Genomic DNA, 213,832 nt, shown 5'->3' on the forward strand with positions numbered 1-213,832 from the left:
CATTGAATCGTAATTTTCATGAACAATACTTTTTCTTTTATATAGGCATCATCACTTATCAAGGCCAAGAGGCCACTCAAGGATAAGGGTTAAAGAGTAGACAATATAGTACTCGTTAGTAATGGAAATTTGGTAAATTTGTTAGCTTATATGGAACGGCTCATCAAAAACTTGTTTACGTTAGACTTGAAGACAACCATATTGTAATCAGCTGGAAAGCAGGAGAACGGAAGACAATTCCACAGGTGTGCAGTTCTAAGAAATAAGCTTTGTTCATGGAATCTACGTTTAGGTTTAGTCACAGATAACGAGTGGGGGAAATTATTGAGAATGTTTTCTGTCAGACGGTTGTTCCTTGTGTAAGTTTGGCGAGGGAGGGGGACCATAGATTGGAGCTCAGTCGAGCACTTGCCATGAAAATAACGATAAAGCAAAGACAAACTCGCAACATCTCTTCTGTGAGAAAGAGGTTGCAGGGAAGAGAAAAGGATTCCTCCAAAGAGGCTATGAAGTCTATTTTGAACTCTGTCATAGCAGGATAAAAACATGAGGCCTCCCCAAGACGAGAGCCATTCATTTCAATTGATGCTAGATAGGGATCAAAGCGTGATGATGTAAAGATAAAAGCTTGGTTTTAGATGCATTAAAAGTAACAAGCCACCTCTTTCCCCATTGTACCACTTGCTCAAGATCAAAGGAGAGAGAATCGGAGAGAACTTGGTCATTTATACTCTTAGATGTGCTACCATAGATAGTAGTGTCATCAGCATAAATGTCTACGAATGATGTAAGGATGTGATTTGGAATATCATTAATGCAGATCAGGAAGAGAGGTGGGCCCAGGATAGACCCCTGAGGGACTCCAGCATTAATACTGTGAGCTTCTGATCTCTGTCGATCAACCACTAGTCTTATGAGCCTATCAGAAAGAAATGATTTAATAATTGAGAAGACATTTCCAGCTATACGATAGCTGGAAATCTTGTGAAGTAAACCTTTATGCCATACTCTATCAAAGGCCTTTGATATGTCAAGAGCAATTGCCCTAGAAAGGTAGCCTCCATCGAGAGATTTGCTAATCCTATGAGATATAACTGTAAGCACATCTGTTGTAGATCTAGCAGAATGGAAACCATATTGCGTGTCACTAAGAAGGTTATTTTTGCTGAGATGGTTGATTACTTCTCTATTTAACACAGATTCCAGCAACTTACTCATGACGTACAGGAGACTTATTGGTCTGTACTGAGAGGGGGATGAACGATCACCTGAATTCTTAAATATAGGGGATACTGATGAGATTTTCCAGGGTGATGGGAAGCAATTCTCCTTAAGACAAAGTTTAAACAGTTTTGTAAGTATGGGCGCTAGTTCAGGTTGAAGTTTTTTTGAGTACTATAATTGAAATACCGTCAGGGCCGGTTGCTTTACTGGAATCAAGGTTTTTGATTAGCTTGGCAACATCACGTACAGATATTTGTATATCACACAGTGTGTTTCCTGATACAGGAGAAAATATTAGGGGTTGGCGGCCTTGGTCGCAAAGGATAGAATTAGCTGCAAAGTTCTTGGCAAAGAGTTTGGCTTTGTCTGATGCTGATGAGATTATCTCAGGTCCAGTGATGATAGTTGGGATAGAGCACACGCTTCTGTTAAGGAATCTGTTTGCTATTTGCCAAAACTGGTAGGAACCAAGCCGTTGCTCAGCTACTTTAGACTTAACGGACTCAGCATACAGCTCTCTTGCATTCTTTATTACTTTTTTACAGTAGTTGCTGTGTATATACAGTGTAAATATTTCACTTTAATAGGAGTTGTTTTGTTTTACAGCATATCAACCCTTTTCGAGTTATTTAATGCTGAATTCGGTAATTTTGGCAAAAGTTTTTATGCTTCAAATTCTATATATCTTCAAAAATTTATTTCTCATGTTTTATTTAGCTGATTTGTCAAGAAAAAATTGCTGTTTTTGTTTTTTGCGGAATACAATTGAGTTTTGCAAATTGAAAGCAAAAAATATTTGATGCATTAAAGTCAGGAAGCCTATGTCTTCAGATAGCACCAGACCCTAATACAGAACAGCAATATAAAAGTCTCTTTTTTAAGATCTTGTTTGTTAGATTGGAAAGGAGTCGGAGACAAAATGTAAAACAAATGATTCAAACAAGTATAAGGGCAACCATTGATAACATGTTAAAATTTATTCAAGATAAAAATATGTTGAAAAAGATTTTTAAAAAAATAAAATAAAATGTACCTACGATGACCCATTCAGAAACTGGGGGAAAAGGAAACAGCTATTGAGTGAAAAGGAGGAAGTGTGATGCATTGTGGGAAGTAGTTGTGGATATAAAAGTAAAGATGACAATCTTCTTTCACTAAGTTTGCGACATTGTAGTAAGAAAGAAAGAAAGTAGTTGAATGAAAAAGGATAGAGGGAAAAAGAGACAAAAAAGATGAGGAGAAAAGAAGCTGGCATTGAGTAAAGATAAAAAGGAAACTCCACATTAAAAAAATGTTATAAAAGAAATAAAACATGAAACAAGGCTAAAATCACAGTGTAGTATCTGTTCTTCAGATGCTGCACTTCAATTTCTTGTTCTCTACCAGTGGAGGAGAAGTCCTTCACGACTGAGACAATTTTTATTTTTGTTCCTTTTCTCCACGTTAAAAAACGATCCTGGTGTCTAACTCTGTCCCGTGGGGAGGCATTGTAAATAGGAACAAGGCTAAAACAAAAAAATGTTGAAACTGTTAATTTTATGTCAGTCATGTTTACTTAATAAAATGATCTACTTTGTATGACACTAGCATGGCTACTCTACATCGCCAGGAAGCATAGACAATAAAAGAAGAAGAAGAAGAAGAAGAAGAAGAAGAAGAGTTTAAAAAAGTGTTACGTCTTTCTTTTACTACTTTTCTCTCCCTACACATCCAACTCCACATCTCTACTTTTGCCCCCCGACTACCCTCTTCCCCCTCTTCGCCGATCTTTCTCTCTCTCTCTCTGTCTCTCTGTCTCTGTCTCTCTCTCTCTCTCTCTCTCTCTCTCTCTCTCTCTCTCTCTCTCTCTCTCTCTGGCAAAGTATTTTAGTGTAATTCAACTGGTTAGAGATAATAGAAAAAAAAGGTAAGAATTAGAAAGTTGACTGTTTTACTTAATTTAGTGTTTATTTTAAAATAACTACCAATAAGAATAAAAAAGGGAGAGGTAGTTTGCTTGAAGCATTGCTGATAAACAGCTATGTGAGTGTTTTAAAAGACTGAGAACAATGTAGGATACGGAAATGATGAAGTCACGTGACGTATGAATAAAAACAGACAACCAAAAGCAGCATTTAAATTATAAATCTTTGAATATCTATTTATTTTTTTCAAAATATCTTTCACGTATAAATAAATAAATTAACTGTAAAATATAACCAGCATGATATAATGCTGTTGATAATTTCGAGGCTACACCTCTCTTTTTTTTTTTTTTTAATAAAACAAACCAAATGTATGCCGTAAAAATGGAACAATGCATTCATCTGCTCCACAGTGATAAAAAGAGAATGAATATTGCAGCATTTTGGCTTTACCATAGCTACATCAGGGTCACACTAAATACGACCATGTAAGGTTTCTATATGTATCTTGTGCCATTTCTGACTTTTAGTCGAACACTTACACACAGAGATTTATTCATACAATAGATGATTCCTATCTTTCACTTCCCTTCTACAAAGATTACAGTTTCTATTATGTGGCATCCGTTTGTCTGTTTTCCAACTGACTACAATATGGTTGCCTTCAAGTCCAACGTGAACAAATTCTTGATGAGCCACCCCCTTAAGTAATCCAATTTACCAAATTTCCACTACTAACGATGACTGACATGTTCCCCTTCACCACTGTACACTCATTAACTCTTATCCTCGAGTGAACTCCGGGCCTTGATAAATGGTGACTCCTTTGTAAAAAAAAAAAAAAAAAAAAAGAAAAAGTGAAATGGTTAGGGAAACGAACATTAAAAGTGGGCCGTTTGGTTGACATACCGAAACTGAAGAACTGTCGAAATGACAGAAACTCCGGGACTGAAATTAAAACAAATAATTAACAACTGAAATTGTCTGATGGTGTTAGAAACCAATTCTTGTAGTCTACTAGTTTTGGGCATCACTGAGTTGTTCCCCTTTGATGGTATCCCCCCCCCCAAAAAAAAAAAAACAGGCTTAGAGAGTATTGAGAATTCATCAATGTTGGACATCTCCAACAAGGAGTTCGCAGAATGAAAAATATCTGTGTTCTTCAGATACCTATATTTCTATCTTAAAGGTAACGTTTTTTTTTTATTGTTTTGTATTATATTATGTTGCTGTGCTTCATAAACATCAACTGCAAACAAATGTAAATAGCTTTGTCCATTATCCGTTCTACAGGGTGGAACGATAAAATTGTCAACCTAGAAAAGACGACATCATTCCATTTCCGTTCGATAAAAACCAGTTTTCTTTTTTTTTGTTGCAGACCATCAACTAGTTATCCAGTCACATACAAATCCCAAGAGCAATAGGAACCTTCTATCATGTTTGAAAGTGACACTATGTTCAAAGAGCAAGATCAGAGATGCACCACTGTGCAACTCATGCTCTCTACGGATCTAAGTTATGAAAATAAGACCATAGCCAGCATTCTCAAAATGCATCGCTGGATTGCCTTAATTACCACCTGACGAAGGCCAGAGGAATTAGTTGGCCGAAACGTTGTGAATAAACAATCCAATAAAAGATGAAAAAAACAACAACTAATAATAAAGATGAGATTAGTAGTCCGAAATAAAAATAAATTGATATATCTAATGCTCATCTCCAAAAAAAAAAAAAAAAAAAAGGAATTCCAATTAAGGAATAATAAATATATACCAATCGGTACAAATCCGACTATGGAAGATCAGATAATAAATAAACGTGGATTTATAAGATCAAAGAATCCAACCTTGATCGCCCTTCGGGGCCCGTGGCGCAGTTGATAGAAACGTTGAATCTCTACAATTCCGGATGAACATTGTCTGAAGATAGCGGTTTCAATCCCACCCAAAGCGTGCCAGAGGTTAATTGGCCAAAAATGTTGTGAGACGACAACAACTATGGATGGCAGTGATGGCTGAGAATGCAGTTACTCGAAGTTCCTATCCGTCGCGGTTACCACCTGACGAAGGCCAGAGGAATTAGTTGGCCGAAACGTTGTGAATAAACAATCCAATAAAAGATGAAAAAACAACAACTAATAATAAAGATGAGACTAGTAGTCCGAAATAAAAATAAATTAATATTATCGTCATTGTTTGTTTTTTCTCCTTTGCAAAACCCAATCATGTTTTGCAAAGTCAAAAAATACAAACCATAATTTTCTGCTCCAAAAAAAAACAAACCAACACCATAAACAAATATTTGAAAATATTAAAAACTTTAGGTATAAAAACTTTTTTTTCCAAAATTACTGGATTCGGTGTTAAATAACCTGAAATAGCTTGGTAACCTGTAAAATAAAACCCGTATTGAAGTGAAATATTTACACAGTATTGTTTTTAGACGAAAATTATCTATGGTTCAATAGATTTATTTGTTATATATATATATATATATATATATATATATATATATATATATATATATATATATATATATATATATATATATATATATTACTCATATTTTTTATTTCGCCCGAATAGTTCAGAGGGGATTTCAAATTGCATTGTTATGATGAGTAAATATGCATTCATGTCCTGGAATTTTCATCTCTCTGTTGCAGATATTGATGGTGTGAGACTAAAAACAAATCAACCCTTGTCATTGACGTGCATCAGAAGCCGAGATACGTCATTGAACTCTTAGCAAAAGGGTATTTGAGAATGGAGGAACCTATTTAGAAAAAATAAATTCTGAAAGACAAAAGATCGCTCATTTAAACGATACCCCTCCCGTCTTCATAATTCTTCAACAGTTTTAATTAAAAAAAAATAGAAAGCTTTACTTTTGGAACGACCCTCGTACTTTAATAGCATATAAGACATGCAAAAATATTCCTCAATTTTGGGATTGAGTTATGTTGTAAAGTAAAACAACCAAATCAAAACTATGTTTTTCTTTTAATCAGTTGAACTAGATATAGAATTGTAAACATTTTTTTTTTCTGGTAATTTATGTAGAAATAACCAAGTTTCATTTATTGTTTCAAAGTGAAAAGTTGACTGATATTTATTTTTAAATAATGAACACGTGAAATCTGAATGAATATCAATTTATCTTCGAGTGTTTGAAAATAAACGATCGAATTTATTATAGAAATTGTTATGTGGAGATAGGTAACCAATCCGGAACATTCTACATAAGGAACCGAGTCACCGGATTTCACCGGACCCTTTCTTTAAAAAACAGAAACTCCTTCCTGAACGTTAACATGCTGCATTTGTAACTACGTAAATAAACTTCTCCCTCAGTATTCAAACCACAGTGTATATTTATTTATTCCTTTCACGGAATACTTTATCTTTGATATGTCCGAATAATAGGCCACCTTAGGATATATCAAATTGGCGACGAGGATGAGATGCGAACTCAGTAAAAAAAAAAAAAAAAAGAATTGTGAGCACGTGGTGAGCGCGAAAGAAACCTTTTTCTTCCTCGACAATAAAAGCAAAGCAACTTCAAAATAAGAAATAAATTGAGCGATTTTATTTTTTAATAAGGTATTGGCAGATACAATGATGCCGAACTAAAAGTTTACCACTCCAAGATCACAGTCAGTCTCGTGATAAGTATGACAAAGGGCTGCGTCGTAAAGCTGTCGCCCTCCTGGTAATTCAACACCTTCTTGGTCGCTTTGATTTGAAACTAGAAAGAGAAAAATAAAATAGAAATACCGAATTAAAATCAGACTTTGAAAATCTTTTCTTTTTTACGTTGATTTTCTTCTTTCAGATATTTTAGTATATTTAATAAACTAAGATGAAACTATAAAGTCAATGGAAAAGCTTTGGCAGGTTTCTAGAAGGGGCATTTTAAATCATTCTAATCTATTTTGTGCATACGGTTATCACTTAAGCATATCACCATGACGAATTTATAACGTTTTCGTTCATATTATGACAGCATAATTAATATTTTCGTCAATATTCTCATACATGTTTACTTAAAACTGACCTTCTTTAGACAAAAGAAAGAGAGTCATTTTCCATCATGATAATGCTTTGTCTTTACACATCATTACTGACCAAAGATCTACGAGAAATTTGGTTGGAAAATCTTGCCTCGTCCTGTATATTCCCCCGACCACACTCCACCCAATTATCATTTATTTTGAGAATTACAAAACAATTTAGATGACCTTAAATTAACAAGGGGAAATTGAACAAGAGTTAGATTCATATTTCGCATCAAACCTAAATAATTTTACAAACGAGGGCATTTACAAGCTCGATAAATGGAGTCTAGTTATAAAGAACAAAGGTCGTTATTGTTTCGAATAAAGATTTTCAAAAATACAGTTTTCATTTTCAAGATAGAATTTTTAAATTGGCAAAACACTTTGCACTGACTTGATAAATTAAAATATCATTTACATTCATATTGCTTTAGTTAGACCTTATATTAAGCTAGCTCAACCATCGGAAATATCGAAAGAACCTTTGTACTTACTTTTTTCATTAAGATGAGCCATGAAAGCCGAAAGTGGGTAGAAGGAATGTTTTTTGGTTTGATTACTTCTTTCTGAATTTTGTTTATCAGAAAAATCTGGATGATCTTCAGTTGGAAGCCCTGAAAATGCAACATGATTTGACTGCATCATTTTTATTGTTTTGATTTCAAAAATGGTTCGTACACAGCCTGGCATTGTCACAGAGTCAATTCCTATGCCGTTATTTATTTCCAAATAAATCATTTAATCATCAAAAATTCAATCAACTCAAAATCATACCTTGTCTTTTTTTTTTAATTAAAAATTTTTTTTAATTTAATTTTTTTTTTTAAATTTAAAAAAAACAAAAAATTTCTTTTTAAATTTAAAAACAATTTTTTAAATAAATTTGAAAAAAAAAATTTTTTAATTAAATTTTTTTTTTGATTTAAAAAATTAAAAAATTTTTTTTAAATAAATGTGAAAACTTTTTTAAATTTAAAATTTTTTTTTTAATTTTTAAAAAATTTTTAAAAAAATGTTTTTTTAAATAAATTAAAAAAAAATTTTTTTAATTTTTTTTAAATCAAAAACAAAAATTTCCCCAAAAAAAAGAAATTTAAAAAAGAACTGGTTACTTATTCAAATACTCAAAAAGTTTTACAATTTTTTAAATTTTTTTTTTCATTTTCCTTCTTCTTGTAGTGGAACGAGATGAGAGGATAAATGAGATTTAGAAGTAACGATCACTAAATTTTGATTAGAATTATTATTTTTCTATTTTGTAGATGGAAACGGCACCAACCCTATGCAGGTTTAACCGGCTTCCTCCAAAGGAGGAAGTGGTCCCCAGTTGTATGTATATCCCCGTTAGGGAAGGTGATGACGTTACGTTTTCGCTACTCTTGCAAGGCGGTGTCAACATCTTCCTACATGCAGCGCCTAGAATTTCCAAATTGGTCACCCATTAGGTACTAACCAGGCTCAGCGTTGCTGATGAATCAAACTTTTTTCTGACTAGTCAATTTTCATTTGTTCTCGTTGTACAATGTTATTGCAAGTACTTTGCTACAATGTATTTTTAAAAATTACCTCGTCTGATCCAGACAACTGCTAATATGAAACATATTAAAATAATCACCTAAAAATAAAAATCTTCAAGAGACTAAATTCGTTTTAAATTGAAGAATATAATAGGAGTCGTCTACCTTAAGTTTAAAAATGTGCAAATAAAATAAGAATTAAAAACTAAAATGACTTCCCTGCATCCTGAACAATGTTGGGTAGGTACAGCTAGCTTTTCTACATCAAGTTAACATGTAATTCACTCCTAAACTAATTAACAGATCATTATAACTTTTGAATCACAGCTTCTAACTATGAAATTTCGTAATGTGGGCTATATTTAGTTTGATTTAGTTTCAAGAAAAATTGATTAAAAAAAAAGGGAGTGGGAACTCTTTGTGAAAATTCACATATCTCCAAGTTTTATGAAATTTTAGCAATCGATATTGGACATTAATTAATATTACCCAAATTTTAGTTTCTTTAGAGTATTTTTAAAGGACGTTTAAAGGAGGAACGTAATATGAGTACAATCTCCTAGGTTATAATGCAAATACATCAGATTTGCATTGAATTTTGTTATTAGATAATTAATAAGCAGGATTCCCTAAATTTTCATTTCCTAATTTTTTTTTTAAAACCTTACATTTTAGACATTTTCAGGATCAAAATTAGGAAATGGGTTCTATTTAATATCATCACATTTTGGTTTTAATCTTCATAGACATAAAAGTAATGCAAAACGATTCTGCTCAGAGAATTAATTTTACCTGTCCTGGAACGGGTATTCTTCTAAACTCTACTATCATATGAAAGGAACTTTGTCTGTGTGTCTGTAAGTTCGTTCCCTATGGACTCCAAAACAGCTGGGCCGATTTTTATGAAATTTCACATGAAGATACATTATGTGCCTAGCAGCGTTTTTAGATAGGTTTTGTCTCGGAATGCATTCGATAAGTATCGATAATCAAAATAATCCAATGAAAAAAAAAAAAAAGAACAGGCGAATTTGACTAAGGTTAACAACTTACACAGCCTAACATCACAAGTGTATTTGAGAAGTTTTATTACCACATAAGCTGAAAGGTTCAACATATAAAATCAACAGTAGGTTGTTTGATATGACAGGGGTGCATTCGAAATGAATGTTTTTGTTTAGAGCACAGTTGCATCTTGATACTTGACTTAGGTTCTCTATAGTACAATGTAGACGACAATGTATTGAGGTCTGAGGAACTGCATGGAGGCATGTGAAGCTTCCTCTCGGTGCATCGCGATGGACCCCCAACTAGAGCAGTCAATCAATCGATTTGATAAAAAAATAGGTGATTTCACCGATTTCGATGACAATAAAATACAGGAGTGTGAAACATTCGTTGATCACCATTAAATCCCGGGCAACGTCGGGTCTCCCTGTTAGTTTATTATAAAAGAAAAATGCTAATATCTATCTGCCACTTAATATTTCGTCTTATCGAAACCCAAGAAGCTTGAGCTGCACACATAAGGCAGCACTTGTACGAGTAATGGTCACGCATTGCGTGCAAGCGTCCAACCGATTGTGAAACGTTTTCAGATAATTGCACAACTTACGAATGATTCAAAGCTAACGTAAACATTAAATGCAAAAATAGTAGAAGCAATAACGATGATGTTTTTAATCATTTGCATTTTCGTACAAGTGAAAGTTTGACTATTAATTAACTTACCCCATTCCATTGGCTGAGCGATCAACATCTCTTGAACATTGTGCATTGTGAAAAAAGTAGTGGCAAACGGATGGTTCCATTTTTGGCAACAAGAGAGGACGGATTTCTACAAACAAACGAAAACTGTATGATTTATACGAGGTTTGATTACAGAAACGAAAACATTAACATTAAAAAAAGGCTTATCGTAAAAACACACACACATTATATATATATATATATATATATATATATATATATATATATATATATATATATATATAGTAGAGGACGACAGCGAGAATGATGAGCAACAATGAATTCATGAATGCAGAGAGAGAGAGAGAGAGAGAGAGAGAGAGAGAGAGATGGAGAACCATAGCCGCCAATGCCTATAGCAGGCAGGACACTATTTGATAATGATGATGATGATATATATATATATATATATATATATATATATATATATATATATATATATATATATATATAATTATTTAAAAACCTACGGATACTAGCTTTTCATCCTTCCTGAATCATCAGTGCAGGAAGTTATGAGTGCCACTGGTTGAGAAATTCGAACCCCACAACTAAGCTATTAGCAAGGAAAAAAACCAACAAGTTCACCGTCAACCACAATGATATTCAAGTGAAATTAAACATTTATAAAGGCATAAACGTTATACAATACCGATCTACAGTGACTAAGTGACTAAATGTGGCGATCGACGTTTACATTTCAGCAGACAGTGCTCAACTGTTAAGAAACTTACTAATTAAAGGGATAGAAATAATTATAAATAATTATTTTAATACCTACAGACACTAGCGTTTCATTAAATATATATGATGAAAATGATGGAAAAACTATTCCAATGTGATCGAGAGATAAAAAAGGAACATACTAAATGATGTGTCCATCAACGTTTCGTCTTTATTTCAAGACATCCTCGGGATGATTCATTTGAAGAAAATAAAATACTGTGAACTGCAACGTTGCTTAATTGTGGAAATAACACACACACACACACACACACACACACACACACACACACACACACACACACACACACACGCACACACGCGCGCGCGCTTAAACACACAAACGGTCTTTTTTCTCAATATAAACAACTAAAGGAAAGACTAACTTTTTTTGCCTAAGGATATCGTAGTTTTAATGCCTACTGATCGAACATCATCATGGCTGTCATTTTTGTTACATGTTTGTATAAATAATATAATACTAGCGGGACCTGTGGAAATTCCACAAAAGACTCATGCATATGTAATATATTGATGTTGGCATTCTGTAGATGTTCAGTGTAAATGGAGACACTCTAATATTATTGTAGCTTTTTTGTTAAAACTGCAAAGGTATTTATCTAAGCTAGCACGAACGCCCGGCAATGCCCGGTTGTAAAGTATGCTTAAATATGATATTTTAATTCTTGCAGATTTTGTATATATTATTATAGAGTTAATGTTCTATCGATGTTTATATATTATAAAGTTGCGATTTCAAAACTAAAAAATATACATCCATATGACTTGGATGCATTAGTTGGAATCGGAATTGAATTTTTTTTTTTTTTTTTTTTTTTGCTATCTGGAATATACTTTTGCTTTCTTTTTGAAAAGGGGAGGTTCTCTCCCGAAATTAATCAAAGTTCCATACCACCAACGGACTTTATATACACCGGACATACTAATAACTTGGTTGGAAATTAATGATATAATGATGATTTACTATAATCGAAACCGAAACCAAAACTTATGAAGAATTCTTGATAAAATTATTTATGACAAGAAATGGGAAATACATAACAATTAAACGACTCGGGTGTAAGCATGACAAAGAAACTATACACACGCTATCGTATTAATATATACATTCTTGATAAAATTTATTAAAAATATAGATGACTTAAAATGCTATCAGCTATAATCGAAAGCGAAACCAAAACTTATGAAGAATTCTTGGTAAAATTATTTATGACAAGAAATGGAAGTACATAACGATTAAACGACTCAAATGTAAGCATGACACAGAAACTAACACACACGCTTCCGTACATCTATCAAAGAGAAAGGATTTGATGATTTAGAAGAGAGCAAGTTTGTGAAGAAAAACCTTTGTTCCAGACCCTTAAAATGTCTTTGATATGTTAAAAGCTAGAAACAAAGCACCGTCAAGAGATTAACCGATCAAAAGAAATAAAACCATGACCACAATTCCTATTATTCCACATATAATAGTAGTTCTGATCCTATGATGTGTACAACATTTCACTGTTGAACCAAACACAAAAAATATTTTTGAGGCACTAATAATTAATTGACTTCATTGGAATGATCTGTCATTTAAACATTTGACTGGAATCATCCATCAATTGATGGCAAAACATTTTTTACCTGATGACTAATTGCATATGCAGCACACTAAACCTGCATGTAGTCAGTTATACTCTACTAACTGGGTTAGTTATGTACTCTACTAACTGGGACAGTTATTCATTCCTATTGTCAAATATATATGATCATTTGAGAAAAATAGAAAAACCGAATGAAATTATTAAAATAATCAACGTTTCGTCCTTATTTCAGAGGACATCTTCAGGATAATTGAAGTAAAAATGCAAGAAAAGAAAAAGTCATTGATCGTACGAAAAAGAGGACAGTTTTTGAATCCTACCCATGTCGGGAAGGACAAACATATGTGTGCGATAGATGTAGATACGCACACATATGTTTGTCCTTCCCGACATGGGTAGGATTCAAAAACTGTCCTCTTTTTCGTACGATCTATGACTTTTTCTTTTCTTGCATTTTTACTTCAATTATCCTGAAGATGTCCTCTGAAATAAGGACGAAACGTTGATTATTTTAATAATTTCATTCGGTTTTTCTATTTTTCTCAAAACATAACGTCATCCACCGCTGGTATTTTTACATTCCTTATATATATATATGATCATCTATGAAGTCGTGCTGTTCTCAAAACCAAATCATCAGTTTGTCCATTACTGTAACTGGAACACACTGCTATCTATGAAACAATAGGAATTGTGGTCATGGTTTACTCCTCTAGATCAGACGTGTTATGCGTATGCCGATGCAGATCAATATGGTAACCATTAGAAAGATATGGCTCCTCATCATGTACAGACGGCTCTTTGCTATGGATAGGTTATATTATGCATATAACCTCTTGATGAAATGCATTACGACCAGTTGGAGACACACCGAGAGGTAAACTGGGAAAGATACCACCTTTCTAAAAACCTCTTTAGAAAGATACTGCCTTTCTAAAAAGCACTTTAGAACACTTATAGTTTCATTTTAGATCATTCTATCAATCCAGGAGGTATGTCACTCCTGACCCTCTACCTGTATAAGAACCAAATACATCCTAACATTGAGTATTGTTGACACATTCGGAGAAAAGCTGTTCAGAGCACCCTTTCCCATTTTGACAAAGTACAAAACCGACTTCACAATCTAGTGGGCGATGTCCTTTTATCTTACATATTACCTTTTTCTCACAGAAGAGACGTTACAAGTTTACCTATACTCTATCGTTATTTTCATGGCAGGTACTCCACTGAGCTTTAATCCCCACTTCTGTAAAACATTCACAACAAACACTCGTCTAACTACAACCAATGTGAACAATTTCCCTTTCTCTGTATCTGTTACTAAAACTAAACGAAAATTTCATACACAAAGTTTCTTTCACAAAACTGCCTGCATGTGGAACACAATAGTGCAGGGTTGCTTTTCATCTACCTGAGTATAACATGTTCATTTTCAAGTCCAACGTAAACAAGCTCTTGTCGAGCCGTCCTCTTAAATAATCAGTATCTGCTCAATTTCCACTATTACTGACTCTATAATCTTTGTCCTCGAGGGGCCTTTGGGCCTTGCTAAGTGGCGACTTCCTAGTAAATAAAAAAAAAGATTAAAAACGACGGAAAAAATAGGTTTCTTTTTCCAATTCAAAATGAAGAGTGTAAAAATGTCTTCTCAATGGATAGACTCTTTCATATTATGTCCGATTGATAAATTAATATCAACAACTGATGCAACTTTGACCTGTGTACTTTGTCCTAAAGATCCAGTTCATCCCAGAAGTTTTGAAAATTTACCCATAATATTCCAAGTTAGAGAACAAGAAAAGATTGAATAATAGTAAAAGGCGTGTGAAAAGAGAAAGAGAAAAGGAACATAAGATAGTAAAGACACGGAGAAGGGGAGGGGGTAAAAGTAAAAAAGATTAAAATGGAAAAAAGAGAAAAAAAAATGAAAAGATGAAATAAAAGAAAGAAAACACACACACTCTCTCTCTCTCTCTCTCTCTCTCTCTCTTTTTCTTTCTTTCTTTCTTTCTCTCTCTTTCTCTCTCCCTCATCTTGAACTAACAAGGGAAATTATATTTTCAAGACTGGATCAAGGGCTTTTAGAAAATTTAAATTGTGTTGAAAGATCCTCAAGGCTAAACTGAATGTCTTGCTCCCCAGAGAATGCAAACGTGTGTGGCATCTTTTGCTTTTATTTAAAATTGTTTAATTACAAGTTTGTTTTCGTTTGATTTTTGCGTGTTTGTTTGGTTGTTTTTTTTGTTTGTTTGTTTGTTTGTTTTTGTTTTTTGTTTTTTGAAGATAAAGTTAACTTGTGAAGAAACATCCCCCCCCCCAAAAAAAATCACTCATAAACAAATGTCTGATTAGGAGAAGTGAGCAAATGCTTCATCAGCATTTGAAGAAAGGAAATGTGAAATTAAAATTTGAGTTAGAACAAACGAGTGAATAGCACAATAAAAAAAACAAAAAAACTAATCTATCTTTCTTTTTCTCTTATATATAACCTTCAGAATGTGAGAGAATATATAATTATTTCCACAGCCAGACAACATCGCAGCTCACAGAAGCCATGGCAGCCAACAAAGCAGAAGTTTAAGACTCGAGTTTCGCCCTCATTTGGCCTGATTAGTTAGACACATCCAAACTCTGGATTCGAAACCCGAGCCTCTAGCATGCCAAGGCGAGCACTCTGCCAACTGAGCAAATGCAAGACAGTCTATTAACTAACATAGATCAAGCAAAACCGAGGTGAAAACCGACAGTGGAATGAACCTATATATATATATAAAACAAAACAAAAAACATCTAGTCAGTAAGTCATTTAATCACCTGCAATCACTGCATCAACTCTCTCGAATTTACTATAATACCAATTTTATTTTTTTTATTTTTCAAGGGATCATCAGTTGTTTACCATGAGACACTGTTTCGGGGATTTAATATATATATATATATATATATTATTATAGTAAATTCGAGAGAGTTGATGCAGTGATTGCAGGTGATTAAATGACTTACTGACTAGATGTTTTTTTTGTTTGTTTTTTTTAACGAATGATAAAAAGTAATTTTTTGTATGGTTTCAAATGTTAAAAACTTCAAAGACTATATATATATATATATATATATAATCGGTTTTATTTATACAAATATTATTGGCTACATATGCGCATTCATGTTTCATCTGTAATTTCTTTGGAAATCCAACACCATTTGCCAATTAAAACAATGCAAAATACATTAATCGTAGTTACTTACTTTTTTATGCGCGTACTAAATAGCATCTTTTTCCACAAAATTTTGCAAATATTTTTCTTCGTACTAGCTATACAATGACAGAAGCTAGGTAAAGGTGGAAATTTATATAACGAGGTACTGTCCCAACAGCGGGTATGAACTAGTTTATTTTAATAATACAACATGAGCACACGAAATTTACCTCGGGGAGTCTGGTGATTATCTGGTATTTCAAGCTGAGGTATTCGTCTCCATCAAAAGCTGAAGAAAAAAACAAACAAAATACACTTTAACATTAAAAGTTAGAAATCAACTGCTATGATATTTATACTAAATAGATGTAAGTATAAAGAAGTTTATTTTTATTACGATACAAAAAAAAAGGCCCTGTTGGTGGGGCATTAGAATACGCCGACTGCCCCCCTGCAGAAGGTAAAAGTCCCTCAATGGGGATCTTGGATATGACCTTAAACTATATCCAGTGGTGAGGCCCCAGCTTGTGGGATTTGGGGAGTGTGGAGCCACCCTTTAATTACCATTGCTCCCAGGTCCACTCTGACCCGGAGTGGTAGTACCTGTTAGGGTCCCAACTATGGGTTAAATAGAAACTGACGTGAAAACAACAAATATATTCTATTAAAAAAAAATTTCTTCAAAATCTTTGGATTTGGCATTAAATAACCCGAAAAGGGTTGATATGCCGTAAAACGAAAACAACCAACCAACCAACAAAAAAAAAAAAATATCGTGAGGGTTAAACGTGAGTACAACAATACCAAATCACATCTGGAAATGTGTACTAAAAATCATAGTGAATTAAAATGGAAGCTGCTTTGTTCCTTGAATTAATGAGAAGAGAATTTCTGGAAAGTTATTTAGGAAAAAATGCGAATTTGTTCTACTAGAGAAAATATGATAACTGTATGCTTTGCCTCATGGACATATATATCTATAATGTAAAGCTGAACGTACGTGTGTGTGTGTGTGTGTGTGTGTGTGTGTGTGTGTGTGTGTGTGTGTGTGTGTGTGTGTGTGTGTGTGTGTGTGTGTGTGTGTGTGTGTGTGTGTGTGTGTGTGTGTGTGTGTGTGTGTGTGTGTGTGTGTGTGTGTGTGTGTGTGTGTGTGTGTGTGTGTGTGTGTGTGTGTGTGTGTGTGTGTGTGTGTGTGTGTGTGTGTGTGTGTGTGTGTGTGTGTGTGTGTGTGTGTGTGTGTGTGTGTGTGTGTGTGTGTGTGTGTGTGTGTGTGTGTGTGTGTGTGTGTGTGTGTGTGTGTGTGTGTGTGTGTGTGTGTGTGTGTGTGTGTGTGTGTGTGTGTGTGTGTGTGTGTGGTCACGAATAGGCTCCTATATGGTTGACTATTATAGAAAACTGATCACATATAATGATAGAAGATGTATCGAGACACAGGAATGGGTATGTTTGATCTGGCATAATGATGATTCATTAAAATTGTAGGGTCTGCATACGCGCCTGGTCCACAAAGTATGGAAATAAAAAAATTTAAAAATTAAAAAAAAAACGTTTACAAGTGTTTTTGATATAGATGTACATAATAATACTTTGATAAGTATGTTTTAACTTAAATAGGGATGGTATAATAAAATTGTGGGGTCTGCGTTCGCGTCTGGCCTCCATAGAATGGAAATAGGCACAAACTTTAATAAAGACTTTTCATATTTATCTGCGTAAGTATACTTTGATAATTATGTTTCAGTTTGAAGAAATATGGTATAATAAAATTATGGGGTGTTCGTTCGCACCTGGCCTCCATAGAATGGAAATATGTCACAAAGTTTAACAAGGTTTTTTAATATAGATCCACAGAATATTGTGATAAGTGTTTCAGTGTGAACAGGTATGGTATAATAAATTATGGGGTTTATCTATTTTATTTTTACTTTCATCATATTTTGCTTTGGTTTTGATAGCCCCAAATTCGAAGCTATCTCTTTACAAACCTTCCTTTTCATAACCTATCATACTTTCATAAATCAGAGTCCATTTTCCGTAGGCTGTTTTTGAACCCAGTCAACGACGGGTACTTTTGCTAGTACATATATATATATATATATATATATATATATATATATATATATATATATATATATATATATTGTTGTCCTAAAGAAAACACTACAGCTTTATTTTAAAAGTTTTATTGAAAAAATCATTCTCATGTAACTTGATTATGTAGTAGAACTGACATCTATTCAATGTAGCCGCCTTCAGCCTCAATCACCGCTTCGATACTGGTCTGGAACTGGGAGCATGCCTTTTCCACAAGCGCCGACAGGAGCTCAGCAAATACTCAGCAGATTGTGGGTTGGTTTTAGTCTTGCAGGAGGTCATGTTGGTGAGATTCTCGACGTATGCCCAAACGAAGTAGTCCAGCGCAGGGGGGGGGGGGCAGTGAGAGATTGGTATAAAGTTGTAGCACTCTTTCTGAAGCCAAACCTGGGTCTCTTTGGACTTGTGGGCAGGTGCCGAGTCCTTCTGCCACATCCAGGGTTTGCCAGCAGCCACCTAATTGCACCAGGGGAATCACCACACTCTTCAGCATATCCAGGTACACTTTGGTGTTGACTTTCAAGCCGACTTTGAAGATTTGAGGTGGCATGATGTGACCCTCACTTGAAACCACACCAAAGACCATAAGCATGGCTGGAAACTTACTTTGTTTTCCTCACTCTGCGCATGTCCCTGTTGTTTGTGGCAATCCAGCGATACATTTTGAGGGTGCTGGCCATGGTCCTGTTGTCATAACTTGGTTCGGCAGAGAGCATGAATTGTACAGTGGCGCATCTCTGATCTTGCTCGTTGAACAATGTGTCACTTTCACACATGATAGAAGACTCCTATCGCTCTTGGGATTTGTACACAACTGGGAAACTAGTAGATAGTTTGCAACAAAATAAGAAAACCGGTTTTTATCAAACGGAAATTGAATCATGTCGTCTTTTCTAGGGCAACAATTTTATCGTTTCACCACATAGACTCCCTTTGATATTCTGGAGGGTTACCATATAGGGGATAGATGGAATTCCTTAGCCGTGAGAAAAGCAATACATCTAGGAAATGGAGACTCTGTTGCAAAACCAAACCGGATAGAAAGAGTCCATTTACCTTATAGGGCAATCTTCTAACAATGGTGCTACAAACAGAAACACATGCTTCCAATTTATCATGAGCCAGCATGGAAGTAGTAAGCCACAGAAAACTCGTGAGGATGGTCATAGATATTGACAGCCAGTCTCTGATATCCACGAACCAGACTGTCAACCATTTTTTGATGCATTTAAAATTCATATGCCTGTCCAGAAAAACAAGAAATATTTATCTCGAATTACAGAGTAATCCTTTTTTTTTTTTTTTTTGCGATTTTCTTATCAGTTTGTTTAAGCTGGGGAGGGGGCATCCTACTGGATGCCAGACATTCATCCACTATCTCATATATTCCAACTGAGAGATCTTTTTTTAAGAATTCTATGTTTCACTATTTCCAATTAGACCACATCGCCCACTGACGCAAGCATTCTCATGACAGTTTTATGAGCTTTACTACTTCCGTGCTTGCTCATGACAGATTGAAAGTGTGCTTTGTTTTTTTTAATTTATTTATTGCGAACAATTATCCTCATCTTTCTTAGCAGTGGATGAAGACTTTGAATCTCTACAGTTCCAGGTGAGAATTGTCTGAAGATAGCCGTTTCAATCCTACCCAAAGCCGGCCAGAGGCTTACTTGGCCAAAAACGTGGTGAGACAACAACAACTATGGATGGCAGTAATTGCTGAGAATGCAGTTAGGAGATTCGGAGTTCCTATCCCGTCGCGGTTACCACCTAACGAAGACCAGAGAAATAGTTGGTCGAAACGTCATGAAACAACAACTAAGAAAGATGCGGATAATAGTCCACAATAAATAAATTAATAAATAATACTCATCTCGATAATGAACTCCAATTAAATAATATATATGCATTGTTTTTGTTTGTGACACTATCACTTTCAGGGCAAACAGGCTGCCTCTATCCAATTTGGTTTTCCAACTGAGCCTCTCTTTCCAAGGTATATTGTCTTCACCACAGCTGTAGAACTCCATCTAGCCCCTGTATATGGCTTAATCACATTAACACACCGATTCTTATTAGATCGCCAAAGTTAAGCGATCCTGAGCCTGACCAATACCAGATGAGTGACCGCCTGTCAATACTAGGTGCTGTAAACGAGTATGTGTGAGATGAAGACCCTTGCCGTGCATTTTCTATTGGTCTCCCTCTGATATACAGGTGGGTAGATGGCAAATAAGTGTTGTTATAAATCTGCTTCTGTATGAAATGACCTTTCATTTTCTAGTTGATTATACACTCTGCTGACTAAACATCGGATCAAGGCTTCTGATCAAAACTTCATAATGTGTGAAAGAAGTGAACTGATTGATGAAGACACGACAAGTCATCATCAATGGAGGGAAGTTTCACAACAACTTTATATGACATTTCTTAAAACAATTCTCTTATTAATTTCCATTAAAAATTTAGAGCTAATTATTAAAACAGATTTTCTTTAATGTAATATGCAAATGAGATAACCTCTTGAATGTCAATTCTTTTTGAATAAATAGTATATATAGAAACCATGCAGGAATAAAAGTATATAAGAGTCCGATTGTAGTGTTAAAATCTATTTGTGTACCGTCTGTATATATTAACTAAATATATATACAAATATATATTCAAGAGGCTATCTCATTTGCATATTACATTCAAGAAAATCTGTTTGAACAATTAGCTCTAAATTTTTAATGGAAATTAATAATGGAATTGTTTTAAGTATTCTATTTAGAAATATTATTTAAAGTTGAGTTATTTAATTTATTTTTAATTCTTATATTAACCAACAGTATTATAACCAAGATCAGCTGTGTTTATGAATGGTAGCAAGTTTTCATTTAACCTATGAGTTATTTCCCTTTATGCAATGATATTTTATTTCCCTGTTTGAATTTCATAGATGAAGATGACCGTTTTATGCTACCAAAATTCCAAAATATGGTCAACTTTCATGAAAATCGTAACAACTTAGGATATCTGGTGTATCTTAAATAGTATCTGACTAAACCCTCTACCCGGCAATATGTTTTTTAACCTGGCAACACCGGGTATGTACAGCTAGTCATATATAAAATAGAGGAAGTTTTGTGATAAATATGTTTTTTTCTTCAAGCTACATACAAAAATCAGTTTCATCCATCATATAAGGTTAATATTGGTCTGTGTATTTAAAAAAAGAAAAGAAAGACAGACTCAGATCAAACTCAGATCTACTTAATTTAATAAGACACATTTTTCCAGATCCACAGATTTTGTATTTTATCAACAGTAAAAATATATACACGGCTTTACCTACTCCATTATTTTGAGAGTGGCTCCTGCTCTCACTCCTAAAAAGAAAGAGAAAGTCACTTCTTTTCCCTGCCCCCTCTGCACCCTAAAAATTGTTATTAAAAACTCAACACATTTCCAACATTATTTTCAAACAAGTCTGTGTTTACTTGCTGGATAAAAATAAGCTCTTTACTCCTTGGGGTTCTGTAAAACTCTGATTATATACTCACTTTACGTCTTAACCTGTTAAAAACGGGCAAAGGTTATTCTGACTTAGAATAAGTGCTTTATACAAAATTTCTCAAGTAAATGTGGTATTGTAATCACTATAATTCCATTGTTGCGCATCAAGAGGAATACCATAATACTTAGTTTGCTGCACCTTATCAGAAAAAATATCCATACAAAATTTCAGCTAGATCGGTCCAGCAGTTTCCGAGAAAAAGTGGAACGGACAGACAGAGAAATATAATATAGATATACTGATTTCTAATTTTTTTATTTAATTATTTGGGCTATTATCCTCATCTAGTTGTTGTTTTTTCTCAAAAAAAAATATTAAAAATAAAAAATTATACAATTTACTCATTTCCAAAATAATTTCAATCTATTTCAATAATATAACAATCGGAAGAACAATCGGATTTATAAGACCAAAAAATCTAATCTTGATTGCCCTCGGGGCCTGTGGTGCAGTAGATAGAGATGCAGAATATCTATGATTCCAGGTGAGCATAGTCTAGAGGTAGCGGTTTCAATCCCACCCAAAGCCGGTCAGAGGATTAGTTGACCAAACCGTGGTGAGATGACAACAGCTATTGAAGGTAGCAATTGCTGTGGATGTAGTTGGAGGATTCGGCATTCCTATCTCGAAAACAAATAACTTTTTTGTGGCATTTCAAAGGCGTTCGACAGAGAGTGGCATTCTGGTCTTCTAAACAAACTTCAGGGTTATGATATTGATCATAAGGTTCTAGACATTATCAGGTTTTTTTCTTTCTGAAGTTTACATGTATCTCTGGATAGTGTCTCTTTATTTTTATTTCCTATCAATGCTCCTGTTCCTCAGAGCTCTATTCTAGGCCCAACATTGTTACTTCTCTATATAAACGATCTTTCAAAGAATACTATCTGGAAAAATAGCATTTATGCTGATAATACCACTCTCTATTCTGGTGTTGCTTCTCGCTCATCTCCCTCAGATCAGTTGAAATATGCAGCTAATCTACAAGTTGTGGATTGGGGTACGCTTCGTTTAATCCTTGTCTTTCGATCACAAACGTGTTCATTTTCTTCCTTTCGGGGAACTCATTTGAATGTCTCTTAATTTCACCATTTTCATCCTTCAAACCAACGTTGTTGTAGGAATTCCACATGCTTCAGCAGTACGTTTCAAATTGCTTCTTCTTCTCAAAGGAATTGTGCTTATTCTTCCAAGCTGTTGACTGGACTTTCTTCTTTTGGTCACAGGGGAATTTATGGCTAGAAACATCTATTGAAACCGAAATATCGGATAAAATTTTTAATGTTCGTGATCAAATTCTCCCTACAATATTTCTTCCAATTCTAAATGTTGTTGCAACGTCTTTGATTGCACCTTGTTTTAGGATACGCTCTTTGGATCATTCTAGCAATGCTTGTAGGACTGCTCTTCGTTTAGAATTTGTTAACTTTTTCTTATCACAATTATTTTTACATTCCATATTAGCATCATCTATATTTTCCATATTCATTTAGTCACTGCAGGTAGTTTAAAGAATCGTTAAATTATACCTGCAAAAGAAACGTGCATAGATTATATTCATCAAAGACTTCTTGATTGAAAACGATTCATTTTTAGTCCAGCACACTTTAAACTATGGTTTGATATCCATTCATTCACATGGTGTCTTGCCTTGTACAGGCATTAACAACTATGGCTCTCCATCCATCTCTCTCGAGGTATTCATGAATTCATTGTTGTTCATCATTTTTAATGTTGCCCAGGTGCTCAAACTGTCACCGTATGTTTCTCACTGTCGTCCTCTGCTTCTTCTACCCACAATCTTTCCCGTCATTCTTTGCTGGTTGTTGGAGATTAATTTGATGACGATCAGGTGCCATCTGTCTAACGTGGTAATCCTTACGGAGCAAGATTTTCTGATTCAGAATCCTATTCACGCTGTTTCTCAAATAAAGAGTTTGATGTATTGCCATGACTTTCTTTGCAGTTGTACAGGCAGTAAGTTGCAGTTTCTTCCTGTCTGAGCAGTGCTCATACTGGGAAATTTGTTATGCAGAATACAAAATGGTGCATATGACAAAACACTAAAACGTGGACATTTTCTGACTGTGCACTAAGAAATAACGAACGGGTGGAGTAATGCTTTTATAGGACAGTGACTTTGTCCGCACAAGTTCAAATCTTCCCAGAAGCTTAATTTATTTTATATCTGCGACAAAGAACATTGTTTTTAATCTCTAATTATGAACGGCATAGAATCTACAAACCTTGCAAAAGTTGATTTACAAAATTGTCTGTCAAAACCAACACACCGCTGTCGACATAGTGAAGAAATTGGCTGTAGGAAAAGAAAAAGAAAAAAGAAAACTTCAGAAACAATCTTATACAAATTACAAAATTATTCACAATTACTTAATTACTTTATATGCTACTAGTAGATCTATATGGTATTCCCTGGGGCAAAAGTGTAATATAGCTTCTATCCATCTCTCTTTTCCCTGTCACCATTTCTCTCCTCCCACTTTCTTCTTTGCCCAGCCCATTCTTCTTTCTGGACATATACACACACAACTTGAGTCAGTATAAGGCAAATAACTCTGAAAAAGTTACTTTCTCTTAGTTAGTTGTTGGAAAACAAACAGCATGATAACATTAAAAGATGTCTGTAAGTCTTGATAACATTAAATGATATAAATGACCGTCTGATCCCCAAATAATGAATTTTTTTTAGTTTAGGTATTATAACTGAGGTTACACTGATTAAAAAAAAACAGCGCTTTGCGGATGTTTGTTGTGTATTTCTCAAGTTTTAGCTGGGCGTACAAACGGATCTAAAGCTTAGATTAGCTGTACCAACACAGCATGGCTCATGATTCATTATGTTCAAATTTCTTTTGAAGATATTTCTAACCACGCCTTTTTTATGATCAATATCTAAGTTAAAAGTAAATCTAGTTTTGATTTCGTAAGAAGAAAGACCTAAGATAAAAAGAATGACTAGATAAATCATCAGTATCAATGTGCAAATTAAAAATAAACTTTTGCTTTTGTTTATCAAGAAAAGAATGAAAAACTGTAACAGTAAAAAATCCGATACATTGAGAGCATTGCCAAGGCTGCTGCTAAGAAGGCGGGCTCTCTCTACCATACTAGAAAGCTACTTACGCCTGAAAGTATTCTGTATCTCTATAAGGCTACCATTCGCCCATGCATGCAGTACTGTTGTCACATTTGGGCTGGTGCATCTGCTACTAGTCTCTTGCTCCTGGACAGGGTTCAGAAGATAGTTGCCAACCTGATAGGTCCTAAACTATCATCTAAGCTTCAACCTCTGTCCCATCGACATAATGTTGCATCCCTCTGTCTGTTCTACAAGTATTTTAATGGTAAATGTTCCGACGAACTACAAGCACTTGTAACCCCTCGACGTAAATACCCCCAACAAACCCGAAAAGCAGCAACATCCTATCCCTACACAGTAGAGATCCCTAGATGTAAGAAAGCCTTCTACTCTAATAGTTTCTTCGCCAGAACTGCTAGACTTTAGAACTCCCTTCCGAGTTCCTGCTTTCCCAACTGTACTGACATGCAGAAGTTCAAGTGTAATGTGAATGGACATCTCGCTGCTCAACTCCCTACATAGTATCCCTGCAACTTATGTCCCTGATAGCAGCCCCCTACATCAAAGTGGTACTGTGCCTCGTTTTGGGCGAAAATGGAATAAAAAAAATTTTTAAATCTTAAATGAAGACAAAAAGCAAGTCAGGAACGAAACCTGTTACTATTAATAATAGAGTTATTCGATTTAACTGATTTTTTTTAAGATGATTGTTTAAGAATTTCTACATATTAGAAAACTATCGGATCAGATTTAGCATTTTTTTAATAAATTGTAGCAAAAAACGTTATTATATAATAGCTTTGTACAACAATAATAAATAAAAATTGACTAGTCAGAATCAAACATTTTTTTCCAGCTTATTTAGGAATGTTTCCATCCCCCAAAAAATGAGTGAGACCGAATAGCCAAGTAGTCAAGAAGGAAGGAAAGACCGAGGAGTGAGCACTGACCAGACCTCCATTGTATAAGTGCAAAAAGAACTGGGACCTTGGCGAGGCTTATTGCCACTCAAATTCCAGTAAAGACCAATGGCCACTGCCAACGAGAAATCAATGGCAAGCAGCTGCTGCGATAATGCAAATTTATCTGCAAATGTTATCGAAAGAGGTGGGGAGTACTGGAAAATCTGGGGAGACTTGCTGTTACTCAATTTTCAGGAACACCACAGTGTATTCAATGAGATCTTTGATGACCTGTGTGAAAGCTCCTTGTGAGCCAATAATAATAATAATAATGATAATAATAATAATGAAAGAAATCAAAAAGATGGACAGACCGAGAAGAGAAAACACTAGCCAGACCTCTGCTGGATGAGTTGCGAAGAGGACTGGGACCATGAGGAGGCTTATTGCCACCCAAATTCCAGTGAAGACCAATGGTCACTGCCAATGAGAAATCAAAAGTAAACGGCTGTTGCGATAACACAAATTCATCTACAAAGGTTATCAAAAGACTTGGAAAGTACTGGAAATACGGGGAGACTTGTTGAACAGAGAACATCACAGATTGTTCTTAAAAAGAAATCTTTAATGATTTCTCATGAGAAAAAAATAATAAAAATATATAAAATTAAATCGGATTTTCAAAGTTAACCCTAAATAGCTATGCATCTGACAAATTGATGTTTGATTCCAACTAAAATTTATAATTTGCTTCAATTTCTTTTTGATAATACTTATTTTAGCAAGGAAGATCATTACAATAGAGACAGTTTTATTGTAAAGATCAGAACATTTTTTTAAATTCCTATTTAATGTTTAGATGTAGAGATCCATTTGCAATGTCAATTTAATGTAACTATCTATATTCATTTACACTTCGTGGTTTGGTGTCACATTTAAAAAAATAACTTTGTGGTAAGACAAAGTTTTAAACTAATCCTCTTCCTATAATTTAAAAATCAATTCCTACATTTACAAATAAAAAAATAAAAAATGGCTAAAGGAGGTTCCTGTTTACTCTAATTTGTTTCAGAATTTTTAGATCAGAATTGATATTCTCCATTATTTGGATTCTTCAGACTATTATTCTCATTTTGAGTGTTATTTTCACAACGTTTCAGCCGATGTAATTTCCAACCTTCTTCAGGTGTACCGTTTTAGGACTTAGAAAACTTTGTTAAACTTGAGAACCCAAACGGAATTTCAAACACTAAAGATGAGAATAATAGTTCGAATAATCTGAAGTGTAGAAACGTTTTCGTTTTTTTTTTTTCCTCGTTTTTCATTTAAGTAAAGTTTTTTTTTTCAAGCTCATTTATTCAAATGCATATTCAAAGCAAACAAATCTTTTAAAAAATTATACCCCCCCCCCTCCAAAAAAAAAAATCGTCTTCACAATGTGACATTTTTTGATCATTCCTTTTAATTACGTTTTTAACATAACTTTATTCAAGGTTTTCAAATACATTTTTAACATTGTATTGTCTAAAATGTACACAACTTTAGCCATTTTCATTTTGTAGTTGCAAATGAAAGGAACTGGAGGGGGGGGGGAGAAAAAGATTTGATGGAGGGGGAAGAAAAAGATTTGATGGAGGGGGGATGGAGAAGGAGGAGGAGGAGGAAGAAGAGGCGGCGGAGAAGAATTATATTTGTTAGGTAAAAAAAGTAAGTATTAAACCATGATCTTCTACCCTTTCTTCTTCCTATTTATAAACCAAGAATAGAAAATGGCTAAAGACTTGAAGAAGAGGTGGATGGGGGTTCTCCTCTTTAAAGTAACACTGAAAAGAAATATTTCTAAAATCTTACAAAACTTAGCAGCCGGGATAGCAGGTATATATATATATATATATATATATATATATATATATATATATATATATATGGTTAGTAGAACAAAACACTAAAAATTACCTGTGTTGAAGGCAACGAAAAGCAAGCGTTGTAAAATACGTGCAAAATCCTGTAAAACAAAAGAAACATGAAAGATAATTGAAACCTTTGAAGTTGTCCTCCGTTTTGTTAAAGCAAGAGTCGCAGCATTTCTGACTTCCGTACTTCACTATACATCATAACCCCCTCCCCACCTCTACCTCAGTGGTTCCAAAAGAAGTCAACAAATATATTTCGATACAGCTATAATAAAGTTTTCGTACACATACTGATGAAAGTTGTTTTTAATGGTGATTCGTTTTAAATTGTTGTAATATTCAGATGTATTATAACTATGGCTATGACAACAGCATATTCTTTTCATTGTTTTGACTCTCGAGTATATATCCATTAATATGTGGTTCTCGGTTGATTGACTGTGTCTTACCGTGTCGGATATATACCTGAGAGTCAAAAGAATGAAAAGAATATTCTGTTGTCACAGCCCTAATCATAACCATGAGAATGGGATGTATGCCTATCGAACGTTACGTAACGGGCGATATATGTGATGTAACAGGTGAGAAATGTGATGGCTACCAACATAATGTAACTGGCATCGGTTCACGTTAGATCAATGAGGTTAAGCGACGTTGAGCCTGGTCAGTATTAAAATGGGAATACCAGGTGCTCTATGTGCTCTTTTCTGAGTAATTGAGGAGTGAATGTCTTGTCTGCCATTTTGAAAACAATCTTAAGAAACAAATGGAGATAATTTAACAAAAATTCAAGCTTGCCAAATTTATGTTGTAATGCCTACGAATTCCCATCAAGCGCTCCAAAATGATTTTCTTTATAAAAATAAAACTATTTGATCAATTTACGTGATTTTTGGAATAGAATATCTTTTTCCATCACAAGTATGTACATCATTAGGATTTTTTTTTTTTTAATTTTTGTTTTTTAATATAGAAGGAATTCTGGACAATAACCAAACACTTTTGCCCCAGTTATTGGCCAAAACAAATATCAGTAAGATAGCTATAAAAAAGTGTTTTTATCATTTAATTAAATATGATAACTTATGAAAACAACATTATAGCTTTATTTTAAAACTTTTGTTGAAAAAATAAATTCAGGTAACTTAATTATTTAATAGAGCTGGCATCTATTCAATGTAGAAGCCTTCAGCCTTAATCACTGTCTTGATACAGGTCCGGAACTGGGAGCATGTCTTTTCCACAAGCAGCAGATGGTGGCAATCATGCTGGCTTTGATGTTGTGGGAGGTAATGTTGATGATGTTTTTGACATATGACAAAACGAAAGAGTCCAGAGGGTTCAGGTTGAAAGGGATGGCATTGAAAGACGCATACAAAGACATAGCACTCCTTCTGAAGCCAAACTTATGTCTCTTTGGACTTGTGGGCCGGGGCCATACTGGCATACCGAGGTCTGCCAGTGGCCACCTGATGTCACTAGGGGATCACCACACTCTTCACACATCCAGGTACACTTTGGTGTTGACTTTTAAGCTGACTTTGGAGATGTGAGGTGGCATGATGTGGTCCTCTCTTGAAATGACACCAAAGACCATAAGCATGGCTGGAAACTTTGTTTTCATCATCCTGGGCATGTCCCTGTTATTTGTGGCAATCATTCGATGCATTTTCATGAAAATATTCATTTTCTTCCAATAAGTAGAAGTAGAAGTCATGGAAAGAATTAAAGGAGAGGGGAGCTTCATTCTCTGAACACCAAAATTAGTATCATTGCTAGCAGGGAGACTCGATATTGCCCAGAATTGAATGAGGATCAACAACTGTTTCACACTCATATATGTTTTTATTGTCATCGAAATCGATGAAATCACCCATTTTTCAATCAAATCGATTGTCTGCTCTAGTTGAGAACCCAACACAGTGCACGGGGAGGAAGCTTCACATGCCTCCCCAAAATGACTTAGTTCACAATACCTAGCACTTTACATTGCACTGTAGAGAACCTACTGTTGATTTTATAAAATTATTTTTATATATAATGGCTTGAATTAAAGTTTCAAATGCAAAAGTCAAGTATTATGCATCAATTGTGCTCTAAATAGAAACATTCATTTCGAACGCGCCCCTGTCATATCAAAGAACCTACTGTTGATTTTATATGTTGGGTCTTTTTGCTTGTGCTGTAATAAAACTTATCAAATGCACTTGTGATGTTAGGCTGTATAAGGTGTTAATTTTGGTCAAAATCGACTGTTACTTCTTTCATCAGATTTTTTTCAATTATTGTCAGACATTCTGATACGAAACCTATCAAAGAACACTTCCGATACAAAACCTAGCTAAAGATATTCTGATATAAAACCTATATAAGAACACTGCCAGGCACATAAAGTACATTTGTGTCAAATTTTAAAAAAATAGGCCAATCTGTTTAGGAGTCCATAAGGAACGAATTCACACACGCACAAAAGTTCCTTTTATATAAAAGTTTATATAAAAGTTTATATAAAAGTTTATATAAAAGTTCATATTAAAGTTCATATAAAAGTTCATATAAAATTTTATATAAAGTTTATATAAAATTTTATATAAAGTTTATATAAAAGTTTATATAAAAGTTTATATAAAAGTTCATATTAAAGTTTATATAAAGTTTATATAAAATTTTATATAAAGTTTATATAAAAGTTTATATAAAAGTTTATATAAAAGTTTATATAAAAGTTTATATAAAAGTTTATATAAAGTTTATATAAAATTTTATATAAAGTTTATATAAAATTTTATATAAAGTTTATATAAAATTTTATATAAAGTTTATATAAAAGTTTATATAAAAGTTTATATAAAAGTTTATATAAAAGTTTATATAAAAGTTTATATAAAGTTTATATAAAATTTTATATAAAGTTTATATAAAATTTTATATAAAGTTTATATAAAATTTTATATAAAGTTTATATAAAAGTTTATATAAAAGTTCATATTAAAGTTTATATAAAGTTTATATAAAATTTTATATAAAGTTTATATAAAATTTTATATAAACTTTATATAAAATTTTATATAAAGTTTATATAAAAGTTTATATAAAAGTTTATATAAAAGTTTATATAAAAGTTCATATTAAAGTTTATATAAAGTTTATATAAAATTTTATATAAAGTTTATATAAAATTTTATATAAAGTTTATATAAAATTTTATATAAAGTTTATATAAAAGTTTATATAAAAGTTTATATAAAAGTTTATATAAAAGTTCATATTAAAGTTTATATAAAGTTTATATAAAATTTTATATAAAGTTTATATAAAAGTTTATATAAAAGTTTATATAAAAGTTCATATAAAAGTTCATATAAAATTTTATATAAAGTTTATATAAAAGTTTATTAAAAGTTTATATAAAAGTTCATATAAAAGTTCATATAAAATTTTATATAAAGTTTATATAAAATTTTATATAAAGTTTATATAAACGTTTATATAAAAGTTTATATAAAAGTTTATATAAAAGTTCATATAAAAGTTTATATAAAAGTTCATATAAAAGTTTATATAAAATTTTATATAAAGTTTATATAAAAGTTCATATTAAAGTTTATATAAAAGTTTATATAAAGTTTATATAAAAGTTCATATTAAAGTTTATATAAAAGTTCATATAAAAGTTTATATAAAATTTTATATAAAGTTTATATAAAAGTTCATATTAAAGTTTATATAAAGTTTATATAAAGTTTATATAAAAGTTCATATTAAAGTTTATATAAAAGTTCATATAAAAGTTTATATAAAATTTTATATAAAGTTTATATAAAAGTTCATATTAAAGTTTATATAAAAGTTTATATAAAAGTTTATATAAAAGTTCATATTAAAGTTCATATTAAAGTTCATATAAAATTTTATATAAAGTTTATATAAAAGTTTATATAAAGTTTATATAAAATCTTATATAAAGTTCCTTTTAGATAAAGATAAGTGAAATCAAACTTATTGAAATAAAAAGGAAAATATAAAAATCAACAGAAGTTTGTTTTGTTTTGTTTTTGTTTTGTTTTTTTCTGAAAATATTAAAATAAATAATTTTTTCAATGGGGAAAAAAGAAAAAAATTACCTTCAGTTATTGGGAATGTTTGTTCTTTCAAAGCCATTGATATGCGTTCAAAAAGTTGAAACAATTCATACTCATCTTGACTGGCCAGCGTGGTCCTGCCAACATTGCAATAAGAAAATTAAGTAGATTGTAAGTAGGTTTTACATTGGTTTATAAACTTGAACACAGCTAAAAAGATAGAATATAAGTTTGTTTGTTTTTGTTTTTTTTGTTTTTTGTTTTTTCAATAAAATAATGTTGGCAGTTTTGAGATATTAGAAATTTAAGAAAGCATAAAACGATATTTTTTTACTTCAAAACAAATTATTCATTTGCCTTAAAGAAATGAATGAGCAAGATTTCAACTAGTGTTAGGATGATTAATCGGAATTGGGAACTGGAAAAATCAGTACCTTTTGTGGGTATCAGAATTAGTATCGGAAGCGGAAAAATGATTTCTTTTGTCTTTTTTATTTGATTTTACTTAAAACAAAATCTTTAATTGCTAGTAGTAGTTATAAATTAATAAATATTTAATGGTTTTAAATTAATACTAAAACTAAAATCCATAGAGTCTATTTTTAAGTTTGAGAAAATATCTGCACATTTAACATGTGTTTTTTATGGTAATTGTGAAAAATTAGCAACTTTATAGTTAAATGTTAAGAGATTTATAAAGAATCGAAATCGGTAAGTGTATCGGAATCAGGAAAAATACTCGGCCTATCAGTACATTCGACTATATAAAGTTCTTATCGAGCGTTTTTTTTTTTTTTTTTCATTAATAATTTTCAATTGGATATATAAAAAGTTGAGATATTCATCGTGGGTGGTTTGATGACTTGATTGTTTTGTATTGTGCTACACGTGGCTTTTATTTATTTATTTTAACTTTAATTTATAATCTAGGAGGGCTGTTCCAAAAGTAAAGCCTCCTATGTTTTTTTGCAACTCAAAAAGTTGAAGTACTACAAAGACACGAGTGGTACCATTAAAACGAACGACCTTTTGTGCTTCAGAATTTATTTTTCTACATAGCCATCACCATTCTCAATGCACTTTTGCAATGAATTTACTGACACATCTCTACTTCTGACGCATATCGATGACAGGAGTTGCTCACACCGTCAATATCTACAGCAGAGAGATGAAACTTTCAGGTCATGAATGCATAAGTTCAGTCATCATAGCAATACAATCCCCTTTGATCCATTCGGATGGAATATAAAAATAGCAAAATCAAATCCTGAAAACTTAATCCCAGTACATCAGTTTAAATATATATATATATATATATATATATATATATATATATATATATATATATATATATATATATATATATATATTAGACTTTTTAATTTGTTAAAAACAGGCCAAAGTTACAGCTGTTGACTTAGAATGAGTCCTTTATTTCAAATTGATGGTTGAATATAATTGAATTTGTGCTAACTAAATACTAATACCTATCAATTTATCGTAATCCCTAAATGTGCATTGAACAGATACCTTAATAGTTAGTTCACTGCACCTTATCATAACAAGGGTTCATACAAAATTTCAGCCAGATTGACCTAGTAGTTTCAAAGAAAACTTCTAAATTAAATGTGGGTACCATCGTGACTAATACCTATTAATCCCTATCGTCCCCTATACCATGATATTTAATTCGCTGCACCTCATTATTACAAAAGTCCATGCAAAATTTCAGTCAGATCGATCCAGTAAAAAATTGAAACATAAAAACAGACAGACAGGTAGACAGTCTAAGAGAAATATAATATAGATATTAGTATTTAGATATTTTATATTTATAAAAACATAAAATAGTATGTAACTAATAGGGCTAGGACAACAGAATATTCTTTTCATTATTTTTACTCTCGAGTATATATCAGTTAATATATTATATGTTTTTAGACAGACTGATGCGGTTCTCGATTGATTAACTGTCTCTAACTGTGTCGGATATATACTCGTGAGTCAAAACAATGATATGAATATTCTCTTGTCACAGCACTAGTGATTAATAAATTAAATTTTAGAAATTTCTCGTGAGATAAACTGGTTTAATAAAACGGATATAAAAAAAAAGCAAAAAAAAGCAACAAAACAAAAAAAAAACATGTCAATCATTTCTGAAACTTACAATGATTTATTTTCCTCTGGCGTTTTTATACTCCAAACCATGTGACACAACTGACGAGCTTGGTGCAGCTGTAAAGACATGGATTACAATATTAAATTGAATAAGCGACAAATATAAAATCAATATATGCATTAATCAAGAAAAGTTTTCTCTATTTTACTTACGTTTTATTATCAAAAGAAAGTAGGTATCCCGTATATTGTAAATATACAGTGTGGAACAATAAAAGGGTCGCTCTAAAGAAAACAACGCAAGGGCTTTATTTTAAAACTTTTGTTGAAAAAAAGTTAATTCAGGTAACTTGATTATCTAGTAGAGCCGACATGTATTCAATGCAGCTACCTTCAGCCTCAATCACCACCTCGATACAGGTCCGGAACTGGGAGCATGTCTTTTCCACAAGCAGCAGATGGTGGCAATCATGCTGGCTTTGGTGTTGTTGGAGGTCATGTTGATGATGTTCTTGACATATGACCAACCGAAAGAGTCCAGAGGGTTCAGGTTGAGGGAGGAGGGGGGGTCATTGAAAGACGGATACAAAGCCATAGCAACTCCTTCTGAAGCTAAACCTGTGTCTCTTTGAACTTGTGGGCCGGGGCTAAGTCCTACTGCCACACCCAGGTCTGCCAGCGACCACCTGATTGCATCAGGGGATCACCACACTCTTCAGCACATCTAGGTACACTTTGGTGTTGATTTTTAAGCCGACTTTGGAGATGTGAGGTGGCATGATGTGGTCCTCTCTTGAAATGACTCCAAAGACCATAAGCATGGCTGGAAACTTTGTTTTCATCATCCTGGGCATGTCCCTGTTATTTGTGGCAATCCATCGATGCATTTTGAGGATGTTGACAATAGTCCTGTTGTCATAACTGGGATCGGTAGAGAGTATGAGTTGTACAACAGCGTATCTTCGATCTTGCTTGTTGAGAGCATTGTGTCACTTTCAGACATAATAGAAGGCTCCTATCGTTCCTGAGATTTGTACACAACTGGGCAACTAGTAGATGGTCTGCAAAAAAAAAAAAAAGAAAACCCGTTTTCATCATTGAGGAAAAAGTATGCTCCCAATTCCGGACCCATATCGAGGTAGTGATTGAGGCTGAAGGCGGCTACATTGAATAGATGCTAGCTCTACTACATAATCAAGTTACCTGAATTGATTATTTTTTTCAATAAAAGTGAATTAAAATAATGCTGTAGTGTTGTTTTCTTTAGGGCGACACTTTTATTGATCCACCCTGTATTTATAGAAAAGATGAAGAATGAAATTTGACCAGTTCAACCAATTTTTTTTTTCTTTTACAATTATTTATTCAAAAATGAACTGCAAAATTCGTAAAATCAAAAAACTTTTTACTAATTTTGTAGTTCATTTTAAATAAAGTGAACAGCATCTGAAGAAACTCATTCAAGTAAGTGAATACCATTTAAATCAAGGTAAATACATTTGTTGTTTTGGTTTGCTAACAAAGTTCAAAAGATTATCATGTAGTTGTTTCATTGTTCTGTTGGGAAAAGATGTTATTTACCTCCGAGTTCTGTACTCTCTTGAGATCGCAAACATAAATATTGCATTAGAATTAATAATATAAGCAAATGCCAAGTGCAGGTTTATTTACAGTTGACAAAATGTAAACCTAAACCATAAATATACCATTATACGTGTTGTATAGAGCACTCTGAGCTCTATACATCGATTGTCAGGATTTCATCAAAAATATAATTTATTATGTTAAACAGTATTAAATATATCTTGGCAAAATCATCCCACGAAGCAGCAACTTTATGCCAACCTATCTGCCATATCTAATAGCATCAGAGAAAGACGCCTACGATTTGCTGGTCATTGTCTGAGGAGCAAGCATGAATTGGTGAGTGATGTATTGCTATGGACTCCACGACACGGACGCACAAGCAAAGGACGACCTAGATCCATGTACATCCAGCAAAAGCACATGACGCCAACTGTGAACCTGAAGATCTGAGGCAGCTGATGGAAGACAGGAAACTCTGGAGAGGAAGAGTCACATTGATCTGGGCAAGGAGCCAGTCATGATGATGATGATGTTAAGAATAATGTTTTGATAATTTAGATAGATAGGAATTTTAACAAGAAATGACGTTTCTGATTTTTTTAGATGAGGATTAGTTATTTGTATTATTATTATTCATCGGACTACTGTTCTCATCTTGAGTGTGATGTAACCTCCGACCTTCTTCAGATGTATCTTGTTGAACTCTGAAATGTTTCTGTCAAACTCGGGAATTTGGACAGAATTTCAAGCGGAACCTGAAAGGACCTGTGGCGCAGTGGTTAGAGTACTGGGAAAACTCAATTGTAAAAAGTGATTTTCTCCTGAAGGTTGAAGGTTCAATTCTCAGTGTGGGCGACCGAAAAAAAAATACATTTGCGAATTACTTAGGACCTCTATCCAGTAATGGCTGACGGAACAAGAGCACGTTACCCCCGTGAAGTAAATAAAGGGTTCCACTCAAAATTCCGTCCAAATTCTTTCAGAAACTATTAAAAATAGAATTATGTTTATAGTTGTGAATCTTTAGCTGAAAGAAATCGAATAAACATTAGGTTAGAAATGACAGTTGATGATTTAGCGTCTGACGTAACAGTCATCTGATCGGGGTTATTTTTGGTGTTAGTTAGATCCGAGATTCGAGAGAGTTAGCATCCGAGATTGGAGATGGATGGACGTGCAGGAAGCACGCACAACCAAAGCGATGGAGTAGGAAGAAAGCGTTTGCAAGCCTTCGAGGATTTGGGACTGGAACAAAAAAATAAATGTATATATTTTGTAACCGGTGAGTTGGGTTATCTGTTCTGAGGGAATGCTTCTTTGTTGCAGCCGTCTGAAGGATTCGACAAATGAACCATCCGACAGAAAAAGGTTAGTCCCAAATTAAGGTACTGTGAATTGTCTTTGTATTACAACCTGTCCACTCAACAACATAACATAGATTCAGCTAGGCCATGTATATATGATCCAAACGAGTATATATATATATATATATATATATATATATATATATATATATACATATCACAAACAACACAATAAATATGGGTTCAAATAGTGAAGAACCACTATAGAGATTTAGTGGCACGGACACACATTCAGATGAACTCTCCGTCACAAGTACATATCTCTGTATGCATGTTGGTACCCTTATTACACAACATACGTAAAATTGATAAACAGTTCTTACTCATGCATAGTGGCAGTTCTCTACCTCTTATGTAAAATATATATATCTGTAGATATCTGATTAATATAGATATATTTCATTCTGCTGGACATTATTGAATATAGCTTATTCTCCATCCCTTTTAGAGTAGACAAAAGAGAAATAACTCGCCGGTGTTATAATACAATGAGGCTGTTTTCCCACCAACTAGAACATAGTCATCTTCAAGTCTAATTTAAACAAATTTTTGTTGAGCTGTCTTCTTGGATCATTAATCTTCTTAAGTAATCTTCTGTCGATCCCACCCATTTGACGTCAATCCTCTCATGGTGATGTTCATCATCCAACTGAAAATCTCTTTGACCCTTATCCTCGAGTGGCACCCAGACCTCGATAAGTGGTGACCCACTAGATAAAAATGTCACTGGGGTATTTGGGGATTAAAAATAAAAACAAATTCTTACTCGGTATTTAACAATGTCGACTCAGGAGAGGTGTGGTTGGAGATTGTGCACCTCCTGCCGCAAAAAATTGAGGCGTAGCCACCCCTATGGTGGGTATCCATTGTCTGTCAATGACTGAAGGAAGCCTTAGATATTTGAATAATACAAATATTTGTCATTCCGCTGGTTCCCGATTACTCTGGAAGCAAATTTTTTTATCAATAAAGGAACATAACTGGCCAATATCATGTCACCAGGCGCTGTATGTAGGAGGACCTCGACACCTGCATGCAAGAACTGCAAAATTCTAACGCTGTCACATACCATTATATGTGTTGCATAGATTCACAGGCAATCTCTAGTCGCCTGTATATCCCCTGATGAGGATATACAGGCGACTAGAGATCGCCTGTGAATTTAATATGCCCCTGACACTTCCTCCTCTTTGAAGGAAGCCGGTTCAACCCGTCTAGGATTAATGGCGTACAACAACAACACCAACAACACCAATGTAGTTGTGTTCCCGTCATCCCTATAGATCCAATAGACTATGTGTAAACGAGGAAATAGCAACTTACCTGACTAGCCACATATTCTTTGGCTATATTTTCTAACTTCACTTGCGGTTCGCATTTTAAAAATTTAATCAGAAACTCTGCAAAGGTGTCTTTCACCTGAAAATAAAATTATAAACACATCTTATTTTTTTCTGAATTTTTGAGATGAGGATTGGTTATTCGTATTATATGGATTCATCAGACTACTGTTCTTACCTTGAGTGTCATTTTTACAACGTTTCAGTCGATGTGACCTCCGACCTTCTTCAGGTGTATCTTGTAGCATGGTAGGAGAAAAGTGATATTCTCCTGAAGGTTCAGTTCTCACTTTGGGTGACCGAAAAATACAATTGCAAATTAGTTAGGACCTCTATCCAGTCATGGCTGATGGAACAAGAGCATGCTACCCCCATGAAGTAAATAAAGGATTCTGTTCGAAATCCTGTCCAAATTCCCGAGTTCAACAGAAACATTCCAGAGTTTGACAAGATACACCTGAAGAAGGTCGAAGGTTACATTGACTGAAACGTTGTGAAAATGACACTCACGATGAGAACAGTTGTCCGATGAATCCAAATAAGAATATCTTATTCTACATTAAAAGATCGTAAAGAGAAAATCTTCTTAATGTGTTCAATTATTCATAAAAGTTTCACATTGATGTTTTATTAAAATAAATAAATTTTATGAAAAAGGACAGAGGGTTGTCCAAAATATTAAAAATTACATTAATACCTATAATTTACATGCTTTTATGGGACGCATTAGGTTTCAAGAACCTTAGAAATAAACAAAAACGAAATGAATGAATTCAAGTCTACACCAATTTCTTTCGGTTGACCCTGTGCACACTGTAAAAAAAACTAATGCTAAACCTGAATTGCTTTTCATCACAATATCGATTTTTATGTCAGGAAAGATTTATTTTAAGTTAAAAAAAAGGAGGAGGATATTATATATTTACTTTTTTATGCCTTACTTATTATATCCTCTCCAAAACGACTGCAGAAATTCTCCTCTGGACCAAAATATCGTAGGTTTGCAACAGCAGATGCTACATACAAATTCAATACATCTAGGCTAATAGCCACTATCTTATGTAGCTTTTGAACACCATTTTAGACACATTCAGTCGTAATAATAAAATGCTACATTGCATCCTACGAGCAACACCATCACAATCGCAACATCTTTAGAGGAAGGAGTCCCTATTTTTCTCTCTAAATATTTAGTCTTACTACCGCTACCAGTTGTCACTGGGATGAATTCTACACATTCCACAGATTTTGTGATTGCATCGACCCTAACTAGCTCATAGACATAGACCTAACATAATCTTCGCAATTTCCGATTCATAAATAATAAAGGCTCCCTCGCCAAAGTGCATCCATTCTGATTAGCTGAGCTCTGAACATTCTCATATTCCAGAATCCAGTTCTTCGCTTTATAAATGAATGCTTACTAACATTAAAATATAGCGTATCTAAAAGACATATTATTTCGCCCAGTGTCAATAAAAACAATTTTTTAAAAAATACGGAAGTTTATTTCTTAACTATTTTATTTTTTCGATGTGATTTGACGACATTTCTTGGTTTTCGCATATTATGAATATCGCATGTAAAAGTGTCGCCAAGAAATAGTTTTTATGTAATAACATTATGCTTTCTGACGGCCAGCCAAACAATGCACATGCGTGTGTTATTTGGCTTATGGGAAGACTATCTGTCAGCGACAATTTTGCATGTGTTATTCGTTTACAGATTACCCAAAAACCTATAAATGTCGTCAAATTAGGGTGAATGTAAACAGCAGTTAGAAACAACTAATTTAACTTTTTTTAAATCCTTGAACATTAATTACCTTTGTTAATGCTATATAGAGAATATGGCTATATTGAAGATGTTAACTCTGGATTAAATTGAAGAGGTTAGCTCCCAAATATTTGCGTTTTTCTTTATTATTATTATGCTGAAAAAAAATAAGGAAGTTTATTGAACGAAATAAAACGAACTTATTTTTTGACAATAATTTTATTTCCACAACATATTTCTTTTAATAAAATTATGCAATTTTTTTTCGGAACAAGTCGTAATAAAAAAGACGTGATTATTTGGAAGTTAAACTCTTCAATATATAAATATATATATGAAATGCATCGGTTTAAAACATCACCAATCTACACAAAACATAACAAATAATGACGTATAAAATGCATAAATGTTTATATATTTACGCACACATTCTTTGTTTTTTTCAGTTTAACTCTTTTGTTTGTGAAAATCTGGCTATCAATTTGGTCTTTTTTGGCCTTTTTTCTGAAAGATTTGGCTTCAAATATTTAGTAGAGCCTGACAACCGAATTAGGGTCAGCTACTGGATACATTTCCCCTTTTAGAACCGTTAAAACACACATAACTTCCAGATTGCAAAATAATTTTTAAAAAAAACAAAAGAATTATTGAACCTGAACAATGCTGTCTCTACTATTTACTTTTTTTATTTTTCACTTATTCGTAAATTTTTCATGCGATTATCAGCACTTACAGGCTTATATTTGGAATTATAATGTTCTATTACAGTGAAACATCCACTTTTGGGCCATTCTCATTGTTAATGCTGCCACTAGCATTTAGATTTTTCCTTTTCAATTTTTCGCAAACTTCTACGGCACTTATCATAGATTACACACTTAGCTTTCACATTACCAAAATACCTTGGAAAAATTGTATACACCTTATCAACAGAAAAGAGAAACATTTAACTGCTAGGGGCAGCATTAACAACTGAGGTGAAGCGTGCTCCATTTATTAGAACGCTATCATTACAAATTGATCCTCGACTATTACAGTCATTAAAAAATACCTTAAATTTCTTTTTTAATCTGAAAATTAAGCCTGTACTCGATGATAATTGCTGGAAAAAATTACGACAAAATTAAAAGGAAAAATTTAAAGGCTACGGGAATCATTGTTCAGGTCTGCTGCTGTGTTTTTTTGGTTGGTTCTTTTCTTTGTGACACAATGTTCCCTCCAGAATAAATGCACTGGATTATGATTAATTTTTAGTTCATTCTTTTATTTTCATTATACATTACAGGTGGACAGTAACTATCTATTAGGCCACATTACCCTATTTTTATTTGGCGTTAGGTGAAAGCACAATAATCACAGCACATAATCAAATCCCCATATTAAGAATCGGTTGATAGATACTAATGTTGTTACTTAGGCACAGTACATACATTTTGGCCACGGGCGCCAGTGCCCACTATTTTACTGCGTTGGCATTAGTTCCCACTAATAACAGTAGTTTAATCGTGTTTTTTTACATGTAGGATGGGGGTGGGGGCATACTTCCACCGAGCAACGCTGGTACATGGGTCTTGCTAGTATTAAATATTTGTCCAATAATACTGTACGGATTAAATTTTACTGAGAAAACCTTTATACCAGACCTTGTCAAAGATCTTGGAGATATTTAGGATCACTTCCCTAACTTTCCCTAACGTATTCAGTGTGCGTGATATACTTTCCAGAGATGATTGTTAGGATATCTGCAGTGGAACAAGATTATCTAAACCCATACTGTTAGCCAGAGGTTTAGCTTTCTCGAAATGTGAACTCTCACTAGATTGATTTAATGATTTAAAGAATTAAGTAAAGAGAAGGAGGAGACTTATGGGATGATGATTTTATAGGTCAGTTCTTTCACCAATGTTCTTAAATACTTGTACTGCATTTCTTCATTTCTTTATTACGGTCGCAGGGATAATAGCTGATCCCCATGCTTTAGCGGTATTAAGTTTTTTTATGATAGCCTGGATATAGGATCAGCTGATGATCAGTTCATTTAGTGCAGTTTCCGTTAGTAGTGAAAAATTAGGGAGGGAATCGTTTGCAGAATCCATGGTGGAGTTTAGTGCAAACCACAGGACAAGCAACTCAGTCCTGTCCATTGTCGTGGAAGCAACTTTTCATGATGGTTGAATAATTATTCATTGCCTATTGCTCACCACTCTATTATAGATTTTCCAGAAATCGCAAGTTTCTCATTTCTGTGACACAATGCAATTTCACTGCGACTACACTATAATAGCGAAATTCGGAAAACGGAAAAAATCAGTTTAAAAAAATAATTGTATCTACTGACTTTTTCAACTAAAAGCAGTGATATTTACTTAACTAAAAGCTTATTTACTTAACTAAAAGCTTATTTACTTAACTAAAAGCTTATTTACTTAACTAAAAGCAGTGATATTTACTTAATTGGCATGCCATAAGTACTTACATATTACCGCATTATTTTAAAAAAAAAATGAGTTTTCAGTCTTCATAAAAAAATCCTTCGCCTTATTTCTTTGAAGACATGTGACATAATGACAAGGGAAGTAACTCAATTATGTTAAAAACCAGGCAAGTAGCTCATATTTGTGATTGTTAACGTACAATTTATTTGTAAAAATTCTCCGGAATTGGCAATAGTTACACACTATTTACCTCCTTTTGGAACTCTCCAGCGTTTTTTTTTTGTTTGTTTGTTTAGCCAAACATTTTATTTTTGCTAATTTTCGTCAAAAAATGTCTTCTTTAATAATTTTTTTCTATGTTATCGTTTTTTTTCATAATTTTTTTAATTATTCATAACTGTAACATGACAATTAAGTAGAGACCATTGGTTTGCCTTGAAATTCAATATTAGAAATTTCGAATTCCGCTATGGTAGTGAAGTTGCACTGCAATTTCTAGTCATCCAAAGAAGCCTACTCCTAGTTGCAGTTATTATAGGCAAATTTTTGCATATTGTCAGCTGACTTAGGGCGGTTTTTCATATGATGTCATATGAATGTAATTGGATAAACACAAAAGATGAAATTACCAATTGCATAAGCATCCCAAACTCTCTGGTCAGTTTCATACTCCTTAGAAATAAAGGCAGAGAGCCAAGAACTGGTTCGGGTGTGTTCGTTTTATCCAAGTCGGCATCCGATTCTGACGAGCTGGCCTTTTGACTGAAATGAAAGTGCACATGCACACGCAAGAACATTATTATTAACGTGCAAACTTTATTAAAAGAATACTGTTGTTACTAGTTAGTCAGAGAATCTGTTACTTTTAAAAATTGCTGCAGTTTTTTTTTATTTGTTTTTTATTTGTATTTATTTTTACTTTTGTTCATCTCAAAACAAGACATTTTGTTGGCATTGAAGTGTAATGGGCTACCGTGATAAAGGTCGGCAAAGATTAGGAGGTGGGTTCGCTTGGGATGGAGAGTTAAGTAGATATTTCTTCACATTATATTTAAATTTACTCCTGATCTGAAATGGAACATGTACATCAAATCTGTTGCCAGGGACGCTGGGAAAATGGTGGGATCCTTCTACCGCTCCAGAAGATATCTCACTACTGATGCAATTCTCTATATGTATAAAAGCCAAGTACGTCCAAGGATGGAGTACTGCTGCCACATCTGGGCAGGAGCTGCTAAAAACAGCCTATCCTGCCTTGACAAAGTACAAAATAGACTTCGTGGTTTAGTGGGGGATGCCCTTTTCTTTTCCCTGCAACCTCTCTCTTTCCGTTGCAAGCCTGTCTTTGTTTTATCATTATTTCCATGGCAGGTGCTCGTCTGAGCTCCAATCCCTCATCCCCCCCTCGCCAATCTTTCACGAGAAACATCCGTCTGGCTGAAACTACTATCAATAATTTTCCCCACTTTATCTGTGCCTAAATCCAAACGTAGATTCCATGAGCAAAGCTTTTTTCTTAGAACTGCATGCCAGTGGAACTCTCTGCCGCTTGCCTGTTTCTCACCTGACTACGACTTGGACATCTTCAAGTCCAACATAAACAAACTCCTGACAAAGTGCCCCTTTAAGTAAAACACTCTATCAAAACCCCTAATACTAATGATTACTACAATACTATCTCATTGATTACTGTACATGCAATAACCCTTATCCCTGAGTGGCCTTCAGGCCTTGATAAGTGGTGACCCCATGTAAAAAAAAAAAAAAAAAATTCCTATATATTTGTATCGTTGAGGAAACAGAGACCAGAGAGGGAATTCCAAAGGTCCAAGGAAAGAAGTTACAGTGAAAGAGTGGGATTTTGCTACTTGGGTCGAAAATATTTACATTGGCGCGGGGGTACAAGTATACAAAGTTCATCAGAGAACATTCTGTAAATGTACTTGTAAAACAAGCACAGAAATGCAGCACTGTAGCGATGCAACAGGGCTAGAGCTTGGGAGACAGTGTGAAACCTATTAGATAAGAATTTTTTTTTTTTTTTGCACTTTGTGCAAGATGGAAAGTTGGTACACCAATGCAGATGTGGCAACAGTATTCCATTTATGGGTAAATGGTGATTCTATAGAGGTATAGAATACTAGCGGGTGTAAAATGTTTTCTAGTCTAGTAGAAGGAGACTACCTTATTTGTGGCAAATTTAGCAGCATCTTCTATGTACTTATTCCACTTCATCTTGCTTAAGAATGTTAAACCTGGGGTTTAAATGTTAGACTCAAAGAGTGTTATCAGCCATAACAATCGGTGGTTAGACAGGTTTCTTATAGTTGCTAAAGAAAAAAAAAACTTGTCTCGGTAGCATTAAATATGATGATTCAATTTTGACCCCATTCTATTACAGACTGTTGTAAAAACCATTATCATCTTTTCTTAAATGAACAGTTTATTTCAATGCATAAAATAATTTTCTAAATATATATATAAAACAAAAAAAACAAATCATAGTATAAAAAGAGCGTAACTTGTATTCTTACCTGTAATTTTGGCTGCGATCAAGTTTGTTTAAAAATGGCTCTCCATCAACAAAGAGAAATTTAGAGTTGCTCATAGTCTGGCAAAAAAAACAAAAAAAAAAACAAGAAATATAATATTCTCTATCTATATAAGAGCCAAGTACGTCCAAAGATGGAGTACTGCTGCCACATCTGGGCGGGAGCTGCTAAAAACAGCCTATCCTGCCTTGACAGAGTACAAAATAGACTTGGTGGGGGATGGCCTTTTCTCTACCCTGCAACCTCTTTCCCACAGAAGAGACGTAGTGAGCCTGTCGTTGTTCTATCGTTATTTCCATGGCAAGTCCTCGTCTGAGCTCCATTCTCTGGTCCCCCCTTACCAATCTTTTTAAAAAAACACCAGACTAGCTGAAACCACCGTCAATAATTTTCCCCACTCCCTATCTGTGCCTAAATCAAAACGTAGATTCCATGAACAAAGCTTCTTTCTTAGAACTGCACGCCTGTGGAACTCTGTTCCGCTTGCCTGTTTCCCTCCCGACTTCAACCTGGATGTCTTCAAGTCCAACACAAACAAATTCCTGATGAACCGCCCCCCCTAAGTAATGACACCTTATCAATTCTCCAATACAATTGCTACACTATCCCTTTGATTACTGTACACACAATAACCCTTATCCCCGAGTGGCCATTGGGACTTGATAAGTGGTGAACTCCATGTAAAAAAAAAAAAAAATATTCGATTGTCTTTAGAATTTTGTGTGAAAGTGCACTGGGGGACCACCCTAAGACTTACCTTTAAGAAGTTGATTACGAGGAGGTTGAAAATAAGAAAATGCCTTTTGGAATAAACACCCCCAACCTCTACATGTTAAGAAAAGCTTTCGGAATAGACACCCTTTACAGGTTGGACAACCCAGTGCACATTCACCACCTTCGCACTTTCACCGAATTTTGTTTCTTTTCTCTTGATTTGTGAAAGCTGATATTTGTTATCCTCTGTAAAGTATAGGAGACATTGTCCTGCAGTTTATTGCTGAGTGCCAGGAGCAGATAACTTCAGGGTACTATGTTTTTTTTTGTTTTTGTAGATAGGAATCACCACTTATCAAGACCCGGTGGCCATTCGAGGATAAGGGTTAATGGGTATACATTAGTCAATGTGATTATAGCGTAGTAAACATAACTAGCGGAAATTTTGTAAATTGGATTACTTAGGGGCACGGTTCATCAAGAACTTGTTTACATTGGACTTGAAGACAATCAAATTGTAGTCAGCTTGTTCTTAGAATCTACGTTTAGGTTTAGGCACATATAAAGAGTGTGGGAAATTATTGATAGTGGTTTTGGCTAGACGAGTGTTTTTCGTGAAAGTTTGGCGAGGGGGGGAGGCTATAGATTGAAGATCAGACGAGCACTTCCCATGAAAATAACGATAGCGCAGAGACAGACTCGCAACGTCTCTTCTGTGGGGAAGAGATTGCAGGGAAGAGAAAAGGGCATCCCCCACTAAGCTACAAAGAACTATTTCAACACAAGAGTAGATAACTCTTTTACTTATACAATTCCAAATGAAACGATGGTAGCATTTTTTCTTGATCAGGATTTCTGGATTTGAAATAGACTTCAAGAGATGTAGCAAATGCATCAATGATGCAGCAATTCAAGGTAAAATTAAACAGATGATCGGTTACTGCATCATTTTTTATGTAAATTTCTGCTTCCCTTTCCTTACATGGCAACTGAAATATACTTGTTTTAGTTTTTATTAAATTTTATGGTGTTTGTCGTCATTAAAATTGTGTTAAAATCATAACAAAAAAAAAACCAGACTAAACGTGACAATTTATGTTGTGCATAAAACCTGCATACTTATAATATACAAACGAGTACCGTTATTATTTTTTTAGATCAGTCATGTTAAACCAAACTGATATAGTGATCCATCTAGTTTGACAACTTCTCGATTTATCACACAGATTCAAACATGATGCACAGGAGATTGATCAGTCTGTACTAAGATGCAGAAGACTTATCACCAATATTTTTGAATAGTAGGCAACAAAGGAGATAAAAAATATTTATTTTTTAACAAATTAGTCATACCTGGTGTGGTATTTAGCTCTGTTCAAAAAAAAAAAAAAGAAAAAAAAAAGACGAAAATAAAGAATTGCTATTTGCTGAGTAGGAATCTATCCATTTAACTTATATAAGTTATCGCAGGCTAGTTTTTAACCTTGAAGTGATATTTTTAGCTCCTTTATAAAGTAGCTTCATGCTTTGTCTGGAGCGATTTCCATTAAGAAAATAAATAAATAATTTTTTCAAAATTAGCATTGTAACAATTTCCACAAAGAAAAAATCAGCAAAATAATCTCTATTGTTATATAAAAGGAACTGTGTGTGTGTGTGTGTGTGTGTGTGTGTGTGTGTGTGTGTGTGTGTGTGTGTGTGTGTGTGTGTGTGTGTGTGTGTGTGTGAGAGTTCGTTCCCTATGGACTCGAAAACGACTGGACCGATTTTTATGAAATTTCACACAAAGGTACTTTATGTAACTGGCAGTGTTCTTAGATAGGTTTTGTATCGGAATGTCTTTCATGATAATCAATAATCGAAATAATTGAATGAAAGAAGGAGCAAATGATTTGGGCCAAAGTTAACATCTTACATAGCCTAACATCACAAGTGAATTTATCACAAGTTTTATTACCACACAAGCTGAAAGGCCTGACATATAATATCAACAGTAGGTTCTTTGATCAAAATGAATGCTTCTGTTTAAAGCATAATTGTATTATAATACTTGACATTTTCATTTTAAACTTGAATTCAAGCCATTATCACTGCACAAGCAGTAAGGTCAGGCATATGAAATCAACAGTAGGTTCTTTGATATAACAGAGTTTTATCGAAAGTGTTCCGAATAAATGTTTCTGTTTAGAACACAATTGAAGCCTGATACTTGACTTTTTTTTTAAAACTTTTTATAAAGAAAAAATAATTTTATAAAATCTACAGTAGGTTCTCAACAGTATAATGTGGACTAAGTTACTGCAGAGAGGCATGTGAAGCTTCCTCCCAGTGCACTGCGATGGGTCCTCAACTTGAACAGGCAATCAAATGATTTGATCGAAAAATGGGCGATTTCACCGGCATGCCAATATAAATATGGGATTGAATGATGATCAACGCTAAGATAAATATATATATATATATATATATATATATATATATATATATATATATATATATATATATATAAATATATATATATATATATATATATATATATATATATATATATATATATATATGTGTGTGTTTTATTTTTTATTACCGTATTTTTCTGTTAAGTTACATTTTTGTTTCGGCTACACAACCGTATTTTTGGCCGTTATGTAGCTTCCTCAGACTTTTACAGAAATGTTCGTTTATGGTGGAATGAAAGGTTGAATGGTGTCAGGGGAGGGGTGCGAGAGAAAAGCGGAAAAATAGGAAGGGAACAAGGGGGAGAGGTGGGAGGGGGGTGCTTGGTATGTCGGTAATGTTTTAGTTTTGGAGTTTAAGAACATTAGGTGGTTGTGGGGGGTCTGGGAAGTTCATCTCTGGTGTGGCTGAGGGCATAGGTGTACATCGAGAGGGGAGGGAGATATGTGGAGGTAGGAGGAGGGGGTTACTTTAAATTTCGAGTCCTCAGGTTTAGGTTGTTGGCGTCTCGTTGGTGAGATGATTTCTTGATAAGTATGTCTTGACCTTTTGGGTGGTCACTTAGGTTGGGAGGCGAGGGGGGCTATGATTTGGTTTATCTATTTGATTTTTATTTGTTGTTAAGTGCTTGGAGAGGGTTAGCTTGCAGCCGTACGCACGAGCACATACATGCGTACACACATATATACTTAAAGAAACGCTCATCTGTACACATACATCTTCGCCTAGGCATGTAAACACATGCACGTGTGCGTACATGCATGCATATACACCCGCGCCACTCCCGCTGACCCCAAATTTTCCTTAGGGTGTTAAATTGAGTATGTGCGCGTAAGCATGGATGCACACATATACAAACACCCGCACATCAACACCCATATACCCATGCAGGCATATACATGGACCTACATGCATATATTGATTCAGACATACTTGCATCCCTACGCATATATGCAAGCACACGCACACATGCAGATACTTATATTCGTGAACACATACATCAACATATACACAGCTGCACGCTCCTACATATGTATGTGGACAGCAAGTAGCGGGCACATATACTCTCATATATACACACATATACATAGGTACGTACACATATACATCGTTACCCCCACGTACACACGGACACACACATGGATGCACACATGCATATATACACATACACGCATACCCAGATATATAGACAGTTATTGGTATAGACATATTCGTCTACATAGATGTAAATCTAAGTTAATTCGTGGGTATATAGACGTAATACTTTCGTTAAATGTAGACATGATTATACATAGATATGAGCATAAACTCATTCCCAGGCTCGTATGCGTAATATTTTCATTAGTGGAGGTTTTTAATGGTTTGATGTAGGTGCATACGGGCATCGGGCATGAAACTCGAAAGATTCTGTGTAGTTTAATTGCCATAATTTTCATGAATGTGTGTGTGTGTGTGTGTGTGTGTGTGTGTGTGTGTGTGTGTGTGTGCGCACGCGCGATATTGGAAGAGTTATATACGTGCTTGCTGTTCATAAGTATGATGTAAATATTTAAATAAGTATGTAAATGTAATTTTCATAAACAATTTTTAATATTGCTGATTTAATTAAAAAAGAAAACTGGAATATAAAAATTTGGCATAAAAACGGAATCTAACAAACGAAATGGTTCACACGACGAATAAATGATAAATATTTTAAAAAGAAACAAAATGAATAGAATGAGGAAAATGTGCCTCGTTTTGGGAGCAGCCAACGGCGCCATTGCTCTGATGAGGCAAAATACGAGTGTGAAACATTCGTTGATCATCATTCAATCCCAGGTAACGTCGAGTCTTCCTGCTAGTATTCGTTGAATTCAAAACAGATTTTAACGTCTGCTCACCTCAGTCGTAAGAAGAGAGACTTTTTGTTGAATTATATCGCCAGCAGAAAATCTGGGAAACTGAAGCTGCATCAGTTGATTCTGTCGTAGATGTTGTCGCAGGGTATCCCACAAGTCCTCAAGATGCAGACGACCAAGACGTTCCTTTGATGTTTTCTTCCCAATTTTGATACTCTGCAGAACGATGTACTGGATTTTGGCTAGAATTTCTTTCGTTTGATTCTGCAATTAGAACACATAACACACAAAAAAGATGTTTTTTGTTTTTTTTTAATATGCTTTCTTGTTGCTATGTAGCATCAAGGATGTTTAATCTACATAAATAAAACAGTAGATGTATATATGTACGTCTGTCTGTGTGTAAATATTTAATCAATAAACTCTTAAACTACTGGTAATATAACACTGTTAACAATTAACAGGAAATAGTAACATGCAACAAGGATGGTTTATAACGAGTAAAATATTTATTTGGATGAATAACGCATACAGAAGTCGGCAAGTTGAAATGCAAAATGTTCATTTCAACTTGCCGACATTTCTATTAGTTTGCAAAAGCGTCAACTATTCATAGCTAAAAGTGGTTTAATTTTATAACTTTTTGTCGAGTTAGCTCAAACAGTAGCGAACGCAGCTGGAGTGATAAATGAGGGAATGCTGCTAGTGATAAATGTTTTGGTTTCGATTCTAGCTGGTGGCGCGCAAGTCATTTTTGTTAACTTTTGAAATCCGTACTATATATACCATACTTTGGAGTAATTGCGCCAAATCCGGGGGTAATTGCGCCAACAAAAAAAAAAGTGCTCTTTATATGCGCGGTTGCGAAAAGAGCACTTTTAGCTAGTTGGCACCATTACCTCGGACTTTTATATATTAGATAGAAGATAATGCAGAATAATTATACTTGTACATAATAACAAGAATAATATTTCTTTATTATTATCATAATAATAATAATAATAATAATAATAATAATAATAATAATAATAATAATTGTCGTCACTCAGATTCCAATCGGACACAACTTGCTATTAACAGTGACCAATTACTGATGTGATAATGAATATAGAAGCAGAGAGGCTTATTAATTTTAGATATGCAAGAAGAATGTTTTCAAAGATATTACGGTTTATGAATTTTCAAATTAAATCAAAGTAGAATGAATAGTGGTAGTGGTTGTGACCTAACAGGTCAAGGGTATGTGTTGTATCTGTATGAATGTTGTCTTAAAAAAAAAAAAAAAAAGAAAACTGACTTTTTCGTATTGCCCTCTGAATGTCTCCGATGTTGTAAAAGGTACCAACAACAGAATTTTCTTGGAAACTCTTCTACGCATATTCAAATAAGTGGTACCTAAAACACAGAAGAACAAAAACAAAAAACAAACAAAACAAAAAAAGAAAAAACAATGAAAAACAAAGGCCATAACACTAATAAAGATACAACTAATTAGAAAATTGATTTGTAAAATAATGCAATTACGTTTCAGGGTTGATAATTTCTACATTCTTTGAATTATTCATATTATTGTTCCAATCTTGAATGATCTTCTCACAACATTTCGCACGATAAAAATTCTGACTTTCTTTATCTTTTCGTACTTTGGAACATTCTAAGCAAACTTGGGGAATGTTGATGCCAAATCAAGGAACCTGAATCCATGGAATAACGGTTAATAGCGTTGGTTAACAATCAGCTCAGAGTGAGTTTTCCTGAAGGTTAAGTCAACAATCTTTACTACAGGAGACAAATGACTAAGAATAGTATAAAATGAACATCTTCTAATCGGTCGTAGCAAACAGAACGAGAACAATCAATCTCCATGAATGAAATAAAAGGTTCAGTTTGAAATTCCGTATGGGATCCTAAGTTCAACTAGAAGGTTTCAAAGTTCAAAAAAACTCATTTTAAGAAAGTCAAATTGGCTGTAAAGGCCCGATTTCCACACACACACACACACACACACACACACACACACACACACACACATTAATAACAGTTTTCATTTGACCCCAGAAGAGATCGACTATCACCGGTATTCGTCGTTATAGCTGGACAAGGAAAAAAGACATTTTTATAACTCACCAAAGAAGGTAGCCGATCAAAATATTTAATTTATATTGTTTACATTTATATAAATAAATAAATCTCTTAGCATCGAATTTGGTTTTAAAAATGATTTGTTTATATTAAAAAAAAAATTAAATATGCATATAACAAAACGTGCTTTAAATAAAACTATTTTTTTTTTGTTTTACATTATATGCAAAAACTGCTATAATATAAATCTCACCTGTCTGTTTAAATGTATGTATGTATGTATGTATGTATGCCTAAAACTTTCGACAGGGGCGACGGTATTTTCACGAGATTGGTAGCTCAACCCTTCGGATGACAAATATCGAAAAATTGGTTAAAAACATTAATTCTTTCACCCTCAGCTGGGCACTTTTCTACAAGGAGGGGTCGCTTTTTTGCCGATATTTTCGAAAGTCATCTCCTCTTTTCGGTTGACTAGCCTTAATTTAAACCTTCGCCACTTCTAGTTTGGCGATGGATGCAACAGCAAAGACGTCACTTTTTTCCACATTCTTTTCTTCCTTTGTGGTACGGGTTCGAGCCTGCCTGCCTACTGCCACTTTTTTGTTTTTCTCAACATACACTCCAAACACCTGGGCAACGCCGGGCATCCACAGTAATTTGTAAATAAAATTTGCTTTTTGTTTGTGTGTTTTAATACTGTTTCGATTATAATGCAAGTAGATTTTTTCAAAATAAACGGTGTTATGGGAAATTGTGTCATTTTGATCGTTACCCATTTTAAGCAGCCTCAAATCCATATCAACTGCATGCATCAAAGGTTACGAGGGTCGTGCAATGTAATACCCCTGACCCACTTCCCATAGCAGTAGAGCAACGAAACTTGGCACAGTGATTAGTCTTTCTCTACATAGGAACCACCCAGAGTTATGCATTTCTCCCATCGTTTGATGCAGCTCTGGAGACCGTTTTTTGTAGAACACCCCAAGTTGGTCCTCCAACCATGACGTGACTTCAGAAATCAAGGCTGCATCATCTGGGAAACGCTTTCCTTTCAAAAACAACTTCATGGTTGGGAAGAGGTGAAAGTCAGAGGGTGCAAGGTCAGGAGAGTAGGGAGGATGGGCGAGGATTTCCACAGACTTCTGGCCATGTTTGAATTCACGATGCCAGCGTTTTACAAAGTCATATGATGGGGCATTATCACCATAAGTTTCTTTCATTTCATCAAAAGTCTCCTGTGGTGTGCGTCCTTTCAAATACAAAAACCGGATCACTGTTCGACATTCAACAGGCTCCATTTCACACCTGACTTAGTTCAAACACCTGTAAAACAGAAACCACAATTAGTTCAGAGCTGCAATTTGCCACATCACCCATAGAGATATAAATCATTGCACATGCCAAATTTCAGCTAGATCAGACAACTGGAAGTAGGTCAGGGGCATTACTTATTGTATGCCGCTCGTAACATAGTGACACATACACATGATCAAATTGTTTGTTTTTACTTACTGACGAGAAATTCTGCTAAAATCTCTTGTACTTCTGGACTAGCACAGTCGTTGCTGAGAGATTCGAATATCTACAATCAGAAATTCAAACAGAAAATTATTATAAACTATTTAAGTTTACTTACATCAACCAAAACTTTTAATATTGTTTTGAATTCAAGCATTTCTGTAAAGGATGCACATTATTAAATTCAGATTTGTTTTTGAAGTAATTGGAAATAATCCCAAGCAATTTTTAAAGCTTGAAATTTTTCAAAACTGTGTTTTTTACACATTAGTAATACCGATCGAAAACTGATGGATCAATACAGGTAACAAAAAATGAATAATATGGAGATTTTTATCCATGAAGACAGTTCGATTTTTACATATAACAAGGTAAGAATTATACTCCAGGATAAACGCTGAAAGTTGAATTGGGAGCGACAGATTTTAGAGAGAAGGAAAAATAATCGTGTACAAGCACACACAACCTCCATACTTACCTCATGTACATGCACGTAGACACACACGGTTCCTGCTGAAATGAGCATTCTCATTCAATTTCTTTTTAATACTCAAAGCGGCAGCCGAAACAAACAGATATACATAATTCCTAGGACGTTTTTCATGCCTCCCACAGTAGTAAGGTTAGACACAAGGTCAGTTTATAATAGAAATCCCGCCTCCCCCCTACAGTGAGCACTAGTCTTCCTGCAAAAGTAGTTTGTTGCTGCCAACGAAAGGACATGGAGGATAGTATCCTTAAACACAACAGATACTACACACTGATCTTAGCCCGAAGATTGGATCTGAAATTTTAATTAATGTCTATTCAACTGTGTTGTATAATTGTTCCTCAGTTCGTTTTTAAGGAGCGGGTGTATCGCCCTAGAGAAAAATAAACATTAAAAGTTGAATTGGGAGCGACAGCTTTTGATGTAAATGAATGACAATAGTGTATATTAATTATAAAGTTTTACTACAAGTAATAAAGGATGGACAGCATAAAATGATAACTAGGGTAAATCAAGGCATTTGCAAATACATGTACTTGCGATAACTTATCTTAAATGAACCGTGTTCAGATTACAGCTTGCTTGACTCAGACGATTCTGGCTTTTCCTGTTATGCAAAGAATGGCTTTTGCCTGTGACCGCCTTCTAAGAGCTTTTGTCACAAAGCAGTCATGTTGCGTTATTGAATGATAATTTTCTAGCTTGCACTTTTCAAGTGCTAGCTAAAACTATATATACACCTGACAATTCTTTCTCAAAATCAACAAAAATGATTTTATCAATATAGAAGTTTGTTCATCAACAAAGAGAAAGAGAGAGACTTCAGTTGTGTGGGGTTAGTTATTGTGTGGCTCGGTGATGGAGAGATGTCAAAATGTCAGTCACGTTCGCCGTTGTGCCCGCTCTCTTCGGTTTTCTGTTGTTTATTTTTCTGTTATGTAGACATCAATCGACATTCCTAGAAAATGTAAATATTAAGATATTGCATTCTTCGTTTCTGTTTTGCATTGCACTATTCATAGCATCTGACCTTGGAATGTAAGCAGTTCTTTTTTTTGTGATAATTACAATTCCAGTCATGTTTAAGGAACACAAGAATGTAGACCAAAATCCATCTTGAATAATTCTTCTGTCGTTATTCTCAAAATCCACACAGAGACGAATTTATCAACATATAAGTTTTATTTACAATCAAGCTTTTTCCCATCGACAAAGAGAGAGGTGTTTAGTTGAAGGGGTTGGTTTGTGTGTGTGGTGGCGACGGTTGAGAAATAGAAATCACGTTGAAAGACTGTCAGTCTGTTCTCTTCTCTCTCTTTCTCTCTGTTGTTTATATCAACTGTCTTATATAGACATCAACTCATATTCCTGAAATGTAAATATTAAAAATATTACATTGTTCTTTTTTTCTATTTTGCTTTGCACAATTCTAATTTCCTGACTTTTATTTATTTTCGGTGATTATTACAATTCCGGTCATTTTTATAGGACACAAGAATGTAGATCAAAAATCCATGTTCGCTTTTATCGGCGTCGCCTCAGCTCCATATCCAACAATTAGGCAAATATCAACCGTAGTAAAGAAACTGGATAAAGAGAAATGGGCAAACATCTGTGGACTTTTGTCACAATACAGTCAACATCATCTTACAGGGATAGAGTAATTAGGAAAACAATCTGAAGACCAAAGAATTTGAAGTTATAAAGGTTGGGTCACATGATCTCTAAGGAAGCAGTGATTTGATTTTCTTTTGACTATTCCATGCAAGAGTTAAAGCTAAAGAAGGCAATCACTTATGGATCTTTGAGCGTCTTATAAATTACAATAATAGAAATAAAAACAAATATGATTAAAAAAAAAAAAGATTACGTTTCTGAATTTTTAAATGAGGATTGGTTATTCGTATTATTTGGATTCTTTGAACCACTGTTCTAATCAAAAGTGTCATTATCACAACATTTTGATCGATGTAACCTTCGACCTTCTTTAGATGTATCTTGTCGAACTTGGGAATCTTTCTGTCAAACAGTAATCTGCAAGGAATTTCAAACGGAACTCTTTATTTAATTAACAGGACAGCATACTCTCGTTCGTCAGCCATAAAAATTCATACTAGAATTGTCCACAAGGACCTGTAGCGCAGTGGTTAGAGTACTTGGAAAAATTCAGTTGTAAAAATGACATTTTTCTAAAGGTTGAAGGTTAAATCTTCTGAAAATACAATTGCGAATTACTGTTATGAAAAGTGACAGACTCCAGTAAGAAAGCAAAACTAGATAAGTTTGAAAATGATATTAGGAAAAGGCCAGAATCGAACCCAGTAGGCAAGTGTTAAAAGACAAGGAATGCAGAACGATTGGCATTGTTCTCGCAAATAGCTAAATATTATTTATGTTAGAGATAGATAATTAATTTAGGAATTCAGTCAATTGTTCATTCTTTTAGAAATAACTGAAAAATATATCAGTTAAAAGAATGGACAATGCGAATTTATAAATAATGATTAACAAATAGGTTAGATATTGAACAATTAAAATTAGGAATCCTTTGTTTGCTAAAAGTGTATTTGGACAGACATAGGTAAAATCCATGTGAAATTTCTTCATGTGGAATAGCACACCTCTGACGTCATAAAGAAAGGAGATTCTCAATATATTGAGCCAGGGTTCGAAGTTAATCAGACAATCACATTGACAGTAATAGAGTCAGTTAGAAACGAAAGTCGGACAGTGACTTAGTGGAGTTGATGCCCTTAGAGGTGAAGGGGAGGAGAGGAGACCATGTAGTCATACAAGCTTGAATTCCTGAGTCATCAATCAGCCGGCTGATGAATAAAGAAATCACCATCTATATTTTGTAACAACAACTGAAAGGTAAATGTGTTTTGTCAATCATCATCTTGTAAACGAACTTTGTATAACCCCTTTCCAAGTAATGTGCCTTCCCCATTATCAATAATGTATCTCCCCGCTCTCAGTGTTAACAAGAACTGTTGCATCATATCTCCCAGCATCCGTATTAATAATAAGTCCCCAAGAATCATCATAGTCATTGTCGTCGTGATGTAAACAGATATATAAATGTCATTATTATCCATTCTGTTCTGAGTCCCCCGTTATATGTGTTTCCAATATGACCCCAACTACACAACATTACTTAGAACCTCTATCCAGAACGAGAGCATACTATCTCCGTGAATTACATAAAGGGTTCTGTTTGAAATTCGAATTCGGCAAGATACACCTGAAGGAGGATTGGAGGTTACACCAACTGAAACATTGTGAAAATGGCACACAAAATGAGAACAGTAGTTTCGATGAATCCAAATAATACAACAAAAAAAACATGTCTAACAAATTATATTTAAGTTGGTTTTTATTTTTGTTTAAATGATTTTCCAAAGTCATATTAAAAGACCAAAAATATTTGAAGAATGCTGCAATTCTTAGGGATTTAATTAGTTTTAGAAGTTCAGAGATTTGGGAAATCAATCAATTTTCAAAGAGTCTTGTTTGTGTAGAGTTACTCAATTAAGCTTAATAATGTTAATCAGCTTGAAAAAAATTTATTTCCAAGAACTTCCCATTTTTGGAACATATTACCACATGACTGCTTCCTTGCAGACTACAACATGGTCGGTTTCAAATCAAATGTCAACAAATACTTATCATAAATAATCCTCATAATTAATCAATTTTTGTTCATTCGATTCATCATTTGCAATCCTCTCATAATATTCGTTATTATTTCAACTATCAGTTCATCCCTGTCATTAACCCTTAGCCTTGAGTGGCTTTTTGCCATTATTAAAAAATAGAAAAGAAGTTCAATTCAAATCATGTACATTTCAATTCTGGCATAAAATAACACCATGAAATATAACCTTTTCACCCCAGCACCAGCCAAATCGTGGTCCCCACATGCATTTTCATCTCATTAGCAGCATTCTCTGTCTGTGTTTCTGATCTGTGGAACAACCTCCAAAATGAGGTGGTGATTATGCCTACCATATCCAAATTTAAAGTCACCTTCAACAGACATGCCTGTTTCTCCTCTTTTACAACTTCTTTCTCACAGGAGAGATGTTGCGAGTCTATCTCAGTTGTTTCGTTCGACTGAGCTTCTATCTATGGCTCCCCCCCCTCTGTAAAGCATTCACAACAAACACTTGTCTAGCTACAACAACTGTCAACAATTTCCCCTACTCGCTATCTGTGCCAAATATGAAAAGCAAATTTCATGAACATAGTTTCTTTCCTTGAACTGCCCGCCTGAGGAACTCTATATCATGGACTGCTTTCCAGCTGACTACAACATGATCATTTTCAAGTCAAATGTAAACAAGTTCCTGTTGAGCTGTCTTCTTAAATAACCAAATTCTATCCAATTTCCACTCACTATGGTGTCATCTAGAGTTAAGTGCAGATATGATTTGCTAAATACATAAGATCTCTATGTCTACTACTCAACAAAAGGCACTTTGTGTGTGTGTGTGTGTGTGTGTGTGTGTGTGTGTGTGTGTGTGTGTGTGTGTGTGAATTCGTTCCCTATCTACTTCGAAACGCCTGGGCTGATATTTTGAAATTTCACACAAATTTACTTTGTGTCTGGGAATGTTCTTAGATAGGTTTTGTATCGGAATGCTTCCAATAAGTATTGATAATACTGGTCAACAACAACTTACCACTCACCAATCTTCTGACACTCATTAACCCTTATCCTCAAATGGTCTTAGGGCTTTGATAAGAGGTAACTCCCTTGTAAAAAAGAACATTCATGTGATATATAGATACACACATTTTCTAAGTGTCCTTTTGCATGGCTTGTTGCACTTTGCTATTTATTGACAATTTGATTGATTTAATTTTTCATAAACCCTTTTTAGAGAAAAAAAAAACCGAGTGAGAACAGAATTGTTTACCTTCTTTGTGACAGTGTAATCTCTTTCATGCAAGAGTGCGTAATGAAAAATGGCCATTCTTGTGGTGGACAAGTAGCAAGTGCTGAAGAGGTCGACAAGTTTTTCTTTGTTCACTTTCAGTTTGTACAGTATTTGCTTCTTTCGGTCGTAAACAGTCCAGCCTAACAAAAAAAAACAAAAAAAACACAGAAATTCAAAGACATCAAAAATAATTTTCAAATATACTAGAATGATATTTGCTACCGGAACAGTAGCAAAAACTTGCAAAGAAGCAAGCGAAGATATTGTTTGGAAGAAACAGCTTACCTTGCAGACTTGTATATAATCAAGTTTATTAGCTGTTTTAACTTGAAGGGTATTTCATTTCGGTCTCCGGATAATGCCAGGTAAACAAGAGAGAATATGCACCGTTTGGGGACTTATCTCCCCCTGTAGACATGCATATAATAAAGTTTATTGGCTGTTTTTCTCTTGTGGGATAATCCATTCAAGTCTTCAGATAATGTTGGGTCATCGGAAGAAAATACACACCATTTCAGTACCTACTTCTCAGAATTTCAAAAACATCAAAAGTAAATTTAAAGTATACTACCTTATACATGCTTCTTGAGGTAAATGTTGCTGTAAAAACCAAAATAATTAATCAAGGTAAAACTTACCAAAAGAAAGCAACAAATAGACGGTGTAAATCTTATTTAAAGAACAAATAGTCGACTTATGTCTTACCCACCGCCCCTTCCCTCAAAGCACTTCTCCAGAATTCCCTCTATATTAAAAATGATATGCTCTACGAAAGGGATATATTCGTTTGAAGTAGCTGAGTGGTCTTGGCTACTATATTCGAGTAATACTCTAGTAAGTCGCCTTACTGAATGAGTGTTTATAGTCGGAGTTGGTAATATGCTTAAGCTTAAGCGCCAGGCTTCAGTGTACCTTTCAACGTCTCTTCCATGTAACTCTACCAGTCGGTATTTATGGCTTAATCAGCCAATCACATTCTTGTAAGGAGGAACCTGGATGTACTCACATTCATTACAACCAAAAAATCAAAAATGAAGAAAAATCTGTATGATGCACATGCCCGTGATGGAAAAAATATTTTATTTCAAACATCACATAAATTGATCAAGTACTTTTATTTTTATAAAGAACACCATTTTTACGCAAATTTGAGTTTTCACAATTTCCTCCTATTAAAAATGCCTTTTTAAAATCTCACAAGTCTGAATTATTTGGAGTTCTCTCCCTTGTTTTTAGTCTTTTTTCAAGATGGCGTCACAATGTTGTTGCTGTCTGCTTAGCAACAAAATTTGATTTTCTTATTTAAAAATAAAACTCTTTGATAGATTTGCATGATTATTAGTGTACATTATTTTCTTCCCATCACGAGAATTACATAATATAGATTTTTCTTTAGTTTTGTTTTGTTTTGTTTTTTTTTTTTAATATAGAGGAGAATTCTGGACGAGCACCAAAATAAAATAAGCAAAATAAGTTTTACTTAAAAATAAAAAATAAACTAATCCACTCTGTCGCTCTCTCTCCTGGATCTATAAATAAAGTATCTGCGTGCCCATATATTAATTCTTGTTTTAATAACAAAAATATTAAGAACAAGGAAATATTTTTTTGTGTTGATTAAAAGTAAAAGAAATTCATTCCTTTATTTTTTACTAGCAGGGACACTCGGCTTTGCTTGGGGCCACAAGAACCAAATAAAAGAAATGAAGTTGAGTTTAGACACATCTGCTATACTTAGGATATTGAGCACTTTTTGATTACTATATGTCACTTCCATCCCAGGATGTGCTGAGTAAATTCTTTTGCTTAAAATAGTATAAAAAAAAACATATTGATATTGGTTTTTTCGACCTGTCAGTTAAGATTAAGCCTCCTCTACTTGCTTATTAAAAATCTAATTTGCACGTATGATATTTTCTATCCATTCTTTATTATTACCAGTTATTATTAAGATAAAGCATCTCCTACTTTGTTCATAAAAATTAAATCTGAATATGTGATTCCTGAAGTGAGACAAACACACATACGTTCACTTTTTATTATAATGATTGATTTTTCTTAAATGAAATTGCAATCAATCTTAGAAGTAGAAAGTGGGTTTATTTTCAGCAACCTTGTAACTTTTATTTCCCTTATTTTCTTCTTTACACCTCACATTCTATGAGCAATGTTTCTGACAGAGAGAGGAGAATTGCTGCTTTCTGAGTAAGAATCTACCCATCTAACACATATCGCTGGCTGATTTTGTTTTACCTTGAAGTAGCATTCTTATTTTTACCTTGAAGTAGCATTTTTTTTTTTAACTTGAAGTAGCATTCTTATTTTTTTTTACCTTGAAGTAGCATTCTTATTTTTACCTTGAAGTAGCATTCTTATTTTGTTTTTACCTTGAAATAGCATTCTTATTTTTTTTTTACCTTAAAGTAGCATTCTTATTTTTTTACCTTGAAATAGCATTCTTATTTTTTTACCTTGAAGTAGCATTCTCATTTTTTTACCTTGAAGTAGCATTCTTATTTTTTTTTCACCTTGAAGTAGCATTCTTATTTTTTTACCTTGAAGTAGCATTCTTATTTTTTACCTTGAAGTAGCATTCTTATTTTTTACCTTGAAGAAGCATTTTTATTTTTTTTTTACCTTGAAGTAGCATTCTTATTTTTTTTTACCTTGAAGTAGTATTCTTTTTTTTTTTTTACCTTGAAGTAGCATTCTTATTTTTTTACCTTGAAGTAGCATTCTTATTTTTTTTTACCTTGAAGTAGCATTCTTATTTTTTTTACCTTGAAGTAGCATTCTTATTTTTTTTTTACCTTGAAGTAGCATTCTTATTTTTTTTTACCTTGAAGTAGCATTCTTATTTTTTTTACCTTGAAGTACCATTCTTATTTTTTTTACCTTGAAGTAGCATTCTTATTTTTTTTACCTTGAAGTATCATTCTTATTTTTTCCTTGAAGAAGCATTTTGTTTTAGTTTCTTACATGAAGTGACTTCAGCAACTTCCATAATTTTTTCATCCCAATAAACTAATCGGAATGTGCATATTTGGAATATTTATGTAGGTTCTGTTATGCAGATATGTTGGTTTACCATATTGTTTAAAACAAAAATGAGTGAAACTTTCCAGATGAACTGAAACCCTGTCATTTCTTATTTCGAATTAAAGATGAGATTGTTTTACTTACCTGATATGCACATTCCTTTGCAATAATGGTTCATCAGTTGGAGTTTTTTATTATTTGGATGTAAAACGGAGAATTCATCTTCTTTCAGAAGAGGAACTGATTGAGGTTCGTAAACTTTACTCTCTGATATCACGTGTGGACTTTTGTAGGAAACAACCGGAGAAATTTCACCAACCAAGGATCCTTCTAGAAAAAAAAAAAAAAAAAAAAAAAAACGAAACAATTTAACAGCTTAAATTGGATATTCTTTCAAGGCAAATTGACTGTTATTATACATTTTATTTTAAAAACAGTTTTTAAAAAATTGTAATAATTTTCATCTTTATTTATTTATTTTGGGATCACATAATAACCTCCACCAAGACAGAGATTATGTTTTTGGTTGAGTTTGTTTCTCATTATGTTTTTTTTTATTTGTTTTATGTACAGCCTAGTGTTCACATCACTTGACTAATTGTCGTCAAATCTGGTCGAAATAGCGGTCATGGTCCAACTTAAAATTAATTTAATTTTGAAATTTTGATATTCATCTGTTGGTGGCTCAGATGGTAACTAATAAGGCTGAGGAGCTACATGCTTTGGTTTCGATTCTAGCTGATGGCACCCAGGTCAAGATCATAGAAAAGATCAAAATCATACTTTCTGTGATAACTTCAATTCTCTTCATTATAAAGATTCGCTACTTGATCCATATTATAGCCAATGAAGTCTGGTATCTCATATGGTCTTGATCTTTGAAAAGTTCGACCATGGTCGAAATTTTAAAGGAATTTCAACTTTTAAGATTTCCAAATATGATGTATGGATCCGACTCTCTTTAATAACAGTAACCAATATGCAAAATTTTAGCACCATCAGATGAATAGTCTTTGAGTTATCAACGTTTACATAACTTCAGGAATACTTCATACTATATGGAGAAGTAAAGCATAGATATTTTGGTCCATCCTTACATTGTCAGGTATGCAGTCTCATGACTTGCTTATGTTCTGGTTTATTTTATACTAGCAGGTGCCCGGCCTTGTCCAGCCATAAAATATGCTTAAATATATTTTAATTCATGCAGATTTGTAATTATTATTACAGAGCCAATTCTCTATTGAATATTATATTGTACCTAATATATAGTACTGATTTCAAAAGATTAAAAAAACAAATGACTCATGTGCCATCAGCTAGAATTGAAACCAAAACATTTAACGCCCCAGCCCTGTTCCCAACCGACAGATAAAAAGAAGATTTAAAATTAAACCATTTCAAGCTATGAATGAATTTGTGCATGCGCAAAAGTAATAGAAATATGTTGGCAAATTGAAATGAACATTTTACATTTCAACTTGCTGACATATTTCTGTAGACGCTATTCATCCATCCAAACAAAGATTTTACTCATTATAAACCATCCTTGGTACATGATTACTATTTCCTATTAATTTCAGTGTTATGTGACCAGTAGTTTAAGAGTTTATCAGTTAAATATTTTCAAACAGACTCATACACATACATACATACATACATACATACATGATAATGATTGCTGCATCTTTCCAGATGATCGCCGTCACATTGAGTTCTCCCAATCTTGTCGTCCATGCCATCTCAGATGATTCTGCACTCCCATCGCAGATTTGCACATCTTGAAGCAGATGTGACATACAAATTGAACAATTTCCATTGAGCTGACTTCCTCTGGAGGTTGAAGGGTATTCCTATGAACAATCACATGTCTTCTTAGACCAGCAGTAGACTTGCAAACTTTGCTGCATGCTAAGCAGATCGTTTGGTTCGGACTAACAGGTGCAAAGTTGACCTGAACAGGAGTTTTGTGCGACTTAAGGTGGTTGACGTAGCCAGCTTTTGACAAAAGCACTCGTTCACAAGTGTGGCATTTCCAGATCGGTGTGTCATAGTTAAGACCGTCAATTAAACATTTGTGAAGCTCTCGCTTCAGATTGCTGTGGGCCTGCTTTCTTTTCTCTAGAGCATCACAACTTTCACATACAACCTTTCGCTACTTCAGCCTTTGCAGAGTAAGTTCTTCCCATGTGTCGATGTTGATTTGTAAGATCTTCAAATTATTCTTTGTAGAGTCCCTGAACCTCTTCCTAGGCTTGTGTTGAGGGCGCTTGCCATTTTCCAACTCCCCGTAAAAAATTTGTTTTGGCAGCCTATAATCTTTCATTTGAACCATGTGGCCCACCCAACGCATGTGAGATCTGATTACAAGAGTGTCAACACTAGAGCAACATGCTTTCACAAGGACTTCAGTATCGGGTACTTGTGCTTGCCACTTGATGTTTAAGATACGTCTCAAGAATTTTTGGTGAAATCATTCAAGCCATTTAATGTGCCTTTGACTAGTAGTTTAAGAGTTTACAAATACAATATAGAAAATTTAAATGTATTATAAGATAATATTTATTTCAAACTAATTTTAACATGAAAACATAGATAGTTTTAAAACTTTGTATATAAATTTTTTTTATATATATCTTTTAATAGACTTATTTTCCATGACTCAATTAACTCTATGACGCGCGTATAATCTTCATTTTCTTTCCCTTCTCTTCCTCAGAGATTCTAGACTAATTAAACCATATGACAGGCAGCGGATGGTCACTCTCTTCCTTCTTTTTTCTTTCTTCTTCTCTTTCCCTTACGCGCAGTTTATTTCCTTCTCTCTATATCCGTATATTTCTCCCTCTTCTTCCTAGGTTAGTAAACGCGTGTCAAGTCATTTACGTGTAAGAACGTGCATATTTAGGGGCGTGTGTGTGTGTGTGTGTGTGTGTGTGTGTGTGTGTGTGTGTGTGTGTGTGTGTGTGTGTGTGTGTGTGTGTTGTTACGTCGGGCTACTGGACAGCCGTTTAAGTGTCATAATGTTCTTGTTGTTTTTTTTTTTTTTAAATCCCTCCCATACTAACTTAATTCTCACCCTCTCTATAAAATGTATTAAGTGGATTGCTACTACCACCCCCTCTGGTTTTTGACGGTCGGGGCCCGATTCTTTTTTCTTTATTTATTTCAGTATCAAAAATGTAATTGTCTAGTTTAGATGCTTGAAAATACCATAAGGTTGAAATAAATTATTGCATCGACAATTATGTAATTTCCGTGTTATATTTTTATGTTATTGCTCTGTTTACCACATTGAGCTCTCATACCCGGATTTCCTCCTGGAATTATTCCATAATAACACTATGTATATATATATATATATATATACTTTAGAATAAAGTAATGCAATAGATCTACTAGTATGGAAATCCAGTGATTATTGGTCTTACAAAATACTGTTGGCTGTAATGTTTTATAAAGACAATCCCAGCTAAATAAAAATTGCTCAATATACCAGATAGAGCAAATGAATCAAAATTTAGCAATTTAAATTTTATGACATGAAATGGTTGAATTTCAAATCTAGAATTTTTATAATATGCAAGACAAAGAATACATTTCAATAAGTATATTATTACTTATGTCATAAAATGTAAATTACTAAATTTTGATTGGGATATATATGTGTGTGTGTGTGTGTGTGTGTGTGTGTGTGTGTGTGTGTGTGTGTGTGTGTGTGTGTGTGTGTGTGTGTGTGTGTGTGTGAGTATCAGGTTAAAGGTATTCAAGAGTGATAAATAATGAATTTAACGAAGTTATTAAGAGTGCTCAATGAAAGAAGAGTAAGATATATTTTTATTAGTATAAACAAGTTTACATGGTCGTGACACTGGACATGCTAATGTTTTGGGGATACACACACACACACACACACACACACACACACACACACACACACACACACATATATATATAAATATATATATATATATATAGAGAGAGAGAGAGAGAGACAGACAGACAGACAGACAGACAGAATTACATGTGGTTGAATATAAAGAAATATATAGATTCTGATACGTCCCGCGAAAGGAAGATATTTGTTTGAAGTAGTTGTGTGGTCTTATCTACTGCAATCAAGTAAGTCGTCTTAACAAGATTTCAAACCTGTTGTATGTTCTTTTGTGCTGTGTTCAATTTTATGTGTTTCAACATGTAAATAAAAGGTATATTGTATTTGAGCGTATGTTTCTCTTATTCTGTATGTCCCATAGCATTGAGTTTAGTATCTGTATTTCCCCGTAGAGAATGGGGAAGGTAAGGGAAATAAATACTAACAAATTTAAACACATTACTTTTTTGAATTTCATCTTGGGCGACCGCATCTTTTAAAAAGTTGGGTTGGTAATAATTTACGTACAGACACTAAAAGCCTAAGCATTATATAGATAAAAAAAAAACACTAATTGAAAATGTGTCGACTCTTAGAAGCATCTTGAATATAGTGAAAAATATAGAACAAACAGACAAACTGTTTTTAAAAAAAAAACACGCTCTTACATGCAAATAAAAAGAATTTTCTTTTCTTTTTTTCTAATAATCTTTTTTTTTTAATTAATTTCGGATTTTAAATCCAAACTTAATTAAAAAGAAAAAAATTCCCTTTATTTGCATCTAAAAGCGTGTTTTTTTTTTTGTTTTTTTTAACAATTTGTCTGTTTGTTCTATAAAAAAACTAATTTATTCCTTAAAGAAGTAAGTATTTTCTGAATAAATACTTAAATTTGAAAGATTAACAGCTGATGTGCTGACTGTAATGTCGCAATGGCTCAATGAACCTCTTTGAGGGGGCTTTATTTCTAGGATAAGAGTTTTTAATATATTAAATGCCTTTTGTCAAGTCTGGCCCAAAAGGTTATTTTACAAACTTTCTATGGAATATCTTATAGACTTGTGAACATATGCCAAACTGCATTGTGGGATTAATCTCTGCTATGAAAAAAAAAGTTATATTTTACTTCTTTTTGTCTGAATTATTTTCATAAATATTTTTTTGTTTATTATCTATTTTTTACTTGTTCTTTCTTTCTTTCTTTCTTCTCCTTCTTTCACAAGATTCTCTTTCTCACAGCAATGCAACGAACTGACCTCTTTTTGAGATTGCCATCTTCGCTTTCAAACTTTTTTCTCCCACAATGCATTTCCTCCGCCCCTCTCCTTTTACCCAATAAATGCTTCCTACGCTTTTGCTTCTCCCATTACAGCATGAGGCCAAAGTAAGTTCAGTTTCCGTTTTCATAATTTCTGTAACTTTTTGTGAAATTTGTAAATAGATTTATCACCATTTGTTACAACTTGATTTAGTTATCGTTGCTGGAAATTCAAAAAAGATCCAGTCTTTTTAATTTTTTTTTTTTATTATAATTAATCATAACACTGTATTTGATTTTATATTGATATTGATATTTTTTTTTTTTTTTTGGTTTGTATGATTATAATTATATTGAACTAAATTATATTGCACTATTATATTGAGAGCCTGGTGCTACCAGATCAGGCTGTCTGAAGATATTGGCTTCCTGAACTGAAATGCACCTAACATGGACGCATTTTGTTTTCCTACTTCCTTTTGCAAAACCTAATTATGTTCTGCAAAACCAAAAACAAAAACAATAACCCATCTTTTCCTCCTTTTCCTCATTTGCTGTTTCTCTTTCTATCTCCCTCATTTCCTGACTGGTTTCCTATGTTAAAATGTACCAAGCATTGATACTGTAACACTTTTCCCTCTCCCACTGCAAAACTCATTCATGTTCTGCAGGGAACAAAAACGATAAAATCCACTACAAAACAACCAAACCAAACCAAACACTACAAACTAGCGATTGAAGATGCAAAGAGGTTAAAGAATAAAAACCTTCTACAAAATAACTGGATGCAACATGAATACTATTTCCAAAATAACTAGATTCGGCATTAAATAACTCGAAAAGGGTTGATATGCCGTAAAACAAAACAACCAAACCAAACTATATTGAGAGTAAGAACAGTTCAGGTAAAGAACTAAGGTCAGTTGGCAGGAGGAGGCAAATAAAGGGGGAAGTAATCAGAATGGACTTGAGAGAAAATAGAGTAGATAAAAACCTGGCCAGATAGTTGAGTTTAGAAGTGCTAGCTTGTGAACAGAACATTAAACTGATGATGATGATGATGTGTTTTTGTTGTTGTTGAGCATTATTCTTTCATTCATTTCGAATGAATCAGATAATTGCTGTTGACATTTATTTCCCCGGTATCTTTCCAGTTAGAATTCTTTCTAGAAAGACATTTGCAACAGAGCACAAATGCGCGTATGGTAGCAGCTGCATGCAAATGACCCAGCCATGTGAGAAGTGACGTCACAGCAAGGAAAAAGGAAAGAAAAAAGATTATAAACGTGTGTGCAGGCCAATGATCGCGTTAGAGAGGACAGAAATAGATGCCTTACACACGTGGGATGAAAACGACAAGAAAAGATGTGTCCTAAACATGAACGAGCAAAGGCACGTGTTCAACACAGCAAAGTTTTGTTAATCACATTGGAGTACGAGAAGACTTTTGAACAAGAAGACAAGGCGTTATTCTTGAAAGTACCTGTAAATAAATTTCTGTTGTTTCACTGAAAAAAAAGAGTGAGTTGAATTCTTTCCTTGTCTTTGTTTTCTTGCGATGGTGTTTACATGTTTGCATGTATGTAAACGGACACTGCGTTACACACTGGATACTTACATGAAGGGTCATGTGAAGGTTGCCAACATCCCAAAGTGAAAGTGTTTCTGTGGAATAAACTGGATTCGAACTTTGCACACCTAGTTTGTCAATCCACATCGTTAATCACCGTCAGCTCCCTGATTATGATTATGATGATGGTGATGGTGATTCAACTCTGAGAGTCCAAATAAAAAATTTCCTAAGAAAAACGATAGCAATGCTTACCATGTAATAAAATGTGATTGCATGGTTCATACTCAATACTGACATTCAGCATGTGGATGAAAAAACCTGGAAGGCAGACGACAAGGTAACCATCTGTAAAAAAAAATGGATTATTTTGTTTTTAAATTGATCAGTTCTTTTCAAAATAATACAAGTAAGAAACGTGTGCTACATTAAAGTTCCAAAATATATTTTTCACTTTATAATTATACAAATTTTTCTTTTATATCTATATTTTATATCTATATTTAATGAATTCTTTAACGCTAACATGCGCAAATTAAGTGATGATGTAAGTCTTAATAAAAATAAAAAATGAAACAGAAAAATTAAATATTTTTATCGATACTATCATCTCTGTTATGATGGTTTATAGAATAAAAACAAAGAAGTACTGAAACTGAGTTTTTGTTGGCATCGGTTTATGTCAATAGCTGGAAGATGCCGATGCACTTAGCTAATCAGATTGCAGCAAATGACAATTTGTAATTGCGAATTGAATAAATCCTAAAATTCAATAAGTTATGACAATTGATTAAAGCAATGATGAATTTCAGCATTTTAGGTCAAACAATTTAGTCTCCCAAAGGATTAAAAATAAAAAAAATAAATATTTTTTTATCGAATCTCTAATCCTAAAAACAATATCAAAAAACTTTTTTCTTTTTTTACATTACCCCATCCCAGCAAAAAAAAAAAAAAATGTAAAAATTTTATTTTTATTCATCCTAACCCTAAACTAACCCAACCCCAGCTTAGTAGATCTGATTTAAAAGCTGTTCCAGAGTAAAAAAAAAAAAAAAAAAAAAATATATATATATATATATATATATATATAGATAAAAAAAAATAATAGTAATAATTAAATAAATTTTATTTTTTGTGTAAAAAAACAAAAAACACAAATTCTATAACAATCGTTTTATTATATTTTCTTTGTTAAAAAATTATTTTTTTAATAAAATTTTATATACAATGTTTTTTTGGGTTTTTTTTTTCTTGCTTTAAATGTTTCATTATTTTTTCCTGTTTGATAGCATTGGCTCGTTTTGATTTTGATGCCGGTCGTTTTTAGCATCTTCCGTTTGTTTATGTACAAACAACTAAAAGCTGCCGATGAAAAGTCAGTTTCAGCATTGGTCACAAACTGTACCAGTACCAATAAACTATGTTAGCATACGTTCTCTATGTTATGATGATTTCAAAAATACTCACTGTACCACGTGAAAATGAGTCTACGATATGTGGCTTCATAAGGAACTTTAGAGACTGACCCTTGGAGAGTATGGACTGAAATAAAATTAAAAAATAGGAGTAAAAATGGAAATAAAAGTTATAGAAATGTCTGTTTTAGAAGCGTGGAAATTGATGGAATTTATAGTACGCTTGAGACAAATTTGATACTGTTGGGAAAGGGAAGATAAAAGATCAATAATTAATGTATTTTCAAAATTCAACGTGCATCTCTCAGAGGATTTTTTTTCTGAATACAGCACATCCAAAGAAGCTAACCTAAACCTCTAATACAGCCTCCAGGAAGAACTTTGATCTGGAGTGCACAGCTTTAATGGTATGATTCAAGAAACATCTGAATACCAACTGGATCCTGGCACTCAGCTGGTCTTTAGTGTTGCAGCGCAAGGGGGTGACACTGGGATTTTTATTGGTGAGAATTCACTGTGAACAAAGTGTGTGTGTGTGTGTGTGTATGTGTGTGTGTTTTAATTATTTTCCTTCCGCAGAAATTATTCAATAATCTCTGCAATTTAAGTCTAATTTTCTTTTTTTCAATTTATTTTATCAGTCTTGGAAGGACTACCGGCCATCGTTCAAAGATTACATAGAAATAAAAGTAAAACAATCTGCTTCATATTGTGATTTGAAATGTCTAATTCCATTGGGTACAAGATCAAAGTGGGAATAATTATACTCTGGGTGAGGCTCGAACTCACAATCTCTAAGCTCGGTATACTAACTGATTACCCCATGATGACAAGTACAAATTCTTGACGCTGTTAAATAGATAAACTACACCTGTTTTTTTTTCTTTCTTTCTTCCCCTATCTACCCTCTTCCTTTCTCTCTCTAGTTGAATGTAGGTTAAAGACAAGGAAAAAATAGCCAACGAAACAATGTATATAGAAAAGCACTTTCTTGTTAAATTTATTCCTACTATTATTAACTGTGATTATGAAAGTAAGTACTATTCTACTTTCCTCTATTCATGACTAATAAAAATCAATATTATGACAGATTGGGGCCCTACGGTAACGAGCAAGTAGGGTTAACTAAATAAAAATGCAATTTACACAGCTAACTAGGGGGAATTTATAATATAAAGATTTAAAACAATTAAAAGGCAACGGGAATGTACAAACAATAACAAAAATGGCTTGATCTTGGATGTCAAAGAATCATGTAATTGTCTAATGTCAAAAGAAGTCAATTTTAGAGAACAAAGGAACAGCTGATTATTTAGGTAACGGCCGAATAGAGAGAGAGAGAGAGAGAGAGAGAGAGAGAGAGAGAGAGAGAGAGAGAGTCAGGGAAGTGGAAACGATGGACGTTCCAATCATGTAATCAATAAACATCTGAGAATTACATGGTGACTTGCGGCTCAGCCCGACATACATCCGAAAATAAAGCTACATTTAAAACTGGAATAAAGAAATTGCTTTTGCGCTGTTTGTATGCAATCTGATATTAGGAAGATATCTATTACAGCATCTCCAAGTCAAGTGCTGACATAAAGAAAGCAGGATAAAGAAAAAAAAAGGGTGCCTGTTTATATCTCTTTGTCGGCAAGGGAAGTTTTGTGGATTGGAGTAGCATCCTGTTTAAAGAACTGTCCCGTATAATGTTTATTCTATGTGTTAAAAGAACTCTTTATTGGATGTGTTGTATTGTTACACTTTCACACGCATTGATTATTGTAGAGTTGAATGTAATAATCAAAGAAGAAAGCGCCCGCGTGTGTGTGCATTGTGTGGTTATACAACTTACCTTTGGATGGAATCTGAGAGATAGAGAGATTAAAGATGGCAGCCACGAATTTATAAAGTGCAGTGTCATGGAATCTCACGAAATCTCCTCTTCCACTGCACACGTATGCAAATGGAATGGAGTCAGTTTTCTAATAAAATGCCTGTTGGCAGAGGCAGGGGGGAGAACACGTGCTGGAAGTTGAGAGAGAAAGTTGACAGTGGCGAATTCTAGCTGAACTTTTGCTTATTGTATTTATTTTATTTTGTTTTGCTGTTTACCAGCCCATTTAACTGCAATTATGAATATGCAACGTTGCACTATTTTTGGTATAATAAAGAGGGTATTGTTACTAAGAATTGGAAGGTTCTATTTATTGACAGAGGTGATAAGAACTGATCAATAAGATGGGACCGCGCTCTACTATCAACCATTTAGAAACTGAAACACTCCATGAATATACTAAATATCTTAAGAATTCCTGCACCAAACCTTTCGTCTCCACACCGGAAGGAACTGTGTCCTTTGTCTCAGAACTTCTTCAGATCAGCTGCCTACAGGGGACTCTATTCTTCATCATCTGCAAGCTTTTACAATTCAAAGCGTTTCTGGATTTATGTGGCCATTTTGTTTGGAACAACATTTCTCTTCTTTTCTGAAACTAAAATGACTTACAACTCAAAATACGATGTCATTATTTAATCATTGCATTGATACTATATATACACGCTATGACAACAATATATCTGTTAGAATTAAATAGCAGAACTGATAAAAGAACATAGGCCAATACTGAGTTATAGAACAATACCAAGTCTAACGAAATATATTATTTAATCTACTTTTTTCTTAAGAAAACTATTTTGGTTAATAAAAAAAGGAGAAAAGAATCTGAGTACTTTATGCATAAGATGTTGATAATTTTCAATTTCATATTAATATTGTTTTTTATTACTATCTAATTTTTACTTTTTTTTTTTTTATAATGTGTGATCCAAATGGGTGACTTGATATTATTCTTATTATTAATGACAAATGAAAAGATACATAAATGAAAAGATGAAGAAAAATATTTTTACCGTGATGAACCATACAAATGAAATACACAACATCAAATGTTTCATCTTTTTTGTCAGCATCCTGAAAAATAAGAAAAACAAAGACAGAATTGAAATATTAACATTGAGAATCTCAACAGTTTTTTTTTTTTGTTTGCTTTTTTTTGTGTTAAAAAATGAAATATTCAGCCAAATGCTGTAAGGCATACACTCCACCGCCTGGGGAGGGTAATTCAGAGTACATAATAACAGCGATTTGATGCCATGGCTAGGTTTCAATGAAAAGCTATATATATATATATATATATATATATATATATATATATATATATATATATATATATATATATATACACAGATCATGATTTTATAATCATTAGATCACTCTAAACGGATGTAACGACGTTTAAAAATAAATGTTTAAATTTCAACGATATTTCATGCAGTTGAGGTTGGCCGTGAGGTTTGTTCCTCCCTAATGGAGTCAGAGATAACTTCATGATGGGGTTCGAATCTCCCAACTGGTAGTAATTATGTCACCCCTACACTGATGATTTCTGAAAGAATGAAACACTAGTGTCTGTAGGTATTAAGAAAATTAAAATAATAATAATAATAATATATATTTCTGTAAAAATATATTTTCTTATAATATATACCAATCCTTATTTAAGAAGCTCAATGTAATTACAGAGCAATAAAGTGAATAAATGACAAAAAACTATATCCAAAACTCATTACTTATTATTTATTTCTTTAATTCAGTTGACATTTACAATTCTTGACAGTATCTGTTTCGTAGCGCAAAATCAATTACTTAATTATTATATCAATCATGATGATGATGAGTTCAGGGCATGATAGATTCACTGATTGATATAATAATTAAGTGATTGATTTTGCACTACGAAACAGGTACTATATATATATATATATATATATATATATATATATATATATATATATATATATATATAAATCGGTATATATCGGAAACTATAGGTTCTATCTGATCAGGTGGCTGAAATTTTGTATGGACCTTTATTATGATAGGGTGCAGTGAACTAAGTATTATGGCATCCAGTTATTGCACAGTTAGAAATTAATAGGAATTAGTATTTAAGTTCCACTTTTTGTTGGAAACTACTGAGCCGATCTGGCTGAAATTTTGTATGGACCTATGTTATAATAAGACACAGCAAGTTAAGTATTATGGCATCCACTCAATGTACAGTTATGGATTGACGGAGATTAGTATTTAATGCAAAAATGAGCATAAATTTAATTATTAATTTGGCATAAAGCACTCATTCTAAGTAAATGGGCTATAACTTTTGCCGGATTTTAACGGACTAAAACGTCTAGTATTTTTGGTCCCCCCGATTTATTGGAAAGAGACCTATGTTTACAGTGGCGTCCGGACGATTGCCAGATAACCGTCCATTATTTTTTTCTGAAATTTTTGCCACAAATTGTATTTCATTAAATAGATGTGTACAGTAAAAAATTTTTTTGCAATAATTCCTATTGCTCCCCCAAAATGTCCAAAAATGACACATTTTGCCCCATAACTTTTGATCCATCAATTAGATTTTTCTGAAACTTGGCTCAAATGTAGAGCCCATTGTTCATATAAATCCAGTATGGGTGACCCTGGCAAAATTCTGGTTCGTGTCCCCGGGGACTTTTAGTGCTAAAAACGCTCCTTTTTGCGGCTCTTTTTTCATATTTTTCTACAAAAACTTCATATGTCTGACTATATAGTGGTTTTTCACGGTGTTCAACTCCAATATACAGATGTTAAGGCCTGAAACTGCACTGTTATCCATTTACACTAGGATTCGGCGTCCCCAGGGTCTCAAAAGAGGTAAAAAATACCCCAAAATGGCCCAAAATGACACTTTTTGCTCCATAGTGTTTGATCCATCCATTAGATTTTCCTAAAACTTGGCCAAAATGTAGAGACCATTATTTTGAATATAAATTCAGTATGGGTGACTCTGGCAAAATTCTGGTTCGCATCCCTCTGGGCTAAAAGAACATGCCTTTTTGGAGCTCTTTTTTCATATTACTCAAAAACTTGATATGTATGTCTATATAGTGGTTTTCCATGGTACTGAATTCAAATATACATGTCTTAAGGCATGAAACTGCACTGTTTGTCCATTTTCATTGGGATTCAGCATTCCAAGGAGCTCAAAAACTGACACTTTTTACCCCATAACTTTTGCCCCATTCATTAGATTTTTCTAAAACTTGTCGAAAATGTGAATGCAATGTTGGCCGTTCACACTTCTCACATTCATGATTTCTTCACTATTTTTTGTGGCGTCATCTCACATGCACGCATAAGAGGGGGGGGCATGCACGCGAGGCTTGTTTCTTTTAGTTTGTTTGCCCATTTCACTTTTTTCGGAAACTACAAGTTCGATTTCGCTGAAATTTTATATGGACCTTTATTATGATAAGGTGCAGTGGACTAAATATTATGACATCCGTTCATTGCACAATTAGGGATTAATAGGAATTAGTATTTAAGTTTCACTTTTTGTTGGAAACTACTGAGCCGATCTGGCTGAAATTTTGTATGGACCTATGTTATAATAAGGCCCAGTAAGGTAAGCATTATGGCATCCATTCCATATACAGTTATGAATTAACAGAGATTAGTATTTAATGTAAAAATGAGTATAAATTCAACCATATGATTAAAAAAAAAAAATGAGCATAAATTCAACCAATGATTTGGCATAAAGCACTAATTCTAAGTAAATGGGCTATAACTTTTGCCCGATTTTAATAGACTAAAACGTCTAGTATTTTTAATGTCCGTGTCACACTGTCAATAAAAAATGGTAAGCACACAAGTGCAACACAGTTGCAGATAACAACAATCTTGAGATTTTTGTTTCATAATTTCCAATTATGTTTCTCCTATATTTAAATATGATTTCCTGTTGATTATGAATATTAATTAAATAAAATAAATATCAAAATCCTGAATTCATCAGATCGAAGTAAGAAACTAAATACACAGAAATAATCAGCATAAAAATCATATTTAACTCATGAAGGGCAGAGAACACATTGTCTGAAACATACTACAGGTTGTTTGGAAAGTTGATGGCACAACCTCGGGATTATGTTCTATATCTGTATACGGATCTAGAAAACTTGATTTTCAGATCATAAGTTATTGAAACAAATTTTTCTGAACATTCTTTATTGTAAACTTTTAATACATACAGTTTGTGTGATGGCGCAATGTCATTTCTACATATGGGATAGATGAACACTATTCCTTTGGTAGGATCACAAATAAAATAACTTGGGTCTGGTGTTACCACCTACACAAAAAAATAAAAATACATGAAAAAATGAAACCAAATATTAAAGTTGAAAAGAAAGATCGTGGTATCATGATCGGTATGAGGATTCTTTGATAGCCAACCTGGGAGATCCAGTCGACATCTTACAAATGCTGGCCCTTCTTATTTCAGGCAACAATCCTTCTTATATGCAGTTAAATAGTAAAAACTGTTGAAAGTTCGATAACTTGTTTTTTTTTTTTTATTATCTCCCTTTCTTTGCAATTATCCCATAATCCTTTGAGGATTTCATCAGCAATGAGATACCTACTGGAGCGGTAGAATTATCCAAGTATTTTTCCAGCGATCTATTATTGTTATGAGATGAGCTGAATTATCCATTTTAGGAATTACGGACTTATACAAATCCTATAAATATAGTTACATCTAAACATTGGGATTGGTGGTTATGGTCGCAAGAATCATAACATGTATTTCTATTCCGTATGTTTGTTAATATACATTTCTTAATTATACCATTGTGTTTGTTTTGATTTTACCGGCCTGCAAGGTTACAGCAGTTATCAAAGAGCATACATCAAATTTGGAGAAAAAAAAAAAAAAAACCGGAAATTTCAACCTTAAATTTTAGGTCAAGATTATATAAGGCTCAGCACTTCATTGGCTACAATATGGGTCAAGTAGTATGTCTTTATGATGAACTGGATCGAAATTATTGCCAAATGTGCATCTTTTTCCATGACCGTTGATCTAGATATCCCAGTTCGTAGTTAGAACATGGCCGATATTTTGATAAAGTTTAGCGACCAGTGCTCAAGCAATAGAGACGCTAGGCTGTACACAAGCAAACCAACAAATATAATGACAAACCAACAAGATTGACTGAAAGCAGAACCTACTTGGTAAAAGCATAGATAAATGTTATTTTTATTTAAAAACAAATGAAATCGCTCAATAATACAAAACATTTTGTTTTGAAACTTTTATTTTTTCTTCCATTTTTGCTTGGTGTCAGTTGAAATGGTGTCAAACATCATCAAAATCTGATGAATTGCGATGATGATTTAATAATTATATCATATTTTTGGTAGACATTTGATTTTTAAATAAGAAAAAACTCCAAGTTGTTTAGTTTTTTGTCACAAGACCGATTGTTTATATACGGAAAGTTTTATTTAAAAAAAAAACAAAAGATGAAGGGAATATTAATTTTTTTTTTTTTATGTAGGTGCAAAACTTTTTAATAAACAAAGGCAGAGATTATATTGTTCAAATCCGGAGTATCCCATTTTTGGGGAAAGAGGATTTTCTCTACATTAAAAACCGACGTTAGAATTGAGAACTTAGGACATTGATTTTTACTGTCCTTTGTCAGTGAAGGAGACATCCTTCTAGACTGAGGTCATTTCTATGCATAATAAAATCACATCTTAAATACATAGTTTTACTTGAAAAAAAAAAAAAAAATTCTTGCGTTACCATAATATTTCTAATTAGTTTTAGCAGGGTTTGAGATGAACATGTTAATCTGGGTAAAGTAGCTTGGAGTGATCACATGTTGCAGACAAATATTTGTCTCAAAGAAACGAAATCCCTCATCAGGTGTCAGTAAGATTCCTACATTATTAAAAATAGAATCTCCCTAGAACTTGCTGGAAAGGTATCAGAGATTCACCTAGTACTCACTGTGCGTGATCGATGCTAAGACCAACAAGCATACCCACAGCACAATCAACTTTCTAAATGCTCTCGCCATGGAAGCGTTTGCCATCATAGACGAGGACATTGTCACCAAAGCATGTGCCTCATTTTGCGACTACCTAAAAATGGTCAGCTCCCCCAGCAACGGTGTTACATTGAAAAATAATGCATTAACAACTATTGTTAAATAAATCGTCGAGCCTCTATCAAGTTATGATTTTGCTGCAAAACCTTATATATAATTTTGATAATGCTATAACTCTGTGGACCGTCCAGGCATACCTTGCTTGCTTGAATCTTGTATTATATTAAAAATTTGTCACCCTCTCAAATTTTAACGTTATGACGTCATTTCTAGCAAACTTTTCAAGCTTAAAGACCATCATTACCAACCATCACAGTGTTATTTCATTTAGCTTTTATGCTCGAGTGGCCTTTGGTGATACACTAGTAAAAAGAAAGAAAAAGATAGGATAGATAGATAGATAGGTAGATAGCCAAATCATGCACACTGATCCCCCCCCCCATTCTCATTGGAGAAAGTGGGCGGATGCATGCGTCCTCCCTTTTTCAAATCTTGCCATCTAAGAGAGAGAAAAGCTTTGCCCAGAAATCACATGGTTTTGTGACTTCCGCTCTGAGAATCATCGACCTTTGAACTTTTTCTCGTTATGTAACATTTAAGTTCTCACTTTTCTTATCTTCAATCAATTTGTGTTGTGTATTGTCGCATTTTTGTTGTAATAGAAAACAATGAGAAAAAAAAAAAATAAATAAAAGAAATATACCTTGTTTGATCTTTCTTCTTGTGGAGAAAATTTTTCTTTGGATAATGTTGGCTGATAACACACGCAGAATGTACCATTAGAAAGTGTAACCACTTCAATGTTCAATGACCGATCTAAAAAAATAAATAAATAAATAATAAAAAAAAAATGTATCATATAGATAATGCGACATTAAAGTAAATAATTAGTTTATAAAATTGATTTATTTAACCAAGTTCAAAGTGATGAGTATTATTCTAATCTCAACCCAATGTCAGTACAGAAGGATCTGTGGTGCAACGGATAAAAGTGCTAAATGATAATCAATTCTAAATGACATTCTTCTGGAGGTTGAAGGTTCAAGCCTCAGTACGGGCGATACTAAGACTACAATTACAAATTACTTGAAAACTTCTACCCGATTAGTCATGAACGGGTAGAAGTCTTAATTCATTCCTATTCATTCCTCTCCTCCGACTTCCTTTTCTTCATATTGCAAATCGAGTGAAACACGTATACGTTCATTTTTATTATATCGACAAATGTTGGCGCAACCAAAATTGCAATCAATCTTAATATAAAGGAATGTTGACTTCAAATTCCAACAAACTAATCAAAATTTGTTTTCTTTGGATTATTTAAACTACTATTTTCATTTAGGATGTTAATTGTTAGAAATAAATCTATTCCTTCAATATAATTTGTAAGGTAAAATAAAATTATAAAATATAAATAAATAAAATAACATAACAGTTTGTCGCTGATGTTAAATTTTTATAATTAATTAAAAGGACGTTTTTTATTGGTTAAAATTCTGTCTTCTCTAATTTATAATATTATTCTTAGCATCGCCTGTACTGAAGATTGAACCTTCAACCTTCAGAAGACTATTACCTATGAATTAGTATTTGTATGTGTTGTGCTACAAAGTTACCTTGGCTGAACCAGTCCGAGAATGCCATCCAAGATAAGAACAGTAGTCCGAATAATCCAACTAATACAAATGTGATTAAAGTATCTAACAAACAAAAAAAGTGTATAAATATAGATATAAGTCTCACCCGGAATAAAAGTACAGAGTGGAATATCAATATAGCTAGGTCTGAAAAGAAAACAAAAAAATTATTAGCGTTAGATATTGGTGTGCTGGCTGAATATTATTATGACCATTATTAATATTTATAAAAATAGAATGTCAGAAAGAATGCTATCATAGCAAAATAAATATTTATAGATAAAAGTATTTGTGTTAAAATATTTTAATAGAAAAGAATGTTAGTTTTCATATCTAGCACAAAATAAAATGTTAGCTTGATGAAAAATGATGTTAGAACATAAACAAAATGATGTAATAAAATAGCCTTAAAATACTGTTAGTCAAGAGTTGGGAGTCAATGTTAACAAACCCAATTGGTAGTCAAAGGAAGAAAAGATGGTCGTGGACTATAATGGCTCCGAGTAGGGGAAAATGTTGATAGTAAGAACCTAGAACCAGTATTGCAGTTTTCTAAAGGGGGGAAACATTGGTAAATAAAGCTGCTGTAAATATCACTAAGGGTTCGGGTCTTATGAATCTTCATTTGCAGTTACTTCGAGGATCTGTCAAATCGAGATAAACCCAGATGGATAAGGTATGTTTTCCGTTAATGTTATTATTGTTATGTCATGTTTAAACAATCATTAGATGATTAATAGGCACAAATATATATCTATATGTCAATTTTTACACATCATATATACACTTCTCCATGTCATATAGAACCCAATATATGACATTAATATGAATAAAATATTTTTCACCCTAAAGAATAATCAAAATTATAAAAATTAAAATTATCAAAAATATTCTTCTTGAACCTAATGAATGCCTTCTCTAGCATATTAAGCACTTTAGGGACTTCCCAACTTATCTCCCTTTGAGAGAATCTATTATCGGCGAGAGTTATTTAATTTACCTCCTTTCCAGCAGGCTAGACACAAGGTCAAGTGTGGATCTGATGGAAGTATTTCTGTGGAACAAACAGGATTTGAACCTAGCACATCCAGGTTTTCAGTCCGTGTCGTTAACTACTTAATCACAGTCACCTTCCTGCTGCTGTTGGTGTTGAGCATTATTCATGATAATTTTTGTTGGCATTCGTTTCTCTGATATCTTTCTATTAAGAATTCTTTCTTAAAGGATATTGGGTACTTATGGGAGGGACACATTAAGGTTGTCAACATCCCTAAGTGAAAGTGTTTCTGTGGAATGACCTAGGTTTAAACCGTGGCACACCCAGATTATCAGTTCGTGTCATTAACCACTTAGCCACTGTCATCTCCAGCTAGAATTATGCCCTTTGTAAAAGGATTTAAAGCCCCTTTAATAATAAAGGGAATCCCCAAATTTTGTTGACAACATAAGATCTGGCACAATTCTCATATTAACATGTGTTCGAGGATTAAGAAAATCTGAATGAACAAGTGCAAAAGTTGGAGTCATTTCTTGCACAAACGGTAAAATCAAAATGCTTTCACATTAATTCAATTTTACACAATAGACACATCATCATTTTATTATATATTGTTCATGTTTAAGGTGATAAAAAAAGGCCACCACTTAAACTTGAATAAATTTTGAAATAATTAATTTTTTTTCTTTTTCATATTTATCAAGAAGAACTAATGTTCCAAGAGTTCACCAAATTTGACCTTCAAGATGTCATGGGCTGCTGAGAAAATGACATTTATATTTGAGGCATATTTTCCTTGAAGTCTATCCGTGCAGCTCAATTGCAATTCAAATGTTCGAATGTTGTGAATTTCCTGTCCACTCAATGATCTACAGATGGGTCAACACGTTCAGAACTCATGGGACTGTGTATAAACTCAATGGTAAAGATACTAACCGACAATCACACTGTGAACGACCGAAATCAGCAAGGATACCATACAACGTTGCTGCAGTCAGAAACTCTGATCTTATTTGAAGCACATTTTTAAGCGCCAGTGAAACAAAGAGTTTTTGCAGTACAGACTTGAAACTTTGCTACATACTTTTTTGCTACATAAGCTTGACCTACTGTAGCTGAAGTTTTGTGTTGATCTAATGAAAATTTTGGAAGTTATTCGATTTTTGGTGATGACCGTTTTTGAGTTTTTTTTGTGTCACCCTGTATATGCGATACCAGATCCAAGGCAAACTAATTTGCATATTGATTTTGAAAAAGGATATTTTATTAATTAATTATTAATGAACTGTTATTGTTTTAAAATTCAATGACTGCTTCGATTTTAATATAACCAATAGTTCTGTTTTGCAACATTGTTTTATTTCCTGGACTAACAACAAATATTTAGCATTTAGGTTCAAACGTTCCCTTTTTGAGGGCGACTGGCTTGATTTTCAACAAGTGAATCTGTTGCTAAGATCACTGGAAAAATGATTGGATCCTTCTACTGCACCAGGAAGTATTTCACTCTTGATAGGATCCTCTACCTGCATAAAAGTGAAATACATATTATGGAGTACTGCTGCCACATCTTGAGAGATGACTCTCAGAGCATCCTTTCCTGTCTTGACAAAGTGCAAAAACAATTTCGAGGTCTAGTGGGAGATGTCATTTTTCTCTTTCCTACAGACGCTTTCTCACAGAAGAGATGTTTCTAGTCTTTTTCTACTCTGTCATTATTTTTATGGTAGGTACTCGACTGAGTTCCAATCTATAGTTTCCTCCTGTAAAACATTTATAAAAACAAACTCGTCTACCTACAACTACTATAAATAATTTCTCTCTCTCTTTCTCTCTCTCTCTCTGTACCCCAAAATAAATAGAACTTCCATAAGCAAAGTTTCTTTTCAAAAACTGTCCATCTGTGAAACAATATCGCAGGGCTGTTTCCCAGCTGACTATAGCATAGTTGTTTTCAAGTCTAATGTTAGCAAATTCTTGTCGAGTTGCTTCCTATCTGATCTAATTTTGACCAGACTCACCTATTATTATTTCACTGTCCTTCCAACAAACACATTAACCCTTATCCTTGAGTTGCCTATGGGTCTTGATAAGTATTGACTCGTTAGGAAATTAAATAAAAAGGTCTGCTTTATTTCTAATTTGCAAATGTAAAAGCAAATTGATTTCTACTTTATTTTCCTTTCTTTACGGTCACATTTAAAAAATAAATAGATTTGTATGAAAATTGCCAAAATGTTAATATTTATCTCTTTGAATAAATTAGAAAGATTTTGTTTTGTGTTTACAAAAAAAGTTATGAATGAAATGTCTATCGTTTTAAATTAATACTTCAAAATGCTTCAAGTAATGGTCGTTGCAAAATGATAGTGAGCCGACAAAGCCAATTAGTAATAATATAAAATTTGGTTGTTAATGAGTGCCAGTTGGAGGATTTTTGACTGTAAAAGAACAGTTCCAGCTACCGCTTCTGAAATAGTGCTAAGTAAAATTAAAATATCGATAGGATTAAATATGTAATCGATGAATTTCATTGGAAATATATTTTTTAAGAATATTATTCATTTGTCATAAATTACTAGTAAAGTAGAATAAAGTATGTACAAAATAAAACAAAAACTATTGGTGCTAGTGCACTTACTGAACCGAGCTATTGTTAAATAGTATTTTCAAGTTAAATTAAAGTTTTACGATATTTTTTTTTTAATTGTTAGGTGAAAATACAGAATATTTACAAAACGTCCTCACCTCCCCATGTTAAGAATAGCTTTCTAAATAACGTTATTATTGCAGCACGGTTCAATAAGTGCACCAGTACCAAACTATTAATATATGATCACTTTAGCTGGCTTAATTTTATATGTAAGATCAAGTATAAAGATTATATTAACATTACAATATATTAATTTATTGGAACAAAATACTTACAAATTGGTTTTTGAATCAAGTGGAAATGGAAAATTGAGTGGAACGTCAATCTATTGAAGGAAAAAGTACATTATTTACAGTCACTTTTAAAATACAGCAGAAGTTTATTTTCAATGAGATATTTTTTATATCTAAAAAATATTTTAGACTGTCGTTATTATTTTCATTAAACAAACAAAAACAAAACAAAACAAGTTAACTTATTAGTGCTCATGTTTCGTTTTTTAGAGCCAGAAAGAGAATTAACCATATTTCATCAACATCTTTATTTTTTAGAGACATCTAAAATCGTATAAAATAAATCGTCATAAAAATTGGAATGTCTTTCAAATATTACACCGACTGCTATGGTTATAATTAGAGCTATGATAACAATATATTCTTTTCCTTGTTTTGATTCTCAGGTATATATATCCATTGATATCTTATATGTTTTTTTTATGTAGAGTGATGTGGTTCTCGGTTGATTAGTTGTGTCTGTGTCGGATATATACTCGAGAGTTAAAACAATAAAAATAATATGCTGTTGTCCTAGCCCTAATTATTAGCAACACTGATTTCTTAGTTTTCAGGCTACTGTTAAAATATAGAGTGAAAAATCTACATGCAGTTTCATCTATTATTTAATCAAAATGTTTGTGGTGAGTAGTCCTTATAACCAAACCATATTTACTCCAGCAGGCTGTCCTACATAAATTAAACCCAAATTTGAAAAGGTTTTTATTGAATCATATATATACATATATATATATATATATATATATATATATATATATATATATATATATAAGGATCAACGTGTACAATCTCTCTCTCTCTCTCTCTATATATATATATATATAGTATGTATGTATATATATATATGTATATATGTATATATATATATATATATATATATATATATATAGAGAGAGAGAGAGAGAGAGAGAGAGAGAGAGAAGGAGTGATTGTACACTTTGATCCTCACTAAAATGCCGGATCTTAGCCTAAAGGTCAAGGAACCATAAAAGTGATAGATTGCTGGAATGCTGTGTTACATTTTTTCAGCACAATAAAACAAGAAAGGAATGAGTTAGGCAAAAGATAAAGAGAGAGTTATGCAGAAAGACGGTAAAAGGTGGAGAGAGAAAGAAATGGCTGGAGAGAGAGAGAGGGGGGGAGATAGAAATTTTAAAATTAAGGTCTTACTCACATTATTACACTTCTATTTAATTTTATATGGTCCCCGAACAACGCCATGTAGCCCTGCTAGCATTTATATATAGTATGTTATAACTATCCTATAAAGTCAGGTATATACAGCATAATTCACATTGACACACCAGTTCCTGTTAGATCACTAAAGTTAAGCAACATTGAGCCTGGTCAATATTAAAATGGGTGACCATTTGGGAATTCCATGTGCTGTATGTGCTCTCTGCTTATCTCGGCATTGTTTCCAGTCGTCTTATACTTCTCCTTGCCACTGGACTCAAGCAGTGCCGATTCAGGAGACGTGTGAAGATTGCGCAACCCTTGCCTCATAATTACACATGCAGCTACCCTGCAGCTATCCATTGTCTCTTGAGACTGAACGGAGGCATTGCAAAAAATCAAGTAAATCTTTGAAAATAATTTTAGTATCAAATCATATTATTACAATAGAAAATGAAAAGTAGTATGGCTAAGCTTAAACATGGAAAAGTAAAAGGACTAGTGATTAAAACTGGAAAAGAAAAGGACAAGATAGTCCAGTAAAAAAAAATATAATGAATTTATAACTTAAAATACTGCAGCATCAGGATTTTTTTTTTTAATTCAATTTAACATTATATAATCAATTCTTAATGCTGCAATATTTTAAGTTATAAATTTATTATATTTTTTACTAGAATATCTTGTCCTTTTCTTTTCCATGTTTAAGGTTAACCATATTACTTTTCATGCTCGCATTTTTGTATTGTAAGCCATGATTTTTCCAGGCTTCCAGTAAATTCACTTATTCTTTGTTTAATTCAAGTCTTATTTTTTTGCCCCCATAAACGTAACAAACACATATGTAAAACAATGTACGGCACTCGTCTGCTTTCATTCTCTCTGTTTCACTTGTTTCTTCTCTTTTCGCGAGGGCGGTGAATTACTAGCAACACTAGTCGCTGAAGTGACGTGGTTGCTATGGAAACCAGTCATAAAAAAACGTCGCTCACCTTCTTAGTTTTTCTTTTTACGATTTCGAACACCAGTAAAGTCATCATAATTTTTGTTTTACTGAACGAAAATTAAAAAAAAAAATTTCACAATATAGCTAAGGTGATCTATAAACCGTAACAATTGTTTAAAATTTGGTTGAAAAATGAGAGAGCGGTAAAGCTTTAAAGCAGTTCTAAATGAGTAAAACTACCACTTAACCATATATTTAAACACGGTAGTGTTTGAATGCTTTAGAAAAGATTTTTGACAATAATTCAAAGAAAATAAAATTGTCCACTAATGACTGAAACATGAAAAATTAACCACAAAAGTTTGACCATAAAACAATTCATGAAAGATGAATTTCCTCGTCTTTTTATCGGGCTTATAGTCCAGGTTTTTTGTTATATTGAACTTGTTCCTATTTACTTGCCCCCCCCCCCCGTCCTCCATGAGGTCAGAGTTAAACACAACGTCGGTTTTTAAATGTGGGGGAAAATCCAGCTCTCCAAAAAGGGGCACTCTGGATAGGAACAAAAATAAAAATTGTCTCAGTCATGAAGTTGTTCTCCTCTGCTGATTGAGGAGAGAAAATGTAAAGTGTAGCATCAGAACAGATACTACACCATGAGCTTGGCCCGAATTCAACTTGTTACTCAATAAACAATGCTTAATAGATACCATGCTATCGTATTTGCCATTGAAACCAAATTGTAATGTCGACAAAATAGTATGGCAATTTCTATAGTCGACATCCTTTTCGTCATGTTCGTGGTAGATATAGTGCAGGCGCTGATGATGAACGTCCCAGGAACACCAAACGAATTCTCCAGCTAGTTGCTCTTTCTCTGGCTGTCGCTTCATTATCTAAAGAATTAGAAGAAGAAGAAAAATTTAAAAAAAAAAAAACAGTTCTGCATTTGGAGGCGACGGTTTTAATAGTTGCCGAAATCTTTAAACGTTAAAGAAAAAAATTATTTATGACAAAACAAAATAAGTATAAATATTCGCAATTTAAAAAAAAAAGCTTGATATATTTTGAATACATTTTAAAATATTATTTTGTTAAGTTAAATAATAATTAAGTAAAGAATTGGTTAAATAATTGAAATAAAAAAAAAATGAAAAGAAGCCAATTCTATATAATGAGGCTTTGGTAGAGTAGTTTAAAAATATTATTGATGAGTAATTAATTAAAGAAAGAACTATAAAAATAATGCTTGGATGTGTACAGGGTGTTTCCATTAAGTTGCTAGAATTATTTGTGCCAGAAATTCTTTAAACATTTTTGTACAGAATTTAATGTTTCATAATTTTTTAGATGAGGATTGACAATTTACGTTATTTAGATTATTTGAACTGCTATTCTCATCTTGAGTATTTTTTTCACAAAAGTTTGACCACACGCATGCACACACACACACACACACACACACACACACACACACACACACACACACACACACACATCGTGATTCAGATGGTTAGAGCTGTCGACTGTCAACGTGATGGTTATAGGTTTGATCCACGGCTGGGAAAAAGTGTATGTCTAGCCACACTGATGGGTTGTGATACAACAAAACAGTACTGCATGTGGATGACAAATTAAAGCCCTCCCACCCTCTTTGGGTTGAACACTTTGTAAATACATTTTCACCCGACGCGTATTTAAGCAATTCCCACTATTTATTTGTTTGTAAACAAATGATGGTTTGAGCACTGCCTGTGATGGGTGGGTGTGGATTTAATACACACTCGAGGAAAAATATTTACAGCACCGATTCGTGGTCTGATGGTGAGAGCTGCCGACCGTCAATGCAATGGTTGTAGGTTCGATCCACGGCTGGGGAAAAGTGTATGTCTAGCTGCACTGATGAGTTGTGATGCAACGAAACAGTACTGTATGTGGATGACAAATACATACATATATATATAGTACAAGATTTTGTTGAAATTCAAAGACTTACATTTTTTATAACTTTTCGTTTATTTCACTGTGGAATTCCTCATTACATCTGTTTCGTTAATGGGTGGAAAATTTCATGATTTTAATTTCCCATAGAAATTTTCCAACTCATCAGATGCGATTTCCATTCGATTTTATTTAACAAAAAGTTGCTTTGTACATCATAAACCTGGTACGTTCTTTTAGGGTAAAAAAAAAATTCCATGACCACATTGTTACAGGTCAGCCATCCTTTAACGTGATCATGGAATTTTTTCTCTGTTACTATAAAATAGATCCATTGAGCTCTACTCGTATTTAACAGGGATTGTTTTTATCCTAACAGTTTAAACCCATTAAATGAAAACGGTATACATTGAAATTAACAATATTTCTACAATAAACATTAATCATAGATAGCTGATTGGCTAACTAAAAATTCAGTAGCATGTGCGTATATAAAAATGCGCGGTAACCACAAATCTTTGCATAAGCTTGACGAATTCTCACGAGAATGAAACGCAGAATAATCTGTGTAGCTTAATTGCCATATATATTTTTATAACTTACTACCTAGCTCTACCTATGCATTGCGCACTGTTGAAGTAAATACTGAAAATTTACACATAAAATTATATTTTCATATATTAATTTATGTGATTAAATGAAGTAGTCATATATATATATATATATATGTATATATATGGTGCGTAAGGTATCTGAAAACATTGTAAACACTTTTAGAAAAATAGTGAAACTTTTAAATCGTTGAAATTTACAACATCTTGTTAGAAAACAAAAAAATATATATAATATTAATCTACATTTTATTCTGTATATATCCTCCTTCGGTTTCTATCACCGACTCAATTCGAGTTCGAAAGTGACTGCAGGCTTTGATCAGGTGGTCTTTATTAATGTTCTCCATTGCTCGGGCTATTGCTTTCATCAGAAAGGATTTGGTGTTATGGGGATGCTTATTAGCTTCCTTTTCAACAACGCCCCACACATAATAATCCAAAGGATTAAGGTCTGGTGAGTTAGGAGGCCATACATTTGGTGTGACATCCTCATGAAAATTTTTGACCAGAGTATTATGGGATGGTGCCGAATCTTGTTGAAAGAAACAGGCCCTTCCATTAGCTATATCGTCTATCGAAGGCTTAACAAAAGTTTGAAGAGTCTCGACATAGGCATCTGCATTTACTCTAAGGCCAAATGGAAAAACTGAGGAAGTATGACGTGCTCTCCACTGCTAACACGACGACCAAAAACCATAATTGTTGCTGGAAACTTTATGTGCACAACAGTTGGAACTTTAGTTAGGTGCACACATAGCCACCTATCATTCCTTTGATTGACTTTTTGATGCTAGCGGAAGTTTTTTTCATCAGAGAAAACCAAAGACACTCCTGTTCTTCTGGATGCTTCAATTTGTTTAAGAGTTTTTCACGAAACAATTCTCTGGATTTTTTGTTGATGTGAACTGACCTCGTATCGTAAGAATGTATGATTTGCATTCGAGGTCTTGATGAACAACATCCCTTACTGTTCGTTCAGACACTTAAAGATCTTAAAGGCAATCCAATCTCTGGTCCCCCCTCGCCAATCTTTCATGAAAAACACCCGTCTAGCTGAATCCACTGTGAAAAGTTTCCCCCACTCTTTATCTGTGCCTAAATCAAAACGCGGATTCCATGAACAAAGCTTCTTTCTTAGAACTGCACGCCTGTGGAACTCTGTTTCATCTGCCTGCTTCCCACCGGACTACAACTTGGATGTGTTCAAGTCCAACGTTAACAAATTCCTAATGAACCGCCCCCTTAAGTAAACACTTCATCAAATCTCCACACTAACGTAATGTACTTGCAATAACCCTTATCCCTGAGTGGCTTCCGGGCCTTGATAAGTGGTGATCACTGTGTAAAAAAAAAAAAAAAAAAAAAATGTCGCATTGATGTCCCAGGATTTTTGTCACTCATGTCATGCACCCTTTTGACAAACTCGGGTGTTCTGATTGAGTCAGAATGTTGGCAATACTCTTTTCTCTCGATCATGGCCAATTCATCACTGTTGTTCTTATTTAGCTCCTTTCTAATTTTGCAAACGAAAGATCTGGCGACTTAAAAATCTTGCAATTTCTGAATTGTATTTCGCTTTTGTAGACACAATCATGTCCACTACAAACTATAGACTAGTGATGGGACGATACCAATATTTTTCCCGATTCCGATACAATTACTGATTCTGTATTAAATTCCCGATTCCGTTACAATTACTGATTCCGATTCTTTATAAATCTCTACATATTTAACTATAAATGTGTTATTTTATCCCGATTTCTGTAAAAATGCGTCTCAAATGTGCATATATATTCTCAAGCGTAAAAACACACTTATGAGGGGGTTATCTAGACATTTTAGTCTTACTGGAAGTTTAAATCAATAAATATTTATTATTTCATCATTACAACAAACACTGGAAGATGTTTTTTTAAACCAAAATCAAATAAAATAAATAATTAAAGGAATCGGTTTTGGCATCAAAAAATAGGCTCAAATTTTCCCCGATTCCAATACCCCAAAAATCTCCGATTTTTCCGATTCCTGATTTCAATTCACTTAAACGTGCCAACACTACTATAGACACTATTACAGTGTGCCTTTTCATCTCATTAGTTGCAGTAGTATCTGCCATAGGATCTTCTGAAAGCACAAAAACATTAGTTAGTATATTTTCTTTTAAATTACAGAAAATATGTGTCCTCAAAATCTTACGCGCCTATATATATATATATATATATATATATATATATATATATATATACAGTGATGATCATATTTATTGGCACGGTAAAATAAAAGTTAAATTTTGTCTAATAAATTCTAAAAAAGGGATTAAATTAAAGAAAATAACAAAGTATATTATGTATTTTTAACTGGCCTTTCCGATGCAGCAATCGGATTTTAGAAAAAATAAATAACAAAGGAACAACAAACATAATTGCAAAAAACCCTTGTTCAAAATTATTGGCACGGCTTTGTTTTTCTTTTAGTATCAGTATAATATCAATCAATTTCCAGTTTACGTGCTTTCTGAACTTTTTTATAGCCATATTATGCTTGTTTAACGCTAATTCAGTGAATAATTTTTTTCAGATAATTTTTAGATAGCGATTTATTTAAACTATTATAAGTGACTAAATTATAATTTTCAATCGCCATGGTTAAAACTAAGGAACACAGCGAAGACGTCAGGAAGCTTGTTGTAGCATGCCATACCAATGGGGAGGGCTATGATAAGATTTCAAAGAAGCTAAACCTTCCCAAATCCACTGTTAGAGCCATAATAAACAAGTTCAAATCGCAAGGCCACCTTATGAGTTTAGAGGGTAGAGGGAGAAAAAGGATTCTTTCCCCAAGAGATGAACGGAAAATTGTTCGACAAGTAAAACAAAACCCAAGGATCTCTGTTGGGGAGATTGTTGATGAACAGAGCACCTCTGGAGTGAATGTATCTCGACATACAGTTGGTAGAGTTTTGAAGAGAGCTGGTTTAAAAGCATGTCGTCCGAGAAAGACTCCCTTATTGAAGCCTATGCACCTGAAAGCAAGGCTAGCCTTTGCAAAACGTCATATTGATAAAGATGTTGCATTCTGGAAACGTGTTCTATGGACTGACGAAACGAAAATAGAGTTATTTGGCCATGATAAAGTGTCTTATATTTACAGAAAATCTGGCGAAGCTTTCCTGCCTAAGAACACCATACCCACAGTGAAGCACGGTGGAGGCAGTTTGATGTTTTGGGGATCCTTTGCTGCCTCTGGACCAGGGCGACTTGTTAAGGTCACAGGTAGCATAAAAAAGGAAGATTATGTTAAAATATTGGATGAAAACCTGAAAGACTCTGCTAAAGAGCTCTCACTTGGTCGTCGTTGGTGGTTCATGCAAGATAATGACCCAAAGCATTCGGCGAAACTGACTAAGAAATGGCTTGAGGACAATCATATTAATGTTTTGGAGTGGCCATCACAAAGCCCAGACCTTAATCCAATTGAAAATTTATGGAGAACATTAAAATTGAGGGTAATGCAAAGGAAGCCTAAGAATCTTATTCAATTGGAGGATTATTGTCAGGAAGAGTGGGCTAAAATTACTACTGAAGAGTGCAACAACTTGGTTGTAAACTATGAAAAGCGACTGAGGAAGGTAATCAAGGCCAAAGGCTATACAATTGATTATTAAATAAATCGTGCCAATAATTTTGAACAAGGGTTTTTTGCAATTATGTTTGTTGTTCCTTTGTTATTTATTTTTTCTAAAATCCGATTGCTGCATCGGAAAGGCCAGTTAAAAATACATAATATACTTTGTTATTTTCTTTAATTTAATCCCTTTTTTAGAATTTATTAGACAAAATTTAACTTTTATTTTACCATGCCAATAAATATGATCATCACTGTATATATATATACTTATAATTTATGTGGATGACAACTTATTATTATATAAATGTATATATTTATTATATATATATATATCATATTACTTATTATTATATATATATATATATATATATATATAAATATATATACTTATTATATATAGATAAATGGAGTAGTCATATATATATATATATATATATATATTAATTTATATGACTATTTCATTTAGTCATATAAATTAATATACAGAGATATAATTTTATTCGATAATTTTTAGTATTTACTTCAACAGTGCTCAATACATAGCTAGAGCTAGGTAATAAGTTATGATAATATATATGGCAATTAAGCTACACAGAATATTCCGCCTTTCATTTTTGTTCGCCTTTCTTCATTTCTGACCGGCTTGATTTTGATGTTTTTTACAAAAAGTTCTCAGAAAGATGCCTTTGAGACCAGGTGCTACCGACTTCTTTACTTCTCTGTCCATAGCATGGCTTGGTGAAATGGAACTCTGGAACTAAATTCTCTTTCTATAGTCATGCCCGTCGGTTTTTAAACGACTCTTCTTATGTTATCAACTCCTAGTTCCTATTCTGTTGCTGAAATCTCTATAAATAAAACAGTAGATGTGTGTATGTGTGAGAATATTTAACTGATAAATCCTTAAACTACTGGTTGCAATAACACTCAAATTAACAAGAAATAGTCATCATACACCATAATACATCAGTTTATAATGAGTAAAAGCTTTGTTTGCATGCATGGATAACGTACACAGAAATATGTCAGCAAGTTGAAATGCAAAACGTTCATTTCAACTGGCCAACATATTTCTATTACTTTTGTCACATGTGCAAATTCATTCATAGTTCGAAGTGGTTAAATTTAAAATTGTTCTCATTTATCTGGAGCGCTAAATGTTTTGATTTTGATTCTACTTGATGGCACTCGTCATTCTTTTTTAACTCTTGAAATGAGTACTATATATATATTTATATATATATATATATATACTAGCGGGGGGAGGGGTCTTTGTCCGATCGTAAAATACGCTTAAATATGATATTTTAATTCATCCAGATTTCGTATATATTATTATAGAGTCGTGATTTCAAAAGTAAAAGAAAAGTATTTGGGTGCCATCAGCTAGAATCGAAACTGAAAGCCAAACTGTAGCATTCATATATTGGATTAGCGTTAGCTTTTATGTAGGGTGCTCTAGATTCTGCAGAGGCATCAGATCTTGTGGAATTATTCATTCTATATACCCTCACAAGCATATTTGATACTACGGATATCGGCCTATATAGAGATGATGGACTAGCTATAATAAAAGACTCCAACAAAGTCAAAGGGGAAAACTTTAAGAAAATCATATACAAGGAAATGAAAAACTTAGGCCTAAAAATAGACGTGCTAGCTAACATAAAAATAACAAACTGGACGTCACGTTAAATTTAGATAAAAACACATATGAACCCTACTTAAAAGGTAACGCAAATGCAATATATGAAAACCCTAAGTCCAATCACCCACCATCAATCATAAAACAGATTCCTAACTCGATCGTAAGTAGACTCAGCAATAACTCAAGCGATGAAAATGTATTTAACAGGTCAATCAATATCTATGAAACAGCCCTAAAAAATAGTGGATACAAAATTATCGATATCAAATATAAGCAACAAAACACCAATAACTATAATAAAATTAAAAATAGAAGAAAAAGAAATATAATCTGGTATACAGCGCCATACAATCAAATGTTAAAAACAAAACTTGGCAAGAAATTCATAGATCTCATCGAAAAGCATTCCCCGTAACCAATCCCTTACACAAAAATTTCAATAAAAATAACCTAAAGTTATCATACAGCTGCTGTACAAATTTAGATATGATAATTAAAGCACATAATAACAAAATATTAAATAAAACAATGAAAACAACAACAAAATAAACAATAAAAAAATGTGGACATCATGACAAAAATAAAATTAACACAAAGGACACATATGTAACTAGTAGAAATAATAATAATAATAATAATAATAATAATAATAATAATAATAATAATAAACTCCATACAACAACAACCATAGTAAAAATAAAAATACTAATAACGAACAAGATAAATGCAACTGCAGATCCCGCACACTTTACCCACTTCAAAATAAATATCTAACCAAAAGAATAGTTTACCAGACGACAATATTTGCGAAAGAAAACCCGAATAACAAGAAATATTATGTAGGTATGACTTCCTTAGATTTCAAAACCCGATATTATGACCACAAAAGTACGTTCAAAAATAAAAAAACACTGAATGAAAACAACACTAGCAAAATAACTCAAAGAAAGCGGATGTTCGCCGGTAGTCGAATGGAAACACATATAGAGACCTAGACGATCCATGTAGATTATGCCTTCATAAAAAATTTGCTATCCTATACTTTAAAAAACACCAACATCTATTAAACTGTAGGAGAGAAATAGCGAACAACTGTGTACACAGGATAAACTTTACTCTAGGATAGTGATACAAAATAATTTTAAAATTAACAATAACAATAAAAAATGAATAAATAAAATAAACATACATATACATAATCTTGATAACAAAAAGTGAAGCAGAGGGAATAGGGTGAATAAAACAGTGATATATATAAAATAGAGAATTGGCTCTGTAATAATAAGTACAAAATCTGCATGAAGTAAAATATATTTAGGCATATTTTATGACCGGGCAAGGCCGGATGCACGCTGCTAGTTGTTAAATAAAATTGATTTAATTGTATGGAAGATGTTGATATATTTTATATGAAGCCTGGTGAACTCTTTTCTTCTTCATCATCTAAAGCAGACCAGTCAGATAAATACAAACGCTACTCCAAAATGTCTATCCCCAATAACTCACAGGAATCTCACTCCACGAAAAACTCTACAAATACTTTAGTTTTCACAAAGAATGATCATACAATTCTACATCCTAACAAACATGAAATATCCAATTCTATACACATAAAATTCAAATAAAGAAAGGTCAACTTACCATTGCATCTTCTCGCGCTCTTGCTAATGGAATATGGTACAGGACAATTGCTAAAGAGAAAAGAAAATAATAAAAATTTGCAATTTTACAAAAAAAATATTATTTTAGATGAGGAAAGATTATTTTTATTATATACGTATGATAATCGTAATTATTATAATCAATCAATATGGGAATAGTAATTGAATTATCAAAATAAGCTGAATCATTTATCTTCATCGCAAAGATTCACAACCTGAAATTATACAGTAATAGAAACAAGGTTTCGGTCGATGTAATCTTCGATCTTCTTCAGGTGTAAATTTTGAGATGAGGATTGGTTATTCACATTATTTGGATTCATCAGACTACTGAGAACAATAGTCTGAAGAATCCAGATAATACGAATAATCGATGGTCATCTCAAAAATTCAAAAACGGTAACTGATTCTAATCCTCTTTGTCAAAAATTTTACTTTAAACAAAGAAATATTTGTTCATTTAAAAAAATTTCACTTTATTGGCTTTCTAACCTTATGAATTTCAATAAAATCATACTTTATAGAGTTGTATTGTAATGTGATCGGAAAATTAAAAATAAATCACATTGAACATCAGTCCGAGAGTCACCTTGCTTCTGTCTGGTTGAAGTGCGGTTCTTTTCAGTCATAGTCGATTTACCCGCCTCTATTTGGGAAAGGGTTAGTTTATTGCCAATCGCCCGACGTGTCCCTACCAGGAAATGCTGACAGGGCTGCTTATGTCTTTTTTCAGGCTAGAGTGTATTTCTTCTAATGCGGTAGCTTTTACAAGACTTCACCTGAACTTGTGTCTAAATTCCCCTGAAGAGGAGGTAAATAAACTTAAGCAGTTTAGCAGAGATCGGTCAAGAGAAAATGCACCAGCTTCCAAACTTAATTGCTTCATCTTTAACTCATCATTCACTTTTGAATTGAAAGCCATGTTTAATTTGAGAAGAGTCTCCGACGGGTAGCTAACCCATATAAGTCCCGGATATGGAAAAGAGTTTTCGGTGGGTAGTATAAATCTTGAGCTTTAAAAGTTGCAGACGAAGGATAAAGGTCTTTCTCGCATGGACAGGAAAAATTTTGTGTGGGAATTCTAACAGATCCGGGGGGGGGGGTTAATGAGCAATTTCGGTTTCTGATTGTTTGCTAGCAGAACATGGATCCATTTGATTGGTCAGTTCCGATTGCCATTGTCTATAAATAGAACATTCCAATTTTCTTCAATCGTGCCTTATCATTATATTGCAACACTCACTAATTCGTAAAACTCCATTGAAATTCAAAACAAACCGGAACAGAAATCTATGGGGAATTGTAATGTGAAAATATTATACTATGTATTTCAGTGACTTAAGCAAGATTTTGCATCGTTATTAACTCTTTTATCTGATAATGTTCCCATCTATGAAGATATCAAATACTTAAGCTTTTCAGGGGTTGTTGAGATAGTGGGAAGCATTTTCAAAACAGCCACTCAAGAAGAAAAACGTAACGTACAGATAACGTAATAAAGAACGCTACTTTTTAAGTTACATATGAAATCTTATTTCTATTAATAATCTACGATGATAAAATCATATTCCTGTCTGTTTGTTTGCTTGTTCACAATTTAATTAATATGTACAAAATAGGTATGGGCAAAAATGGGCGGACAACGATAGGGGGATCTAGTTTTGAAAGCCGATTTATCATAATTTTTTGTAGGTTTCCGACTACTTTTTCATTGTATTTGAAAGATTAGAGACTAAAGTTAATTTCCTAACAGAAAAAAAATATTTGTACACGTGAAAAAAAAAGTTATGAAAAATGTTTTCACGGCAAGCTAACCAATTCAGCTAAATTTTGAAGTTAAATAAATTCATTGTAAAAATCCTTTAAAAGATAAATATTAGTTTTCTGGGTCTATTTCAAAGATAATTAGTAAAGTAAAGTCCTAAGATATTGAATTAATTAAATAAAAAACACCTTGTTTGTACAAAACATACATTAATTAGCCCTCAAAAAGCAAATAATTCTACGGTTCGCCAAAAGCGCAACAAATAAAGGTTTGTAAACATGATAATACGAAAGCCCGAAATTATAGCCAATCGAAACGCTGTTCCAAAATGAAGTCATGATAGTAAAAGGAAGTAGGGGTTTAAGATTTCTCCCCCCCCAAAAAAAAACGTGCATCCGTACAATCCTATTCTGAACGTTTGTATCAATTTTATCATTTTTTAATTTAATTATTTTTTATGTTTCTGTTTTTAAATTAATTTTTTTTTAATTATTGTTCGAGATTATATAAAAATTATGTTACGCCGAAAGTTTTACATTCTTGCGAGCAAGGAAATTATTAAAATCTTGCATATAAAAATCATGCGAAATCTGTAATTTAAAAAAAAAGTAGAAATATTTTTGCTATTATAATTTTTTTTGTGAAAATATTAAATAAACAATGCTTAATTCAATGGTAATATCGGTAGTTCGAGAAATTCATTTTTCTTCGAGTTATATCGAATTCATTAATACAGACTTTAGGGGCTTTTTTTGTAATGTTCCTGTAAAAATTATTTTCTTTTTTTTATTGTTACAAATTATGATGCTTTATTTGTATTAAAAAAATGCAAAAATAAATTCTTGCATTTTTTATTTACTACTGAAAACCATAATTTTAGTAAAGGTATTTTTTGTTTAAACAAAATAATACATTTCCACTAAGATTTGAATAAAAATGATTAGTTCATTATATTCCGCGATCATTATTTGATAAATACTGAAAATTTCATTAAAATTGGTTAATTTCCTGATTTTGGGTGATTTTTTAAGTAAAGGGAGGGGTCAAAATGTTTATATATTTTTGAGCATCGGAATTCATTTTGCCCGTACCTAGTACAAAAGGTACACTGTTCCACAAATTAATTTTCATACTGAAAACGGACTTGTGTACACTCTTAGTCCAGCATGATATATATATATATATACTATTTATTCAAAAGAAATCTACATTCAATGTGTAACTTCATTTGCATATTACTTAAAGGAAACCTATTTTAATAATTAGATCAATGTTAATAATTGCTTGTTGTAATAGAACCAGTTTAACTGTTCTATTTAGAAATATTATTTAAAGTTGATTTATTTATTTTTTATTTAATTTATTTTCAATTGTTAATGGCTGATAACAGCTGCGTTTGAAACCCGAACTAAGTTTATTTACTTAAGTTTATTTCCCCTTTAAGCTATGAGAGTTATTTCGTGTTTGATTTTTATAGATGAAGATAGATGTGTTTTATGCTTCCCTAAATCCAACATGTGGTCACTTTTCATAACATGTTAAGATATTCGGTGTATCTTAAATTGTATGTGACTAAATCCTTCGCCCGGCAATATGTTTTGATTGGGCAATGCTGGATATATATAGCAAGCCTATATTATGTGTCTGTTTGTCTGTCTGTCTGTCTATTCCATTTTTTTTTTTAGAAAACTACTATTCCGATCTGGTTTAAATTTTGTATGAACCTTTGGTATGATAAAGTGCAATAAATTAAGTATTATGGATTGATAGAGATTGGTATTTAATACATAAGGCATCAATTCTAAGTCAATGGGCTATAACTTTTGCCCAATTTTTAACGGATTAAAACTCTAATAATTGAATAATAGTTGAACCCTGAGAAAATCACGTTCAATCTGTAGTGGAATGGAGGTATAAATGAATGATTACATTGGATGCTACTAAGACAAAGCCCCTTTCCTTTAATAATTATAAGAAACCTTTCCAGCCACCGATTGCCATGACTCATAGCAAGCACTCTTTCAGAGGCTCCAGTATTCAAATGCCTCAGCCTAACATTCACAAGCAACATGAATTGGAAGAAATACAAGGAAGATACTGTCAAGTCTGCTGGAAATAAGGTGGATCTCCTTTACAAGCTAGAAAATTCTTTTACATCTGCCAGCATCTTATATCTTTACAAAGCCACCATTTGCACATGCATGAAGTATTGCTGCTACAGCTGTACTAGTGCATCAACCACTAGTTTCTTCCTCTTAGACAGGGTCCAAAAAAGAGTCTCTAGTCTAATATATCCCACACTGTCCTATTACTACGATGTTGTATCCATGTGTTTATAATATAAGTACTTCAATGGAATGTGCTCCGTCACTGTAGAGTTCCCAAGATGCCAGAAAGCTGTCTACCTTAATAGCTTTTTTTTTCTCTCAATCCACTTGCTTTTGGAATTCCTTTCCTGCTCCCTGTTTTCCGAACTGTACCAAACAGCAGAAATCTAAATATAATGTAAACAAATATCTCACTACTCAACTCTCCACTTAGGATGTCCCTATAAATATGGCCCATAACTCACGGTAGTCTCTTACACCTCAGTAGCCAAAGTGCCTTGTTTAGGGGGAATAAAAGTTAGAAATCTCTGTGAGGTGCTGACCCCTCAAGGTTAATACCACCAGAAAAATGAAAAGAAAAAAAACTAATTAATAGTGATGGGACGATTCCAATATGTTTCTTGATTCCAATACAATTACCGATTCCGATTCTTTATAGCTCTCTTAATATTTAACTATAGAGCTGTTATTTTTCCCAATGACTGTAAAAACACATGTTAAATGTGCAGATATTTTCTCAAGACTTGCGGGGGATGATCTATGGATTTTATTTTATTGGTAAAATTAAAATCAATAAATATTTAAGATGACTACCAACAGTGGAAGATTTTGTTTTAAAAAAATCAAATAAAAAGACAATTAAAAGAATCGGTTTTGGCATTGGAAAATAGGCACAAATTTTTCCAATTCCGATACCGATTCTAATATCTGTAAAAGTTCAGATTTTTCTGATTCCGATTAATTGCCCCAACACTGCTAAATAACTAATTCTTTTTCTTTGTAAGGGGGTGTATTACACTGAAAGTCTCAGAAATATTTAAAAAAAAAAAAAAAATTATTTTCATCATTCAAGAAAATATTTCATAGCATTTTGTTTTGTTTTCTAATATTTCCAAATTAACCTTACGAAATGTTTTTAAAGTTGTAATCAAACTCTTATTTAAAAAAAATAATAATTAAAATTAAAAAATAGTACCTTTTTAAGTCACATGTGAAATAAATAATTTGGTGGTGCATCCAAATTATATATACAAAAGACTAGCAGGACGCCCAGCATTGCCTGGTCATAAAATATGCTTAAATATGATATTTTAATTTATGCAAATTTCGTGTTTACTGTTATATAAACAATTCGCTATTGATTATTATGTTATACCCAATATATAGTAGTGATTTAAAAAAAAACAAAAAAAATATGACCTAGATGTCATCAACTAAAATCGAAACCAAAATATTTAGCACTCCAGCCTTAATCGTGACCATTTGAGCTATCGTCAGATGGATAAGAAATAGCTAAAAATGAACTGAATTTAACATATAAACATATTTGCACATGCATACAAGACCACTTTAAGCCAACTTATGTTTGCAAAGTTCCAGATTTTTTTCAAATTTGACCCCTTAGCAGCTATTTTTACCGGCTTATCCCTATATATATAAAATGAACTCATTTTTCCCCTATGATTTTGACCTTAATAGGATTAAAAATTAATAATCAAGACATTTCATGCGAATGTAATATGCACAAACTGCAGCACAATATCTGAGGTGTGTTATAGGCATATTACCTCTCCATTTCCTCGACCATCGTAGATTCCTATATTTTTTCCGCTGAGAGTTCACTGCCAAAATCGGTTACAATCAATGAAAGTGGTAAAATCTTTTCTCTCTAATTAATTCCTCCTTCCCCCGCCACCACTTACACTGTTTCCGGATCGTTCACAAGGGATAGTTACGAAGGAACACCGGTTTGGGTTTTCTTTACTTCGTGGTTGCTTAAAAAAACTGGAATGGAATTTTACCGTGCCTTTCCATTCTATGCACATTGGACTTAACCGAATCGAAGGGTTATTTATGCCATTTTCTTTTTTTTACGCTTTATTTCGTTTTATAGTTGCTTCAAAAAACTGGAATGGAATTTTAACATTCCTTTTTGTTCTATGCTTTTTACTGGGTGAAACACACATTGGACTTAACCGAATCAAAGGGTTATTTCTGCCATTTTTTTTCGCTTTATTTCGTTTTGTAGTTGCTTCAAAAAACTGGAATGGAATTTTAACGTTTCTTTTCATTCTATGCTTTTTACTGGGTGAAACGCACCATGAACTTAACCGAATTGAAGGGTTATTTATTATGTCATTTTTTTTTTTTGCTTTTTGCTGTGTTTATTTGTTTTTGTTTTTCCGAACACGTTCATCATTTTTTTTTTCTTTAATTTTGCTTTTTGTTCTTCCGATTTCTTTTTTAAAGAAGTTTTATGTTTGTTCACTGTTTTTTTTTTTGTTTGTTTTGTTTTGGTTTTTCCGATTTTTTTAAGAAGTTTAATATCGTTTTTTTTTATATTTAAACAGGGTTATTACTTCGTTTATTCTTTACTTTACCCCCCCCCCTTCCTTACACACACACCTCCAAACACCCGGGCAACGCCGAGTACCCCCACTAGTATGTATATAAAACAATGGTTCACATACCGCTTTGCAACACTCTACGACCTTGCATCTCGGAGAAATTGCAGTTTGAAAAAAATGGAGACAGACACACAGACATAGTGAGTTTATATATATATATATATATATATATATATATATATATATATATACACAGATTAACAAAACAGGTGAGATATTTTTGGCATATAAAATAGACAACTCATTCCTACCAGAAAGTCATGTATAACATTGTTAAACATAGTATAGGCTTATTCACTATCACCAACTTATTTAATACTGCTTTCAATGTTAACACTTCTTTATTCAAAATCTTTCACAAAAAACTCTTGTCTAGATACAAAGACTGCCAACAGTTTTCCCCACTCTCTATCTGTGCCTAAGTCTAAACACAAATTTCATGAACAAAGCTTCGTTCCTCAAATTGCCCAACTGTGGAACTCTGTTCTGCTGGCCCTGTTTTCCAGCTGACTACAATATGGTCGTCTTAAACTCCAATGTAAACAAGTTCTTGTTGAACCGTCTTCTTAAATAATCCATTTCTACCCTACTTCCACCACTAACTATTAATACAGTGTTGTCCTGGTGACCACCGTACACTCATTAACCCTTATCCTCAAGTGGACTTTGGGCTTTGATAAGTGGAAACACCCTTGTAAAAAACACTATATATATATATATATATATATATATATATATAGCTTTGAATCATACATGTATAAACATCAGAAAGAATAAATGAACATTTAAGTAATAGACTTACATTCTTTGTGAAGGAAGACCAACATATATGCTTCTCTTTCCAGCATTTCATTGCCTTGTCCTGGTTCTGGCATTAAGTGAAGAAACTGAACCTTCAAAAAGTTGATTCTTTCAATATTTAAAGAGAAAAGACGATTTGGTTCCAAAATCTCAGCTAAAAAGGCTGTATAGATGCCTGGAAGGAAAAAAATAAAAACAGAAATGTTGATAAATTTGCCAAGAGTTTAAGAATAACTTTGATAATTGATATGAATCCTATTGGCTAGCAAGTTATAAAAAATGGCACTGATATGTATTAGTTTGCTAAAAATGACATTGTTGACAAACAGGAAATTTGTATTTGAACCTGGAAATGAGTCAGGAAATCTGCTCAAAGAGTCGGCTTTTTGATGGAGAGTTTATGTGGTTAGTTAGCATATCCATACAGAAGTGACACTCACCTTAGATGGGTTCAACCGACTTTCACCGAGGGTGGCAATTTCATGAAAATATCAAATTCACAGTCACTTCTATTATTTGGATTAATCGGACAATTGTCCTTATCCCACATAACGTTTCGGTCGGTGTAACCTTTGATCTTTGTCAGGTGTAAAAGTCACCATGTTTTGGCCGGTAAAAAGGAAAGGGGGTTAGCTCTATATCATAAGGTTTCGAAGTTTTGGATCCAGTTGGAAGTAAGTTTTTTTTTTGTTTTTTTTACAAAAGTCATTTATTATTGATATTTCCAACAATGTATTGCTTCCGTGGAGAAGTGCTGGCATTCGAACCTAGCATAATCACGTTTGACACACCGGTGCTCGTCAGATCACAAAGTTAAGCAATGATGAACCTGATCAGTGCCAGATGGGTGACCATTTGGGAATTCAGGTGCTGTATGTGCTCTGTGCTTATCTTGACATTGTTTCCAGTCGTCCTGGACTTCTCCTTGCTACTGGACTTAAGCAATGCCGATTTAGGAGAGGTGTGATTGGGGATTGCGCAACTCTTACCATACAATTACATGCGCAGCTGCCCCTACAGGGGTTATCCTTTGTCTTTCGAGACTGAACAGAGGCATCATTGCTTCTTATTTTAAACAGTTCATTTAGTTTATCCCATCTGCTATGTCTTTTTAAGATGCTCTTATTACCCATGTGGTCCACTATCTGTTATTTTCCAGTCATGTCTTGAACACATAGTTCTTTATCGCTTGTAATGACGGTGTGGTGAGACACTACAGTGGATGTCCATTGTCTTCCGTGGAGAAATGCTGGCATTCGAACACGAAACCCGTCCAATACGAAAAATAAGAAAATAAACGCAAATTTAAGTGTTATCATGGTTCAAGTCGGCAATATAAAAGACGTGTTTTTTTTTTGGGTGGGGGGCAGGTTAGGGTTAGGGTTAGGGAGGTTGAGGGCAGTGATATCTATCTCATGTACGTGAGGTTGCTGTCAGTTGGGAAGAGGACAAAAACAGAATCATGACGGCAGCGGCAGTGAGGGAGAAGTAATAGAATGCTGACTGTTAAGAAGAATTCCGAACCCCTTTTTATCTTTTCTCTGTTTGGAGAACAAGAAAACGTTTCATCGAGCTTGACCACAACTTGTATGTTGAATGAAATTTACATGACTAAAATAGAGATTAATTTCCTGAGAAAAAAATATAGACAATCTTTCAATCTCCTCCGGCCACGTGTGTCCATTTGTCTCTCTTTATCTTTCCCTTCTCTTCTCTGTTGTGACGTCACTTCGTACAGCTGGCTTGGTCATTTGCATATGTTAGCTGTCATACGGCTGCTCCTGCTAACCCAGCGCTAGCAGCTCTGTTTTCAGTATTCAAGTTTCAATCTAAACTTAAAGTTACTATGAGGTTTTGGTGTTGGAAATATTACAACTACTTCAAAATTTCACTACCCACTTTTTTATATATAAAAACAACAACAATATATATATATATTGTGTATTTAGGCAGCATGTTTTCATTTAGACAGACACTGAACAGCGTTGAGTGTTTTTGCTTAATCGTCTTTTTTTGTAATTTTTCCATTTATCATATGGTTGTTCTAATATCTTGGCCGAATTTGTGTAAGAAAGTTCTATAGTCGTTTTTGTCCGTCTGTTTTTTTTTTTTTTTTTTTTTTTTCTTTTGCAAGTATTTACAACTGATTTCCTTCCGTCGTCTTCAGAAAGTTATCGATTACTGTTTCGGTTAAAATCTGGATGCTTTTATAATTACATTTAAATTTCTTGAACTAGTGAAGCCTCTCGTGTGTAAGACAAAATGTTTTTAACATATTTCATATATATATATATATATATATATATATATATATATATATATATATATATATATATATAGTACCGATTTCAAAAGTAAAAAAAAAAAATGACTTGGGTGCCATCAGCTAGAATCGAAATCAAAACATTTAGCACTCCAGTTGCGTTTTTCTCATTTAGTGCTCCAGCCGCATTCCCTACCGTTTGAACTGACAGATAGATAAAAGGGATTTTAAATTAAACCACTTTTAACTATGATTGACTTTGTGCATGCGTAAAACTAATAGTAATATGTCAGCAAGTTGAAATGAACATTTTGCATTTCAACTTCTGTTCACGTTATTCATCCATCCAAACAAAGATTTTACTCTTTATAAACCATCCTTGGTGTATGAGCACTATTTTCTGTTAATTTCGATCTTATGTGACCAGTAGTATAAGAGTTTATCGGTTAAATATTTGCACACACAGACACACACGCACATACATCTACTGTTTTATTTATATAGATGAGTCACCGTTTATCAAGGTCAAAGGCCACTTGATAATAAAGGGTTAATGAAATGGAATGATAACTAATTGAAAGATGAATAACCTCATGAGAGGATTGAGGATGATTAATGGAACAAACTGAGTTTATTTACTTGTGGAGATGATATTTGACAAGAATCTGTTATTGGATTTAAAGACGATTATGTTGTAATTTACTGGGAAGTAGTCCCAAGGTAATGTGTGCGAATAAGCTCTGGTTGTCAAAATTTAAAAAGAGTTGATATTTTATTGAGTAATTAGACACTAATTAAGCTAGATTTCTTTTTTTTTTTTTTTTTACAAAAGAGTCACCACTTATCAAGGCCCAAAGGCCACTGGAGGTTAAAGGTTAATGAATGTTAGGTGATAGTGTAGTAATCGTTAATGGTGTAAGTTGGGTGGAATTTGATTATTTAAGGGGCCGGTTCAACAAGAACTTGCTTTCATTAGATTTGAGGTTTACTATGTTGTATTCAACCAGGAAGCAGGCAAGTGGAACAGTCTTCCACAGGCGGGCAGTTCTGAGAAAGAAGCTTCATTCATAGAATCTGCACTTAGATTTAGGCATAGATAGAGAGTAGTGGAAATCGTATATAGAGGTTGTAGCTAGTCAAGTGTTTTTTTTATGAAAGTTTGGCAAATGGGGACCATAGATTGGAGTTCAGTTGAGCACCTTCCATGAAAATAACGATAGAGCAGAGAGGCTTCTGTGGGAAAGAGGTTGCAGGGAAGAGAAAAGGGCATCATCTATTAGGTTTCAAAGCTGGTTTTGAACTCTATCAAAGCAGGATAAGACATGCTGCTGAACAGCTCCTGCTCAGATATGGCAACAGTAATCCATTTTAGGATGCCCTTGGCTCTTATACAGATAGAGAATTGCTTCGACAGTGAGATATCTACTAGAGCAGTAGAATGACCTAACCATTTTCTCGTGACCTTGGTAATGGATTTGATGTATGTGCTCCATTTCAGATCAAGAGTGAAGGTCAGACTTAGAAGCGTGTGAAGCCATGGTGCTTCCGCAAGATGAGAGCCATTCATTTCAATTGGTGCCTGATGGGGGTCAGAGTGACTGTGATGAAAAGCGAGAAGCTTGGTTCTGGCTGCATTCAAATTAAACAGCCACCTTTTTCCCCATTGTACCACGTGCTCAAGATCAGAAGAGAGAGAATAGTTTATTCTTAAGACTCCATAAACTTAAGACTTATATATTAGACATCTTCTAGAATCAAATACTGGCGCCTACACATAAGGCTCAGTAGCAATTCATTGATTTTAATATTCATCAAAGGACATAAAAGTTTTACAACACTTATCTCCCTTTTTGAAAAGACGATTTAATACTGTTAGTTGCATTAATATATACGTCCATTTCTGTTCATAAAAAAATAAAGAATAATTGACCTATATTCTATTCATGGAAATTTATCCTGACACAAAAGAATAAAGAAAAGTTCTTTTTCATTGTAATAGCAAAGTGAGTTCTTGTTGTGAATGTTTTACAAGCAGCAACCAGAAATAGGAGCTTAGTCGAACACCTTCCATGAAAAATTAAGATAGAGTGGAGAAAGACTGGCAACATCGCTTCTGTATCTGTACCTTCAAAAACCTGTTTAAAAATTGAACAAGTTTTCAACTGTATTATTAATAGGTCTGTGACAACAGCGTATTCTTTTTATTCTTTTGACTCTCGAGTATATAGCCGAAATAGTTAGACACAGTTAATTAACCGAGAACCACATTAGTCTATATAAAAACATAAGATATTAACGGATATATACTCAAGAGTCAAAACAATGAAAAGAATATCCTGTTGTCACAGCCCTAATCATCAATATTAAATCACAAATGTCAAGGTTTTTAAGTTATTAACAGCCACAGAAAGCAAACATTAAATGTCTTTCTCAACACTATACTAGAAGGGAGGGTGTAGTAGTTACAGTCGTGTTTTGTGAGCTTAGCATACTGGGTTCAAGTTCTATCTGAGCTACTGCATCACTTTCATTAATACTCTTGAGAAAGGTATGAATTCATATATTTTCCCTTCAACTATGGATTAAATAGTAGGGTAGACTAGACTCTGAAGCTTTGATTATGTAACTAGTCTGGGATTTGAAGTAACATCAATCTTTTTCTCTTCTTATCCATTGTTTCTAGTCATCCTCGTTTTGATGTTGATTAATTTCTGCACCTTCCTTCATTTATGACCAGGGCTTTACTGAAAGGAGCACGCTCACTTTTACTGCAGGCATGGAGTAGAAGGCTCATTTTTTATCCAGCGGTTCAGAGGTAAGTAAATAGAGACTTATTTAAAAATAACACTGAAAATGTGTTGAATTTTCCAACAGATTATTTTAAAATACAGACGGAATGGGGAAATGAGTGGCTCCTTTTTTCTTTTCTTTTTAGAAGCAGGAGCAGGAGCCACTCTCAAACTAGTGGAGTGAGTATAAATATTAAAATTTATGAAATCAATTTAAAAATAAATCATTTATTTTTAACAACATGGACCAATATCTGGCCTACTTGATTGGAATAAATTAGAGTAAAATTGTGTGAGGAAAAAGTGACTTTAATTAATATATAAAATAAGGACATATATTCATAATATTCCCATGTATCTTTATGGTCATTAAAGACTAAAAATAAAAATACTCTGCTCAGGCTTTCTTCCTATTGAATTGTGCACAATGAAGAATAAAGAATCGTTTGTTAGAACGATTTTCTGAATTGATGATATTTCAAGATTATCTGCTTTTTATTTGCAGACGACTTCAAATAATACAAGAAGACTTACCACATCCTTCAAATTCATTTTCATTTCGATTTAAAATGGTAAAGGCTGCAAAAAAAAACAAAAAAACTATCAACAAACGAATGTACATTTTTCATCAAAAATAGGAAAAACAATTATCCTTCAGTGTTTACAATCATATCAATTGGTGAAGTTCACAACAACAAAAAAAGAAAAAGAAAGAAGAAACAAATCACCTCAAAAAGGAAAGTTGAAAAAAAAAAGAAAAAGTAAAATAACTTTTACATTATTTCAGGTTTTCATTAAAATTGATCCAAAGCTATGAAACACAAAGTAAGCAAGATTTCTCAAAATTCAATTTCCTTGTAAGATCCCTTAAGTTTAAGCTTTAAAATCATATAATGGATCTTGATTAAAATTGGAATAAAGATTCTAGATATAAGGTTGAATATCTTGATTTTAATGTTCATAAAAGGAACATAAAGTGGTACAAAACTTATGTTTGGGAATTAATTTTATCTGTCCTGGGACGGATATTTTCTAGCATATATATATATATATATATATATATATATATATATATATATATATATATATATATATATTTTATTATTATTATTATTATTATTATTATTATTATTATTTCATGCAAAAATATAATATATTGTGTTGTGTATATATTTTTAGTATTTGCTCAATATGTAAGTAGAATTATATGTCTTTAGTATGAAAATATATGTAGTTTACTAATATATATATATATATATATATATATAAGTTTGGTGGTTAAATTTTAAATTCTGAAAAAACAACATATAGACACATATATTCGATTTAAGAATTTATTGTTTGACAAAAGGAATATATAGAAGGGGTTATGTTAATTTCCATAATCCATGAATTTTCAATAATAGCTCATATCATCAGAGGAAATGAAATGCGGTTGGCAAAATGTTCAGCTGCGAATGGACGCTTATTTTGCTTGTCAGCACAATTATTGAAAATAGTTTTTGGGTGGTTGTGGAAAATTAAATGGAAAAAATTATACGAAAAGAGAAGTTGATACAACCTGGGCAGTCCATTATCAGAAGGAGTATAATGTTCTTCGGGGTTATAAATCCAGGTGGGCAGAAAATAGATCCAGGGGAGAAAGTGATATTCCCATATAGCGAAAGCATATTGCTCCTTGTTGATTTTTCGAAAAGTATACGGGGCAGCCTTATTCGTTGTTGCGTTGAGTGTGTGTTGGTTGATGTAGTCCAAAAGCTTTCTCGGTGTTGACAAAGTGTATCCGATGTTGGGTGGATATACCATTCCATTGTAATTATCCCCGTGAGTAATAGAATTTGAGCATTGAGTTATGCATGCAATGGACCTCGAAATCAGTAGTATAGGTAGCAAAATATTTTGGTTTTATCGAGCTTTTACGTCTGGTTGAGATTACTGTATAAATATTAATTCTTTAATATTTATGATATACTTTAGTTTTACCATCTTGGATCATTTTGGTAAATTTAATTGTAATTTTTATTTTATTATATATATATATATATATCACACTTTATTTGTGTTTCTACTTATTAGTAACTAGAGACATCTTCAGACGATACAGCTTATACAAAAGCAAAGTTTGCAATGAAAATGTCAGGTCTTCCTTGTCATAGGCAGTTAATACTAAGATGTTTCGTCAAATGCTGTAAAAAATAAGATTTGGTTGTATGTAAATAAGACTCAAATCATATAAGCTGTATCGTCTGAAGAGGTCTCTAGTTACTAATAAGTAGCTGACCGAAACATACTTATGACTGTGTAGCAACATATTACCGCTTATGTAAAAACAAATAAAGTGTATACCCTGCTCTACTTCGATATTGAGCACTCTTGTATTAACCTTGTTAAACTTCATTGGTTACTTAACCTCTGGAAAACAATATATATATATATATATATATATATATATATATATATAACTACTTCATTTACTCACATAAAATTAATATACGAAAGTATCGTTTATGCGTAAACTTTAAGTATTTACTTCAAAAGTGCTCAATACGTAGGTAGAGCTAGTTAGTAATTTATAAAATATTCAGTGTAGCTTAATCGCCATATATATTTTATAAATTACTATATATATATATATATATATATATATATATATATATATATATTAAATTGTAATTCAATGAATTTCAAAAAACTCTCATTGAAATGAAATGAAGTGGTTGAGTTTCATATCAAAGAATTTTTATTATTCTAAGCAAGACAAAGAATGCTTTAGAAAATTAATCTCCTCAACCTATAGGGTTTCGATGTCTACCATCTCATCAGAGGAGAGAAAATATTAGCAAATACTTATAAAGGTATGCACCCTATTTGCTAAAGTCAGTGAGACATGGAAAGTCAAAGTCAAAATAATAAATTTATCAGAAGTCCTGTAGCAGGAGGATTTGCAGAAAATATTACTGCCAGTAATATTTTGTAAACCTACAATCTCACGTTTCCATAACAACTGATTGTTAAATAAAAACTATTCTGAAGTATATATATATATATATATATATATATATATATATATATATATATATACTCGGGGTTTTTTTATTCAAAAGTAATGGACTAGTGAATTCAACGAGGTTGTTAGATAGTGCTCAATAAAAAGAGCTGATAATACTTGTTTATTGTTATATAAACATGCTTACATCCCGCTGCTACAAACAGCTACTTGTTTCAATCAAACAACAGATATCATTAGGCAGCGACTTGACTATTCAAATGTTCAATGGATAATGGATTTTTATTTTAGGTAGGAACTCTTTAAAAGTTGGAGTTAAAAAACCTTAAAACACAGAACTTTAATTATAAGATGTAAAAGAGGGAGGGGCAATCTAAATAAAATTAAAAAATTATAATGGAGAGAGAATGATTAAGAGGAGAAAAAAGAAATAGAGAAAGAAAATAAATAGAGAAAGAAAATAGAGAAAAAAAATATAATATGGAGAAGAAAAAGAAAAGAAGAGATATAAAGGGTTATTATAAAGAAAACAAGGGCTAGAAGAGAAAAGAAAGAATGATGAAATATAGTTAAAGAGAGAAAAAGAGAGTAAGAATTAATAGGAAGGGAAGCTTAAAATGTTGAGAGGATATAGAAAAAGAAAAAGATCTGCGTGTCAACCAATTTATGAACAATTATACATTTCAGTAACGAGACACGTTATTACAACACAAACAGAAAATACAATCTTAGCGTTAGAAGTGCACATGTCAAAAGTGACAACGAATGTAACCAACCAACATATTTATCATTTCACATACGTCCACGAGTAATTTCAACGCAGTTCAAACATACGTCTACAATTAATTAAGCCCTTTATACTAAATGATATAAGTTTAAAGTTTTCGCGTTTTTATTAAATAAATATATAAAAAATAATGATAAAACAATATTAAAATTATTAATAATAATAATAATAATAGTAATAATAAAAATAATAGTAATAATAATAATAATAATAATAATAATAATAATAATAATAATAATAATAAAACAGAATAAAATTAATATTTATTATCTTTTTAATATAACATATTTAGCCATAAGAGGGGATTGAAGAAAGTAAATAGGACTAATAATTATAAAGAATAATCTACTAATATTTATGTATATAAAAAGAATACAATACATATATATATATATATATACATATATATATATATATATATATATATATATATATATATACATGCATATAATAAAGGTGTAACTCTATACTATTAAGTTGAAAGTTTAAGCTAGTTATGTATAAATATAAAGTCATATTAAATCACAAATTAACACATTCAAGACAGTATTATTATAAACATAGATACAAGTACACTTACATATAAATATATAAATATATTCAGGCAAAAGAAGTAATTAAATCAACAACATACTGAAAAGTAACAACACACAGGTAGATAGTAACAAAATTAAAAATAATAAAATACATATGTATATACCCACAGAGAACCAACATATATACATATATATATATATATAATTTTATGTATACACATACATACAAAAAAATACACAAATATATGCACACAGTCATATACTAATATACAACAACGCACACACACATATATATACGCACACATAAATATGTATAATTCACATAAACCATATGTATAAAAATACACACGAATAAGAATTATTTGACAAGAGTACAGATATATGCAAACACACATAAAAGCATATGAATGGATTGAATAAACATTATTAGGGGAGTACACAACAAAGGAGGGTATACAAAATAACATTTTATTTAGATTGCCCCTCCCTCTTTTACATCTTATAATTAAAGTACTGTGTTTTAAGGTTTTTTAACTCCAACTTTTATGTGTGTGTGTGTGTGTGTGTGTGTGATAAAAATAATGGAAATAATATTCCGACAAAATAGAGAAATAAAAAGGAACAAACCATATTATGTGTTCATCAACGTTTCGTCTTTATTTCATCCAGAGGAAGTCTCGAAATAAAGACGAAACGTTGATGAACACATAATACGGTTTGTTCCTTTTTATTTCTCCCTCTCTCTCTCTCTCTCTCTCTCTCTGTATATATATATATATATATATATATATATATATATATATATATATATATATATATATATATATATATATATATATAGCAGTTGAATACATTGAATACATACCAATAAGTGTATGATGTTGATTAATTGAACAGCTAACAACATATTCAATCTGGGTAAAGGCCCACACAATCTGAAAAATAAGTATTATTTATATACAAAAACTTTGCAGAGTTCTACAAATATGCAACAAAATTAGCAAATAATAGTGAACAAATTTTTCCATTTTCTAACTCTCCCCTACCCAACCAAAAAAAAAAATAAATAAATAAATAAATAAAGTGAAAAACTCTTTAAATGAAAATAATTATGTGTAATTTGTGCTGTATCATCAAAAAAGACTGAATAAAAAAAATTCTGTTTATCTACTAAAAAAGATTAAATTTTGTAAATAAAATTTTCTTTGTTTCAAAACAAATAAAATCACATCATGTTATCTAACTGAATAAATGAAAAGTTTTTATTTAATTTATTACATCTATTTCACCATAAAAAAAGGGATCACTGCTATTTAAATCAATAATACAACACAATCTTTTGAAATACTGTACAGACAAGCAACAACCCAAACACAAATATTTGTATACATAATTTGCATAATTATTTTTAAACAGCTTTATAATAAATTAATGTTTGGTGTTAATCATTTGTAATTTTTAAATCCTATTTTCCTAGCATTGTGGATATTAACAGTCATCAAAGTGATTTAATAAAAATTGATAAATTTCCAAAATCTTTCTTAAAATATGTTAATTAGTTTTCAAGGGAGGTAATTTAAATGAAAACTTAGTTTTCAAAATTACAATGAATTTATATTAAAAAATATATATACAAAATAGAGATTTATATTAATATTACAACATATTTATATTAAATATATATAAAATTACAATATATTTATATTAAAGATATGTAGGTTATACATTTAAAAAGGATACTTACAGCTCAATTAATAGCCACAAGATGGTGGGTAGTTTTTTTGTACTTGCACATGAAAGTGAAATGAAGCAGATTTTCAACATTATATATATAAAAAAAATCAAATTATTACTTACGAGTTTTCGATCTTTATCATAAAAAACGGTGCCATATTTCCTTGACAATACGCGACATAATAAGGGAAGTATCTCAGTTAGCAAAGCAAAATGCACCATTTTTTAAAAATCGGCAAGAGTCACACTATTTACCTCCCTTTGGAGCTCTCCAGTGTTTTTTAGCCAAACATTTTATTTTTGCTCATTTTTGTCAAAAATGTTTTCTTTAATAATTTTTTTTTTCTACCTTATCGTTTTTCATAATTTTTGGATATATTTATTATTGTAACATGATAATTAGATAAAGACTATTGGTCTGCCTTGAAATTCAAGATTAAAAATTTCAAATTTTGCTATTATAGTGTAGTTGCACCAAATGGGGTAATAATTTGAATTTTGCTATAGTATGCTCTCGTTCTGTAAACCATGACTGGACAGAGGTCTGAACTAAATACAATTGTGAATTGATTTGGACCTCTAATCACAGCTGAACGAGCACATGCTACCCCCATGAATTGAATAAAGGTTTTCGTTCAAAATTCCGTCCAAATTCCCAAGTTCGACAGAAACATTCACGAGTTCAATGAGATACATTTTAAGAAGGTCGGAGATTAGATAAAAAATTATGGAAATGACACTTAAGATGAGAACAGTAATCTGAAGAATCCAAATGATATGAATAACCCCAAAGGGTTAGGGTTAGGGTTAAAGAGAGAAAAGTATATGCCTGATGTTATTAACCGTTGTTTTAAAGTCTGAAGTCGATGTAGGTTTTCATGGTGAGTGCCAATTCTCTATAAAATTTGCATCTATTCTTACTTATTATTCTGAATATCATTTATAATAATATAATTTATAGTCAGGATTGAACCTTCAATTCCCAGAAGACTGTCATTTGAAACTGATTGCTAATCAAAGATTTTAGCCATTGCACCATAGGGTCATGTGAACTGAAACTAAATTTTTTTGGAGAGAGACCATGTGAAGGTTTCCAACATCCATAGTGGAATTGGTGCTATAAAGTAAAAGGACTCTAACATGATATCCAGAGATATCAATCCTCTGAATCACCACAGTCGCCTCCTACTCATCCAACAGATAAATTAAAACAGTTTTAAAAAGAATTCGGCAAATAAAGGAAGCTAATCATAAAATGTGGAAATTTAAGAAGCGGGAGGGAGGGGGGAGATAGTTACCTGATGATTTCGTGAATCAGGGCGGTATAATCCAATATAGGTTCTTGCTGAATCCTAAATATTAAAAATGAATCGATCAGCATTTTGTTACCAATAAAACATTTTTTAATGTTACAATATTTAAATCCATTGTAAACACAAATAAAAAAAAGAAAGATTTCCTCAAAGAAAACATTTGAAATAAACAAAAAAAAAATAATTCTAAGCAAATCATCGTCATCGTCGTCGTTAGCTATGTCTTTAGATGCGTCAATTTTTATGTCTTTTTTATGTCTAATAGATGAGGCTGCCTAGAGATACTGGCTTCTTGACTTAAAGTGCACCAAACATTAATGTTATTGTTTTTTCTCCAATAATGTTTTTCAAAAACAAAAACAACAATTTTCCTCAACAAAACAACCAAACCAGGCACTTTTCCAAAATTGCTGGATTCAGCATATTTAATACTAAATCCAGTAACCTGAAAAGAGTTGATATGCCGTAAAACAAAACAACAAAACCAAACATTGTAAATAAATATTTGAATATATAAAGAACTTGAAGCATAAAAACTTTTTTTTCCAACATTACTGGATTCAGCATTAAATAAGCTAAAAAGGGGCGTAAAACAGAACCAAATCAATTTTAACTAAAAGCAGTAGTTAAGATCTAGTTTGAAAATCTTTTGAAAACGCTTTTTAGTTCTTGAAAGGTTTTCACTGCTTCAAAAGACAATAGAAATTTCATTACCATTGTTAAGGTGTGTATTCTATCTGAGAATGATAAAATAGGAAAACATTTCAAAGGTCCAACATAGTATGAATAAAATGTTTGGCACTGGCAATAATGTGGGAAACTAGGTTCCATTAAAACTTTAGTCTGTGCATGTATTATATTAAAGATTGGTTTGCATTATACAGGTTTGAATGATAAAATTGTCGCCCTAGAAAAGACGATATGATTCCATTTCCTTTTGATGAAAACCAGTTTCACTTTTTTGTTGCAGACCACCTACTAGTTGGCCAGTTGTGTACAAATCCCAAGAGTGATAAGAGCCTTCTATCATGTCTGAAAGTGACACAATGTTCAACAAGTGAGATCGGAGATGTGCTGCTGTACAACCCATGCTCTCTACCGATCCAAGTTATGACAACAGGACCATTGCCAGCACACTCAAAATGCAAATCCGAATGGTTCAATGCTTTAGGGCACAGCTCAATGCATTGGACAACCCACGGTTATGGTCTTTGGTGTGGTTTCAAGTAAGGGCCACATCATGCCACCTCACATCTTTGAAGTTGGCTTGAAAGCCAACATCAAAGTATACCTGGATGTGCTGAAGAGTGTAGTATGGTAATCCCCTAGTGCAATCAGGTGGCCGCTCGCAGACCATGAGTGTGGCAGCAGGATTCGGTGCCAGCCTACAAGTTACAAGAGACCTAGACTTGGTTTTAGACGGAGTGCTATAACTTTGCCCTACCTTCTCCCTCGACCTGAACCCGCTGGACTACTTTGTTTGGTCATATGTCGAGAACATCCCCAACATGACCTCCTACAACACCAAAGCCAGCCTGATCGTTGCCATCTGCCGAGTGTTCACCGAGCTCCTCTGGCACTTGTGGAAAAGTTTCGGACCCGTATTGAGGCAGTGATTGGGGCTGAAGGCAGCGACATTGACTAGATGTCACCTCTACTCCATAATCAAGTTACCCGATTTTTTCAATAAAAGTTTTTTAAAAAAAGCTGTAGTGTTGTTTTCTTTAGGACGACAAATTTATCGTTTTACCCTGTATTTGTTTTACATGCTGGCATATGTTGGACAGCTTTTAGGAATTAATTTTCAAACCATTTTATCTCTGGTCAGGTTTTTATTTATCCCTGTTTCTCTCAAATTCATGTTTATAACTTACCCTATGTTTTCTTTTGGTTTCGCCTACCAACTGAGACTGCTGCATCAACTACATCTACTAATCCAAGCACTGACATCTATTCTTTCAATGTAACCAAACCAACAAAGTCTCCTATTCTGCACACATCTCCCTATACTGTCCAGATTTAATCTTCCCTTAAGCTTACAAATCTAAAATCACTTATAAGAGATTGTATCATTCTTGCGGTATTCTTCTCCATGCAACACATATCCTCAACCCTCATTGGTCAAATTTCACATCCATATGTTATCAATAGGGCTATGACAACAGCATATTATTTTCCTTGTTTTGACTCTCAGGTATATATCCATTGATATCTTATATGTTTTTATGTAGAGTGATGTGGTTCTCGCTTGATTAATTATGTCTAACTGTTCTGGATATATACTCAACAGTCAAAACAATGAAAAGAATATGCTGTTGTCGTAGTTATCACACTTCGCACACATGTACATGATGACAAGAATTCGATTTTAGAGCAATGTATTTTAAAATATGTAAAGTTGGAATTTTTACCTTAGCGACATCAGATTGCTCAGCAATTGTCATCATCTTTTTTTTTTTTTTTAATGTATGCGAAATGTGATAATGAATTTAGGGACATAAAGTGCCTTAGAATGTTATTACACTTGCAAAGATACCTGCGCTTTGCGCGAGGACTTTGTTGTACGCGAGCACCCTTGTAGTAAGTGAATGTTGTAAGAGCAACTATTTATAAATGTGTTTAAAATCTTTTAACTACCTCTTCAAGTGACACTAAATCCAACTATGAACTTTAAAGCAAATGGTTTATACTAAAGTTGACACTTATATTGTTAAGCATAAAAATGGAAACAATTAATTACAAAGAATCACAATGGTTAACATTTGTTTAATTGGTTGAGGGGATAGGGGTGAAGGAGGGTGATCTGATTCAATTTCACAAAGTTGGCCGGCGCCATGGTGACAAACCTCAACTGGGGGAGTTTATGAAGAGCCGCACTAAATATGACCTTGACCTTGAAAAATGGTGTGTACCATACCTAGGTCGGAGACCATCATCATGTCAGTTTTGGTCATGATTGATCCAGTGATGTGGGCTGTAGAAGAGTTGTACACACAGAAACGCACACACATGAACTCTACTACTTTATATGGATTAATAAGAAAAAGGAGGGAGAGGAGAAGGGAGCGAGGAAGTGGAGGAGGATACTAATGTTCAAAAAAAGAAAACCCGATTAAAAATAAAAATGGAAAGCGAAAAAAAAAACAAAAAAACAGTCACTTACATCTTGAATTTGCTTTTCATCCCATGTGAATAAAATGCTTCCATCTTTTTCCTGGTTAATCAACCGCAAATTAAGTGGAACATCATCTAAAAATAAATGAGAAAAAGTTCTCATAATTTAGAATTTTTTTTTTTGTTTTGGTTTTAATAAAAATCGCTCCGGACAAGGTGTAAAGCCACATAGCGTAATGAACTAACAAGAATGAAAAGTGATTATCACAAAGAAAAGAGATGCCTATTAGCCTCAATCTTCAAAGACCAAGGCTGTAAGAATGGAGGAAAACAGACAGTAGGAACAGAGTTCCACAAGCTTGCAGTTTGTGGAAAGAAGCTACTGGAATAGGAAGCCATATTACAATGAGGCATCAGAACAGCAAATTGATGGAGACCACTAGACCAACAAGTTAAACGAGCTGAAACAAAGGATGCAGAGAATAGATCCGACAGTTATGGAAAAAACACATGTCATAATAGTATTTGTAGAAAAGACTGAGACTAGCAACATCACATCTGTGAGAGAGAGGTTGTAGGGAAGAATTACAGATAGGTTTCTGAAATTTATAAAGAATTTTCAAATGGAAAACAGACCCACCAGCCCAAATATGGCAACAGTACTCCATACAAGGTTTGATAGTAGATTTGTAGAGATAGAGAATAGTTTTAGGCGTGAGAAAGTATTCAGATCGATAGAGAGAACCAATTTTATGAGAAGCAGAAAGAGCAATGGATTTAATGGACTCCAAGAAAGATTTGATGAAAAAGAAAAACCAAGAAATTTCAGGATCGATTTCTCTTCAAGAGGAAAGCTATCCACGAGAATCTCAGAAAGAAAAGGAATACGCCTACAATTGAGAGAATTACAATCAAATAAATCCCATGTAAATTCTATGATGCATATAAAATTGAAAAAAAAAATGACATACTATATATATATATATATATATAGTGCAAAATTTTGTTAAAAATTCAAAGACTCACATTTTCTTTTTTATAACCTTCGTTTATTTTCTGGATTTTTCCATTACAGCTGTTTCATTGATGAGTTGGCAGCTGTAATGGAAAAATCCAGGAAATTTTGCACTATATATGCTCTGCCCCTATTAAATAGACACATTGAGCTTAACTCAAAATTAACGGTGACTGGTTTTAAAATAACAATCTAGACCTGTTAAACGAAAATGGTATACGTTGAAAGTAACGACATTTCAAAAACAAATTTAAAAAAAGAAAAAATTATATATATATATATATATATCAATTCAGCTCCATAGTTGTACAAGGTGTTTGGAAAATTGGTAACATAACTTCAGCATTATGTTCTATATGAAAAAAACGTTTCCATAAATTTATTGTACACATGGAATTCTGAAATGAAAAATCAGATAGAAAAATATAGCTGTCATCTTCATATGCAAGTTGAGAAAAAGTCTAGCTAAGGAAGAATGATAACTTAAGTTCATATGCTGCCCAGTTTGCTGCAAAGAAATAGGCTCCCAAGCTACAAAACTTTTAACCTCTGCCAGTATCTTATATATATAAAGCCACCATTCGCTCATGCATAGAGTACTGTTGCTACATGTGAGTTGGTGTATCAATCACTAGCGTCTCTCTTGGGCGGGATGCAAAAGAGATTTTATATCCTAATAGCTCCTGCATTGGCTGGCAAGCTCCAGACTTTTTTGCATCACCGCAGTGTTGCATTCCCATGCTTGTTTTGCAAATACTTACTGCTCTTGTATCGACCTTCATTGAAAATATGTGTGACCCATCTAACTAGCAGCAAAATCCTACCCCTTCTATACAGATGTCGCTAGATGTTAGATTTTTTACTCTGATAACTTCTTTCCTCAGACTGCTTGCCTTTGAAATTCCATTCCAGCTCACCATTTCCCCAACAGTACCAACATGCAGAAATTTAAATGTAATGTGAACAAAGTTACAGCTACCCATCTCTTCACTCAGCCCTCTTAAAATTTGAGCTCTATCACAGAAACTCCTTACATTAGGGACAATATACCTTGTTTAAAGTTAATAAAAGTAAAAAACAAAAATGTTTTAGCTGTGAATGTTTATGAACTTGAATTATCATTCTTAACTAGTTACTTTTTCAACTCGTTTATAAAGAATGCGACTATATTTTCTGGGCGTGCCTTCATTCACATGTATCATAAAACTCACAACTTACTCTTTTTAATATTTTATTTATTTATTCATTGAAACACAGTTTAAGTAAAAAGAGTTATTTTGAATTAATGTTGAAACCCATTTTACTCGAAATAATTTAGGTGACTAAAGTAGGAATTTTCCTCAATTAAAACTAAATTCACTCCAGAATGGTTATTTATTTACTTATTTATCATTACTATTTTTTTTTCTTTTTTACGTAGTGCATTGCAACTCTTGATTACTAAATTAACGAACAGAGAACGCAAGGGAGATAACTCTTATTTTTATTGTTACTCTTTTTTTCTTTTCTTTTTTTTTCCTGAAAATAAACTCACTAGACCAACACTCTCTTCCTGTTGAAACACTAAGCAGTACATGTTTCCATCCATTTTTTTACTTTAGGGTGACAACTTTTCATATTAAGGAAGACTACTTTTCGAAACTGAAAAATATGCATCAATCAATAACCATTTTCTTTTCTTTTTTTAAATCTCTAATCCTAAGTTTCAATGGCAAAGTCACAAAACCACACATTTTTTTAGGCAATTGGGGTTGATGGTAAAATAATTGTTTAACTGATGTGTATTTTTCATGCAATATTATTTTATTGTAATAGCTACTCTTCTTCTTTCTCTTCTGTTTCTGTTTTTTTTTTTTTTTTTTTACATAAAAACTGAGTACTTCCACTTTTTTTGCATTAGAAAAATTATTAGTTAATTCTTATTTTAATCACATATATTATTTCGAATGAAATGGGTTTCGGTATTTTAAAATAAGCGGATTGATTTGACAAGTTGGTAAAAAAACAAGTAAAAAGTAATTAAGTAAAAAAAAAAAAAAAATTTCCTGTTATGTATCTACTTAATGACGACACAGTTTTAGTATGCAGTTTTTGTTTGTGAAATTATATATGTATTACAATGAGGTAATAAAACAGCAAATTGATGGAGACCACTAGACCAATGAGTGAAACAAACTGGAACGAAAGAAGCAGAGAATAGATCAGGCAATTCTGAAGAACATATGCCATAAGAATATTTATAGAAAAGACTGAGAGTAGCAACATCACGTCTGTGAGAGCGAGGTTTACAGAGAGGAAAATTATGAAAAATCTGCCTTCTTATCGATAGACTTCTACATTTTTCCAATCAAGTCAGCATTCCACATGCACAATAAAACATGTTTTTTTTCTTTTCTTTGCTTTTTTTTTCTCTTTCTTTTTTTGGGGGAAGGGGCTTATTTTTGTTTTGCTTTTATTTATTTATTTATTTTTTTTGCTTGGATGAAATGCTAAAACCAAATTGTCCTTTTTTTATTTTAAGGTGACAAAGTATCATATCTCAACTTATTTTCGGATTTGGTTTTATCAATAATTGATTTTTTTTTTTTTTATCTTAAGAAACTACAAAAACTAGGTAGGGGAGAAAATAGTGTTTCATGTAGGGTCCAAAATCGATACAATTGGTGCCCCGTATGAAAACAACCATTTAGAGTGAAAGATCAGTTTTGCATATAAATTTAGTGTAAAATAATCCACCATTAACCAATCTTTTTTACCACTTCTGAGTCTAAGTCTGAGTGGCAATAATTTTTTTTCTCCATTTCCATTTCAAAACAACTTAAAAACATCATTGTTTCTTCCAATGCAAAACTTTTCCTTCAACCAATCAATAAAAATGTTTTTACAATACGCAAGTTATCTACCTTGATATGACAATTTGCCACCCTAAAGTAAAAAAATCGGTGCCTCTACACTATTAGGACGAAATTTCAGAAATCCTAAAACTGAATTTCACATAAAAACAATGGTATCTACATATTCCTCATATTTTTAAGATAATTTTATCCAAAAATTACAAAAATCGATGAGGTAGAAAATTATTTATTAAACAAAATAAAAAATAGAATTTGATGAAAATGATCATAAAACACAAAAGTGAAGTAAATTACCATTTCGATTTAAACAAGATGGCCGAAATTTTTCACTTGCTAACACGATTAAAGTTGTTTTCTTTAATAATTCAATAATATTCAGGTAATTTCGACTGCATAATTTGGAAGCTACCATTGTAATTTATTAGAATCTAAGAATTGACAAAAAAATCAGTAGAAACCGTTGTTTTTTATCTAAAAACTCCATATATCGACTACAAAATTTTGTTCTGGTAGTGTAGAAGAGCCAAAACAAATGTGTTATCTGTTTCACTATATATAATTTGCGTGACTGAAATAAGAATTAATCTGAGGGAGGAGGGTATAAAAAGAAGATTAAAATGAAAGTCAGGGATTTTTCACCACAACTGGTAAAAGAAAGATGAAAAAATCTATCTACCTATAAAGTTGAGGCTTTTTTTTCTCGCTCTGACATTGATATTAAAAGCCTACTTTAGATGAAAAAATATTATAAAAACAATTAACACTTATCCTAGATAAGCCAAGATAAGTGTTGACTCAAATAGTTAAAAAAAAAAAAAAAAAAGTGACACATTTTCAAACAGCTTAATAGCGTGGAGGAGGGAGCAATAAAAAAAGTCCAATATAACATCATTATTGATAATAAATATTGTTCTGTTTACCGTTTAGTTTTATTTTCACTATTTATAAAAGTGAGAATGTGTGTGTGTGTGTGTGTGTGTGTGTGTGTGTGTGTGTGTGTGTAAGGACACTTCTCAACCTATATACTCAACAAATTTTTGAACTACAGACTTGAAGTTTGGTATACAGGGTATTCAAACATGTAGAAAACTTTTTTATCGGTTTTCATTCGGAAAAAAAGGGCTGCTAAGTGACGAAAATTGTAAAATTGGTACTGGGGGGGTGGGGGTCATCAGATTTTTATCTGTTTGTCAACTGTTTCACGACTGTGCATGCATGGTCGTGAAACATGACAGATTCCTTATGTTAGGAATAAGTAGGTTTGAAAACACTTTTTAACGATAATGGCAAGCTGGTCTAAAGATCATCGTACTTGAATCACTGTCTTTAGGTTTTGGTTTTAGTCTCAGCTTGAGTATTTTTTTTTTTTCTTGTTACTTACAAGAAGTGAACTGTTTAGAAAAAAAAAAAAAAGAAAACATACTCGCATGCACATGCCTCATACGGCACAATCACGTTGACACACTGGTTCTTGCCAGATCACCGAAGTTAAGCAACGTTGAGCCTGGCCAGTACCAGATGGGTGACCATTTAGGAAGGCTAGGCGCTGTATGTACCTTCTAGGAAGGTTGGGCATGGGGCCAGCACCCTCATCCTGTAAAAAAGAACTCCTCGCTACAAAAACATCTACAAAAAGTTATAGATGGCCTATGTCCCTCCAGGAGCTCAAGGGCTATGGATAGATGCATATGCCTCAATTTCTTTGGGGGTTTTTTGTTGTTGTTTTTTTACACTTTTTAAAAGGAATTTAACGTTACATTTAATATCCACAGTATTTCTGTTTATAATAACTGAAAAATCTGCATTAATTGAAATATTTTTTTGTATTTTACAACCGGGCACTTCACTAAAACGAAAATGAGGTATTTATTAGAATTGTTAACAAAACAAAAAAGGGTGAAAAAATAAATATACAACAAATAAATGTTACCAAAGGCCAGATAGGCCACTCTTCTACCCACATGGATAATTATTTTGTGTTTTAACGTTATGAAATACTTTACTTACAAACAAATGTAGTGTAAAGTAGGTTGAGTTGTAACGAAAAAAAAAAAAAATAGCACTTTCCTTATAACCAATTTAGGGCTTCGATAATCGCTCAAAAATCGAAAATTAAACAAAATCTTTGTAGAAACCCATCCAATAAATGTCACTAATCATGCGAAAATGGAACATTCTACCAGTATTTTGTTTAGTGTTTAATTTTTGATTCTTGAGCGATTATCAAGGCTCCAAACTAACACCATTTTTTAAACTCAACAGACTTTATGCTACTTTTGTTTTTAAGTAAATAATCACTTTAAAATAAGTTAAAGTGCAAACAAGTTATTCAGGTATGTAGATGAATAACTTGACTTTGGTAACATGTATTTGTTGTTGTTTTTTTTCACGCCTTTTATTGTTTTTTTTTACTATTTTCTTCGCTCCAAACAAGGCACAGTGCCACTTAGACATACTATTTGGGACTAAATCCACAGGGACACTATGTAGAGAGTTAAGCAATGAAATGTTTGTTTACATTACACTTGAACTTTTGCATGTTAGTAGAGTCAGGGAGGCAGGAACCCGAGAGGGAATTCCAAAGTCTAGCAGTTCGAGGGAACAAACTATTAGAGTAGACGGCTTTCAAGCATCTAGGGATCTCTATTGTGTAGGGGTGGGATTTTGCTGCTTGTCAGATTAGTCGAGGCATTTAAGCCAAGGGGGTACAAGTACTTTGAGTTCGTTGGAGCACATTCCATTAAAATACTTTTAAAACAGGCACATTTCAGCGATGGGAGCAAAGGTTGGGGTTTGATTGATAATACAGGACCTATTGGATTAGTCTCTTTTTTTTGGACCCTATCTAAAAGGGAGAGACTAGTGGTAGATGCACCAGCCCAAATGCAGTAACAATACTACATGCAGATATAGGATTTCTCAAGTGTGAGTAGTTTTCTAGCATGGTAGAGAGAGCCCACCTTCTTTACAATAATCCTGACAATGTCCTTAATGTATTTGTTTAAATTCATGTTGTCTGTGAATGTTAAGTTAGGGAGTTTGAGCAAAGAATTTTCAGGTAGCATATTATTATTCATGGCAATCAGTGACTGAGAAGGTTTCTTGTAATTGTTAAAGAAAAGAAGCTTTGAATTGGTCAGCATTGAATTTTAACATTCCCCTACTGCACTATAGACTAGAAGTCTTCTTGTAAGGTTTCAGCCATTTCCTTAGATATGTGTTCATTCGTTTTTCCCCTCATGTCTGTTATAGAGTGTGGTATCATCAGAAGATATGCCGGGTTTGTATTACTGTACACATAGATTCGAAAAAGTTGTCAAAAAACAAATATAGAACAAATAAATGTTATCAAAGGCAAGATAAGTTACTTTTCTACCTAACTGGATATATTTTTTGTGTTTTTATTCAGTGTAACATGTTTATTCAGCTCGAAAAACATGCAATGTTTACCGATGTATTGGAAAATTCAAAATGGCAGCCGACTGTCTCTCGGAGAGGGTACGTTTGGGAAAAGGTATTATAAATAATAAACTAGACAAAATACTGTTAGAAATTCGCTCAATATATGTTACCGTGACATAAGTTGACATGTATTCGGTTGTTCAACTTTTTCGAATCTATGTGTACAGTAATACAAACCCGATATGCCCATCTCAGAGACAATGTTATTAGGTAGGAATATGAGGAATCATAAAGGCCAAAGGATCGACTGCTGTGGCATTTATATCATGTTGTTTTGGTGTAGAAGCACAGAGGACAACCTGGGTTTTTCTTTTGTGTAGAAAGGATCCAATTGTGTTAATTATTCGTCCAGAAATACCATATGATTTAATTTTCAGGAGAAGACTTTAAACCAGATCCTGTCAAGGGCCTTAGATATATCTAGGGTTACTACCCTTGCCTCCCCTGCCTTATGTAGTATGTGGTATATATGTTTAGAGATTGCAGCGAGAATATCTGCAGTAGAACGGGCTTGCTTAAATCCATACTGCCAGTTAGAAAGAAGTTTATTGTCTATGAAGTAGTGGACTAGTGCTTGATTGATTAAGGATTCAAAGATTTTGGTGAAAAGAGGAAGGAGGCTAATGGGACGATAATTGAGTGGGTCAGTTCTTTCACCAGAATTCTTGTAAACTAGTACCACAGAAGCAATTTTTCAGCAGTTAAGAAAGCAAAATTCGGTGAAGCATTTGTTGAAAAATTTAGAGTGAACTGAGGCAACCATCAGGGCATTATTTTAATAGTATAGCAGGGAAGACATCAGGGTCACACGCTTTCAAGGTGTCAAGGTTGTTTATGATATCATAAACATGAGAAAGGGGTGATTTTCAGATCATCGAGTGTCTTCTATCCACAAAGGGAGGTTTGGGAGGGAATAGTTTGTTGGGTCTGAAGTGGAGTTGGAGGCAAACCACCAGGCAAGCAGGTCAGCTTTATTGGTTGCCATGCAAACAACCTTATAGTTGTTAGATAGTGGGGGAATTGTTGATTACCCATTATTTACTACGCTGTTATAAATTTTCCAGAAATTGCAAGTGCCTAATTCTGTGACTAAATGCGTTTTCTGGTGATTTTGATATGCTTTCACTTGACTAGAGCTATTTCACTCTTACAATTATGCTTGCTTCTAAAAACTTTTGTCTATTTGTATGGGACTTATGTTGCGTAACCATGTTAACACACTGGTTCCCGCTGGATCACCAAAGTTAAGCAACGTTGAACCTGGTCAGTATTAAATGGGTGACCATTTGTCACTTCCAGGTGCTGTATGTGTTCTCCGCTTATCTTGGCATTGTTTCCAGTCGTCCTGGATTTCTCCTTGCCACTGGATCAAAACAGTGCTGATTCAGGAGAGGTGTGGTTAAGGATTGCGCAACCCTTGCCTCACAATTACACACACAGCTGTCCCTACAGGGGGTATCCTTTGTCTTTCGAGATTAAACAGAGGCATCGATGTTGGATAAATCTGTGGTATACATGCTATCTTTGAGCGATGGCAGTTGCACATGTAGAAATGAATCGTTGGGGAGAGTGGCGTTTGCTATAAAGCTTCCATGTGCTTCAACTGCTGTTTTGAACCATTCAGAAGCCTCATTTGCATGCTATTCTGCAGGAGAAGAAAAGATACTATTCCATGAGGCATCTCTGATGTGATCCTTGATGGCTTCCCAGTCAGCCCACTTGAAGTGTCGTTGTTTTGAGCAATGGTATTTCTACTTGAAGTTGAGTTTAGGGTGATGTCTTCTAATATCACAACGCGATCAGCATTCCCGAGTGGGCTATAGGTATTTGTTACACAATCCATGGGAACTGTGGTCAGAAATAGGTCTAGAAGTGAAGCTTGGAAACAGGTCGGGAACATTACTGTCTGTGTCAGGGAATTGGATATAGAAAAGCTATGTGTGATGCTACCAGCTGCGTCTATATAACTAGAGAAACCAAGCCAATTACTGCGGTGGACACTAAAGATACCAATTACATGTACTTGGGTGATAATACCTCGATAAGTGCTGTATCTATACTGTCAGAAAGTTATAACAGAGAAAAATGGCGGTCGTGTTATAGCCATTTGGATCCTCGATAATCACTCAAAAATCGAAAATTAAACAAATACTGATAGTAATTCATCCAATGAATGTCACAATCGTGCGAAAATGTAATTTTTTTACCAGCATTTTGCTTATTTTTCGATTTTTGAGCGATTATCGAGTGTAGGTAGCTATAATAAAACCGCCATTTTTGCGCCCTAACCCAACAGACTTGACACTACTTTCGTTTTATTAAAGTAAATAAACGTTTTAAAATAAGCTTTTAAAAAATTAAATCGATAGGAGAGTAACTTATTTTGCCTTTGGTAACATTTATTTGTTGTAATCTTTTTTTGTTTGTTTGTTATTGTAAAAGATGCCCACAGTTCTAAAATAATTGCTTGTTTATTTTACTTCTTTTTCTTTTATTTCCGCTATTTTTTTTTTTTTTTTTTTTCGGAGTGTTTACACATAATTGCCTAAAAAGTAGAATATCATTTTTATTTTTATTATTTAGCTGAGTATGTTAAACAAAAAAAAAAATAAAGAAGTTTGAGTAAAATCTGTCACTTCAACAAAAACGAATCAGATATTTAAACCTGTGGAGTTTTTAGAAAGCGTTTTTATTTATTTCATTAGTTTGTTTTTCCTTCTTTATTAAAACAAAGTTCAAGATATTTCTAATTGTTGAGCAATTGATTAAATCTAAACGAACCACTCATAAACCCAAACAAAGCAATAAAAGTAACAGTTGAATGAAATCCAGGTGTGTTAACGCGAATCCTTTTTTTTTTTTTTTCCATACGGGCGTTACTTTCCATTTTATCCTACGCAATAAACTTTTCCTTTTGTCATTATCATCCGCATTTTGTCACAATGATTTTGAGCTCAAATTAAAATTTAATATTATTTCTTCAAATTATTCAAAATAGGGCTACCACACCATATTCTTTTCCTTGTTTTGATTCTCACGTATATATCCGTTGATATTTTATATGTTTTTATGTAGAGTGATGTTGTTTATTGATTAATTGTGTCTAACTGTGTCGTGTCGGATATATACTAAACAACGAAAAGAATATGTTGTTGTCACATCCCTATTCATAAATAACTAGCGGGACCTGTGGAAATTCCATAGCGACATCTTTCATATGTAAGTGCTGGGCACTCCGTGGACGTTTATTGTAAACTGTTAAATGTGTAAAATTTTTCATCTAAGTAATCTCGTTAATGTAGTGTCAGAATATGTCTGGTTATTACAGTTTATCTCCAATATCCTTATAGGAATCTGTGACATATACCCATTGCATGGACCCCCGGCGCGAACGGAAACCCCACGATATCATTGTATCATCTTTAGACAGATTGGATACTACCCTTGGATCCTAGCCAGAAGACCAAGAAGGTATATCTTACTTTCATGTACGGATCAAAAGCGACATTTTAAAAAAAATATATTTTTTATTTTATTTTATTTTTTTTTAATTTATTTATTTATTATTATTATTATTATTATTATTATTATTATTATTATTATTATTATTATTATTATTATTATTATTTCTTCTTCTTTTTTTACATTGAATCTTCGGTGATCGGGAGATCCTATTTATTAAAAAGGAGGATAGAAAGTGATATCATACTACAAACATTAAATTAGCATATCTATATATTAATTTAATGTTTGTAGTATGTTATCAGCTTCTATCCCTCTTTTTAATAAACAGGATCTCCCGATTGAATAATTTATAAGCTAGAAACCACGACACATGTACACACGTTACTACGGTATTATCATATAGATTAAACTTTAATAATATTATTATTTTTAAGTTACTTATGCAGAATACAAAGCGTCCTGAAATAATAAAGTTAATATTTGGAAATCCATTCTTAATATGTGGATGGAAACGCGTTTTGTAACTATTCTGTATTTTCACCTAGCAATTTAATAAACAACTTGAATTCAACTCGAAAACCCTATAAAACGCGTTTTGTAACTATTCTGTATTTTCACCTAGCAATTTAATAAACAACTTGACTTCAACTCGAAAACCCTATTTAAAAACTAACAAGATCCGTATTATTCTACACAAGGACCTTTTTTCTTTTCTTTTTTTTTATATTTTTTATTTTATTTTATTTTTTTAAATATCGAACCCCACAAAACATAACTTACCTATTTTATTTGACTTGCGTCGAGAGAGAATGTAATTTTTTATATCTTGCCCGATGTCAGCAATTATTTTTAATTCCAACATGTTTTTGAAAACAACCTGGAAAGAGAAGCAACGTTTTTCTTTCACAAACAGCAAATATAAAAATATATTCCTTCGTTTTTTATTCCTCCTTCTCAAGTCTGGGTTGCCATGACTCAGTCAGGTTAACACCAACGGACAATTAATGTCGGTCTAATTCGGTGACTGCTGGCAACCTGTTTGTTGTAACTCACATGTCTATAATTACGTTTGATATTATTACCTCGGGGGAAAAACCTCCTTGATAATACGTATCAAGGTGCATTACGACCAGGTGATTTAAACGAAGACTTAGTAAGCAGTGCGCTTTGTTATCGTTCGCCATTAGAAGATTGCGTTGTCCTAAATGTTGAAGAAGTGGGGGGGGGGTATAATATTTATCTGTTGCTAATTAAGGGCAAATACACCACAAAGATAAATTTAGGAGTAAAACTCTTTAAAATGTTAATGTCAGCAATAAAACCGGTCCAGACTCTTCGGCAGTGCTTCATGTATTTTGGGACACCAAACATTGACTCTGACTTTTTACTAATATTACCCCAGAAACACCCGAGTCATCTCCCTTGGATTTAATTCCCAGTTATCTCCCTTGATTTAATTCTAAGCAACATTAGTAGATATGCTATCCTGTCCAGAAGTTAAGAAAACTCAATCCACCCACGTATGAAATTTAAGCAGAGAGTTTCTTGTTTATCTTTCCTTTCGTCTAGCTACTCCTATGAGCATGTCTTTGCAAAATCTACCAGGCTTTATCTTTAGCTTATGTCTTCTGATAGCAGTTGCAGAGACTTTCAGATGCTCATCACACAAAGTAACATTTATGTAACGTATGTAAATAAGGTTCAAACAGAGTAGTTTCCCTTGAACTATGAAACCAACTAACATCCGGGTTTCGCCACACATGTGTGGACGCCATGGCAATTGTAAATAGTGACTAATAAAACAAGTTCTCATTTACTGTGCTCGTGTGAGTTTATTGCAAACTGGCGACGAGGATGAGATACAAAGAACGAATTATGGCTACCTTCGGTCGGTTGGAATCGTTTGATAGTGAACAATGGGATCAATATATCAAGTGTCTGGAAAACTTTTTCGAAGCAAACGATATACCTGAGGATACGGCTCACATGAACAAAAGGCAAGCTATTCTTTTATTGGTTTGTGGGAGTAAGGTGTACAAATAAATATCAAGTTTATTAGCTCCAGGAAAACCGAAAGATAAAGAATTTGATGAACATGTAGCAGTTAACAAACTATTTACTATAAACGGATCAATGCCCGGTGCCAAAGTGATTTGGTCACACTGACCAATCGGTTGGCAGGGCGCATTGATTTGAGGATTATTTTTAGCCCTTTGGGATCTCAGCTGCAATCGCCAGAGAGACACCAGCAAGCGACCTATATAGACCTCTTTCACTCACCTCTCCCACTGCTACTTGTTGACGACTGCAGTCTGATGGCAGACGACACCTTCAAACAGACATTTACACTTTCTTTCTTTCTCTCCAGTCTGAGAAACAATCTCGCCTTTTTTTAAATAAACCCTTTATTATTGTTTTGTTAAAAGCAATGTCGGTTGGCCTTGTGTTTATTTAAGTAATTATTAGGAGAGAAATGCACAACATTTCCCTCCTATAAAATGGTGACCCGAAATGAACAGAGACCTTTTGATTACAAAGCGGCATTTTTTTTTTTTTTTTTAACAAAATATAAAAAAAACAAGGGACCAAATCACAAAGGCAGAAAGACTGGAAGAGATTTTTTTTTTTCACAAAAAGAACTTCGACGAAAACAACAAGAAAGTTATTCATTTTCCTTTTGTCACCATCGCCGATACAAACAGCGACAGCGCATTCAAAATCGAAGAAGAAAACAATAACAAAAAACTTTGAAACGGGTTTCCCGTCTCCCTCTTCTAAAAAACAAAAAACTAACAAAAAAAGAAGAAAAAAACTGAAGAACTTCGTTCCAAAAATATTTATTTATTTATTTTTTAACGGCCAACTACACTGTAAGTACAGTATTCACTTCATTTTTCACACACACACACACACACACACACACACACACACACACACACACACACACACACACACACACACACACAATTCTTAAATCTTTCCTTTCCCAATCCATACTATTGCTATTATTTATTTTTATCTTACTTGTAATTCTTCTGACTTATTTTCCTTCGTTTTTCTATCTCTCATTCATGTCTCTTTGAAAAAGTTTTTTTTTCACTTTTCGACTTTCGATTTTTTGGTCTGTTCATTTTACTTATTAATCTAATGTCTACCACCTTGCCTGCTTATGCAGGTGACATCTGAGGCTGGTTCGCTCAGCGTGAGTCGTATTTTTCAGCAAACGATGTTGCCGATATTATTTAGTGCATTCCCTGCATCGTTGACAGCAGTGGTCAAAGATTTGATCACTGACACCCCTCCTAACTCCACATATGACTCGATAAAACGGGAGGTCCTGATCCAGACGTCAGTGTCAGTGGAAAAACGCTTCTAAACGTTAGTCCACGATGAGCTCTTCAGAGATCGTTTGCCTAGTGAGCTACTCCGGCGAATGAGACGTCCCCGCTGACAGTGTCCTTATAAAACAGTTTTCTTTTCGAGGCTGCCGACACAGGTGAAAACCAATTTAGCTCCTATGTTGGAAAAAAACACTATCAACGTTGTAGCGGCATCGGCAGATAAAGTTATGGACTTTACCAAGGGTCCTATGACCACAGCTATCCTCCAGACTTTGGCTGAAGTCTCTATGCTCTCACCCAAAGTTAGGGACACAAGTCAAGAAGCCACTTCCTTGGCTATACTTGACGCTCTCGAGCGGCTTACCAGAGAGGTGAGGGAGCTGAGTGGCCAAATCACAATCACTCAGACGCCACTACAAGAGCTGTTCGCCATCCCCACATCACCGCTGTCACTCTAGCAAGCCAGGACTATGCTTTTATCATAATCGTTTTGGCAAGGACGCACGGTGCTGTACAATGCCCTGTTCGTATTTGAACCAAGGAAACGATTGTCTGGAGAACTGAGCACGGCACATTCTCCACAGACCTTCCAAAACTGTGCCTATTTTATCACTGACTCCTTATCCCAAGCATGTTGCTTGGTTGATACAGGAGCAGCTTGCAGCATTTTGGCCACTGAAACTCCTCACCGAGAAGCCGCCAATTTCACCCATCACACTGCAAGCGGTAAATCACTTGTCTATTCCCACGTATGGTCAAATTTCTCATTCCCTCGACTTAGAATTAAATAGAGACTTTACGGGGGATTTTACGATAGCTGATTTGCCCTATCCCATTATAGGCGCAGACTTTCTAGTTGACATACGCAGACAACAGCTGATAGATGCTAATACGGAACTTTCCGTCACGGGTTCAAAATCGAACTTCACATCTATCGGCCCTGTATTTTTCATTGCTTCTGCCGATGATCCATATCATACACTATTAAACTCCTATCCGGAGTTAACTAACTTGAATTTTGTTGTGAGTGAACCGCCTCACTCAACAGCTCACCATATTGAGACCGCAGGTGCTCCTGTATTCTCACGACCTCGACGCCTCCCTGCTGACAAACTTAAAGCAGCGAAGGTAGAGTTCAACCATATGCTACAACTGGGAATCATATGCCCCTCGTCCAGTCCATGGGCTTCCCCTTTGCATGTGGTCCCGAAACGTTCCAGAGATTGGCGTCTGACTGGGGACTACCGACGATTGAATGCCACTACGGTACCCGATCGTTACCCGATCCCACACATACAGGACTTCGCTTCTTCACTGCACAGTTGTAAGAACTTCTCCAAACTAGATTTGATTAAGGCATACCATCAGATTCCAGTGAATCCAGCCGACATCCCGAAAACTGCTGTAACAATTCCATTTGGAGCCTTTGAATTTTTAACTATGCCTTTTGGTTTGCGAAACGCAGCTAGTACCTTTCAACGCTTCATGGACGAGGTAGTGCGTGATTTAGACTTCGTCTATAACTACATAGACGACATTCTGAACATGTCACTCACCTCCGTCTACTGTTTGAACGGTTTCAACAGTACCAGGTTAGAATTAACCCTGGTAAATGTGTTTTTGGTGTTTCAGAATTAGTTTTCCTGGGCCACATCATCAGCCCAGAGGGTATATCTCCTTTACCTGAAAAGGTTAAAGCTCTACAAGTCCTTAAACCACCCACTTCACTGCGCCAACTAAGGCACTTCCTCAGCCTGCTAAATTACTACAGACGCTTCATCCCACACTGTGCGGATCTCTTGTCTTCTATTTCTGACTTGTTACGTAACAGGAAGAAGAAAAATGATCAGATTTCACTGAATGATATTCAGCTGAAAGCCTTGAAAGAAGTGAAGGATGAACTAGCAACACACACATTACTTGCACATCCTGTGCCTGATGCCCAGTTTTCACTGGTTGTGGATGCATCGGGCACAGCTGTAGGTGCAGTGTTGCAACAACAGCACCAACAACAACTACAACCCCTCGCATATTTTTCGAGGCAGCTGAAACCAGCAGAACAACATTACAGCACGTTTGGCTGCGAACTCCTGGCTATGTACCTCGCAGTGAAACATTTTCAGCATTCACTCGAGGGCCGACAATTTGTGATCTACACTGATCACCGTCCACTTACCTTCGCATTGCGTGCTAAGCCGGACAAATATTCACTTCGTGAAACTCGTCACTTGAATTTTGTTTCGCAATTTACCAGTGATATCTGACATATCTTGGGGGGGGGGGCAGAACACTATGGCAGACGCCTTATCCCGTCTCCCTATTAATTCTCTGTCCTCACCTTCGGATATCGATTTACCACAAATGGCCTTAGACCAGCAGAGTCTCTGGACACGTTGGATCTGTCGTCACCTGAATTCGCAACTTGCAAATTCGCATATCTGCCTGTGCCTACTTCGGACACGCAGATCATATGTGACACTTCAACAGATTCACCTAGACCGTTTGTTCCCATGACTCATCGTAGAGCTGTCTTTGACACACTACACAATCTGGCACACCCCGGACGCAAAGCCACTGTGAAACTGATTACAGTTAGATTTTTCTGGCCTAAGATGAGGCGTGACATCACTACCTGGACACGTTCCTGCGTTTCCTGTCAGAAGTCAAAGGTGCACAACCATACCCGTGCACCCCTGAGAACATTCACACCCCAGATGCTCGGTTCAGCCATGTTCATATCGATCTGGTTGGACCATGCCCAGTCAGCCAGGGATTCACCTATCTCCTGACCTGCATAGACCGTTTCACATGGTGGCCTGAAGCTATTCCCCTATAGGAAATTTCGGCTGAATCTGTAGCGTGAGCCCTTATATCGGGCTAGATATCACGCTATGGAGTCCCCACAACAATTACCACAGACCATGGAGCACAGTTCGAATCCCATCTGTTCCAGGAACTTTCCAGGATTTTAGGGATCAAACATATTCGAACAACAAGCTATCACCCAGCTTCGAATGGGATGATAGAACGCTTCCATCGACAATTGAAAGCTGCCTTATGTGCTTACCCTGACCAACAGCGATGGAGCGAATACATACCTGTTGTCCTTCTTGGCTGTCATGCAGCTATCAAAGAAGACCTGGGATACTCTCCAGCCGAACTTGTCTATGGAGTACTTCTATCGCTGCCAGGTCAGATGCTGATCCCGATAGAACAGGATTGTCAGATCCAGCTCTGTTTATAAACAGACTACAAGCTTACTTTAGTAAGCTTGTAAGTTTAATCCAGGTATTCTCGCAACATGATGTTCTCCTCTGGTATGGGCATTTCTTCCAGTGTTGTAGGTCTCGGCAACCTACTCAACCCATCTGCATTTTCATTTTTCCTTCCTTCCCGATATTCTAGTTGGTATGCATATGCAGATAGGATTACTGTCCAATGTTGAATTCTCGCCAAACTGATCTTTGGGATTTTCTTATTTTCTTTAAAATATCCCAAGAGCGGTTTATGGTCAGTATATAATGTGAATGGGCTTCCATACAGATATTGGTGAAACTTTTTCATCCCCAAAACTACTGGCAACGCTTCCTTGTCAATTTGGGCGTAATTTTTTTTCTGCTGGTGCGAGGATCCTTGATACAAAAGCTATTGGTCTTTCAGATCCATCCCCCATGAATGTGAGATAGTACAGCGCCTACCCCATATGGGGAAGCATCACATGCCACTGTCACTGCTTTATTTGGGTCGAAGTGCACCAACACTTTTGCTTCTTCTCATGCTCCTTCTTGTTTTGACGTCCACTCCCATTTTGATTCCTTTTTTTTCTTTAATCATCATCATCAGATTCAGGTGCACTCATACATACATGATGATTGCAACGTCTTGTCAGACGAATGCCACTCCCTCAGACATTTAAAATCCATGAGCCCAAATGCCTGAATGAGTATCTATACAAATATGATATTACAGAGTCTTAGCTTTGTACGACAGCTAAGTCTCTCTCTCGGTTCAAAATGTTGAGATCCAGCAACAAGCAAGAGCAAGATAGCCAGCAACAAATTAAACTGCAGATCAGCTTAATGCGGGTAATGGTCTTCCGCTTTATGGTTTTTTAAATCAGAGATTTGCTTCTCCTAGAAAGGTTGCCTTCACCACGGCTTACGGGAGCCCTATCCACCCCAATACACATATACACACACACAAATATACATGGTGCTAGTTGGCCGTTGACCCAGAAAAGAGTTCATTCGCCCTTTGGACATACATACATACATACATACATATATACTCACTTACACTCATCACCTTTAAAAGTGCAGACTCACTTGCACTACTGACTTTTAGCACAATGAACACTAACTTGCATCACTCATTTCATCAAATGCTGAAACACTTGTTCTAATCACTTTCGCCGTCTTTTGCTGGTACACTTTCGACACATCTTCATATCCGGTTTTGTTATTCATCCTCCACAATGTTTATAATTGATACAATCAATTATCCAAGGAAAGAGCCTTGTAATGCTGACCCTATTTATGACACAACGCTCCTAACGAAACCAGACATTTGATCCTTGAACGCCTTAGTTTGTATGGCAGAAACCAACGCAGTTTCTATCTTTTTGCAGATACTGTCACTCAAGCTGACCAATCAGGTCTCATCAAAGTTTCATATCAGCAACAACCAGCACATTATAAAAATGTGTGCATCTCTTTACTCAGACGCTGATTTCAAGGCCTTGCCCATAGCCTCAACATCTGACGAGATGCCATCTCCTTCGTCTCTGCAAACGTCACTTATTTTCATGAGTACTTGCTAGACATTATGGTGCCATTTCTCTACCGCAACAAGCATCCAGTGGCGGCATGGGAGATGACAGTGACTCAGTGGTTAATGATACAGACTGACAACTTGGGTATACCAAGTTTGAATCCAGATTGTTCCACAAAAACACTTTCACTTAGGGACGTTGACAGAAATCAAACATCTTTCTTTTTCTCTTATCCCTGTCCACTCGATATTCGAGCATTGATGATTTTCATCGAAAATAACTACTGGCCAACCTGGGATTACACAGAACGGCTTCCTGACCAACAGACCCAAAAGAACCTTCTATTCCTTCTTTCTCAACCCGGACACAGTCCAACTTTCTTCTGCTGAAATAAATCTATTTGTTGTTTTATTCTAAAAAGGGTTTTGTTATTTATTCTGCACTTTAAAAGCGATCATTAACCTCGACCCATGCACCATTATCTTAACACAGAGGATGTTTTGGCAAAAATAACCATCATCACCATTGTACGGTAACATTCTTAACGGTCACATATTTATTTCTTTGAAATAAATATGTGACCTTTATATTTTCTGCTCAGTGTCTCTTTTTACTTTTCTTTTCTTCTTTTTTTTTGCCATTGTTATATTTTTGTAGCTGTCTCTTTTCTTACTTCAAAGGCCGGTTACTGGTATCAGCCATTGCAACAAACATTAAAATGAAAATAAAAAGACTTCTGGGCAACACCGGGTAGATATAGTACGTTCTAAATAAAATGTAGTAAATTTATAGATGAACACCCTCGACTGAATCCCATTTTAGGAAGGAGGGGGAATTCCTGACGGTGATGAGAGCATAGGTCGAAACTCCTTTCCCTAACAAGAAAAAACATACAAAAAAATCATCAGCAAATAGCAGCGATTTGGAAACGAATACAAACATTTAAAATAATAATTTTCCTTTAACCAGAAACGGTTTATTTTTGTGTGTGAGATATGTGCAAGTCACAGTCCTTATTGAATGTGTGATATCTCCCCATGCACATGAAATTAAAAAGATTGGGGTCCGTTAATAATGCAGAGAGATGTGTATTTTAATAAGAAGAAAGTTTAGGAACATTATTCAAGTTGAAAAAGAATGTTGCATAATTGTAAAGGTATTGCTGGAAGTCTTTAGTGATTGAAGAAATCTTCCAAGACTGAGGAAATTATTAACGTCAGTGTAATTTTATGAAGAAGACTTTGTGAATGCAAAATATTAGGAGGGAAAAAATTGTGAGCATAAAACATTCATCCATTATTGTTTGCGTGAGCTTCATTAGTAAAGGATTGAGTGATTTGTCCATTTACAGTTTGTTATGACACTTTTATTATGGCAAATTTTTACGTCCAGAGACGGAGTCCACATTTGTGATAATTTCAAACAGCAGCTATTCAGCCTGCAAAAAGCTGTCTAGAAAGCACAAAATTATTGCTGAGGCTTTGGTATTCTTGGCGATGCTGTTTAATGTCTATTAGGCGGAGTCTGACGTATGTGATAACTAGGGCTATGACAGCAGCATATTCGTTCCCTTGTTTTGATTCTCAGGTATATATCCATTGATATCTTACATGTTTTTTATATAGAGTGATGTGGTTCTCGGTTGATTAACTATATCTAACTGTGTTGGATATAAACTCGAGAGTAAAAACAAAGAAAAGAATATGCTGTTGTCATAGCCCTATTAATAACATATTGACGATAGTTTTTCAGAGGAAGTAGTTAATATTTTTCTAAATAACAAGTACTCCTACCGCTTACAAATCTAGAATCACTTATAAGAGATTGTATCATTCTCACGGTATTCTTCTCCATGCAACACATATCCTCAACCCTCATTGGTCAAATTTCACATCCATATGTTATCAATAGGGCTATGACAAGAGCATATTCTTTTCCTTGTTTTGATTCTCAGCTATATATCCATTGATATCTTATATGTTTTTATGCAGAGTGATGTGATCCTCGGTTGATTAATTGTGTCTAACTGTGTTGGATATATAATCAAGAGTCAAAACAATGAAAAGAATATGCTGTTGTCATAGCCCTAGTGATAACCACGAGCACCAGCAATCGTGACTTGCGGAAACACTGTCTAGACTGGTTTGATTTTGGTTCACTGGGCCTTTTATACGGGCTTTCTAGAATGCTCCAACCTGTTTACTGTCTACATATGCAAGTAGACAAAAATATAGTCTCATGGATTTGTGTGTAAAAGTGATGCATTACAGCCATATGTCCATGTACTAATCGGGCGATCAGTGACAAAATCAAATTGTTCCTGAAATAAATTCCGGCCATATAGATTCTTCTGATTACATGACAAGTGATTTTATTTAGCTGGTCACTACACTCCTCCTCTCACAAAAATGAGATTCTATTTTTTTAGGTGATTATGTGCAAATACACTGAAAAACTCGGTGGAAAGAAGAAAAAAAAACAAACAAATATAAAAGAATAATTATTTTAGAGTTTAAGGTTAAAGATAAGTTTTGCATATAAATTTAACTTTAAATTATCCTTCATTGTCAGACCATTCTAGCTTTATAGAGCAGAACTTTTTTTTTTTTCCACTTATCCTAAGTCTAAGTGACAAGATCATAAAACTACACATAATGACGTAAAAAAGTAAATCCCCTCCTCCTCCCCAAAAAAACGCATATATTTATATCCTATACCAAAGAAGAAAAAAGAATTGATTAACTGCTCTAAAATGCTAGAATGACTAGGAAATGGTTAAATATATATGCAAATTAATCCCGATTCTAAATTCTTAATTAATTGAATTTTGCTTGGTTTGTTCTTCTTTACGCCAAGCTTTTCAGGGTAGTCACGGGTAATTGCCTTAAAATGAAAAATATCTTATTTTTTATTTTTAGATGAGAGCATCTATCTACAAATTTACCAAGAAATAATACTTTGGCAAAAAAAAAATATATATGTATATATATATATATATATATATATATATATATATATATATATATATATATTTTACATATGGTCACCACTTATCAAGGTCCGGAGGCCACTCAGGGATAAGGGTTATTGCGTGTGCAGCAATCAATGAGATAGTATTGTAGTAATCATTAGTATTGGAGATTTGATAGAGTGTCTTACTTAAGGGGGCGGTTTGTCAGGAATTTGTTTATGTTAGATTTGAAGACATCCAAATTGTAGTCAGATGGGAAACAGGCGAACGGAAGAGAGTTCCACAATCGTGCACTTCTGAGAAAGAAGATCTGCTCATGGAATCTATGTTTGGATTTAGGCACAGATAAAGAGTGGGGAAAATTATTGACAGTAGTTTCAGCCAGACGGGTGTTTCTCATGAAAGATTGGCAAGGGGGGGACGAGAGATTGGAGCTCAGACGAGCACTTGCCATCGAAATAACGATAAAACAAAGACAGGCTTGCAACATCTCTTCTGTGGGAGAGAGGCTGCAGAGAAGAGAAAAGGCCATCCCCCACCAAACCACAAAGTCTATTTTGTACTCTGTCAAGGCAGGATAGGCTGTTTTTAGCAGCTCCTACCCAGATATGGCAGCAGTACTCCATCCTTGGACATACTTGGTACAGATAGAGAATTGAATCAGTAGTGAGATATCTTCTGGTGTGTTAGAAGGATCCCACCATTTTCCCAGCGTCCCTGGCAACAGATTTGATGTACGTATTCCATTTCAGATCAGGAGTAAAGATCAAACCCAGAAGCTTGTCAAAACATGGAGCCTCCCCAAGACGAGAGCTATCCATTTCAATTGATGCCAGATGGGAATCAGAGCGTTGATGATGTAAAGATAGAAGCTTGGTTTTGGATGCATTAAAAGTGACCAGCTACCTCTTCCCCCATTGTACCACGCGCTCAAGATCAGAGGAGAGAGAATTAGAGAGAACTTTGTCATTTACGGCCTTTGATGTGTTGCCATAGATGGTCGTGTCATCAGCATAGATGCCAACGAATGATTTAAGTATTTCACAAAAATGTGTACAAGGAAAAAAGAAGAGATTCCAATAATATTAATAAAAGAAAAAAAAAAAATAATTTGTGAATTATTCCATGGATTTCTACCTTTGGATTATTATGGACCATCTTCTTCCAATTACGGGATTTCCTTGGATTTTACTTGTAGAAATGGAAATTCTTTTAACTTTCTTGAAGTTTTACATTTGGATTTTACCGTCACTGGATTTTTTATCTTCCACCAGACTATCCATTCATGTGTAATCACCTTTTTCTTCACCATATTCCCTCTGCTTCACTTTTTTTGTTTTCAAGTAAGATCTCTGACTTGTTGTTTCATCAAATACTTCTGTATGCAAAATCCGATCCTGCATTTTGCTAATTCCTACCCTCTGATGAGAAGGAAAGTATTTCTTCGAAACTCCGCGGATTAAGGACTATCCATTTATCTAGTGTTTCCTTTTCAGATTAAATATGTTTTTAACTCATTTCAAAGTGTTTTTTAACATATTTTATTAACTGTTTGCTCATATTAAGCTCTATTTCTGTTATATTCCTAAATACTTAGGAAATAAAGACAAACGTGAGTTACACCGAGTGGTATGTGTAATGGGGTTTATTTATAATACAGAAACGTAAGGCTGCTCGCCTAAGGTAAATAGAAGTACATAGTAACAAGTATGGGGAAGAAAGTCTGATAATCAACACGTAAGACTATCCGTCTTACTGCGACTGCTTGTCTGCCGCTGTCTGCCGCTGTCTGCCAAACAGTCCAATATATATATACAGTTTGTAACCGGTGTATAGCCAGTTATGTTCCTTCACAACACCTCCCCCTGAAGCTGAAATCTTCCTGATTTTAGCTTAAATACCTCTTCCTTTTAGGGTCAGGGCTTAATCTCCTGGTAACTTTTCTCTTTCTTGTGCTTTTCCTTCTGGTCAGCGTTACCCGGGGTAAAGGTTTCTGTCCAGCCCGTATGGTCGGTTCAGGCGAAATATTCATTGTTTGCGGTACACACGCTGGTTTTGGTATATCAAAAATATCGCACAATGTTTCCATTGGTGTCTCTTCCACATTTGGAGACAGTCTGGGACGTATTTGATTTCTGTGTCTTTTGCAGACAAAACTTAATCCTTGGATGGTATAGACCATGCTCCCAATCCTTTTTTTGATAATACCTTCAACCCACTGATTTCGTCCATTTTGAAAATTTTTGAAATATACATTTTCACCTGGGGAGAAGCACTTGGTATTAAGGTTTTCTTTTTTTGAAAACTTTCTTTTTCTCTGGTAGCAGCCTATCGAAGACAGATCTTATCTTTCTTGCAAACATTAGCTCAGCCGGGGAAGAATTGACATTATTATTAGGATTTGGTGTCACCCTGTAAATTGCTAAAAATGTTTGAATACATTGTTCGTCTGTGTCCGTAGTAAGATTTTTCTTAAGTGCCCTTTTAAACGTATCTACAAATTTTTCGGCCCACCCATTCGATCGTGGATGGTACACAGGTGTTGTCATATGTAGAATATTTAGTGAGTCACAGAATTCTTTGAATTCATGAGCAGTAAATGCTGTTCCATTATCGCTCACTAAGGTTTTTGGCACTCCAAAACGGCTAAAAATTTCATTAAGCGCACTCACAGTGTTTTTTGCTGTTGGATGTCTAAACTTAAATATTTCTGGCCATTTTGAAAAAGAATCTACAATAATCAAGTAAAAATAACCATTTATAGGTCCCGCATAATCAATATGCAGACGTGACCAGGGTAGGTCCGTCTTTGGCCATGGCGTCGTTTTTACTGGAGGATCTCGAGCTGCTAATTGACATCCTCTGCATGTCTTGACACATTTTTCAACTTCCTTGTCCATACCAGGCCAGTACACATATCCTCTCATAAGGGATTTCATTCTCGAAATGCCCGGATGACCTGTATGAAATTCCTTCAGAATTTTCCTCTGTAACGTTAGTGGAATTACGATCCTCTCACCATACATGAGCACATCTTCACAGATGGAAAAAGGCGTTGTTTGATCTACCTTTTTATTTTTTTTTATCCATCCCAATTGATTTTTCATTTTCTTAATGAAAATGTCATTTACTGCCTCTTTTTTTATTTTTTCGAAAGTTACCGGAAGTTCACGTATCATATTACACATTGAACTTGTACATTCACTTTCGTCTTTAAGCGCAGCAATTACCGTTTCTTCGAAACTTTCGCTTCTTTTAGGGATCAACCGTGATAATGCATCTGCGTGTCCTAACTTTTTTGAGGATACATGTTCCATCTTAAACTGATAGTTTAAGAGGGTTACAGCCCATCGCTGTAATCGATTCGCAGTATGTGTGGGAATGCCTTTCTTTGATCCAAATATGGTAAGTAGGGGTTTATGGTCGGTTTGCAAAATAAAAGATCGTCCATGGAGAAATCGATTGTACTTTGTAATTCCAAATATTATCGACAGCGCCTCTTTTTCAATTTGGCTGTAATTTTTCTCCGCTGCAACCAACGTTCTTGAAGCATGGGCGATAGCTTTTGTCCTACCATCCTCATACTTGTGAAGTAATACAGCGCCAACACCGTAATCACTGGCGTCCGTTGCTAGTATTAGTTCCTTTTCTGGATTGAAATGTGCCAATGCTAAGTCTGACAGTAGACATCTTTTGATATTTTGGAAAGCAGATTCACATTCCTTATTCCAGTTCCATTTAACACCCTTTTTCAGTAACTCGTTAAGAGGAGCTCTTAAATTATGTATGTTAGGGATGTAAATTGCATAGTATTGAACTAATCCCAAAAACGATTTTAATTTTGTCACTGAATCTGGAGCAGGCATCTCTTCAATTGCTTCAGTCCTTTGTGGATCCGGTCTTCGACCCTCTTTGTCGATTATTTGACCTAGATATTTAATTTTTTTCATAAAAAAATCGCATTTTTCTGGGCTCAATTTAAAACCAAATTCCTGTATTCTTTTGAATACTTCTTTTACATGCTTCTTATGATCTTGCAAATTTTCACTTTTAATTAGGATATCGTCAAGGTAGGCCATTGAAAATTCCAACCCTGCCAGCATCGTGTCCATAATTTGCTGGAAAATAGCAGGAGCAACCTTTAATCCAAAAGGAAGCCTCTTTAGCTTAAAAATGCCCTTATGAGTATTTATGCCTAAGTATTTGGAGCATTCATCGCTGATCTTAATTTGCAAGTAAGCATCTGAGAGGTCTATCTTAGAAAAAATTTTTCCTCCGTTAAGCTTAGAGAACAGATCTTCTGCGGACGGAAGGGGATAATTATGGTCCAATAGACAGTCATTTAAACCCGTTGAAAAATCTCCACAGACCCTTATTCTGTTATTTTTTTTCTTTACATACACGGTTGGACTTGCCCAATCTGTGTGGTTAACTTTTTCAATGACTTCCAGTTGTTGAAGTCTATCCAACTCTTTTTCGATTGCGTCCATCGCTGAAAAAGGCACATTCCTTTTAGGTTTGAATACTGAAGTGGCATTTTTCTTTAATTCAAATTTTGCCTCTGTCTTAATACAGAGTCCTAGTCCTTCGGCAAAAACATTGGGAAATTCAGTTTTCAAATCCTTCAGGAAGTCTTCCCTTTGGTTTGCTTTTTCTGCAGTTAAAACGTTACAAAACGAATTTATGGGTTTCTCCCATAAATTAAACAGGACAATCCAATCTACCCCAAACAGGCATGTATTCTTTCCTGGTACGACGTACACTTTGGATTTATGAGTCTGGTTAGCGAATGTCACTTTGCATTTTAATTCTCCCTTGAACTCTAATCTTTTGCCGCACACACTTCTCGCCGTCTTTCTGGTTTTCGTTAATTCAGGTCGACCTATCCTTTTCCATATATCTTCATTTATAATACTAATATCTGCACCGCTATCCAGAAGCAATGTAACCAGATGTCCATTTATCCGAACATCAACATATTTCCGTCTTTCGCAGCTTTTTTCTTTATTCATGCGAAGCGTATTTACATTATCGGTCCCTTGTCTTTTCTTCTGGGCACAGTATGTTCCCTTGTGACCTCTGAGACCACATTCATAACATATTTTGTTCCTAAACCAGCAGGTCTTATTGTTGTGTCTTAAACTACCACAACATTTACACTTTAGCTTTGGGTCTTTGTATCCTTTAAGGATCCTGTGTTCTTGGAACCTGGACTTTCTTGTGGTCCCTTGCCTTTTTACTTGCTGCACCTTAAAAATATTTTTCTCTTCAATGCGAGTGTTGTCTTTCTTTATGTTAATCAGACGTTGACACTCTTCAGTGACTTTTTGCAATGTTATGTTAGGATCCGCCTCCATAATTGTTAGGATCCGTGAACGTATATCTTTGTCCCTTGGTGCTGTGAGACCTTGTACAAAGATTAAACATTTAAATTGGTCTGCGGAAATTTCATTCAATTTAACTGATTCGCATAAACAGTTCACAGTGCAAGCATATTCTAGATAGTCTTCAGCTTCTGCCTTCTGAATGTTCAAACATTTGTATCTAGAGTGAAATAGGCTATCCCTTTTATCAAATATTTTCGACAAGGTACTAATTGTTTCCTCGAACGAAACCTCCTCCGGTTTTTTTGGTAGAATTAGATTTGCATACTTGGTGTTTTCATCAGTACCCAGTTTTTGTAGTAGCAGGGTAACTTTTTCCTCATCGGTCCAGTCTAAACATCTTTTCGTAAAAATTGTTTCGTATCTTCTGTAGTATGCAGGGAAAGTAACACCAGTATCCGGGGAGTAACGAAATTCCGTTAGTGAATTTGAAATACCCTCGGCAGAAAAATTAGTCTTCTTCCCGGTCGACGTTAGAATTAGCTTTTCTAAATTCTTTTGCTGTGTCGACATTTGTCGTTGTAGTATGTTTGTTTGTTCTTGTTGTGCCTCTAAAGTTTTTTGTGTTCTTTCTTGTTGTTGTTGCAGCTGTTGCTGTAGCTGTTGTTGTTGAATTTGTTGTTGTTGTTGTTGTTGCGCTAAAAATTGTTGAGTCATTTTTGTCTGTTCCTGGATGCTAAGGGCTAGAGCCTTAGTTAACTCTGCTAATTGTTCCATGTTAGCTTCTAGTACAAAAATGTCTTTTCGAATTCTACACAATAATTCCAAAGAAAAATCGTAAATTTACGTATATCGTAAATTAGTAGCAATATGCAGACACAACACGTTTCAACAAAGTTCATCCATAGTAATTCAACAGGCTTTGTAAAATAATTCTTTTTTTTTTTTTTTTTTTTTTTTTTTTTTTTTTTTTTTCAACAACGTAAGTTCATACACAAAATATTTCTTACTTCCCACGACAAATAGTTCCAATTATTTATATAAAGGCAATAACAAACAATTAATTTTCCAAAAAAAAAAAAATATATGGCTGCCGTTCCCACGTGGCATAAAATGGTACAATAGTCGTTGTATTTATATTTTTTCTTTCGAAACTCGTAATCCTTTAGTGTAGTTTCGAATTCAACTTGCGACCATTTTTTTTTTTTTTTTTTTTTTTACTTGTCAAAATAAATATAAATTCCACTTTACCTTGAACATGTTTCTATAATTTCTTGTGAGTTCTTTACGAAGAAAAATCCGTACTTTTCGCTACTTTAGGTAGGAAAAATTTTTAAATTCATTGACGCACGTGGTCAAAAATCCTTGTGTAGTTTGTTTTTTTCGTAAAACAAAAAATCCTTGCATTGTACACAGTCCTTGGTACGGTAATTTATCTCTGTTAAGAGAAAGAACATCCTTTCGTCGCCATTGTTATATTCCTAAATACTTAGGAAATAAAGACAAACGTGAGTTACACCGAGTGGTATGTGTAATGGGGTTTATTTATAATACAGAAACGTAAGGCTGCTCGCCTAAGGTAAATAGAAGTACATAGTAACAAGTATGGGGAAGAAAGTCTGATAATCAACACGTAAGACTATCCGTCTTACTGCGACTGCTTGTCTGCCGCTGTCTGCCGCTGTCTGCCAAACAGTCCAATATATATATACAGTTTGTAACCGGTGTATAGCCAGTTATGTTCCTTCACAACAATTTCCTAATTGGTTTTATCGAGCTTTTACATCTGGCTGAGATAATTTTATAAATATTAATTCTTTAATATTTATAATATACTTTAATTTTACCATCTTGGATCATTTTGGTAAATTCAATTGTAATTTTTATTTATATATATATATATATATATATATATATATATATATATAAAATATATATATATGAAAAATAAATTATTGGTATTATAGTAAATTCGAGAGCGAGTTGATGCAGTGATTGCAGGTGATTAAATAACTGACTAGATGGTTTTCTAACGAATGATAAAAAATATTTTTTTGTATAGATTTAAAGGTTAAAAACTTCCAAGACTATATATATATATATATATATATATATATATATATATATATATATATATATATATATATATATATATATTATAGTAAAAAAATAATATATATATATATATATATATATATATATATATATATATATATATATATATATATATATATAGTTTTAAAAAAAAGTAAAAACGCGGTCAGTTTTTATTGTGGAAAAAATCCACCTAAAAAAAATTAGTTTGGATTGCGACAAATATGAAAATTGCCTCAGTCTAGAAGGATCTCTCCTCACTAATAAAGGACAGTGAAGAATTCTCTTGTCTTTCATACGAAGTCAAAATTCCCGTGTGAGTTATCCCCCTTTGATTTGGAGCGTTTCACAGGATGGCAACATCGTCCATTGATTCGTGATCAAAATAATGTCCTCGGTCACTGTAGATGATAGTATCATCGAAGAATACTGTACGTACAAAATAGGCTGCATTTTTATTTTCCCAAATTTCTGATTCGTTTTAAAACGTGATTATTTTTCATCTAAATCGAAATGCTTTCTGTTAATTGCATATCTATCATATGACGCCGTTCAGAATAAAAAGATGGAGAATTATTCTGCGATGCTTTGAGAGGACAGTAAATATTTATCCTAAACACAATTAAAATATGGGTACTCAAAAGATTTCCTTTCAAATATTGTTATCATTTTGCCAATAAAAAAAAAAGTAATCTAAATATGGTCTAGTGTAGAGAGTGATGATCCGATCCGCGCTATTTTTTAAATCCATTTCCAAGTTTAATTAAAGTTTTATGATGTTTTTTTTTTTATTCAATTGTAAGGTTAAATTATAGAATAGGTACAAAAATTAAAATATAACAAAAAAACATTTCTTTTTTATTTCAAGGGTGCCATTATATACATTTTGTGCTTCCGTAACTGGGTGGACAGACAGTAACGCCACCTATAGTCAAACGGAGGAAACGGACTCTCTCTTTCTTCACGATTACCCAAAACATCCTCCCCTCCCATGTTAAGAATGGCTTTTTAAATATTAACGTTATTATTTACGTCCGGATCACTCTCTGCACTAGTACCCTAAATATTGCACTGGAAAGCAGTCTCTAATAATACGAGTTTGTGTTTTTTTAATACATAAAATTAAATTTGACTACGCTTGCCAAAAAGGAGGAAACGATTAAAATAAATAAATTCAAAAAATAAAACAAAAATAATGTTGTGGGTAAATTTCTATTTTAGTCACGTAAATTAGAGCAAAATAGGTTTTGGAAGTTTCGACACTATTCCTTGAGTGTTAGTTAAAAAACATGTTATAAACTAGGTTGAATCATACTAGTTTATAACTAGTTGACTCGTTTGTGCAACAGCAACACGTTAAATTATCTTTTACTTGAAGAAAAATGGTGTTCATGTCAAAGTCGAAGTTTTAAAAACTTTTTAAAAAATGGAAATGCCATCCAGTTATCTCCCTTTTTTACTCCACGCCCATTAACGGAAAATTGAGGCGTTAAATGTCGAAACGTTGTTGCAGTTACAAAAAAAAAAAAAAAAAAAAAAAAGGAGAGTTGGGTAAAGTAAGGGTAAAACTTGCGGAGAATGCTCAGTTTTACGGTTGTTTTAAAAATGGAACGGAAATTTCAATTTCGTGCCCTTTTCATCTTTTTTTTTTTTTAATTGCGCATGCGCCCACCCAATCGAAAATAATTGATAAAATAATCGTACTCATGCAGAGAGTGATCCGTGCTGAAATAATAACGTTATTATTTAAAAAGCCATTCTTAACATGGAGATGGGGAGGGTGTTTTGTACCTATTCTGTACTTGGTACTCCTGCAGTATTTTACCCACCGATTTCACGATCTTAGCCGAGCGTTGATCGACATCCGTCGGAAAACGCCGGAACATGGCGAGCGGTACGATACTCTATCAGCCAATCAGGGCGCTTCAAACGAACGCGCAGCAGACGAATAATTTTCATTGAAATTACACACATAGCGTTTCATTTCAGTTATTTTATTGTTCAAAGTAAAAATACACAGCCTTTCATTTCAGCTATTTCATTTAGCGATATCAAATCGCGGAAGGCTACCCGGTTGGGAAAGGAGCTTCTTTCCACATCCTCTGAAAACCCTTTGCTCCCTACTTTGCCTCTACAGTCAGTAGAAAATCTTCCAGTCGGAACTAAAGATAAACAGTAATTGTTGTCCCCCCCCCCTACAAACATTACTGAAAAAAAAAAACATTGTTGTTACTGTTTAATAACGTTTTGTTAAAAACAAAAAAAAAAACATTGAAGTGTTTATTACTGTTGCTTACCCCCCCCCCCAAAAAAAAAGCTATCGGAAAACAAAATGAACCAAAAAAAAAAAAAATATTCAACAAAATAAATTTATTTTACTTTAAAAAAAACTTACAGTAAGTGTTTGTGATTTATTTTATCCAAATTTTTGTGTATTAATTTTATCCATTTTGTTGTGTGTGTGTAATATCTTTTCCTTGTAATGTTGTTGCTATTTCACATACTTTTAGCGTTCTTGCACCGTAGTTCCGAATTCTCGGCTTTCGTCGGCGTTAACGCCGAAAGCGTTCGTCAACGCTCGGCTAAGATCGTGAAATCGGTGGGTAAAATACTGCAGGAGTACCAACCTTACAATTAAATAAAAATGCATATCATAAAACTTTAATTAAACGTGGAAATACGATTTTAAAAAATAGCGCGATCACTCTCTGCATTAGCACCAAAATGATAAAAATTAAGTTTAAAAAATAGCACGACCATCGATATGTGCAAAAGGTGTGCAATAGTAAAATTTGGGGAACATGAAGATTTAAGTAGGAGGTTTCGGGTATGCTGACAAGCTTGGGGGAGTCTATTCTGAAAGCCGTTCTTAACATGGGGGTTGGGAGTGTTTAAAAGTCGATATTTCCAATGTGAACGGTGCGGGTGCGCCAGTGCGCGGTGCGGTGCGTTGGACTTGTATAAAAAAAATATTATCAAAAAGGCATATCAAATTGACTCTTTTCGTTTAAAAATTAAATTATTTCGTTTTTGTTAATAAAATTTTATTTTCATAAAAAAGTCTTCGTTTTTTTTTTTTTTTTTTTTTAATATGTTTAAAAAGTACGATCGTTGAATGTTATTCTTTCAAATACTTTCGGTTTCTTGAGTGTATGTGCAATTTAAAAAAAATTAAAACTGAACGAAATTTAAATTTCCGTTCCATTTTTAAAATAACCGTTAAACAGAGGGTTCTCCGCAAGTTTTATCGATTTAAGAATTTGGGATTAAATTGTTAGGTTAAAGAACAGTCTCTCCGCCTTATTTTAAATAATAGGTTTATAAATAACCTAAAAGCAGAATACGTTCGATAACAAATACCAAACTTCTTCTTAAAGGTGGTCACTGGTCAACTAGCGCACTTTTACCCCAAAAAGTATTTTATGTACTTGTAATTTAGTAATAATTGTTAGTAGTATCAAACTACAATAGAATTAAGACAATTATTGACGAACGTAATAAAAATAAACAAACAACAAATAACTGTTACCAAACGCAACCCCCTCCCTAACATTTAACGTATCTGTTTACTGATTGTAATATTCATTATCTATGCGTTTGTTATTGTCACTTTTACTTCGCCAAGCTAGTGTGTTTTCCAACATGGCCACCATTATTCTTTTTTTTTTTTTTTTTTTTTTTTTGGTGGGGGAGTCACAAATTTCAATCTTAAAAGAAAGAAAGAAAAAAAGCAGGTTAGAGAAACTGTAAGCATAAGTACAAGGCCAATCAAATCAGGGTAAGCTTTCTGTTATTATTATTAATTATTAATCAGTAAACGTAACTCAAATTTGTACAGGTAAGTAGAAAAGTAATTTTTCTTGTTTGTTTTGTTTTGTTTTTGTTTTTTGACTTGGGAGTTACCACTTATCAAGGCCCAAAGACCACTCAAGGATAAGGGTTAATGAATGAAAGGTGGTAGTGTAGTAATCATTAATTGTGTAGATTGGGTAGAATTTTATTATTTATGGGGACAGCTTGACAACAACTTGCTTATATTGGATTTGAAGGCTACCATGTTGTATTCAACTGAGAAGCAGGCCAATGAAACAGTGCTCCACTAGGTGTGTCAGAATTTTTGACACCCCTAACACAAAACTGCGAATAAAATATAAAAAACTTGTAATTTCTCTTTTTAAAGTGGGTTGTTTATTTTCTTTATGGAATATACTTCCAAAATAAACTATTAAAGTTGTTTAAAAAATAATAGAAATATTATTTTTTTTATGTTTTAAAAGACAGTGTTTACAAAGTGCTGGTGCGCGTTCATGCAGCCATTTTTTTTTTTTTTTTTTTTTTTACGTAATGAAATCAATTGAATTTTATGAGTTAAATTTTTTTCAATTTTTTTCACTTTAAAAATCTATCAAAATTTTTCTATTGGTTCAATTTTTACGATATTTTCAGGTTCAATGTGAAATTTTATGTTCTTTCCAATAAACCGAATATAATATTCTAGACAAGCGTTTTTTTATCCCCCCCTCATTTTGAAACGTCTATTAAAATAAAAATAATTAATCTTCTCCTCAGATTTATATATCACAAATTGAAGATAAAAGATCAATAAATAAGATAAGCTAATTTAAAACAAAAAAAAAGAATAGTTATTTGCATATTTACCTGTAAAGTCCAAAGTTTTAAACCTTTTTTTTTTTTTAAACCACATTGATTTTTTTTTAAGTGAACCTTATAATCTTGTTATATTGTCCAAAATATTTTGTACAATTACGACAATTTTTTCTATTTTATTCAATGTTTTTTTTGTTTTTTTAGATATTTAAAAAAAATATTCACTCCATAAAGAAGAAATAAAATATATTAAATCAAAAACACATGTATTTCTTTGATAGAAGGAAAAAAAATCGAAAATTCGTTGAGTGATTTGTGTTTAATTGTCGAAAACTGATGAGTGAAATGTGATCATTTTTTACGTATGGTAACCCATATCGACCAACTTTATTGACTTCAAATATCTAATTAATTACAAAGGGGAGATAAATGTTTGTTTCTTCATATAGTTACTATCAAGATTACTTTTGAAATGTATTTGGTCTAATGTGTTGTTTTTATGTTTTGGAAATAATTATTTATGTCCCTTTGAGACCTCCATATTTGACAATTTGAAAAAATCGAAACACCGCTTTGGCTAATGCTGGATTATGAGTTGCGAAAATGCGGTTTTCTGGGACCCTTGCTTTAAAAAATCCTTTTATTTAAAAAATATATGGAATATAAAATATAAATATGGACAATTCTTATAAATAAAGAATGGAAGCAGCCATTGCTCAGTATTTTTTTTATAGGAAAGTGATTTTTTTGCCATTTATATTTATTAGATTTGGATTAAGTTAAAATTCGTTGAATTTTGTGAAATGTTTTTTAAAGAAAACTGATGGGAAAAAAAAATTGTATTTTTTTCGATTAAACCTTTCATTATTTTAAAATTTGGTCTTTGCTCATTTTATTGAAAAAAAAATTAGTTTTGAAATTACATTTTCATATTGTTATAAGCTTTGAAACAGAGAAAGTCTAATTAATCAAATGTTTATTCACTAGTTTGTAATGGCGACTTCTGACACTGTTAGTGTCCCACAGGCGGGCAGTTCTGAGAAAGAAGCTTTGTTCATGGAATCTGCGTTTAAATTTAGGCACAGATAGAGAGTGGGGAAAAATGGAGATCGTGATTGTAGCTAGTTGAGTATTTTTTTTTTTTTTTAAGTTTGGCAAGAGGGAACCATAGATTGGAGTTCAGTCAAGCACTTGCCATGAAAATGACGATTGGTAGCAGTTATTTGTTGGCCATTTTTTTTGTTTGTTTTTCTGTTTGTTTTGTTTTTGTTTATTTTTTCACTTTTTTTTTCTTGTCAATTATACTGCACAGTTGCATTTTTTTTTTTTTTTTTTTTCATACTTGAAATTTGAAAGGTATTTGGGTACTTGTTAAGACAGTCCACAACAATATTAATTTTCATATCAAAAATAGTAATATAACCAAAAATTATGAAAATTCATCATGCAGAAAATTAGGCAGTCTTGCAGTTAAGTCCCGGCAAAGTTCAACAACTCTAGAAGGGTCACATCAGTATTTTACACCGTCAAATCATGAATATTACGAATTATTAGTTTTAAAATAAAAATTATTAAAGTTTTAAACTAAAAAATAAATGTAATTAATATAAAAAAATATTTTAATATTGGAAATAATCACTTGATTAAATAAAGTAAACGAACAAAATATACATTTTTATATATTTATAACTATTTAACAGAAAAATGAAACAATTTTTAGAAAGTGTATTATTGTCTTAACAGAAAAACAAACAAAATAAAATCTGAAGTAACAAAATATAAATTTATATAAAATAAAACATTGAAAATTAAACATTGAAAATTAAACATTTCTTAAAAAAGTGTGCTTTTAATAATTCGTGGAAATGCGTGTCCTTTCTCACGCCGTCTCCACAACTTTTCCATTAGATGGGAATGGAACAAATTTTCATATTTTTTTATATTAATTACATATTTTTTATTTTAAAACTAATAATTAATAATATTTGTGATTTGACGGTGTAAAATACTAATGTATCTCTTCTAGAGTTGTCGAACTTTGGCGGGACTTAACTGCAAGACTGCTGAAAATTATTTATAGTTAAAAGTAATCTTTACAAAAAATTGGAGGAAATTGCATTTTCCTTAGATGTGAACACCTTGAAGATTGCGAATACAGGGTACACACTTATCTCTCTTTTTGCCATTTTAATGGCTGACGTACTGTTTTAGATAATAATGATAGACTCTTCTTTTTTTATTATTACAAACACAATAGCAGTTGTTCTACACGATGAATTTTCGTCATGTGTAGTAGACCTTTATGCCATCAAAAGCCTTTGATATGTCAAAAACAATTGCCCTAAAAATCGATGTAACTGTTAGCATATCATCTGTAGATCTGGCAGAACAGAAACCTTATTGCATATCACTGAATAGGTTATTTTTGCTGAGGTGGTTGAGCACTTCTGTTTAACACAGATTTCAGTAATTTACTCATAATGCACAGGAGACTGATTAATCTCTACTGAGAGGAAGTAGACCGATCACCTGAATTTTTAAATATGGGGCTGATTGATTAGGTTTTTCAGAGTGTTGGGAAGCATTTCTCCTTAAGGCAACGTTTAAACAGCTTTGTAAGTATGGGAGTTTGTTCTGGTTGAAGCTTTTTAGAATGCCATTGGGGCCAGTTGCTTTACTAGAATTGATATTTTTGATTAGGTTGGCAACATTACGCATAGTTATTTGTACATTGCATAGCATGTTTTCAGACACAGGAGGAAATATGGGGGGTGGGTAAGAGTAGAATTTTCTGCAAAGTTGTCGCCAAAGAGTTTGGCTTTGTCTGATGCGGATGAGATTATCTCAGGTCCATTGATGATGGTTAAGATAGTGGACACGCTTCTTTTTTTTTTTTCAGGATCCTGTTTGTTGTTTGAATTAGTGATGTGTGATGATGTTAAGCTCTCTCTCATATTATTCATCACCGTTCATCTGGAAATCTATCCATCTCGTTAATCCTAATCTGCAAATGGGGTTTTAGCCATGTTAAGTGTTGACTTAGTAAAAACAAAGAAAAACATGTTCCTTGCTAAATCAGTGAAATAAAACAAAATGGTGGTAGAAACCCACCCAATAAATGTTACCATGACATTTATTGGGTGGATTTCTACCACCACGTTTTTCAAACCAAATAAACATTTTACATCAAATAAAAACACTAAAAACTTATCCAGTTAGGTAGAAAAGTAACTTATCTTACCTTTGATAACATTTATTTGTTATATATTTGTTTTTTTGACAACTTTTTCGAATCTATGTGTATAGTAAAACAAACCCCAACAAGTTTGTGGCAGTTCTTGTCTCATTCTCCTGAGAGTCACCGGGGAGAGTGTAGTTCTTTTTGTTTTCTTTTATTGATAGATCTGTTTGGCTAAATTGAGAAAGACTGATTTTTGGAGCTGGTACATTTTGTTTTAATGTAAATTTGATCGGCTCCTATCGATAGGCATAAATAAATTGAAACATCTCTCTGTATTTTTTTTTTTTTATAAATATTTCAGAGATGTATAATCAAAAATCAACATTTTTACACAATATTTACTTGCTTTTTGTTTTGTTGTTACTTTATTATTGAGCCAGGATTCTGTAAACTCACAACGCATTTTATTTAGAAATTCAAATTGTAATTAAAAAAATAAAACAAGTTATAAAATTACAAAATTGATTAAAAATTTAACTTTTAATTAAATACCTATTTTCTTTTTTAACTAAGAGTATTTGTGCAGTATAAAGACCTTACTATCTTTGGAATCGTCCAGGGAGTTTACAGAAAACTCTGGAAAGTGTTAATGCTGAGCACCTTAATCCTAATACAAACAAAACATAAAGAAAACATTGGTTTATTATATAAAAAAATAAATATTTATCTGAATTTAAACAAAATAAATCATAAAAAAGAAAAAATATATACAAAAATTAAAGACAAATTTTTTGCTTGCTCTCAGTTGTTTATTATTCAAAACAATTATGAAACTTACCTTTCAATGAATGTTTTTCCTCCTTGATTTTAATTTTCTAAAAGTTTTGTAAAAATTGTCCAATAATTATTCAAGAATATTGTTTTCATTTTTTAATTAATTTTTTGTTGAATTATTTTTGTACCAACAAAAATATTTTTTTTCATTGAAAAAGTTGGGTAACATTTGTACAAAGCAAAAAAAATCACAAAACTTTCATTCAAAGCATTCCGTCATTTTCCATAAACTGCCTGAACGATTCCAATGATAGCACAGTCCTTATACTGCATAAGTACCAAAATAAATACTTGCTATATTTGCTTGTTAAAATGTTTCTTTTTCATCACATCTTTCATCCCTTAAATAATCTTTATCATTCAGAAAAAAAATAACAAATTTATAATTGTCTTCACAATTTGGAGCTGGACATCTTTTTTATTTTTTGATAATTTTAAAAACATTATCCAGTAGTTAAGAGTAAGACCATATCAAATCTGACATGAATAAGAAAAAAAATGGTGAACCATAGATGTATTACATGTGATGTCAGCAAATATCACATATAGTTGACCATGCATTTATTAAATCTAGAAATGTTGAATATCGTGTCTGGTGTATCAGAACTGACACCTTACAGTAATAAATGCAGACATGCACTTGGCTGGAAAAAAAAAAACACAAAAAACAAAATGTTTATTGATACAGAAAGAATTCTTTAGCAAATGAAATATTTATGGATTTGGTGCCAAAAATAAAAAAAAAACAAAACAAAACAAAAAACCTCACTTAAAAAGCTTAATTACAAAAGTAATGTGCAGATGTGAATAAAATTATCACTAAATAAAATGGCCACATTGATAACGATTATGAAACCCCAAAATGGACGTTTACAGATGGATGTGTGTGCACCCAAAACATTATATAAACTAGCCTTAATAAGAGATCAACAGAGTCGACTGTTCATTTAATTTGAGAGATCAACCGCTGTCAATTTTTGTGCTTCCTCCATCTCTCTCAATAACATCACTTATTTACCACCACTGACAATAAAATTATACCATTATATTTTTGTACATCAGTGTTTGTCGCCATTCTTTTAAGTGCATAAGAAATACATCTTCAAACTGATGCTGAACATTGTGTCAATGACATATTATCAAGAACCTGGGTTCCAGACAACAATTTGTACATTATGGTTTATGCACACCATGGAGAATTAAAACTGCTTCAGAAAGCCATAACTTGATACCAAAAGAATTATAATGCTTCCAACAATTATAACTGTTCAACAAAAACAAACATTGATACTATGAGATTGACCTGAATCTGCACCAATTTATGATTTAACACAAAGTCAGTTTGATATAGGAAGTTCAGCTTTCCCAGCAAGAGGAGGGCGTGAGGTCTGAACAGGATTAAAAACTGCTTTAATCAGACCTGTTGATATTCCCCAGTAAGAATGCCTTAGGCGATTGGCAAAAAACACCCTTCTTTTCCTAAAAGGGAAGATGAAGAAGGTGCTAGACTTTTCATCACCTCTGAAGTAGGAGCTAATGCTTGGGAAGATAGCCTCCTCTGATAAACCAAGTAATCATTACTTTCCCCCCAATCCAAAAGTTGAGCCACCTTACTCCGGAGGTCCGGAACAAAATAAGTGAATGCAGCAAGTTTATTACAAGTTTAATGGGGGGTGGGGGGTCATTCTGGATGGCATCGAAAATAGTCTTAATCTGATTTGTTAGTATTCCCCAGATAGTGTCTTAGGCGATTGACAATACCCCTCCCCCTCCTAAGAGAACAAACAAGGGAAGGGTAACTCATTCATTGCTTCTAAAGAAAGAAGTAATAACTAGAAAGATGGCCTTTTGATACTAACCAGGTAATCGTTTCTAGACCAGCCTGTATTTATTCGTTATAAAATTTACAAAACAAATTAGGCACAAGGCCAATAAATTTCAGTGTGAGACGGAGGGGGGGGTATACTGCTTTTAACACTTTTGACATAATACTGCATTTGCTTTATGAGCTTAGCTATTTACGAAAGTCCCTACCATTTAATGAATTTCATTTACTAGAATTTACTAGATGTGTACAGATGTATGAAAGATGTGGAGTGGGGTGATTACCCCCACCCCCAAAATATAAATTCACCAAATAAAATGGGATAAAGAGGATGTTAGTAAACATAGTTGAACAATGAATGAACACAGTAAGTCTACTACTACACAAGCCGACAACAAACACTAATTATCCAAGCATAACTTCAAAATAATTGCTCTTTTTGTGTTGAAAACGTACATAAAAGCTAAGCATCCTGTAACACGTGCGCAAAAGTAGGACACTATTCAAATGTTTGTCAGTCACCGGGTCAAAGCCATACTTGAACAATGATAAAAAAAGAAAGGAAGAAAAAAAGTCTTTATTATGTACAACTATTACAGCTACTATTTCCAGAAATATTTTACAGCCAGGTTCTGAATCTCGTACACTAAACAGATACTGCTAGGTTTTGTAAATGAAATATTGACTATAAAAATTTATCAGAAAATAAATTTTGATGGCTTTGAAATATATAAACACTTAATGTTTATCTCCCTTCCATGGCAGAAAGATGTGACTCAAAGGTCAGAAAGTGGGATTTGAAATCAGTGTTCTAAACTCTGACCGAACAAAAATTGCCTGGGCAACCCTGTCACCTATGTAGGATGCCCCCCCCCCACCACCACCACCAAATGCCACGTGTAAAATCATTAATAAAATTTACAATCTTTTCTGCAATCCAACCATATTTGGTACAAATAAACTTCAATCTATGCCTGATTTGTCCACCAAGTTTTAGTCTTGAATTTACAACAGTCTTTATTTTATTACCATTTAATAATAAGGAGGTGGGGGGGCGGGCTTTGGTGATCATCTCATTAATAGATTTTCTATTTGAATACCTATTTTCCTCAGATCGTTTGCCTTAAGAATTTATTTTCCTGCTCTTTGTTTCCCTGGCATGCAGTTATTTAAATGCAGTGTGAAAAAAAGATCTTGCTTCTTAACTCTTCACCCATGTTGCCCCCTATAAATTTGGTCCCTATCGCAGGAGCCCTTTATGCTTTAGTTGCATTAGACCTTGTTTGGAAGAAATAAAAGTAAATAAATAAAGCAGAAGTACCTTTTTATAAAAAGCATAATGATGTTGATAAACGTTTGCGAAAAAAAAAAAAAAAATAGTAAAAACGAATTAGTAAATTAATCGACTGAGGAGTATTTTTGATCAAAAACACATTTTAGATAAATACAGGATGACTCCCCAAAAAAGGGTTTGGCACATTTCAATGTAGCAGTTTCGACTTAGCTGATCTGGCATAGCCGATTCGGCATCAAGTTAGCGCTTCATCATTATAGTTAAAGTTTTTATTTATATTTTTAAAATTAATCTCCTGGTAAATTAATGCACTTTCAGATATTAACCTGGAAATTTCTTATGACTCAGCGTGGTACATACAGCACCCAGCCTTCTCAAATGGTCACCCACCTGGTACTGGCCACAGTCGACAAATACTTTTCTGGATATTAAGGCATTTTTTCCAATGTATTACTTAATGAATTTTAGTGGTCATCGCCATTCTTAACATGGGGAAGGGGGTGTAACAGTTTGTGTGTGTGTGTGTTTTTTTAATAAAGTTTGCCTGACTGTTTCCGGTTATCTTGTCATCTGCCAGGTACACCCGAGTAACTTCATGGAAATCGCAGGTTGATAAATGCAAAAGCACCCATTTTAGTAATTTTGATGCAAATTCATTTATCTTTTAAATGTGACCGTAAAGAAAGGAAAAGAAAGAAACCAATTTTCTAGAGTAATGTTGCATGTGTGTGTGTGTGTGTAAGCAGGAGAATATTGATTTCTAATATATATTAAACATGTGATGTGAGCTGGGAAGTTGCCAGCTGAGTAGAGATCACAAAAGCTATCCCTTTCATGGACGTGAATTAACAGTCCAATGACTTAAGTCCAGGAGAAGTTTCCTCAGTCATATCGAACCCCTAACAACATCTCAGGAATAGACCAGACTACAGATGTGGATCCTAGAGAATGCCTCCCCCTTCTTTCCTACTGACTTGAAAACCTTTTCTGAGGCCCTTGCTCTCAGTTTAGAAGCACCTTGGCTCCAGTGGGAAACACTCAACTGCCTGAAAACAAAAATGGGGTGATCAAAAATTGCTATGACGAAATGGGGCTACAAAACTGACCCAACCATCTGCAAATGTGGATTCTGCCTTGCCTGCTCTTTACTGTACAACCAGTGCGGCTGATTACAACAATAATGCAAAACAGTAAAAAAGTGGGAAACTGTTGTATAGCCACATACTTCAAAGAAGAAGAATCTAACATAAAGTTATCTTATGTGCGTTTCAGTCAGACCCAAATAGCATTTAAGGTGAAAATTCAAAATTTGTTTCTGACTAACCAATTTTTATTTGTTATTATTGTATCGTGTTATTAATTTGTTTTGCTCTTTACATCTGTTTGTGCTTTTTACATCTGTTATTTTTCTTTTAATTTTTTTTTCATCTTTTTTCACCCCACCCCCCAACAAGGCATATTGCCACTTGGATAAAAAGAGCTATTTTGGGGAGATCATGTCTAACAGGGGACTGTGGGGAGTTGAGCAGCTAGATAAATGTTTACATTACATTTAAACTTCAACAGGTTAGCATAGTCAGAGAAGCAGGAAACAGGGTGAGAATTCCAAAGCATAGCAGTCCAAGAGAAGAAATTATTAGCGTAGAAGGCTTCCCAGCCTCAACAGTGAAGAGGTGGGATTTTGCTGCTTTTTTGGTTTGTCAGAAGTATGTACATTGAGGGGTAGGGGCACAAGTGGTATGAATTCATGGAAGCACATTCCATTAAAGAATTTGCAAAACAGGCACAGGGATGCAAAATTAGAGCTATGGGATAGGGATTGGAGGCTGACCGATGGTGCGGGACTTTATTAATTTGTTTTACTTTTTGTTCTGTTTTGAAATTCCAAGTGATTAATTTTCAGATGTTGCTAGATTTTCAGTGATTGATCTCCTTTTCCAGACGACTAGACACGAGGTCAGGTGTTCGTTTGATGAAAGTTTTTTTGTTTTTTTTTTATGTGGAATGAACTGGATTCGAACTTGGTACACCCACATTTTCAGTCCGTGTGTAATTAACCACTTAGCTATTATCACGGCCGTTGATTGATTTATGATGACTTTTTTTTTTTTTTCTATAAATTTAGTGAATGAATCCTTCCCGCTGCATCGTGCGTCTCGCGAAGGTCTCCTTGATGTCCTTGAAGTACTCATCAGTAAACATGGCTTGAACCCCAACAGTCCAACATTCGATATGGTCACAGCACTGCATGAAGCGAGTGCATGGGGACATGTGGAATGTGTAAAACTTTTGTTAAAACTCGATGCATCAGTAAGTACAATGGCTTTTTAGATAAAAATGAGTTTGTCCTACGTTCAAGATTGGATAAAATGATGGCATCTCTTGATGCCATATTGTTAGTTAAATTATTTTAAACTAGCGGGACCTGTGAAAATTCCCCAGGGGACTCATTCATATGTAATATATTGATGTTGGCATTCTGTAGATGTTCAGTGTAATTGGAGATGCTCTGATATTATTGTAGCTTTTTTGTTAAAACTGCAAAAGTATTTATCCAAGCTAGCATGAACGCACAGCAAAGCCCGGTCATAAAGTATGCTTAAATATGATATTTTAATTCTTGCAGATTTCGGATATATTAATATAGAGTTAATGTTCAATCGATTTTTATATATTATGAAGTTGCAATTTCAAAAAAAAAAAAAAATATATATATATATATATATATATATATATATATATCCATATGACTTGGGTGCATCAGTTTGAATCGAAATCAAAATAAAAACTTATGAAAAAAATATGTGTGTATATATATATAACTTGAGATTCTTCAGGTATAATCGAAACTGAAACCAAAACTTTTTACTTTATTTTACTTTATTTTATTTTACTTTGCAAATTCCACTGAAGAAATATATTTATTTGTGACAACGGACATGGAAACAAGTGTCCAAGAGTGACATTAACTGTAAAAAAATCACTGACACTCAAACTTGAAACCCGACCGATAGAAAACGAAAAGGTGGCATATGCAAATGAAGATGTGGCTGAATTTGAGGATATAAAAAGCCAGTATTTCGTGTTTTGGCAAGAACATTCGTTTTCTTTTTTAATTTTTACACAAAGTCGTTTGAATGTATGCTTGATTTGCATGTCAATGGTAAGAAAGAAATATGTATTTTCTACAAACGTCAAAACAGGAGAAAAAAAAAAGGATTGTTGTTTTTGCATGTGCTGAAAACATTGCAAGTTGAAAAAAAAGTATTTCAAAATTTCAAACAGAATCTTTATTTAATTCAACCATGGCTGGGTAGAAGTCCTAAGTAATTCAAAATTGTATGTTTGAGTGTTGCCTGCACTGAGGATTGAACCTTCAATCTCCAGAAGAGTATAAATTTACAACTGAATTTTACCAAGTACTTTATCCACTACACCACAGGTCTTACTGGACAATTGTAATATGAGTTTTAGGAGCCTTAAACTTATTTTGTTTGCAAGATGTACAGTTTACTACTTATCATATGTTACTATTTATTACTAGATATTATTACTAACATATATATGTGTGTGTGTGAATAAACACTGAAAATGTGAGAACAGTAGTCCGAATAATCCTAATAATATGAATAATCAATCCTCATCTAAAAAATTCAAATTGTAATTCAGACAGTTTCAAATTCGACCAAAATTTGTAGAATCTGTACTCATCTGGAGTCATTCAAAAATCCATTTCATTAAACAACTTACTAAGGCAGACAGAAAAGCTCCTATTTTTATGAATGAAATGTTGCATATTCACAATATATTTACTATAGAAGATGTTCTCTTGATACTTTTCTCATGATTTTTACATTAACTATGTTTTTATTCACTCAATTAAGGGATATCCATTTCCTTAAATAAGAGTTGATTCTAACTGAACTACCCCCCCCCTTCCCGCCATCTTTACAAACTTGAAATAATGTATACTGTGACTAACATTCTGGAGCAGCTGGTTTCCTTTCTTTGTCTTCACCTTCACCTTAATCATCATTAGTAGTAATTTAACACCTGTTTGATATGTGTTGGATATTTAGCAGGTGACTCCAAGAAGAGAGGCATTCGATGGGTTGCACACACACACACGCACGCAAATCAATTCCATGTAAGAAATGCGAGGCTTTCCACCATTGTCTATTGAAATTCATAATTTGACCAGAAATATCAGTCAAAGGATTAGAACAATAGACAATGGGAAATATTAAACACTTCGGATAAAAGAATATTTATATAAATCAACATAACAGAAAGCGAGCAACAATCGGACACAAGAGTCGGACACAAAAGAGCGAGGATAAGCTGACACATTTTCTTCACTGCCAAAACATCCACACCAACCCCACACACCTTCACTGATGTCAAACAACCGTCATAACTGTAAAATCCAAAACTGTTGTCAATGTGAAATCTACAAAAATATTTTTTAGATCAGCTGTGTTGTGTTTTATTCACTGTGTATATACATTGCAGATCAGTGACAAAAGTTGATTTAGAAATTATATAGACTGAAAAGCACATTTGAACGACCGTCCACAGCGAATGTATAACACATGCTCTTTCTCAAATTTTGGCATCAATAGTTTTCTTCCTACAAAATTAATATTTGATTCTGGTTCATTATTTTTCCTGTGGATCGTTGAATAAAAATATAATTTGATTTAATTCCTTCCAGAAAATACTTTGACCAACTCAGAATTATTTTTACATGCATGCCATCTTAAAAAAAAAAAAATAAGGACATAACTTTTCAATATAAAATTTTTTAAATTAAGAATTTAGAAAAACAAAAATTTATAACAAAAGATTTTCATATCTAAAATTTTATAAAAATATAAAAGTTATTTTCAGTTAGTGAATGTTCATTTATGCAAATCCGTGTTTGGATGATGACAGTTGAATAAATAGTTACAAATCAAAAGTGTTCATAGTGTGAATATGCATGTGTGAACAATATATGTGAGTATTTGGCAGCGTGGCACTGTGTATGTGTGTTGGTTTACCTGATTCTTGTTAGTGTGTGTGAATAGGTAGCAATTCATTCTACTTGCCTGACTTTCACTAATGTGTAAGAATGTATGCTTGAAATGAAGAAGGCTTGTATGCGAGTCATTAAAGTGTTCTTTTGTGACTTGCTTCGCTTGACCAATAGCATGAGGTGGGGGTTCTGTTCGTATAGCCTAGACAACTGGTGAAGTCTCTCTCTAGCTTTTGGCTGTTTGTTTCCTCATTCTATAGATGTTTCTATGTCTACATTGGCTTATTACTTTGACATAGATTTGTTACTTTTGGGGTTTGAAACAATTTTGATTAGTTGAAAATACTTTGAGTTAACATGTTCCTGTGAAAAATTACTTCGTTTTGGAAGTGACAAAGAGAGTGAATCCAAACAGAGCAGAGAAAAAAAGTGAGTAGCAATTAGAATCATTTGCTTTTTAGCATTCGTTTGAATCTTGCTACAACTTCCCTTTGTTTGGTCCCAAAAAAATAATATTTTGGAAAAGACAGAAACCAAATTGCAATTAGAAACACAACCTGGCAATGCCAAGTAAGTACAACTAGTAATCTATATCGCTGTTCCTGTTGGAGACATCAAAATTAAGCACTAAATGTCTGAATGAATATGCTTTTTCATCAATTAATATTTTTGTTTAAAAATATATGCTAGGTATAATAAACCAAACAAGTTTAGAGTGTGAAAATGAGTTGTTATAGTGAAATTTCTTTCAATTTCAACTTGTCATATCGAGCTTATTTTTATTTATTTATTTATTTAAAAAAGAATTTTTTTTTTACTCATGTTCACCCCTTACAAAGCATATCGCCACTTGGAAGTAAGGGCTACTATTTGGGGCCATGTCTAGGAAAGATTAACAAGGTATTTGTTTATGTTACATTTAAACTTATGCATATCAATACAGCCAGGGAAGCAGGCAGCAGGAAGGGATTTCCAAAGTCTAGCTGTTCAAGGGAATAAACTATTAGAATAGAAAGCCTTCTGGCATTTAGGGACAACAACAGTGAAGGAGTGAGATCTTATTGCTAAACGGGTTTGTCGGGGATATGTACGTCGATGGGAGGGGGGGTACAAGTGAAACAAGTTCATCAGAACACATTCCATTAAAATATTTGTAAAACAGGCACAGTGATGCAACATTGCGATGATGAGACAGGGGTTGAAGCTTGGTTGATAAAGTGGGACCGATTAGATTGACAACTCTTTATTTATTCATTTGTTTATTTTTGTTATTTTGGTAACATTTAGATGGTAAACGTTTTTCTTTTTGTAAATATACAATTCTTTCCCTTGTGTCATGAATTTTTTTTTTTTTTTTTCGATGCTACTTCAAGCTAGGTTACTAACGTGAAAAAAAAATGGTGTTTTTCAGATGTGATGCACACAATATTGTGTATTTTTTATGCATTCTCTGGAGAGAACTTGAATGCCTACTAGACACTATCCTTGAGTGTCTAAGGTCTTTCTGTACAGAAGTTTGTCAGGTCAACCTGGTATGAGGATACTTCCCTCTACAAGTAAACTCTAACTAAATTTTCAAAATCACATAGTATTTGCAGCCTCAATCCCCCCTCCCCCCTGGTATAGCTACCCTACATTGGCTATATGAAAATTAGGGAAAACTTCTCTAATTGCATCTATTAACAGCACTAAGCTGGTTGATCCACCAGATTAGATGAATTCTTGTCTTGGAATCCTGTAAGACAAACGGACCAAAAAAGGAATATATGCCATAACTTAGTTAACTGGTCAATAGGTGAGAGGATAATTAATATTCCAAACTTCTTTACTAACTCAACGTTTGAGAGATAAAAGAGAACAGTTATGGAATATTCGAATATTTGTGCATCTCATATAGAATAAGAGTTTCATTCAAAAGCAACTATTTGTCATCTTCATTAGAAGCATGTACAAGAGAGGAACGGGTTAGTAGGTGGAAGTGTTCTTGGGTAAAAGATTTAATATATTGCCGGCTTGTTGAGGAGAGAACAGCTCAGCCCACAGGTGCCTGCAGCCAGCAGTTGTCGGTACAAAGGAGGCTGGTTAAAGGAAAGAAAGTTTTCAGTGTATTTATGTGTTGTAGTGTGTGTGTGTTGTAGTGTGTGTGTGTGTGTGTGTATCAACGAGAGCAGTTCTATGGCATGATAATGAAGAATGTTCATTTGGGTCCTGCACGTGGAAACAAATGGGAGCTAAAAGGTCGTCATGTTAGCTTGTTGTCTGCTGCCAGCTGAAGCCAAGGAATAAGAGGAGTAAGAGTTTCAGTTTTAGCCTTTTATGTACTCGGTCACATGATTGAGAGCTGGCTTGTGATTGGAAAAGCCAGGGAGAAAATGGATTTCAAGAATGAAATGCGAGAATTAGCTCCTGCCTGCAATTGTAGCAAGTTTTGGTTGCTTTTGTAACAATTCTAAGCTGGATACTCCACCAGAGTAGATAAATTCTTGTCTTGGAATCCTGTAAGACAAACGGACCAAAAAAGGAATATATGCCATAACTTAGTTAACTGGTCAATAGGTGAGAGGACAATTAATATTCCAAACTTCTTTACTAACTCAACGTTTGAGAGATAAAAGAGAACTGCAATGGAATATTCGAATATTTGTGCATCTCATATAGTGATCAAGTATTAACCCCAGGAAGGGACCCCTTGCTTTTTGAGAACTTCGAATAAAGTAAAATGAAACAAAATGTACATAAAAGATAGGGTAAATTTTTACGACATGCCCCAGCATATTATAAGCATCCCAACCTCCCCATGTTAAGAACGACTTTCAGGATAACCCCCCCCTAACCTCGAAAGCTGTTCTTAACATGGAGAGGTTGGGGATGTTTATTCCGAAAGCCATTCTTAACATGGGGTGGTTGTGGGGCTTATAATATGCTGGGGCACATCGTAAAAATTGACCAAAGATAGTCTCATCTGAAAGAAAAAATGCCACTTGTTAATCAGGTATGTTTAGGTTTTTACTCTGTCTTTCACAAAAGAATATAAGTCGAAAACTTTAGTGAATGAAATAATAAAGAAATGTTTGCCGTCTCATCAGATTGCCTCCTGTTTGTTTTATATGGTTCAAATCTGAGGATTTTATTTATTTTTTTAATTTTTTTTTTTATTTTGAAAAAAAGCTAGCTTGATCTTTAATAGATTATAAATTAAGAAGATTCAATATTATTAGCTATTGAAAATAACAACCAAAGATGCACTTCTGTGTCATTTTTGTACTGTTTTCAAGGAGTAATGAGATTTTATCCAATGTTTATGTTGGCTTAATCTAATCATTATTGCTACCATTATGATTAATTTTTATTTACCATAAGATGACATGATAACATTTGTAAGGATTTTTCAGTTATTTGAAGACTGCATCTTTAGTTATACACTGTGAAATTTGGCTTCTGAACCAATAGCACACGAGAGCTAATTTTCTAATTTCCAACAAACTTTGAATGGTCATAATTTGATAGCTAATTATTCTACCAAAGAGGTGGAGATTATATTTTCGTTTAAGTGTGTATGTTTGTCTACAGCCTAGCACCTTGACTAATCATCACCAAACTTGGTCAAATTATTGGCCACGGTAGACTTAATTTTGGGATGTCTGGGTCACAGGTCACAGAAAACATTATTGATAATGATTTCATTTCTGTTCATCAAAGAAACTTGATTCTTTCTTCAAATTTCATGTATGGATCTGATAACAGTTTCAACCATGCCAAGTGTCAGCATCATTAAATTTGGAGTTATGAATGTTTCTATTGAGCAGTTCATTCAAATGCAATTCTGATAATCAGACCTCACATCAGTGAGGGCGGACCAATACACAAATAAGACGTAGAGGAAGGTCCTAAAATTGTGTGTATTCTCTCCTGACGACCCAATATTATCTAGAGGATGATATGAAATACCGCCCCCCCCCAAAAAAACATAAGTCTACGAGTTAATAGACTAAAAAATGAATTGAAATACCCCAAGATAAAAAAGAGTTAATCAATATTATATACAAATCTACAAGAAAAAAAAACTAAAAGAAGAAAGGCCCTGAGATGGCCAGTTTTCTCTCCTGATAACTGAAATTAACTGGAAGCCTAAATGGGTTACTACACAAGTGAAAAACATCATTATATACAAGCCTATAAAGTAAGCTGTTTCTTTCAAAACACAACATCTTCTGTTGTTCGCTTGCTTCATGGAGAGTTTCTGCTACTGGTCTGGTAGTAATTTTTATTCTCTATATATGGAAATATTTCGTCTATAATATAAATCTCACCTGTCTGTTTAAATGTATGTATGTTTGTATGTCTGCCTAAAACTTTCGACAGAGGCGACGGATTTTTATGAGATAAATATCGTTTTGAAGCTCGACCCTTCGGACGACAAATATCGAAAACTTAGCTAAAACATTAATTCCTTAACCCTTAACTGGGCACTTTTCTACAGGGAGGGGTTGCTTTTTTCGCCAATATTTTCGAAAGTCATCCCCTCTTTTCAGTTTACTAGCCTTAATTTAAGCATTCATTACTTCCGGTTTGATGATGGGCACAACAGCAAAGACATCACGTTTTTTTTGGGGGGGGGGGTCACTTTTTTTTTTCTTCTTCACGGTACAGGTCCGAGCCTGCCTGCCTACTACAACTTTTTTTTTTTGCTCAACACACATCTCCAAACACCCGGGCAACGTCGGACACCTAGTACAATATAAAGAAATAAGGTGCTGGTCCATCCTTATGTTAGACAGAAGTATTCAGTCTCGCAACTGACTTTAGTTCTTGTTTAGGTTTTGCAAACATCTGTATTTTCACAGTAAATTTTTTAAAAACAATGAAAATAAGATTTTGGTTGGCGACACTTATATATAGATTCATTTCATAATTTTTTATGTCCTCACAGATTCTATTAATGTTATTAAACGTGTATAACATATCATGTACCTATTTCAGATCAATGCTCGAAACATTGATGGTTCAACACCTCTATGTGAGGCATCCAGTCACGGGAGAAAAGATTGCGTTCGTATATTGCTTGACGCTGGTGCACTTGTAAATCCCCCTTTACTGCTAACATCTCCACTGCATGAAGCCGTATTTAATGGTAAGTAAATATCTTTTTAATGAAAACAGGTCAATAAGAATGATTGCATTATTTGTAGGTCTTCATATCGCGCGCGCGTGTGTGTCATCAGGGTTTTGTCACTAGTGTCTCTACATTTAAGCTAAAATCTCCCATCGCTCAAATTCTCAGCTTAGAAAAACTCTTACTTATACATTTATTGCGGACTGTTATCCTCATTTTCTAGTAGTTGTTTCACAACGTTTCAACCAATTATTCCTCTGGCTTTCATCAGATGGTTAACCGCAACGGGATAGGAATGCCAAATCTAACTGCATCCTCAGCAATTCCTGCCTTCCATAGTTGTTGTCATCTATGGAAGGCAGTAATTGCTGAGGATGCAGTTAGATTTGGTGTTCTTATTCCGTTGTGGTGAACCACCTGACAAAGGCCAGATGAATAGTTGGCTGAAATGTCATGAAACAACAACTAGAAGATGAGGATAATAGTCCGAAATAAATAAATAATACAAATGACTCATCTCAATAAGAATTCCAATTAATTAAATAATATAGAAAAACTCTGTCGTTCAATCCCTCTCCATTTTGTTCTCACCGTGATTATTCGCTGTCAATTTATTTCAATGTCCTCTCCATCTCAGTCCAACTAAGTCGTTTTTCCTTACTTTGTATTTCTAGTACTTCTCTAACATTTTCTACTTTTTTTTTCTTTACTTTGTCTTTTATCTCTACTTACCAGAATTGAAAGATTTCCGGATCTTTTTTTTTTCTCTTTGAAAATTAGAGATGTCTGGTGTTTTTTTCACATCTTGACTCTCTGGCTGTTAATTACTAGGTGTTCATAGCGTCACTTTGTTAGTACTGTACAATGGATTTCTGATTTTTAATGTGTCTATTTTACTGTCAACCATTTTCCTGGTTATGAGGGTGAGGGTATTCTGTAGTATTTTATTTCTTGTTCTTCAGATTGCATATCTTAAGTTAAGTCTTGTTATTTAATGTCACTCTTATATAATAGATACACTGAAGAGAGCGCTTACATTGATTTTTTTTTTTTTTTTTTTTTTTTAAATGGATACGTACATAAAGCTGCAGGGTACCTGAACAGAATAGTAAACAGATTTAGAAATTCAAGAAATTACATTGAACTGAATGTGTGAATGTCTGATTATATATATATATATATATACATATATATATATATATACACATTTAAATTGCCTCTGAGATGGGTATATATGCTGATGACACTACACTCTATGGCAGGCACGACAGGAAGACAAATGAACACATTTCTAAAGAAATGGCAGAAACACTCGAGGAAGACCTCCAATCTGTGGTGGAATGGGGACAAAAGTGGTTGGTCGCATTCAATGCTGCCAAGACTAAACTAGTTGCCAGGGCCGCTGCAAGAAAGGTGGGCTCTCTCTACCGTGCTAGAAAACTACTAACACCCGAAAGTATCCTGTACCTCTACAAGACCACTATTCGCCCATGTATGGAGTATTGCTGTCACATCTGGGCTGGTGCATCTGCTACTAGTCTCTCGCTCCTTGACAAGGTTCAAAAGAGTCGCAAACCTGATAGGCCCTGAACTGGCATCTAAGCTTCAGCCTCTGTCCCATCGACGAAATGTTACATCCCTCTGCCTGTTCTACAAGTATTTTAATGGTGAATGCTCTGACGAACTGCAATCACTTGTGCCCCCACGACGTGAGCACCCTCGACAAACCTGACAGGCTGCTAAATCCCACCCCCACACTGTAGAGATCCCTAGATGTAAAAGATCTTTTTACTCCAATAGTTTCTTCCCCAGAACCGCTAGACTCTAGAATTCCATTCCAGGTCCCTGCTTCCCCAACAGTACTGACGTGCAGAAGTTCAAGTGTAACGTGAACCGACATCTTGGTGCCCAAATCCCTACATAGTACCCCAGTAGTTGTTGCCTCTGATAGTAGCCCCCTACACCAAAGTGGCAATTTGCCTTGTTTGGGGTGAAAATGTAAAAAAAAAAAATTTTTTTTTAAATTTAAATCAATTATCGCCAGTACAATTTTAATTTATTTTATCTTATTAACCTTTAGCATTTTATTTTCTATTTTGTAGAATTTTGTAATTTTATTTTAGTCATTTTCATCTTGCCATTATAACCATTATAAACGATTCTTGTTGTTATTGCTACACTAGTAATCAATTTAATTTTTATTAAAAACTATTATCAATTATCATTGATATCATAATTACTAACCTTTTTCATTTTTTATTCCCCGTTACTTCCATTATTCATTATTTATATCATCATTATAATTAATAATTAGATCTAAACATGGAGGTTTTATTAATTAAATACATTTTGAGGTTTATTATTATTTTTATTATACAACTTTTAAGATTTCAAATAGAAATAAGTAAAGAAAGCTGTGGAGTAGAAGTGGGGATAGAGGTAAGAGGAGAGGAAAAAAGTTTTAAAATCACCACTAATATAATTATTTATGGTTTTTTTTTTTTCCTTTTTTCCTTTCTCCTTGTTTTCCTTTTCTTTCCTATCTTTTAATCTCTTTACAAATTATATGTAGGGATAGTATTGAGGTAGTAGGCATGTGTAAGAAGACAATGATAGTTGTACATTTTCTAACCACAACAACAAATTCGAGTTAATTTAAAAGCATTTTTGAATAATTTAGATTAACTTTATACCTCTTTCACATAGATATTCCAAAAAGTTGTCAACTTGACATATTTCTGCTAATGGACCCAATACACAGTAGAATGCTTACATATATCGTTTTTACTAGTCTTTTATTATTTTATCTCTAGTTTCTTACCCCCTCCCCCCCATCCTTTCCTTTTTATTCCTATATTTTAACATAGCCAATAATCCACATCCTATTTTGTATTCTTTACATACAACTAAGTTTTATTCCTTATTCCTATTTTTAACAACATGTAACAGAACCACCTGATATTAATTCCCTATAATATTGAAGACTTGATATTTTCACTGCAAACTTTTTCATATAAGATGTATCACCTGAAGAGGTCTCTAGTTACTAGTAACTAACTGACCAAAACATGCTCATGAATGTGTAGCAACATATTACTACTTATGTAAAAACAAATCTATATAATTATAAAACTCAAATGACCTTGTAACGAGTGATGTAACTCACTTTCCGGTTTACGACATCCGGTTGCGCATGCGCGCATAAACATTAACCCATAACAACGTAAACAAATAAACAGAAATCGCTTCTTTTGCAGATTTTGACCTGCGCACTGAAATATTAACCTTATTATTTCAAAATTATTATTTAACATAGGAAGAGTGGGGGTGTTTTGCAACTATTCTTTATTACAACTATACTGTTGCTAAACAACTTTAACCCATTGACAAACATAAGAACAATTGTAGTAAAGCCAAAAACTACTACTACTACTCTCTATCCGTCCCTTTTCCTTCCTTCCTTTTTTTATTCTTTGTTTACATTTCTAGATACAAATTAGTTGTGTGAGAACAGTGAATTTGTTGACACATTTACTAATCTGGTTCAATATTAGTTTTATTTATATTTTATTTATTTAGGTTTTATTTTTTTGCTTCAGTTTTTATTTTTTTTTTTAGATTTTAAGTTTCTATAACTTGGTTGAAGGATTCCAATATGGGTTTTTCATTCTTATATTTCTCATCATTAGGTTCATGTGCGCTTTTGCTGCAAAATGACTTTCGTCGGTGTTCGATTCGTAGGAAAATCATGTTTAATTTTCGATTTTGGAGCGATTATTCAGAAAAATAGGTAACTTTACATGAATAGGGAGGATTTTTTTTTTCATGTTTGAGTGATCCGTCTGTGATTTTTCATTTTAATATACTTTCATGAAAATGTTTCTGTTATGTCAAAAAAAACAACTATTTTCTTTACGTCACAAGTGTCACGCTCATACATGAATTCCATAGCTAATATAACATACTGACCCAACGGGTCACGGGTAGTCTAGACAAATACATGTACATATATTTGCATATGGAGCTGATGTATCAGATGTTGCATTATTTGCATATTTACAAAATGACATGTCATCTTAGAACTATTATTAAAATTAATTGCATGATTATTGATAGAAAGTGTCCCCAAGCAACCATTTATTTGAGCTCCCAAAACAAGTAATAGATGAAGAAACATGCATAGCCGAAATATTCTTGGTTGGAAGGATAACAACAGATACGCACATGAGGCTGAGTGGCTTCAACAAAGGTTTGATTTTAATTTTATAAAATACAACAAAAATGATCACTTGTATCATTTGGATTATTATTCTCATCTTCGATGTAATTCTTTCAGCGTTTTGGCCATACGTAACCTCTGACCGTCTTCAGGTTATTCTTTTTAAACTCAGGGCTCTTTATGCCAGACTCGAGAATCTGTATGGAATTTCCAACCCAAACTCTTTTTTTTTTTTCTCTCTCTACACAGTAGATTGTTTTTGTTTAGTTCGACAAAGATTCCTGAGTTCAAACAGATGCACCTGGAAAAAGTCCAACCCTCATCTAAAAAAATTTCTGAAACAAAAAAAATGATTACGTTATAATAATGCATTTTTTTTTTTTTCCTTTTATTATTTTAGACCATTGGGAATGTGCAGAAATGCTAATTGAAGCCGGTGCTGACCTTCATGCAAGTGATGTTCATTTTGGTACACCACTTCACGTTGCTTCTCTTAAGGGACATTACAAAAGTGCACAAATTTTACTCCGGGCCGGTAAGGAAATCCATTTGATCGTGACATGCTGAACACATCCATTTAGCTTTTTTCTTTCATTTTTATCGTTCAATTTATAGTCTGTTCATGTGTTTCTATGGCTATTTTTCTTTTTAATTATGCAAACAGAATACATGTTGGACTTCAGCAAAAAAAAGTATTTTAATAACTTTCATATGTGCTTCCCACAATGAGTTTTAAAAGAAAAGTCTAAAAGCCTACGTATCATGGGAGGACATTTTCCTCAAAAAAGTATTAAGATATTACAATTTCTTATAATAATATTAAAAATGTATTACTATTAAAAATATTACATTAAAATTAGTTTATAAAATAATAAAAATTAAGAGTTTCTGAGAGTTCCAATTATAGAATATAAAAATGTTCTTTTTTCAGGAGCTTTTGGAATGTTCTAAGTTGTGCTGTTCAATTTGGATTGTTTCTGGAACTTTCCATTCACCTAAACTATAAAAGAACACTAATAGCGTCAACTTTTCAGTTAGTGAGTCAGTTTGAGTCGTTATGCCACTCCAGGTTGTCAAACACTGACTAGATTAACTTTGACCAATATTTCCTGAGATTTAAATCCGGTTGAAAGGAATCTTATAAAAATAATCAATTACAAGCACCCTCAAAAAAAAAAAAAAATTGGACATTTGCTAATTATGAAGATTTTGTGGCCGTCTTTCTAACATAAGAAATATTGTCATTAATTCTCAATAATTCGATCGTTCTCCTAAATGTAAACAAGATTGAATTAAGAACATGCTTATCTCCCTTAGACCATTTTATTTTTCTTTAAATTCTGAGTTTTCATTTTTTTTTTAATATATGTTGCATGTTTAATGCCCCTAAACTTAAACACACACACACACAATGAGTAGTTTCTTTATAGTCTCCTCTTCCTTGATAGAAAGGTAGTCATTTTCTGCATCCTTTAGGGCTGCATTTTTAATACATTTATCTGTGCGTAAGTTTGTATGTCCAGTCAAAAACTATAAAACACTCACAAAGTTGGTATATTCTTGATTGGAATTACCCTGGATGAATAATATCTAAAATTAATAAAAAATATACTGAGCTGCGTTTCGTCAGGGGAGCATTTTTTTAGTGTTATTAAGTACTAATTTGGAAAAAAAATTCTGACTAATTCCATGTGGAGTCTATTATATAAAGGTGAGTTGTCTGTTTCTCACTTTTTGTTTTAATTTTCTTATAAAACTTTGTTTTTCATGGGGATGGGGTGTCCAGACAATCACCCATAATTTCAGTCACTCCAACTGCGAGATCTTAAGATTCTAACTATTCCTTTGAGTGCAATTGTTTGTATTTCTCTTACACTTAGTTCACTAAGTATATTCAGCACATAGTTTTTAAAATTCTTTTTCATGAATCCGGTTGCTGTGTGTATGTGTCCAGCTAGAGAGGAATGGGTTGGGTGGAAAAGAAAGAGAAAGTTGCAAAGGGGAAAAGATAGGGGTAGAAGTTTTAATAGAAATATGTTACATTTTTGCCCTACGCAACACCGGGTAGCCCTGCGGATATATATATATATATATATATATATTGTGACGATAATTGAAGTATTATCAATATCGTATGAATAAAAAAACAAATAAATCTAATAAGCCGTTACCATAGCAACCACGGCGATATCGAAGAGTGAAATAAAAAAAATTAAAAAAAAAAAAAAAGGAAAGAAAAACGTTGATATATTTAAAATTTAGGAAAAAAAAAACGTATCCAGCGTCTCTTTCGGAAAAGGCTAGCTGTTAAAAATTTAAAACGTCAAATTAGTTGCAGACAGGAGCCCGTTGAAGAATGTTGGAGATTGTACATGGAAGGGCGAGCCTTATCGGTTGTGGCACTGAAGCCATGGTTTCTCTTTCAGGGACTTTCATTGGACCCTTAAAAACTTCCTGCGCGCGCAGTTTTAAAACAAAAAAACATTTTCGTTCTCTTTGCAAAAAACTCTACTCGAGTGTAGACGTTAAATAAAATGTCTCCCTAAAAGGCACTGCCTCGAGGTCAACTGTGCTTGGAGCATCATCCCCCTTTTCCCTTTAACCAAGTATTTACTCCTATTGTGATAGGAATTTTTTAGACAAATATCATCTTTACTAGAACTAAAATAGTTCTGCTCCGTTTATGGAGTTTTATTCTTCCAGATACCATAATTAAATGGTTTCTGTTCCCCTTTACTTGCTTCTCCGAAGAGAAGCCATTTAACTCTGCAAAACTACCAGACTCTCAGAGACGCGAGAAATTGGGCATATTTTTCGCAAACCTACCAAGAAGGCTGAAATTCGTCATCGCAGGTAAGACTTGCTTTTATCCATTGTCCTTTTTCTGCACTCTGCCGAGTTCTAAGGCGTGTGAGACAATTAATTCTCACAAGAAAGACGTCTGAACTCTGCTGATAAAAATGAATATCACGAGAAATACAGGAATTGTATGTTATTGTTGGCCTTCAGTGTAAAACAAAGGTTGGTTCATATTTAACTCTTTCCATTTATAAATAATAAAGGAAATATCGGATCTCTTTAATAGGAATATCAAAAATACGAAAATTCAGATTTCGTTAGTGCTTGACAAAAAGAAAAGTTCATCGTATGAAAGAAAGAAATAAACAAAACACTATAAATAAATAAAGAATATAAAAAGCAAAATCGATGGTAAAAGGGGAATAACTCTATTCTTCTTCTTGTGAATCCGTTTTGATTCGCTGTTGAGAGCTCAAGAAAAAAAAAAAAAAAGCTTTATTGAACTAAACTATTATTGTCATTTTTTTTTTTTTTGATTTTGTATATATTACCTGTTCATTCTTTGATTCTATTCATTTAAATAAAACAAAGAAATATATATATACTTGTGAATTCATTATCGCTTCATGTCCAAATATATGCAGAGACTTTTCTAACCCATATTCTATTGCAGCGATAATTAGCTGATGGCTAAGAAAAACCTATCCATCTATCTAAAATATATTTTATACAACACACAGCCTATACACCGTATTTAAACCAGAGAAGAGAGCGGATAATTGATATCCCCATTTGGATGCTCTTTTTTTTTTTTTTTTTTTTTTTTGTGGAGGAAGTCAATGAAATACAGGCTGGCGTGTACCCCTCTACAGCAAACTTTCATGCAATCTGAGATAAGATTCCTTCTTTTTTTTTTTTTTTTTTTTCTTTTTAGTTAATTTTTAAAAAATATAAATGAATAACTTCGGAAGGGGCACGTCACAATATATATATATGATTATACTCAGCAAATTTTGGGTCTAAACATTTGAAATTTGTACATAACGGGTATTCAGACATGCGGCAAGCATTTTAATCAGTTTTGGGGCGAAAATTTGGCTGTCAAAAGGTCAAAGTTGAAAGAGTTGACCTTTGTAGATTCTACAAAATTCCTCTGCCAATTTTGGGTCTAAAGACTTGAAATTTTAGATGTAGGTAACTTGGACATGGGTAAAACTTTGTATTTTGACTTGAGACCAAAATAATAAATGTTAAGGGGTCAAAGTTTAAAAAAATTTACCTTTGCGGTCTCTACGAAATTACTCAGACAAATTTTGGCCTAAATATTTGAAATCTTACATAAAGTGTCTTCACACGTAGGGCAAGTTATGAACAGTACATAGGGCCCGAGCAAAGCCGGGCTGAACTGCTAGTATATATAAAAATATTTTGTAGAATTTTCAAAGTCAGACCCCATAACAATCCCTCTGACATATTGATACTTGACTCAAGCTAGCATATTTTTTTCATTTTTTTTTCCTCCTACTGTGTTATTGGCATGAATATATTTTATTTCACTGCAGTTTCTTTCTAAAAATACTGATTCCAGCTAAGTTATTAATATCTTAGAGTTGTCCTTGGAATTTCATACAAGTTGCGATAAAAGAGATGCTGTATGTTAATGATTTAGTACTTGCATATGCAACAATGGAAGACCTTCTTAAGTTAAGGACTTGCAGGAATGCTATTGTATTGTGAGAATGACTGTTACGGACATCAAAGTGATGATCAGTAGTTATAGTGTTGGAAAGTTTCCAGAAAGAGTCACCAGTTATCAAGGTCCATAGAGGATGGTGAAACAACAACATGAGGATTTGTAACAATCGTGAAAACTTGTTAGAACTAGGTTGAGAGGACAGCTCAACGAGAATTTGTTAACATTGATCCTGAAAACAACCATGCTATAGTCAGCTGGAAAGCAGCTCTGTGGTATTGTTCCATAGAAGAATAGGTTTTGGAAATAAACTTTGTTCATCAAAATTCTGTTTCGTTTTAGATACACAGAAGGAGAAAGGAAAATTATTTTCAGTAGTTGTAGCTAGATGAGTTGCTGTTGTAAATGTTTTACAGGGAGGAAACATAGATTGGAGTTCAGCCGAGCACCTATTATGAAAATAATGATAGAACAGAGAAAAACCAGCAACCTCTCCTCTGTGAGAAAGAGGTTGTAGGGAAAAGAAAAGGACATCTTCCATTAGATTTCAAAGTCGGTTTTGTACTCTGCAAAGGTAGGAAAGGATGAGCATGTGGAAACAGTACTCCATTTTAGAGTTATTTAACTCTAATACATGTAATGGATTGCATCCAAAGTGAAATATTTTCTGGAGCAGTAGAATGATTCAACCATTTTTCCAGCGCCCTTGGAAACAATCGATGTAATTCTTCCATTTGAGGTCTCGACTGAAAGTGAGTCTTAGAAGCTTATCAAAACGGGAGGGGGGGGCTTCCTCAAGGAGAGAGTCGTTCATTTTAATTTGGGCAAAGAGGATCCGAGCATTGGTGGTGAAAGGAACAAAGCTTGGTTTTGGATGTATTAAAAGTAACTAACCACCTTTTTAGCCATTGCACCACATGCTCCAGGTTGGAAGAAAAAGAAACGGTGATATTTTGATCATTACTGCTCTTCAAAGTGTTGCCATAGAATCGCTTCCAAAATGTCATGCTAGACTGATACTAAAATATACTGAACTCCTTGATTGCCTCTCTACAAATTGAACTCAAGGTGAAAAATACATTGTGTTCTGTCATTATAGAGCTTCCAGGAATACTCAAAGAAATGAAGGCAAAGACAATGAACAACGATTTTTTAAAGGACAAAAATAAGAATTCTTTGGACTACTGTCCTTATCTTGAGTGTCATTAGTTTTTCAATAGTTTTCCATTTCTGTATTATTTCGGGTTCATACCAAATTGAGAACATTAGTCTGAAGAATCTAAATAATACCAATAACCAATCCTCATCTCAAAAATTCAGAAATGTAACATAAATAAGTATCTAGAAGAAAAACGTCGACAAATTACAGACGTATATTCTATCTGCAATGATGCACTGATTGAGCGATCTTTCTTGCAGCATTACAGAAACGAATTCGAAGAGTTTCATTTTGGTCACCCAGCATTTCAAGAATGAAAAGTTTCATGCAATGTTATGTATATTGGATGAGCATGGACAGAGATATTGAAAATGCGATAAAAAATATGCAAAGTTTGTGATTTAGCAGCAAAGACACTTCCTATATAATTTAGACTCTGACTTAAAACTGACCAATCATGGTCTACGATCTATATTGATTTTGCTGGGTCACTGGACTGGAGATGTGTACAGAATAGAAGACTTTGATGATATGGTCACATTGAAAGAATGAATGAGTTTTTGAGTTAGTAGATGTAGAACAGTTGAGGTAGCAGGGTCAGTTGGTATAGGAAGGCCAAGGAAAACATGCATGGAAGTTATGTGGATGAATTTGAGAAAAAAGGAACAAAGCAGATTATTATTATTGTTTGCTTCTTTTTTTTTTTTACATAGGGGTCACCACTCGAGGATAAGGACTACTGAATGTACAGTAGTCAGTGGGATAATATAGTAATCGTTAGTAGTTGAAATTTGGTAAATTGGATTACTTAAGGGGAATGGCTCATCAAGAATTTGTTTATGTTGGACTTAAAGACAACCAAATTGTAGTCAGATGGAAAATAGGCAAACGGAAGAGAGTTCCACAGGCGTGCAGTTCTAAGAAAGAAGCTTTGTTCATGGAATCTATGTTTTGGTTTAAGCACAGATAAAGAGTGAGAGAAATTATTGGCAGTGGTTTCAGCTAGACGGGTGTTTTACATGAAAGTTTAGCGAGGTGGTGGGGGGCATAGATTGGAGCTCAGACGAGCACTGCCATGGAAATCATGAAAAAGCAGAGACAGGCTCGCAACATCTCTTCTACAGGAAAGAGGTTGTAGGGAAGAGAAAAGAGCATCCCCCACTAAGCTACGAAGTCTATTTTGAACTCTATCAAGGCAGGATAAGCTGATTCTAGCAGCTCCTGCCCAGATGTGGCAACAGTACTCCATCCTTGGATGTACTTGGCTTTTATATAGATAGAGAATTGAATCAGCAGTGAGATATCTACTGGAGCGGTAGAAGGATCTCACCATTTTACCAGCGACCTTGGCAACAGACTTGATGTACGTGTTCCATTTCAGATCAGGAGTAAAGGTCCTGCCCGAAGCTTGTCAAAACATGGAGCCTCCCTAAGATGAGAGCCATTCATTTCAATTGATGCCAGATTGGGATCAGAGCGTTGATGATGTAAAGATAGAAGCTTGGTTTTAGATGCATTAAAAGTAACAAGGTTATGTATATTTCAAACACTATGTATTTAGTTACAACAAAGTGACATGGTAGCTATAGCCACAGTATCAGATGCAGACTTTCTGTTGCATACTATTCTGTATTTCTGTAAATAAACACTCTTATAAATATACCACCTCATTGTCTTATTCATTATGAACCCTTCAAGGTGACAGCATTTTCATAGTTGGTTCTAGTCATGAACACCTTTTCCACTCAACGTTGTGTTCTTAGATCACAGACGGAAGTGAGCCATTAGACAAAGTTCTGGTACAAGTTGATCCTTAGACATAAACAAAAAATCAAAAAAACAAAAAACAAAGAAAGTTCAACACTGTTATAAATTAGCAGTTTAGAAACAGTTTCTTTCCAAGAATTTCACACTTGCACAACATTATCACAGGACTGTTTCTCTGCAGATTACAACATGGTTATCTTCAAATTCAGTGTTAACAAATGTTTGTCATTGAGTGAGGGAATGTACACAATGGATAATAAGATGAGGTAGTTTGCTTGAAGCATTGCGTGTAACATGCATATAGAGCAACGATAGAAACTTACCACAATGCAAGGAGTGGAAATATGTCGGTGTTGATGAGGACAATAAAAAAAGTGATTTTAAAAAAAAAATTTTTTTTTTTTTTTGGTAGATCTTATTTGATTTACTCACAGCAAGTGATCTAACATGTATAATCCTACTTCATAATATATTTCAAGGTAATACCTCTTTATCAAATGGTGGATGTTTAAAATCTTTTGAAATACATAATATTGTTTTACATTACTGCAGTATAAATAGATAAAGCCTCCTTTATGCACAAGGATATTACACGTTACATTTGCTACGGATAATAAGATGTGTAATATGCATATAATGCAATGATAGAAGTCTACCACAACGCAAGAAGTGGAAATATGCCGGTGTTGATGAGGACAAAAAAAAAAATTGATTAAATAATTAAATAAATATGCCACCATGTTTTCTTACTTATTATCAGCCTTTCAAGGTCACAAAAACTACTAATTACTGCTTTTATAAGTAATAATACTTTGTTTATTTGACATTGAACTGGTTATAAATCCATGAAACATGTCCATTCATCTGCTTGCTTTTTAATTGATAGGAAAGCAATGGCTATTATTTTTTGTGTCATTTTTTCCTCCTCTGATTTCAGGTGCAAATGTAAATGCAGCCAAGATGCACCAAACTGCCTTACATGAAGCCTTGAAACAAGGCTGGGATACAGACTTTCTACAACTGCTTCTTGAACACGGCGCTAATGTTAATTACATAAATAACCAAGGTCATACCTCGAAAGACTTAGCGCCCAAACACTCAAAAACATGGAATCTCCTCACGCACTGGGAGAGTATGTATTAATTTAATCAATATTTTTCTTATTTTCAGAATATTTTGAGATAAAAATTAATAATTTAGATTATCCAGACTACTATTCTCATCTTGGATGGGCCTATGGTGCAACAGATAAAATGCTAAGTAATAATTATTTCTAATTGATAATCTTCTGGAAATTGAAGGTTCAATCCTCAGTATGAACTAAAAACTCAAACTGTGGCACTAACCCTAATGTGGGTTTAACCGGCTTCCTTCAAAGGAGAAAGTTTCATGGGAGTATGAAATTCACATGCGGTGCTCAGTCACGTACAGATTCCCATTAGAAGAGATGATGTTAGGTTTTTGCAACTCTTGCAGGGAGGTGTCGACATCATCCTACATAAAGTGCCTGGAATACCAGAATTTGTCACCCATCTAGTACTGATCAGACTCAACAATGCTTAACTTTGGTGATCTAGCAAGAACTGGTGTGTTGACGTGATTATGTTGTATATAATCCTCAGTATGAGCAATGCTAAAAGTATAATTGATACTTTTACCCAGTCAAATGAGAGCAATCTAACCTTGTGGATTAAATATAAGGTTCCATTCTAAATTCCGACAAAGGTCCCGAGTTTGGCATGAATCACCTGAAGAAGATTGGATTTTTTGTCGACCAAAACGTTGTGAGAATAACATTCAAGATGAGAACAGTAGTCGAAGTAATTCAAATAATTCAATATATTTTTTTTTAATGAAAAATTAACTTTTTTAAAAAAAAACACATTCAGTTTATTGTAAAAAAAGAAAAAAATGACTAAGAAAAATATTACATTTTTTCAAAAACAAATATAGCAAACATTGAAAAAATAAATAGTCAACAGTTTCATGACAATAAACAATGAACTACATAGATTATATGCACAAAAATTAAATTTATCCTGATGGTCGCTTATTGCTCCTTTACATCAAATGACTGCAAATAATTCTCATGTTTTATCTAATACAATAGAAGCCCAGGATACAATGGTCCTGGGATACGTTTTTTTTTTTTTTTTTTTTTTTTTTTTCAGCTTACGATGTGGAATTAAATGTTTTTCCGGTCCCTTGTTACAGTATTTGCCTTACAGTATTATTTATAATGTTATTTGATTATATACATGTGCAGTATATACTGTACTGTATTTTGTTACTAATTTTTAATATGTACTGCATAAAATTTTGCTTAGGCCAAGCAATACGGTGATTTCACCTTACGATCCTAACCCCGGAACGGATTAATGCCGTAACCTGGGGTTCTATTGTAAAGGAAAATTGATAGCATAACTTTGAGATTATGTCCTGTATGCGTATATAGGTTTGAAAACACTGGATTTCCTCATGAAATGCCAATGAAACAAATGTTGATTATTATGGAAACAGTGGCCATTTTTGCTACCGCAGCACAGAACGCACTTCCAAGTCATGATGCCCACCCTTGCAGTCTTCCACGATCAACATCAATTTGTGTCTACTATTGTCTGCGAGCAGCCAGTGTCAGTTAGTGCTAAATACCACATTTCATCAACATGGACAATAATCTCTGGGAGCGCCACATTTACATCCTGGTGGGAGAGAAGGCCGGCACTGATGTTTCGTCCTCTTGCTCATTTTCCAAATGGTCCTAGCTCCGGTGTCTAACCTTACTACATTGATAACGATGTGTCCCATGTCTTTGGCAATCTCTTAGTATGTAACCTTTGCTATCACACCTGTAGTAGGTTACACTGGTGTTAGGGCTGTTCTTGTTAGTAACTATCACTTTATAGCAGAGTGGACATGTAGCTCCAAACGCATGTTGGCCTTCGTTATCAGCACCCTTACTCTCTATCTATCAGGTCCCATATAATCAATTCTTTATGTCTGTTGGTCTTTCTTAGAACTGCACGCCAGTGGAACTCTCTGCCGCTTGCCTGTTTCCCACCTGACTACAACTTGGATGTCTTCAAGTCCAACATAAACAAACTCCTGACAAACCGCCCCCTTAAGTAAGACACTCTATCTAAACACCCAATACTAATGATTACTACAATACTATCTCATTGATTACTGTACATGCAATAACCCTTATCCCTGAGTGGCCTTTGGGCCTTGATAAGTGGTGAACCCCATGTAAAAAAAAAAAAAAAAATGGAGATGAAATCACCAGTTTTGTGAGCCTTTTCAGGTTAATTCCCTCAAATCTGACTACTGTGACCAATCACCTGATAAAACTCAGAAACGTTGACCTACTTGTCAGCCAATCTAACAATTGTCAACCTTCTATAAGCTGCAAATACACCATCTATAAACACCTTTTAACCAAGCCTCTATCTGTTCTATGTCCAGTTGTGGAATTTTTATTTGAAAAAAAAAAAAAAAAACTGCAACAACTGTTTTTTTTTAATTTAACAAAGTTTATGCTATATTAATAGGAAAAATGTTAATGATGTTTAACATTAAAAAAACAAAAAAAACTAAGAGTGTAAACAATAGTTACGGAACAATTGTAATTTTTAATAAAGTTGCAACGACAGTTTATTTTTTTTAATTTAACAAAGTTTAACATTTTAATAAAAAAAATATTTTAAAAAATTTAGGTCTTTAACATTGATAAAAGAATGAAAATTCAGTTTTTGTTCCTTTTCTTTTTTAATATTAAAGACCTTAACGTATATTCAATAAAAGATTTAACCTCAACATATATTCAATAAAAGATAAAATTACTCTTAGTTATGTCCGTTTTAACATCCCAAATTCTCTTCTGAAAAAAAGTTATGAATCTCTTTGTCAAACAGAGTATCAGTGACTTTTTATGCAAGAGCGCTATGAGAAAAATTTACCCCTATGGAATGTGGATTGAATAAGTGTAAAATTTCATACAGATTCCCAACTTTGGCAATAAGATTCTTATGTTTGACTCTCAACAATGCAGTTCAAATGACCACGAAACGTGTGGCTAGAACTTCCAGAAGACACACCATATTAAGAAACGATCTACAGTTGAGACAGAAAAGCAAGAATGGAGCCATCCAGACAAGAAAGCTAAGATAAGTTGGTGAACCTGAAGATCGGGTGGAGCAAGCAAGAACTTTGTTCCTAATAAAATCGATCCATTATGCACTGCCTTCCCCAGTGAAACTTGTTCAATGGAAAGTAGAAAAAAACTTTGACGGACATGCAGGAAGCAGCAGAGAAGGCATCATACTGGATTTGATTAAAAAGAAACGCTGAGTGTTGGAGAGAAAAGTAGCTTACACTAGTACCAATATGACCTGAGGTTGGTAGGGGGGGCACTTCAAAGATGCATTAAAGGAGTAGGGATCGAATCTGCGAAGTAGTTCCTCCTGATGATCGTAGTAAAAGATCCGATTCCGGAGATGTTAGCTGCTGAGCACTATGAACAGCACATACAAATTACCTTTGTGGAATCTGGATTGAATAAATTTAAAATTTTATACAGATTCCCAACTTTAGCAATAAGATTCCTATGTTAGACTACATGATTACCAAGTTCAACAAAAATGTATCTGAAGATAGTTAAGGGGTTACATTGTAATTCTAATGACCATGAGAATATTAGTCTGAATAATCCAAATAATATTTATGAATCTTTGAAAAAAGTGCAGTTTTATAAATTGTTGCTTTATAGCTTAACTATCAGAGATATCCAGCCTTGCCCGTCGGGTCATAAAAAACTGGAGACGCTATATAGTATTAAGTTTTTCTATCCTCCCTCACCTTCAGAAGAGAAATTTTTTTATGTGACGAGTTAAAAAAATTAAACTTAGGAGACCTACTAAAAGGATGCCTCCAGAGCACTACTAAAACTAAGTTTCTCTCATACATCTCTTTCTTTGTAAAGAAATGACAATCTATAAATATAAAAGCGAAAATGTATGTATGTATGTTCGCTTTTCCTCGATGTCCACGAAAGGCTTCTTTCAAATAAGCGCTTGCTCGCTTCACAACTTTTTAAAACTTTTTATATCATCTAGAAATTGTAATATCTACGAATTATCCACGGAGCTCGCCTCTCTATTTAATTTTATTCACTTTCAAATGTTAATTATTCCACATTTCCCGCATCGGCACGCGTTACATTCGGTTTTCGGTATAAAAAAAAGCGAACCTCGACTCTAATCACAGGCCCAGAGCCCTCTGGGGCCCGGGCGACAAGATCAAGGTGTAGTTTCTGTTCCGACAGATGCTGCAAGCAAAGACTAGCTATGACTAGCAAAGACCAAGTTTGGGGGTAACCCCACATATCTGAACTTGGTCAATGTAGGGATCACCCTACAGACCACAGTTACTATCCAGCTCCCATTTCCCACCTCTCGGGAGCTGGATCCCCCTTTCCCTCCCCCCTCCCTCTCTCTCCACATTAAAAAACGGCCTTGTGCCTAATTTGCTCAGTGGGGAAGCAAATAAACCAACACAGGCCCAGAGCCAGTTTGTTCAATGTCGACTTCGTCATATCAAACTGTAGCTTTCATTTCGAGACGAGGAGCGGGTTTTTAAAAACAAACAAACCCATTTATTCAAAACTGTCCCGCACAAAATAACTGCTGAATACCTATCGCCGTCACGTCAATCAAAAACGCGCACCTGTTTGTTTTCAAACACTTTATTATTTTCCAACTGCGCGTCGTCAACGCTTCGGGTTTTTTTCACATACCCCGAAAAACACCCAGGCAACGCCGGGTACCCCTCGCTAGTATTTAAGAAACAATAAATTAAATCTGGAGTTAGCATCTTTCAATTTGAACAAATGTTGACTCGTTTCCTGAGCTATATTAATACATGATAGTAATAAAAATTGCTTTTAATTCTTGATAACATTTAAGATAAATAAACATTTGACCCTACGGAATGTATTCCCCCCCCCCCCAATTTTAGGTATTATTTCTTCAGGGTTATGCTAATTAAAAAAATACAAACTTTTTTGTTTTGTGTGTATTCTTCAAGTTTTAGCTGGACATGTAAACATACAGTCAACTGCTCATTTATATACTAGATTATACGGATCCATGTATTTTTCTGTAAAACAAATCTCTTTCTATTTTCAGGAACGCCACAATCACTTATGTTCTATGCACGCAAATGTGTCCGTAAGTGCCTCACAAACTATAAACTGATCAGTAAATTAGATATTCCCCATATCTTACAAAATTACCTCAACTTCTCGTAAGCAATTTTTCGTTCTCTTCAGTGATGTCCGTCTGTCATCATGAGACTCAGACTCCTCCAATCGAATCACTTGCTTTTGAATTCCGAATTGAAACTGTCATCCCCAGCCAGTGTCTTCCAGGTGCAGATCACAACAAATGGCTCAGAACTGCCTGTCAGTTCATTGTATTAATACTGCAAGATCACTCGGACCGTTTTTACATACAACACCTGTTATTCTCAAATGGCCACCTGTCTAAGCACTTGATAAGAAAATAAAAGCAGTGCAACTGAAAGAGAAAAAAAGACAGCTGAAGACAAGATACATTCTTCTATATTTCCCAGATGAGAACAATTCCGACCCATTTTCACATAGTAGACCGCTAATCGTGTTATTGCTTTGTGATGTAGTTATTGCTCCAACATAAAAGCAGTCCATGATGAAATAAAAAAAAAAAGGGACAGCTGACAGTTTTGGTATTTTAAAATGTCTGTAAAATAAACAATGACATTTTTTTTTTTTTTTTTTTTTTTCAACCCATGTTCTTCCAAAGCAAACTTAATGCCCTCCTCCTCGCCTGCTTTTTATTTTATTTTATTTTATTTATTGTTTTTGCTTTCTCAGTTATTATTGACTTTCTTTCAGTGATTTATTTGTTTGTTTTGTTGGGTTATTTTATGCCGAGTGTCTATGGGTTCAAGGAGTCTTTACCCCCTGCCCTAGCTGTCGTATAAGTGAGTTCTTTTGAAATCTTTTGATAAAGACCAATTTTTTTAACATATGAAAGTATGATGTGGGGGATTGTTTTTATCAAATAAATCCTTAATATTTTTTTCTTTGTAGAAATTATTCCTTGTTGTTACAAAATCAGTGCATTCCATTGATTGTGAGTTGTGTTTGACAAGATATACAGATCGGTTAGCTTTCTTGTTTTCGTTTCATATTTTGTTTTTAGCATTATTTATCTTTTGAAATTTTTGGCATTATTTTGTGTTTTGAAATTTTTGGCATTATTTTGTGGAGTTTGTTGTTAGAATATTCATTCCAGTAAATTTGCCGTTTCGTTACCTTTGATACAAGAATGGCTCGGTATCCAGCAGAAAATGATTTCTTTTTGACTGTTTGATTCAGTTAATTTATGGAGTAATTTTGTGATTGGGGGGTTGTCCATCTTTTTATTTTTGATAGCTTTTAAAGTAGATTGGGAGTCTGAAAAGATTATAAATTTGGATTCTTTGTTATTGGAGGCTAAACTAAGAGCTAGGATTAGAGCACTGAAAATTTATGTTTCTTTTGGGAGGTTTGTTTTTTGGTTGATTTCAATCTTTTTTTTTTTTTTTTTTTTTTACATAGGCATCACCACTTATCAAGGCCTTGAGGCCACTCGAGGATAAGGGTTAAAGAGTGTACAGTAGAAATTGGACAATATAGTAATCATTAGTAATGGAAATTTGGTAAATTTGTTAACTTATATGGAATGGCTCATCAAAAACTTGTTTACGTTAGACTTGAAGACAACCATATTGTAATCAGCTGGAAAGCAGGAAAACGGAAGACAATTCCATAGGCGTGCAGTTCTAAGAAAGAAGCTTTGCTCATAGAATCTATGTTTAGTTTTAGGTACAGATAAAGAGTGGGAGAAATTATTGATAGTGATTTCTGCTAGACGGTGTTTCTTGTGAAAGTTTGGCGAGGGGGGACCATTAGATTGGAGCTCAGTCGAACACTTGCCATGAAAATAACGATAAAGCAAACTTGCAACATCTCTTCTGTGAGAAAGAGGTTGCAGGGAAGAGAAAAGGACATCCCCTACGAGGCTACGAAGTCTATTTTGAACTCTATCAAGGCAGGATAAGTCCTTTCTAGCAGCTCTTGCCCAGATGTGGCAATAGTATTCCATCCTTGGACGTACCTGGCACTTATATAGATAGAGAATTGCATCAGCAGTGAGATATCTACTGGATTGATAGAAGGATCCCACCATTTTTCCAGCGGCTTTGGCAACGGATTTGATGTACGTGTTCCATTTAAGATCAGGAGTAAAAGTCAAGCCCAGAAGCTTGTCAAAACATGAGGCCTCCCCAAGACGAGAGCCATTCATTTCAATTAATGCCAGATGGGGATCAGAGCGTGATGATGTAAAGATAAAAGCTTGGTTTTAGATGCATTAAAAGTAACCAGCCACTCCTTTCCCCATTATACCACATGCTCAAGATCAGAGGAGAGAGAATCAGGAAGAAGTTGGTCGTTTACGGTCTTGGATGTGCTACCATAGATAGTAGTGTCATCAGCATAGATGTTTATGAATGATTTAAGGATGTGATTTGGAAGATGATTAATGTAGATCAGGGAGAGAGTTGGGCCCAGGATGGACCCCTGAGGGACTCCAGCATTAATACTGAGAACTTCTGATTTCTGCCCATCAACCACTACTTTTATGAACCTATCAAGAGAAATGATTTAATAATTGAGAAGACATTTCCAGCTATACCATAGCTGGAGATCTTGTGAAGTAAACCTTTATTGCCATACCCTATCAAAGGCCTTTGATATGTCAAGAGCAATTGCCCTAGAAAGGAAGCCTCCATCGAGAGATTCGCTAATCCTATGAGATATAACTGTAAGCACATCTGCTGTAGATCTAGCAGAATGGAAACCATATTGTGTGTCACTAAGAAGGTTATTTTTGCTAAGATGGTTGATTACTTAAAAATTATTTTGTTGCTATCTAAATACCATATAAGTTGGTAGTTGATTATTCTTTCAAATGTTTTGCATATGCAGCATATGAGCTATTGGTCTGTAGTTTTCTGGGTTGCATGTATCTTTCCTCAGTTTGGGTATCGGTATTACTGTTGTTTCCATGAATTTGGGAAATCTTTTATTTCGCATATTTTATAAATTTTGAAAAGGAGTTTTAATGATTCGGGTGGAATTTCTTTAAGGAAGCTGTAGTGCACTTCATCTGGTCCTACAGCTGAGTTATGGGATTTTTCTATGGCGATTTCTAGTTCATTGAGTGAGAAGATTTCATTGTAAGGCTCTTGGTTTTTGGAGTTAAAGTTTATTTTGTACTTTTCTTCATGTTTCTTAAGTATTTGGAATTGTTTATTGTAGTGTTTTGATGATGAATTTTCGGCAAAGGTTTTAGCTAGTGTGTTGGCAATATCTTTTTTTTTTTCTGTTTTTTGTGTGAGGAGATGTTGTGATCTAACATGCGCGGCCTCGACAGATCGCCAACTCCCAACATCGTGTATCATGGATTTTATGGCTGGATCATCATTTTCTCGCTGGCGACTGTCGACGGGAACACACGTGGTTTCACAAAAGTAGAAATATAATAAAAAATAAATATAATAAAAATAAATATAATAAAAAAGGAAAAACACAAACGCCAATGTTTCACATATAATGGACGGTTGGACTTGTGTTAGTGTGTGTGACTTCTCCCTGTTTTATCGATGTTACGTTCGTCTGTCAGTCGCAATTCGTCTCTATTTCTGTTTCACAGTCAACTCTAAAAACTATCCAACTGTTGTCGTTATCAACACCCATCCGCTGCGAAGGGCATCTAGTTGTCAACTAACTGTCTCCTCCACGTTGGTATCTGAGGTCGCCCCCCCCCCCTCCCCGGCTACCGGAAGCTGCCCTTCCCTGTTTTATCTGTAGGTTTCTATTGTCATTGTCAGCTCTAAAAAGCTTGATCTAAAATACCTACAGATTCATTGTTTGCTACTTCCTATCTATTGTTTATTGTAGGACATTTCATATTTCTTTGTCTATTGCCCCCTCCCTCTCTCAGCACTTAGTGACTTAAGTCCACCTCAGGTCCACTTTATAGTATCACAATGTTTAATTGGGTTAGGATTATATTTTCCAGATATTTTCCTAATCATTTTTCACATAGTTTTGGGTTTAATGGCAGTGTTGATTTTGTTAACAAATTGTTGCCAGCGGATTCTTTTGGATTCTTTGTTTTTCGAGTTTTAGTTCTTTGGTGTTTGTATTCTATTAAGTTGTTGGTTGTTTTTTTTAATTTTCTTAAGGCTGCCTTTCTCTGTATGATAAACGTTTTACATTCTGGATTGAACCATCGTTTGTTTTTGTTTTTTGGTGGGGGGGAGTTTCCAGAAGAAGAATTTTTGGGTATGCATTTTGTGGCTAGTTTTATGAGTACTTTGGTGAATTTTTCCATTGTTTGGATTTGGTGTTTTGTTAATTGTAATCAACAGTTCTTTGAATTTTGCCCAGTTGGCTTTATTTGTGTCCCACCTGTGTATGTGGTTTTGGATGGCGTTATTGTAATTGATTATAATAGGGTATTAAACACTTCCACATGGTTCTTCGTAGGTGATCCATGTGTAATCCAAGAAGCTTGATGGATCACACATGGTAAGATCAATAGCACTAGTTGATCTGTTTGTTGGATTTAAGTATGTGGGATTTTTTTGATTGAGGAGGCATAAGTCATTTTTGTTAATTAGTTGTTCAATTTTATTTCTTTTTCAGTTTGTGATTTTACATCCCCATAGCGTACTGTGGCATTTAAAGTCTCCTAGAAGGATGAACAGTGAGAATAGTTGTTTTATTAAATTTTCTAGTTCATTTATTGATTTATTAAGGGAGGGGGGTATATTGAGCAGATTGTTTTGTGTAATGTTACTTGAGTTGTGATTTGTTTTGTTAGAACTTACTTTGAGCTATGCCATTTCTTTACAAGAATTGAGGTGCTTCCATTAGCATGAAGGCCTGTGTTATGGAAATAGTTGTATTGTTTATAGTTTGGTGTTTGGAAATTGCTGTTTTGTAGGAAGGTTTCTTGTAAGCAAACAATGGTTGAAGAGTGAAATAAGTATCAGAAGTTTGTTATGATTTTATTTTATTTCACAATTCCATTGGATGATTTGTTGTGTTTTTATTTTATTTCTATCCATGTGGTTATTTAATTTTCCTCTATTATTTCCATCTTTTTAGAGGTAGAGGGTTTGTCTTTTGTCGTAGTTTGTGTCTTTGGTGGAGTGTTTTGCTGAGTTTTTTTTTTTTTTATCTGGATGTTGATCTGAGTCTTGCTTGGGATGTTGTTGTTTTGGCTTCTTGTTAATTTTCTCCATCTTAATTACTTGTGTTTGTTTCCTTTTTTTTATCCATTGTGTTTTCAGTTTCCATTTTTTTTTAGTACTTGGAATTTGTTTTGAGTGTCTATTGTTTAATTTTCTTTTCTGGAGCATTTTTTTTTTTTTTGCTGTTTTATTATTGCTTATATTTTTATTCGTTTCTGATGGTTGTTTTGTTGGTTTCTGTAGTATTCTTTTCAATGTTTCTGTTGTAGATGGAATCTTACTTTCTTTATTTGGGTTTGCTATTTTCATTGTTTTGTCATCCAGATTTGAGTACTTTGCTTTTAGACTATTTAAAGTTTAATGTAATTAGTTTGTTTATTGGTTTCTTATATTGATTATATATTTCATTATGTTGGCATGGTTTAGTTTTTTTTTTTTTTTTTTTTTTTTTTTGGTGTCTCAGCATATCTGTTGTCTTTCAAGACGTATCAACTATATTTTTGACTTCTGGGAAAATTGTTTTTTTTTTTTTTTTTGTACTTCGATTATTTGTTTTTCTTTTTTTATATGTTTTACATATTTTAAAAAAGGCCGGATGATTTTCTTTGCAGTTTGAGCATTTTATTTGATTTATGCATTCTTCTTCTGTGTCGTCTGGCTCTCTGTTGTCGCACTTTCCACATATTCTTTTTCCTTTACAGACTTCTTTATGATGTCCACATTTGTGGAAATTGAAACACCTTAACGGAGCTGAAATGTATTGTTCTACTTTTACATTAAAGTAGCCAATCTTGATTTCTTTGGGTATTGTTGGTGTGTTGAAAATTAATATGTATATATTAATAGTAAATTAATATATATATATTAATAGTAAATTAATATATATATATTAATAGTAAATTAATATATATATATATTAATAGTAAATTAATATATATATTAATAGTAATCATTTTATTGTGTCTTTATATTGATATGGATGTGGCTGACCATTCCTGGTTTATTTGAATTTTGTTTTTACTTCTTCTGTTGCTAATGATAGCTCATAGCTTCGAATCACTCCTTTTGAAGTGTTTAGTCTTTCGTGTGGAAAGACTTTGCATTTATACTCGTGGAATTTTTCCATTTTAAGTAGAGTTTCAGCATCTTTATAATTAGTTACTTCAACTAACAGGTTTCCGTCTTTTTATTTTATTTTTTTTTTATTGTTTTTGGCTTGATGTTTGTTGATATCTTTTCTATTAGAAAAGGTGATAAGTCTCCAATCTTTTTCTTTTCTGTTAACTCAATAAATAGGAATCTTGGGAAGTTTCCTTTGCATATAGATGGTATGGGTTTCCTAGTTTGGAATTTTTTTTCATCATCTGAGCTAGAGAGGTCAGAGTCACTAGAATAGTTTCTTTTAAGGGTTTTGAGGGGGAAGTATTTGTTTTTTTTTTTTTTTTGTTTTTTTTCAGCCATATATTTTGGGATTTATTTTTCATCAACCACACTCCCTACCCACTTCAGAGTCCAAAAATTGGGACATAATTAGGGGGAACCCATTCACGTTGACCATGTCGGGGTTATGTGGACGATATACTCTTTTGGTAAGGAGTTCTCAAGCACTTTCTATTTCATGTTCATTATGTGCTCAAAAATATATATGTTCAGATAAAGTGTTGAGTTCTGGTCTTTCCAATTGATTGACCTTTGCCACTGCCTTCTAGCACTTACTTGATTTGCTTATTTTGTGGTAGCGAGGAAAAAAGTGGTATGGTCCTGGATATGACCTTAAGCTATACCCGATTGTGAGGCCCCAGCTTGCGGGCTTTGGGGAGTGTGGAGCCATCCTTTAATTGCCATTGCTCCCAGGTCCACTCTGACCCGGAGTGGTAGTACCTGTTAGAGTCCCAACTATGAGTTAAATAGAAACCGACTTGGAAAAAACAAATTTTCTATTTAAATGTTCAAAATTACTGGATTCGGCATTAAATAACCTAAAAAGGGTTGATATGCTGTAAAACAAAAACAATCAACCAACCAAAGTGGTGTGTTGCAGTGCCTAGACTGCTGTGCACCCAGGTGTAGGTTAGCTCAATCAACAGGATCATGTCTTAAAGCGTTACATGTAGCAATCCACGGCTAACTGTTTTTTTACCCTCTGCAGGGGGGCAGTCGGCTTATTCTGATGCCCAGCCGATACGGCGAGAAAAAAAAGTTTTTATACTTCAAGTTGTTTACATCTTTCTGTATATTTATTCATGGGTTCCGATTTACTGATTGTAGAGTAAGGTAGAAATAAAGGTAAAGATTTTGAGTGGGTTTTGTTGTTTTTATTCCCGGCTTTGCAGAACATGATTTAGCTCTACAAAGGAAAAGGATTTATAATATCCTTGGTTGGTTTGTTCGAAATCAAGAAGGAAGTGGGGGGGGGCTTGTTTTGTTTTGGGCTTTGCAGAACATGATTTGGTTGTGCAAAGAGTTAAAAGAAAAAACAAAAAGGTGTTAATGTAGGTACATTTGAGTCAGGAAGCCACCAGTCAGACATATGTACAATGTTCAATAAAAATTAAATTCCCACACAATTCTGATAATGCTCTATAAAAATCTATTGCTTTAAGTTATTTTGAATTTGTATTTATACAGCCTGCCATAAGTCACTATATATTTTCTTTTGTTGATATTTAAGCATTTCTTCTATTTTATGTCTCATTTGAAAGTGAAATCGTATACTTTTATAGCATTGTTGAACTTAAGGAACAAATCTGAGCTGCTATTGCTCAAATGCTGTTGGAGCTGTGCACCAATGAGACTGTGAAAGATTATCAAAGATTAGCATTAAGTTTCATGGAGAACATGCACAGCTTTAATGACTATTTTAACAAACATGTTGGTTATAGTCAGCTAACATACTTCCTAACTTTTAGTGTATCTGCTACCGAAAGCGATGACAAGATAAATCAGTTCTTTCACTTTTATTGTGAACCGATTTATTAAAATAAAATATAAGAAAAGGACATCATTGAAAAATATACAATAAAAATTAACAAAATTATAAAAAGATAAAAATAATACAATTAGTCTTTATTTGCACTTTTAATAAAATTAAGAAAGTTTTTATTTTATTCGAAATTATATAAGAAATATATGTTTATATATATTTTTTTATTTGAATTTATATAATACATTATATAATAAATATATGTTCATGAAAGTATAAAAATGAAATTATTGAAATCAAAATAACAAAATTTTGGCAGATTTGTTTGATGGCTATAAGCCATGCCTTGCCAACCATCGCACCATACTATACATGTTCGATGTTTTGTTTAATAGGTCTTTTATCACTGTTTTGGTGATGCACACTTCCGTGGCTGGCATTGCTTCATTTATCATCACTATTTAGTTTATTAAGTTCATAAACTAAATAGTTCATTATTTAAAGATTTTTAAACATGTTTTCAATAATTCTTTTAAAAAAAAAACAGTTCAAAAAATGTTTTCAATAATTCTTTTAAAAAAAAACAGTGCAAAGTGTTTTCAATAATTCTAAAAAAAAATTAAAAAAAACATTGCAAAAAGTGTTTTCAATAATTCTTTAAAAAAAAACAGTGCAAAAAGTGTTTTCAATAATTCTTAAAAAAAAAAAACATTGCAAAAAATGTTTTCAATAATTCTTAAAAAAAAAAAACATTGCAAAAAATGTTTTCAATAATTCTTAAAAAAAAAAACATTGCAAAAAATGTTTTCAATAATTCTTTAAAAAAAAAACATTGCAAAAAATGTTTTCAATAATTCTTTAAAAAACAGTACAAAAAATGTTTTCAATAATCCTTAAAAAAAAAAAAATAAATGAAACTAATTTCAATAATTCGTAATTAAAATAAGACCCAGAAAACTTTTCAATGATTATTAAAAAAAAAAAAAGAATGATTGGCAAAACACAAAAGGAGGACATGCCCTGGAGAGATATAGGTGTGAGAGAAAAATGTGAAGGAACTGATTTGCCCTGTCACCACTTCCAGTCGCAGACACACCAGAAGTATGTTAGCTGACTATTACCAACATGTTTTATGTTGCAAAAAGCTGAAGTTTACTTTTTGTTAGTTTCTATATCACAATTGCATATTTCTTCCATGTTACATTTATTATGTTGAAATAAAATGATAGTTTTTACTATTATAGCGAATCCTGTAAATGTACATTTGTCACCTTTTGAACATTTTTGGTATAAAAATATCGTATAAGTTTTTAGTTGCTTCAAATTTAACGTTTCAAAATAATAAACAGAAACGTGAGCATTTGCGTGTCACCATGTTTACCAAAATGAGGGAAGATCAATGAGAGCGACAGATGAATATGAAAACTTAAAAAAATTAACCGACTCTGCAAAGAAGGTGGGCTCTCCCTACCATGCTAGAAAGTTACGCCTGAAAGTATCCTGTACCTCTACCATTCGGCCATGTATGAAGTATTGTTGTAACATTTGAACTGGTGCCTCTCACTCCTGGACAGAGTTCAAAAGAGAGTCACCAACTTGATAAGTCCTGAACTGTCATCTAAACTTCAACCTCTGTCCCATTAATGAAATGCTGCATCACTCTGCCTGTTTTACAAGTACTTTAATGGTGAATGCTCCAATACACTACAAGCCCTTGTACCCCCCTCGACGTAAATACTCCCAACAAACCCGACAAGCAGCAAAGTCCCGCCCCTACACAGTAGAGATCCCTAGATGTAAGAAAGACTTCTACTCTAATAGTTTCTTCCCCAGAACTGCTAGACTTTGGAATTCCCTTCCAGAATTCTGCTTTCCCAACTGTACTGACATGCAGAAGTTCAAGTGTAATGTAAACAGACATCTTGCTGCTGAACTCCCAACATAGTACCCCTGCAACTTATGTCCCTGATAGTAACCCCCCTACATCAAAGTGGCACTGTGCCTTGTTTGGGATGAAAATGTAATTAAAAAAAAAAAAATGTATATTTGTGTTTGTGTAGAGGAGCAGTTTATGTTGACTTGCAGTTGCCAAGTTCTAGATATTTTTAAAATTTTGATCCCTTGGCAGCTATTTTTACCAGCTAATGAACGAATGTTTTTCTCTGAATATTATCTTTAAAGTGAGTGTTTCATGTTTTTGACTTATAATTCTCCCCATCTTAAGCATCTTTCTTTGTATTTCGTTTTTATAACTGGGTTGATTTTACTGATACCTGTGTATCTCTGATGAGGTGTATGATGGCATAAGGACAATATTTTCCATCATGATTGTGAAGCACATGTAAGATAGTAATTGAAGAAAATATAAGCATTCCCTTAAATTTTAAATAAAAATATAAAAAATTATAAATAAACAAAGATTATGATAGATTGATTCTTTCTTTAGTCAGTGGGATGAACTAACCAATATGCTCTGAAATTAGAAACAAATTCATTGAGCTTGTTATTTACAAACAATTTGGATGATATAAGGAATATGTACATAAAAATTATATATTTTCATATGAACTCAAAAATATATAAAAGGAATTTCGTGTGAGTTTGTTCCCTATGAACTCAGAAACGACTGCATTGATTTTTTTTTTTTTTTGAAATTTCATGGAATTGTACTTACGTCTTGGAGTGTTCTTACATAGGCTTTGTATCGGAATGCCTCTGATAAGTATTAATAATCAAAAAAAAATCCGATTAAGGAAGGAAGTCCAATTTAAATCAAAGTTGACCCCTTTATACAACCTAACATCACAGATGCATTTAAGAAGTTTTATCACTGCACAAGCAGAAAGGTCCAGCCTATAAAATCAACTGTAGGTTCTTTTATAAGACAGGGGCACATTTGAAATAAATGTTTCTGTTTAAAACACAATTGAACCATGATACTTGACTTTTATTTAACATTAATTCAAGTGATTATTTAAAAATAATTTCATAAAATCAGCAATTGGTTTTTTTCATAAGACAGTGGCGCATTTGAAATAAATGTTTCTGTTTAAAACACAATTGAACCATGATACTTGACTTTTGTATTTTAAACTTTAAGTGAAGCCATTATTTACAGATAATTTTATAAAATTGACAGTAAATTCTCTACAGTGCAATGTAGACTACAATGTATTGTGAACGAAGTCACTGTGGGGAAGCATGTGAAGCTTTTTCCCGGTACACTGCAGGGAAGGGGTCTCTAATTGGAGCAGTCAATCAATGGATTGGATTTAAAAAAATGTCCAATTTCACCTATTTCGATGACAAAAGTTTGGGAGCATGGAATAATTGTTTATCCTCATTCAATTCTGGGCAACGTCAGGTCTACTTGCCAGTGTGTATGTGTGTGTGTATATATATATATATATATGTATGTGTGTGTGTGTGGAGGACTATAAGAAGGCTATAGCGATGCAGGGAACCGGTTGTTGTACTGACTTGGCATGACGTATGAACAAAGAAGGTCTTATTTGTTTTGTTATTTTTTTTTAACTTCGTATATCCATTTATTTTACAAGGTACATTTTTTTCACAAAACAAATCAGTAAATCTGAACTCACTGTTTGATATAACCAGGATGGTGGAGGTCTTAATATTTTGAGAATATCATCTTTTTATTAAAGGAAAAGGTACCAAAGAATGTCTTTACAAAAAGAAAAACATTGAAATACCAAGAATAAGGGTTAATTAATGGTGTAAATTGGGTGGAATCTGATTATTTATGGGGGTGGCTCACAAGAACTTGTTTACATTGGATTTGAAGGCTACCATGTTGTATTCAACCGGGAAGCAGGCCAGCTGTATTTATTTTGTGCTCAAATATAAACAGTTCCAGCCAAGATAACAAGACATCATATTTCCTGGCTCACCTCTTGGCGTGAAGAAATACTTTGACTTAATTATATTGCTACTGTAATACATGCCGGTTGAACTAGCCTGTCTTGTATGCTTGTGTTCCTATGTTGATAAAACTGTGATAACATGTTACCCACTTGAAAACTGCCCCAATGCTCTCTCTTTGTTAAAGTTATCAAACTTGGTTGCCTTCTTCTATATATTTAGTTATTTCCCTTGTCTCGAGTGGATATTTAATATGGCGTCCAGCTATCAGTAACATGTGTTCATTCAACGTCGCGGGAAGTACTAAGTGAACTAACATTGGTAGCAGAGCGTAGTTTTTTCATGTAACAGATATTATATTCGTTCAACTTACGTTGAAACACAATTGAAAGAAAGATGGCGTCATTTATGAAACGGTCACCTATTTTGCAGAGTGAAGAAATGTACGTCAAATGGAAACGACATAAATATATGGTCTATTTTCACAGATTTAACTGAGGAAAAACGGGGCTCAGCAGTGTTTTTATCATTGCCACAAAACATATGAGAATCCGGGCGACACTTAGACATCACAGATATCACCTGAACTGATGGATTAAAAATAATTATAGACAAGTTGGATTTAAGGGACAAAAACATGATGGTATGCATGTCATTCAAGGAATTTTACTCTAACAAAAGGCTGTTGGAATAAATATGAACGACATTTTGGTGCATTATGAATTCTTGTACGAGGAATTACATAAATATGGAATGTCTCTGCTGGAAGGAGTCCTAGCATTTTTTTGTTTTAAATGCAGCGAATGTATCGGAAGAAAACGAAAAAATAGCTAGGACAACATGTGGAAGTTTAACTTATGCAGTAATAAAGGATACTTTAAAAAAGTGTTTTCTGATATTTCTTCATTGGAATGCAAAACAGTTCCTGCTATCAAGGAAGAAATTGAAATTGTAAATTTTAATCAGAACAGAAGTAAAAGATAACAAAAATTCTATCAAGAAAACAAAACAAATCCAGCAGACAGAAAAGGTAAGATAATGCGTTGTTTTAAATGTGGTTCTATTAGGCATTTTGCTAGAGACTGTACTGGTTTTAGTCCTAGAAATATTAACACTGTTGTGGATTCAGACCATGTACACTTCTCATTAATTAATTTGGAGTCCTGTTATCAAACATTGATAAATGATTCCAATATAAAAATGTCCAATCTTGTAAAAGAGACTCTGGGTATGGTAGTGTTGGATTCTGCCTGTTCTAGAACTTTTACTGGAGAACTTTGGTTTAATGTATTTTTTGGTATATTAAATGGCTGAGATAAGTGGTTAGTGAAAACTTTTAAATCCAACAGAACATTTTGTTTTGCTAATGGAAAGGAGACAAAGGCAATTAAAGCAGTTAAATTTCCGGTAACTGTAGAAGGCGTAAAAGGTGTCAGAGTATACATAGAGGCTGACATCATCAAAAATGATTTACCCTTGTTATTAAGTCATAAATCAATGAAAACTGCTGGCATAGTACTAGATTTTAAAAGTGACAGCTTTAAGATTTTAAGCAGATATATAAAATTGCAAAAGACAACTTCTAGACATTATAGTCTTCTATTAACAAATATACTTTTGCAGGCTGAAAAGTCACCAATCTTTGTGTTACATTGTGAAGCCTTGACAAAAATGCTCTACAATGGAGAAAAGAATAAAGGCTGAGAAATTACATAAAAAGTTTGCTCATGCATTAAAAACAGAAATTAGTATCAGACTGTAAGGCCTTTAAGAATAATGAGTCTCTGGATCTTATTAAGGATGTCTGTGTTCAGTTTGTTTAAGGCTTAGAAGAACCCCCCTCTTCATGCAGTGGTGGGATTGGCTTTTGGAAACCGGATTAATCACACTTTTTTTTTTACATGGTAGTCACTACTTATCAAGGCCTGGAGGCCACTCAGGGATAAGGGTTATTTCGTGTACAGTAATCAATGGGACAATATCATAGTAATCGTTAGTAATGGAGATTTGATAAAGTGGATTACTTAAGGGGCGGTTTATCAGGAATTTGTTTATGTTGGACTTGAAGACATCCAAGTTGAAATCAGGTGGGGAACAGGCAAACGGAAGAGAGTTCCACAGGCATGCACTTCTAAGAAAGAAGCTTTGTTCATGAAATCTTCGTTTGGATTTAAGTACAGATAAAGAGTGGGGAAAATTATTGACAGTGGTTTCAGCTAGATGGGTGTTTTTCGTGAAAGATTGGCAAGGGGGTACCAGAGATTGGAACTCAGACGAGCACTTGCCATGGAAATAACAATAAACAAAGACAGGCTTGCAACGTTTCTTCTGTAGGAGAGAGGTTGCAGGGAAGAAAAAAGGGCATTCCCCTCTAAGCTACAAAGTCTATTTTGTACTCTGTCAAGGCAGGATAAGCTGTTTTTAGTACTTCTGCCCAGATGTGGCAGTAGTACTCCATCCTTGCAAAAATGTATGTATGGACTTAAAAGAATTCAGACATAACCAATGCGGGATTTTACACTTAATTGACGCATCCACTAGGTACTCTGCTGGCAAGTTGATTAAAACCAAGAAGAGTGAAGAAATTATTTGCAACATATTTTTAATGTGGATAGCATATGTTGGAGTTCTCAAACGTTTCTTGAGTGATAATGGGGGAGAATTTAATAACAATAGTTACAGAAAGATGAATGAGAAACTGAATATCGAAACTTGCACTACAGCTGCTGAGAGTCCATTCAGTAATGGCACTGTGGAACGTCACAATCTAATATTGACTGAAGCACTGGGGAAAACGTTGGAAGATGAGAAATGTGAACCAGAAATAGCTTTGGCTTGGGCTGTTAGAGCCAAAAATTCTCTTCAGAATTATTCTGGACATAGCCCAAATGAGCTTGTTTTTGGATCCAGCATAAATATGCCGTCAGTTTTGATAGACCAGTTACCCACATGAGACGCTTCAACAACTAGTGATATGATTAGAATAAATTTAAGTGCTTTACATTCTGCAAAAAAAAAGTTTATGGCGGCTGAATCAAGCGAAAAAATTTGAAGAGCAATTTAATATAAGACATTATGCGGATGAACGATTTGTGACAGGGGACAACGTTTATTATAGAAGACAAAACTATAAAGGATGGCATGGCCCTGCCAAAGTTTTGGGTAAAGATGGTCAATGTGTATGGATCCAACATGGAAGAGCATTCTACAGGATGCATCCATGTCACTTGATGAAGGTAAACAAAGAAAGCCAAGGAATAAAGAAAATACAATTCCCTTGAATGAGATGAATGAAGTCTTGGAAGATGAAGTTGAAGATCAACATGATGAAAATTCCAATATTAACAGGGAGGAAGTGAAAGACAATACTACAAGGTCGAGTAAAGGGAAAATAGTGCAATATAAAATTATTGGAAGTAATGAGTGGAAAAAAAAGGAAAGATTATGAGTACAAAACCAAAATCAACTGGAAATTATGGCCATTGGCGGAATGTAGAACGAGCTGCAGGAAATGAATGTCCAGTGTGTATCAATTGGGATAAAGTTGATCAGTGGCGAGAACTTCACCAAGTAATAGAAGATCATGAAGAACATGTTTTCCTCACAATTGAAGAACAAGCAAAAGATGTGATTTATGTGAAGGGGAAAGAAATAAAAATGAAAACTCATGACATAGGTCACAAATTCATATCAACAAGATGGGTGATAATAGAGAAAGTAAAAGATGACGCACGTGGCTATGAAGAAACTTCACATAACCTAAAACCAAACTCTCCAACATGCAGCCATGAAGCTATGCATCTTGTAATGTTAACGGCCTCTGTTAAGAATTGGCAGGTGGAGACCCTTGATTTCACCTCAGCATTTTTGCAAGGTGATATGCTAGAGAGAGAAGATTTCTCAAACACCATCTGAGGCATGGCCAGAGTCACAAGTGTGGAAGCTGAAAAGATGAATTTATGGATTGAATGATGTGCCCCCGTTCATGGTACAAGAAAGTTACTCAGGAATTAACGAAACGAAAAGGAATAGTAAGTGCATATGACAATGCAATGTTTCTTTGGCATGATTTATCTGAGAACTTGATGGGTATTCTGGCAATGTATGTCGATGATTTTATATTTTGTAGAAATGATTGTTTTAAAAAAATGTGATTCCAGAATTAAAGAAAATAATCAAAGTTGAAATACATGAAAATGGAACCTTAAAATTTCTGGGATTGTGCATTAGACAAATGGAAGATGTGATTATTATAAACCAAAACAATTATGTGTCATCTATTTCTCCAATAGATATAAAGAAAAGAAGATCCTTAAGAAAAAATAATGAGCTTAGTGAAGAGGAGAAGACAGATTTAAAAAGACTAACAGGTCAAATGATGTGGGTATCTACCCAGACTTGACCTGATGTTTCATTTGATGTGTAGGATGAGTAATACCAGAAAATCTCCTAAAGTGAAGTTACTTTTTGAAACCGACAAGTCAATATTAAAGCTTAAATTAAAGACAGGTTCCATATCCTTTCTACAGCTGGGAAATCCTTCAGATTTGAGTGTGGTTTGCTATTCTGATGCTACCTATGCCAGCTTGGAGGATGGTTCCTCACAGGGTGAATTTATCATCTTTGTTTATGGTAAAATGAATAGACTGGTTCCTATATGCTGGTCATCAAAAGAACTTGACTGAGTAACAAAGAGCCCATTGGCATCCGAGACTCTTGCAATCAGTGAAGCTGCTGACGCAGGTGTATTGATAGCTGCCACACTGCAAGAAATTTTCAGACTACCCAAGTTGCCTAAAGTACTTTGCAAAACAGACAACGCATCTTTGGTAGAGACTTTAAAATCATCAAGTCTTGTAAGTGACAGACGTTTGAGAGTTGATGCGGCCAGAGTAAACAAAATGTTGGAAAAGGAGGAAATCCAAATTGAATGGCTCCGGGGACAGGAACACATCGCAGACTGTTTGACAAAGATTTTAAGAAACTTGTGTTAATAAGCCGTTTTGTTTTTGTTTTTGTTGGAACTTTGACCTACACTTGACACCAGAAGACATCAGTTATTTCCTTTGTCTCAAGTGGATATTCAATATGGCGCCCAGCTATCAGTAACACGTGTTCATCCAAACATCGTGGGATGTACTAAGTGAACTAAAATTCTTCTCCTTTATCTCTTCTGGCCATATCATTGCCTCTCACACTGACAACCGCTAAGGGTGGTGTGCACAAGTCCACGAGTACAAAAAAAAAATTAAAATAAAGCAAAACACAAACTCATGCAATTCATAGATATTAGTTGTACTCTGGGTGTGTGTGTGACACCATCGATAGTCTTCACACTAAGGTCCACATCTACTATCAAGGCCGTGTTCATCTGTCACTTGATCGCTTTATTTCCCCATCTTCTCTGAGTCACAACCTGTCTTTGACTATGACCAACTCACAACTCTTTTCAACTCTAAACTGTTGTCAACCATCACAAACCCAAGACCGTTCCCAACTGTCATGAACTGTTGCAAAACCCATTACCACACCTAAAAGCACCTGTAAAATAGCTGATCCTTTTGTTTCCATTCACTGCCACACCTTGATTAACAATCCCATGTCGACTTTTTGTGTGCCTTAGTGGACAACTTCCTCTCCATTGTTCTATTGATAAACCCATTTCCCTGTCTTTTGTCATACTTTTTCTTCCTCATTTCCTAACAGTTGGCGAGGGAGGAGTAACCCCCAAAATATCACACTGTTAAATAAAGTTAATATAATATGTAGAGAACGTATTTTTTTTAACTGGAACACTGGTGGCTTTTTTTTTCATCTTAACACAAGCCAGTCAGATAAATAGAGATACAGTGACACTACTATAGGAATGGTAATCTCTGATAAACATCTTATGAACATCAACCTCTACATATTTTCTGAATATTTTATCTTTAAAATGTCTGAAAAAAAAAAAATTAGTGAATGTGATTCATTCCACCTATGAGGTTTCAACATATGAAACATTCTCACATGTTTCTCACATATGTATACTCCTCTAGCGACGTCCAGTGAGTGACATCACCGAATTTGGCTGTTCTGGGTCCCGATTGATCTTGTGCTCAGCCGTCACTCTCGTGAAAGCCCTGAGTGTTGAAGGGTTCTCTGGCAAATTACCACTTCTCCCACATTGAAATGGCCCTGTCGGTGGGGCATTAGAATACACCGACTGCCCCCTGGCAGAGGGTAAAAGTCCCTCAATGGGGGTCCTGGATATGACCTTAAACTATATCCAGTGGTGAGGCCCCAGCTTGTGGCCTTTGGGGAGTGTGGAGCCACCCTTTAATTACCATTGCTCCCAGGTTCACTCTGACCCGGAGTGGTAGTACCTGTTAGGGTTCCAACTATGGGTTAAATAGAAGCCGACTTGAAAACAACAAATATATTCTATTAAAAAATTTTTCTTCAAAATCTTTGGATTCGGCATTAAATAACCCGAAAAGGGTTGATATGCCATAAAACAAAAACAACCAACAACCCACATTGAAAAGACAATTCGCCTAGCATCAGTTGCCAAGGGTTGTATCACTGGAAAGCAGAAATCATTCAAGCCAAAGAAAGGATGAATAATACTGTGACAACTGGTATTTTGGATAACAAAATAATTATTCGTAGAAAACAATCATACACTCTGATGTCTCAACTTAATGTTTGTGTCTGGATGGCAACCCTTAGTAAAGTTTGGGCGATTTTCAAGTTCAGTCAGCAACCCTAAGTCTGTGGCTCAGACTCTCAGCATTGTGACATACAATGGGGAGCAAAGAGGAGTCTCTCACTCAGCCTGGTCTGGTTGGGTCTCTCTCTGACTTCTGACTCTCTCTGTCTGGGTATGATTGTGTTAGGTTGAGAATCCAGGGCCATAACTCTGCCCCTCTTATCAATAGAATTTAACTCCCAATTATCGATAACACAATATTGTTCTAACTTCTAGCGATGTTTACTAGTTCTAATATTCAGGGATCCGCCTCTCTTCATAGAGAATGGTTAGCAGATTTACCACGTGTTGTTTCTTTCCCTCTTCTTCATGGGTTTGAGACTTTGATAACAAGTTAATCAATCTCCAGAAAAGGAGTTAATAGCGATATTTTAATTAATGCGCAATGTGGGTGGCCGTTTTAGTTTCAGATACACAATCCCGACATATTTTTGGAAAACTCAGTGATATCAATTCAAAATTTGGTTTATGATGACAGTAAAAACAGATGGCTAAATCAGGGCCACACTAGGCGAGTTGAACCGGCTTCCTCCAAAGGAGGAAGTTTCATGGGAATATTAAATTCACAAGCGATCTTCAGTTGCATGTGCATTCTTATCATGGAAGGTGACAATGTTAGGCTTTTGCAGGGAGGTGTTTATGTCTTACTACAATACAGTGCCCATTTTAGTACTGACCAGGCTCAACGTTGCTTAACTTTAGTGATCAAACAAGAACTGGTGTCCCTTTTTCTTTTATTCTTTAATTAATGGTTAAATTATAAAAATGCACATTTATTTATTTTTTTTTACAATCATCTTTTGTTATACATGCATTTTTAATAATAAAAATAAAAAACTTTTTGAAAATAAAACTTAAAAAAAAAAAAAAAAAAAAAAATAGTAAAACCTTTTTTCTTTACTAAAATTCTGTGATGGAAATTTATATAAAAGTGCATATTTATTGTGTATGATTCAACTCAACCAGAAGTAAAAATTAAAAAATCAGCGTTAGAATAAAATGTGTTATTTTTGTTGCTGCTCATTTTTTTTTTTGGGGGGGGGGAAGCGGTCAACTTGAAATTCATTTGATTTGAAAGATATTTGTTCACATACTTTTAAACCGCTTCAAAACATTTTTTTTTTTTTTTTAACAAAACGTTCATTTATTAGGTTGATGCAAAAATGTTGTTTTCTTAATATGAACATAAAAAAACGACTTTTTAAGTTCTTTAAGCCTTTTTAAGTGTGCTGTGTAGTCTATTTTAAAAGACACTAGTATCTATATATATCCCAGAAAGTCAGCTTCAAAATAAGTTTTGTACGCTCTAAAATATTGCTTACACATAACTTAAGTTTGGTTAATTCGTTTGAAAACAATTTTTCATTGTTGGAGTCAAAAGTATATTTTCATTAGCATTTTTAAATCTATACCATATCCTAGCATGAAAGTATTTGACAATAATCATCTTTCTCAGTTTTTTTTATATTATTTTTTAAACTCTTTCAAAAAGAGACTGAAAATAATTTTTTCATAATGTTTTTCTTTGAGGAAAAAAATAAACCACAAGACAAGCACAATAATCTGTAATAAATAGATTGGAATCAGTCAAGAAAAAAATAAGCAAAAGCAAACACAAAAATTTCTAGAATTAAAACCTTTATTTTAAAATAAAATGTTTCTGTATTTTTACATAAGCACTATACAAATGAGGATTTTTGGTAGCAACACTTTTTTTTTTGTTTTAAGTAAAAAAAAATAAAAATAAAATAAAAAACTGATCGCCATATTTAACACTAAGCTATTCTGCTCTTTCAAAATAGCAAACAATTTTCAGCTGTTAAAAAAAAAATAAATAAAAAAAAATAAAGACAACCAAGATGTCAGCCAGAAAAGAAAATCAATGAGAATAAAAAAAAAAAACAGCAGAGAAGAAAGAAAGGATCTCAAGAATTTTGGTTTAGAAATGAAGAGAGGTTTTAGCAAAAGTGTGGATTGTAGAAGAAAGGGAAGGAGGTAAAGAGAGGGAAAAAAAGTTACAAAAGTAAAAGGATGACAGAGGAGAGACTCAAAGCTTTTCAGATTTAATAAAAGAGTTTTCTAAAGAATTTTGTTAATATATAATTCTATCAAAAGCTTAAATACAAAACAGAATAATATTTTAACATCTCTTTAATCTTTCTTTTGGAATTAAAAAAAAAAAAAAACTTTTTATAATATTTTTCATAATGCATGTTTTTTTTTTTGTTTTGTATTTTTTTATTTTTTTATTTCTCCTTTACACAGAAAGTGGCATAAAGTGAATAAGTTCAGAATTTAAAAGCTGGAGTCGATTAACCAGCAATAAATGTGGTTGCTCATTTGCACTAACTAGATCACTCTTCGTTACCACGTGATTGAGCAAAGTAACATGGAAAAATTTATACTATTTAATTTTATACATTCACTGTATAAAGAAAAGGATTATATTTTCTAGTCTGATATCAAACCGACTATGGGAATCATGACTGGCATAAAAATGGCAATGACTAGAAAAAGAAAATAACAGTTTGAACGAAATCAAAATTAATGGGAATGGATTTATTTAAAACAGCAATCATAAGTTAATTAAAATAAATTCATAAAAATAGTTAAAAAAAAAATTTAAATATTAAAAACAGCCGATATTAATATCAGGTAGGGTGTGCAAATTTGAGTCAAAAGAAAAAAAAGAAGAAAATCATAAACAGCTAAAATCGAAAAACACATTTCAAAATGATATTTTCTTTGTCATGTCGTCATTTATATCAAACTGGTTCAAGAATCTGCTTTAACCAGAAGAATTTGGACAGTTGCTCGGAAAGAATCACAAAAATAGGATTGAGAACAATTTTGTTATCATCATCATCATCATCATTATAAATCGAAAAAAAAAAAAAAAAAAATTTAGCAACTTTACAAGTTTAAATATATGTATGCCAAAGAGTATACAAATGATAAATAAAACCCACAAAAATATTTATCGTTATTTAAATATTCATTAAAGAAAAATCATATAGTGTTGATCCAAAACAAATTAGAAGAATATTGGAATATGTTAATCTTACTTGGTAGAAAATTGATGTAAAAATACTATTTTCTATCGATCAACCTTTAGTTCAAGGCTTATGTGCGTGACAGTGTTAAGTCGTTGATGTAGAGCCTGTAGAAGGCAAATGTATGGCAGTTATAAGAGGTAGGAGGATGGCGGGGGGGGGGGATAAATCAGCTGACAAAAATCTTGGTTTTCTTGATTTTAAAAGAAACATCAAAAGAAATGTTAAGCATATACATTTGAATTCACTTAAACTTTTTTCTATTTTTTTTTTTTTTACTCTAAAGTTTTCGGGTCACATTTCCATTTTTTTCTTCCAAACTTGAGCTTATATTAAAGAATTCATAAAAATAATCAACTGAACAAATATCAATAAAAAATTTCAATCTTTCATTACATCAAATTGGTTCCTTTGAATAAAGAGAACTATCACTTCAGTTCAAAAACTCATTTACTGTCTAGAAAATAGTGAATAATTTTCATTATTTGGTAAATACATCTCTGATCAAACATTTTCAAAAAAGAAAAGTTTATTCAATAATATTCATTCATTTAAGATTTGGTTTTTGTTCTAATTCTTTAATTTTCATTTTACAAATATTTTTTGTAATAAAATATTTTGCTATTCCTTCAAAATAAAAATGTGACCTAGAAATTAAATTAAAAGAAAAAAAGAAGCAAATATAAGGTTGATTAGTTCAACAAGTTGCTATTTCTTGATTAGAATTCAACTAAAATATAATTAAAAAAAAAAAAAATGAATAGTAAACAAATTTTGCATTTATCAACAGAAAAGGCAAGAGAAAATATTCAAGAAAATCTCTTAAAATTTGAGATGCCCTCCAATAAATATTACTATTGGATTTGACAAATCAAACGTAAGAGAAGTAAAGACTTGAATAAAAAATATTTTTTTTTTTTTTTGTAAATTCAAAAGATACAAGGATAGAATTATCTTGTGGAAGACAAAAAAAAAAAACATCTCTCTTAAAATTTGAGATGCCCCTCCAATAAATATTACTATTGGATTTGACAAATCAAACGTAAGAGAAAAGGCTTGAATAAAAAAAATATCTATATTTTTTTTTAAATTCAAAAAGATACAAGGATAGAATTATCTTGTTGTGAAAAAAAAACATCTCTCTTAAAATTTGAGATGCCCTTCCAATAAATATTACTATTGGATTTGACAAATCAAACGTAAGAGAAGAAAAGGCTTGAATAAAAAGTATCTATATGGGAAATTAACCATTTTTTGTAAATTCATAAAAATGTAAGGATAGAATTATCTCATGGAGAAGAAAAAAAAATCTTCCTTAAAATTTGAAATGCCCCTCCAATAAATATTACTATTGGATTTGACAAATCAAATCTGAGAGAAGTAAAGGCTTGAATAAAAATATCAATTTGGGAAATTAACGTTTTTTTGTAAATTAATAAAATGCATGGATAGAATTATCTTGTGAAGAACACACACACAAAAAAAAAAAACATCTCTCTTAAAATTTGAGATGCCTCTCCAATAAATATTACTATTGGATTTGGCAAATCAAATCTGAGAGAAGAAAAGACTTGAATAAAAAATATCTATTTGGGAATTTTTTTTTTTTGTAAATTCATTAAAATGAAATGCAAGGATAAAATTATCATCTTGTAGAGAACAAAAAAAAAAAACATCTCTCTTAAAATTTGAGATGCCCCTCCAATAAATATTACTATTGGATTTGGCAAATCAAATCCGAGAGAAGAAAAGACTTGAATAAAAAATATCTATTTGGGAAATTAACCTTTTTTTTTTTTTTTTTTTTTTTTTGCAAATTCAAAAAGTGCAGGAATGGACTTTATGTATCATTAGAAAAACAAGTGTTCCATCACAATCCACTCTTTTCCGCCTTTCCAATAAATAGCATTACTGGATTTAACAAATGAATAGGATGGAAGACAATACAAAAGTTTGAATAGAAGATATCCATTTGCAAATTTGGAAATTACTTTTTCATCTAATTTTTTCCAATTTTTTTTTCAAAAAAGCAGCACAAATCAAATCGTTACCATGTGCATGGGAGTGCGGGGGACGGGAGCTACATCAACAGAATACTTTACTCCTTGCAATTTGCTATGCCCTTCCAATAACTATCACTACTGGATTTGGCAAAGACAACACAAAAGAAGATAAGGCAATGCACAAACTGGAATAACAATATTCATTTGGTTAGACATACAAATTAGATTTACATAAAAACTGATGCAACATCAGGTTTGATAGACTCAAGTCAATCTACTAGCTTGGGGTTTGAGAGGAAATTCGTATTAATAGACAATACTTCGAATAGACTGAAAATATTTAACCAGAAAACAATATTTCAAAATCCACCAACATTTTCACTTTGTAAGATTTATTAGAAATGCGATTTATTTTCAAATAACTTGATTGAATTTCGTGCAAAAGTGATCGCTAGTGAAGCAAATGATTTGTACAATCAAGTTCTTTGAGATTTGGTTTTAAACTCCCCAAAACTCAAATTAACAGTTAAAAAAAAAAAAAAAAAAGATAAGACAACTGTTCACATTAATAAGAGGTTTAACCATGGCTACGTTTTTTTTTTTTTTTAATTCTTCACATATTTGGAATGCATTATTTTATATTCCTGATCTTGAAGAAGCTAAGCAGAATTTCCCAATACTTAAAGCTAAATTCATTTTCAGTCAAGCTTAATTAAGATAGAACTGAAAGTATAATCACAAAAACTTTTTACATTTAATTGTTTGGCACTAGAATTATTATCAGTTCATCTTAACTGTAAGCCAGATTAAGATATTCAAAGAAAACATTACTTTTGTTAGAACTCAAGTAGAAAAAATATCAGAAAATCACAGTTAAGTCATGAATGCAATAAAGATTATTTATTTTATTTTTTTTTTGAGGAAATGAAATTAAGTAAAAAATAAAAATAAACTTTCTCTCTATCATAGCAACACCATGTTGTTGTGCGTTTGTGTTACCGTAAGGTGTTGTCATCGTCGTTTGTATTCCGCAAGGCACTGCCATTCACAACTGAGATTAAAAATCATAGTTTAAAAAAAAAAAAAAAAAGGAGAGACAGTAAGCCTATAGTTGGGTGTGCCTGTTGACGGTCATGTTAGAGGCTCAAAGAGAAATGTTTGTTTTTATCTATTTCTATACTAGAAACGAATTCAAAGTTTCCATTGCATGACAAATGTTGATTGCCTGTTTTTTTTTTTTTTTTTACATAAAAAAAAAATTCATTTTTAATTTTTGAAAAATAAGACAAAGATTTAAATCTGATAATATTGCAATTGACATTTTAAAATTATATATTTGCCTTTATTAAAAAAAGAAAATTATTGATCAGCAGGAAATGTTTTTAAAAGTTATTTTTAAGTGATTTAGTCTAAAGTTAAAGTTTATTATAAAAACGAAGATCACTAAAGAATATACAATTGAAGATGTTAAATAAAATTGTAAGTAACCAGTATACAATACGAATCAAATTATTGGACACTTTATTGAGGCATGATATTGCTAAGAAAAATAAAAAATAAATTAAAAGCTGGAATTGAACTGAAAGGACGTGTCTTCTCAGCCAATAAAAAAAAATACATCTTTTACAAAAAAAAAATGTAACAGACGTATTTCAAAGAGTATTTTCCAAGAAATGTGTTTTTTTTCTTTTTTTTAAATAAGAAGATAAATATTTTCTGAAATTTACAAGTAAGAAAAGTTAATTGGATTTGCTGGCTGAGAGCCTAGTTGGTCAGAATCTTTAAGATTAGAACATTTTATCATTCCTCATGCGGGATTTGATACCTAAAACCATTAAATACCAAGTGGGGGTTTAAAAAGCAGCAGAATCAAAGCCAATCTGCTGTCTTAAAGAACATAGAAAAATAGATATGACGGGACCAAATAATTACTAGCAAAAGTGGCAGAATAAATTGGAGACATCAAAATGACGTACAAACAATAAAATCAACTGATGTGGTTGAAGCATGCAAGATTTCCATAACAGGTTCAATACCGTTCAATTCATGAAATTTTCGGTCGATGAAACATCTTATCAATCAACAACGATAATTTCTCAATGTGCTTATTTGACAGCGGCCATAACTAGAAGGTATAGACGATTATATTATGCATCACAGATTTATACAAACTTACTATAAGGTGCATAAAATAAAAATTTAAAAAAATCATATGTATATATAAACGTTTAGTAATAGAGCACTGTTGTCTTTTTATAAGAAATAAGCTGTAAATACCCGATGTTGCCTGGGACTCTTAATAATCAAATAAAAAGATTTTTTAACTTTAATTTCACTGTTTGCGGCTCATTTGGTAAACACAAATTTAACAATGATGATGATTTGTTTTTAGGGTCACAGACAATAAATTTTAAAATTATTAACGCATACAAACCCAATTTCACTCTAAATAATTTATATGACTAAAATAGGAATTAATCAGTAATGTTTTAGTTTTATAAGCATAGCAAATCCTCATCTATAAAATAACTGAAAGCTTTAGAAGTTATTTACAACAAATAATTTTATAAGCAGATTAAAATATTACTGGAACAATGGTGCCTTATTACTTAATTGATCTTTTGTTTTGAGTAGCCAGAAGCAATTTTCAAAACTTAAAAAAAAAAAAAAGTCTTAACCATTCATTATATTAAAACATTTTGAATTTCAAGTTAATTTAAAAGAGTAATTAAATAAAACAAACATATTGGTGAAGTAAGATTTTTCGGATGTCATTTCATGATTGTGTGTTCAAATTTTTATTTTATTTATTAAAATTAAAGAGTGTATTTTTTTTCTTTGAACATTGTAACATATGACCAAAAAAAGCATTTTGCTCTTATTATTTCCACTAACTGTTGCAATCAAATAATGATGCCTGTTAGAAAATTATTAAATGATTATATTAAAGGCAAAAACCTCCTACTTCATCTTAATATCACTAAGAATAAATAAACTATCCAAGCAGATGAAGTATGCTTCA

At 33.5% G+C, this 213,832-nt stretch overlaps 2 protein-coding genes across 3 annotated transcripts; one reads left to right on the forward strand and one right to left on the reverse strand.

Moving 5' to 3' along the window:
* Positions 1 to 6,697: 6,697 nt before the first annotated feature.
* LOC145243396 (protein pigeon-like) lies at positions 6,698 to 130,267 on the reverse strand. The gene is made up of 30 exons (XM_080106241.1): positions 129,623 to 130,267; positions 118,095 to 118,180; positions 114,917 to 114,970; positions 112,750 to 112,819; positions 108,089 to 108,133; positions 102,504 to 102,677; positions 95,182 to 95,231; positions 86,421 to 86,606; positions 83,571 to 83,620; positions 79,752 to 79,792; positions 78,712 to 78,824; positions 72,915 to 72,975; positions 70,069 to 70,143; positions 68,854 to 68,946; positions 62,041 to 62,226; positions 58,837 to 58,997; positions 53,419 to 53,488; positions 51,119 to 51,216; positions 49,864 to 50,085; positions 44,795 to 44,871; positions 42,890 to 43,022; positions 38,033 to 38,128; positions 33,808 to 33,875; positions 31,680 to 31,774; positions 27,599 to 27,647; positions 23,887 to 23,957; positions 16,215 to 16,273; positions 10,437 to 10,542; positions 7,683 to 7,802; positions 6,698 to 6,878 (listed from the first exon to the last, which is right to left on the reverse strand). The coding sequence occupies exons 1-30, from the start codon at positions 129,702 to 129,704 to the stop codon at positions 6,760 to 6,762; spliced, it is 2,910 nt and encodes a 969-aa protein (XP_079962367.1). The 5' UTR covers positions 129,705 to 130,267; the 3' UTR covers positions 6,698 to 6,759.
* Positions 128,731 to 188,180, forward strand: LOC145243397 (uncharacterized). 2 transcript variants are annotated; one of them, XM_080106243.1, is made up of 6 exons: positions 128,731 to 128,848; positions 161,211 to 161,395; positions 169,083 to 169,233; positions 173,835 to 173,969; positions 181,790 to 181,984; positions 187,038 to 187,299. In XM_080106243.1, the coding sequence occupies exons 2-6, from the start codon at positions 161,318 to 161,320 to the stop codon at positions 187,157 to 187,159; spliced, it is 681 nt and encodes a 226-aa protein (XP_079962369.1). In that variant the 5' UTR covers positions 128,731 to 128,848; positions 161,211 to 161,317; the 3' UTR covers positions 187,160 to 187,299. The 2 variants fall into 2 exon arrangements, with proteins under 2 accessions (XP_079962369.1, XP_079962368.1); XM_080106242.1 differs by lacking the exon at positions 128,731 to 128,848 and adding an exon at positions 147,635 to 147,774 and having other exon boundaries at positions 187,038 to 188,180.
* Positions 188,181 to 213,832: the final 25,652 nt, after the last annotated feature.

This window comes from Euprymna scolopes, chromosome 22 (assembly GCF_053919585.1).
Source record: "Euprymna scolopes isolate OS-2025 chromosome 22, ASM5391958v1, whole genome shotgun sequence".
Taxonomy (NCBI): Eukaryota; Metazoa; Mollusca; class Cephalopoda; order Sepiida; family Sepiolidae; genus Euprymna; species Euprymna scolopes.

Coding starts and splice junctions, on each gene's coding strand:
- LOC145243397 (XM_080106242.1), top strand. CDS start 147,732: ATGTCCTCGGTCACTGTAGATGATAGTATCATCGAAGAATACT. Junction 147,775..161,210: donor TAGTATCATCGAAGAATACT/GTACGTACAAAA, acceptor CTATAAATTTAG/TGAATGAATCCTTCCCGCTG. Junction 181,985..187,037: donor TCTCCTCACGCACTGGGAGA/GTATGTATTAAT, acceptor TTCTATTTTCAG/GAACGCCACAATCACTTATG.
- LOC145243396 (XM_080106241.1), bottom strand. CDS start 129,704: ATGTTGGAATTAAAAATAATTGCTGACATCGGGCAAGATATAAAAAAT. Junction 58,998..62,040: donor CAAAGGAATGTGCATATCAG/GTAAGTAAAACA, acceptor TTTTTTTGTTAG/GCTGGACTGTTTACGACCGA. Junction 27,648..31,679: donor AACATTCCCAATAACTGAAG/GTAATTTTTTTC, acceptor TTTGTTTTACAG/GATTTTGCACGTATTTTACA.